We start from the raw sequence: 278,256 nt of genomic DNA on the forward strand, positions 1-278,256 counted from the left end.
CTGCTAGAGGTTTCTGCCTAAAAGGAAGTTTTTCCTCGCCACTGTCGCCAAATGCTTACTCAGTGTGGGGTTTTGCCCTGGGACCTGTTTCTCTCTGATTTTCTTCTTTTTTTTGAATGTGTTGTTTACACACCTGTAAAGTGTCTTGAGCTAATTCTGTTATGATTTGGCGCTTTAAATAAAATTTAAATGAATTGAATTGAAATTGAATTTCTTTGATGCCCAAGTATGTAAATCCAGGTGTTATTATTCAAGTAAATGGATTTTGGCACAGTTTTAAATTTTAAATCCATTTTGGTCATCATGGCTATGACTATGACTACTATTGACTATGGGCGAGAGGCAGGGTACACCCTGGACTGGTCGCCAGTCAATCGCAGGGCCCACACACAAAGACAAACAACCACACACTCTCACACTCACACCTAGGGGCAATTTAGAGTAGCCAATTAACCTAATGTGCATGTTTTTGGTATTGTGGGAGGAAGCCGGAGAACCCGGAGTACCCACGCAGGCACAGGGAGAACATGCAAACTCCACACAGAAGGGCCCAGACCGGGATTCGAACCTGAAACCCTCTTGCTATGAGGCTACAGTGCTAACCACTGCACCACCGTGAAACTTATTGGATGCAAATTTTCACATTTTGTGTTGGGTTTGCCAGGTTTGGAAAGTAAAATTATCAAAGCCTCTTTCATTGATGCAGAAAGACAGTTGTTATTATAACATTCTATGTACTTGTCGTAGAGGGGTTTAACTAATTTATCCTTGAAGCGTTTAGGTGGATAGGAAGACCGTCATTGCCTGCTGTTTTACCTGCCTTTAATGCCTCTATATCCTATATAATTTCATCTGTGCTGAGTTGTTTGTCTATATTCATTCTTTTTTCCTCAGATATTTGTGGAATATTGAGGTTATCAAGGAATGTGGACTGGTCATCTGTTGAGGCCTTGTATTCAGATTGGTATAATTTTTCACAAAATTTTTTGAATGATTTATTAATTTCTGTTGGATCCGCTATAGTGTTTCCATTAGCGTCCTTGATACTAGTAATGGCTCTTTCTGATTCCTGTTGATTAATGCGCCAGGCAAGAAGTCTGCCCAGCTTTTCCCCTTGTCTTGTGATTGAGATTTTCCACAACTTTCTCCAAGCAATTTACCTCGTCTTCGGCTATAGATATCCGATGCTCTGCTTTGGTGACATGTCTAGCACATTCTTTAACCTCACTTTACATGCTTTTTAATCGCTATTTTATCGCTGTTATCGACAGTATGCCATCCGTTTTTGCATGACAGTCTTGTTTGAATGACTGAATGGCTTTCTCAGTAGAGTGGTTGTGTTTATATCCATGTTTATATTGAATTTGGTGAGGCTAGTCTGCCGTGAGCATGCAGCATGTTCTTCGTCCAAAACTGTGCCGTTTTCCTTGTTAGAGTCTTCTGTAGCCTTGAGCTTGTTCGTTACTAGTATTTTAGGCAGGTTTAGTATAGTTTCCTCTCTACGCTTTAAAATTGTCTGTGTCCTAGCTATATAAAGTGATATTTAAAGTTTTGACAAAGGGCTTATTGAACAGCAACGGAGCACAATCAGAATTCCTTTATTTATCCCTGGAGGGATAAATAAAAGAAACGCACCTCTATTCAGTGTGTTGCCATAACCGGAAGTCCTAGTGATACTTTAGTTAGAATATGCCCTGTGTGGCTACCTCTGATATAGACCATATGCCTCTGATGTACATAACAGGTGCACCATAGAAACCAGGTAGCGTGCTGCCTACTTTCATAATAACTTACAAATTCAATTTCAATTTTTCAATTCAGTTTATTTATATAGCGCCAATTCACAACAAAAGTTATTTCATGACACTTTCCAATTAGAGCAGGTCTAGACCAAACTCTTTAATTAAATTGTAAAATAGAGAGAGCCCAACATTCCCCCTTGAGCAAGCACTTGGCGACAGTGGCGAGGAAAAACTGCCTTTTAGAAGGCAGAAACCTCGGAGCAGACCCCGGCTCAAGATGGGCGGCCATCTGCCTTGACCGGTTGGGTTGAGAGAGAGAGAGAGAGAGAGAGAGAGAGAGAGAGAGAGCAGGAGAGCGACAGAGAGAGCAAGGGAGAGAGGCAGAGGGGGTGGGGCGTGAGAGAAGGAGCACACAAGCAGAGATGCATAGCAGCAGTAATAATACCAGAAGTATCGAAATGTAGATAATGATAATGACAATGAAGTATACAGAAGGTATTATGGTGATTTTGATAACAATGGTAGTGACAATAATGGTAGTAGCTGTACTGAGTCTTAACAGATTTAAATCAGATTATGACTAAACAGTAGTAATTGCAGTAGGTTTTGAGCAGGACGACAGCAGGACCGCAGCAGGAGGTCCAGTCATGATCGCTAGGAATCTGCGGGACAAGAAAGCACAGGGACTCCAGGGAAGAAGTTGAGTTAGTAATATGCATTAATGGGACATGAATGTGTGCAGAAGGAGAGGGAGAGGAAGAAAGAGCTCAGTGCGTCATGGGAGGGCCCCCGGCAGTCTAAGCCTATAGCAGCATAACTAGGGGCCGGCCTAGGCCAGCCCTAACTATAAGCTTTATCAAAGAGGAAAGTTTTTAGTCTACTCTTAAATATAGAGAGGGTGTCCGCCTCCCGGACCGAAACCGGAAGATGGTTCCATAGCAGAGGAGCTTGATAACTAAAGGCTCTGGTTCCCAGTCTACTTTTGAGGACTCTAGGAACCACAAGTAGCCCTGCATTTTGGGAACGCAAAGTTCTGGTGGGATAATAGGGTACTATTAACTCTTTAAGATAGGATGGTGCCTGACCGTTCAGGGCTTTATAAGTGAGGAGGAGAATTTTAAAATCTATCCTGAATTTTACAGGTAGCCAATGTAGAGAAGCCAGAACAGGAGAAATATGGTCTCTCATGCTGGTTCTTGTCAGTAGTCGTGCTGCAGCGTTCTGGATTAGCTGGAGAGTTTTTATGGATTTACTGGGGCAGCCTGATAGAAGGGAGTTACAGTAATCCAGTCTAGATGTAATGAATGCATGGACTAATTTTTCTGCATCTTTCTGACTCAGGATGTGCCTAATCTTTGCGATATTTCGGAGGTGAAAGAATGCAGTCTTTGAAATATTTGCAATGTGCGAGTTAAAGGACATGTCCTGGTCAAAGATAACTCCTAGATTTCTTACAGGCTAGCGATGAGGATCCTCTCTCAGGCCTGAGCAATTGTTTTTTCAATTTTTTTAATTTTGTTTTTTACAGAGGATGCTGAGATGTGACCGGCTTGAAGTGGAGCTTCACAATAGTTTTGCCATAGACAAAGTTCACACACCTGTTGTGATCCATTTTGATGTAAATGTTTTTCATAAAACTTTTTGATACGGGTGCGTAATGTATCATATGGTACCTGGTGGTCAATGTATCTTCAAACTTGCCTTTGACATTCACCACACCCAGCAGTGGTGAGTAGCTGTTGCTGATCACTTGATACTGAATGATGATATTGTAAACAAACAGTTTGTCGGTTTAGAGATCAAATGGAAAAGGAGTTGAGCTGCTGGAGAGAGTCCACGATTCGCAACCCAGCATGTAGGACAATGGGGGAAACGTGCAGATTTTGTGCTGACCGCTGCCTTTGAAATTGATGCACTGGCTCACGTTGTTGTAAGGAAGGTTGATGGAGGGGATCATACTTTTTGATCGCCAGGACTAATTGGTCCAGCAGGTCTTTGGAACAGGTTTAATAACCTCCTGAATTTCACACTCACCAGGGTCTGCAGTTCATTCATCACTCTGTTCAATTCATGATATGCCAAATTATACCACATATGGGGGTAAATGATCTTGCACAGGCCCACCAACCATACTCCGCTCAGTTCAATGGCTTTAGTTAGCTCCATCTTGTAACTGAGTGAGAGTGACATGCATGGATGGGAGTGATGGAGGAGATGAGGGTGACGGAGGAGACAGTTCAATTAAATTCAGTTCAATTCAATTTTATTTATATAGCACATTATACAGTCAAAATTGTCTCTAGGTGCTTTGCAGAAACCCAGAGCCTGAATCCCTTATCAGGCAGACAGTGGCAAGGAAAAAATCCCTTTTAACAGGAAGAAACCTTGAGCAGGACCCAGCTCGCAAGGGAGAACTATCGGTCGGCTGGGTGAAGGGGGGGGGGAAGAGATAGACAGGACAGAGAGGATGAAAGAGAGAGGGAGGGAGAGAGAAAGAAACATACATGCAATAAACATCATAGATTACAAAGGACAAACATGACAGGTTGTTATAATTGGATGCAATTCAACATGTAGATCTAGATGGAGAGACACCTGCAGAAAGATACAGAGAGGGAACTAGTGGAGAGAGAGAACAACTGGACCAAATGTCAACATTTTTCAATTACTTGGATTATTTTTTAAACATTTTATTTTGAATAAGTGTATTATTAGCCTGATACTCAGATTGAATTGTCATTTCATTTTCACTTAATCATTCAGAGGGTTCATGGGAGTTTGCCCAACCGGTCCACATGTGTTTTGTGGACTTGGAGAAGGCATTCGACCGTGTTCCCCGTGGCATCCTGTGGGAGGTGCTCTGGGAGTATGGGGTCCGGGGTCCTTTGCTAAGGGCTGTGCGGTCTCTGTACTCTCGGAGCAGGAGCTTGGTCCACATTGCCGGCAGTAAGTCGGACCTGTTCCCAGTGCATGCTGGCCTCCGGCAGGGCTGCCCTTTGTCACCGGTCCTGTTCATTATTTTTATGGACAGGATTTCTAGGCGCAGCCAGGGGCCGGAGGGTGTCTGGTTTGGGAACCACAGGATTTCATCTCTGCTTTTTGCGGATGATGTTGTCCTGTTGGCTTCTTCAGGCCAGGACCTTCAGCGTGCGCTGGGGAGGTTCGCAGCCGAGTGCGAAGCAGCTGGGATGAGAATCAGCACCTCTAAATCCGAGGCCATGGTTCTCGACCGGAAAAAGGTGGTCTGTCCCCTTCAGGTTGGAGGAGAGTTCCTGCCTCAAGTGGAGGAGTTTAAGTATCTCGGGGTCTTGTTCACGAGTGAGGGAAGATGGGAGCGTGAGATTGGGATTGGTGCAGCGACAGCAGTAATGGGGTCGTTGTACCGGCCCGTCGTGGTGAAGAGAGAGCTGAGCCGCAAGGTGAAGCTCTCAATTTACCAGTCAATCTACGTTCCTACCCTCACCTATGGTCATGAACTTTGGGTCATGACCGAAAGAACGAGATCTCGGATACAAGCGGCTGAAATGAGCTTTCTCCGCAGGGTGGCGGGGCGCTCCCTTAGAGATAGGGTGAGGAGCTCTGTCACCCGGGAGGAGCTCGGAGTAGAGCCGCTGCTCCTCCACATCGAAAGGAGCCAGTTGAGGTGGCTCGGGCATTTGTTCCGAATGCCCCCTGGACGCCTTCCCGGGGAGGTGTTCCGGGCATGCCCCACCGGGAGGAGGCCGCGATGAAGACCCAGGACACGCTGGAGGGACTATGTCACTCAGCTGGCCTGGGAACGCCTTGGGGTCCACCCGGAAGAGCTGGAGGAAGTGTCTGGGGAGAGGGAAGTCTGGGTATCCCTGCTCAAGCTGCTGCCCCCGCGACCCGGTCCCGGATAAAGCGGAAGAAGATGGATGGATGGATGGATGGAGAGATAGTCTATTGAGATAGAGTTATTGTGCAATTGCTGAAAACCTTTTTAACAGAAGACATTTGAACTTGTCATAGTAGGAACAGCACAGGTGTTACAAATAACATCTACAATGGCCCAGTTCAAGTGTCCCAGTGAGTTGTTACAGTGTGAGAGCATGCACAGTACCACGACCCTGAAACTAAAGCAATCAATTTTATTATCTACACCTGTGTGTAAACTATGACATGATGAAGGTGATGTAGGCTCTCCATCCTGCCAACATAATTTAAACAAAATGTTATGTCTATAGCTTCTTTTCCCTGAAGGATAGGAACGATACAGTATAGTATGGAATATCACATCCCCACAGGGCCTGAAGGAAAGCTACCTTTTTTCATACCTTTGAGGCAGCTTTAGGGCACGCTCATTCATCAGTTTAATAGCAGTTCTTCACCAAGTCTCGCTGTGCAGCAGGGCAACTTCAGCACTTTGTGCAACACTTGGTTGCCCTGTTTGACTCCATTTCAGTGGCTGCTCTGCGGGGCAATACATTTTCCCAAGTGAATCAACTGTTATAGCCCAACGCAAATAAACGGCCTTGTCTCAGCACATTAGCTGAAGGGTAGTGATGGGCACTGAAGGCGACTGCATTGTGCGTCAGTCCAACTCAGCCATAGACAGACTGCTCAGAGGGCTCTTCTTTTGTGGTGACAAAAGCTACAAACTTGTAGCAAAGAAGTTGGAAAAGTCCGTGATTTTTTTGTCTTTGTCTGAATGATCTGTGGCTCTGAAGCATAGTCAGATGAAGTGTGGGTTTTGAAGAAGTTTCAGTTCAGATATTGTCAGTGTTGTCATTTTAAGCCTGCACAAAAGCCATTAGCTATTAGTCAGCGGAGTCAGAGAGGGACTACATGATCAACACCATCTATAATGCAAGTGTTACTCCAAAATGTTATTGAAAAGTGACAACAAAAAGGGAAAAAAGATACCTCTCAAAATGATTAAGCAGAGACTGAATAATTAACTCAACATAGAGATGAGATAGAAAGTTGTAAAAGAGTGAACTACAAATAATACTTTTCATGTTCTGCACTAAAGTTTTGGATGACTCCAAATCTTTCACATTGTGCCATTATCAAACTGATATGTACCAATGCCTATATATTTTCTGGACTGGAAATGTAACTGGCCCATTTCTGTGACATTCAAAACATATGTATGCTGCCGACAGATGCAAGTAACATGTCAATCTTGCATACAAGATATTGCATTTTCATAATGTACTGTAATCTAAAGCCACTGTGTAGAATTTGAAATTCTAGGAGGAGGAAAGGGTGCTTGTTGGTGAACTTCTGACAGAACCAGGCTAGCTGGTTCCTGCTGCTTCCAGTCTATGAGGTAAGCTAAGCTAGGCTAACTGGTAGCTGGTCTCATATTTGATGGTTTGATGGACAAATGTGAGAAAAGTAATGACCTTCTCCTCTCTGCAATAAAGCAAATAAGTGTGAAACAGAATGTGAAACTACTGCTTTACCAAACAACATTTCCCACAAGCAATAAACTGTTAACCTGAACATACCAAGCTGGCTGATGTTTTTTATAAAACCCACACTTCATTCATGTGACTCAAAGTGAAGGCTAGCCTGAGGAAAGACACTGGCGTACTTACTCACCTCCTTCAAGCCTGGGGCTGTAGAGAGCTTGATTTATAGACAGTGGTCCTGGAAAAACTCAACTCTGCACATTTTGATCACGTCCACTGTCTGGCGCAGAATCCACCCCACAGGTTTGTTTAGGCGCCGGGTGCCCGGGTAATGGGCTAGGAAAACGTCCACATCGATATATCTCCCCACGAGGCCATTCCTCCTCGCTGTCCGATAGCATTGCACTCGAACGTGGACTCTCCAAATGCATTAGTCTCCAGGGAGGAGATAGCTGCCTCTCGCAGATATCTCATTTCCAACAGAGTAGAATCCATTAAGAGCAGGTGAGAGTGGAGACTGCCCATGATGTAAAGCCTACATGCCTGCTCATCAGCCAGGAACTATAAGATCATCATAACACAACTGTGAGACGAAATAAGTATGATTTTTTTGTTTTAAAAATATCACTTCACACAAGACGTGAAGGAGGACGGTCTTAACAGGACACATTTTTTCAGGCTTATGTATGCCTTATACATCCCACTATCTAATTTCACTTTTACAATTGTATGATTTGTGAGAGAGGCTAGAACAAGAGATGACATTTCCTCAACAACACAACCTGGATTCAAACCTTTTTTCCCACTGGTGTCCTTGAGGAGACACTCAAAGTCTACAGCTCCTCTGACCTCCCTGCCCACAACTGAAACCTTCTAATAAAGAAAACAGGTGTGCTATAGACATCTTCGTGTACCACACAAAAAATAAATAAATAAATAAATAAATAAATAAAAACATACAACAAACGTGTGCATGTGTCTATGTGTGTACACAACCAGTAAAACAGGACAGGAAGCAGACTGATAAGATGTGGCTTTGAGGTAAGCAGGCATTATGTTGCTCAGACAATACTTGTATAAGAATATTGTTGGTAACATGGCACATGTTGTATTGAAGTGTTCAGCGTGAGAAAAAAATATGGACAACTTGGCTGCAGCCAACCTCCATATCACAACCTTCACCCAGCTTGGTCTGGAGACATTAAATGCTTTACACAGTTTGTTTCAAATATGCAGCAGTACTTCCAAGAATTGGAAAAGTTCCCCCTTGAGTAATATTTTGTTTGTTAAATGACCAAAATCAGTACTTTCAGAACATATCTATATGCTAAAAACGTGTCTCTTTCTGCTAATTGAATTGAAACCCTTTGACTTAACCAGTGTGATATTCTTCGTGTATATGGTGCCTCATTCTCCACCGATCGTAAATGACATAGAACACTTCCAAAATAATTCCACTTATATGACAACATGGTACTGTGATTGGGTGACATGATGCAGCTTGTGTTAATGGACCTTAAAAAGTGGTTTGCATTGGCCAGTAGAGGACAATAACTGTTCGCTCTTGTAAAAGAACGAGTAAAGTAGCTAAGCACCCCTGCATGTACCAATCAACTGAGAATAATGTGGGTTTAATTTGTTTTGCTCATAATTCTGCTTACCTCCTTACCTCCTTCTACTTACCTGCACTACAAAAACTTGTACTGAGCCTCCCTGTGGTTTATCTCCTCACCTTGCTTTTGTGATGTACAGGTGTGCTCCAGTACACAGTATCATCACTGAACATTTCTAAACAGTGATGCTGGCTGTCTTTTGAGGTTGTACAGACTTGAAACTTTCAAGCACAGAGGGCAGCAAAACACTGCTTTTTGGCCCAGTGTAAGTTATTCTGTCAGTATGAGGAGTTAGGAGGTTTGTCCAATAACTACGCTGTAATGTTTCACAGGAAACTTAACTGCTGTAATGAACTTATTGTGCGGTGCAGAGAATCATTTTTATTATGTTCATGCAAAAGGTTTAAAACCTTGGCAAGTTGTTCTGCACTCAAATTCTTAAAATGATTGTCACAAAGGTTCACTCCAGCTTATTATTACACTTCACAAAGTCGGAGTTCTCCCAAAAGACAGACAGAATATTGAAAATGGAAGCAGCAGAGAAAGTCTGACATTTAGCCCACAGTGTGGCCTACACTTGTCCCAGTCTGCAGACTCCATACTCACAACTTATAACAGCTATCTGGGCTATAAATCTGCATTCTTAAAGTCTTCTCATGACATCACCACGACAGGTTATTTAAGGTTATATTATGATATTATTATTTAAGGCAAGGTTATTTTCTCAGACTCGATAAGGCTTATTCAAGGCAACAGACAACATTATACAACTGTTTTCACAGACTGAGTAATACTCCTCATGACTAGTAATGTCTAAATGACTCATTTGTGTTCTTTTGGAAAGATTCAGCCTCAAGATTGCATGACAGATTTAATCTGATAAGTCAAAACATTACCTGACTTGGAGTAGCTTGTTCATATGCATTCTTTTCATTGCTTTCAAGCACATGCACAGGGTGTCATCATATATAAATTTCCATTAATATGTTCAAGTTGGAATGAAAAAAGAGAATAAAAGGAAGTTTATAGTTTCGTAAAAATATTTTATGTAACAATTCAAAAGTCACAAACAGCAAAAGACATTCAAATCAACATGAGCGACCGGGGTGTGTCCTGCAAGCCCCAAGCAACCGTCAAATCCTCCACCATGTAAACACTGTTGAAAAGAAGCTGCTGTGTGATTGGCTCTCCTTCCTATTGATAGGCCTCTGTACCTCCAGATTTGTATTTTAGACATTCCTCATACAATACAATAAATTATTAGTTGTGGTAAACTTAATGTGGCATAAGAACATTTTCAAGCACTTGGGACACACCCCAGGTATGAAGAAACCTCTTTGGCACAGAACACAAATCATAAAACATGACATAAAACAAACTGTAAACTTAACAACGGTTATTACAAAATGTATTTTTATACACAGACAGCATTAACAGATTAAAAAAAAAAATCTTAAAAAAAATTCATTTGGCAAATGTAACCGCCCCCCAGCGATAACACTTGTCTCAGTCTGCAAGGCCTCCGTGCAAAACCGCGTCATTATGGTTAATGTTAAAGCGCTGGGAGGAGGAGGTTGGAGGGGTTCAAAATGGAGGGGAGAGCTTGGAAAGGTTTCATTTTGAAGTCTGAACTGGCATGAGTCCTGTTTGTTCTTTCGTATCTCCGGTTTTAACTTTGTGTTTGTCCTCCTCTAGTATGTGCGGCAGCTCTGTGGTTTACCAGCTAAAGTCTCTTTAGTGCAAATAAGCTGTCAGCTGCTGCTTCCTCGGAGGGTGGAGGGGAGCAGGAGAAGGTCATTTTCGTGGCAGAGACGAGGCTGTGTTTGGTTTGGCACCTGGGACTGGTCTGGAAGGATGGGGAAGAAGAGAAGTGATTCTAAATTTAAACTGATACAGAGTACTGAGTCGCTGATGTGTTACAATAAGGCTGGTGATATTCTCTGAATATCACCAGAGAATTAAGGTGGTGAACAAGGTGAGGTAGTTTCACATGCTGCAATGCTAACATTTCAACAAAAAATACAGTTCAGGTGAAGATACGATAATATGAATCTACTGTACATATAGGCATGTGAATATAGCAGTGAGATGGACTTGAAAAGATGGGAACCAGAACTTTAACCTGATGATGGTGGTAGACGAAACCTTTTTGAGGGGGTTGACAGGACACAAGGGAAGAGAGAGGGGAGGATCCTTGGCAGGAACTGAACCATGTGTCACATTGTGGTTGTGGAGTACATGCCTTAACCTTTAGTCTAAGGCGTGTACTCCACTCCACTATTTAGACTCACAAGTATTATTCTGTTTTAAGGCCAAATTTATTTCGGCAGTATATCATCCAGATATTTGATTTATCTGAAAACGTACTCACCATCTCAAAATTATGACACGGAGTTGCATAATTCTAAATTTTGACTCAAAATGTAAATGTAAAAAATGCCAGCTGAAAGCAAATGCAACGCTTTAGTCATTGATGCGCACTTGCTAGGGTGTTCCAAAGTAGGCTTTTACCCCAATTCCAGGACAACACATCTTTTGAGGATCTAGCCTCTGTATGACCCAACTCGGAAGGACCTGTCCTACCCAGGGGATCTCTGACTTTGAGATACTTTGAGTGTCTTCTGCTTGAAGACAACAGAAACTGTGGTGTCAGCTTGGACTGGTTGTGTTTTCCCCTACAAGTCTCTGATGATGGTGGAGCCATCTCCACTGCGAACCATCTTCCACCAAAATCGCTCCCTATTGCACTGAATCAAATAACTAATGTCTGCATGGCAGTGGTCTATTATTACTAAGACGTGGTGGACTAGTACTTCCTTATCCAGTAGTCACTCTGTTTTACAAAGTGAATGAAAAAATGATCAACATCTCTCATGTCAAGGCTATCAAAACACAGCACTTGAGCTATTCCAAACGGAAGACATCGGGAAGGAACTCCTGTTAAACCCTTGTGTCAATATGAACCCCTCTTTAGTGTCTCTTTGTCTTACAAGCTCATAATTTTGATTTAGCACAAGTATTTTTATATTTATCATTTCTAACTTCAAAAATTTCTTTTTTTCCTGACAGAAGTGAACTTCCATATTTTTGCTACCTGTTTTTTCAAGAAAGTCTATCTTCAGGAGGAACCAACAGGTGAGCTGAGGGCCACAGACGGCGTAGTAAAGTCAGAAAACATTAAGGAACAGATTAAGACAATAAGGACATACAGATAAGTATGAAAATCAGGTATCTAATGTGTACAAGTGATGAGAGTGTTGTTTCCACCATAACGAGAATAAAGTCATGCAGGAATTTCTTGGACTAAAACTATTAATTATCACAGGCACAGGTATGTTCAGCAAATACCAGGTATCAACACATGTGTTCCAAAGACAAGGATTCCAAACCTGTTGACTCCTTCTTTGAAAACAATAACACATTTTGTGAGGGATACAGGCTGCTCCTACTCTTCCCTCTCATCAAGCCTTTGAACTCACAGAGTTTCATCGGCAGCTGGTGTTAAGCGTGAAACCTCCTCTGGGACCATATTATGGTACTGTCACAGAGAGAACCAGATGTAGAAACATTTTGATCCATCTGCTACATTTGAGGAGCAGAGCAACCATAAACCTGAAGAACAATCACCTTGAGGTTTCCATGTCTGGCTTTTATTACATTTACAGATAAACTGCGTGGAACTAAAAGCATGACTGTGCATCAGCCTTTAGACTGCGGGCCTGTCACATATAAAAAATGAAAACTGTGCATCTGTAGAAGCCTTTAGACTGTGGGTTCTGTCACATATAAAAAATGAAAACTGATTTCTGATGAGGACCTAAGACAATGCATTACATGGTTTGTAAACTTGGGGTGTTTATGTGCTCACATCGACCCTGAGCAGAAAGCAGCATGAAATGAAAAGAGGGAAATATTGTGAGGCAGTATTTCTCACAAACAAACTATGTGCAGGTGGGCCATAAAAGGCCTTCCAAACAGGGTTGGAAATGTAGGATATGGAAAAAACTACACATAGTAGTTACTTTATGAACAAAGATTTTCTTATTATGTATCTTTTAGATAGAATGGAGAAAAGAGACATTCAGTGCTGAGTGATGCATTTACAGGGTTACACTCTGGAAAGGTTGCCAGTTAATCACAGGGCTGACATATTCACACTCACATTCACGCCTACAGGCAATTTGGAGTCTCCAATCAACCTAACCTCATCAGAAGCCAGATCACCCACAGGGAACATGCAAACTCCACACAGAAGCAGGACTGAACCCAGAACCTTCTTGCTGTGAGGCAACAGTGCTAAACACTGCACCACTGTTCAATCAATCTATCCTATGCAACAGGGCCTAGAATCTAATTATTCGGCTACTGGTGACAACATGCTTTGTCCACAGCCTGTGCAGCAGTGGTGACCTGTGGCACTTGGCTAAGTGTGGTCACTGGTACAACAGAACTTAGCTGATCACACCCTGCTGTGTTGGGCGTGGGGGGTTCATCATACATTTTTTCATTTTGAGTCTGGAGTGATGACAGAATTTTTCTGAATTTCATCAAATTTAGTTTGAAGTTCAGACTGATGTTTTTAGGCTGGAAATTTTCAAAATCTAACTACTTTTGTTGGCTTCTCCAGTGTTACCCAATTATAAGAGACATACTTTAGCTGCCTATTTTATAATGTCCAGCACTGCATGACGCTAAACTGAGACTAAATTCTTATTATTCTGCATACTGTATGTAAAGTAACAACTTTACATACAGTATCTCTCTCTGAGATTTATTACAGTGATCTTAGATGGCAGCACACTAAGTGGTGTCAACTGCAGCAGTGAGCTTTTAAGTTATTGTTACTGTCTCACATAACAATGAAACGATGTGACTGCCCTTCAACCTTATCGGGTCATGCTGTGATACTGGTGAAAGAAAACCTCTTGTCTTATTACAAAGACAGAAGAGAGGAAGAAGAGAATCTACATGAGCAGTATGGTCTTGTGTTTGTGCTGTGTCTTTGCCCACCTGAGAGCTCTGAGAGGGGGGATGGCTGAAACTTTGCCTATAGGTTTGGGTCCCACTGCCGGGGGCATCATGACCAGCAGACCTTGGGAAGGTTTGGAGACCTGGGTCCGGACTGGACTCACCATGGGGGACGCTCCTCTGGCTGGGCTGAGGGGGAGAGGCCTCTGAGGAGGGAAGGGGGATGGTCTGGGCTGCAGCTCAGAAACTAACTAAAAGAGAACAAAGAGAAATATCGATTATTGACTTTTGGATAACTCAGAATTCAGATGGAACTGGACACCAAGACAAGGCAACCAGATTAGGTGTCATAGTTGCACTTATTTTGCAAACGGCTACACAATACACGGAAGAAAGAGAAAAAGAAAATGCAGAGGTTCAAAAAGCAAAAAGGGACAAAAGACTCTTATGTGCGTGGAATCATCACCAATATGGAACACCACACTAAATCCCTGACACATGGGCACTGCATGAGTAAGAACTCCATTCCAGTTACTGAACTGGACTGGATCCAGGTTGTCTCTGGAATCTGTTCAGCTAGCTGATAAGAGGAACTTCTGTCCCACTTCATGTAGATAGCAGAATAAAATGACCACTACAGCACAGCTCTGAGATCACATCACAAAGTAAACTCACATGAAATATTGGATATTTAATACAAACAAGAAAAAGCAATATGACGTTCAAACTTGATATAATTTAAAGGCATTTTACACTTCACAGAGCTGCACTGATGAGAGCAGTTTTAGAGGATAAATCAATACGAATGCAATCAGATAAGAAAAATACTGTAGTTTTATTCGTTATTTCTTCAGGGTTCAGGAGAAATCTCTGCAATCCTGCAGTTGCCTCATCAGGTCTATGAATTTGAAAATAGCACTGAATTACATTTACATATTATGCATTTAGCTGCAGTCAAGAACAATGTGAAACTTTGACAGCAGGAGTTTTCTAGACTACAACTCTCCTGAATTAGCAATTAGCAGGTCCAGCTTGCAGTGTACCCACAGGTGTACACACATCATTAAACTACTGTGACAACAAAAAAAGGTCTGAAATTATATGATATATGTATTTATATGATTTATAAAAATGTGTGTATCATGTCTGTGTTCAGATTTGTTGAATCTGGGAGAGAGCGACATTTGATACAAATTGCAACAGTCAGGCGCTAAGAATCACCTCCACAGCCACCGCAGCCACTGCTGCTACCGCTGCTGCACCAACCGTGTTGGTTTGAAGTCCAAATCAGCTAACTTGCTGTCGTTTTCAGAAAACCTACATACATCTGTCCCTTTCACCTCACACAGTATCTCTGCCTTACGTTTGTACCTCTGAGAAGTTTAGTTAATTTGTATACAAGTATAGATGACTGATGAATGATGCACATCAAATGAACGAAGCTTTGTGAATAATTGCTACTGTTCTGTCATTGTGGAAGGCACCAGTATCTAATTAAATTCCTTGTTAGGCTGACCCCTCTTCTATCTCCATACAGGGTACATATCAAGAGACCAAACCCAATATGACCTGCGAACTCTTAAGATGTTAGGTAAAAAAGATTTGTTTTTACACACCCCTCAACAAGAAATCACTGTAGAGAAGGACCTGATATTGTTCTTGCTAATTACTTTCACTGGAACAAGATGACAGCTCTGGGACCACAGTGTTCACTTCAACTGTCCAACAAATGTTGTTCTGAGGTAAATCTGGGGTGACCTAGAGGCCATGCAGTTGCAAAGCCCAATTTATCTGTGCAGCATTAAAGCTCCATTCAGACTGGACTTATCTCTTTGGGTGGGGTGATACTAACATTACCTCCACGGCTCAGAGATGTTAATGCCTAATAATATGTGGGTGAATTAAATATCAAATAGCAACTGTTTTTCAGCAAAATGTCTGCGTAGATTCTCAGTCATCCCAGTCATCTTGTGTAGAAGAGCCCTCCAGAACCATATTTACTTTACTTATTTTATTTTGTTTTACCTTATTCTATTTTATTTTATTTTATTTTATTCTACTATTATATGTTCATTACGTTTTTATGTATGCACCAATCACCAAGACAAATTCCTAGTAATGTGAAACCTCTTCACTTACAATGGCAATAAAGTCAATTCTGATTCTGATTCTGATTCTGATCCTTACAAGAGACCCTTACAAGTCACATGATGAAAGGGTGGGTGAACGATCCCTTTGATGAGCCACTCTATGGCTGTGGGGTGTCAGGTGAGTCAGTCACAATTGGACACATTAGGGCAGGGAAGGGACAATGACCCATGCCCTCTTGCAGTCACATGATGACTGGGCAGGTCTACCGTGTAGGTTTAGTACCTGGGACTCCTGACCAGTTAATCAGAACTGAAGAAGCCTTTTGGATGAGAGGTGAAATGTCTTCGCTTTAAACTGAAGTCCAGGTGCCCCAACTTAAACTCCTTTATGCATCTTTTTCAACAAAGTTGCTTGAACTCCTGTCATTTGAATCCCATATGTGTCCTTATATTTTAAGAGATCCAAAGCTGTTACACCGGATTGAAGATTTCTGAAATTTGACTTTCGTGTGAGAAATCCAGGTTGAAAATGCATTTGCTATCCTGAATGGGGAAAAACATCAACTATCTGATAGTCTGATAGCTCATATTAATGCCCTACTGGGGATACATCGGGATGTACAGTACACAGTAGCACCACTAGTGCCACACTTCTTACCAAGACAGCTGTCCTTTGATTAATGTCAGAAGAGGTAAAAACTGGTTTCTGCTTTCCTGAAGTCTCTTTGCAGCAGTCTCGCCTGGATATTGATCCATATTCATCAAGTCCGTTTTGGCCTTTACATTAGGTGATGACTTTTAGGTTGTAGTTTCAAAATTAAGTAATATTCAGTGACAGTTCAGAAGAGGATCAAAAAGGCCCTTACCAGTGGAGATCGTGTAGGGTTGAGAGGCAGAGGTTTCTTGGGTGGGCTGAGTCTCTGTGGAGTTTTCGGAGATTTCGGTGGGGCTGCTGGGGGCTTGCCAGTTGGTAGAGGTGGGCGAACCACCTTGAGGTCCTGCGGTGCACTCTGGCGAGTAGGTGCTGGTCTCAGAGGTCGCACAATGTTGACTGGCTGGGTGCCATTGGGCACAGGGCCTGGTCTAAGAGGCAGGACTTCTTTGCTGGTGTGAGGAAGCTAGGATCAGATCAAAGACAACAACACAAACTTAAAGAAAATTAGTTTAATTAGTTTTATGACATAAAACCAAGGTCCAATATGCTGTTCCTGGTAAAATCCTGGGTGAGCTATTCTACAAGTTTAAAATTTTCATTTAAAATTATTTAGAATTTATAAATTAGATCTCAGGACAGCTTCTAATACTCACTGATAACAACATTCTAATTGATAGATTGGTAAATAGGTCCTTATCAATTTGTGCAGTACTGCAATTCAGATGACACGCAATATAACTACATAGCTAATGACCCTGGTGACCTCATTGCCCTTTACTCCCTCAGAAACTAAACCTTTGATATCGATTTATTGGAGAGCAAAAGTTTCAAAGCAGTAATGACATAACAAAGCAGAAACTACAGTTAGCAAATAGAAAAGAGCAAATAGAGAAATGCTGCACACTATTTACCAGATTATCTTGATAATACACATCAAATGAGGACTTAAGGTAGAACCATCAACCCTGATCTACCACCCATTTTGTCACTAAGACTGTTTCTTTATAAAAGACTCAGTTCCAAAGTTGGTTGTTTGGTCACTGTCAATCAAATTTGATCATAGTCCTAATGAAGCTCAGTGGTTTGTTGTTAATAAACCAAGCTCTTCATAAATCATACCTAAAGTTTTTTTTTAACTTTACTGTTGCTTATATAACAATGAATATTTACTGTTGAAGTAATACTTAAGATTTGAAGCAAACTTTAAGAAGTTTTCTTAAACGACCTTGTGTCAAGGAAATGACTTTTCTCCACTTTCTCATAACAGCCTTTTATCTTGCTTCTAATAGTATTTTAACTCTATCTGTGTTACTTCCTGGTAGAATTATTTTCAAATAAATTATCATTGCCTAAGATCTGGCCAAAATATGAGATGAATATACATTCTGATGTGACAAAAAGAAATCAAAGAGCTTAATAGTGATATCTCCATACTACTCACAAATGTTTTTTATTTGAGTGTTTATCATCAATCATCAATCCAAGCTATCACTCTTAATGTAAATACTCTTTATGTGCATTGGATATAAAAGCTGCTTATACGTATAATGTTTTTTATTATTAAAATTCATGAATACCATTTCATTTTCCCTTGAATCATTTGTCCAATCCAATGGCAAACATATCCTAACCTTGAGCTGCTAAGTCAATTTATCATCCAACAACTTCCGTAAATACAAAGAAATAATAACATGATGAAGTGACTGTTAGGGAACAGTGAACCTGTGGAGAGAAGTGTTATGGATGTGGAAGGAGGCAGACTTAAAGTGGTCACATATTATAACAAGCTGCTGTAAAATGAGGCCATTTAATTTGAAGGTCAACCTCATGGATGGTCCATTATTCACTAAAACACAACAAGAGAAACAGTCACCATTCCCCCTCCTACCTCCATCACATTTTTTTCTTTCTTTACCACACACTGCACTCACCCCCTTGTGTCCACTAGCTTTGTTGATTGGCCCGACCACCTTCAGGTGAAAGGCAGGATTCAAGTGGCCGTTTTTCCCTTTCTCCACCGATGCCTCCATCCTGAGCAGAGAAACGAGGACAGGCAAAAGAAAAAAATAAACCAGAATCTGATGCATGAAAGCTGTCCTGCTTTATCACTCTTCTCAGACAAGCATTGATTTTAGAGCCCCAGGTGGGAAAAGAGACAAAGGGAAAGTCAACCTTAAGTTTCTCATCCAGCACAATGGGAGAGGAAATGAGGGCATGATGGATAAAGTTGAGAATACAACACTGACATGCTAATACGTTATAAAGTTGATACAGCTGATTTATTGACAGCTAGTTTCCTATTTATACAAGCAGGAGACATACAGCAAGATTACTATTCATTTGGAGTCATATTTGTGTCCGTCTGAAGGCTGATAATCACTTTTGCTGTGTTTTCGATCTCGATAAATACCTGACTAAAAGAAACGTGGCACTCAGATGGCTAAATGCTATACTACGTTCGCCAGCTAGTTGCTAGCTGTGTTTGTCTGCTGTTTGAGGCTGAGCAGTAAGTGTACAACGAGATTTTAGAGCTTTTGAAGTAAAAACAGTTTACAAAACAACAAAACAATGAGCTAAAAGAGGCTCTGTATAGAGCTTAGGAGAACTGCGGAGTTGATGATGATTCCCTGTGGGTTCTTCACTCTGAAAACATCTTTTTTATATATATAAAATATTGATTAGTGTTGCTTTATTTGGACAGTTCATCCCAAATTGAAAATACACATTTTCCTCTTATCTTTAGTACTACTTACCCATCTAGACTGTTTTGTGTGAGTGTGCCTTCTCTTGAATATGGTGCTATATGGCACTGCGCTTGTAGTGCCCAAAGAGCCAAAAAATACTTCTGAAAAACTCGACGGCAATGTCTCTTTCCAAAATCCATGTTGTTGTGGGCAGTTCCATGTTGGAACATTCTACCAAACAACACCATATCACTGCAACATACACACAGCAACTATTTTCTTTCTTTATCTCTATGCACAAGTAAATGTGCATCTACTCATGGATGAGAAGCTTGTGCTTGTGACAGGGCAGCATGTAAACATTAATGGTGTCCTTGGCTGAGCTGTAATGTTAGCAAGCTTAGTTTAATTAATTAGCCTGTCATCCATGCTGAGTAGATTCACTCTTCCTTCTGTATGGCGATAAAGAAAGAAATTAGTAGCTAAGTGTATGTTCCTTCTGCCATACATCTGCAGTACAAAACAGCAAACCACAGTCTCTGAAAATCAACTGAACGCTTATGAAGGAGAGATATACTGCAAAGCCGTTACATTGGATTGAATCAGATCATAGGGGTGTACTAAACTGGTAAGTCAGTGTATGTAATTACTGCAGGCTCTTAGCTGATTAAACCGCTTTCCCAGTATACTGTATTTCTATATGTATACAGTCTTTCAATAGAAATGCCTTTAATCAGCTCAAGCCACCATATCCCACTGTTGAACTGTAAATGAACCCAAAAAACCAAACTATTGGCTATGGAACAAAACCAAAAAGCAGAGGGTTTTCACTGCAGCAGGTGCCGTTATGAGTCTTTTTAATCATCCTGGTGTCTCAATTTTCCATATTGTTAAGCCATTCATTCAGACTTCACCCCTCTGTCGCCCTGCAGTTACCTTAAAATCATGCTCAGGCCCAATATGACCAGTATTTAGCCTTTTTCTTAGTCTTCATTTGGAAGGTCGGGGTGGTTAAAAGGCTGCTGCAACGCTGGACCCTTTCCAGACGCATTTTTGTTCCCTAAATCACTGCTGAAGACTTTTTTTTTACTTATTTTCAGAGGCCCTAACTCAGCCAGTGTTATGACGAGGCTGTCTCTCTGGGTGAGGTATATGGCAGCACTCATAAAGGAAGCTCTGGGGTTTATGAGGACATGGATTTTGTTTGGTTCTGATGAACCACTGAGCTGCAGCACAAAATGCTGGAATTTATGCTGATGTAGATACAGAAAGTTCGGGTGTATGCATCGATCTGCTTGAAGCACTGGCAGGGCAAAATGCACTTTCTTTCCTGTAATTCAGTATTTCCTTTTCTCTTTGCCTTCATTGTTCCCCTGTCTCAGTTATTTCCTCCATGACCTTTTTTGAATCCATTCTCCTATCACACTTTACCCAGAGAAAACCCACACAGGCACAGGGAGAACATGTAAACTCCACAGAGAAGGGCCCAGACCAGGATTCGAACCCAGAGCCCTCTTGCTATGAGGCAACAGTGCTAACCACTGCACCACCACGCCCTCCCCTTTCTCCTTCCTTTTCCTGAAATATTTTCTTCTTTGCATACATAATTAATTTTCTTTTTCTTTCACTTTCTGCTTCCCTCCCTCCTTATGCAGACAGTGTGATATATATATATATATATATATGTATATATAGTGTAATATACTATTTTTCAAGAAACCAACAAGCTCCAAGATAGAGTGTGTGAGGATAATCAAGCATCGAAATACACCAATATTTTCACCTGCTTTCCGTGGTTTCCCTTTACTTAATGTCTGATCATGGGAATGTTAAATGGTAAATGGACTGACTTATATAGCCCTTTTCTTCCTTGAAAATATATGTAACATTTCTGCATTAAAAATGTCTAAAAAATCTTCTCCTTTATCATATTTTTCCTGATAAGGGAAGACTAACTAACTTCTAACAGACATACACCGATCAGCCTCAACATTAACACCACTGACAGGTGAAGTGAATCACATTAATCATCTGTTTACAAAGCAATGTCGTGTGGGGAAACCTTGTCTTCTGGCAATCATGTGGATGTTCTTTGACACACACCGCCCACCTAAATATTGCAGACCAAATACAACCCAGCCTCCCCCCAGCTGGAGAATGTAGAATGTCACATTTTAAAAACAGGTGGATGTGTGTCAAAGAACATCCACATGATTGGATGTGTGTCAAAGAACATCCACATGAATCCAAGGTTTCCCCACACATCGTTGCATTCTGAACAGATGATTAATGTGATTCACTTCATCTGTCAGTGGCTTTAATGTCATGTCTGATCATTGTACACATATACAGACAGACAGACAGAGAGGACACAGTACTTGTTGCTCTTGTTCTTCTCTCTTTGGGAAAGCCACTTATGGTAATATGAAGTCTTGATCTTGTAGCAGTAGAACAGCAGCAGCACTGCAGGCAGGACGACCAGGAAGGCAAACAGCAGGCCCATCACCAGTCCCACCTGACCTGTGGACACGCACACAATCACATGCACACAGAGGAGTGTGTTTATGTGTTTACTTGTACACTAGTGTCCCTGAAGTGAGTCATATCTATGTCCCATATTGCAGGGAAAACCTCAAATGTCATACACATTTATCCAATTTATCTAAGAGATAAAAATGTGTGTGTGTGTGTGTGTGTGTGTGTGTGAACTCACTGTCATACTGGACAGGTCCACTGTCCACACTGCCGCCAAGTCCTTGCTTCTCACAGAAGGGTGGTGCCCAGCCACCATTACAGTGGCAGTTCCCATTACTGTTACACACCTGTATACACACACACACACACACACACACACACACACACATACAAAGGCATTTGTTAATGTTACCTGCTGTTCCGTTTCTGTATAATCTTGCATGTGTGTACCCAGAGGTGTATCCGCCAAATTAGAAGCACTAATTTCTTGTCAACTTCAGACTGGCACTGTAGCTGTTTTAATGGGATTTTCCTTCCTCTACCTTTAGAAATTCACCTTAAAAATGGAACAGACTGCAAAACATTGATATAATAAGCAATGGCATATCACATTTGCTTCAAGTGTGTCCATTGTTCTTCCAGATGGAATGTTATACTTTTATATGAACAATTTTATTTATTACTTTATTATATTATTTTCTTGTTAAATGTTTAAGTGCTCTAAATAAGTGCTGGAAATGATATTTGAACTGCAAGTTTGTTTTGTTTTGTGCACCACTACAGCACAATATAACCACAAATGAAATGACTGAAATAAAAACATCTCATACATTTACACCGACTTTATTCTACATATAGGTTATTTCTTTATCATTTAAGTTAATATAGTGTGTAAATGATGCGTGCTTCACGATAAATGTGCATTTAATCAAGTTAGGACAAACTAACGGAAACAAACCAAACCTGGGGCACACAGTATTGCAACACAGGAGTATTGACTGGTTTCAGCAGCTCAAGGCAAAATATAACGAAGCTGTAATGTGTAGTCTGTGTGATGTGTGTAAAGGTACACACACACTGACACACATAAACACATTGCAGAGAATCGATGGAACAGGTGGTTTAGGCTTACACCTACAGCTTAGTTCTAAGACCTGGTCTTAATAAAACATAAACAAAAATGAACAATGAAGTAATACTCAAAATTCACTATAAATTTTGCAATAATGATTTTAAGCAGATGTCTTCCTCTGCTTAAAAAGCAATTTTTAATTTCTTGAAGATCATCATTTTCCTTGCTATAATGCCATCTGGTTTATCAACTCTAAGCTCATGAACTTTAACTCTTTAACTCTGGTGAGGACTTTGCCTTTTCTTTAACCCAACACCCTGCAGCAATAATTAACATACAGACCCTAACAACAACAGCATCTGCTAACCATTTCATCAGAATAGACCTCTGATTAATGACCAGTAATCTGCTACCTTTGTGAAATGTCAAAATGTGCCCTAAACTGGAGTAAACTCCCTGGACTTCACTACATTTGGTAATAAATTATATTTAAGAGTTTTTAATGAACTTGTCTAAAACTTGTGAAAAGAAACTTTAATCTAGACATTTGCTTGATTAATATCTCCAGACATCTTGTGCAATTCACCACCCCTAAATGAAGGAGAAAATACTGCCATGTTCCAATTACATCGAGATGTAATTATCCTATCAGTGATTAACGTTCCTATTTACCCCATTAGCACTCGGTCGGCATGAAGGGCGCACAGTTGTTTGCTGATTCTTATTGCTCTTTTACTTTGGATGTTGGAGGCCCAGAGTGGTTTCTTTGTGAAATTGTATTACAGTGTTTTTGAAGAGCACATTTGCAAGGCATTTCTGCATCATATAAAAATAAGCTAAAGCCATAAAAATGAAAAGCCATGTCCTGGATTTAAACATCATTGATATGTGGCATATACTTCAGCCTCCTACATCTCTTCTAATATATTTTAAGCGTCTTTAATGAAAATCTCTTGTGTAAGTTTATTAACCAGTGGTGCTCTGTGAAGCAAATACTAATTCTCCTGCTCATTATTCCTGTTTGTTTTCATGAACATCCAGTGCTCTCCAAAAGCCCGAGGATCAATATGAATCAAATCATAATTCTGAATTAAAAAATACATCCACACATAAACTGGGAGAAAGGCAAAATGTTCTGTTTAGAATAAACCTGACTCAGAGCTGCTTTCATTATCCATCTACTGTTGCACTGACAGAGTGAACAAAAACAGGACAAACAAAGTGAGGAGAAGGGGATTAAAGGAGGAGAGGATATGACTGCTCATAATATTTCAAATCCTAATCAAATGACAATGGTAAGCCCATTCCCTATACAGTAGATTTGGTAAACAGAGACTTTTAGACTTAAGGCGTTGAATTTCAGCTGGCGCTGGGTTCTAACGATATAAGTTAAAGAGCAGTTCAAAACACAAACTAGGTCATGCCAACTAGGTTAGACTCATACGCTGTATGCATGAAACTGTCCTTTAGTAAGAGATTCAACACTTAGACCCAAGACAGTTTCAGCTGTCTTGGCTCTAAGACCTAGTCCTAATAGTAAGTGGAACGGCAAACTTCATCCGCATGCCGTTGGACCACAGGAGGTGATAGAGGCTTGGTGGTGTGGTGGCTACTGGTGAACTACTCTTGTGCTAACTGCTAACAAGCAAGTCAGCCAGGAACATGCTAGCATCACTAGTCAAGCTTTCCAACATACATGACTTGTGTGCTTTTTACAGTGAGAGCAGAACCAGGCACTACTCATAATTATTTTTAGTATCTTTGGGAATTTTGAAACAATGGGTCCTATTTCAGTCATATTAAATTTTGTGACAGCAGCCTGAGGCAAAACCCCAAAGCTTTCCTGCTCATGTCTCCTTCTCCTCCCACAAGCATGGACAAATGTGTTGTTGCGCAAAATGTTGCTGATATTTACTCTTTGGCTGTAGCAATTTGCTACAAACGCCAATAGCTGATCTTAGTTGAGGATTTCTTCTCGCAAGTATTAATAACTGAGTGTCAAGGAAGCCAGCATATATTTGACGGCCATACAGGAACTTGTAGGATTTGAGATTGTCTGATAATGGGGTTTAACATAGAAGCCTGTCAGTTCAGATAGCTGAGGACCCCTTTACCACTCTTCTTTCGGACCTTTAGCCTTCTTTAAATAATAGGAATTATTCACAATAAAGTTTACAATTACTTAAAGATTTCTGAGCGAACTCCACTGACCTCCAAGATGATAACTTGTATTTTCCAATGTTGACACCATTGAATTTTACTCACCAAACTAATAAAGTTGTAAATTTACATTTTTTTGTAATAAGGCTGAAACAGCATAAAACAGATAATCCATTTGTATCTTGAACTGCCTTGCATGCATTCACACTGAAGAAACTGAGGGCAGGAAAAAGAAGACAGGGGACTGAGGGGAAAACTGTCAATTGCTACATTCTAAAAGGAAAAAAAACCCACAGGTTTAATTTTCCTCTGACTTTACAAATATTACACTGCAGACAGAAGCATGTCAGCAGCTTCGGGCTGAAACCCCTCAGCTATCAAAAAGCCATGCTGGTGGATGATTAATGGCAACTGCCATATCACATTACAATGCTGTGTTCTTGCCTGAGCCCAGTGAGACCATATACAGAAAATATATTTAAAAAAAACAGTGTTCTCTGCGATAATGTGGCTTGGCTTTTCTCTGTAGCTTCTAATATCAAAATGAGAAAATAATATAAATGTGGCTATTAAACTAGTGACTCAGTTTACTGTAATGTGTCAGTATCGAATTCAGTTATACAACTATTTTAGAATTAATATCTACACCATATACACAAAAGTACTGGCATAGGGCTGCTTTTTGGGCTTGGCCCCTGACATCCAGTGAAGGGAAATCTTAATGCTTCAGCATACCAAGACATTTTGAACAATGCTATGCATCCAACTTTGTGGCAACAGTTTGTTGAAGGCCCTTTTCTATTCCAGCAAACCACAGCTCCATAAAGACATGGTTGGATGAGTTTGGTGAGGAAGAACTTGACTGACCCACACAGAGTCCTGACCTCAACCCCATCCAACACCTTTGGGATGAACTGGAACAGAGATTGCGAGCCAGGCCTTTTGGTCCAACATCAGTGCCCGACCTGACAAATGCTCTACTGCATGAATGGGCAAAACTTCCCACAAAAACACTCCAGAATCTTGTTGAAAGCCTTCCCAGAGGAGTATGGAATTATATTCATGCCACAATTCTGAGCGCGCACAGGAAATTTTGAGCACTGAGCCTTTGGAACAGGGTCCAGCTTGTCTCGGTACGATCCATTTTTCCATCCTCTCTCTCCCTCCCTGTACCGTATCTAACGCGAAGTGATGTAAACAAAAACCTTTGCCTGCAAAAATGTCGACCGTGACACACAATGCATTGCGAGATCACGTGCCCATTCGAGCCCCATAGAGTTTTACTAAGACCGCAAGGTAAGGAGGATTCTAAACAGTGCTGTATACATAGCTGCGTCCTTTTTGCTGTTAGCTTAACAAGACTCGTTATTTTTAATGTCCTAAAGATTGTGTAGCCCCCAGACTTTTCATGGTTCACCTTGCGGTCTAATAAAACTCTATGGTAAAACATCCCATGTGGATGCTGCGATGTGATTGGTTGACCTTTGTGGCACATTTATAACGTGCAAACTTGAGCGAGAGCACAAGTGAAGTTGAGCGAGCACGGCTGAGGCAGACTGAGGGAAAGTCGTATTGTGAGCATGCAGAAATCTGCCTGAGCACAGAGGAAGATATTTTTTGAGCACAGAATCGATTTTTGTGTGCTCAACCATAAGTTTTGTGTGCTCGATTTTAATTTTTTGCGCTCAAAATTTCCTGTGCGCGCTCAGAATTGTGGCATGAATATAATTCCATAGAAGAGTGGAAGCCGTTAAAGCTGTAAAGCTGTCTGTGTATGTAAAATGAGATATCACTAAAGTCCCTCTTGGTGTAATGGTGTCTCAGTACTTTTGTGTATAAATTGTATATAAGCTGTCATGAACTTGATGATGTCTGTGAGGTGATATCTGTTTGACTTTTAGTATTTAATTACTAATAAAAGCTGCAGTAAATGGAGAAAAAAGAGAAATGTGGCAGAATCCAGAACTGCTACCCAAGGTTAAGTCAGCCTCAATAGAGAATGATACACTGGTGAAAACTTGTCATTCTCGGGGGAAGAATGTCACAAAACTTTACGCAAAGCTGGCAAGGTAATTTTGCCACTGACATTTATGTTTCAGTGACAGCATGGTGTAGCTCCATTCCTTATTGCTGATAACGTGGAAGAGGGGGGAGTAGCCAGCAGAAGCAGCGTCACACTTCAAGGTGGAGAACTCAAAAGCAGACACGTGGGAAACACAGGAAGGTATAATTAGCTAAAAGGAAACTTTTATAAACTTAATTGGGGTGGTAGCAAAGGCAATCAAGGGAACACAAGGAAACAGGAAATACAGATAAACAAGGAGAGTCCAGCAAAGAATAATCCAAAAGAAATGACACGCACAGATAAACTGACAAACTGAGGAGGAAGCACGAAGACTAAGCTGTATACGCACACCTGATTCTTTATACACACAGAATAGACAGCCGGTGATACCATGAGCAGCTATTCACTGAATTTGATAAAAAAGTGTATCGGATTAGAACTGCTGCCTGCACCTTAAGCAATAATTTCAGAGGTCAAAGTCAGAGTTTCAAGATAAATAAACCATATCTACCTCTACATCCTCTCTTAAAGTAACAAGTGTTTAAGCCCCAAACACTCCACTCCAGAGCTTGGTTACTGACTCATAAACTATGTATGATTCCTCCTTATCTGCCTCAGGCTTGCTTGTACTGCTCCAATAAATAGTTCATCACTTCAGTTGCTGTTGTGTTCCAGCCATCTATTTTCCTGCTTTTTACGACAGTCTTGGTGACAGTGGTGCAAAGCGTTAACTTTGCCCAAGGACACAGTGTGACAATAAGATTAACCATGCCCGGCAGCTAAGAGAGTTGCATCTGTTGCATGACTCTGTATGCTTGTGAGTGTAAATGTGTGTGTATGTTTGTTTCTGTGCCTACCCCGTTGCCGTGGCAGCGTGCGATGCAAGTCTCCAGCTCACTAAAAGAAGCATTTTGGCATCGGCGGTCTCTGCACACCTGTGGCAACACAAGCAGAATGATCACATGCTGTGTTAAAGATTACAGACACACATACACACACAAACACACACACACACATATACAGACTTTGATCAGCCTACTGCCAGTGCCCTTGGGCTTTAGACAACCTGGGTGCCTGAGGACATTCGGAAAGCAGCATCAGCCTCCTGTTTTAAATCACTTCCAAAATCACTCATTTTATAGACTGACTTTTACAGCTTGTAATGATGTTTATTGAGCTACTTTTACCAAACACATTTTGTCTCTGCTGTTGCTATTCATTTTAATAACCACTGACATTAATGCTGTCAGGAAAATTTTGGACTTGGAATGGTAATCAAGTCATTCCAAATTAAAATACTGTCTTAGGATTGGTTCAGTGGCCTTTTGTTTCCATTCCTTTCTCTTTGTTGTTACTGCTTTTTAACACTAGTTTTGAAAAGTGCTTTACAAATAAACTTCATAATTATTATTTTTCTTCTAATTATCATTTTTATAAAGTCAAAATTGGGTTACAGGTCATTTTTGATTTAGTTACATCTCCATAAGTCTGCAAGTGAAAAGAACAAAAAAGAACTAAAACACAACACATTTCCAGGCTTTTCCGCATTAAAACTAAATAACACGAAAGCGATTCCTGGGTTAATGCTAGGTGTAAAAATAGTATCTAGAGAGCGTTAGAGGTGTCTGTCTGTGTATCTTCCAACTTTGGACATAGCCAGGCTAGCTGTCCTGCGTCCTGTCTTTATGCTAAGCTAGGCTAATCATACGTATCAATCTTCTGATTGCAAGCGCAACACACGTTTCCAAAAATGGTGAACTACTCCTTTTACAACAGTAGGCGAGGTGTAAAAATGATAAAACTGTTGGTTTGAAAATCATTGGCTGTGAACACTGAAAAATATTGTGACTTCATGTAAAAAAAACAGCAGTAAAAAGTCTTTTTCAGTCTTGTTGGAGGATTCTCTGGCAAACTGCAGTTCATAAAACTCTCTCCCAAGTTTTACTGAGTCCTCAACTGATAAATGTGAAGAGTTTATTATCATTTTTCTCTATTAAGGTTCAAGCTGTTAGGAATGCAATTATCGCTCTTCTCAAGCTCTCCCTGACCTTTTCCATAAAACACCTAGCACCCTGCTATCATTTAAGTTGGTGAATACTCAGCGTCTAATCGTGACTGAAATGAAATCATCCTCCTGTACAGTCAGCATTCATCCAACTCACTTCTTTCATTCAGTCTCCCTACTTGTCCTTACCATTACTCACTTTTATCTTGTCAAGTGTCTTTAAATCCACTAAAGTAGAACTAGTTCTGAAAAGCATGTCTTTGATTCGTCTGATGTACTTCCACCCAATACCTAAACTTCCTTTCCAGAGGAGGCCGAGCCTTTAGAGTCAGGGTGTGACAAAACTGGAATGACATACCAGGGAAGACCAGGATAACAGCTCTAGGTCTTCTTTTTAATGTCTCGTAAAAACATATTTTTTTGGAACTGCTTTTCTTTAAAAAAAACAAATTATTCTTCCATTTTCACTTGTTTAACTGTTTTAATAATTCAAACCTCAGTTCCTATTTGTAAATTATACTTATAGTTATTATTTATCTTCTAAAATTTCTCATTTTCATGTCTCTGTCTTATTTACTTTTCATTCACTCCATCACTGAGTTATATTCACACTAATATAAGTTCCTGCATTCGTACTGTGTCTTCTGCTTTGTGTGTTGCTGCTGTGTTATTGTTAGCAGGGGAATCAATTTAGGTGACTTTGTGATTGCGTGATTAAAAGCAGCAGCTTTGTGCCATGTATGCGTTTATTGCTGAGAAAAGGCCTGTTCAATATGATGACTCAAAATTCATCATGCTGGATGGCAGACAATATTCTCTGCTGCCTATTTATAATATATTACTCATAGAGTGCAATTCAGTCCTTTCAGTGCAGCCCGCACAATAGCTGAAATGGAATTCAGGTGGCTGGACTGTGCTGCAGAGGGAAAGCAATATAGACAGAGAGTGAAATAGAATTTACTGGTGGAATGGAGGAAACTGCACATATTACTCTCTGAATGAGCGCATTTTCATATATATGTATTGCACATGCATAATTAAACCCTTGTTTTGTATGACTTTTGTCTGGGTCTGTAGGTGGAGTTACTTGAAAATTTATATTTCACTTATCATCTGACTTGCATCCAAAATCAGTGTAAGAAAAATTCATCTAGGCAAACACAAACAGACCTCCTGGGTCCCTGTGACATTTAGTCTTATGTGAAGTGGGCCAATATGAAACTTTGCTAATTTATTCAAAATGAGAATTTTAGTGACTAATCTCAGTGGTAACGCAGACAACTGATAACCGCCTTTACTTGGAATGAAAGATGTTATTTCTGCACATGTTCATCCACTTAGGGGGAGCCTGTACTGAAAGGATTTCTAAGTTTGAGCTGATCTTCAAAAGTTGTTAAAGCCAACATCTGAATCCACGACATTCCTTGTCCTTTTCACTCTATTTTGGTCTCTGCCATATTAAAAAAAAAAACAAAAAAAAACAAGTGTCTCTTTCGTTACTAAATGCTCTGCTATGTTCGCCAGCTAGCTGGTTATGAGTTTATTGTGATAAGTGAAACCTTTCACATTGTCATTTCTTAAATTTGAATATCTAATTAAAGGAGAATTCTCATCTTTTCAAACCTGGCACCTACATTTACATATTTCGAATCATACTCACCAAAACCAGAAACATAAGTGTCAACGACGAAGAAGTGTCGCTCTGAATTCTCAGTTTTTTTTTTGTGAGATTTCAGAGTGAGACTTGTGGTTCTGATTAAACAAAAAAGATTTTACTCTTGGGCGGCACGGTGGTGGAGTGGTTAGCACTGTTGCCTCATAGCAAGAGGGTTCCAGGTTCGAATCCTGGCCTGGGCCCTTCTATGTGGAGTTTGCATGTTCTCCCTGTGCCTGCGTGGGTTTTCTCCGGCTTCCTCCCACAACACTAAAAACATGCACATTAGGTTAATTGGCTACTCTAAATTGCCCCTAGGTGTGCGTGTGAGAGTGTGTGGTTGTTTGTCTTTGTGTGTTGAGCCCTGCAATTGACTGGCGACCAGTCCAGGGTGAACCCCGCCTCTCTGGGATAGACTCCAGCTTCCCCGTGACCCTGATGGATAAGTGGTATAGAAAATGGATGGATGGATGGATTTTACTCTTTATCAAAAAGGCCTCTTTCTGTAGGGATCCTTTTTCAAATGTTGTCAGACACTTTAAGTAACAATCTCAGCCTGTGAGTGGCAAAAAAAAAAGCTTTTGCCGCAAAGGATAACACAGCCATATCGTGGCTGCTAGCTGAGGAGATCCTCTGGACCAATTTCAAAACTTTTGGTAAGTATGACTCATTTACACACCAAAACATGTAAATATAAGGCTAACGTTTAAAACACCAGAATCTTGAAGATCTGTAATCATCTCTTATTTGATAAGGCAGAAACACTTTTGAATTCCAGCATAAATAATATCTACAACTTGAAAATGAGATCAGCATGAGACATATTTGACAAAAATGACAAGCTCTGTTTGGTATAGCCTTTTGCACATCTCCTATTTCACAACCGTTTGATTCAAATAGTGATTTTTGTGATTCAGATATTTCATAATCAGTATAAAAGTTGAACTGGGAGATTCTGACTCCTCACACTGACTTGAAGTGACTGTTTCATTGGAGAAAACTCATTGCTCTGTTAGTGTTGCTGAACTGCAGAAACACACAGCGCAGTTGTGGAGTGCAGATTCTCACTTTAACAGGCTATCCTCTGATCCAGAACAGACAGCTTCTTGTGGACCAGGTCTGCTCTAGTCTTGGTCGCATGTTGCTGACAGTTGGCAAATAAAATCAAACTACACATAGTGTTGAAGGATTATAAATCCATAGCCCTTTTTTAACATGACTTACACAATAAATTGAAGGGTACTTTTTTGTTTTGGCACTGGAACACGGGAAAATCATCGTGCTGTCATAACCTACCTGTTATCACAATGTGTTCTCTCTGTATTCACCCAGTTGTTCAATATGCTCTCCTTCCTGACTGCTAAAACTGAAAAGTTCCTGTGTGTTTATAGAAATAGTCAGTGTGCGTTCTTTATCCAGTCTTTATAGGTTTTGCAAATGGAAAAAGGAAATAATGAAGGAAAATGTGTTTTTCTACTACATATAATGTTGCTGTACACATTTAGAATACTTAAATAAAAGCAGGTGCCTGTTAGTTTTCAGGTTTTTCGATAGATGACTTTATTCAACCCTGAGGGGAAATTAGGTGCTTATTAGAAAAATTAGGTTTTCTTTAGTTAATAAGCATTCATTAATAAACATTCATCAGCAACAGATGAAGATGAATGAGTGCCAAAAGTGATGAAATAAAATGAAGAATGAGAAAATTTGATTGTCTCCTCATTCATGAGGTTTGACAGACAGAGCAGAAAGGTCTAGTAAAGAGGTAAAATATGGCTCTGGCAATTTTTTTTGACAACACAGGTTTAAATCCTTGACTAAAATGTGTTGTGCTGCCCAGTACCCTTCTCTACACCCTCTTCAATTGCAGTTCAAAAAACAGGAAGGTGTTCATATGAAATAATTGTCCTACAGTAAATCCTACAGGAAAGATCATACTCACTCACATGGAATAACAGGGCTATGTCACACCAAACTGATTCATTGCTCATTTGTTATAAAATGTTGGGATAGTCTATTATGACAGTGCAACAATTATTATTATAATGACATTAATCAATTTGTTGTTCACAGCCATGGCCTAGAGGTTGGAGAAGTAGCTTGTGACTGGAGGGTCGCAGGTTCGATTCCCCCTGGAGTGGCAGGAAAAATCTGGGTGTGGTGGAGTGATTAATAATGCCACCCCCCCCCTCCCATTAGCCGGCTGATGTGCCTTAACTTACTTAACACCCCCAATTGCTCCCTAGGTGCCTGAGCAGTCCACTGCTCCTGTGTGTTTCACTGCATGTTACATGTGTGTGTGTTTCAATCAGTGATGGGTTAAAGAGAATAAATAAAGTAATTCAAATTAAGTCACTTATTTGAATGAGTCCTATTCTGGTTTCTAAAGCCCAGCCTGGTGTGGACCAACCTTGCCCTCTCCACACTTGGTGCCAGTCATAACAAGGCCAGGGTCTGGCAGGTCGCCCTGGCCATCCTGGGTGCTGTAGACGTAGGTGCCGCGACACTTCACCTCGATGCCATCTGTCTTGATGGTGGTGTCGATGGACACGGCATTGGTGCCTTTGGGCTTCTTGGCTGCACTGTGGCACTGGATTTTACCACATTTGGCATCACTGGACAGATACAAACACATACAAAGAAACATCTAGCTTCAACTTTTTAAGGGCAAATCAAAAGATCTCCATTTAACAGTACCACACAGTCATGTGATGAACTGGGAATGAGACCTCAGTGATCAGCTATCTTCTGCCGGAATTGCTGACGTCCAGAAACATACCAAACACTGCCAAATAATGAGACAATAAAAAAATACAGGCAGAGGGAAGGGTCTGTAGATATACAGACACCACCACACTTCTGTGTGAGGAATGAGAGGGATATTCTTTTGTCTATACATCTTTTTTCTTCCCAAATCCCTGCATATTATGCATTTAAGGTGTGCCCAGACCACAAGTCAATGGAATTTTCATCTGGCAAGTAATTGAACTGACCACAACAGCCAGTGTACTCTATGTGTACTGCAGGATGAAATTGCATCTACATGCTTTGCACTTTGCACTGACTGTAAATGCAACCTTGATGGCCCTGAAATTTGCTTTCTATTCAATCTTAACAATCGTTTACACATCTTTTTTCACTTTCATTTTCAGTTGTATATGTACTCTCATTCAACTCTCAGTAAACAATATACATTTCACTTTCATACCGTACTTTACATTAAACACATTTAACACCATAAAGAAATTCTGTACGTAAGATGGGAATGTATTTGTGAACGAATACAATGCACAAGGAGAGTAACTGTACTGTATAGGTGAGGATCGTGACTTGACCACCCTGCACACATTTATTTTTGTACAAGAAATGCTGGCAGTTAGTTTTGCATTGTAAAAATATCTATATGATTTAAGCATTTGTTTCTTATCTACTACAGTATAAATGATTTTGCCATTTTGATTAATAAGTAAAGCCTTGAAAACAAATTATCTTCCTCCTTTACTGTTCATTTTCCCTTTACAAAATATAAAATATTCTAAAAGAACTGACAAAGTCCCACCACCAGATAAAAGTTTGAACCAATACACATCAATATCTGAAATTCCTTGTAATTATTCTTATTCATGATTCGGTTCAAATCAAGAGAGCAGTCAAATCACCCATTGTACTCACCAAAATAAAGCTTTATCTCACATGGTAGAGAATACAACTGTTTACTGGGGGAAAACTAATATAATATATTATGTAATAATAAATACTGTACCTTTCATATTAAAGGAATAACATATAACATTAAATTGTCGAAAAACAAGTAGACCTTTGTTATTTATTTTATATTGCAGCGTGTGCTTACATTATCCCAAATGTTTCCCTTACTGTTCAAACCTAGAAAATCTGGTTACCTTCCTTTTGTCACCTGCCAATGGTGTTGTAACCCCTTAGCCCTTTCTAGTTACTTTTTGTGGGTGTGTAACAACTTCACATGGTCTTTTTGTGTCAGATTTTGTGTTTTTAGCTTTTTCTACTGCCCCAAGTGGCCAAAAAGAAGTACAGCTTCAATAAAACTTAAATTCTGATTTCTCACTATTACAGTTAACTTACGTTTTCTTTTTGCGTTCTCTTTCTTTTCAAATCTCCCCTGCTGTTAGCAAGAACGCTCTTGCTGAAGTGAGTTTGTCATCATTCATCCTAAGTTGCACAGTACTCATTTACACACAGAGTCAGGCCCTCTGTACACTGTGAACACAGGCCTCCTTGGCTCAGTGCCAGAGATAATTAATGGAGCCAAATTAGCGACTTAACTATGTAAATGAGGCTGTGGATTAAGGTGGTTGATGGCTGCCTTGTATGATCTGCCACTGCCCAAATCCATTACGGAGTCCCAAGGGACTTACTAGAGTGTTTTCTGGCCACAGTGAGTCAGAGAGCTGATTAGAAGATATGCAGATGCACTATGTGTCTGTTTTTAATACGTGAATAATCTCCACACTGGCAATATCTGGCCATTCTCCTGTTGTTCTCCTTCAGTTGTTTTCCTTGTGATAGGCCGTATGTGTGCGTGGTGTGTATTTATCGATGTAAGTTTACTTATAAATTAGGAAGATGTGGCTGTTGACAAAAAGGCTCTTCCAACCCTCAAAACTGTTGCTGAAAGTTGCTAGCTAACATTATCTTGTAATAGTTCGAAGTCACTCTACAGACAATAGTCCCAGCATCAATGTGTCAGTATCTCTTAGGATCTCTTACCTTTTCTCACATTTCATGTAGTTGCCATGTTCATCTTTGCCACAGTTCCCAAAAGCATTACCTGCTGCATTAACATCTTCAAAGCACGCATCATGGGCTGGTCGAGCTCCTGGAAACACAACACAAACACATACATAACAATTACCAAACAATGTTAGCAATGTCGTCCCTCACAGAGAACAAAGCTCTTGTCAGTAGATAAACAGAGTTAATGCTGGTCTCACTCATATGCATGTATTGTAGACATGATCAATGAAGATCACAGTGCCCACCATATACACAGTGTAAAGGCACTTTCAGCTACAGTTAGAGGCATGGGGCATATAGATCTCTATCTTTATTAGATCTCTATCTTTATTTTTTATTTTTTATTCTATTCTATTCTATTCTATTTTTTAACTTTTTATCTTAAAAAAAAAATGTCTCATGTCAAAATCTCATGTCAATTGTATTTTTATTATTTTTGCACAGTTGTAAAAAGGAGTGTTGTTTTTTCATTTCACTGTGGATGCACATCCACATGTGACAAATAAAGAATTCTGATTCTGATTCTGATGAGTTTCTGAGAACAGCCAGACATTTTGGGAAATATGCTTGTTGGGTGTCAGAGCAAGAATCAGGCAACTCTACTGTGAGGACAGGACATTTTGATTCGAAATGTTTTCTATTTCTACAGAAGTTAAGTAAGCAACATAAAGATGCAAACAAGGTACCATTGTAAATGTTGGAACATTGAATTGTTTCACTGTTGATCAAGCTGTCTGCCTGTTGCCAACATTCCTTGTGCTAGGCTAGGCAAAACACACACTGCACACACTCAGTTTATTAGCTACACTTAGTTAAAACTAATGCAGTCTCATAATACAGCCCTACAATAAACTTTATATTCAAAAATGAAATGGACTAAACAAAATAACAGAAGCACTTCTCTATATAACACAATGTGGTAACAGAACCAGAAACTGCAGCCTCCAAAATAATCATGCAGTTCAATTAGCACTTCTCTGAACTAACGTTGGAGACCTTCTGGCTGCTCAATAAAAAAAAGTCCACAGGCAAAACAGTCTTACAGGACAGAACTAATTAAAACAAATGAAGACTGTGGTGGTGTAAAGTTAAAAAGTATGATGGAGCATTAGAATTGGGATTTTAAAGCAACGGTTTGTGGGCATTACATGAACAAGGAACTGCAAGCTACATTTTGAAAGTATAAATTTAATGCACGCTGTCTGACTACACTAACATCCCTGTAGCTCCAGCTGGTGGCAAAATACTCACCATAAATGGACTGCACTCCAAAGAAGAAGTTAGTTTTAAAAACCAACTTCACTTCAAAAGCCCAGTACATTGTCAAGTGCCCTAATGAACAATAATTGTTCGTGCTAGCTTAGTCAGTAATTAGTAATAGCCTTATCAATATATGCACCTCTCTGGTCACGAGCAATGAGGGCAAAGGGATGAGTGCACATGTCTAGGCAGGTGCATAGGTAGATCAGGCAGCAACAGATCATCCTGTCATTGGATGAGCTTATCACAGACGTATAACAGCCACAGATTTCTTTTGAATTATCGATTGCTGTCAGAATGTTAATGTTTTTGATTTACGACTTCATCTTTACAACGTCATTGCTTTTTGTTTTTTACTCAATGCTCAAACTTTGTTCTTAATACATTATGACAACTCTGTTCTCAAACTCTCAGCTTTCTCCAAACAGTGGATCTGCTGTCGAAGAAAGGCATTGTTTCAATGAAAAAAAACAAAACAATGCTGAACAATAAAATAAGATGAGGCACGTGAAATGTCAGTGTCACTTTGATCTGTCATGCTCTATTGTGCTGCTGTACAAACACTGTCATGCTTGTAAATGCAGCTTTCACATCCAAGAAGGAAAAAGAACAAATATGTCCAGCTTTGATGTTTATTTTCACATACTACTCCCAGCTCATGTTATTTATTTTAGAAATCAACGCAGACACGCAATACATTTACACTGTAAAGCAGTTTTAATGACCAATAGTGTTAAAAAAGTACTGACTGAACCCCCGCTGGTAAATCTCTCATTTTAGAGTGTTTAAATAAAGACTTAACACTGCTCTGAGGGCATGTACTTCAATGTAACACTGAATAATACTGAGTGAACATGTTAGAAGAGTTTTCATTACCGTAGCCCCAGAGCTGCAGACACTGCTGTTCGTGGGTGAGACACATGCCGTTATAACAGTAAGCCAGCCCGTATTGGCAAGAAGAGCCGTCCAGCAGGTAGACGTTGGCGGGACAGTAAGGAGAGGCCCCGGTGCAGTACTCTGGCAGGTCACATGCCCCAGCTGGCCCCCGGCACATGGTACCCACCTGCTTCAACTAGCAGAGACGGGGAACAAGCAGTGGAGGTGAGGGACATGAAGGGTGAACACAAGACATCTGAAACTTCATGAAGACTACGTGGTGACTCTCAGAGGGACGATGCATAGTGGACTCTGTCTAGTTGATGGACTAAAGTATCTAGTTTAAAGACTTTTATTCTATCAGTTTTTAGTATGTTTAAATTATGGCTAACCCTGCTATTAATAAATAAAATTACAAAGTAATGACACTCCAACAAGCCTGATCATCTTAACACGAAGCAGAAGTAGAAAAATAAGAGGCTAGAAGACTAAGCATTAGTATTTTTACATATGTCACTATGTGAGGTGGGTAGGTTATTATACCTTTACAAACTCATGTTGTGCAGACAAGCATTGGTCAAAACTGCAGAACATAACTTTAAATTCAGCTGAAGTTTAGCTGTTAACTGCCCCACTGTGTTCACATGCTACTGTATCTGTTTGCTGCTGAGCTGGTAGTGCATGGCAGCTTATAGATACCAAAAAAAACGGCTAAAAGAGGACAGAAATCTCCTTAGAGCGGCAGAGTTTCACTCTGACCTACACCTTTCATTTGATTTCATCTCATCCATTATTATATAACAGTGTTTAATAATATATAATGTAAGTGCAGCTTTATGGGTATTTTTGAAAGAAATTAAAAGTGGCTTTAAGAGACTTAGCAAAAACAATAGATTAAAAAAAGTCTGTAAAATAGCAGAAGAAACGTATGCAAGGTATGAAAATATGCTGAAATGAAATGTGTACCTCTGAGTGATAAGTATAAAAAATGTGTAATGAGAAGAACACAAACAGAATGAGAGGAAGAGTGGCACCTCTTCTTCAGACAGCACCTGAGTTATTACCAGCCCTCAGGATTTTGTCTCCTGTCTCAGGTTAAAGCTCGACACAATTTGGGTTCACAGTTGTGGGTTTTACAATAAGATGTCAGGATGTGCATTTGAACTGTAAGATGAGAACAGAGATGAAAAGCGGAGGTGCAATGTGAACGTGATGGGAGCTGACACATGTAGAGGGTACAGTATGTCAACACACTGATATTATGACTGACAGTGAACTAATGATTCTGAAATATTACTGAGCTGAGCCCCTTCCAACACCACTCTGCCAGCATGGGTGTGTGTGTGTGTGTGTGTGTGTTTCTTACTTTGCAGCCCTCACAGCACACTCCATGGGCACACTGTGCGTCCTCCTTCAAGGTGCAGTTATTGGCATTGCAGCAGTCATTGGTGCACTCCTATAAACAGTCACACAAACACACACTAAATCAACACTGGCTGAACACACACCTCTAATGTAGTAAGCCACACTTTAATATGACCCACATTTTATTTTAGCATATATATGTAAACATCAGCGTCAGCAGTCATATGTGAGTAAGTCACCAATAAACTGTAATAAACATTGCAGTGCAGGACTTTAACATATCAACAAATTTTATTCAACATTTTATTCAAACCTTTACTCCACACAATGCTGATTAAGCATTAAATAAGCAGTTATAAATGTTATTAAGTCATTAAGAGGGTTCTTACAACTTTCAAAGTGTGCATTTGTAAAAATGCTAATGGGTTGTTAATAAATTAACTCTGATCAGAAGTCAGCATCAAGAAGATGAGAGGTCAAGAGGTCTTAAGGATGAACCAAGAATTTTAAGAAACAAACCATTTATGTCAAATAACTCATTGGAAAAGCGGTACTCATGTGGTATGCAAATATCAGAGACGTCTGGGCAGCAGTTTCAAGGTGACAGATGTTTGACAGCTGTGACTGACATATCACAACTTCAACAGATGTTGTCAGGAACAACAACAACAACAACAACACTCCAGAGAAATGATTTGCTGCTGCTCTTATGTCATACAATGTACACACACACAGCACCTCCCTGTTGCCATGGCACCCTCTGCCAAGCCACAGTTGCCCTCAAAACAAATGTGGGAGTTGACACAAGCAAGAGAAAAAAAAGCCAATTATACCAGCAGGAAGAAACTCAGGAGGAATTAACAACAACAACAACAAAAAGCACTGAGTTGTTTGTAGTGTGATTTTCATTCAAACAGCAAGACTGAGCCAATGTGGTTTGAATTTTAAAACTGAAATGCCTCTCTGACTTTCAACACACCCACATCCTGTTCAAAGCTGTCTTACTAGATTTTCAAAATGTAAAAAAGTTTAGCTTTAAATAAATGGCATTGCATGGATTCTGTCTTTCCTGCTTGAAAAAAACAAGAAAAGAGGACTGGATTTACTTTACAACCTGGACCTCCACACCCATATGTGTATCATGTATTTGTCTCCGGTGGGGGAGATCACAAGGTGAGACCATTAAGCAGTCTTCTGTAGCTCGTTTCATTTGCAATGCTAAGAACAGGTAGCTTGTCAGCAGCGTCAGCTCTGCTCTGAGTGGAAGTCACAACAAACAGCCCAATCAGCGGCGTTGCTGCTGTCAGCTACCAATTTGCTTCCTCTGTTTTCAGTTTCCTCTGCTGCTTGAACAAGAAGCTTTGCTTAACATCCAGGCTTATCAAGCGCAAGACTTCATCCCGATTTGACGAAACATTCAGCAATCTTTTAGCTGTACTGGATAAACACAACGCAGGGAACAACTGCATGTGCTTGTTCCCTTTGTATTAATTCTTTTTGAATGCACATCCTGCTCTTATCTTTGCATGCTCTTCACCCTCTGTATCCCTTTGGCTGCTGTAACACTGCAGTTTCCCAGTTATGGGACTATTAAAGGATTATCATATCTTATCTCATCGTATTAATGATGAGGCTATGAGTAAAACCTGAAGTAAAAGTGACAAAATAATGTGTCTTTTTCCACCAATGGCATCTAAAAATGACTTCTTTTTTTTGGTTTGTTTATAGCAGCATTTGGTTAGCATAGCTTAGCATAAAGACTGGAAGGTTTACAATATGACAGATGTGTTGCATCTTATGTGCTGGAACTTTTTCTTGATAAGCATCATTTGGATGCAGTGATGGTTATTCCTGGAGTCTTATTGTCATAAAAAGCTTGATCAAAAGCTGTGTGTGCTTAACATCTATGAAGGAACAAAGATGCTCACGTCAGGTTCTCCACAGTCACACTCTTCTCCGTCTTCCACAAAGCCGTTCCCACACTTCTTGCCCCCCACCAGGTCCTTCATGTTGGGCATGTTGTAGAGACACATGCCCCCTCCCTTCTGGAAATAACTGTCCAGGTCACGTTTGCTGCAGCGACTGAAGACGCGTGGGAAGGGATGCCTGGGCAGGGACATTTTCATTCAACTTTTGAGGAGAAAAATTTGGTACTGAAAAATATATGACATAATTATTCTTTCCTGTTTTGCTTTGCTGAGACGTTCCTTGTGTTTCTATGTGATGCTTTGGGGCATTGTAGGACAACATACAAAAGCTTTCACTACAGGGAAACATTTTCTTTTATTGTTTTTTTTGTTTCATTCTGTTGTTGGTGTTCTGTTCTGTTGTTGATTAAAAAAATATATTACAGTCATAATATAGTAGTAAAAAGTTTGTTTTTACGTCTGACAAGTTCTTTGGACAGCCACATTAATATGTCATTTGCTTTTGCCTTCAGCTGATGAAAGTGTTATTCATATGCTGGTAGTGCCAACAGCTGAGTGTGAACAAGATTGTGCTGAAGCCTGATGCTGTGCCTGAGGCCTACCCAGTGGCGGCAGCCATGACGCAACCTCCCTGCTCAGCGGTGGCCTCCACGCAGCAGCCGTCATGGTCGTGGCTCATACCGAAGTTGTGGCCGATCTCATGGGCCATGGTGGCCGCGGCGCCGATGGACAGCTCCGAGTGGTCCTGTGGGAGTATTAGAGGGAGGTCTTCCACATAACTCTGATAACATCATGTGCAGGCTGATAGGCATGTTTGTTTGAGCACCCAGCTATTCAGCCCAACAGCCTACTCTCATATGCCAGATCATATATGGCCTGCTGACCTAAACACTATGGAGACACTCCTCAGGAATATGTAATAATGCAGGTGTACACAGGTACACCTTATCACCTTTATTACTTCAGTTTATTCTGTGCTTGGTACAGACTGTTGCATCCAGTATTTAAAGCAAATACGCAATTATCAAATTACCATAATTGCCACATAGTGAACCTGGAGCCTTCAAAGGCTTTAAAACCTTCAAAGTCTTTAAAACTGGACTTACTTAATGGCTAGCTGAGATATATAACACTGAATGGAACACAATACAGAAAAAAATGTTCAAAGAAAATAGGTGCAAAATCAGTACATGTTTGAAGTGGTTGGATGCCGGCTGGTTTTAAGTTGAACTCCTGTAGAAAGACACAGTTATAAAGTCCTTGTTCCGAAGGTAAAAAACAGTCAAAGTCACAACAGAGCTGCATGAACACAAACACCAGTGACAGAACTCAGATAAGTTTAGCTCCTCTGTGATCTGCTGAAAGCTGTCATTCACTCTTGGCTCTGCTTCTGAATTATGCATACTGTATAAAAACAGGGACTGATGTTCTGTAGTGAAATCCTTCGCATGCTGTCCAGTGCTCTGAGGGACACACCATCTCAGAGTGACTCAGTCAGCCCCAGGACATTTGGATTCTTTACGCCACCTCTGCCCACAGGAGAACTAACAGTCTATTAGAAACTAATCACGCTTGGAAAAGCTATCGATCTCTCTGTCTGCATCCATTCAGTCTGCACACACACGAAGCCATACAGCTACACAGGCTGAACAGTACTACATGGTGGGTGCCTTCAAGCTGCAGGGAAACTAGGCAAGATTTGAATATCAAAATACACCAGCCAACACCGGAGAAGAGCGCCCTTCCCTGAAGTAAAGCAGAATGAAAATTAAAATGTGTAATTTACTGCCAAACTTACTACTGGTGTAAGCATTTGCTATAAATGTTCAATTCCTTGGTGTAAGCATCTCTGACTGAAAGAAGCACAGCCTTATTTCGGGCAGACTAACGTCCAATCATAAGCATGTGTAAAGTGCATTTATTATAATCTGACACTATCACTATTAATCTGCTAATTCTGCCCTCTCCAACATGGTTTGCCACTGCAGCTCTCTCACCACTGCCCCAGCATTCTCCTCCTCATGTTGGATTTTGTGTTGTTGATTTAAGATTTATGTTCCTCCAGGTGCTTATTAAGGGGGATTAAGTCACTCAGCAGAATCCTCGTTCAGTCAAATCTAACTGTATATCCACTTGCTAATGGCAAATTCCTTGATGTAAGTGTATCTGACTGAAGCTCTTTAGAGTATCTGAATACCAGTTGTTCAGACAAAGAATGTATGCTTTTTAGCCCAAAAGGAGTATTCCAAAAACAAATACTTAGTAAAATGATATGTACAAAACACACCAACAAACAAACAAGAAAATAATCACCTGATTTTTGTTTTTTTTTTTTCAGATCAATCTCAGGTTCCATAGTTACATAACCCTGAGAGACATACATTTTGAAACCTGCACAAATAAATCCAAAACTACAGAAGGATATATAGACTGTGTTGCTGCTATCTTAAAGAGTTAATAGTACCCTATTATCCCACCAAAGCTTCCCAAAATGCAGGGCTACTTGTGGTTCCTAGAGTCCTCAAAAGTAGATTGGGAACCAGAGCCTTTAGTTATTCATCTCCTCTACTATGGAACCATATGGTTTCGGTCCGGGAGGCGGACACCCTCTGTATATTTAAGAGTAGACTAAAAACTTTCCTCTTTGATAAAGCTTATAGTTATAGCTGGCCTAGGTCGGCCCATAGTTATGCTGCTATAGGCTTAGACTACCGGGGGCCCTCCCATGACGCACTGAGCTCTTTCTTCCTCTCCCTCTCCTTCTGCACACATTCATGTCCCATTAATGCATATTACTAACTCAACTTCTTCCCTGGAGTCCTTGTGCTTTCTTGTCCCACAGATTCCTATCGATCATGATTGGACTTCCTGCTGTCCTGCTGTCGTCCTGCTCAAAACCTACTGCGATTACTACTGTTTAGTCATAATCTGATTTAAATCTGTTACGACTCAGTACAGCTACTACCATTATTGTTACTACTATTGTTATCAAAATCACCATAATACCTTCTGTATACTTCATTGTCATTATCATTATCTACATTTCCGATACTTCTGGTATTATTACTGCTGCTATGCATCTCTGCTTGTGTGCTCCTTCTCTCACACCCCACCCCCTCTGCCTCTCTCCCTTGCTCTCTCTCTCTCTCTCTCTCAATCCAACCAGTCAATGCAGATGGCTGCCCATCTTGAGCCGGGGTCTGCTCCGAGGTTTCTGCCTTCTAAAAGGCAGTTTTTCCTCGCCACTGTCGCCAAGTGCTTGCTCAAGGGGGAATGTTGGGCTCTCTGTATTACAGTTTAATTAAAGAGTTTGGTCTAGACCTGCTCTAATTGGAAAGTGTCATGAGATAACTTTTGTTGTGAATTGCCGCTATATAAACAAACTGAATTGAATAGAATATGTACAACAGAAACTGAATTGAAGAATTTTGAGTTTAAAGCTGTATTCATTGATTTATTTTTCCATCTTTTTTACAACCTTAAGATCTCACCAGTACACACTCTTTTAACTTTTTAGTTTTAAGTTTGACCCTAAAGAAAACGCTTAAGTCAATTCAATTCAAATGAAGAACATGACTTTGGCAATGAAGAAGTGATGACAAAAAGTCCATATTTTGGAGGACATTCTGCTCACACACAAGCATACACAATCAATAGAAGATGAATTCAAGCTGGGAGAGAAGACTGAGGGGGAAAAGTGGACTGAGTGCTTATGAGCAAGTGGAAGAGAAGAGGAGAAACGCATTCCAACGTACCACATTGATGCCTCCAGAGTTTTCCAGACTGCACATCCCCTCCAGCGGTGCCATTCCGATAGTTGTCCCCTTGAAAATCACACCGCTGTCAGAGCCACGCAGACACACAAACACACACATAATGGAAAATCAGTTAATCTTGATCACCTCCCAGCTCACTTAGGGGCTTAGGGGTTGCACACTGATTGCAACAGCAGTGCACAGCAGCAGACATGACAAGCCTGTGTGGCATGGAAGAGGGCGTGCGAGGAACCTCACCCCCACCATGTTGTCTGCTGGCAGTGTCACTTAGCATCCCAAAACATAATCAAGCAATGTCTGATGAATCAAAACAAAACAGCGCCTTTGGTATCAGCACACCTAATTACGGTGCAAGAGGGGCCAACAATTTACTGCTCATGGTTGAATGTATAAGAGTGTGTCAGTGTGTGTGCATGCACCAGTGAGGCTGTGTTGCTGCTACTGCCAGCATGCTGAGTCCAATTACAGCCGACTTAAGCAAGATCTTTTGCTTAATGAAATCTCTGTTTAACTAATTACTTTTCAATTTAAACACTAACAAAATATGAAATTATCTGACCCAAAGCTGAGAGTGTTTCTGTCATTAGAGCCACAGAGGCACATCAGGGGGATAGGAGGTGCATGTGGGAGGAAGCGGAGTTAATCAGCTTTCTTATTAGCTCAGGTACAATGATGATTATGAACCTCTGTATTAACATCAGGAGGGCAGAGAGTATGCAGGTTCTCACACCAAAGATTTCACTGATTAGTTCCTCCTGAGGGGAATGATGGTGGATGAATGACAGATCAATAATGAATGGGTGTTAGACAGAGGCAGGTAGAGGAGCCAAAAACTTCACTAATGTCTACTGAAAACAGGACCTGAGTAACAAGTAACTGGACAAAGTGGCCAAATCACAATCTGATCTTACTGAAATGTCTAATATCAAATGACTTATTTAAGGTCATTTGAAGATGATGATGTTATGTTTTATCATAGGTGTGTTCATGTCCACATAAAATAGAAGTAGTTTTACGTGCACACATGCACACACACATGTGTCTACTGAGTCTAATGCCTTGTCCATATCAGCCACATAATTAAGTCAGAATGAAACAGTTGGAGTTGGAGGGTACAATTGCATTTGCAGTCACAGATGAGAATGTAAAGCACGAGCAGTGAAGTGGCTGCTGTCGGCAGCTGTAGAAACAGCTGCAGTCCCATGTAAGTGTCAACACTAGATCTGTTCAGCCACAGTGCTGCTCTGCACTCAGGCTGCGTTGCATTTTCAAGAGCCATCTTGCAGGTTGAAGTACTTGGTGAATTCAGAATACATCTGTGGACATCCATGCATGCCTTCATCAATACACAAAGACTCATGGAAATTATGTTTTGAAAAGAATAACATCACTTTACATAATTTTCAAGTCATGGGGAAGAAAAGGTAGTTTAGAGCAAGTTCTTGAATCACAACAGTGCAATAGTGTTACATGAGGTGGCAATCTGATCTAAGCACACTTTGCAGTGGCAGGTGGTAGTGAGACTGGCCTGCTTCTTTTTTTCTGTCTTTCTTCAGATGTTTTCAGCGAATTCTGAATTTGCAGGCTGCAGAAATTGCATGAATGCACAGATCTTGAAAAAGAAAAAGCGGCCGTGCTGGTGGTCATGTCACGGTATGTTTTGTGCAGGTGAGGAGACAGGACTTCACTGCTGCATCTGGAATGAAAAATAAGATTTTGTGCAGGAAACCGTCTCTTTGTTGATCTCTTACTCTCCTACTCCCTCTCACTTCCTTGTTCTTCTATGGTAAAACCCTAAATAATCCGGCAAGCTGATCCTTTAGTTTCTGTTGTAAGCATGGGTGTCACCTGGCTCGTGCATTCGGGGTTGAAGCCCCCAACACTTTTTTTTTAGTCCCAGATTCTAAACCTTTGCCTGGTTTGTCACCTTAGAATTTGGCAGTGTTGTAATTTTATATCTTCAGTGACCAGAACAGAGGAATAAACAGAGAGGCAGAGACAGGAAAATACTTGGACATTTTCATGTTTTACTAGTTACTAGTACCAAACCCTAGCTAGCTCAAAAAGTCAGTCAGTGTGAGGAAAAATGGATATGCAAAGTGTTTTTCCAGTAAGAGCGCTGAAGCTGAAGGAGTGGGATCCCCTGCTGAGTTAGGGTCAAAATGTCTGTATGAGTTTGAGGTCAAATGAGCAAAGCATAATTAAAGTTCTTTGCATTTCACTGTGGCCAGCTAAACTGTTAGCACTGATAGCTTAGTTTGCCCCCTCTGAATTATGGATGTCAGTAAATTTTCTAAAACACCAAAACAAACAAACAAAAAAAAAACACCAATTGACCTGACAAGAGTTGCTTCCCTTTTGGTCAGATGCTCAGCAAGGTTGTCTGACGTGTTCTAGGCAGAAAGTATCCGAGTCAGGTGCACACTGGACTGCATCTCCCAAGCAGCACTGATAAAATGACAGGTGGTTTCTGAAAGCTGTCTAGGCTTGAGTGTGAACTCATCCTTGCTGTCCTCAAAGTGTTTAGTCACGGACTCTCGACGGCATAACATAATCGGGGCTCAAGATACCGAAGCAGCTCTTTGAATATACTGCCCACTACCACACTGACCAGCATCTGTCTCAGTTACTCTGCACTTCAAGTGGGCGTGGCCTTGGACTACCTCTCATCACACTGTCACCAGCATTGTCCTAGTACTGCTAGAAACATATTGTGCATAGAACAATGACACGTTGTAGTTTTGTTTGGCGAATTTATTTCCAATATTCTCCCTCTTTCATCTGTTTTGGTCTCCACCAGCTCCAGAGAAAAATATCTGTCTCTTTAGCTTCTAAATGCTCCACTACTACCTTTTTGGGCTTGCAGGTAGCAGACAGTGTACAGTGGGTTTATTTTTTGGGCTTGCAGATAGCAGACAGTGTACAGTGGGTTTATTTTTTGGGCTTGCAGGTAGCAGACAGTGTACAGTGGGTTTATTTTTTGGGCTTGCAGGTAGCAGACAGTGTACAGTGGGTTTATTTTTTGGGCTTGCAGATAGCAGACAGTGTACAGTGGGTTTATTTTTTGGGCTTGCAGATAGCAGACAGTGTACAGTGGGTTTATTTTTTGGGCTTGCAGACAGCAGACAGTGTACAGTGGGTTTATCAGAAATTTTTCTCTCAAAACAGTGGCCTGCTACGACTCTGCTTGACTTTGCTCTATCTGCTGTGTTGACCAACAAATCACTTAGTCCAAATGTGCTGTTCTTGAGGTTATTGGACTTTAATCAGAATGCGTGCTGTTCTTGTGGCATCAGCTGGCTATCTAGGTAGTCTCCCCGTCTAGCTTTTTGTGTTCAGTATAAGGAAGAACTATTTTTATATTCTTGGTGTACACATTGTATTCTGTTTTTGATCTAAGACAAATGTCAAACCAAAGTATGATTAAGGAACTCTAACTTTTCTATTGCCTAGCTGTCACCACTAGGGTTACTGTATTGCAAATGAACATTGGTTGTGTTTAGTGTGTTTAGCACTTCTTTTGCGAATTGAACATTCAACGCTTGTTTAAAAAGTCACTCCTAGTGACTCCTTGTTGCAGAAGTCTCATTATACAAATACAAAGACGAAAGGGTCGCATTATTATTTTAAAGTGTTATTTCACTTTTTTTTCTTTGGTTTGAGCCCCACGACTCAAACTCAATTGTGAAAGTGATTTTCTATTCAAATCTCTTTTCTTCCAAAGTTTTGTGTCCCCATATCGTTTGTGTTTTGGGCTGTGAAAATAGTTTTGCATTCACAGCAGAACTGTGGCTGAACAGAACCACTGTAGGAACCAACACTCATGAGCCACTGTTTGCTGATGTGCTTCTTTGGCACCTGACCGGTACAGCTTATGTGCTGTTGTGGATGTACATTACTCACGTTGTTGGGAGACAGATCTGTTGTCGTGGGGACTTGACTCTTTTATGGGGAAAAGACACAAGTCCCCATGAATAAATCATTAATTTTTATGATGAAGACTGAAGTATGGGTAAGGTTAAGTTTAGGTTAAAGGTGAGGATAAGGCTTAGGGTTGGCCAAGTAGTGGTTATGTATGGTAAGTCTTCAGGAAATGCATAAAAGTGATGGAAGCACAATTCTGTGCGTGTGTGTGCGTGTGTCCATTGCTCACGTCAGCAGCTGGGCGTTGTCATGTTTCTTGCGGGACTTCAACTTCTGTCTCCACTGGAGAAAGGACCAGAGGGTGGCATTTGGTTCTTCAGTGACAATACACTGATCCCTGTCGGTCCAAACCTCCAGACCGATCAGAGGCACACGGATGTTCAGAGCCCTGTAGAACTAAACACACACACAAAAAAAACGATAACAAATATGTACCCACACACAGAGTTTTGTCCATAATCTTGTCATGAGCTCCCATAACAGAGTCTGGTCACATAAAGCAATTTCTGCCCAATCGCTCCTTAAGGGCTGTTGAAGGACACTGTTGATTAAATCCTGATGGGGAGTCACTGGACAGCAGATATGTGTGTACACTTTTCTATCACTCATTATTTACTTGAAATATCAAAAACAACAAACTTCAAAGTAGATTAGTAATAAATAACATCAAGATATGCACTGACTGTATGACCATCTCTATTAGTTGCTAAATGGAGGTGCTTGTTCTCTGGAGAACTGCAGTCTGCAGCAGAAGAACCCATCAGCCTTACCTTATCCACGTAATTGGCAATTTCCATTATCCTTGTCTTGGTCTTTTCATAATCCTTATTCTGCCGTCTAAACTGCAGGACGGGAAAGATGGGGGAGTATTAGTACCAAGAATGAGGCCAGTGGTCAGAAAAATATAATAGTAGAGACAATCCTTTCCAAAGTTCTTTGCAAAGACCAGTGAGTCATGAAAACAACACTAATACTGAAGCTTCTACCCCGGGTCCATCATCATAATTATACAAATTACAGAAGGAGAGGACCAGACTCTTATTGGTCACCATGTGCTGTTGCCATGGCATTAATGTAGCAGACAGAACCCTAAACTGACTTTTATGAAGATATAGCATCTCATCATTGTGCTTAGCATCTATCTAACAGTCCTTCCACGTTTATATTCCACCTAAATAGGCTCCCTCATTAAGCAGACAAATCCTTGCTCTCTTCTATGCATGCTCACCGTTTCAGCTCTGAGCTCCAAGTATTAAAGAGGTACATCACAATGAGATAATTGTTTAAGATTGTGTCATTCGATAGTTGTCTGATATCAGTGGACAACTACAGTACTCACATTGATAAACACAGGAATATTCTGCAGTAGATTGGATGGGTTTGGTCGAAAGGTATTATGAGCTTACCAGTGTGTTGTCAGCTACTATATACAGCTCCATGTACTTTGTTGTACCCCAGGTGTTCCTTTTAACCTGACAGGAAAGACAAAGGCAGATAGGAACTTGGTTATGCACGGGACATCAGTCATCATTTATTAGAATATTTTACACATTTAACAATACACTATGTCAGTTTTTAAAATACTGCAATGTTCTACACTATTCCATAATAACCTACACTATACTCTACTGCACCATATTACACTATACTATATGATGCTTCATTTACAGTTGAAATAAATGTTGCCTGTTGTTGCTGCTATGAATATTATTGGCACATCTTTTGTGGTGGGGTTGTAGGACTGAAGGCTGTAGTTATCCGTGACTGAGAAACTGAGTGACGAAGTTTAACGATTGGTCCAGTCAGCAGAGTGATGGTGTTTCTCCACTGGCATCAACTGTTCTAAGAAATAATCAGAAATCTGATTCATCAGATGTTTGCTGATCAGAAAATTGCGGAACGGGCATTTATTATGCTCATTTAATCATTAATATTCACATATAGACACAACTGACTAGTCACTCAAAGAGTTAAAGCAAGGCGTCTGGACTTGTGAAGATTTGACTTGAAGATGTTTCACTGCTCATCCAAGCAGCTTCATCAGTTCTGGAAAAAACTGTCTGGTGGGGAACAAATACATGCCTCAGTGGGTGTGACCAAGTGAAACTAACTAAAACAAAGGATCTGATAGTCCTGCAAATTTGTCTATGTAGTTTGACTGCCAGTGATGGCCCTCTGTGTCTAACGACTGGCTATCTGAGTCTAACGACTGGCTAATGGCTGTGAGACTGTTAATGAGATCGGGTATGACTGGTTAATGACCTATTGTTCTTATGGATTTCATGAGGATTGAAGTGAAACTTCCTGGGTATGGAAGGGAGGACAGCATTGTGCAAGTGCAAGAGAGATGATATCTAAGCCCACCACCTCTGTTAAGTGAAGGCTTTTCCAACTTAACATAGATGGCTTCCTTGACCCCTCTTTCGTACCACCTGTCCTCCCTGTCAAGAATGTGGACATCGTTGTCATCAAAGGAATGTTCCATTTCCTTAAGATATAAGTGGACTGCTGAGTCTTGTCCTGTGGAGGTGGCTCTCCTGTGTTGTGCCATTCTTCTGTGGAGTGGTTGTTTAGTTTCACCAATGTAAAGATCAGAGCATTCTTCACTGCACTGGACTGCGTATATGATGTTGCTCTGGTTTTCCCTGGGGATTTTGTCCTTGGGGTGGACCAGTTTCTATCTCAGTGTAATCATTGGTTTGAAATGGAGCGGGATGTCATGGTTGTTGAAAATTCTTCTTAGTTTTTCTGATAATCCTGACACATAAGGAATGACAATGTTACTCCTCTTCCCATCCTGCTTTAACTCTTTGAGTGAATATGACCTGGATGACTGAGAATCTCCACAGATACACAACTGACTAGGTTTTCAAGTCTTATTAGACTAGCACCTACAACATTTATATTTGTTAAATATAATTAACCTAATCTAAACTTAATCTAATCTAATCTTAGAATATACACAATATACACACAGATTCAAAATAGTTTGGAATAAAGAAAAAAATAACCTGGATTAAGTTTTTTTCTTTTTTTTTTTTTTACTTTTAAGCATCTGTCAAATGCTGAATTAATACTTTTTGTAATATTACAGTTACAATTCAATTCTCATTTCTGTAAGGTTATTTTTCAGTTACAGCTTTTCAGTTGTAAGTATTTTAGAAAACTGTGAATAAGAAGAATAAGAATATTATTTGAAATAAGTCAAAAAAAAGCAGCACTTTATGTACATACACACACAGCAGTATGACAGAGCAAAATGTCTACAGTTTTCCAGGTGGAATGTTGTCTGGTTCTCTGAGAAGTCAGAGGCTGTTCCACACTTATAGGAATACAACTCTGGGGGAAATACTGACTATAAAAATGTGGAACTTAAAACTCTGATGTAGTTAATTTGTTACTGATGTCACTATATGAGTGCAGGTAAGTTGGTTCGGGTGTCACTAGCAAGGCAAGTGACTGCAGGTAAGTTGGTTCGGGTGTCACTAGCAAGGCAAGACAAGAAACCAGACCTGATTATTTGACCTAATAAAACTGTTTTAAATCTTGCAACTACACAGAAAGGGTAGTGAAAGTGGTGAAAAAGCTAACATGTATGAGGAGCCTCTGGTTACGGCTGTTTCTTTCCCTCTGTCATTCAATTTCCACCCTCCTAATACTTGATTATAGCCATATAGCCATGCTGCAATTAAAAGTCATTGATTTACATGCAGGGAGACTGCTGCCTTGGTTTGGTCTGGACTTGTACACTGATATTGCCTATTGTGACATCATGATGACAGCCTGTGGAGTTCAGACACACATATCCACGCTAATGCATTAACACATTGCCTTGTTTATTTGAGAGGGAAAAAAATAGTGGCAAGGAAAAAGCCTTGGGACTCAGTGTGGAGTCTGCTGTGGCTGGCATTTCTGCATAACAACCCAGGATTAATGGGTGGCAGTGGAGGGAATTGGGAGAGCCAAGAGGTACGGTGCAGGAGGGAGAAAGATAAAGAAAAAGGAGAAAGGAATGATTCCCTGGTGGAGAGCCAAAAGGGCTTCAGCATATGAAGAGGGGTGAAAAATGACAACAGTTTAAAGTGATCAAGAATGTAAATAGGAAAATGATAAATATGGGAAGAAAAACCAAAGAATGACTGTTTGTGCCAACAGTAGAGACAGATTAAGGCAAAAATATCCCACTGAGGAACCTTTTTATCATTTATACCTGCAGATGAGCAAACTAGAGTTGTGTTTAGTTCTTCCTCTCTATAAAGGCTCAGGAAAATGACTCATAGCCATGGCCTTAACAGACCGGAAAACCCGAGTCATAGCCATAATTCCCTCCATTTCCAGGTGATGTGAGAGCAATTTCGCACCCTAAAATGGCACCAAGACCTATTCAATATTGTGTTTTCATACTACAAAGAGCCAAATGTTCCCATGTGGTTGATGATTTCATTTCACTGTGTAATAAAATAAACCACCAGGGAACTACAACTCAGTCCATGACATTACAGATGGTAAATGAGACAACTAGTTTTGCACTTTTTTTCGACGTGAAATTCACGTTTCTTTACAAAGACAAAGCGTGATGGTCCCACTGAAAAACTGCGATGACTTGGGAAGATACCAGGGACACTGAGCACAGGGCTATTGGATATTGTTCAATTGCATGTGGTGCAACTGATGAGAAAGGAACTTTTGAGCTATGGGGCTAACCATGGTACTGATCTTGATCTTTTCAGTCAGCCAGCTCGAATGGCTTGTGAATATAGAGTAAACTAAATAAATTCAACAACATAATAAATATATTGTAATATATAATAATTTTCAACACTTTGTTGCCCTGAACTTACTCATCTAAAATATTATGTATCTATTTCACTCACTGCAGATGTGCCTGCGTTAATATCTCAGCCAACAGTACTTAGCAGTAGCACATACAAATGACATTAGATGGCAGTAGCTATATTTGAAGTATTTATGTAGCTCCCATTCAGTGCAAGTAACTGAGTTTATTACAACAGAGGAGACCAAACTTGCAAAGTGTGGCACTCAGACAAACTTTTGATTTCAAATTAAAAAAGAACTTTGATGTATTGGTATATGGAGGAAAATTCAGGAGAGGAAGCAGCAGCAGATTTCTACACTACAACAACTCATGTAGACGTTGCAATACCACGGCCCAGAAAGACCCAGATCTACTCACTATGTTGACTCTCAGGTCTAAAAGGATTTTAGAGAAGGACAATTATTGCAATGGACAGGACTGCAGTTTGATTAGATTTAGCTTATCGTCTTGTGGGACAAAGTGGACAAGGATATGATCAGAAAATCTTTCAGAGTTTGTGGACTGTCTGTGAAAACACACAAGAGTGAAGATGACCTTATCATCATCCTCATTATTTATCAAGGTAAGCTGTGCAGTTAATATTTCATCAATATTTTATTTTGTTTGGTTTATGCTTGCAGCTGAATCTGATTGTCATTAGATATTTGACCATGCTGTAATTGTTAATGACTATTTATGTTTGTATCAAAAGTAGCTCAGTTTTTTTCTGTTTTCATGTTGTGACAGCCGAGAGTATTTGCCCTCCTGTAAGTGACAGGTCATACCACACACAAAGTAAATTCATTTTCTGAGTAAATTTACAGGGCATGAATATCATGAAATGTTCTGAAAAAGGAAGTAAATACTTGTTGAAGAGAGTAATCGCACATTTGCTTATCAGTTAAACTTGGGGTCTATATGCTTATGTGAAGCCATGTCATACAGTGACATACAGCAGGAGCACTCATCACAGCAGCCAAATAGGTTTCTCAAAGTTGTTACTTGAGCTGTATCCTTGATACTGAAGCCATCAGGCCTATGACTTGCCCTCATCAGGTGTCTGATGTGACAATACTCTGATTACAATATCAAATTAACTCTGGTCCAATAAAACTGCTACCACAAGAGAAACAGATTTGAAACTAAATGACAAAACCCTTGAACAACAAGTGTTACAACGTCGTTGACATAAAATGTGATAAGACTTTTTTTTCACTGCAGTTTTGGAACTTGTCTTTAGAGATAAAATTGTTATTGATCTTCTTAAATTTTTTGAGCAAGACAACATCAAATGTATTTTCCCAAATAGGTGATTGTTCCTTTTCCACTAGCTAGTGTTGAAGATGAAATTCTAGTCTCATTACACTAATTATCTCTATATCAGGAAAACAGCCAATTTGTAGCAAAAGAAAAAGTGGGAGACCTCACCCTTGAATGAAATGATCTGAGCAGGTTGGAGATGTGGTTGGACTGTGTGGTGAGATGACTGTGGCCGCAGTGTCCACCTTTAACTGGCAGTTCCTCTGGACTCAGCAGTGAATGTTGGAGAGGATCCACACCACTGATTGGCTCCAGGTAATAGGTGTCACTAGAATTCACGGCTATCAAGCCCCTGTGTGAGAGAGACAAACAGAAAGGAGAGAAGTAATGTTCGCGAGCTTATGGAAGACACCACAATGGGATAAATGAGTTTTCTTTAAAAGGTTAAGAAAAGGTGTGAAACACTGTTGTTGCTATTGTTGTTTGAGAACACACAACCTTATGAATATCTATATATAATAGTAGTACATAGTTGTCACTTATGTTACAGCACAGAATCTTTGCATTAATGCATTAAATGCATTAAAATGAATTACACTGTTACAATAAAACATGCATTATTATAGAGACATCAATGTGTACTTCACTTTACTTAACACATACTATGATAACTCGTGATACTGCGTGGACCATGAGAGCATACTGCAAGTCTTTACTACAGCCAATTGTTGAGGTGTGTATAGTTGAGTATAAGCAGTCATAATGCATTATAAGCCCCATCAGTCAACCTCTAGTTTATAACTAGTCTAGCATCCATTAGGCACTGGAAATTATAATTTCTTATAAGTTATAGCCATAATGTTTAATGACTGTTGATATGGTGCACCAGAAAGCATTATGTGTTTATGAGTGTAGTCATAAAGCATTATGAATGCATTAAAACGATAACTCACTATAGATCTGGTCTTCATAGAAAGTGTTACCCATCCTTGCATGTGAATGACCGAACCTTTCAAGGAAGCCCCTTTCATACCCAGTCATGATACTATCACCTGGCCAGTGACTATTACCACTGTTTGCATGTGGTATGTGCCAAACAGATGATTCTAAGCAGTCTTTTGTTGCTATTATCTCAACTTGTTTGAGGTAAAACATTAAATATACAGACTTTGTGCTGTTTTCAATTAAATATATGTCAAAAAGTTTTAGTAAATGATCACATTCTGTTTTATTGATGTTTTGCACAGTGCCAAGTCTGTGAATTAGGGCTGCATTTTGGAGGAGGGTTAGTCCTCCAACGTCCTTACAGAAAAACCCTGATGATGAACAGTGCAGCCTGAAGACTTCTTGTCCTCGACAACACAGAGGCAATTTCGAGTAAAAAGAGTCATTCTGCAACAGTGACTGTCTGGGGGAATATCTAAACTATGTGTGCAAGTGTGTATGTGAGAGAGACTGAGGAAGGCATGGAGAGTCTTGTTTCATCCAGACAGATTCGCAGACACTTTTATATGAAGATCTCATACTGACTACATTTAAACTCTCATCCAATCAGACTACTTCAATCCCAGAACATGATGTCTGACCTCTGATAAGTGACTCTTCTTCTGCACTTCTGACTCATATCACTAACCCTCTTTTAGACCCTTAAATAAAAAAAGAAAAAACTAACTTTGCCCAAATCCTTTTTTTCAATATAACTATTAACCTAAATTGAACTGAAAATTGCAGTCTTACACAAAATCTTTTATTTCACACAAATTATACATCTCAATTGGTTAATCAATTAAAAACGCAAGACAACGACATTAAAAATTGTAACTTATAAGAGACATTTGTATGATCATATGAAACTTTAAAATTGTAGAAAATAACTGAAAGGATTCTCATTATTTAGACTGCCGTTAAATGGTGTTAAAGTACTTGCATGTACTTACACTGCGCTTTTTTTGTGTAACACAAGGTAAGTTTAAAAATTATTTACAATTTAATAGCTTATTTCATTAAAATAAGTTACGTAGACTGATATTTTTTCATCTGTATTGTGCCATTGGAGCTACATTTTACACACGACTGAAAAAGGCTAAACATCTATGACTGAAGAAGCACGATTCAGTAAGCCTCTGGTGAGTGCTCTCTACTTTTGATTCAAAGAAAATAAATAGATAAATAGTTCTTCATTTCAACATTGTCGGTGAAGGTTCTCAGTCTTCCAGGTCTTGTCTGAGTAGTAAATTCTTAGGGTATCTGGACTTGTTATGGTTCTTGAAGACACCAAAATTTAGAACTGAAGAAGCTTCTTAGATGAGAGGCAAAATGTCTTCAAGAACCCTAACAAGTCCAGATGCCCTAAGAATTTGCTACTCTTCATTTCGACCTTGTGACATCAGTAGGAAATTAGAGCTTGATGATGTATGGTTGTAATTTAGATAACAGCTCTAATTTTCATTAGAGATATGAGTGATTGGTCTGAGAGTATGTAGGACACAAGATCCAGTAGGTCCAGTAGGTGTCACCTTTGTGCTTACATTATATCACTGAGGGGGCAGGTGTTGCTGGACAGACAAGCACAAATAGTTTTAGAATGCTGTGCTAGGCAAACGTTTGGCTGTATGGAGATTTTATGAACAATGGTAATAGACTCATGCATGTACACATACAAAAAAAATAATACATTGAAGAACATTAACTGTGAGGAATAAATTTGCCATCAAAGACAAGAAGCAGAAGTTGGACTCTGCTCTTGACACTGCTAAGTGATGCTACAGCAAGCGCGTCAGTTATTAGCCTGCCAATGTATCCCCTAAGCGGCTGAGTTTAGCCTGAACAGCTACAGTAACCACAGTGCACTGAAAATGTCATGTCTACATAGTCAAATGTTGATTTTAATGACATTAATGACATGTCAATATTATTTTGTTTTTAACCCATGTAGATCCTTTCTCTATGCTGAGCAGAGTAAATATATGGTTACACTTCACATAACAATGACAAGGGAGCCCATCAGCTCTACCCAGACACTGTTTGTCACCTTCAGATTTGTGGCAACAGAGGAATTATATGCATCTATGTCTTCTGCATTTACAGTAAGTGGTCCTGCCATTTCTGCCATTGTGACTGAGGCCTGCAAAACAATGTACAAGGCCTTTTCCCCTACAATTTTATATATTTTGTGGCCAAGTACACCTTCACCCTTAAATCATAAAATTGAATAGGAATATTGACAAGGCAAAAACTGAGGTATTGTTAGTTATACTGTATATTAGGATGCACATTTGACTTACAGTGATGTGTCTTTCCATCTATGTTAAATGCATGATGCACTGAGGCTAGACTATTTGGAAGTGCCCAGCAGCAGTCCTGAAAAGAGAGTAATTTCCCAGGGCATATAGGAACAGTGGCAATTTCCCATCTGTCTAGATGCACTGGATGAGAAGCACGTTGTATTGCAGCTTAAATCTGATCTAATGGCACTGCATCAACAGCAGTTTGACAGCACCTTCTGAAACGCTTTTAGCATTTCCATTGACTGTTGTGTGAAACTACGGTAGTTTTACAAAATGGAGAGTTTTGCAGCTGTTGCAGTAGAGTGCCTCACACTAAGCATCTCAGTTGCAACTCAGTTTAATGTGAGTTTCAACTAACTGAAGGCAAATGAAAGTTTCACAGAGTAGAGCCTGCCTTAGATATTCATATTTATAAAATAAAGCGTTGCTGTGAAACCAAACAGTTTGAAGAAATCTTGACATGCATATGCTTTTGTTGAATATCCATCTCTGTCCTGATAATGAGAAAAAATGATTCATGCAGCTTCTGCTGCACCCTTCAAATATTGACCCTGTGGGTCAATATGCATTTGAAGTTTGTATGAAAACTATTCTACATTTTCTGAATATTTTGCCATAGTGCTATTTATTTCAGAGGCACGAAGGGAATTGAATGTTTTTTCTAACAGGGGTTTGGCTATTGTATTTCTCCACACAGTTGAGCTCAGAGCAATGCTTTTTGAGAAAATAGTTTTTTTCTTTGTTTTTAAGTAATTAAGTGTCCAAGGCTGTTTCCCTTAAAACCATGTAATTCATCCTGAGTCAATACAAAGCAACTCACTAAGGCATGAAAGTTTCCGGCAGGGAAAATAGGCTGGGGGTGAAAATGTAAACACACTGAACTGCTGGAGGTTTGCAGGTAAGAGCAGAGAAGGTCGATGCTGATATCTGAAAAAAGTTCTGATCAGAAACTTTGCCATACTTTCCGTGGAGGCCTCCGGTAACAGGCAATTTTTGCAATCATGAGATTTTTCTTTTGCATAATCATCACTTCCCTCCAGTAATGCAGAATCGTGCAGTTTGGCCATTCCAAAGAAAAGCCCCAAACCCACTGAGAAAATGATGAGGGGATTTCATACAACACTGCAGCTGGAGCAAAATAAATTGTCTCATCAAGGTATTTTTTTAAACCCTCAACAACACTTCTACCAAACACATTTGATGCATAAAATCTGAAAACAATGACACTTTCACAACTCCTCATTAAACCTGAGATGAGAGCAGTGGGGAGGCACAGTGGACAGTGGACTGTTGTTATATGAAAGATGCTACTGAATCATAGTTTATGATAGCACATTGACCAAGCAGAGGAAATGTTCAAAGATGTCAAAACATAAAAGTTTCATTTTAGAATTTTCCAGTTGCTCTTTACTTCGCTAAATCACACCAAGCCTCTTTCATATTTCTCCTGGTTTTATATGTTCCCATCCACATCTTTCTGACATTAATTTGTAATGTTATTATTTTGTCTCCCCTAAAATAACATTTACAATTCCCAATGTGATTTAAAATGAGGTTAATAGTAGAGTAGGGTTTTATTATATTATGATTAAATATTAGAGGTAATGCAAAGGTCATTTAGCACTTAATCGACCTTTGCATTAATCACTTATGAGTCCAGAATAGACATTCACTCATTCATCTACTATACCACTTATTGGTCAGGGTCGCAGGGGGACTGGAGCCTATTCCAGCTAACTACAGGCGAGAGGCGGGGTACACCCTGGACTGGTCACCAGTCAATCGCAGGGCTGACACACAAAGACAGACAAACACATGCACACACTCACACCCAGGGGTAATGTAGAGCAGCCAGTTAACCGAATGTGCATGTTTTTTGGACTGTGGGTACTGAGTACCCTGAGAAAACCCACAAAGCCACAGGGAGAACATGCAAACTCCTCACAGAAGGGCCCAGACCGAGATTCAAACCTGCAACCCTCTTTCTATGAGGCGACAGTGCTAACCACTGCACCACCTCCAGAATAGACAAATTAATTTTTTTTACAAAGCAAGCTGAGTGAGGGGAAACTGTTCAGTGTGAGAGTAAAACACAACATTATTTGTGGTGCCTGCAGTGTTGCTGATGTAAGATTTAAAGCTTATTCAAGTATTGATTTGAATGAATAATACACACAATTTGGGCCCCTACTTAAAAGGAACTTGGAATTTATCAGTATAAAGTTGAAATCATAAGGTGAGGAGATAAGGCTTGCAAGGTCAGTGACTTTTAAATCACCTCTCAAAACCAACTTTTATAGACTGGATTTCATGTGATGCGGTATTTTTATTGTCTTTTAGCTCATTGGATTTAGATTGCATATGTTGTGCATCAGCAGGGACAATTTGGTTACTGGCAAGAATGTCAATGACTATGGAGAATAATCATTGAAACAAAATAAATGTATTCTTTATACACATAAAATCAGGGCAACACCCTGTCATCAGGGGCCAATAGCCTAATTAATGTGTCAAAGTAACAGTCCCTTATAAGCTTACAAAGGGTAAGTCCGAGCAATGACTGTTATGAATCCAGCTGTTATCACAAGTATGTTCACAATGACCACAAACAACAACATGTTAAATTATAACAGGATTTATTAACACAGCAACAACCATCCAGGAATAAGTATCACTTTGCAATAAACACTATTATAACCTAAGTTTGCTGACTACAATGGGTAAGCTGTAGTGCCTGCTACAGCTGGTGAGTCTCACTCTCTTCTCATTACTGTCAGCCTAAGGTTTTAAGTTTGTTTATCTGAAAACTAAATCTGCTAAAACAACCGGGAAGAACGGTCGCCCTGACAGTGTATCCCTCAGAGGAAAATGATTCAGGAGAGTGTAGTTCACTGAGTGATTCGTTCACCGAGTGATTCAGGCGCCTGCGAGGCAGCGCAGTGAGTGCAGTCCCTCCCTGAAGCAGCTACGCTGCTGACAGCTCAACTGAACTGAAAAATGAACGAATCACTTGAGGAAGTAATTCGATTCAGTACGTTCACTTAAAAGATTTGTTCTTTTGAACAAAACAAAACGAACGAGCGAACGACACAACACTACTTGAGCGTCACGTGTTCCGTGAGGATGTTTGTGATCGCGTGCTCGGGCTTTTGACAAAGTTGGTGCGCAGCTCTCGTTAACGTGACATCAACTGATTGCGTAGCGATCCATGTCGGAAAAGTATGGTGGCTGACAATTACAAACGCACTGCAAATACAGAAACACGCTGCATATACAGAAATGTGCTGCAAATAAGAAAAACAAATGCAAAAAGAAAACGCCACATATCCAGTAATACAACGGAAGTGCTCCAGGCCTCTAGGGGCAATGCTGAGCATCCACCCGAGAGACAGACAACGGACGTATCAACATGTGGAGCAGATGAGTGAATAAGAAGAAGAAAGTTATTGGTGGGTGGAAAATTGGAGTCTTTTGTATTTATTTATTTCTTTTTATTGAACAATTGAAAGTACAAACTCGAAAGGCACAATAGTAATAACGTATAAATGCTCCTTTCGCTTTTCCAGATATAGACTGTCTAATTGGTTTTGTAGATTATTTAATTTCATTTGCTCTTCTAAAGATAAGACTGTTTTTGACATAGTCTATTCATATCATATCATTTAAAAATGTTTTTAGCTTTAGAGATGTATTTGCTTATTTTAATGGCAACTTCTTTAATTTTAAATTTAAACCACTCCCATTTATTCAAGGGTGACATTTCAACAAGTTTTTGGTTTCACTACAAAACTCCTAATTGTCTAGAAGGCTGCTATTAAACTTCCATAAGTAGTTAGAGATAGGTTTAACCTTACCTAGTCAAAAAGAAACTGAAACAGCACAGTGCTCAATTAGGGGTGATGTTTTTATTTGATATTGAGGTTTTTCCTTCTACAACAATCAATTCAATTTCCATCCATCCATCCATCTTCTTCCGCTTTATCCGGGACCGGGTCGCGGGGGCAGCAGCTTGAGCAGGGATACCCAGACTTCCCTCTCCCCAGACACTTCCTCCAGCTCTTCCGGGTGGACCCCAAGGCGTTCCCAGGCCAGCTGAGTGACATAGTCCCTCCAGCGTGTCCTGGGTCTTCCTCGCAGCCTCCTCCCGGTGGGGCATGCCCGGAACACCTCCCCGGGAAGGTGTCCAGGGGGCATTCGGAACAAATGCCCGAGCCACCTCAACTGGCTCCTTTCGATGTGGAGGAGCAGCGGCTCTACTCCGAGCTCCTCCCGGGTGACAGAGCTCCTCACCCTATCTCTAAGGGAGCGCCCCGCCACCCTGCGGAGAAAGCTCATTTCAGCCGCTTGTATCCGAGATCTCGTTCTTTCGGTCATGACCCAAAGTTCATGACCATAGGTGAGGGTAGGAACGTAGATTGACTGGTAAATTGAGAGCTTCACCTTGCGGCTCAGCTCTCTCTTCACCACGACGGGCCGGTACAACGACCCCATTACTGCTGTCGCTGCACCAATCCGCCTGTCAATCTCATGCTCCCATCTTCCCTCACTCGTGAACAAGACCCCGAGATACTTAAACTCCTCCACTTGAGGCAGGAACTCTCCTCCAACCTGAAGGGGACAGACCACCTTTTTCCGGTCGAGAACCATGGCCTCGGATTTAGAGGTGCTGATTCTCATCCCAGCTGCTTCGCACTCGGCTGCGAACCTCCCCAGCGCACGCTGAAGGTCCTGGCCTGAAGAAGCCAACAGGACAACGTCATCCGCAAAAAGCAGAGATGAAATCCTGTGGTTCCCAAACCAGACACCCTCCGGCCCTGCCGGAGGCCAGCATGCACTGGGAACAGGTCCGACTTACTGCCGGCAATGCGGACCAAGCTCCTGCTCTGAGAGTACAGAGACCGCACAGCCCTTAGCAAAGGACCCCGGACCCCATACTCCCAGAGCACCTCCCACAGGATGCCACGGGGAACACGGTTGAATGCCTTCTCCAAGTCCACAAAACACATGTGGACCGGTTGGGCAAACTCCCATGAACCCTCAAGCACCCTGCGGAGGGTATAGAGCTGGTCCAGTGTTCCACGACCAGGACGAAAACCGCATTGTTCCTCTTGGATCCGAGGTTCGACTATCGGCCGGAGAGTGGTTTAAATCTCCAGTACCCTGGCATAGACTTTCCCGGGGAGGCTGAGGAGTGTGATCCCTCAATTCAATTTCCTTTAGTGATAAATTCGTTTAGGATTTTTTTTAGCTGGATGATGATTGCCCTCAGCATGTTGTTAGGGGCAGCTGCGCTGTTAAGTTTACCCTGGCGGTGGACTGTATCCACGGTGTCTCTCAGCCAGTCCACAGATAGAGGCACAACTCTTGTGAGTATCCCAATGACAATTTCTCTTGTGTTTAATTCCATCTTTTTCTGGTAAACCAGTTAGGCTCAAGTTCCATCTCCTTTTGTACCAAACCCAATCCTCCGTTGTGGTTTTAAGCGTGCTATATTCTTTTTGAAGCTCAACAATCTTTTTCTTGAGCAGAATAATTTTATGCTTGTTTCTCTTGTAGCTGTAGTAGTAGCTTCGATGCGCTTGTCAAGTCTTTTTAACAGTTCAGTCTGTTCATCCCATTTCCCAGTCAGAACCTGAACTGCATGGAGAATGGTGGCGTCGATATTTCCATTTTCCCCTTCATCTTCTTGGGGTTTGGGCTTTTAATTGGTGTATGAGTCAGGTTAATCTTACTTTTTTTGGAAGAATTCTCGTCAACTTCAATGTCACTGTCTTTATAAGGAAAGTTGTGTCCGCAGGGCAGTTAAGTTGTAGTCATGGTCTGCTATGCTAGCATCCACATTGTCCACTAAAAATGTCAAAAGAAAACTTAAAAAACTATAAATCTTCAGATAAACGGTCGGTAGTCGCAAGGTTAATTTCTAATGGAGGTTATGGGTTGTTGCGTAAAAGTTCACTATTTTAGGACAAAATTATATATTTTTTAACAGAGCCTGCAGAAAGTTACTTCTCCCTCCACCATCTTGGATCCTCTCTTCAGAAAATTGGAGTCAGGACAGGCTACAGGCTATGTTGTCTGTCTTTCGGGTGGAAGCTCAACACTGCCCCTAGAGGCCTGGACCACTTCTGTTGTATGACTGGATATGTGGCGTTTTCTTTTTGCATTTGTTTTTCTTTTTTGCAGCACGTTTCTGTTTATGCAGCCTAGAGACACTTTAAGAGCAACAGCATTTTATTGAAGATTTGCACAATACATTTTAACACATTGCTGGTTTACCCATTTATATGGATATGTTTATCTTACGTATTGAATATTTATAATTATATTCATTGTCCTTTTTTTTCAGGTCTGACATTGACTTTGTTGATGGGTGGTGTGTGGGCCACACAGCTGTACCTAGAGGAGAGGGACAGAGTATTAAATGTGTATATTTAATATGTGTTAATTGGTGAGAAATGAGGTAAGCTAAGCTGTATTGGGTTGCTCAGTGTGTGTACTCAGAAGATCAAAAAGTGTTGTGTACTCATCAGTGGTTGTGTCTTCAGGGTGTGCGGGCAAAAGGCTTCCCCAGGCAACGGACACCGATTTTATAGTTCCGGGGGATAACCAAGTGTGAATTGGTGTGGGGTGATGGATATGTGTGCAGTGTAGTACAACAAATGCAAGGTGATGTGTTTGTTTTTAGTAATAGTTGGTGTAAATGGATGTGTATAGGTTATGAAATATGTTTGTATGTGTATAAAGAAAGAAAAATGGTGGGTTACTTATGTTGGCTGGCAGTGGATCCCCGTGGGTGGAATCTTCCAGGGTCATTAGCTGAGACACACTATATATAAGCGCCATTTTAACAACATGGTGTGTTGCTGTTTGAATGATTCTGTGCTATAATAATAATAATTCCTGTATTTACTGTCACTCATTTTTCTATTTCTTTTCGTATATGATTTGTTGGTTTTATTTTTAAATGATTGTTAAGCACTTTGGAAACCTGTTTTTTGAAATGTGCTATATAAATAAAGTTATTATTATCATGATTATTATTATTATTATTACTATAAATGTGGAAAAACATCACCAATGGAGCATTTGTAGTACAGGTGAAGTTTGATGTTTTCTATCTTTATTTTTCACTTTCTGTTAGTGGAAACAGAGTTTATTGAAACATCTCTAAATGAGAGCTTCACCAATTTTCCACCTTAGTCCATCAGTTGTATAAATTGTATGAACAAGTATTGCCTGCACAGTGAACTATTTGCTCCAGTGATCTGGTCAAAGCCCAAACTGTCATGAAGCAGAGATGGTTTTGCACAAAGTGCTGTTTTGATCTTTTGATCTGTTTTGATCTTTATTGCCATTTTGAGGCAAGAAAGATCACAATGATACTCTGTGTTTATGTAAGGAATGATGTCAATCTGAGTGTTGGGTGGTGCTGGCCTTCACACTGTCCACTAATTCCTGATTATAGACACACTGAAAGGCATATACCATGGTCACAAAGCAAAAACAATTAAGAGGGTTGAACAGTGTACAGGATGTGAATTGATGGCTCATTTGGTGAGAGGAGGTGTAGGCTGTCTGCAGCTTGTGTGTTGCAGTCGCCATCCTTTGGAGAGGATGAGGCACTGAAAGATCGCACTATGGTGATGTTTAATTGTTTTAATGTCATTCATTTCTAATGTCCAGGTGTCTGCAGACTGCACAGTTTGAGCAACAGTGGTGCCAGTGGTAATCGGGCCACTGGGCGCTGGGACCCCCAAACTAGAAGAGTGGCTCCAGCAGATTGCAGGTACAACACTGGTGGTCTCTATCCAGAAGAGCAGTCCTAGAAACAGCTAAGATACTGCGCAGAACCCTCAAACTCCCAGGCCTCTGGTAGAGGACCCGAGCTTGAGGAAGACACACACACCACCCCAGAAGGGGGGAGAGAGGATGTTTTTTAATAGGCTACTTTATGTAGTGTGTGTTAGCTGTTGTTTCTCATTGGAATGGGTGTCACGTTAGCTAACAACAGCTGAAACATTCCTATCAAAGCTGACAGTAAGTGCTAGGATGAGTGTCGCTTTCAAAGTCAGCTCTGAACAGTAGTCTACAGAAAAATGCTAGTCTACAGAAATGCCCAGCCCCCTCCACCCATACTGCATTATGGTTGCTAAACATCTCAGTGAACTGTAGGAGATAATCAATCCATCTGTCAATTTAACTCTACATTTCTGACTGAAAGCAAAAGGCTTCATTTATACCCAATATGTTTTTCAGTCCAAGAAGAAACTTGTGTCAGCCAGCTTATATTTGAACAGCTCGGTGAATGACTGGACATTTAGAGAGCATTTACATTCTGTTGCGTTTCAGATCTCTATTCTACCCTGCACCTGTTCTGTTCCCATCAAAGCTGCAGTCAAAAAGTAACATCTGATTACCTTTCCCGATCAGGACAGAGGGACTGAAGACAGACGTGTCAGCACTGAACCAGCTTCCACTTATTATAAAAACATAAAAATTATCTTACATTGTAATGAAAAACTTCCATGAACTCTCATCAGTTTAGATTTACTGAACAGACTTGGGAATGAATTCCTACTAAAGTCCCACTGAACTATAACTTGATGTCTCTTTTATTGGATCAAATTCATGAATATATTTTGGGACACACTTCCTCAGGACGTGCATCATCTTTGCCATGAGAAAACTTCCAATCTGAACCTTCAATATCCAAAGCGTTCCACTTTAAAATCTGTCTGAGGCAGTGAAAATTTAAGACTTTAAAACTGCTGCCTGGATCCCCAAAGAGGATCAAATTAGTCATTTTCACGACAATCTGAGGAAAAAAAAAATAAGAAGGGTTCTGACAAGTTGAACTTTCTGTGTTTGGACAAAACTTCATCCAAATGTGTTAAGTGAAAATCCCAGGCTCAGTGGGAAACATATAACCTGCACAATCAGACTTTTATTGATATTAAAATAAACAAATAGCTTCCCTGAGACTATGGGTCTAAATCCGAGCAGGCCAGGTGAAGGGAAGTAGCAGTCAAGTGAAGTGGCAAATCGGGAAGCTCACAGCAACTGAGTCATCTCATCTCACACTAAAAAGTAGAATTACAGTACATTATGTACAGTATAATGATAAAAGCAAGCCCTTTATCATATTTATAGGATGAAGGTTTCCAAAACACATTTTGAGTCCAGAGAACAACTTTTGTAATTGATCATTACAATTCAAATCCTGTAAAATATTTTATACACATCATGCCACTTGCACCCTAAGGATGTTCATCTGTCACTTTACATAGGCTTGACATTTAGTTACAAATAACACTGCAGTCTTTAAAGGACAGTTCCCAACATCAGAAATACTTTTTCTCTTACCCGTAGTGCTGTTTATCCATCGATACTGTTTTGGTGTGACTTGTTGAGTTTTGGGGGTAGAGATGACTGCCTTCTCTTCCATATAAAAAAACTAGATGGTCCTTCACTTGTGGTGCTCAAAGAGCCAAGGAGATACATTTGAAAAACTCTCTTTCCAGTAATCATGACCTGGTCACTCAAGATAATCTGCAGACCTTTTGTTAGCAGCTTCATGAAGGAACTATCTATCAGCTGGATATGTAGGTAACTCTGCATTCAATTTGTCCTTGTAAGTTGTAACTCCAGACTTGGAGTGACAACAAATCCATTAAAGTAAAGTTGGATGTGTTCTATTGTCACAACATAGGACTGTTCGTTTGTAACGTTATTCAGCCATTGTTTTTATAGCAACATTGACTGATTACATGCAGTTGATAGACAACACATTATGCTCCAATTCATGCCTCACAAGACCATAGCTACATGCCTATAGGCAGCAGTGAGACAGTATCGTGTGTACTGCTTATTAAATTGGACACAAAAAATAAAAAAAGCACTAAATACATGCAAAACTACTGCTTTTATTTACAGTTGACGTTCTGGGCAGCCATCTTGGTTTGTATATTCAGTGTCCTCTAAGGACAACTGAGTTGACGAGTTGGAATTCCAACTTGGTTGGCGTTGGATTTGTCGTTTGAAAGTACAAATCTAATGCGATAAACAACTGTTTGCTAAAATGATAACATGCTAACACCATGTCAACTTAATAAAAGGTGATGATATGTCAGCGTTGTTTTCACAACTTGTTTTCACTTCCACCAAGTGACCAGGAAAGTAACAGTTATTGTAGGTTGAAGAAATCACATAACTGGGGCATGGAGGGATATTTCAGTTATGTTGTGTGTCTCAGACCAATCACAGGAAACAGCATGAAGTGTCTGCTCATCTGAACAATACATAAGCTGCTGTTATTTGTTAAGTTAGTACAGCCTCACCAAACTGGGAAAAATAACACAAACACATAGCAACAGTGCTGGATCTTTAGTTGTTTGCTGTACCTGACTCCTGAGCAGGTGCTGAGAGCCACCCAGGACTCTGGATGTCCTTTTACATGGCCATGGTAGAAACAGTGATCCTGAAAGAGAAAACAACTGGAATCAATACTTTATATTTTATCTGAAAGAAATCTTTAAAAAGCTATGATAATGTTTATGCAGATATGCATCTCCAGTGCCTCAAATGAATGGATCTGCTGGATCGACTTGCTTGTGTAAGTGTCCCTAAATCAGGCCACATTCTTCTTATTTCATGACTGCAGCTGCCAATAAATAAAAAAAGCACTCTTTCTGAACAATGAGTATGATGACTCAATAAAGATATGCAAAGCTCCTTACAGAGTGACAATGTTGATATAAAGGCTGCAGCTTTTAGCTCAAACATGCAGATGAGGATTTTGAATGAATTGACTATTTGCAACAAAAGAAACAGAGTTTGAAGAAATTTGATGCTTGGAGGTGTGATAGATGTATTTAAATTGAAAGGTGTTCAGCTGGAGCTGGAGTGGCTCACTGCTGGAGTCTCACACACACACACACACACACACACACACACACACACACACCAAAGGAATCTAAGGTTATACATCTCTATGTGATGCTGCTCTTTTTGGACCAAACCGGGTGGAGAAAGCACCTAGAAAATACCCTTTTAAATGCTTCTTTCTAGTAACTTTTAAGTGTGTACTATTATCCTGCACTGTGACTTCCACTGTAAGATACAAAACTCAACTCAACAACAAGGGAAGTAAGAAGCAAACCTCAACTCACATTACATATTAAAACACATGAAAATTTAAATTGTTTCTAGCAATAAAAATAAAGGGGAATAAAAATTGCTACCATACTGTTTTAATATAGTGTAGTGGTGAATGTGTGTAGGTATTGTTCAACCACAGCTGGGCTTTATTTGTTTGTATGTTTGTTTTATTTACACATATTTACACACATTTATTTATTTATACTCACATTCATATTCATTCATCTTTCTGAAAGAGTCATTTGGTCAATTATGTCATTATAATGCAAAGTTGGCTTTGTCAAAGAGGTCTTTGTTATGACAACTTGACATCAACCAAGACAATATAACATGCCATCAACACAGGCCTAATTATCATCTGCTATTTAGCTTTATGTCACATAATGTGAGGCTGGTTATGGATACTGGCAGTCACAAGACTATTATAAATGTGTCATGAATACGTTCCTTGAATACAATGGTACAATTTGGACTTAAAATGTAAGCTAATTAGCTTGATGGCAGCTAGCGCTCTAAAGCAGTTCTGTGGATGGGCCTAAAGACCTACTCTTTAAGTACAAAAGGGATTTATCACAACAAAGTGTAAATTGTGCCTGCATGTCAATTTTTGTCAAAAGACTGTCGACTCATCAGAGAGTAAAATGAGCACTTTGATTTAAACAGCAGCTGCAGCAGTGAATGCTCCGTTAGAGCCAACATTCACATCAATTGTCAGTAAGAACTCAGCAATTAGTCTGATTACATGTGGAGGATGTTATGTGGATGCAATCTACTGCTATCTGTGAGGGCCAGCAGTGCAGAAAACCACTGTCACATACAGAGACTGGATCCCATCTCCAGGCCAAGCTGTGTGACCAAAGTTGGTACATCAAATTAGTCTCAACCGCAAATTGAAGGAACTTTGTCCATCCATTCTCAGGACTCTTTTCTGAATTTTGAACCACAAAGGATGCAAGTTCAAATATGTGGTTTAACAGGACTATTGTCCCCCGCAGAGAGAGAATGTCATCTCAACCACTTCAGCAGACAGCTCTCAATGACTCCCTCTGAAAGAATTTATTTGGGCAACCTACCAAAACATTTGTTTCAATCCAATGTCTGCATGGAAACATAGTCAAATTTAAAACAAAATGTTTAATCTTCCCAAGGACGTACACAAACTCCCAGCCTTCAGGTTTGACTGCTGCAAATACATTTCTAGCATCCTGATTTTTCTGGCAAATGCTTTATTCATTACATTTTAAAAGACACATCAAATAGGAATCATTTGAAATTAGATTTGAGTCAATCCCAAACCCAAAGTCTTTACCCTGGTGGATTGTGGGATAAAAGCTTACTGAATCTTGTCCAATAAAGGAACTACCTGCCACTTCCTCACACTAGCTGCAGAGAGACTCACTGAACTAGAAGCATTCTTTGGTCTCCAGGAGTTCAATGCAAATAAAACCAACTTCCTCAGAGTTTTCTTTGAATTCAACTGACCAATTACCAGAAAATATCACTGCAAATTAATTGATTCTAAAATAAGTGCAGTGTGGGGAAGTATTTACTGGTGTGCATTCTGATGAAAGGGACAGAAAGACACTCTGCTCAGCGCAATGCTTCAATTTATCCTCTGAGGTCTGTACAAGGCTGGTGAGGCGAGACGGACAGGCTCTATGAATGACAATACAAGCAAAATAAACTCGAGAACATTCACGTCATGCGGACTGATCTTAACTTCAGGCAGGTGTTGCAACACAGAAAGCATGATTCATTAAACTGTTCTTTCTTTACGCTGATATCTTGTTTTTATTCTCATTAGAAGAATGCGTGTCCTTTGTGCAGGTCATGCCACCTATCTGTCACCAGTAAGACGAAGCAAAACAGAACAAACAAAACAGAAGCAAAACATTTTCTGTGTAGAAAGCTGTCAAAGCTCAATTTAAAAAAAATTGTGAATTGTTTTGCTGTTTGTTTGTTTTTTTATCGTATTGATTGATTGTATTTTATAACTAACTATTAACTACTTACAATCCTCTGTGATTGTTACACAATAAATCTGACAGCTTATTTCCAACATTCAACAACAACAATAAAAATAATATCTGAGAAAAAACACACACACACACACAAAAACCACGGAGTGACTAAGTTTAGATGTTCCAGCTCTTTTTATAATAGAAAACAGGCTACAAATGATTGAATCATCTAGAGACTTGTAGGAAGATTATTCTATTGTTCTGCAGCAGAATAAAGAAACGTTTTTACCTGTCAAATGCTTAAAATGAAGCAGGATAAAATTTGCTGAACTACATTTTGTTGAAGAGCTTCGGGTGCTTTTAGTCAGGGAAACATTTCCATAATCACAGGGGCACATTTTTGGAGCCTGACTGACAAATAGTTTGGGCTGAAAAATTCAAAATACAATAGCAGCTTACATCAGCTGCTAAGACGTGTGTCAGGTCATTATAAAACTGTCTCCATTATGGAGTTTGTCCACCAGTAACATATTCTGAAGTTAAATCTTAGCCTTAGATAATATGTGCACATATCATGTGGCTTATTTTAACCCAGCAGGAAGTATTTGTGCTATCCCAGCACTACAGAGCGTAGGACTGCAGCCACTTGTAATACCTCAAAAATGAGAAACACGGAGCTAGTAGCACCTACAAAACTAAACCAATAATTTTCTTTGTTACTTTCATTTGTTTGAAGAAGTTTTTCCTCATTTAACTAAGCATACTGTAAGTGTACATAATGAGGCACACAGCAGCACTGCAGCCAAAAGTGTGCTGAGGACAAAGGGATGATTTGGCCTCTGTGATGTAGCACTTAACAGATCAGCTGATCAAAGGGCCAGTCAGGGTGCTCAACCACCACTGATCATCAAAAACTGTTGAGATGTGAGACGTCTGCAAAGATCCTGATAACTCGAGTCTTTAAAGATGAAAATGAAGTTACTTCAGTGGGTGTTGCATGAAGAGGATTGTGATACCTCAAATATCTGGGTATTTATGCCCATTTGAAGAAAAATGATCAGATAAAGTTCCTGCGCTTAAAAAGATACTATCCAGTTTGTTTTTAGGTAAGTAAGGTCCTTTGAGAAAAGCAACAATTATTTTAATGTTTTCTGTCATAATTTGTGGCCTTTGCCTTGTTTGACTACAAGGTGATGGCCACGTTTTGTACTGAATGCATAATAACTTTCAAGAGTAACTTAGCACCAGGCCTCAGACCTGTTTGTAAAAATTAGGGAAGTGAGCTTTGACATCCAGTTTTACTATTAAGACATTATAGTGAAAATTTAATGGTCTTGCTCTAGTCATATTTCCTGTTTACGACTCTAGATTGTGCTAGTCTTCTTTTTGACCTTTTAAAATACAGATTGTCACCAATGTCATGTCTCTCTGATGAGGAAAGTCCAGGGTTAAAAGACAAATCAGGTACTGGTTATTCCTCAGTAAGATTAAATCTGTCACATTAAGCATCAGATGTTTTAAAATGAGATTTTCACCAGGATTTTTGGAATATATTGATGTCCCACATTTATTTTAGAATCAGAATCAGAAAAGACTTTATTGCCATGTAAGTGAAGAGGTTTCACATTACTAGGAATTTGTCTTGGTGATTGGTGCATACATAGAACATAACAGTAACATATAATTGAAGAATAAAATAAAATAAAAAATAAAAATAAAAATAAAGTAAAATAGAGTAAGGTAACACAAAATAAAATAAGTGAAATAAATATTTTTCTGGAGGTAGTTCAAAAGTAAGGTAGTGCAGGGTGGAGTATAGTGCAAGTGGGTGAGGTAGACAGTGCAAATGAACAGCAGGTGGACAGTGAATGAGCAAAATCAATTGCTAAGGTGCAGGGCAGCATGTTAGTCAGTTGGTTAGTTTAGGCTTCTGCATCTGCCAGAAACTTTATTTAAATCTGTTTGTGGTTTAAAGTCACAGCTTTTCTGGTCTGTATTATGAAGCTCCCCTTGTTACACAAAGTTCACCTAAATGCAATCTGGTGGCACACTGCATTGTACATTACACAAAATATTACTAAATGCTATATGTCTGTCACATATGTGTATGTATGTTAATGTGTTTTTACGGACACAGTACATCTGTCAGTGTGTATTAAAGTGTATGGAATTATATTGTACTATTGCATATATTTGTCACAACAGTTTTACACGGATTTACATATATTTGTATGTCCTTCTACTGAAGCTGTTTTCTGTGTGGTGCCATGCAAGTGTGTTAGTGTGTGTGTGTGTATTTAACATGTGTGTATTTAACATTTGAAAGTTCTATTTTCTTTAACACACTGTCAGCTGAAAAGCTACGTTTCCAAAAATTGCCCCCCACATCCTGTCTGACATGTGGCCGACAGCGTTAATAAAGTGCTTCATAATTAATGCATCACTTATGGCAGCAGCCTTGGGCCACATGACATCTCTTGTGTGGTCATAAGAAATATGATTAAAGACAAAATTCACTGTTCCACAGTGCAGCACTTCCGTCTACACTGATCAAAACACTTTTCTGTTATGAACCAGAACTATTCTATTCTTTTCTACCAAGCTACACTTTGGTTAGCAATATATTGCAGTTCCCAGAAAGCGTTTCAACAGACCCAAGAATAGTGATTCTCTGTAGGGACTTGGATAATTTGTTGGTTAACCAGAACCAACAGGCAACAACACAGCCCTTTTCTCAAGATGGAAAGTGAACCTGCCTCGGCTTATCCTATCTGTAGAGACAACATGCAACGGAAATGTTGGACAAAATTCCATTCCCTAATACAACACATTTTACTTTCCTTTTTAAATTTTAAACCATGTTATGTTATTAGTTGATATATGAAGATAAAGGGATGCTGATATACTGTGCAACTCTTCGCCCCTTTTCATGCAGAAACTCATGAAATAATGGGCTAGGAACACTGAAGCAGTGGTTGGTATCCTGAAGAAAAAACTTTTAAATTTGAAGTAGAAGAAATCTGACTTCCATCAGATATACTTAAAGCTGCTTCTTTGTACTTACAGTGTAATTGTTATTGGTCACAGTCACTGACTGCCCATCTTCTGTGTAGTAGGTCTCGGTAAAGTCTGGACCTAAAAGCTCCCTGGGAAGGAAAAAGAGGAGAGGAGAGAAACGATGCAGATGGTTACATAAGATTTAACTTTAATGATCCCTGTGTAATTTAGGTCTCGCATGGTAGCAGCAGCAGGTAGTAATAGAACAGAGAAAAATACTCGAGGACAGGACCACATAGAACATGTTTCTAGCGATGTAACATTGTACAGGCCTTTTCTAATGTCTTTCATTGACCGACATTTTACACAGCACCTTGACACTTCAGGAATCTTCCATTTCTTCCAATCGAATATCCATTTGTATCCATTGTATACCTACCTGGTTTTTAAAAGTTCTACTTCACACGGTTCTCAACATCTTAGCTATTATAAACTGCTCTCTATCCTCTGGAATATTTCCATTTCCCTTCAAACATGCTATTATTTTTTACAAAGTCTCAAATGACTCTCGCAACTGACATTGGTCTGTAGTGGATTTTAATCCTCCTGGATTTCTGTGCCGCATTTGACACTGTGGATCACAATGTTTTAATCAGCTGTTTGAAGCACACTGTTAGAGTCAGTGAAGTGGCAATAGAATGGTTCACCTCATACCTATCAAATAGGTCCTTTTCAGTCTAGCTGGGAAATGCATCTTCCATGTCCACTCCCCTTTCCTGTGGTGTGCCTGCGCAGTCACAATATTGATTTCCAATGTTTTGCTGACGACATTCAACTCTATGTAGCACTCACAACCAACAGCTCTGATGTCACACATATCCTATCCCCAACCTCAGTAATGTTACCTTATGTCCTCCTGTATTGGCACCTTATCAAAAAATGTTTGTGTTGAGGCCCGCAACTTTGGTGTCATCTTTGACTCCAATATCTCCTTTGATACACAAGTAGCCAAGGTTGTTCAATCCTGTTTATCACAGCTAAGAAAAGTTAAGAAAATCTATTCCTCTCCCCAACTCTGCTTTAAACTGTCATACATGCCCTTATCTCGTCCAGACTTGATTACTGTAATGCCCTTTACTCAGGTATCAGTAAACATAACATCTACAGACTACAGTCGATTCAGAACACCGCCGCCACTGGCTTTTAACTCATACCTGGAGAAGTGACCACATAACACCGGTTCTAACTGCCCTTCACTGACCTCCTGTGAATTTTAGAATTGAGTTTAAGATTTTACTGTTGGTTTTAAAGCTGTTAGTTCCCTCCCTCCCTCTTACACACAGGACCTTTTAATTCCATATGAGCCTGAACACAGCCTGAGATCCTCTGGCAAGGCCCTCTTGTCAGTCCCCAAATCCCGGCTAGTCACTAAGGGTGACCACGCCTTCACTGACCACGCCCCCAAACTCTGGAACTCCTTGCCAGAGGATCTCAGTGTCCTCTTTTAAAGCACTTCTTAAAACTCACTTTTATCGCTTGGCTTTTCTTAGTCATTAATTCTATTAACCTCAATTTGTTATTTATTTATTAATTTTATCTTAATCTTGTTTTATTTTATTTTATTGAATTTTACTGTATTTTATCTAATTAATCGTTGTTTGTCCTTTTTTGGTTTGCTAATTTTTCATTGTGAAGCACTTTGTAACTGTGAGTTTTGAAAAATGCTGTATAAATAAAGTTATTATTATTATTACTATTATTTAGAACATTTGCTTTTGGCATCCAGTCAGATTACAGTGCTGTTATAGCCACCATAATCAAATGAAAAAAAATCAAACAGACCAAGCTGGGGGATCGCTGTAGTTATATACCACGGTCCATAGCAGCAACTGCTTTGGTGCTGCTTATTTGGGATTACCAAGATTACCTGGTTTGTAATCTTGGTTTGGAGGCTATAAATTTGAATAGACAGGTCTTGTTACAAACTGGAAGTGGTGGCATTTTTCAGATAGGGAGAGCCTCATAAAAAAAAATGCTATTGATTGCATTATGGGAAATGTGGTATCCTGCATTTCAGAAATATGCCCCGTACAAGGGGATAAAAGTCAGGATGTCTTGGACTCATAATTTTTCAATAATTTTCTCTCCCTCTCTATCTCGCTAATGAAATCACGGGTGTATGCCTTTAAGTTGTTCTGAGCTAATGCCAGAAAGAGAAATGAAGCAATTTTAGACCTTAAGTCTAATATCAAGAATTATCCTTTGTTTAATTTTACAGACTCCAGGCATGTCAGTATGGCTGAGTAGTCACAGACCAAGGGTAAAGCAGTAAGCAGTGCCAAAACAGTTTGGTTTTACCCTGACCTTGAACTCTTGGCCAGTCTGTATGTTATTTGGTAGAAAAATGTCAGACACCAATCTGCTGCCAGTTAATTCTTCAAATTAAAGCAAATTAAATACTTGGAGCAACTGTATAGAATATGATCATTACTATGATGACTTTTATAATACTGCTTATGGAGTAAATTAAGTATTAGAATTAAACACTCTGCAATCAGTATAAGTGTTGAAATCACAATGTTTAACATGGTTAAAGCAGGCACTTAAGTTAAAAGGTCAAATGAATATCAATGACTCTTCCTGTATCTTAACATTAACTTGCAATTAACTTGCTGCAACAGACAGCAGTACCTTTACACACAGGTGTTCTTCATTATACATCACATTACACATGCACACACTTTTTTTTTATTGTTACATTTTGCATTTTGAGCTGCTACATGAACCAAAGTAGCAAGTGCAGTTGGGGACCCAGAATCTACAAAGTGCTTGTTGCTGCACTTGCACATTTAGTTAAAATAGGTATTATAAGACCGTTAGACCTTTACTGCTGTGTTGTCTAATTGGCTCTCTGTGCACGTTTAATTTCACTGATTGATTGCATGATTAAGAAATTAACCACCTGGTTGGAATGAAAACAGTAGGTGATCTCCACAACTGTGCTCCTGAGTACAAAACCAGAACACACTCTTTATAAGTATGCCTGCCAAAAACCAACCAGCTCATTCACTATTTCCATGCAAGCTCAGAGTAATAACAGCATTTCCTTAATGTGTGAGATCTCATTCTATTTCATACTACACTTGCCTACTGAATTTCTGCTTTGAAGAAAGTGCAAAGTCAGACAAAGCTTCAATGATATTCATAATTTCTTTCTTTGCTTGCTGACATCTCTGTATGATTTTTTTTTGATACTGCCAAGCTTGATTGCAAAAAGCATAATCTCCACCAAATTAAATGTTGGATCAGCAGGACTGAAGTCTTTCATGTTGATGGAGTTGGGCATTGATAACAAGAAGAGGCACATAAGAAAGAAAAATATCTCAATACTTTCATTGTGAATGTATCAAATTTGATTAATCTAGTAGTTACTTATCTCATGCAAATTCTTATCTGGTGCATACAAACTTTTCTTTATCTGCACTTGATGGATTGCAGAGTGCTACAAAAGAAAAGGAAAAAGAGATTATTGTTTGATGTCTCCGATAAGGTCACCTTATAACAAAAATGCATTGGCTCCATTTTACCCTGCAAGAGGAAAAGGTGACATTTGTCATGTCTGGGACAAAGGAGTCGGCTGTCAAATGCCAAGATGTCCCTGGACAAATGCTTTAGTGTTACAGATGTATGGATCACTGGCACCACGAGGTCTTGTGGCATTATACTGCCTCTGTGTGTGGCTGAATTACTGACCAGGCAAGAGAGACACTTTGGCAGCACATCCCTGAGCAGAAATGGGCAACTGGAAGATGGACATGAATAGATGAGTTCAATCACCATTTGGTCCTGGGGGCCCTATTGTATTATTCATTCAAGGAGATCGTAATGGAACGTAATCCAGCTTTCTCGCCCCTTTTACTGCAGACAATTTACTCCGCAATATAACAGGACTGTCTTACGTGGCAGTCTTCTCAAGTTAATTCGACTGAGGCTGGTGCACAGACAGCAGTGTGTGAAATTCAACTCCATCTCATTCAGGATAGTATTTACACAGCATTTTCATTAATGCAAGAAAGAAGAAAAAGCTGAGTGCTTTTCATGGCAGGTGACTTTTTCCGGAGGGAAGGATGATGTAGAGACAAAGATCACTGTCAAATATCACCTATGGCTTAATTAAAACCTGGCAAAAGGTATGATTAACTCTGAAAATCCCAGAAGTTTCGCAAAAATTTCCATCTAGCATGACCACATACTGTACATGACCTCTCATTTCTCTGGAGAAACACAACAGGAACTGTGTGATCAAGATAAAGAGCTGCAACTCCCACAACCCAAGCTAGCTTGAAGCTGTCAGGATTAGTCATGGCAAATCCGGTTCTGCCTACGGAGTTCTTCTGGATCACTCAATGTACTCACCCGACATACTTGAGTTCACCGAGTCACTTGAGTCAGTATCACCAAGAACCTACCAGTGAAACCCAACTCTGAAGTCGTCTTGGGTCATGCCAGGCTGAGTCCACGCAATTGAGAGCACAGGCAATATTGTCATCAGTATAAAAAGTATAAAAATGAACTCCCCTTTTTTCCCAGCTCCCAAGGAGTAACTAGTCCACAACAGAATGCAGTCCAAAACAAAGTGACTTTATTTTTCTTGCAATAAAACCTAAAAAAGGTCAAGGTGAGCATAGCCCAAAATAACAAACAAAAACAATCTAGTTATCTGCCAGAGCTAACTTCCCTTGTTCACAAAATACAACAAAAGAACATACAGTTCACTGACCTGAACTTTCTAGCCAGGAAACAGGAGAAAATGGAAAAAAAACATGAAAGGGTTTCCCACCCATACCGTTAGCTGCACTGCTTGCTAGCACAAGTCTATTTACAGTATTTAATAAAAAAACTTCAGCTCGACGGCTTCTACAGTTCACACATGGATCACAACCAGCTGGGTCACATTGGGAGTCAAGAAGAAAGTGGATCTCATAGCAGACATAGCAGACCGCGAGAGGTAGCGGGATCGTTGCCCGCATTCTCCAGTGGAGTTTGTTTGGGACAGTCGTGGATCAGCGGTTAGGGTGTCGGACCCGTAACCGGTGGATCGCTGGTTCGATTCCCCGTCCCGGTGTCCATGGCTGAGGTACCCTTGAGCAAGGTACCTAACCCCCACTGCTCCCCGGGCGCTGCACGCGGTCGCCCACTGCCCCGGGTTTGCTGTGTGTGTGTGCACGTCACTTGGGTGGGTTAAATGCAGAGAACAAATTTCGTTGGAGTGAGTTCCCTCCAATGACAAAATATGTCACTTTCATCTTTCATCTTTTCACGGACAGCGCCATTTTTAAAACTCGGCCAATTTACGCCCCCACCAATCAGCATTGACCTCCTGCAGCTCAAGAAACAGAAATGCACAAACAGCACCACCTCTGGGCAGGCAGGAGAATAACTTACAATACTCTAAATACTTATTATGACCCACGTTCGCTTCTAGCACTTCAACACATGGTGTTGTAACCACTAAAAGTGACAGATTTTTCTTCATTTCCTCTTTTAGATAAAATCCCTACCTCTGTACGGGAGGAAGTGTACAGACCTCACTCTGCCACATACCGCATTAAGCACTATCGTCTACCATGAATGCTCATTAAAAAAGTGCCAGTGGATGTGGAACAACTCATCAGCAGTCCTGATACTGAATAATTACACAAACAGACCCAGCCTTTTTCTCTCCCTCAGAGCATCAGCTGCAAAGTAACACAGTGTAGTTGGGGTCAAGCCACTGTGCTACTTCCAAGAATAAAAGTAATGTGTGCTCTTCCCGGCAGAAGGAAAGCAGACAAGCAGCTCGGCTTTGGTATACTGATAAAATCTGCTCTAATGAGCAGGCCGAGAGGATAAACAGCTGGACACAGCTGTGTGTGTGTGTGTGTGTGTACTGCAGAGGTGCTGTGTTTTTATACCCATGATCTTTTCTCCTTTTGGCTTCTGATTAGCAAGCAAAGTTTCTATACCTTAGTTAAATAAGCTTGGAGGGGTAAAACAAACAAAAGATAAATGTGAAAAAGTGAAAGAAGGGGTGTTACTGTCAGAGGTACATGTAAAACAAATGAAGTGGCTATTTCTCAGATCTTGTGCTGCCAACATGTTACTGCAAAAATCCCCCACAAGGATTTCAAATGCTGTTTTTTGTGTGATCGTTGAAGAACAATACTGCTTTTCAACAAAAAAAAAAAAAAACAGTAACTACAGGCATACTGAATGTCAGGGCTTGGTCAGGCTCTAATTAATCATTTATTTTAGTTAGAAAAATAGTAGAAATCAACACCCATTCAAATTTATTCAAGGCCAAGGTGAGGTCTTTAAAATGTTTCTCCGACAAGAAATGATATAAAACAAAGAAAAGCAGGCAATCTGTACAATCAGCTGTAATTAGCAGTGAATGTACAGATAGCAGCTGTAATTGAAATTGTATGCAAGTGTAAATAACCACAGAGCTTAACACTTTGGCACTTTTAGACACTGCTGTATCTGGACTTGTACCTATAACCCATAAATTGTTGAAAATGATTCCATTTACTCTCTACTACCACACTTACAACACTAATAGCACAGAAAACTCACAGAGCAACTGCATGTGTTGTAAATCATCTCATGTGGTGCTGCTAATCCAATTAAAATCTGTGTATCCCTGACCTGAGTAAGAAAGATCCACATACAGATAGATGAGAGGAAAGAGAAAACAGCTGGAGAAGAACACACAGTGAAAACAGAGCTTTTAATCACAAAGGGAGAGACTCTTTCGTGTTTATTCTTCCCACTGGCAATTCAAACCAGTGTGTCTCATACCTGAGGCCATGGCGATTATTAAAAGCAGCAGTGTAAAGTGCCACCACTAGCCGAAGCACAGAGCATCTTTTGAACAAACATAAACACTCAAATCTGAACTAAGGGTCAGTTTCATGTTGGGTCTGTATTCTTTGTTTGTGCCCCTTGCTCAGAATTAACAAGTAGCCTACTGGTGGCACATATCCATCAGCTGATCCCTGGATGGTTATGTTTAATTATTAATTAAATCTTTAATAATGAATTAAATTTCTTTTTTTGTGCAGAAATAAAAAAGAATCAATAAGCAGTAGTGATAAAAGCAGCAGTTTCATAAAGTCCTAACAACGCTATATGTTACTATTCAGTAATAAAGCTGTTGCATTGCTGAAAGTTACAATCCTTCAACTACACAAATCAGTCAAGGTTGTTTAAAAAATACATTTTTATTCAGTGCTGGATGCTGACCAAATATCACTTATTCGCTTAAAAACACATTGCCTGTGGGTGTTCACTCAGCGTGGTCTCATTTGAAACCAACAGGATGGGTGTAACACCACAAATCCTGCAGAAGATAGATCCACATGTCAACAGGCAGCAACACACACATCTCCCTTTTGTCACTTTGAAATGTGAGACAAACAGATTCCTACCATCACCAGATTTCATGAGCAAACACAACCCAATGCAACCAGCGTTCTAGCCGTCTAAACAAACACATCACATGAAAATGACTAATAGTTAATGACTAAAACATTCTGCAGTCTGAGAAGGTCTTATTTAACAGTCATGCCTAAGGGCTGCTGGGACTAATAGGAAAACAGGGAAAACCAGAGTCAGTGAATGGCTCCATTGAAGTAAAGCTCTTCATTATTGTACCGAGCTTCTGAATTGAGCTATCACATGCAGAATATTAAATACAGTAAGTGCTTGAGGCGTAGCTGCTCTCAAACGAAGCTTTCTGAGGGGTTACAGACAAAGTCATGCTGTCCTTAAAGCTATGCAAAATTGCTTCTGTAGCTTAGCTTTAGCCTGAACTGTTTTTTTTTTGGTACTGCCTCATACAGCCGGAAACCATGGAGACACAACTTCTCCTTTCCTGGTACAGTGGTGAGACACTGAGAGAGAATGGATTTAAAAGACAGAGAAGGATGACATTTCCTCGATCTTATCCATGATGATACCTCAGGGAACAGGCTACATTTTCAGGTTTACTGATAAATGTACATGAGGTTGATTGTGTCTGCTGTCAGCTGAAGCCTTATGTTTCTACAACAGAGGCTTGTATACGATGAAGTATGCAGTCCTTGTAGAAAATTCTAAATCATGCAATTCTCCAACTGAAGAGAAAACATGTAAAGGTATTAGTACATATTATTACTCGAACTGACACACTATCAGATAGAGGAGTTTTGTTGATATTGACTATAATGACTTGAAAATAGTAATGCGATATTACTATTTCAAAGTGCAGCGCTTCCCTTTGCCACAATTGGAGCTTGCACCTTTGTTGAAGGCAACAAAATACAGAAATGGTCTGAAGCAGTATTATTAGATCAAATAACTAAATATTTAATGTTTCATACATTATATGAGCATGAATGTATAAATTAGGGATGTACACAGAGCTCGGTATTTGTACTTTTATCTATATTTGTTGAAGCACCAAATTATTTGAATTGTCTTCAAATAAAACAAGAAATAGTTGCAACGATCCTGTTTTGGTTTCTGTATGCGTGATGTGTTGTTAAATGTGGTACTTGTGGAGAGTTTGGGTGGATCAGATCAGAATCAGAATCAGAATTCCTTTATTTATCCCCGAAGGGAAATTCTTTTTCGTACAGACATTGCACTTGCAGTTTTCCCGACCAAGAAAGAAAAGTGAAAGGTATAAAGATAGATAAAGATAGATAGATGTTAGATAAACAAAACAAGATAAGTATAAATCTAAAATCTAAAAGTACAGGTATTTACATGAGTTCAAAATTTAAAAAAATTTAAAAATACAGGTATGTATATGTGTTAAAACAATATATACATTGTATATATAAAGTAAGTAACAGTGTAGTCCAGAGCAGGTATTTGATCATAAACTACTAGATAAATAACATTTTTACCTGATGATGGCACTAGGTAAAAAGTAAACGGCCAAAAAAAAAACCAAAATTACCACAACTCATGAGGAGGGGAATATGAATTAACTAAATGTCATTGCAATTGACTCAATAGCTGTTAAAACATTCCACTTAAAACTAAAACTGGCATCATCAAGGTGGAAGTCAGTTGATCACCAAAAACATTGTTATTTTCCCTCTGGGCACCATAAATGTCTGTACCAAATGTCATGGCAAACAATCTAATAGTTCATATATTTTAGTCTGGGCCAAAGTGATGCTAAAAACAAGACACAAGTATTTGAGGGTACAAAGCAAAGTAAGTTGGAGACCAAGAGTATGACTTGTTTAATTTTGTCACCCGCAATTCAAATGATATAAATTGAGCAGCTAGTACTGACTATACCTTGCGAGAGTTCATGCTGTAAAAATAAAACATTGTGTTTTTCATGTGCAGAGTTAGTCATGATGGCTGTTCAATCACTAAGCTGTTTTCACTGGACCGAGAACTGTACTAACTCTTTTTATGTGGCTTCCACTCTAAACTGTGCATGCACACTTTGTCAGGGATTTTTAGCTTTACAAAAAGCTTATAACCAGAATCTGGTATATGTCTTTGGTTGTCACTCCACATTTTTGTTGAGTCTTTGACTTTATGATGGTGACTCCGTTTCATGTCTGTACAAATAGAAACAAAAACAGATGCTTGTTAAATCAGATGTCTGAGGGGAAAGTGGAGAGAGCTGGACAAGAGCACCATGAAGAATGTCATCACGCCTTCTCTGGCTCTTCCTGTCTGTGCCTATCTTTTGGCTCATTATTTACTTTTTTTTTCTTCTTCATTTTGGAAGTGATCTGTACTTTTCAGTTCAGCTGAGGCTTCAGGATACTGTAAGTCGTGCTGATGTCTGACAGGATTTTATGGTGTGCTCTTGGAGCTGCAGATTACAGTTGTAGGGAGAGGACAGTTTGTCTTTTCCTGATGCATCCCTTTGTTTATATTATTATTATTAACCCTGCAGTGGGTTAACAATAATAAGAATAAGAATAATAAGAATAATTTTATGTTCTTCTGGCAGTATACAGTATTTATGTTATGATATTATGTAATGATATTGTGGCTGATATGATAAGATACAAAGCTCCAGAATAAGACGACCTTCATGCTGTTAATAAAATTGAACGAAGATTACTTTTTGAATATACAAAAAAACTACAGATTCAATGAAAATTAACTAACATGTTAGCAACTTAACACAGCTCCAAGCCAGCTGAAAGCAATCAATAAAGAGTGAAAGCATAAACAAGAACACAGCCAAGACAGCTCAGGGGGAGGGGATCATCGCTGGTCATAGTCAGCACTACTATGCTGTACTAACATCTGCTCACACACAAAGGCCAGATGTCAGTAATTGCCATCTTGATCATATGCTGAAACTTATGTTGGATTTGACTGTGACCAAACCAAAGGACAGGAAGCTCTGAAGCCACTCTTGTAGGACAGCCTTGAGAAACAGTTGCATAGACATGACAATCAACATTGACAAACTACATTTGTAAAACGACGAACATTCGCTGTTGCAGTTTTTGACCTTTGCAGTAGCACATTCATGGAGCTTCATCGGATCATCGATCTCTATCCCCACGTGTTTGTATTCACTCGTCCATCAGTTTGTATAGCAGTATGGTTGGATCTGGACTTTTACACTATTCAAGGCTTCGGTCTGATTGCATATCATGATGTAATTTACTGGCCAGATGAAACAACACAATAGGCCCCAGAGTACTGGCATCTGTTGTTAATCATCTGTCCATTTTCTCGCTCTCCCCTCCTCATATTTATCCATCATTACCTGCACATACCTAGACCAAAGTTTAAGAATAACTTCTCTGATACGATGTGGAGGGAGGTCAACAGGTTCCCTCTCTTTGCTCCTTGCCTGTTTACAGCAACCATTGACTGTCCCCAAAGCAGCTTCTTTTGCTGCTTTATGCTACCCCATAACATACCTGCCATGGCCTTAATTTATATTAGAGCCAACTATAAATTGCCTTAGCTGTAGTAGACTGAAAGGAATGCTATGAAAACATTTGTATAAAAGGAAAAATGACTCAGTGCCTACACAGGCCAAAACAGAAAAGCGCAAAAGGGGTAATTGCACATTTGTGCATGTCTAAATTGTGCATATTGTGCTGAATCTTAAGGTCAGAAACACAGGAGGCCTAAAAAAAGCACATTCACCTTGTGGGTAGGAAGGGCTGAGTGCTGTTGAGCAAAGAAAAGAACAAAGAAAAGATAGCAGCAACATTCTAAATGGTGTTTCTCACAGCATTTGACATCAAACCACTGCTAACCCTTTTGTGTTCACTGTACGGAGAATTTTAGTCGTAATTACAGTGTTGAGGTTAGTTAATAGCCTCTGGAAAAAAAAATCAATGGCAGAGTTTCACTGAATGTAATTATGTGGACCTTTCTTGTTCTCTGAGAGACATCTGGAAAAACAGAGCGATCATCTGGGGGCCGATGAGGGGCCCTGATCACATACCACTGCAGACAACCTAACTCAATCAATCAAACAAACACGTGACTGCTCCTAGATGAGAGGCAAGTGGTCGAGAGGAAAGCTAAATGATTACTCATTGGGTTTTTTTTCAGTACTCAGTATTTTTATATTTATATTGAGGTATGAATCACATGACTATATTTAATGTGAAAGGTGCTGCTTAAAGTGACAAGAACGCAGAGGATTATCACCAAATGTGCAGAGCCTCTCAGCTCTGCAGAGCTTTCTAGCCTCTTTCAGCTCAGTGTTTTGAACTGCGCTTTTATCAAGCTGATTTCCAGGTTAGCAAAGCTAACTGGTCAACACCAAATAGTAAACATAGTTTAACAATGAGCAGCTGAAGAGCCAGGTATTTTTGGATTGTACTGTTGATCTGCATCTGCTACACATGTAAATTAGCTACTAGCAATTACCTATCTCTTTAAACATAACTGTAATATCAGATGTTGGTTTGTTCAGCTGGCTCTGCTTTCTCCAATTTGGCCAAGAAAAAAAAAAGTAGTGCAGCTTTAATCTTGTTCATTTTATATCTTTTGGTCTCAAATCTGATGGACATGGTGACTGATGTTTTTCAGCCCGCTACATTAAAGCTTAGGCAGTATTTATAGTTGTGCAGTAAGGGGATATAGACTCAGAGCTTCAGAGACATAGTTTCCATAGCTACACTGTCAGTGACATGTACCATGTCTGTGGCTACGATGGAGCTGTCACATGGAGAGAATAAGAACTGTAACATGTCAGCGTGGGTTTTTGTGTTTTCTCTTACTTTCTGATGCTGCTGCAGATTGCTGAAAGTGAAGACAACATGAAGCAGGTTTGGAAAAGGTCCTTCTTTTCATTAACACCATTTTTACCTGCCTTCCCCACCTTCAGCGCTGCGGGGAGTGGCAGCCTGTTGCAGCAGCTCCGGCTCACCGTTGAGCTTTTCTTGTGTTTTTTGTAAGGAACCCAAGACTCTGACTGGGGGGGACCAGGTGTGGGCAAACGAGTTGAACCAGTTTTTCAACAGGTTCGATGTGGTGCCTGCACCTCCCCCCACTCAGTCCCCACTGCTACCCCCCACTTCTCCTACTGTGAACTGCCCCCCATCCATCACACCCCATCTGCAGACATGGGCTCCCCCTCTTCAGTCCCCAGCACCCCTCCTCTCTGCTCGAGCCTGTCTGTCACAGCCTCGCAGGTAAGGAATCCGCTGAGGAAGCTGAAGGTGAGGAAGGCAGCAGGTCCAGATGGCATCAGTCCCAGGCTCTTGAGATCCGGCGCTGACCATCTGTGTGGAATCTTCCAGCATATGTTCAACCTGAGCCTGTCATTGGCCAGAGTCCCACAGCTGTGGAAGACATCATGCCTGGTACCAGTGCCAAAGACCCCCCATCCAAAGGAGCTCAGCAGTTACAGGCCGGTGGTGCTGACGTCTCACCTGATGAAGACTCTGGAGAGACTCGTCCTCGTCCACCTGTGCCCGCTGGTGAGCTCATCGATGGACCCGCTGCAGTTTGCCTACCAGCAAGGAATTGCAGTGGGGGATGCCATCATCTGCCTCCTGCACACATCACTATCTCACCTGGAGAGGGCTGGGTGCACTGTGAGGATCATGTTCTTCGACTTCTCCAGTGCCATCAACACCATCCAGCCCACCCTACTGGGAGTAGACCACCACCTCAGTGCCTGGACCGTGGACTACCTGACAAACAGGCCACAGTATGTGAGGATGCAGAGCGCTGAGTCTGACATGCTTCTCTGTAGTACAGGTGCACCACAGGGAACAGTTCTGGCTCCCTTTCTGTTCACTCTCTATACCTCTGATTTCAGGTACAACACCCCAACCTGTCACCTACAGAAGTTCTCAGATGACTCAGGCGATTGTCGGCTTCATCATGGACGGAGACGACAGAGAGTATCGAGAACTCATCCAGGGGTTTGTGTATTGGTGCCAGGAGAACCACTTCCAAATCAACGCGGGTAAAACCAAGGAGCTGATGGTGGACTTCAGCAGGCGCCAACACACCCCACCCGCACTGGTGAACATCCAGGGAACAGACATTGAGAGAGTCATCTCCTGCAAGTACCTGGGCATTCACCTCAACAATAAACTGGACTGGACTGACAACACTGATGCCCTGTACAAGAAGGGCCAGAGCAGACTCTACCTGCTCAGGAGACTGAGGGCCTTTGGAATACATGGTCCACTCCTCAGGAGTTTTTATGACTCGGTGGTGGCATCAGCCATCTTTTATGGTGTGGCCTGCTGGGCAGGCAGCATCTCTGCCCGGGACAAAAAGAGGCTGGAAAGACTGGTGAGGAGGGCTGCCTCATCCCAGTGGATGAGGTGGGTGACAGGAGGACGATAGCCAAGCTGTTGTCCATGCTGGAGACCCCCTCCCACCCAATGCAGGACACTCTGACAGCACTGGGCAGCTCCTTCAGTGACAGACTGCTCAACCCGCGCCGCGTGGAGGAGGTACCACCGCTCCTTCCTGCCCACTGCTGTCAGACTCCACAACAAGCAAAGCTGATAGACTGGACATTTAAGCTGTTGAATGTGTTAACTGGACAATAAATCATGTGCAATAATGGGACAAATGGTCACACCAGACCTGCAATAATACATTTGTAGTAATAATTGTGCAATAATCCTTACTCATGTACTACTACTGCTGGGATCAGTACATACATACTTAGTCTTTTCCTGAAACAAATCGGTCAATAATCAATCCATCCACTAATCATAACTTGAGGGACTCTAGTGTGAATAGTATTTTTCTTTTATGTACTGTGTACAGCTGCAGGTATTTGTTTCCTGTGTATTTATTCCTTTTGAATGCTCATCCTTCCCTGATTCTTGCATGCGTTGCACCCTCTATATCCTGTTTGTATTGTAACATTGGAATTTTCCAGTAATGGGACTAATAAAGGATTATGTTAACTTATCTTATCTTACCTCAAAATTACCACATATGTGAGGTTTTTCTTTAACACAGTTAAAACCTGCTGAAGCAAAATGCTAAGTAGTCAAGTTTGCATTTCAATTGTTTTGGGGTTTTTTTGTTTGTTTGTTTGATTGTTTTTTTAGTTTTTTTACTTCAGTGTCTCTTTCAACATCAGTTCAGACCGAACAATGTTGTAATGCTGCTTGAACAGAAATAGATGGAAGAGCATTTAGGCATGAATGTCCTCGACTTCAATGTGCGTCATAGCATTGCGCCAGAAAAGGGGTGAAAATTATTATGTCCACCTGGATGTCATGTTTACATCACAGCCCATCGAAGCTGGAGCTGATAAATACCCGTCACTGATGCAGAGTCATTTGACCCAGGAATGAATACTTGATTGTTCCCTGTCCCGCTGAAGACAAAAGCCAACACACATCTAGCAAAATCAGGCAAGCACATGTCAGAGCTAACCTCAACATGACAACACGCTGCGGTCACATTCTTTAACAAGGACAACCAGGGACCACCATGTTTGTCACCCAAACTCTAATTGGCCTTAACGCCTGTCCATGGCCCGTCACCCATCTGTGAAGTGTGCTGTCAGCTCCCTGAAGCCCCTGTCACAGGATCAAGGTTAATGGCTTCTGTTAAAAACAAAAGGAGCAATGATGGCTTGGGGAAAATATATATTGGTGCCTTTAAAAAGCTAGACTTTCTGACCCCTTTGTGTAAAAATGACTGCTGAAGTTACAATTCTAATATTTTGCTTTACAGGCCTCTGTCTCAGATGGCCTAAAATTGAGTCTTGTCATGCATGGTTGCTTTATTCTGTGTGACTCGTTTAAGATTTTAAGACAAATCAAGGGCAGGTTGATTCTCACAGAACTGCCCATTTATGCCCAACTATTATATTATTACATTATGCTATTCTACAAATTTCTGTAGTGGTCCCAGTAATATTTGTTGTTGCAGTGTACTGAAGAAGCACATCACATGATTTGGTTAAACTACATTTTTCCACTCATATGTTGGGATACTTGATTTGAAAGAAACCACATTTTAATTGTTATTATAACTACTTTACTACTTTAACTTATCTTGTAACCCACCCTGCCCTTTCATCTGTTTCCATCTGTGGATGTCTCTCATTTTTCTAAGTCACCCTGTATTGAGTGTTTTGTCAACGTGATTGTTGCTTGGGATTTTTTGACTGCGTGCTCTCCCAAATGTCTGTTGGCACATGAAGAGCTGTTTTCTCTCTTACTCTGATCTATGCTGCACTGTTACATTGTGTAACCAGCTGCTTGATTAAAAAAGATAACTTACAAAGATGGAAGTGCCAGTCAGTAATAGAAAATAGTAGAGGTAATGTGTTTTTGAATTGTTTGCAATGGGACTATTGTGTATTTTACACTATGCTACAAATTGCAGCAGCTTGACAAGGGGCAGAGCATAATGTTCTGTGCCAGCTGCTGCATGTTTGGTATTCTTTTTTCTGGTCACAGCGAGTCGCTGATATCTGATGTTTCTTCACCCACAAAAGCTCATGAACCCACACAGATCAGGCTAAGGTCACTGAGGATATGATATGAGAAAAGTGTTTACTGTAACCAGCTTGATGATGACAGCTCCCCCAATTCATATTGAAAGGGCAACGATCAATAGCAAATCTCTAACGCTCGACCAGCACCACTCAGCCACTCAGTCAGTCAAGAACAGCTGAGTTTGTAGGGCTAGACCTGCTGATGCCATCCAGCCAACAACACAGCTTTTATGACCCATGAGTAAAATTCTTGCCTTCTCCAAACATTTCTTCTCACAGGTCTTCTTTTGCTGAAAACGCCTTCGAAAAGGCATTGATTATTTCAGATAGGTTATAGGTGAAAGGCTTACATAGGATCAATGCATGTTCTATCAATGCTGGATTTAACTCATTTAGTTTAAAGTCAGCCATCGACTGAACTTTTCCAAGGCTGAAGGGAACAGGATTTTTCTCCTCTGTCTTTGCTACCTGGAAAGTACAAGTGGGGTATCGGGAAAGCCCTGTCATCTTTTCTGCTCTTGCCTCAAGCTCAAGAGTTTCTAGGATGACATTTTTCATTTCTACAGCAAAATATACAGCAGATAGCTAATCCCTGACACTCTCTCTGTGATATTGGGTTGCTCCAAGATTTCATTTTACAAACAAAATGCCACTCAACTGTTTGTAGCAAGTATAAGCAAGGCTGTGAGCATTTTTGATGGTGTTGTGAGGAGGGGAGCTGAGAATATGTGAAGTCCTATTTCATACTTCTTATTTATCTTTACTTTATTATAGTTTTATGTCCTTCTATGTAGGTACTGAGAGCAAGTGTAACTGGAGTCAGATTCCTTGTATGTGTGAGTATGCTTGGCCAATAAATCAGATTCTGATTTTAATTCTGATTCTGACATTGATCATGTCTTGTAAAATAGTATCATTTCAAAAATGTAACTAAATTCCTTGGCATACCCTGACTGAGCCATACAGATAGAAGCAGTAGTCTAGGTGAAGTAGGTTGTGCCAAGGAGTGAATATGAAAAAAAACTGCTGCTGTTCATGAGCATGAGTGTACGTTAACACTGGAAGATGGAACAGCCGCACATCTCGACACCGGAAAGCATATGTCACTTGACCAACACACTATAATGTTAAGCATCCTTATAGTAAATAACAATATGATGAAAATGGCAATGTACAGTATAAAAACATCAAAAAAGGTTATCACAAATGGTAGTTCCACACTTCTGTTTACCTAAATATAAAGGATTTTAATTTAATTTACTTTATTAATCCGAAGCTGGGAAATTACTTCTCTGCATTTAACCCATCACTGATTGAAACGCACACAAATGCAACATGCAACATGCAGTGAAACACACAGGAGCAGTGGGCTGCATCAAACGACTGGGGAGCATTTATTGGGAGTTAAGTGCCTTGCTCAAGGGTACATCAGCCAGCTAATGGGGGTAGGGACATTATCATTCCACCACACTCAAATTTTTCCCATCCGGTGGGAACCAGCGACCTTCCGATCACAAGAGGCTTCGCCAACCTCTAGGCCACGGCTGCCCCCAAGGATACAGTATTATAATCTGTTGTGCAGTCTTCCGGCATCTAGAGGGCTTCAAATCCACAAATCTACCAAACTGGACTTCCTAGATCATCTCAGTGGTAGCCCCCCACCAACATAGCCCCCACGCAGGTTTAACACAGTGTTTATTATGTTGAAATCACATACCCAGACTGGCTTAGTTTCATGTTTGGATTATGCATAAGTCTGTATGAAGAGCACTCTGTAGCATTTAGCAGCATTATTAGAATTGGCACTGAAGAGAAAAGCTTCAAAAATTGCACAAAAATAAACCATGCAGTAATCACACTGTATGTTATTGTGGGGGCAGCCGTGGCCTAGAGGTTGGAGAATCGGAGGGTCGCTAGTTCAATTCCCCCACCAGATGGGCAGGAAAAATTTGGGTGTGGTGGAGTGATTAATGCCAAAATAGCTGACTGATGTACCCTTGAGCAAGACACGTAACCCCCAATTTGCTCCCTGGGTGCTTGATGCTGCAAACTGCTCCTGTGTGTGTTTCACTGCATGTAATTTGCTGGGTGTCGCATGTGTGTTCAACTAAGGATGGGATAAATGCAGAAGACAAATTCAGTGTGTGTATGTAAAAATATATTCGATTCCCCCACCGGATGGGCCTAGAGGTTGGAGAAGCGGTTTGTGATCGGAGGGTCACCAGTTCGATTCCCCCACCGAACGGGCAGGAAAAATTTGGGTGTGGTGGAGTGATTAATGCGAAAAATGCTCCCCCCATTAGCCAGTTCATGTGCCCTTGAGCAAGGCACTTACCCCCCCCCCCCCCCCCCCCCAATATGCTCCCCGGGCGCTTGATGCTGCCCACTGCTCCTGTGTGTGTTTCACTGCATGTAATTTGCCGGGTGTTGCATGTGTGTGTTCAACACAAGGATGGGTCAAATGCAGAAGACGAGTTCAGTGTGTGTATGTAAAAATATATATACTGTCAAGAAAGCTGATTCTTCTTCTAAAAAAACCAAAATACTGCCAATTAAAGTGATTCTTAATTCTTAATTCTTCTTAAGTTAATACCAGAAAGGCCAACCCATTTGGGGAGTTCAAATGAAAGTCAGGCTGCCTGCTAGATTCTTTACATCTAACAAGAAAGGCTTGCACTTTTTAACCTTGTAAATTGGATGTGGTAGATGCCATGAAGGGAAGCTGTAAAAGCAAAATTTCAAAAGGGACATCAACTGACTGTGGCTCAGCTTTTACAGTCCCAATTCAAATCAACGTTCAAGGTCATTTTCATGGCAACAATTACCTATTGGCAACAATTTCATTACCCTAGCTTGCTGATGTGTATTACTGTGTTAAATATACACCAAAAACATGGTGAATATTTGATAAGTGAATGAATAAATACAAATTCAGAAAATCAGAGAGGCACTCTGAAAGCTATAATAATTATTTGCTTAATCAAAATAAACGTTTTGAATAGAGATTAAAATTCAGATTTTCATGGTTTCAGGAACTTTTCGACTGTGTAGAGTTGTATTGTGCTGTCTGATTTTGCTGCCTGAGAATATGGGAAAGGTGTGTGAAGTGTGATTTGTGCTGGCCATCAGTCATCCTGGACTTTAGGCGAGAAGTGAAATGAGAGATGGCAACAAAGCCCCGTAGGATTGAGCCTTGGTCCTGGTCTGTCTCAGACATTCAGTTTCAGAAGGTCACACTTTGACAGATGAGGCTACGCTGTCTTTAGGGATACAAATGCAATGGTGAAAAGGACTGTACTGTGCACACATCAGATGTCAGATGGTGTATGCATGTGTTTGTGTGGGTGTGCAGATACAAAAGCCTGCAGAAATGTGAAGTAAATATACATGTATAATATTTCAAGCCTGCACAGCTGCTCTAACAGCACTTCCTCAGCATATGCCAAACAGGAAACACTACTGAGTCTGCAGGGTATACGGCTCTGGCAGGCTCAGGCTCACATCACCCAAACACCACCACCTGTTCTCTGTTTCACATCTCCTTCTCCTCTTCCAGGTCCTCTCCCTCCTTGACCTTCAGGACTGACTTTCTCTGAAGGTTTACTCTTTTTCCTGTGAGCTTCTCTAACTCTCTGCCCTGTTTCTGTATTTCTCACACTACACAGAGCCTTTGAAGGACACTTCATTTTCTGGTACTGACTACCCCCTACCTCCACCCCCATCCCCACCCCCACCCCACTCGCCTCATCCCTTCCTCCTTCTGAAGTGGCTGGTTTCCTTGGGATTTTCCTTCGAAAAATGGAGGTGGGCATGGCTGGCTTGGAGCTGTCAATCATGATTTGAGCTGACATTCCGAGCTAGATTAGAGCAGATTAACAGAACAAAGCTCATTATTGATTTTAATCGCTATTAAACTGGAGACACAGTGGGGCTGCAGCCAAGTTCAAACAAACTGTCTCCTCTGGAAAATCAATGAAGGAACTGGGATGATAAAAGGTGTTGCCAGAAGAGCGCTTAAAAAGTGCTGTTCCCTTTAAACTTAGTAAAGTCAGACTCTCAGAGGACTTGACTCCTAATTAACACCTTGTCAGCTCTGCTGCCTGCAGTACAGCAATACATTTATTTCAACTAGATACATTTGCAAGGTATCCGCCTCATCGTTATGAACAATGGATGGCATGCGTTGCCCATTTCATTACATATCATCCCAGGGTGGCAGAATAATCAAGGCTTTCATTAACATAAAGAGAGCTTCATCTGGTAACCCTCAATAGAAAATTGCAATTTGTAATTACAATTAAATGTGTGGTCTTTAAGTGCAATGCCAACATCCTGAGCTGTGTGTGTGAGATATACTGAGGCAGGGAGATAAAGCTGCTCAGCACCAGCAGCCAGTGCAAACTAATTGAATGATATGGTCAATTGTTCTGATGTTATTAATATTTAATATATGAAGATTATCCTGCTGGCACTCCTTTAATAATGTGCATGTTTGCTTAATTCTACAGTAGAAGCTCAACACACACACACAAACATGCAGCAGTGTTATCTGTAACGTTAGCGAAAGCGGACTACTTCCGTTCTAATGTGAAACTGTGCATGTTCAATTTCTAAATTATTTATAGGTTATTTAATTTTGCTTTTAATTATATTTTTTTCATAGAAGGCATTTTCATTGAGGCTTTCATTGTTTAAGGATTTGTTATTATAAGCTATTATGAGATTATGTCCTACTGCATGAGGAAATTGCTTTCTTCACAGCACTGCCTTCCATGAGAATATATCTCAGGATTTGATCCGAATGCGCAATTGCAACAATGACACCCTAAAAACATAAAATGTCCAGCTATCTACAGCTGTAGTTATTAGCTTTAGTCACTGCCCACTTGTCATGAAGTCAATACAGTGTAAGTTGACTCATTTACTGTTATCAGTTATATTATAATTCATTTATTTATTTTATCTGTTAAAAAACCTGCTGTAAAAGAACATATATGTAGAACACTAGTATGTAGTAAAGAACTGGGACTGTGTTACTCATTTCCCAGCTTGAAACAACATCAAGATGGCCAAGCATGTGATTCACAGACGAGCTGCCAGCACATCCAACATCATCTGTCTGCTCTGGATACTTCAGCCAGCACAGGCATGTCCAGCCTCACGTCAGCTGGCATTCCAGGACCCACACACACACAGAGGATCCCCCACTCTCATGCTCTGTGTACTCAGTCTGTTCTCAGGAAGTGTGTATAGGTCAGCTCCCCCAAGCTCATTTCCCAGCTCATTCTCATTCCATCCCTCTCTACTCCTCCCGCCTCATGTCAGTTTAAACTACTTGAAGTCAATGAGTCACACTATGTAAGAGCAGTCTATCAGATTGATTTAGCACTTCTCAGATATGGCATACACCTGAAAGTGTCCCTAGCTGAGGAGGGTGAAGTGATGACGATGGACAGGAGAACATGCTGATGGCTGAAGGTTACCAAAGAGAACAAAAGATAACAGAACAAGCTTCCTCATCAAATGTCACTGTTGTGTAATAACTAGGCACAGTCCGGATACTTTATAACAAAATTGCAAAACTAGCACAACCTCACTGTGTTTTAGCAAAAAAAAAAAAAAAAAAAGTATGACTTTAACAAGAAATTAATAATAATAAGCTGGTGCTTTTGTTTTATCACATGACATTTTTATGCTCATGTGAACATAACGTAATGTGATAACAAGATCATTTATTAAAACATGTTTTTGTCCTTATAAGAAGATACTTTTTGTGATAAGTGGAGTTATATCACTATGACAACATAGTTTTTCTCAAGACAATTTGTTGCTTATTTTTATAAGATAAGACAGAACTATTTATCTGAACATTTATCTTTTCCTTCAAATCACTGGATTCAGTTTCAATTTCATAGTGCTTTCATTATTTGTGCTCTATTAATGAAATTATTTTCTGTAACAATTTATTATGAAGATATATGTTTCTAACTGTAATCATAATCAAACCCCTTTCTACAATATAACAAATAACAAAGCAATGCTTCATTGTTATTTTTACATTACAATGTTATACATTCTCCCCTCATAACAAGCTACTCTGCTGTGATGCTGATTATACAAGTAACAAAATATTTCCTCTTTGTAACAGGATGGTTAAATTTGATAGTGAGATACATTTATTATTCTGAGACGATATTCGCTCTTTTTCATGACATGTTGTTTTAATAAAAGACATTATAACAAGCTATTTTTCATTCCTCTAAAACAATGCTTTGCTATGATAAAGCACTTTAATCACTGTCTTTGTTTAATATACAACTAGTTTTATTACAGCCACATATATGTTCTCCTCTTTTCTTCGAACAGCCAGCTTCTTCCTGGACATGTTCCAGTCCCGTCCCAGTGGAAGAGGCCCAGTACATAAAATAAACTTTCCAGTAACATTCCCACTGACTCCTCCATCAGCAGAGCAACTGCTTCCCCGGAATGTGTGTGTGTAGGTCAGAGACAGAGGGCTGTCTTTGACCTACATTCACGGTCCAGACCAAACTTGAGCGCTTCGCTGAGGCTCAACTTTTGGTTTAAAATAAGCACAGTCTCTGTATGACACACAGTGTGGCTCTCTGGCCCAGAGTGAGCGTATAGGCCCGACCCCCTTGTATGTTTCCTGCTTCCTCACCATCTCATTCATCACAGCCTGTCTGCTTCATGTATATACCACCACTGTCGCAGCAAGTCATCTGATTAGACACCTGATTCCGAGCAAACGAAATCCTGTGCGTCCAGTATGTGAACACTGCCTTTGAGAGTACTACTGAACCTCTCAACACGCCACTCACAGAGGCATCCTCCTCACAATGATCCCTTCTGAAGTCACACACACCCAATGCAATGCTTGCCACATTGCTTCACAGCCAACAGTCACTGTGACAACAGCACAGTTAACATGGGAATACAAAAGCCACGTGTCTCCTTTACAGTTACACACACAGCTCTTGGAAAGGTGTGATCCTATGTGTAAAACAACGTGTACCTCAGTACTGCGTATCCTGGCTCTTCAGCTGGCAAACTGCAAACAATTTAACTTTGAACACTTTGTATTCTGGTGCAGTGGAATGTATCATGCAAACATCTGTATTGCAAACTGATGGAAACAACCTAGTTTTAGACCAGACTCGTAATGATAAAAAAAATGACTAATTAAAATGACTTGAATGAAATGGAATTTTTTATATAAGACGGAGATTTTTCCAGTGTATGATAAACTAGGTTTGTAACAGTTTTTTTTTGTAACAGTCCGAAAAAATAACATTACATGCAGGTGCAGAGCTGATGGGAAACAGAACAGATGAAAAAGTCATGTCTGCACACTGACTCCAAACCACAAAATGATTTAAATCAACAATATTCCCATTGGATTTTCACAGAGTCACAATATTTAAAAGTGGTTGCTATAGCAAAGTAGATATGAACATGTTTATAGGCTTGAAGACAACAGGTCAAAGGAGCAACTCGTAAAATATGACCAGAATTTGTAGCTCCAAAAATATAGGGAGCAGCGTATCATTATGGTCTGTAGTTATCTGTTGTTGTCGTGGGACTGGGGAGCATCACAGACAAAGGTGCTCAGCTCCACTGGGCTCTGCAGGCTCCCGCTAAAATATAACATGATATAATATCATAGACTGGACAAAGCTCAGCCTGAGCTTCAATATGGGGAAGCCATGGTGTTTTGATAATTCCTCTGATAAATGCTCAATAACTTTTTATGCCCCCCCCCCCCCCCAAAAAAACAACTTAAAGTGTAGCTTTAATATATCCTCTTCAAAGATTTTCTTGTGGTATTTGAGCATACAGGCTTTGTTAGGGGTTCATATTTAATTTAGATTTAACTAGTGAATGGTTCATTACAAAATATATGAGTCTGCCCATTTTTATTGCAACCTTCACTCCTGGATAACCATATGTCTTCCTAAATGAAATGTATGTGTCGGTAGTCTAATGAAGATGTATTTGTTAGGTTATGGATCCCTGCTTGGATGAACAGAGGGAGCTGTTCAGACACGTTCTCTCCACCTCTGGGCTTTATAAGCATGTTAACTGGTGCGCCTCGGGAGTCTCGACACGTCTCCGGCTAATGTGCACACATCAGACAGCGAGAGCTCCCCTTGATGTTATCTCAGGAACATTGCAACCTGCACTGGCCTTGCTACCCATTCCACTTGCCCTTCATGGGAATCGCTGCTCATTCTGATGAGCTGCGCTTTCCTGGGCACCCTGAGGTGTGTTCACATTGCCTTCTCCTATGAGACAAAACCAAATTTTTGGCTGACAAAAAGTTTTCTTGACATCTTCTTTTAAACATGTTGCTTTAAGGTTATTGAGCAACCAACTGCCATTAGTACAAGTCATCTATTCAGTCTTTAATAAGCTTTCACAATTTAGTGACCTTGAGCTTATTTGTAGTTTCTTGATATTTCCTACTATTATCACTTCACTCCACATTTTCTGTTTCCCAATTAATTCCTTTTTCACAGGTAGAAGACATAGGAGGTTAAAGGTGCTGAGGCAGTAAAGATGGTAGAAGAGAAGGAATACTCACTGATTACGTTCCACTTGTAGCACCAATTGGAGGTCATTGGAGGAGAGCTCTATTTCCCCTCTGACTGGGTACTCTTCCTGTGGGGTTAAGAAGAGAGTTCAGATCAGGTCATAGCAGTAGGGGAACTAACCAGGAATACAACTTTGCTTAAAGGTCATTTAACAGCATCAAAGCACCTTTTGACTGAGCGTTTAGCCTGCAGGTAACACAATGAACAAGCTGCCCAAGGGCAGTTAATTTCAAGCTGAGCAGCCAAGGAACCTGAGAGGAAAATATATTCATTTGACACATCTATTCCCTAAATTATATTTCAGAATAAATGCTATTCTGGTAAAGACAGACAGTAGAGACTCAGTTTCATTAGGATACAAAAGAAAAGCAGCAAATCCTTATATGTTAGGAGCTGGCATTTTCGCTCAAGAACAACCTAGATACTTAATGAAGTTGTCAGCTCCAATAATGATGGTCCAGTGTAATGGAAATGTATGTAAAGCACAAGGTTGGCTGTCTTCTTAATGCAATGCATTTTTTCCCATATACAACAACAACAAAAACAAGAAAACAAAGACAAAGTATTTAATATATGCTAGATGCTATTGCACATATTGTATGTCTACAGCCAACAGTGCTATTTGGCTAATACACCTGGTGCTGACCTGACCAAGTGTCTAAACTTAACCATACTGCCGCTGCAAACAGTTTTCAGTTTCAGGTAGGAGTTGAAGCCAGGTCCCCTGTGTGAAGGTGTATTTCTACGCTGCTGTTCACAGGAGTCAGGTGAGACTTAAGCCAATCAGCAACAACATTAAAACCACTGACAAGTGAAATGAAAAAAATTAATCATCTGTTTACAATGCAATGTTCTGCGGGGAAACCTTGGCTTCTGGCAATCACGTGGCTGTTCTTTGACATGCTCTGCAGTTTTCCCCATAATGTTGTAGCTGATCGGTGTATAATTACAAGCATATGTCGAGGCAACAAGTACCAACCAATCACAGCACAGTAGGGCAGGACTAGGTGAAACACTGTTAGGAAAAAAGACAATATGCAACCTGTTTTGTGTAGCGAATGGGTAGGGAAATGGAGGCAGTGTTATTAGCCGACTAGCTGCCAGGTGCAAACAGACACTCCGTGTTTAACTTCACCAACTTCACTGATTTTTGTAAATATCTGCTTATTTATTTTTTGTTGTTTTTACTTGTAACTACATATAAAATCTTTTCTATAATCTTTTTGAATTCTGTCCCTTTTCTGTTGATTGAGTGACAGGAGTTCTGCCCAACACTGGTTAAAACAGACCAGCTAACAAGAACAGAAAATGTAGAGGTTACGCACTTTGCTTCCACATGCACAGAACCATTTTGTGTCCGAACAAAGAAAAGACTTTGTGCACTAAAGACAATTACCGATGAAATTCCCAGGTAAAACTTAAAATAGTAGCAACCTGTCATGTTTGTCCTTGTAATTTATGATGTTTACTGCATGTATGTTTCTCTCTCTCTCTCTCTCTCTTTCATCCTCTCTGTCCTGTCTACCTCTTCTCCCCCCCCCTTCACCCGGCCGACTATCATCAGGATAGTTCTCCCTTGCAAGCCGGGTCCTGCTCAAGGTTTCTTCCTGTTAAAAGGGAGTTTTTCCTTGCCACTGTCTGCTTGCTCGGGGGTTCAGGCTCTAGGTCTCTGTGAAGCACCTAGAGACAATTTTGATTGTATAAGGTGCTATATAAATAAATAAACTGAATTGAAAGTGAACTGAATTGTTGATCAAAAGGATCTGTACTGTGTTCTGCTTTTCCACAGACAGTGTTTGCTTTAAGGAAGTTTGCTGCACCACAGCTGACAAGAGTCTGACAAACCATAAACTCCTTACAAGCACCGTGAAATCATTACGCCTGTCCCAACTGAAAAAGAAAAAAGTGTAACTGTGTGTTTCTGTCAGAACGATCTGAAGTGACACTACACGCTCATCCTGCAGCAGCATCAAAGAGCCTTATGGTATAACACACCAGGATGCCACTATGAGCATGTGGCCGTCGCACCTGAACCTCCCATACTGTGCGCTCTGCCTGCCACTACAGCTGCTGTCTGGCGGAAATGTCTCTCTACACTGTCAGTGGTATGCTGGGCTCTTCAAAATAGATATGATTTCTCACTGTTCATTGTGTACTTGTAACCTTATGCACATTTAATAATAACTTTCTTGTTGTTGTACGAGACAAGAGAGCACCACAAAGCACCGAGAAGCCCTGTGCTCATATTAAGCATATTAGCTACCAGTTCGCAATCTCCAGCATTTGTTTAGGCATCTGTGCTATAGTCCCTATGTGTCTCAAAAGAATGTGGCCAGAAAACGCACTGATAGTCTAGTAGAACTAGTTTTAGAACTGATGACAATTGTGTTTTAAGAACATATTCCAAGTATTTCTCAGTAGTTTCACAACACAGAGAGAGAATGGCAAACAGACACATACACAGGCTGCAAGCATGAGGGAGATGGTCACACAAAGCGATAGTCCTTTTAACTTTATTGCTGAAGAAGGAGCAATACCTCGCTTACCCAGGAACAAATAAAAGGATAAATGTTAAAAATTCATGTGGTTATTATAAAGTTCATCTCTATGTGTGATTAGAAGAAAGCAGAGGAGCAGGAGACCAGCATGGAGAAGTATGCTTTTAATGTGAACAGCAAGGCTACTGCTCACGAGTGAGTTCACCTACTGTGGCTCTTCACAGCACTCTTCGCGACAGTGTGACCCCACTGCGACACACTGATTTAGAACTGCTATGCACATTTTGATAAATGAGGCCCAAGGCTGCATTATTGTGAAAATAAAAACAGTCCCAAGGAATTAAGGGCATTGTAAAACCCTATAACATAATGTAGATAATAACAGCTTCTCTCTTTATTAAAGTCTGCATGTACAGAAATCATTTACTGCATACAATACAGCCATCAAGTGAGATTAACTGAGAGATGACAGGTCTTTCCTCCCATCTCCGAACAAGGCTCCAAACAAAACAAGCCATTGTGAATTCAAGACCATTCTTCCCACGTCATTAAACTTGTCATTTCAACATCAAGCGACACATGCGCAGCAGATGCACCTCCACTCCTCTCGCATAATTTTCAGCTGCTCAGCTTTGAAACTTCACAGGCTGAAAGACCTCTCTTGGTCACGGCAGGCTCACAGTGAGTGCTGAGTGGAAGTGTGATGAGGAGGACAAGGTGAGAAGGGAGAGTACTGGTTACCACCTGTAGTATGTGTATAAGGATTTTATGTAAGCTGGGGAAGTGTGAACTGGACAAAGAAGAGGTCTCAAAGGCCTCAGTACGCTTCAGACAAAGTGCTTGTTGGATCATCTAACAGTTTGTGAAAAACCCTTCTGATGTTGGAATCCAAGGAGGCTGTGTCTGACAATTTGTTTGTTTTTTTTTTACAACCATGTAAAACAGACAATATGACAGTTGCGACCACTTACTGCAACAACTGGCCAGATGTGCTGAGGTATGAGAGTTGGTAGGGTTTGAACTTCTTTTTCAATACCACAACATGACAAGTTCCCTTAAAGAGAGAGATAGAGAGAATCCAAACTCATGTGTCCAGCTCCTTAATCTCTCTCGACAAACTCTGTGTATGGGGACACAAATTCATTTTACCCCAGGCAAAAGTGTCTATCTATACGTAATCTCAAAAAAAGGAAAAAAGGCCCTCCATCATGTCCTCCTTCTGGCTACATCCCACTGCCTAATCAATCTGAATCAAATTCTGTGTCCCCACACATGTCGGTGGGCTTTTAGACCCACCTTTAATGTAGACTGTTGGGAATAGGTATAAACACATTTGCTTTATGTCACGTGACCATGATTGCTTTGAAGTGTACTGAGGCGTTGAGTCAGAGGTTCCTACTTATGAAAGAAGAAGACGAGGAGGTGACAAGAAGGGGTCAAGATATACAGCTCGAATATGCAGCAGAATGAAGATGTTTCTCCATATGACATCTTATGAAGAAGCATCTTCATTCCTTTTACCACTGGTTCAGAGGCTCTGCTTACTGAGTTTGTTCTGGGGTATCTTGCACATTTACTGCTGAAAGGGGTTCTAAATTCTCACATTCCAGAGCCACATTTGTTGACCTTTCACACCAGTCATTGGTATTTGTGCTCTGAGTGATTTGAGCTGTTACTCCTGATTTCTTGCTTTAATCTTCATGCTGAACCCCTCCTGGCTTAAAGAGCAAAAAAAAAAAAAGTGCAACATAAAGCTGCATCAAGTATACATACATTTAAACTGGGTGTAGTGACATGCTTCACGGTCAGTCAGTTTGGAATTTGTCACTATACCACAGGAGGAAAATGGGTTGAGGCGATTAAGAGGGATGGATAGTCTAAGAAGCCACTGGTTAAGAAGTTTGAAAAGTCCTGTTCAAGAGTCTCACTTGATGAAAACAGACAGCAAGAGAGACACTAACAGACACTGAAAGAGAAACAGACGGTGAGCCTACAAAGAAACAGGAAGAGAGAAACAACAGGAAAAGAGAAAAAGGGTAACCAAAGATGCAGCACGAGAAAGAAGAAAAGAAAGATTTGTTGAATTCAGTTGTGCCACTGACTGCTTATCTGCTTAGGGCTGTGGATAGACATGGAGAAGGATGAAGACAGCAGCCTCCATGCATCAGACGGAGCTCCCAGCCTGGGCCCTCTCTGTGCTCCATTGAGGCAGAGCAAACACACACTGTGCCAGAGGAGGGCTTATTAGATGGATCAAAGCTTGTCTAATCTACATGCTAAGAATATGATGAGAGAGCCCTGACAATCCTCCCTTTCCTCCTGAGAGGCAGTGATTATCATACAGGGTTATGAACAGTAAACATACAAAGATGTTATGATGTATGCGCTCTTCTTTGATGTGACTGTGGGTTGCCACAGTGATAACGATAGCGATAATATGCTCTATTAAAGCTGATCTCATGCATTACAAGATGCCAGTCATCCCTTATGTAGTTGCAGTTAATGTGTGTTCATTTAACAACACAAGAATACACTTAAAGCTGCAATTTTGCACAATAGGCACTGCAAAATGGCATCAAAAAATATTGTGATTGTGGTTTATTACAACTTGGGTCTTATATTCATATGTTTGGTCATCATTTTTATTGGTTATCGTTGTATGGATCAAAGTAATACCTGAGACCTGAGAGCATGGTGACATTGAACTAAATGAAGTCAGAAGAAGAAAGAAAGTCGACCGGGTTGGAAACAAGACAACAATTCATCCAAATGACCTCACCCACTTCATTTTTAAAACCTTCCATACATTTTAGGACTATTCACAGTAAAATAGCCTAAACATGTACATACCTGTATTTTTAAATTTTTCTTAAAAAATTTGAATACAGTTTTTTGTAAATACCTGTACTTGAGATTTTAGTTCTTTGTTTATCCTATTTTTATACTCTGCACTTTTCTCCTTTCTTGGTCGGGAATACTGCATGTGCAATGTCTGTAAAAACAAGAATTTCCCTCCAGGGATTAATAAAGGAATTCTGATTCTGATTCTGATTCTGATTCTGATAAACCATCTTAGTTTGTACCACTGTATCAGTGCAACATCATTCAGAAATGGCCATCATCACTCAGAGGTCAGCAGTAGATGATGAAGCAACAGCTGTTCTAGCAGCTTCAGTAGCCATGGAGTAGCGCAAACATGTGGCGCAAAGTGGTGTTTAAAAAAGAACAACATGCAATAAGAATATGTCACCTCACGCAGACCTCAGACCAGTGTATACACACTTTCCTAGAGATAGCTGTGTGTGAAATGATGAGGTGGACATGAATAATGATGTCTGTTTCAGTAGGAGCGCTGGAGATTAATCACTGGTCAGCCTTCTGATGAAGATATTACTGTGATGATGGTTTACAGGTACATGTGATGAATTAGGACTACAGGCACTCGAAATAGCCACAGCTGTTCTGTTGGAGAACCTCACTGATGAGACATAGGTCATTAAATAACACTTTTTCTTTGACAGGTTCTTCTCACTGACATGTCTAATGAGTGGTGGAACAGACACAAGAACCATATGCAAAATATGGCTCTATGGTTCATGATAGAAGTGGAAAAGAAAGTAGTACATGTGCGTTCGTTTCCACAATGACTGGGATTTGTGAAACAAAATCAGTCATACACTCAGTTTCATAAATCTGACAGAAAGAACATGTATTTTGTGTCTGTGTGTAAACACATTTATTCGTGAATCTGGACCCAGCTGTCTGCGTCCTATAGCAGCATTGTGGCTAGCACTTGAGGGAGCCTTGTTTTCCATAAAGGTTACATTTATCAGCCCCAGCCGTGGTTCAAACTCAGCCCTCTAACCATTTGTCCAAAAAAATTTGCTTTTTCCTATTAGCTAGGTGGTAAAGGTGGATTGTAAGAGAATGTTTGCATAATGTTATCATGCAACAGTCAGTCAATGGGTCAGTGCTAACGGTTGATCATTTCAGCTGTCAAATGGACAAATATGCATATTGAAAACAAATGACAATATTTAATTACCAGTAAAATGTGATGTGTGTTTAAGAACCTTCAATGCCACAGATTTATCAACTGTTAATACTTTTTAAGACATTGTGGATATCCTGTCATTAGGATAAGGATCATTAGGACACCCCAGCGTCCCATCCGGGTACAGCTCGAGAATCGGCTGATATCAAGGCTTTGACATAGCAGATGATTGGACAGTCACTGTGCAAATCTCGACACTGTCTCGACAAATCTGTAACACTGTCCTCTTTTGGTTATTTCACCAATGGAATAGATGTTCAGTTCTTTCTATACCGTCTATTCTGGGAATTTGCCAAGAATGGGCATTCTCTAAGTTCCATAAAAGACTAGTATTGAGGTTTCTCAGGTCAGAACTGGGGACATCACACGTAGAACTCTGTACTGATGACTCGTGATTCTGCTTGAGCTCAAGTTTAATAAACCTTCCAATTTAAGATATCAAGATCCAGCGCCATTTCTTCACTCCTGAATGCCGAGTTTTTCTCCCCAACAAGATGGAATAATGAAGTTAAACAAAATACCAATTTGGTCTGATTTTCAAGGTGATGCTTCAGTATTTTTGTCTTACCTTCAGGAGTAATGAAAAACTGTCACTCTATCAGTTTCTCAGTCAATCCAAAACACCAAAGTTTGTCTAAATGATGATGATCTGATCATGCAGACATTAGAAACTATGACTTTCCCCATCGCCTTTGGGGTGGAAGCGTTCCTTTGAATAGCACTAATATTCAAGCGGTATAACACCCACAATAAAAGCAGAGCAGTGTTTCTTTAAGTTTCATCATTGCACAGAAAGATTCCTCACTACCGACCTATACCTAAACCTGAACTCAATTTGGTTAATTTATTATATTTCTATGAAGTCAACAGTAGTCCAGAGAAGGAAGTAAGAAATGTGCACTTCTAATCCTAAACCAAATCCTAAACCTTGAACACACTCGCGTACACACAGTATTACACTATACATGGGAAAAAGCTTTGTCAGTATCATGTCTATTGAGACAGCAACTGTTCAGTCACATATTTGCGAACAACAATTGGCTAATAAAAGTATTGTGAAGTAAATGAAAGAAAATAAAGGTTCCAGGATATAGTTTTTCACTTGCTGTGATGACTGACTATCTTGACTGACTGAACCATTCACTTCTTCCTTCCTTTTTTGACTGTTTTTCTTATCTGAATGAAACTAGGCCATGAAATTGTTGAAGGAGCTACAGTCGTCTCCGGTGCAATTTCTCCCGATCAGTCAAGCAGCATGGAGAAGGGCCAGGAAAGGTGTGAGTGGATGTAGCTTTACAGGAGGAGGCAATCATGTCTGAGACCCGAGAGGGCTTGGGGAGCGAGGTGGAGGAGGATGGACTGATGCTGAGGATGGTGTGAGAGCTGAGGCAGGGACGGCTGGTGCAGTTTTGCTGAGGATGAAGTCGATTTGGTGGAGAAGAATGGCTGCCCTGAATAACCGTTTCCTCTGGTATTGTGTTCGTGTGCGACTCACTAAATGACATGAAGAGCCTCTATAATTAATCTGTGTCAAATGTGCGTCAAAGCTGCTAAAATTAAACAAGTCTTGTTCTGAGAGGCAGAGGAGGGCGAGCAGCGTGGAGGCAGGGGGTGGATGGGTACAGGCACATGCAGTGAGGTACTTATTACTGCTCCCTTCAATCCCCCACTGAGCTAAAGAGCGGTGTCGACAGCTTCCAATGATCTGTCAGGCCAAAAAGTGTTTGGAGGAAGGTATCAGTATGTCAACAGAATACCCATCACTTCCATTTTGGTTTCTTTGAATACTGTGAAGATAACAAAAGGCCCTGACATTCCTGAGATTTTTTTTTTTAATTTCATTTACTAATACTTCAAACACTAATTAAGTGAGTAACTTCAAGCTTTCCACCTTTCCAAAAAAATTTCCACACTGAAAACGTTAAATTTTTCTCAGTCACACAGAAAACCAAAATATCTGTATGAAGATTGTTTATGTCGTGTCTATGTTGAAAGAATTACAATTTCTATCTTGATCACATCTTTCAAGATCCCAAATACTGAGATCAGCATCATCCAAAAAAATCTGGTATTGGCTTGGTTTAAGTCATTTCCCAAAATTCTTTTTCACTTCTGCTACTGTTGTTACAGTCAAATCTAAACTAGCTGCAGCAAAATATCTGTCTTCTTCTATGGAGGTAATGCTGTTTAACCTACAATTGTCTTGGGTTTGTGGGAAATGGTTTCCAATACATACTATTAAGATAATACAACTAAGTAGGTGTATATCAACATATCAATTCTCAAATACATTTTTAATTTTTAATTAATAGTTCAAATGCAAAGATTTGCTGCTGCGTGTTTAAACCCGCAGCAGGTGGGTTTAAGTGTCTTCCAGTAGTCTGTCTTCAGCAACATAACAAAGTTAGCTGGGGCAGGAAGAAGTAAGCACATACTGGTAGTGTCAAAACAAAGAACACAGGTCACAACATAGGTCTATGATATCGCCTTGCTTACAGCATCACCATATACTGAATCACAACCCCCCACGCCCACCCCACCCCCGATACCACAATGCTTATAGTATGACCAAACTCTGGCCAGTACACAGAACCTCTGAAATCAATTAGCTAAATCTCAACAAATGTTTCCCACACAACATACTGCAAAGACTTCATACAGCAAATACTGTACTGTACTGTACTGTACTGCATACAGCAAAGTTATGTTTCAAAACTGGATTCTGAATCTGAGCTAGACTGAATCGTATTTCATTGGCTGTGAACCATGCTGTATAGTTGTTAAAAATGAATCTGTCATTTTGTATTGAATCATAGACCATACTCTTTTGTTTATGATACTTATAATAAAAAATGTATCATTTGATTTAACAATGATATAAGAAGAGCACAGAAAAAGTCGACTTCCATGTCTGAGCAAAACAATAACACATCCTCATTTCATAACCAGCCATCAGACATCAGTTTCTGTTACAAGCCAACAGCTTTGGTTGTTCTGATTCCAGCTTGTTTGAGAATGTGTTGATGTCTGTCAGCTTTTCCTGGCTCTGATGCTGCCTCATGCTGTGACAGACATGGTATCCAGGCTAATCACATGCATCACAGAACCCAGATCCACTCAATGAATGCATATCGTAGAATTATATCGCAACAAACAACAACAACAACAACAAAAACTAATGGCCTGCTTAATCGCAGCCAAATCCATCTATGAGGGAATGCATAAATGTGTGTTATTGTGATGGCACAGCTGGATACTTGTGTCAAACAGAAAGGCCCATGCAGAGGAGTATCCTTATGAAAGTATGGGCAAGGCTGTATTTTTGGAAAGCTTTTTGCATGATCCTGATGCCAACAAACACTCTGCTTTGCAAAAATTCCCAATGAACACTATCAGCATTCATAATGAACATTAATTTGGTCTCTGCTGTAAAAACAAGACAGCCCATGCATTTCTAGTCTTTCTGTAGCAAAGATAACATGAATGTAGGGGACAGAAAAGAAGAAGACGAGTCAGTGATTGAAGAATGGAGAGCTCAGGGACACGTCCCTGCAAAGTGCTCTGAAAGAATTTGCCAGTGATTAAATCCTCAAAAAGCTTTAATGGAACAGAGATTGAAATACATTCCAAAAATGTCACACAAAGTCTCTCTTCATTTGATAAGTTCATTCTCTGCCTCTCACTGTGACCGTACATAACTGCAGTCCAGTTCACACAACAAAACTGCGGCAGGACTTGACTGGTGGTGAGACTGCATTGCCGGGGAGACTGACCGGGGAGCTCAAACTGGGCTACAGGAAGTGCACACCATAGACAGCAGTCTCTCAAAGGAAGAAAATATAAATATATATATATATATGTATATATTTAGATGAAAAATTTCCATCTAAGTGCAATTTTGGGTTGCTAGTTTACCTAATCTGCATATTTTTGGACTGTGGGGGAAAACCAGGGCCCCTACAGTAATCTGCATACACATGAGGAACGTGGAAACTCCATATTCACCTCATTACCCATCATCTGTTGCCAGAACAGCTAAATGGATTAATATTAAAAATGTTTGGGGGTGATTTGCAAGAAGTTATTTTCATATCTAAAGGTGTTCAAGAATTTAGTTACATTGGCCAATTCGGTTCACTACACAGCAAACTTGTTTTTCCACTGTTAGCTAGCTAATGTTCCTTTGGATGCAGTGACACAAATGGTTGCTTTTTCTGTTTGTTTGTTTGTTTTTTAAATCATGATGTGGAAGCCCACCATGCACTAGTAAAAGCTCCAAAGCGTGTGGTGTGGAAATATGACCCTGATTACATTCAGTTAAGAGGCATAATGGTAGTCATGATGCTGAGCAGAAAACACAATGCGTTGAAGTTTTTTTTTTCCTCATTTACTTGGGAAGGTGGTCATCTGAATTTTTTTAACATTTGGACGTGGGTTTGGTTTAAGGAGTTAGCTTACGCTCCCATTTCTTTGCTATAAAAATGGAACATTTTATTAATTTTCCTCTTGAATTGTCAGTTTTGACTCTAAGTGCAGCAAGTCATTGTTTTGGATCTGCTTCATTGTTTCCTTCACTTCAGTTGCATCGTTCGACTGTGGACAGGCCAATGGTACGATGGGTATTTGCCTCTAGTGCTGCATGTCATTAACAACCTTTGGGAAATTCACATAGCAAGAGCTCTGCTGTCAGACGCACAATCTATGATCACTGACATGATATTTAAATAACATCACACACAACTGGCTGTGTAGATTCCATCAAATAAAGAGCTGTTTATTTGTAAGAGCTACTAGGCTGAAATATCTCTGGCATTAGAAGTCCTGAGCAACAATCATTTGGAAGTCAGGGTGTCGTGTGTGAGCTCCAAGAAGGACAAAGATGAAAGACTGATCATTACCATATAACAGTGTTTACAAGGAACGATTTGTGACCAGATGTGTGGCTTGCAGCACTATTGCAAAGTCAGTTTATCATGCCAGTATTGTATTAACATCATACAGGCTCAAGCTTCAATCATCAAAACAACTTTACATAAAAACTGAGGAGCCAGAAAAATAATTCAAGTAAAAATAATTTCCATACAAATCAAATCCACTGGAGCCAGAAAGGCATACTTTTTCATACCTCACTCCATTTATGCCCTAACATTTCACTGGGCAGCTTCACAGCATGATACATCCTTTAAGGAAATATAAAATCCCTTTTTACAAAACTAATGGAACTGAGAAAAATATACTACCTCCAAAGAAGCAACAAATATACCCAACACGAGCTGATGGAGTTGCCCAAGGACAAAGGAACCACACAATTTCAGTTTTTGGTTACCTACAATTATTGGCTAAACATCTAATCATCATCTAGTTTGAACTTGTACTTCAGGACACATGATTTCACTTCTTCCCTTTGCTGACAATATTCTAGAAGGATGGATTGAGGCAACATGGTGAATGAAGCTCTGGCAGAAGAGTTGTGCATACTGTACAAATCTACAATAAAAATAAAAAGTTATGGACAAAAAGTTATGAAGTCGATAAAGACTTCAGTTGCTTGGGTTTTGTGTACTCAGCTACCTGAGCAATATAAAAAAAAAAAGAACTCCTTAAGGGTAATTTATCAATGAAGAATAGAGTCGCCCACCATTCAAAGTGCTTAGCATCTTACCTCACTTTTCAGCAGCATGAAATATTTTTGTAAATGGACGTGGGTGGCTGGATGAATTCTGATATAAGAAATGGAGGCCTCTCCATTGCAACCTTGTTTTTTTTTTTTTGTTTTTTTTATCTTTGCAGAAAAGCTCCTGTGTCTATTTAATATTCATCTGGAGCCCGGCACCATAAACAGAGCTGCTCCAAAGCCATTTAAGAATAAAAAGCCTGTTAGGAAAACTAAGTGAGAGCAGTTGATGGAGCATTCTGGATTCAGGCTAATATGAAAATATCTGTGCTGCCCTGTTAACTTTATCCTAACATACCTCTCTACTTTTGCCTCTCTACTGCACTACCAGCTGCTACCAAAATCCCAAAGACAAGCATATTTTCCATTTACTGCTCTTAAGTGAGCAAGCAGCGGGCTTGGAGAGCTCATGCTGGATCATCTTTTGCTTTAACCGTTAGGAACTTCAGCTCTGTCATTGCCTGTGTTGACAGACTGCACAGTCACTACACTCATGATATACACAGCGATTCTTTTAGATGAGATGTTCTTCTAAAAAAATGTGACAAGCAAAAATTTCCTGTTCTGTTGTCAGATACTTTTCTTTATTTTAAGAACTATTTTGTCCATTTTGTTGCTTTTTTCTTGCTTTTGAGAGTTGATTTTACTCTTAAATTTAATTGACGCTTCAATTAATGTGAGGTAAATTATGCATTTTGTTTATTATTCTTAGTTCAGGTATGCATGACAATATATCGATTTATGTTTATGAGAAAGCAGATTAAAAAACGCAAATTGGGGGTCTGAGATACTGGACGAATGAAGGTGGTATGGCTACCAATCTATGCCTTTAACCTGCAGCTTCAGTTCACCGGTGAGCCTTTCCGCTTTCATTTCTAAATGAGTCGCCGGAGGGCTGTGAAGAGGGATTCAGAGGGAAGCTGAAGCCCCTTGGGGATTTGCTCTAGCATGAGGTAATGAGCGCTGGCGTGGTTAAGGAGTCAGCTGAGCCCTTATCGGAGAGTGGCAGGCTCAATTCCCAGGTGCTGACATTGTGGCACGTAAAGGCAAGACTCGCAGATTGCTTTTGGGGCCACAAGGAAGTCCATCTCCATCCCAGTCATTCTGCCCCATGTCCAGATGGATGGCACACACAACCCTCAGCTGTCTAATTGTATTTGATGTCCAACAGGCACTGACCTGCAATTACACTCTCCTGCTAATATCAAACTTCCCAAAGATAGGGTCATATATGTATATAAACCCACAAAACACAGGTGGCACTTGGAAGACAAAGAGATTAAGTGTTTCAATCATACAACACACACTCAGACACATGAAAGCACTCTAGTCTGCCCTTAGCAGTCAGCCTGGATTTCGATGGCTCATTTTGCCCCAGTGTTACTTTTTTGGCAATGTGTGTGTGTTGTTCTGCTTTATGAGCAATGTGATAGCAATTAAAAATTCAAGGTATGAGGAATTTATTGCCAGATTATTTTACTTTTAATATCATCCACAGCTGTGTCTTTCTGCCCCCTCTCATTCAATGCAGCAGTGACACACTCCCAAACTGCGCGTTAGGCTCTGTTTGTCAACCCACAATTTACTCTACCGAAAAATACATGTTGCCTGGTTTCACTCTCTTTTAAAATTGCTGTGATCTCATCTTCTAAAAAGATTTGATTTTGTCTTTCGGTTCGTGGATATTCCTGATTAAACCCTCATTTATTCTGGCATTACATAAAGGGAAATAGCCATGGAGGTGCTGTGAATCAAGTTGATTGAAGATTTATAGATCACAGGTCTGGGAGTCAAAATGGGATTCTTAGACCTGCTTAGTAAAGGTTTTTTATGCTCAGCATGTTTTTTATCCTTTTTTAAAAGATGTGTTTAAACTAGGCAGTGTGTCATATTTTACATCATGATAACGCCAGAAAACAAGGAACAGTAAAAGTAACAGTAAATGAGGTACTACCATCCAAACATTAAAGCTTGTTTTTAAAAAAGCCATCATCAGTAACATTCTGAATTAAATCCAGATGATGATGGAAACAGGAAATAGCGAGCCTTCTCATTCCCTTATAAGTTCAAGTATACATCTAATAACACTGTCTTTTCAAGAACATCATACAGAGGGTCATTGACAACATATCCACCTCAGCAGCCTAACATCCTGTATGAACGTCCACCTGACAAACCCACCACGAATGGATCCTGGATCTCCAGTCCCAGAATCAGCCCTGTGTCCCAGGAAATAAAGTATTTATTTGATGTGTGGAACATTTACAATAAACAATGCTTTCCAGTGTTCTCTAAACGTAACCATAGACTGGAGTCTGGAGTTGAACCTGCACTTTGTAAATCCACCATCCCAACCTCCTTAGGTGGTGCATCAGATAAATGTGGGTGTTTCGTCCAGTTAAATAAACATTATCTCTTAACATAATAGAGGCAGTGATTACATTTCCCTGATAAACAGATTTACTGTTGCATATTAGTTGTAGGGCGGCACGGTACTGCAGTGGTTAGCACTATCGCCTCATAGCAAGAGGGTTGCAGGTCTGGGCCCTTCTATGTGGAGTTTGCATGTTCTCCCTGTGCCTGCGTGGGTTTTCTCCGGGTACTCCGGCTTCCTCCCACAATACCAAAAACATGCACATTAGGTTAATTGACTACTCTAAATTGCCCCTAGGTGTGAGTGTGAGAGTGTGTGGTTGTCTGTCTTTGTGTGTTGGCCCTGCGATTGACTGGCAACCAGTCCAGGGTGAACCCTGCCTCTCACCCATAGTCAGCTGGGATAGGCTCCAGCTCCCCCGCAACCCTGACGGATAAGCAGTATAGAAAATGGATGGATGGATGGATATTAGTTGTATAGAAAGGTGATTTCTAAAAGACAGAGTTCAAGTTCTCTCTTTCACTCTCATTAGCATTTCAGTAATAAATCTACACTCCCTGCACATTAAACGACACCATATGTGAAAAAAACCATCATCATCATCATGAACTTTCTTGGTGTTTTTATTTTACTTGTGTGCATGTATGTAAGTTTAAGAATGTGACCCATTTAGGTCAGCTTTAGTTAATGAGAAAAAAGCTGATCTTACAACAATTTGACAAACTGAGAATTAAAGGTTGTAGTGTGGATGTTCTCAGAATTCAGGCCTCGATACACAAGTAGAAGTAAAAAAATGCATGGAATTGCAGGAATATGTGATTACATTTATCTATAGTTAGGTCCTCTACAGCCTCAGCCATGCTTGTTGTGGTTTGTGCTAGACTTAGGCCTCCCTGTCCTCATGATACAAACTGGTCTGCTGTGGCATTTGGCCCAGCCAAGATGTGGTTTGAAAAGCAACAGTAGATTATGAATGGCCCCGTGGTTAAAACTAGACCCTTATTTCAATGAACGCACAACTATCATTTTGGTAATACATTCAAATGGAGTGATTTGCATTAAATGTCAAAGACCTTTTCTTTCCTAGACACCACTATCAAATCATGAGCGACTGAATAGCATTTATAGAATGACTTCTGTGTGTCTCGTAATGCAATATGAGGATACCATTGGTCCTTGAGTAGGGCTGCTCTAAAGTGAATAACATGCAAAACTTTATCAGTGGAGTGAATGTACAACTGTGCCAGCAATCCCAGTTCTGCCTTTCTAAGCCAGCTAAATATGAAAGCTAATCTTTTTCTCTTTGTTTCAACCACAGTAAGCCCAAATTATTCACACCCAAAAACTGAACTATTCCAAAATGCTTCCTGAGTGGATAACTTGGGAAATGCCGGGTCTCCTGCTTTAGTAGGGAGAGAGAGAAAACAAATCTTTCGGAAAACTGGAAACTGAGTTTTTGGTTGGTCAATCAAAAAAAGAAAAAAGAAAAAATATAAAAAAAATACAGCAGTTGTTTTTGCATTTAAATTGTGTTTTCAAAGTAGATGATTTGATTTTATTAATCAATAAGTCCATGGAGGGATTTTATTTAATTTTAAGGTAGGACTCTCTCACGGTGGAAGGAATACTTCGAGGGTCTCCTCAATCCTGTTGATGTGCCTTCTATCATGAAAGCAGAGGCTGGGGACTCAGAGACTGATCCATTCATCATCGAAGTTGAAGTCACTGAGGTAGCTGGGAAGCTCCTCAGTGGTAGTGCACCGGGAGAGGATGAGATCCGTCCTGGGTACCTTAAATCTCTGTCTTGCTTTATACGCCTCTGAAACATTGCGTGTTCATCGGTTCATGGGAGTTTGCCCAACTGGTCCACATGTGCTTTGTGGACTTGGAGAAGGCATTCAACCATATTCCCCATGGCATTCTGTGGGAGTTGCTCCGGGAGTGGTGCGGTCTGGTCCTCTTTGCCCCGGAGCAGGAGTCTGTTTCGCATTGCTGGCAGTAATTCAGACCTGTTCCCAGTGCATGCTGGACTCCGGTAAGGCTGCCCTTTGACACCTGTCCTGTTCATTTTCATGGACAGGATTTCTACGTGCAACCAGGGGACGGAGAAACCACAGGATTTCATCTCTGCTTTGTGCAGACAATGTTGTCCTGTTGGCTTCTTCGAGCCAGGGCCTTCAGCATGCGCTGGGGAGGTTTGCAGCCAAGTGTGAAGTGGCTGGGATGAGAATCAGCACCTCCAAAGCCAAGGTCATGGTTCTCAAACGGAAAAAGGTGGTTTGCCCCCTCCAGGTTGGGGGAGAGCCCCTGCTCCAAGTGGAGGAGTTCAAGTATCTTAGGGTCTTGTTCACGAGTGAGGGAAGGTGGGAGCGTGAGATTGACAGATGGATAGGTGCAGCAACAGCAGTAATGCAGTCAATGTATCGTCCGTCGTGGTGAAGAAGGAGCTGGGCCGAAAGTCAAGAACCTCGATTTACCAATCAATCCACATTCCTACCCTTGCCTTTGCCTATGTTGAAATTTGGGTCATGACCGAAAGAACAAGATTTTGGATACAAGCGGCCAAAATGAGCTTCCTCCGAAGGGCGATGGGGCACTCCCTTAGAGATAGGGTAAGAAGCTCTGTCACCCGGGAGGAGCTCGGTGTAGAGCTGCTGCTCCTCCACATCAAGAGGAGCCAGTTGAGGCGGTTTTGCAATCTGTTTCGGATGCCTCCTGGATTCGTCATACCATTAGCTAAACTAAACTACTAAGGTCAAAGATCTGACCTCTACTCCCAGCTTGATATCTATTGATTAGCCTATCAATTATAGTCACGTATTGCTTTATCTAACTCTTATATTGGGGGGAAAATGGGCCGGTCCAGACAAACATTGCCTGGGCCAAATTTTGCCCCCAGGGTGACTAGACAGGCCAAAAGTGGACGAAACCTCAGGAAGAGCAACAAAAGAGGACCTCCTCTTCCTTGTTTAAGGAAAATGACAAAAAATTCACTTCAGCCAGCTCCTCAAATGTGAATATTTACATACGTATTCTATGAAGACTACTAAATAAAAGACTCAAACTTTGGGCCTTAGGCATCTTAGCTGACATTTTATACACCAAAAAATTAATCAATTAAATTAGAGGAAATAACCAGTAAATTAAGCGCAAATGAAAAAAAAGCTTTATTTGCAGCCCCAGTGTGTGTAAAGTGTTCCTTATTCCTTGAGGCTGAGCTTTTCTCTGCCTCTAACTCTGACCCTGACTGAGCACAAAGACTTAGTCATCTCCAGGCAGAGAGACACACCAACACAGAGAGACCGAGACAGAGAGACAGACCCTTTCAGCGGTGGCTATGGTACATTAGACATGTTGCTGAGGAGACCGCCCAGTTTCTTTTCTTGGTTAATACACATCCATACATCAGATTGTAATATGAGACGCCTTCCAACATCCATTTACATCACTCTCACAAACAGGCGGACAAAAGAAAGCCGTGTTTCTGTGCTTCTGTTGCTCCTCCACCCACCTCACTCTGTCTGCACACTGCATGCATCATTCTCTAATGTTAATAGCCTGTTTGGGTATTCTCTGTCTGCCAGGACCTTATAAGACTTCAAGCCTAACCCAAGATTGTTATGGCCCTTTTTTATTTGCCTTCGCTCTGTCTGCTTTCTGCTTGTCACGTTATTACTTGGGCTTCGAGGCGGGGGACCACATTGTCACCGCTTTCATTATTTTACTGTTGTTTTGTATAGATTTCTTAGTAGAGGCTGAAAAAAGTAGGTCAGGCAACTTTAATATTCACGTTAATAGTAAATCATATTCCGTGGCTGGGATGGCAAGCATTACATTAGGCAGCAGGTGAGGTGGTAAAAAGTTATAAACTCAATTTTGCAGATCAGACAAAAAGCAGAGAGAAAGAACATGATGTATAGCAATCTTCAGGACTGACAAAGGAGGAATTTTTATTTATTTATTTTTCATTTCTGTTTTTCTCCTTGGCTGCCTGAAAATCTTGCTGTTCAACGTTTTATACATAAACACTGGGCCTCTTCAGAAATGGAAAGAAAAAAGAAAGAAAAGAGAAGGAAAAAAGAGGGGTGAAATTGGAGACATAAAGAAAAAAGAAAAGGGTGACAACAAAGAGGGAAAATAGTGGATAAAGAGGCAAGAGAAGGAGAGAGAGCAGTAAAAAATTGGCCTGTACAACAAGAGGTAAAACAAAGAGAGAAAGAGGACATTTCTTGGCTTGTACTCCTCCTCCCCTCGTGTGCAGGCCATCTTAATGAGAGCCACATTTAGGTCAGCAGTGGTTGGTTTTTTTCTCTCTTTCTCCTCTTCTCTCTCTCTCTCTTCTTCTTTTGCCTTCCCACCCATACCCCCTGAGAGAACAACAAAAACCAGTACTGTGTAGTTTGGCTATGAAATTACAGTGATTCAACACAATTTAAAGAAAAAAGCAGAAGAAGAAAAAGAGGAATTGTTTCGAGTGCAAGCTGAAAGTAGGTTTGTTGCTGGTTTTAAGGCTGCTGCTGGTCAAAGTATGTGTGAGAGACACTTTTAAAGAAGATGTTCTCGTGTTTACAGGAAATTTTCAGAGGCTCAACTTATAGTTATGGAGCACACAGACTAAAAGCCTTTTCAGACCTGGTATCAACACTGGTCCTGAGTGATCCAATCACAAACAGACAGCTCTGAGCACAGGTCTGAAAGCACGCAAAACACACTGATGTTGCATTTGAGATCCGGTCACTCAGGCCACATTCAGAGGTGACCAAGGCCACGTGTGTGCAAAGTTGTTTCTGTCTTTGTAAAAAACATTGTGTCAGCTTGTTGGAGCATTGCTGTACCAGCCTGTCTGCTCCATGTCTGAAGGATATTTAGCAGCTTTTGAACACACTGTTTCAACAAATTTTACCAATTACATCTAATGTGTGAAAAAAGACAACACTTCATTTTACAGTAAGCATGTTAATTTTACAAATACAGGAAACAGTAACAAATATAGGCTGCTTTACCTTATAAAATCTCTCACTTTTGCAAGTTGCTGAGCAGTATAAACTGTAAAATACTGTTCATGACAAATTCGTACATATTTGGGTCTTCTTGTTCAGTTCAGCAAATGTTAAACTCTTTTGAATTTGTTTGTCGCAGTGATGCATATGTTTGTTTGCATAATGAGCGGAAGCAAAATCTAATCACAAGTGGTCACTGAGATGTGGGCATGAACTGACGGACTCACAGCAGTCCACAGAGCTGTGATCGAATCACTGAAGACAAATGTCAATGCCAGGTCTGAACAGGCTTACAGGAGGGAAGAAACCCCAGCCCCCTCTGAAAAAAGAAAGACAGAAAACACAAGAAAACAACATATTCCATATCCACATTGAAACTATTTTTCCAAAGAGGAAGGTGTGAGGTTAGTAAATGTGTTTTCCAGTGAATGTACCCTAGGAGCTTAGGCTGGGCAGAACGGGTACATCCATTCTGCCGCTCGACTGCCCTACCAATAATAGATGAGCATGGCTGGGAGGGGAACATGTGGAGAGCTTCCTGACTGTGTGTGCCGTGAAAGGTGTTCTACTGCAGGACTAAGGGAGAGAAAGTGGGTGTAAAATAAAAAGTAAAAGAATGATAGAAAGAGAAACGGAGGAAGGGACTGAATTCCCAGCATGCTTTTGGAAGTTGACCAACCCTTTCGTTAGATCTTTTGAAATATAGATTAGATCAAGCATTAGATCAAGTAACATAACATAAAATTACAAACATGCAAAACTACTACAAAGTCTGTACTTACTGCATTTAGGTATTGGCTATATAGTATAGGGGTGTAAGAAAATAATGATATACTTGATAATCATGATATTATGCTTTGCGACACTGTATTGATTCTCAAGAAACACAATCGATTTTTAATTAAAAGGTTTACATGAAAGATTTGAGAAGGTTTTGATCCAATAACAGTTTTTCTAAAATTAGATTTCAAAAAATTGCTATATAAGGTATCGTATCGCAAGATCTTTGTCAACACCCAGCCCCTATAGGGACACATCATCTGTTTGCCAGACAATGGGAACTTTACATTTTTACATATTATTCCAATAATAAAGTTCAAGCAGATTAATGGAGCCACATGTGGTATGGGATGGTATGCTTGTGCTTGTGAAGTCAAACTGCTGTACCTGGGTAGAGCACACGGTACTCAATGCAGACTGGAGAGCCAACCACGTCATTGATGTGGATGTATTTCTTTACAGTTTCATTAAATGCTTTGGCTTTCTTACCCTCAGATGGTGCATAAAATATTTATGAACTTCTTTAATAAAAGTAAAAATGTGAATTATTGGTTTCGGCCATGAAAAACGGTAATTATCAGTCTTAAGTATCAGTTGCAAAAGTCTTTATAGGCACATCTCCATCTCTAACATTTCAACTATTTTAAGCTTACTTGAAGGTGTTTTGGCCTTTTTCAAAAAAGAAAGGGCTTAATTTCAAAATGGAAACACTTGAGTACATTCTGATGTAGTAAACATTTAAGTCGCACGACTCACCACATGACTTATGACCGATCAGCCATTTCCGTTCCAACATGAGAAGAGGGAAAATGTCAGCGTTTTCCCAGATATTTTTGTTCCCAGATTAATTTTCAAATTCCCTTGTAAATGGCCAAGGCGACTGGTTTTGTTTCTTCTTCTTCTTTGAGGTTTACTGGCAGTTTGCAAACAATTGGTTTTCTTCCAGCTGAGATGTTACATTGCATTTTGTCCTTTTTTGCTCATTTCAAAAGTTTGCTTCAAATTTTTTGCAATATGGCAGAGAACTCCTCCCTATGTAGGTATAAAAGGCTCATTTTAAGATAATGAAAACAGAATATTTCTTTTTTTTTAGGTGATGTTACACTTCTGCACTTAAATCCTACAGACTTTATCTTTAAATGGAAACTAGAAAACATAACTATATATTGACCCATTCAAAGTTAAATAGATAATTAATAATAATAATTAATTGAGACAAATATTCATTAGTGCAGCAACAATTATTTGATTAATCCATTAGTTGATCGAAAGGAAATAAGTAGTTACTCTTAAGCAAAAATGTCAAACATTTGGTCCAGCTTCTTATATGTAAGAATTTGCTGCTTTCTTTCTTTCAGTTTTGGACTGTTGGTTGGCCAAAAGATGCGATCTAAAGAATCACTTTGGGCCCCGAAAAACTGTGAGAAAATTATTCAGCAACTTGTGAAAATGATCTACAAAATGAATCATGAAATGAATGTACAAAGAAATCATTAGTCCCTAACATTCAGATGAATAAGTACAGACAAAACAAACACATTTATAAAACTTTGCTCATTATTAAGTAATGTTACTAATTTGTGAGTGCGTGTCCGTAAAAGCAAAGACGTCCTTGTTTCTTAATTCCTTTTCATGTGATAGTTTGTAGTAGCAGCGCCGTTTTAGCAAGTTCACAACTAAAAATGATTCATTTGTCTCATAGAAATGCAAACTAACAATACTAATATGGTACAGTGACAATGGCTGATTCTCCTTCTGTCCTATTTTAATTACTGTGTATATGCTGGAGTAGCAGGCTTATTGTAATCATGCTTCTTATTTTTGAATAGTTGAACAAAAAGCAAAGCCTAAATGCTGACTGATTCAACACCTGCTGGAGAAACTAGATTCATCTTGACAATTTTCTGCATGTCTTGTTCTGCCTTTTAAATCATTCTGTGTCCTTCTGTTCCCTCAGTTTTACTGTAGCTTCTCATTTTCTAACCAATGCAAGCAGAGAAAACGAACAACATCCAACAGCAACAACAGCTGAGGCAAAACCCAGTATGACGCATGAAAAAATAGACATGCGTGGAAACCTGAAGATAAATTGGCAATGAAAGAGAAAAAAGGAGATATTAAAAAGAGTGAAAAGGCCTGAAAAGACCTGATTCAGAGAGAAATAAACAGAAACATACTGGCATAAATGCAGTCCAACCCACACAAAGCTACATGGAAAACAGAGAGACAGAGACATCCAAGTGAAAAGCTTACCATTAATGTGTGTGGATGTGATGTGGAATCTAATTGCCCTGTAATGGAGGCAGGTGTTGTGTGCTAATTAAACACACATGACCGCCCCTCACACACACACACACACACACACACACACACACACAGGCCTGGCCTTTGTTGAGCAGCTAAATGAGGGAAACTCAGATCTGTGTTTGGCTGCCATGCTTTGGCCATGACGTGTCAGGCCTGACTGTGTTAACGCTAGGGATAAAAGGGATGAGTCATGACTCTGTGTGTGTATTTACTACACTTGTAAGAAGCTTCAGGGACAATGTGCACCTCCCGAAAGAGGTGTATCTCTCTCATATGTCAGTGTTCACTTTAGCTGATGCCTATGAAAAGCATGTGTGAGTTTTTTTTATGGTTAAAATCCATTAGTGTTGGTTTTAGTGATTTCCACAGCTTCCTTCCAAGTACAAAATGACCACATACTGTTTCAGGTGTCATCTTACATCAGCAGGTCCTCCACTAATGAGCCACTCTTCTGATGAGCAGCACACTGGGCTGGATCTGGACTTTGATGAGAGCTGACTGCTCGTGTACACAGACACGTCCTACACATACACACCAGAGATGTAGTAATGCAAATCCATTTGTCAATTTGGGTAGTTTTTACATTTCAGATGTTAAATGTGGGGGCGGCACAGTGGTGCAGTGGTTAGCAGGTTCGAATCCCGGTCTGGGCCCTTCTCTGTGGAGTTTGCATGTTCTCCCTGTGCCTGCGTGGGTTTTCTCCGGGTACTCCGGCTTCCTCCCACAATACCAAAAACATGCACATTAGGTTAATTGGCTACTCTATATTGCCCCTAGGTGTGAGTGTGAGAGTGTGTGGTTGGCCCAGCGATTGACTGGCGACCAGTCCAAGGTGTACCCTGCCTTTCGCCCGTAGTCAGCTGGGATAGGCTCCAGCTCCCCCGCGACCCTGATGGATAAGCGGTATAGAAAATGGAGGGATGGATGTTAAATGTGGATATGATTTGTTATCTGGATCAGTTACTGAAGTTACAGATACGTCTTTATGACATGGGACTTGGGGGCAAGAGGGACCATCACTTCCACTTTATGCAGTCATTGGCCAACTGTGCAGAGGTAGTAGCTGCCGGTCTCACAAGCTTTCTTCTCATTCATTGTACAGTTGTTTCTGACATCTATCATGTGAACATCTGAGTGCAACACCATAACTGCCTCAAGTCAAGACTGTGTGAAAGTGTGTGCTGTTTGCCGTTGTAGGATTCACCGTGTCTATGACAGAAGGCTTCACACTGATTTCAAAAGTAGCCATTCAGAGCTTCTAATAGCCCCTTATATAAAGCCTGTAATGGTAGGAATGTTATGCCATTATTGAGCCGTTCAGTGTCAAAAGTATGTTGATGGAATGGTGGTGGTGGTGGGGGGGGGTGTCATTGTTGTTCTGCCTCTGAGCTGGCAGTGGAAGTCAACAGTTATGTGAAGAGTTGACATGTGCAACCTACTGCAGGGGGATTTGAAAAGTAGACAGTAGCCGTTAGCAGCTACCTCAAAGAAGAACAGCAACCAAAAATGTTTTGCAAATTAGAAAGACAAGATCAACTGCAGTATAACAGATGGGAAATGGTTGTCATTGTTGAGTCATCCTATCGTTTAGAAGGCGTTGCTTGAGACGTGTGTAAAAGGGTCCTCAGTGTGCTGGTATTGAGTGATCACTGTTAAAAAGAACTACAAACACTTTTGCTTTTACATGTAGAAGGAGTACACTTTGTGTGTCCACTGTTTAAGGTGCAGTTCTATCAAAGTTTCATTTGTCCAAAGATAAACTTAAAAGCATGGGATCCTGGGAATGAAAAAAGTTTGATGAAAAGTTCTGTCTTCTGTGTTACTGAAACTGTTTACCTGTCTATATTGTTGGCAGAACACTTCTATTCCATTGTACTTGAAACAGTGGAAGAAGTCAAAATGGTTCCTTTGCAGCAGCAGCTATCAAAAAGCAGGAAAACAAAGATCCGCCAAATGACAAAGGAGACAAGCAGAAAATACGAAAAACAGCTCTTCACATATTTTTTAAATTAATTGATTTAAAAAAAAACGTTACAATTACAATTACAAACACATGCCTACACAGCCAGTTTTCTACTGGACAGATATGTCTAAGCTTTAATTAGGAGTAACGCAAATTGTGAAAATGGGCAGGACCTTCAACGAAACAATACACATGTCAGCAATACTTACAGAAACTCTAATTCAAGTGAAAATCCAAAAGAAATTGATAAAGAGACTTGGGCCAAAAGCCAAAGCCACAAAGATAATCACAGCATCAATCTACAATCTATCTACAATCCCTTCATGTAACTCAGGACCTTAAACTTTCATCCAGTCTTAATTTAAACCCGAATCCTTCAAGGCAGGCTAAGGGTTAACCATAAACCTAATTCTGATTCCGATGTTAATCTGAAACGCTTGTCCTTATCCTAAAGTAGTTATGAGGAAGAAATGAGGAATGGCAAAACACTCTCACTCTGGAGGATTTTCAGCACATTATCATCCTTGTGAGGACATTTGGTCCATGAGCCACTGCACACACAGATTTACACACACTCCTGAACCTTGAGCCCAGATCAGATGTATGAGTGAAGCCGACAGTGGATTATAACATAAAAGCCTGTGAAATGGAACAGAGAATAAGAGAGTTTCTTCCGCAGTAGCTTTGGCTGCTCCTCTCACTGACAGCGGGCGGAGAGCTGGTGAGGTGACAAATTAAAACATGTCCTCTGTGTGTTTCCTGTGGATTGCATGGTGAATTACTTACCTTGCCCCGAGCGCTGAGCTCCTAAAAAGCCACTAATCCCCAAAACAGACCTCCAAAGTTTGGAGAGAAGCACACATGGAGAGGGTGAAGTGCGAAGGAGGGCGCCTCTAGCTATGGATAATGTTGTAACAACCATATAATCTTACAACTTCTCAACACGTAATACTACGTCCCTGTGTCTGGGTGAAGAGGTTAAAGAAACCATGCGTATTTCATATTTACTATCTTACTATACTAACATAATGATATATTTAACATTTGTCCTAGAAAACTGCAACTTTTCAGGGGTAAAATTATTTATTAGACCATAACAACTAAAGAAAATGTCTCTTTATTGGATATTAAGTTAAAATTAAGCATAAAGTTTATGGGTTCATATGAAACACTTAACCATAATAGGCTAAATCATTTTGAGTTCCTCTGTGCACTTTAAGGAACACAACTACTCAGTTAAAACCTTTATTTAATCCTTCAGATATCATGTCTCCTAAATTTTTAAGGGTCCTTTCCACGCATTTAGTTATACATAAAATTTCACATAAAAATGTGTCTGATGTGCTTTATGCCAAAGAAAGTATCATTTATAAATTCTTGAAATGAAACATGCATTTAAAAAAAAATTAAAATTCTCAAACATATGAATATGTAAATAGTTTTCATTTCACAAGATTAACTACCTGGGCACGAGATTTCTTCTGCTTCATCGTAAAGCCCACTCAATGTGCCTGCATTGAATTCTTCAAGTTTCTACACCACACTTTAATATGCCGACTATTGGACCAGGACTGGCTTCAAGACTGTGATGTCACAAATCATGCTCGTGATCCTGCTGGTTAAAATCACATTATCTGTGAGCTCAGAGAAAATTTACACTTTCAGAAATGAGACTGTGCACATGCATCATTCTACACAGTGAAGCTCAAACAGTCGACGCTGGAAACAGGAAGAAAAACGCAGTTTGGACTAAGGAGGGGTTTTTTTCATGTTCTACTGTCTTTATGAAATGAAATGTTTAAGGCAGCAGGAACTGCCTCATTTATTGCGCAGCCTTTTCCTCCATTACTTATACTATATAACAAATTTGCCTTTGAGTTTTTCTGTTTTACGTTGTTTTAGTGTTTATTTTGCAACTTGAACTTTGTCTTTAGCATATTGTTCTTCTAATGTGGCTAGCGTCTACTGCTCCCACAGACAGCAGCAAGTGGACTAATGTTTGTTAAAGACAAGAGATACTGCTCAACCACTGAGTCTCATTTGAAGCCAACTAAATAACAAGCGTAGGAGGTTTTTTATGTTGCTTTTTGTGAAACTTTACATGCACCAAAGGTAACAATATCGTGTAATAATATGTGTGAAAAAGAAATGCCAGTGTCAAAATGCCACAATTACTTTGTTTGGAACGTTGTTAACTTTGATTAGCACCCAGCAGCTAGCCTGCTCAGACCATAAAGCTGTAACATTAGTTGCCTGCTGGGTAGCAACGCTGAGGCTAACAGGGGTCATATTCCTGCTTGAATGTTTGAGGCGGTGAAGGGAGGGATCCAGCCAGTATCTAATGTGACCACCAAACCCCTGTTGTTCTTTGGGGTATTTGTGACTAACAAATGCACATCTACAAGCCTAATCATGTGAAGTCCATAGTTCAGTTTCTAATAACAGTCTTTTAAAGTAAACAGTCTTTTAAGTAAAACTGCATTTCAGAGTGGTATTTTATTGTGACCTGGCCAAAGCACACCTGTACACACACACCTGTTGTTTCATCTGTATCCTAATTAGCCAAAGGCAAAGTACTCAGAAAAGAAATGGATTTTAACAAATTTGTGCTTAAAATCTCACAGAAATAAGTCTTTTGTATGCATAAAAAAGTCTCTTCTTTTACTTCAACTTGTGAAAAATGGGAGCAAATATTTGCTGAGTGTACAAAGCAACATCATGTTCACTCTGATCTGGGCGACACTACCCTATCAAAATCTCTCGCAGTCATCCCTAATTGACAGAACAATAGTTAAATATTCAACTCTTCTGTGGAGTTAAGTTAATAGAGAGCCTGACAGTTGTTGGGTTGCAGATGCATGCAACTAAAACATGGCATGCTACAAGTGCATTAATTAAAGCCGACAGGCAACTGAAAACGTTACTGAAGTGCATCCAGTGTGACTGTCATGAGCAATCGCGTGGTAAGAAGTTTTAAATGCACTTTATAAGTACGAGAAAGAGGACTGTTCAAGCTAACACAATGAAAATCAATAATCAATCACTATGTTGTTAGTTATTAAACGTCAAGTTCTAAACCCTGTGCTTAATTATCCGTTCTTTATTTGTCCCTGTGCAGATGAATGTTTCACTGTGTTATCAGGGAAATAATGGAAAGGGGGAGGTACTATGTAATCACAAATTGGATTTGTGCCTGGTGCATGCAAATGCACATCCAAACACAGAGAAACATGCAAAAGACGCACACAAAAACACACACACAAACTGGAAAAAAAATATTTTTTTTCCCCCAGAAAGCAATAAATTACAGACTTGACTGGTATTGAGGGAAAAGCTCCAGATGCAGTGAAGGAGACCTAGATAGCTTCTGCAGAACTAAAGGGCTAAGTATTCACAGAAATCCTTTGTGAATACGTTTAAAGATTGTAATTTTTCTTTTATTAAAATAATTTCCTGTCCCTCAGTGGAAATCCACCACAGTAACTCATAACCGCGGATATCATGATGGTTAATATTGATTCTCTGCACATAATTTCTACTACTCACTACTAGACTACTCACCGATTTTTGTTAAAGATAGATGAGAACAGGTTTCATCAAGTGTGTTTAGCGATATCCTCGAAAGTATGTGCGGATATGTATAAAAAGAACTGGTCTATACAATCTGAAAATTCAGTGGTTCATTTGTCGTATGCTTCGTAGCTCACTAGGTATTTGGTGATCCATTGTGCTTCTGCACATGGCTAATCATGATGGCTGTTAAATATGGAACACCTCATTAACCTTCAGCTGGGACATGGCTGACGATAACACAGTTTGACAGTGGTGACTAGCATATACATAAGCACACTAATCATCCCCAAAGTGCATTAATGAAAAAGCTTTACTTACAGTCTTATTAATTTTACATTACCAATGTGTATGTCTTAATACACTAGTTGCTTGATCATAGTGGAAGGGCTGATAAAGTAGAGTACTTGACCATGGCTTTACTGAACTGTGAGGAGTCCTGAGTTCTGACTATAAAACACTGCAAGTATTAAGATGAGGTTTTAATTGAGTCCGCCCATGCCGCATCGACTTTGATATCCTCAGTGTTCCTTAACAATGAATATTTTAACATTGATACATACTGAAGCTGAATCAGTTTTAAATGAAATTCAAGGTTTACTAAAACTTGGGTATTATTTTTGGTAGCTCTGGCCATATCAATTATGATAACTATACTCTCCAAAGTAGTAGTAGTATCCAGAGTTTTGGAAGACTAGCTGTGATTTTGTTCGGAGGTACACATTTTTGCGTTTTTTTTAAATGTAATCATTTTTGTTTTCAAAGACTTCTTCACAGGTGATGGCCAGAGGTAGAAAATATGTTGTAATAAACCAGCTCTACATAACCCACAAGCTATGGAGCAAAGCAGATTTAAACTGTCACCTTTCTCATTACATTTTTATGTTTGTACCATCAACTTCATCAATCAAACAAACAGAAATGTCAAACTCAGCTGATCCTATTTCCTACAGGATTGTTTTGAAACAATTATACTGGTTTTAAGAAAGCATCTTTTGCTACCACTTTAAAATCACAACTTAGACGACTCTCTCTCTCTCTCTCTCTCTCTCTCTCTCTCTCTCTCAACCCAACCGGTCAAGGCAGATGGCCGCCCATCTTGAGCCGGGGTCTGCTCCGAGGTTTCTGCCTTCTAAAAGGCAGTTTTTCCTCGCCACTGTCGCCAAGTGTTTGCTCAAGGGGAATGTTGGGCTCTCTGTATTACAAAATTTAATTAAAGAGTTTGGTCTAGACCTGCTCTAATTGGAAAGTGTCAACTTTTGCTGTGAATTGGCGCTATATAAATAAACTGAACTGAACTGAATTGAAATGTTACTCCTTATCCCTCATTGCACAGGAAGGCCATGATGCACAAAACTTTGGCGAGTGTGGTACATCAATGCTGAGCCAAATTAATGATCATCCATCTCAACTGATCATCTTTTGCATGGACAATTTAACCATGCAATCAGATGAAGACAAGTGTGGCATTAGATACACACTCAAAAAAAGCAAAAAACAACAACACTGTGTCGAAGGTATTCGTCATCAGGATGAATTGAGTAACAGTTTTTGTTTTGTTATCACCAATTTAGCCTTTGATAGCTTCCCTGGGTCAACTTCATGCACGTTAAGAGCTGTGGGAAAAGTTGTTTCTTCCACTGCACTACAGTTGCAGTGCTGTTTTATTACCATCCTAGGCTGAGTATTTACAAGCCTTTCTTAGTCTGTGGCAGGGCATTAATCACAGGCAAGTGTTAGGCTGCAGGGGGCTGCAGATGGGTTCATGAGATTCAGTTTTTAGTGATCCACATGGCAGTGCTGGGAGTGCGAGGAACTTGGTTTGCTGCAAGCAGCTGCAGCTGCATATACAGTATGGAAAAAAAAGTTTTACCCCAGACAACAGCAATAAATGTGGGAGTAATTAGGTGTTGTAAATAATAGAAAATAAAAGTAAACAACGCCCTTGTGTTGCATTTATGTTCTGCCACTTTTGCCCATGAATAAAATTATTGTAGCAGGAGATCCACATTTGTCATCTACTATAAGTGTTAGACTCATTTTATATATTGCTGATGATTAATTTATTCAAACAAGTGTAAACTAAATAAAAATACCCCAAAGTCTCAGATATTATGCACTGTTGTGAAGAGATGTACAATCCCAATAAAGCCTCCTCAAGCATGAACTCCAAGTAATGTTGTTTATTCTGGTCATCGTTCAAAACTGACAGAAAACTGACTTTAATGCCTCTAATGAATTTAACATAGACTTGTCATGCTATTCAGCAAAACTGGTATAAAAATAATTGAACAATGATGGTTTCTGACTTTAAAAAAAACATCTAAAGTTTTGGATTCACCTGAACTAGATGATCATAAATCTTTTCAAGTTTCAGGTATCTACTTGTTAGTTTCAAACAAACAATTAACAAAATTGACTGCATTATAACTGTCTTATTGTGTTGAGACCATAGTAATATGTAAATTAACTGCTGAAAACCTCTGTAGCGCCAGTCAAAACCAATCAGCTGCGTAAACAGAGAATCATTGCATAAGCTGTACAAGAATTTTTAAAAATGTGAGGACCATCCATTAGACTTATTAATACAACACAAATCAAACTTCTTAAAATATGAAATGATAATACACATTCTAATAATAAATGTTTCAGTGATCAGAATGTGTAATAACATTATTTGTGTGAAGTAATTTAATGGACTAATAAATCGACGGTGCACTATGTTCTTTTTATGGTGAGGTAATTCTCACCTTTTCCTTGTTCCTGTGCAGAATGCTGTTTGCTTGTTATGTTAACATATATATATATATATTAACGCACATGTAATGCCATTTCCTCTGCAGTGTATCATCTGTGTATTTTGTTACACAGACTAAATCTATAGTGCATGGCTGTGCTGACAGAAACACAAATAACAAATGATATTTATGTAATAATTTGCCTTCCAGGGTTCACACACCTTCTTAAACATCACATTTAATGATTCCCTGTCCCAGTTCCCTTAAAATTCAAGGAACTATGTTTATAATGTTGCTATGTTTATACTGAGAACATTGTTCTCATTCTCACGTCTTATAAACATTATGTTTATAAGAAGAACTTGCAGGCTTCTCTGAGGTTGACAGATAACCATTCAAAAGATGGACAGGCTGGAATGTGTGAACACATGTGCTTGTTACAGACAAGCCAGTATTTATTTCTGGTGTGCAAATTGTCCTGGAATTTACATTTTTCAGCCATGGCTGAAGGTTTGCAAAGCATTTCTCACTTGCTTGTTGTATCATTCAACTTCAATCACTCTTTTATGGAAATAATTATCACAATTTCTCAAAGAAGGTGGTAAGTGGAACAATGATGGATATGCAGGAAACACATATGCAGACAGTAGAATGTAATCTATTTATTAAAGTGTAGTAAGGAAAAAAGAACTTGAATATCTATTCTTGCACAAAATATAGAAATTCAAACACTTTCAATAATCCATGTCTAAGTCTATTTTCATAAATTTTCAAAGCCTTGGATTTTTTTTTTCACCCTCAAAGGACTTCAGGGATCTGTGGTAATGGTGATAACATGTTGCACACATGGACACATGAACAGTGTGAAAAATGACATCGTAAAAGATGGAACACATGCATTATGGAGCGCATATGGGCCAGTAAATGACTTACAGTCAATAAGTTCCTTTCACCACCACCCCATGTGAACAGAGAGGAGTTGACCTCTGTCCAACTTTATGTCACTGACTCAGGTTTTGACAAAGCACCATCCCAAAATTAAATACAGTCTTATTCATTTCTCAGAGACTTGCGTCTCTCTTCTCACCTCATTTCATCGTTATGATAGATTCCCTGTTGCTTTCTTCTCACTGAGCTTCTCTGTGAAACCTTTTACTGATTCACAAGATTCCATATGCACACACTCATTCCCAACATCAGACAATTCATAGACAAAATCATTTTCAAACAGAGACCAGAACTGGTGCACACTCATCCATAGGTCTGAAACTGAAATGAAAGTGCTACAACAGTATCAGTCTTTATCTAATCCATTCTGTGGGAACAGAGGCTATAATTACCTCCGTCTCAGACTGCTCTAACAAGATCCAGTATTCACATCACTTTTCTTTACCGTTTCTTCTTTTTCATTCCAATTCTGTATTCTACAGCTGAATACCAGCCACACAATAGCAATGGTAATCAATTTCCTATCATACAAAAGACCTTTGGGGGCTCTCCATTTCATTTTCAAACAATGCAGTCCAAGAACATGGTTTGAATTAAGATGTAACACTGGACCGTCTTCTGTGCTCTGGAGAAGATGGAGCAAATCAGGGTATAATTTCTGGCCAGAAACCACTAACAAGGCATTTGAGGAGAGTCACAATCCTTTTTACATCTGTTGAGTCCTCATGCTGTCTGATCAGTGCTTCCGGTTCTCACTGGGACTGGGACAAAACCCAAGCTGGTCGATATAACTGAACCCAAATGTGACATGACAAGATTATCGGGCTGGAGCCAATGCAGGCTATCTGCAAATTCAGTTTCTGCTGACTCCATGTGCATTCCAAATGTTTCTCAATTTTTAGGAAAGTGACTAGAGGGCAGAATTTGGCACTGGGAAAAACCCTGGCGAGACAAACTCTGAGCTCTCTGTGCAGTTGCAAAAGGGATATGAGAGATCGCCCTTCTGCTCTACACTGTTACTTTCAGGACTTTCTCTTCACCAAAACTGTTTACTGATGAAGTCTCACACGTCCTCAGTCAGCTTGATTATCACCTTGTGCAAGCTTGTCTTCTATAAAACACATCTCTGCACTAATGTGCTTAGGCATATGCTTAGGATAAAATGTAATTGCAACTGGGATGAACTCCACTGTCAATGTCTTTTCCAATCCAGTGAGACTTTCTAAAAGGCAACACACCAACCATGTCTCGATGCAACTCAGAGAGTGCTTCGACTCTAAAAGAAGAAAAGAAAAGAAACAAGTTTATCATATTCGCTGCCAACTACCCTAACATGACTCTGAGTACGTAGTTAGGCCCATGTCCGGTCTGTTAACATGAAGGGAAGGGATTTGTGACCTATACTGGAGCCAGACACCAAGGGGAGACCCAGTTGTTTTGGCACAGTCTTTAAAATAACAAAGTCAACCACAAACTCTTCCTTGCTTAGATTTTCTCAGAGAAGTTCGACTCCTTTGTAGAAAAGTTTAGGCAAACTTAGGAACTGTCTGAAAGTATCAAAATGTTTGCAAATTTGACTTTTTTTCTTTGTGGGAAATAAATTTATGATATAGACCTAAATTTTGGAATTTTGGTCTGTTGAAAACAAAGGTCTGCATCCCACACATTGTTAAGTTTGTTTTCCCTATAATGCATTCACAACATTATTATGGTTATGTTCATGCAAGCACTAGGTGAAGTTCAGAAAAATATGGTGGATTTGACTAAATCCTGAAAAAGTATTTAAAAACCTGCATACCAATATTGACTTTGGCCAGAACCATCATATGTTCATAATCTTAACCAAGTGATTTGTATATGAAAGAGAATCAGATGTAATATTTTAGTTGGCAGGAAAACATATTTAAGAGACAAGGTTTTAGAGATATGTTTAGTGATAAAATTGGTTTTGTAGTGAACAGTTTTCAGACATAAGAAACCCACAATGCAAGCAGTATATTTTCTTTAAAAGATACTTACTAATGCAAATTTGTTGCACATTAAGTAGTTTTTAGGCAACAGAGTCATATATGAAAGCTCATCCAAACGTTGATGTGGACAACGATGAATGGGTAGGAGAAACGATAATTCTGACTCTTGTTCATGATGACAGTGTTTAAATGTGCTAGCATTTTGTTCATGGAGAGCCAGCACCCTTATCTTGAAGGACAAGATAGATGGTTTCGGGGAGTGCTTATAGCCAGTAAAGGGATCTGAATTCTGCTGGTTGCCATAATGAATGTAACAAAGACGTGTTTTTTAAATGGGTGTTTGTATGCGTGTTGTGTGTTCTGATAAGCCAGTGTCATTCCCCATGTCTTTGCCTGTGTTTTTTTTTTTTTTGAGTCACAGGTTTGTGCACGTTGGCATCTGCTTAAAGGAAAAAAAACACTGCTCACTATTCAAACTAAAAATTTGTTTTGAAAACAAGTCCTTGAAATATCCCTAAACCCCAGCAGACTGACATCTCCCTGCTCATTGTCGAAGATGTCTCTGTATTCTAAAGAGAGCCTGATCAAAGGAGCCTCCTATTGGAACAGCACAGCTGTAGACTCTCCCTCCATGCCATTCAGAAAGCCAACCCCGCTGCGATCAAAATAAGACTCCCAATGGATGTATCCATGCTCTTTTTCACTGCTGTGGTACATCTGTTAATGTCTCTCTCCCCCACCTTTCTCCACCCAAAAAATTTCATTAGATATAAACTGTAAATGTTTTATCCTCTGAGCTAGCTTCAGTTTTTGATTTGAATGACAGGAACATAAGCATAAGCAAAATAAATAGCCATGATTGCTTTTAAAAGCTTAGTTTAAGAGCTTGAAGGCACTCTTTGTACTTTTGACGTTATATTTAGATGTACCAAACACATCTTCCTTTTTGATCGGAGGGACATGTTGCTGGATATATTTAGCTACGAGTTAAATGCAAAAAACAGTTTGTAATGCTGACTGCATGTGAGGAAAAGAATTTTCTATTTTTTCCAATCGACTATGACAGTAAGATCAGATCCAATTCATTGCTAAAGGTTTGATCCATATTTTTAAAATCTGATGAGAAGAAACAATTAGGAAAATGTTTTATCTCAGGCACCTCATAGCCAATGATGGGGCCAGCCTCTTCATGTTGTTGGCTTTACTATCAAACAGAACAAATAGAGTAATGGGGTCAACAGCCACTATGGTATCTCCTGTTTTTTGGCTTACCATGTCAAAGAATAACACAATGTGAGGCACAGTGCAAAATGACAGGGCAGACCAGACAAGCTACAAAATATAAAATATAATAACATTTAATATTTTCTGAAATATTAATCTCTGCTTTAATTTTATTTGTTTTAAGTATGATTTGTTAAATTGCATTTAGAGCTGCAACTAGCAATTATTTTACTTATCATCATAATCCACTGATTATTTTCTCAGTCCATCATAAAGTCATTTTAAAAAGCCATAAAACATCCCAGTGAAAAGTGCCCATCACAATATTCTAGAGCACAAGATGACTTCATTCAATGTCTTGTACGACCAAACATCTAAATTCCCAAAATATTCAATTTACTACAAAGTAAGACCAACTAACTTCATGTCCTCCTTCACAACATCCATAAACCTCCCCTTTGGTCTTCCTCTAGACCTCTTGCCTGGCAGTTCTAACCTCAGCATCCTTCGACCAATATATTCACTATCCCTCCTATGACATGTCCAAACCATCTCAACCTGGCCTCTCTAACTTTATCTCCTTAACATCTAACATGAGGTGTCCCTCTAATGTCCTCATTCCCGATCCTATCCATCCTGGTCGCGACTAAAGCAAACCTCAACATCTTCAGCTCTGCTACAAAAACACAATGCAGCTCCTTCTGACCTTCTCTGTACTTTTCCATCAGCATTCTCAAGGCAAATATTGCATCTGTAGTGCTCTTTCTCAGTGTGAAACCATACTGCTGCTCACAAATGCTCACTTCTCCCCTTAGCCTAGCTTACCTCTGTAGTTTCTACAATCTGCACATCTCCCTTATTGTTAAAAATCAGCACCAAAACACTCCTCCTCCATTCCTCAGGCATCCTCTCACTCTCTACGATCTTGTTAAACAAACCAGTTAAAAACTCCCCTCCTGTCCCTCATCAACACATTTCCATCACTACCACTCCAACCTGCTGCACATCCCTCCCATCTCTATCCCTCTGCCGGTACAAATCCTTCTGACCTTCCTTACAGTCCAACCTCTCATACATCACCTCATATGCCTTCTGCTTGGCCTCTGCCACCCCTATCTTTACCTCTCAGCGCAAATTCCTATATCCCTACCTACCTTCTTTCTAGCCAACCTTTTCCTCTGAATATTCTCCTACACTTCCTCATTTCACCACCAAGTCTCCTTGTTGTCTTTCCCCCCTTCCAGATGACACCCCTAGTACATGCCTGTCTACATGATCACTTTAGCTGTAGGTACCCAGTCATCTGGAAGCACCTCCTAACTACCCAGAACCTGTCTCAACTCCTCCCTGAAAACCACGCAGCCCTCGTCCTTTCTAAACTTTCTGCACTTTGTCCTCTGATCTGCCTTTGTTCTCTTCATCCATCCTATGCTGTCTAGCTATGGGCTCTCCAACAACTACTTTGAATCGCATAACTCCTTCAGCCTATCGTCTCATCACCACTATTCCCTTCATAGAATAAATAATGCAAATACTATTTGGACTTTTTGATTTGGATTTTCTGTAACTATACATTATTTAGTTGTTGCCTTAAAGCACTCACTTGTTTTTGAAAGGTGCTCTACAAATGCAGTTAACATTAATGAAGTTCAGTGTGAGTACCTGTGTGTTCTGTCTTAATATGCTACTAATTAATCTACCTGGACCTTTCCTGAGAAGAGTTACAGAAAATAAACAAAAAACAATTTAGTTTGTGGTACTGCTGACTGTAAATGGCAGTATTTGTTACCATCTAGGCATTCTTTAATGTTTTCATGTTGCTGACACCCAAACAGATACACACAAAAACACAAGCCACCAACTGATAACATTTTGTCTCAAGAGAGACTGGAAAGATTCTATTTGAGCACTTAAACTCTACATTCAGGAGAGAGCAAAACCTACAATATGATTACACCAGTCAGTGTTATATGTTGTCTGAGTGAGATCATTAAATTAGAGCTGAATGAAACTATTCATCAGGTTGTTTGAGTCCCCCCTCAGGAGCCCTCTGGACCCAGTTCTGAAAATCACTGATCTCTTTTATATGTCTTCTGAGAATCAAAGCCACAAGCCCAACCTCCAGTGAGATGTAAACAAGTACAAGAGATTGGGGAGATAAAATCTTGATGTGGGAAGAGGGTTTTTGGAGCTGCAGTTGCACAACCGCAATAAAACAGCTGAATTGTTCCTAAATAATAGTAGGGTTATAAAAATTAGAGATACATCGATAATCATCCAGTTTTCCATGTTCTCAACAATAACATCACAATAACATCACAGCCACATGCTAACATGTCCTTACCTTGGATGGAAAGTGACTAAAGCTAAAGCTAGCCAGAGCTCAGAAAATCAGAATCAGCAAAAATCTGTATTTGCACGTCACGCTTACAAAAAATCAGGAATTGGAATTAGCCAAGAAAATTGCAATCACTGCACCCCTAATAAGGATGAATTTAAACTTCTTTTGGCATGGTTAGAGATGCCTACACAATCTATGACAACAACAGGTGATGAATGTTTGGTACTGGATGACAGTAAAACAATAAAAAAAGAAATGTCATTTCTAAAAGAATCTACTGCTGTCAGGTTTACTGATGAGCACTATGCAGATGGATGACTCAGTCTTAGGACCATGGCCTGTATTCCTTTCATCAGAAAAGGGTATTGATCTGTAATGTGGCTGTAATATCATCATTATCAGTTAACTCTCACAGGAAAATATACACAAATTCTATGAATGTCTGAAGGCATTAACACAGAACACAAGAGCCAATATTTCAGTCCACAATAAGATACATAACTAATGGAACAGATATGTAATGTCTGTAATGTAAAGGTTTCTGGAGGCTAAGTGCTAGAGATTTTGACATTTCATCCAATATCATTATTATTTTCCCTTGAAGGCAGAAATCAGATCAAACACCCACAAATTGGACCAAAGGCTTCAGTATTCTCGAAACAAATATGGTTGTAAAAAGTGTTGTTCAAACAGGGTGACATCATAGAGGGACAAGATGTGAATCATACAAATGAGGATAATGGTGCACACATTCTGACAGAATTTATGGTAAAAAAAAATATTCAGCTGAAAAGTGATGTTGTGTGGAGAATGAAAAAAGAGAACTAGAAAGAAAAGTTCAAACCCCCTTTCTCTTTTCTGCACGCCTGGCCTTAACAGAACGCAATGCAAGGGCTTACATGATAGTGCAATATCAAAATTATGACTAATACAATACTGCCCTAAATATCTCCACACCAGTAGTTAAATGATACCATGGCAAAAAACCTAAACTACATCAGGAACAATAATGAAATAGACGCAATGTCTTTTTTTATTAAATCACAAATGACTTACTGCACCTGACCTGGACTTGATTTCTATTATTACTGTCAAAACGGTACATGTCATGAATACCATTACCAGGACTGATTAAGTATAAATTGATCATTTATGACTGGTATATATTCTAAGTTTTAGCAGCTTAAAAGTTACAATTAAGTTCATGTTACCAATGTGAACACTGAATCTGCATACAGGAATGTTTGCTGCAGCTAAAAGGCTAAAGATTAAACAGCTGTCATTTCCCTCCTCAAACTCCCATGGAGAAAAAAGAGTTCTCGTCTCAAAGTAAATTAGACTCACTTGACTTTAATTTGAATGTGTGTAATGATGCGATCTATCACACTGGCTAACCTGTCACTCTTTAAATTCCTTTAACAGGTCTGCATGTCTGTCGGCAGGATGCTTTGCCATGTTGGATGACATGGCTCTATTGGTTTACGTAGGTTTAAAACCTTTGATTTCACTCTGCGTCTGCCTTGTCAGCAAGATTTGGATGTCAGCAAGACTTTTACTTGCAGTAATGCCTCTGATTTTGTGACCATGAAAACTGAAGCATGCATGAGGGAAATTGAGGGCGCACCCAGTGGTGGAGTGCTACAAATTGCCCCACTCGCACACTGATGCAACTCATGATATGTCCCTCAATCTTTGAAAACATTCATTCTTAAAGGAAAGGAAAGGAAAGGAAAGGAAAGGAAAGGAAAGGAAAGGAAAGTGACATATCTTGTCATTGGAGGGAACTCACTCCAACGAAATTTGTTCTCTGCATTTAACCCACCCAAGTGACGTGCACACACACACAGCAAACCCGGGGCAGTGGGCGACCGCGTGCAGCGCCCGGGGAGCAGTGGGGGTTAGGTACCTTGCTCAAGGGTACCTCAGCCATGGACACCGGGACGGGGAATCGAACCAGCGATCCACCGGTTACGGGTCCGACACCCTAACCGCTGATAATACTAATACTTTAAGAATGAGTAAAAACTGGGTATTGTATCATTTTTAACTGCAGAGTATTATGATACCTTTAGAGACAACGAAATGAGGGGGACAGGATAAGGGAGCAGAGCTTTGTATCCAAGGTTCCAGATAATGCTGAAGCTTCATGAATACCACAATCTTATTATCTATTTCTACAATGACAAGAATGCCTAATAACTGAGAATACTCAAATTTTAATACAGGTTTAACTAGTTTTATTTATTTTTATAAACCGATAACTGATCAGTATTGGTAATCAGATTACTAATAATAATTATCAGCCTGAACAAACACACAGGTCTACAACTAAAATAAACACATTTCTATTTAACGAACCCATTGCCGTAGCTCTAGCACCAATCAGGAGAAGACTAGCCAAATAGTCAGTGTGCTGTAAAAATCGCAGGCTGTTAGGGCTGCCAGTAGAGCTTCAGACTTGAGCTGAATTATAAACCGTCAGTTTTGTTATCATGCAGTCATTTGTGCATCTGGGCACTGGTGTCATGTGTTTGTGTCCAGATGGAGGTTTAGTGTAGATGGTTTGCCAATTTATTGCTCAACAACAGTCATATGGGGAAGGAACCAGATGTACACTAGGGATGAGCAGTTCCTGTATTGCTTAATATCTTATTGTCAATCAGGAAGGAAAACAGAGTTTCAGCACAGCTGTGTCTCCAGCACTTGGCGAAGGAAAGCGCTGGGGGTCAATTCCATTTAAATTAATTTAATGCAGTGTGTCCATGAAATACAGATTTAACAGAGGATGTGTATTGTAGACTACTGCAATCTCAGTAACAATCAATGTTGTGTAACCAGACTGAGATAAAAATCACAAGAAACACAACAAGAGTAAATAGTTAACATGATAATCTGTAGAACATTCAGTTTTTTTATCCATTTAATTTGCATCTTTCATGCTTGGAGCTCAATGCGATGCTGCTTCTGTATTTTGATGAGCTGTCAGTCAAACAGTGTAGGCAGTGCTGTGGTGTAGTTTGTTTTTGATCCTCTGTTTGAGTTTGTTTTGTTTTGCTTTGTCAGTTCTTCCTCTAAATAGAGATTTCTGATGGCAGACATTTTGATTTGTCTGAAGGTGAAGCTAGTAGCATTATGTATGCATTACATTTAGGTATGCGAGTGTCAGTGGTACTGTTACTCCACAGCCTTTCCTGGCTTAAAAGGGTGGCACCTCAAAGGTGACAAACTGAACCACACCTACCCAATCTGTAACAGATAGTCTTGTAAATATATGATTGTCTACTTTTAATTGAAAATATTCCTGGGGAGGTGTTCCGGGCATGCCCCACCGGGAGGAGGCCCCGAGGAAGACCCAGGACATGCTGGAGGGACTATGTCACTCGGCTGACCTGGGAACGCCTTGGGTTCTGCCCGGAAGAGCTGGAGAAAGTGTCTGGGGAGAGGGAAGTCTGGGTATCCCTGGTCAAGCTGCTGCCCCCGCGACCCGGTTCCGGATGAAGCGGAAGAAGATGGATGGATGAATGGATGGATGGATGGATATTATGTAATTTCCTATGACATAGTACAAGTTAGTTGCTAGCTAGTTGTAGTTGCTAGTTTTGGGGAGTGAAGGATGGTACTGTCACTAGTCATTATTGTTCTATGACGATGTACATTCAAAATACCACTGAAAAGTTCCCATTGGTATTGGTGCAGACTAGCTAGGCTTAGCTAAGTTATTACTAGGCTGTTCATCTTGCCACTTAACCAATGCTGTTGGAAACGTTGGCAATGATGGATTAACTGGTTAAAAGCGGCACAGAATTTGATAAATGCTTAAAATTCCCCGTTTTAGAAAAAAAGACACCTACTTCCATGTATCACTCCCAAAAAGCTCAATAAATATGCTTGATTTTAGTGATTAGGTAAGAAAAGGTTCAGCTACAGCAGCATCACCCTCCTCCTTCTGTACTACTCCTTACTAGTGTAGCTCAATAATGAAAAACACAAAACACACCATTCATGATCATGCATTTTAAATTGGACATTGGAAAAGAATTAATATTCAATAAATGCACTACTATGACGTACCTTTTGATTGCAGAGCTGCAGCTGCATGAGTATTCATAACAGGCTGGTGATAAAATTTTGACATTTCTTCAAGCAATATAAATTTAGATTTGTATAACACAATCTGGTGCTTTGAAGTGCTGCAGACTTTTACTTTTTTTTTTTCTAGAAATAATTCCTCTCCCTGAATATTTTCCAGTGCTCTTCCACCCCCACGCAGCCTACTTTATTGTACTGCAACATTTCAAATTTAGACTGACAGCTTAGATTTGTGTGCATAAATGACAGTTTCAATTTTGTTTGGCTTGTAGAATGACAAGGTTGGGACAATATCTGGATTTAGGAGTAAACAAGAGACAAGAATTACCACCTCACAATTGTATGCCTCTGCCAACCAGTCCTCCTGCAGTCTTCATCCACATCTGTCCAGACTCATATATGGAGTGATGACTTTAAAGGAATCCAATAAAAGGTAGGCTACTAAGTGGAATGGACTTGGGATGGAATACAATGCTACAAATATGGATGCTTCACACACATCTTAACAACTGTGGCACAGAACATCTACACAATAATCACAGTTTCAAGGTGGGCACCTGACATTAGTCACCAATTCAGTATCTGGCCAAATATGAAATATGGCCCCAATCTGCCCTTCTGCTCCTGGGTTACGGTGCTAAATAATGGACAGAAAACATTATGACACAGTGAAATTGACACTTGACCTTTTGGAGATAAAATGTCATCAGTTCATCACTTTTATCCTATTATATCTATATTGTATCTTTGAGCCCAAGTGTGGTCCAAATTTGAAGAAAATCACTCAAGTTTTTCCTGAGCTAATATAGATAGAGTAGATAGATAATAATGGGACAGACGGATGGATGAGCAGATGGATACCCCAAAACATTGTGCCTCCAGCCATGGCTATAACCAGCTCACAGGCATCCAAAAAAAATAAAGTGTCTTCCTTGAAGAATCTCAGTTGACTGATGACGCAACTCAGCAGCCCTAGATGTGACACATCTTGAGTTATAGATACAAATGTGTTTTGTGATGTGACAATGACCTCTTACCACCAAAATCTTATCAGTTCATCCTTAAGTCCAAGAGGGTATTTGTAATGCAATTAACACATTCATGAGAATGGGATGAACAGACAGACAGATGGATGGACAGACAGATAACCTGGAAGCATAATGCCACCAGCGTGAAGACATAAAAAATAAAGACACACACAGATTCACACAAAGCAGACACACACTTCCTACTGCTTTCCAACTCCCAGCATTGCAAAAACCTCTTTTACAACAAAACCAGCGCATATATGCAGCTTTTTTTAACGAGTGGTGAGCTTGACAGGAATAGCAATTTATTGCTGACTTTGCTCAATATACACACAGCAGAAACGCAGGGGAGCGTACAAATACCAGATGTACACTGAGTAAGGACAGAGAAAAACAGTGAACAGACTGTATCGACAGTCCAGGATAATGTGATGAACAGCATTCACGACAAGCCAACATGCCATGTGGCTCCGTACACATATTGACATTAGCTTGCTGTTTGCACTATAGGAAGGTAAAACTATATTTGACATGTAATTCTGTTCACAAAAATAAGCAACCATTTTTGTTTGTCTGAATGCAGATTTGACAATTGAGGTGTCACGGAAAAAAACCAGAAGATTATTTCATATCTTTAAAGGTTGCCAAGATCTCACAGTGATTCCCCTGGCTGCCAGGCTAAAATTAATCTTTTTCTTTGACTTTTATTTTTTGTTTGTTTGGGTTTTTTTTACTTCTCTGAACAGTAAAGTGGCTGTCCACAAAGTTTCCACAAGAATGACTGAGGTACAGGATAACTTGTCAAGATTATCAGCTTCACTTCACTTAAGAATGAGGGAATGTCCCAAAATGTGTTTCATTCTGCAAGAAGTAAAATTCAATTTGGGCTTAACAGTAAAGTGGACAGTGATGATGTGGCATCAAACATAAATACAAAGTTGAGACTGTATCTGATTTGTCAGATACTGTCAGCTGACAAAATCAGTAAATGACAGTTAATCAATGTCACTCTTTTATAGCCTAAGCTCAAATCACATCCAGCTAAGGAAATGATTAAAACATAATTATAAATACATTGCATACATTAATTATAAATAATTAACAAAAACTCTTCCCCTTGCACTGCAATATTGTGCATAGTATTTCTGGAGTCTGTTAGCTCCTCTTGTTAGGAAGAGGTAATAGTGTCGAGTAATTTTTGCTGAAATAAATATTGCATGAATGCAAGTAAAAAATTCCAAAACTCTGCCATCTCCTTGGCCTTGGGTGCCTTTGTTCTAAATACTAAACATAGCTTCCTTTTCTTCAGAAAGCAGTTGCTTATCAGCCACGCGACTTCTTACATAATGATACTTTATTTGAGGATTTCCAGTCTGGTTTTATAACTCACCACAGCACAGAGACAGCACTGGTCAAAGTCACAAATGATCTTTTCCTTGCATCAGATGGGGGTCTTGTCTCTGTACTCGTATTGTTAGACCTCAGTGCTGCATTTGATACTGTTGACCATTATATTTTATTAGACCGATTGGAACATTGAATTGGCATTAAAAGCACTGCATTAAGATGGTTTCAGTCTTATTCATCAGATCAAAATTGTTAATGTTGTTCACGTTAATATTGAATCCTCCTTATGCACAAAAGTTAGTCACGGAGTTCCCCAAGGTTCTGTGCTTGGGCCAATACTATTCACCCTTTATATGCTCCTCATCAGTGACAATATTAGGAAACACTCAATATATTTTCACTGTTACGCAAATGACATACAATTATATTTATCAATGCAACCAGATGAAGCCAATCAGCTAACCAAACTAACCAAGACATAAAAACCTGGATGACTTGAAATTTTCAAAACTTCAAAAAGTTATCGTGCTGGGCCCTAAACATCTTACAAACAAATTATTTTGTGATATAGCTACCTTGGATGGCACTACCTTGGCATCCAGCCCCACTGTAAGAAATCTGGGAGTTATTTTTTGACCAGGATATGTCCTGTAACTCACACACAGCCCAAATTTCAAGGACTACCTTTTTTCACCTTCACAACATTGCAAAAATTAGGCACATTCTGTCTCAAAAAGATGCAGAGAAAATAGTCCACATATTTATTACTTCCAGGCTGGACTATTGCACCTCCCTGTTATCACGCTGCCCCAATAAGTCCATAAAGACTCTCCAACTAATCCAGCAAGTGTACTGACTAAAACTCATATTAGAGGACATATTTCTCCTGTTTTGGCTTCTCTACACTGACTGCCTGTAAAATTTAGAATAGACTTTAAAATGCAAGCTAAAATCACATACAAAGCCCCAAATGGTCAAGTACCACCTTATCTCAGAGAGCTCATAGTACCTTATTATCCAACCAGAACTCTACGCTCCCAGGATGCAAGATTCCTAGAGTCAGCAAAAGTAGAACAGGAAAAAGAGCTTTTAGTTATCAAGTTCTATTCTTACGGAACCATCTTTTCCAGCTTTGATCCGGAAGAGAGAGAGACATCCTCTCTATGTTTAAGAGTACACTTAAAACTTTCCTTTTTGATAAAGCTTATAGTTAGAGCTTGCCTAGGCTGGCCCCTAGTTATGCTGCTATAGGCATAGACTGCTGGGGGATCTCCCATGATGCACTGAGCCTCTCTCTCCTCCTCTAACTCTCCTTCCACACATATTCATGTCCCATTAATGCATGGTACTAACTTGATTTTTTCCCTGGAGTCTTTGTGCTTTCTCGTCTCTCAGGTTCCCATGCATCATGCCTGGACCTCCTGCTGTTGTCCTGCTTGACACTGACAACTGTTATTACCACCTCCTATATTTCTGCATTATCATTATTATTATTACTACTGTTATTATTACTACTACTACTATCAAAATCATTATTGTTAATACTGTCATTGTCATTCCTTTTATTTTTAGACAGTCCAGAACCTTTCTGGTTGGCTGAGTTTGAACACGTTCAGTTTGTCAATATTTTATCAATATAGGGCTGGGTATACACCAGGAAATAAAATATAAATAATGCTAACTGATTGGTGACATATAACATGAAATGATCAATACTAACACTGCTGTCTAATCAGCCTTTAGCTGTAATCAATTCAAAGGAGACAATTTCTTTAATCAATTTTAATTTGCTGCGTTTTGTTGGTCAGCTTTGTAAAACCATATTAAGCGAATCCTGTACGAATCCTGTATGTATCACCAGTGTGAATGTGTGATGTGCATCTGCACCAGACATGGATCTATGTGTGCACTCCCTAATCTTTCCAGGGTGAAGGCCATTGCCATCACTAGCATTCTTGCAAGGTAAGAGATAATCTAATCACTTGGGAGACAGAAAGTAGATGCAGGGTAGGTGGGAAGAAGCTACAGAGCTCTGAAAGGACTGAGAGAACAAAAAAACAAGGTGGAGGAGAACAGAGGGCAAAGCAAATCTTTGACTTCCCCTGACAAATAACTGAAGGACATAAGACAAGGTATAAAGCTACAAAGCTAAATGGTGATAAATGAAATTGCTGGCACTGGCCAGCTTCTCTTGTGTATGAAAGTATGAAAGAAGCTGAATGCTACCCCAACAGACGTCCACTTAATTATTCTGTCACATTTTTTATGATTTTCTTTCTGGACATATAATTAGGAAGATCAACACCAACTGGAGGGGTGGGGCTCATTCCCCCATGGAGCCATTGTGTGTCAGAGTAGCCTTCAGAAATGGCACATACAGACTGGACAGCAGCAGCACTCCCAGGTCTGAAGTAAGCTATTCATTGTACAATTCACTGACATACATTAAGACATACTGAAGGGAAGCCAAAATATCCGGGACATGTGCGCTGCCATCTTGCGCTGATGACAACATTCAAAGCCCGCAACTGCGCAGTAGTGAACAGATCAGATCAGATCATATCATCATCATATCAGATCAGAATGGGATTTATTTCTCATACATACACCCACCTGAACCACTCACTGTCAATCATGACATTTCACACCCCTTTTACAACAAGAAAGTTGAGCTTTAATGGTGAAAGACATTGCCTTTTTTGGCCAGAGCAACATGCACTGGAATTTTAGCCAGTCCGACAACTTTTGTAAGTTTCGTATGAGACATGAGAGCAAGTGGCCATGTGTAAAGAGGTTTTTAAGCAGGCAGAATTGGAACTTTTCTCTCAAGTATTCTTCACATGCATACTTTTCATGTGAACAACTGAACTAAACGCCACAAATACCTTCGAGGACAGAGAGAAAGTGAGAACAGTTATCCCCATTTGTACAATTCATTGTGTCAAAACAAAGACGGCACAAAAGACAGAGCTCAAGGAAAGAGATCAGGGAGGTAGTGTGATGCAGCTGTTAGGCTGGCACGCTCACCTTTGACTGTAGTCATGGACCAAGCTTAAAGACTTGCTTTTTGATAGAGTTAAATGAGAGATCATAGTAGTAGTTTTTTTCACCCATACTGAACTCATAAACCTCTATCTACCAGGAGCAACCTTGTTGACCTTTGACCTAAGAGAAAAAAAATACAGCCAACTCATTTTACATCCATAGTGCATCTACCAGCCAGTCGAGCATCAATATCAACTCGTTAGCATGCCAGTTAGCTCTAGGATTCTGGTGTGCATATGAATACATGGGTCTCAATTATTCGTGGTTATATTTCTCAGCAGGGCTCCACTTTCTCATTATCGTAAGCATTAAGATGCACAAGAGACAGTCAGACGCCTCCAGTGATCACCGTCAATTACATGGTGCCTGTCGGGGAGCTGGCCTGAGCCTGTCAGAGAATCATCAACAGTAAGATGAGGATGAAATGACAAAGGCCTGATGTGCAGCTATAGTTAGATGCTCTCAGGTGTGTGCTTCAACCCAAAGCTTCAGTCATTTCACTTTCCAGCCTGTGTCAGGCTGGCAATTATGAAATCAAATTAAACTGAAAATAGAAAACAAAGAAAAACTTTTATTTCTAAATACTTTGGTAAAAACCAAGGACTCATTAATTCAAGTGTGGCCCTAAAAGCTACAGCAGTATTTTTTATTTTATTAGTTTCACTTCAGCTCAGTTTATTGATGGGTTCTGGGAACACAGTGAATCTGCTTCACAAAGTTAGTGTCACAAGGCAAAAACATGAACTGTCAGACAACCAGACACAGATCCCCAGTTTAACCTAATCACCTAAAGCTCTGATGTAGGGGTTAAATCAGAAGTAAAAACAAGCGAAACGTCTTTTATAATCATCTACTGCACTGTAAAAGTGCGTGAACATGGTGTTACATCATTCTAAATATTATGGAAACATCTAACACAAGTGCAATGGCGGCAATAGTTTAAACCTGAAATGCTTGTTCATTAGACAGAATATCAATCAGCAACTATTTTGACAATAAACTAATAGTTCCAAGCAAAAATACCAAAGAATTTGGTCTTTCTCAAAAGTGTGGATTTACAGCTTTTATCTTTCTGAACAAAATATATTTGAAATTCAGACTGTTGGTTGACAAAACCCCAATAAGAATCACTTCAAAAATTACCAAAGAGATGAATTAATAACAGTAGATTTAAATATGTAATATGGAAGAATTCAAAAATTGTCAAATACTGAAAGATTTTGTAAAACGTACACAAGAAATAAGACTGGTCAAGACCTGGTCAGTTGTTGCAATCCATGGCTGGCTCCCCAACCTCTAAACCACAGGGGAGTCACCTTTTCTTAATTTATGTATTATTATTATTATTATTATTGTTGCTGTTGTTGTTGTTGTTATTATTACCTTTGTTAAAATATTACATCAAGGCAGTGTTCTTGAAATTGTCCTTGTCTTAATACAACATTCAACAATTTGAGAAAAAGGAGAAATGTTACCTATTCACCTAAAATAAATACCTTTTGGTAACAGATTCAGGTTTTACTATACAGGTCTTAGATTTTCAAACAGTACTCAGTCTTTCATTTGACATTGAACAATTTTACTCTGACCTTGATTTTTGTTGTAAAAATGGTTTCTCAAATTTTATCAGCCTCTGAGTCATTTCTTCCATTTTGAATGAAAATAAGGTCTTGATATGTGAAGTGCATTTTGTGTCTGGTTTTCTTGTTGAACAGAGGCCTTCCATAAGACCAGTGGTTGGTCTGAGGGTGTCAGTTCTCCAGCTTTGTATGTCTTTTCCTTTTACCCCCTCCTTGCTCACCCCAACCTTTCCTCTCTTGCCAAGGCTACCACCAGGCCAAGCAGGGACATCTGTACAGCAAGGCCATGTGCCATGTTTCCATGCTTAGCTTGCTTAGCTTAACTATAACAGATATCACATAGCAAGCTGTCAGTCCTTCAGCATTTTACATGTGCTGCCAAACCACAATTACTCATCTGCACATCTGCTGCAAATGCTTCAAGAATGCTTTCCAACAAATTTGTTAGAAAGAAAGAAAGTCAGAAACACCCACCCGCATCCCAGCTATTAAGTTTTAGCCTGTCAAAAATGTCAAATATAAGCTGGCAACTAGTAAAGCTAGTTAGTAAAGCCCAATAAATAAACAGAACAGACTGTATCAGCACTTATAGAAGGTGATGTGTCACCTGTAAAATGCCCTGTTCATTACATATTTTGGTCACAATTCTTTAAAAAACAAATTGTGACATTTTAAGAAAGAACTGATTGTGTAATGTTTTGTGTATTGTGCATCAAAATGTCAAAATGTTGGTTTGGGTAGACCAATTTTGAAAAAAATAATGTGTGTATTGAAAAAACAAATATGTGTTACTTGCATGCTTCCTCTATTTTGTTTCTGTGGACATCAGTTCTGCTTTCAACTCTCCTAAAGCTTTTATTGGCAAAATTCATCACATTTGTTTTCTGGCTATGTCTGTGTGCGCTGTCATGTGCTTGCTAACAGGATCCTCATGATGTCACATCATTCTCGGAACTGCATGACTTTTCTGTGCTGAAGCAACAATACCATGCTATTCTAACTTGACCATTTCCAGTTTTACAGCTAAGCCCTCTATTGTAAATGTTCTGATGTTAATCTTTTCGGAATATGCTGCGCTAGGTTAAAATTTTATTTTTCTCAGGAACTCTTTTCTACCTCATCATTTTGTTAAAGGGCACACAGTCTTTATGTCTATATGCTTTTGTCCTCCCACCTGTGTGTGCGCACGTGTATCTGCAGACAGTGCAATGTGTGTGTGTGTGCACCCGTGACAGCATTGTGGACCAGTCAGGAGGAGGGTGTGGATGATGAGGTGCTCTGTGGGCTGAAAATGAGGGCAGTAAAAACCCTTCATGTCAATAATTGCACTACAGAGTCAAATATCCCCCCAGGATACCACAAGAAGACACTGCTTCATTCATCCACAAAAACCAAAAAAAAAAAAAAAAACCAAAAAAAAAAAACACTGTTTGCTAAAAAGGCCACAGAAGTTCTGAGAGATAGTGTAATTAGAAATTTGTGTCATGATGTAGGCACATGCTGGCCAATGGCCTTTCCACAACTTTACAATTTAGATCCCATCACCAGGAAAAATGCCTGTGTGTATTTTGCTGGCTTTGTACAACACTTTTAATCTTCTTATATGAAACAAGCACTGCAAACTCAAACACAAGCACACTTTAGACTTTTACTCTAAAGCCATGACCACAGGCAGTCACAGTGTTGAAATGTTTTGATGCAGCAGGATCAGTGTCAGTGAAACAGAAGGTCAGAGAAAGGTTGATGAGATATCTGACCTGTGTCGACGTCTCTGCTTCCCGTTTAGTCCGGCCTTGAGAAAGCCACTGCGCCGTCACTGTCCTCCCCCGCCGCAGCCCTGGAAGACACCCAGCAGGAGAGAGATTAACCGTATGTGGAGCTGTGTATGTAGACTGTGACATTATAGGTGAGGCAGGTCAATTTATACTGGTAAAGATGGCATTACATGGAGGCACCCAACCTGAATAAAGAGTCTCTCTACTAACATCACAAGAAATTACTTTTATTATTTTTATAATATCAGGCTTATTAAGCTGGAGGGAAAATGAACAGTAACATCACAAAGCCACATATTTCACAAATGCGGAGGCTGTTTAGACTATCATCGAGCAACTCCATTGATGATGAGTTTGGCAGGTGACTGACTTGTGCATTTTTTTTTTTTTAATTTGCATCTGCATGAATTCTCCGAGTGGATAATAAGGTCAGCTGCTGACAAACACTATCCATCAACATGGACTGCGTTTGAACTCCAAGCATCATGATTTAACCAGAGACTCCGTCTCTCCTCCAGGTCTGTGTGGGCACAACAATCTCAGATATCCTGTTCCTGAGGGAGTCATCCATTTTATTTTCCAGCGATCAGTCATTACCACCAGAAGTAGGCTGGTCGGTTAGCCTTGGGTCAGAACTGGATTTCCTTAACTCTAATCCCAGCTCTTTTCCTTCTCTTCCTGGGTCAGTCACAAAGCTCGCAGTGACATTTTGTCCAGCTGCTATGGCTGGCTGTTGAGGAAATGCCACGGGCAGTGATCATCCGAAGGTCTGTTGCACTTTATTCACTTCTTTTCTGATCTTGATGAGTGTATTTCTGTCAGCAATATGTGCTTCAGTGACAAGGGTAAAGAAAATGAGGGAGCAACTGGCCACTAATTTCCTGGGGGAAACCTTGAGCTCCTGTGGCTTGTTCAACACTTCATTAAGCTCAAAAAAAGTCTCCAGACCTGTATGGCTGAAACAATTCATCTGATCTACCAGTCAGTCGTACATTATAGATAGCTATGCATATAGATATGGCTTTAAGTTCAAAATGCCTTTGAATTCATTTTTACAGATGACCGCGTGGACCGCGGAACAATGATGACAAAACAGTAAAACTGTAATTTTATCTCTTCCAATCAATTCTTCATCTCCATCTTTTTATACCAGAGAGCTCAGTGTAGAAAACCCAGTGTTCCATGGTTGGATGTATGCATGAACACTGCTTAAGGTCTATGTGCTTACATATGTTCTCTGTGTGGACATCATTTTATGCATCTGGCTCCTGCAGCACAGCTCAGATGTTTGCAAAGTCAGAATTCATTTAATTCAAGTCAGATTTCTCACTCCTACATAGACACTGGCTCATCACCAGCAATCTGTCTTCATAAAAGCTGATTAAAAACTAAAAATAAATATGCCATAATCATTGGAAAACTATTTTCCCAGGTTCTGTTTCACCATTTGTCTCACAGGGTTGATTTAAGTCGGCGCACTAGTGCAGTCCTGTGGAATAATGACTCCCATTTTCACTGAGCAAGGATCTCAACAGGATGACTAGATTAGCTCAGATGAATCATGAGCTCACTTCAAATTGACAAAAACACTTCTCGGGACGTTGAATTTAAAAGAGAGTGATTTATACATGTCGGCTTGAGCTGGCTGTACGTTCTATCACAGATAGCATTGGAACGTCACAGTGTTATTTTAACAGAATAGCAATGAACAAAACAGACAGAGGGGTTTTTAGAACTTTCATTTCAACTCGGCAGAACATTTAATTGATATCATCTGTAAGACAGAACAAGACACAATAAAAGGCTGGAGTATAATGGACTTATAGAGCATTCAGTCTGCAGATTATCAAGGGTTTGAATCAAATACACACACACACACTGCAAGCAAAAAAGGAGGCAGCAAGACAAGATTTGTAATGATCTCCTTTTCCATGTTCGCCAAATAAATAACAGAAAATGTTTTAAACCAGAGGCCAACACAAAACATCTGAGAAATGAGAAGAACAAACTGTCTGAGTTTACTTTGCAAAAAATCAGTAATAAGCTTGGGACTGCAAACATGGTTATTAGCCCGTCAGCATGAGGACAGTGGTAGTAGTATGAGTATTGTAGGTCTTAATTATTTCTCCCTGGAACAATGTATCCTCCCATCTCCAACTTTTGGCTTCCTGTTCGGCCCCAATCAGGCTGCCTGAAGCTGCTAATGAGAAGTCAGACACAGAAACATGTAAATGAGCTTCAGTCTGAATCACACTAATGGTGACATTAACTGTGGAGCTCAGGCTGTCGGGTACCTGACAGATAATGCGGCAGGATCAAGAACATGATGGAAGAAGTGATGATGTATCCAAAGGTACATGTTCAGTGATGATCACCAAACATGGAATTATTTCCTTTCTCTCCAAACTAGATAAAGACATTTTGGCTTAGGTTAACACAGGATATCTTTTTATTGCTTACACATAGTCTGGTTATGCAGTATACAGTTTTTCTTATGTAAAAGAAAACTTAACTTCTGCTACATTTGAGAGTAGATTAAAACGGGTTCCAATTTGATAATCAGACTTAACATTGGATTCAGATTAAATATATAAATGAAACACAAGTCTAATGGAATTACAGTGATTTCTGCTTTTACTCATGCATGCCATACTATACATGAGTACATAGTGTATATTGTGTTTACGTTACGTTTTTGCTTATTGACAGAAAGTGCCTGTATTCTATTCAATTAAGTGGCCCTGAGTGTCAGTGATGCCAAATCTGAAAACACAACCAAATTATTGACTGAGCAAGATGGTAAACGGGAGCCAACATTTATCCATTCACACGCACATTCACACACCAATGCAACAGAGCATTGTGGGGTTTTGCCCAAGGACACTTTGACATGTGGTCCACAGGGACCAGGAACTGAACCACTGACCTTCCAAGTGGTGGGCAACCGCTCTAACTCCTAAGCCAACAGCTAACTGGACTAAGATCCCACTTGAAAGTCCATCACATTGATCTAACAACAGTGTCCAGCAAGGACGTTTCACTGGTCACCACAGGCCTCTGCCATGTTCTTGTCATACACATTCCTGCAAAGCACTGAATTCCTACTGGGAAAGGCACTTGCCACTCTATCTGTTTGTACTGTTATCCATTAAGCTTCTTCACTGTCAAGTGAGCTTTTCGTACTATGCAATCTGCATAGCTAAATAACACCTCCACAAAGGGAATGTAGTGAGCCATGGACTGTGCTTTGTGCTCCATATCAAAAAAGAACCTGATGTGAATTTGACCTGTGAAATGAAATGCTGATAGCCTAAATTGTTCAGGTTGGGAAAAATCAAATGCTTTACCCTCCAAGCAAAGGTCAGCATTAACTGCTGATAAAACTGAAGAGACTCTATAAAATGTCAGCAGCACTTGGCCTGGATTTGCTACATACAGGGCGGGGGAAACATTTCTGTGACATTTGAGGATTTCAGGGAAGGGACAAGCAAAATAATAAGTTAAGCAGAATGCAATAGAAAGTAGTAGATGTCTATGGTTGCTTGGGATGTAGATCCTGTTTTCTCAATTGTTTTTCCACTCTGACATGGCAGTGCACACGTTGACCATGGTGTGGCACGCTCTGCTCGTGTCCCCCACATCTGACCCACCATGACATCACAGAGCAGGACTGGTGCCTGTCCTCAATCAAGGCATGAGTGTAGTGCCGGGCTCAAACCTAACCTTTTTTTTCACAAGGAGTGCATGTGCTCCTAAATTAAAAAAAAAAAGGAAAATGACGAGCACGGAAGGAAATTTAGGAGCACAGTGGAAAATGTTCAAGTTTATTAACAAACAGCTACATATTCTTCCTGCAATGTGGCTGTGTGCATTTAAAGTTCTAAAATGACTGATCATCAGTAAGCTTCCAGACACTTCGTTTTGTTTGTCGATTCTTACTTTGGGTATAACCCTGTTCACCTTTCCAGCAGCTGGGGAAACAACAGAGAAGACTTTTCTTGGTCCTGAGAAGCTGCATTATTTATAAAGTGACACTAATCTATACTGTATTTTTGCTGCCAGACTGTCCCATTTGCTTTCACTGTCACTTTTACTTTTACTTGCTTTGTCACTGGCTCTCTCTCACTCAGTCAGCCTCACACACATCATACACTGCCCTACTCAGGCACTGCTGATATGCAAGCATTAATTTACAGCCTATCATACCAATATGTATTTTTTTAATGTTGTTCATTTTCCTTGGGATGTGGGACTTGCAGATTTTCATTTGCAGAAATTAACACTGTTTGAAATAGGCAACTAAAAACTTTTTGTAATTTCATATCTGCAGTGCAAAGCAATAATCTCATTGTTCTATTTTACTCCTCCTTTCATTTTGTTTTCTTCATTCCACAGATACACACTTACTTTTCCTACTACCGCTTCACAACCAGGGGGTAGCCAGGGATTTGCCACCATCTGCCAACTGCTCATTCAATAAAACTTGTTCTTCATCTAGATCTGCTTACCTATTTCTGTCAGCAAACACTGCACAAGAAGAACGGGGGAAAAAGCAGCAAACAATTCCATAGTGCTGTTGATGTAAAATGTGGTGTCAGAGTGGGTTGAACCAATATAACTATTTTTATTTATTTTAGATGTAGAATTATCCTTAATAATTGAACATCACCTGGATTTGAAGGTCATCTTTATAATTCCATCCTGTATACTAAATGAATTTAATACAAGAGCTCCAACTTTAGTGTTCAGAGTTGAGTTCTGACAGTCTGTTCAGTCTCAGGATCTGGTTCCTGATTCCACACTTGTAAATTATTTGGGTTTTTAAGCTCTTAATCTCTCAAATGAAGTTTACTGTTTCAAATATATACCAATCAGCTGACTGAAAGAAAACTGTCTGGCTGCAGCTTGTGTAACATGAACATTTTTTGGTTTTCTTCATTTTATATCGCTGTAAATTGAGGGTAATGTAAACACCAGGTTTTGACCGAGAAGAAGAATACATGGAATTAAAAAAAACGATAGCAGCCCCGGTTCTGCTGCATTTTTAAAATCAAAATCAATGCAGCATCAGTTAAAATCAATTAAAACTGTCTATTGTGAATCTGACAATCTTATCAGAGTGCAATTGGTATTGTTTGAGAACCCTTTTGAGAACTGCAAATTCCTGAAGTTTCAGTGAACCCAACTTGGGTGAACATCTTTATCGTAAGCAACATCTTTTCCCATGCCGTACGGAAACACTTGAGTTGTTGGCATGTCACAGGCTCTGATCATGGTTTCATACAGTGAAGCACAGTACAGATCCAGATATGTACTACAAGTTAGTGGAAATTCAACATTTTTAAATGCCATTGAGCTTAAGCGGAACTCCAGTCTCCTTCCACAGAGCAGTCCTTCACCAAGCCCCCATCGCTGCATATAGCTCAAAGGATGCCCACCCATTCCACTTGAATTTCTATGGAAAATAGTGATTACTGTAGCGTTCACTTAGCTAATAAAAATACTCCAATGGTAGAGATATAGTACTGACCTGAGGCTAGAAAAGAACAGAGCTTTGTTCAGATACAGTGATCTATGCTAGTTCCATACAATGGCTGTTGCACAAATTTGATTTTCACCTGTAGGAAGAACACAGTGAAATATAACGTACTGGCAATGTAAATCTGCGGAGGACTGTGCCAAATACCATTTTTAGGGCTTCACAGCCTCAGCGAAGATTGTCTGCAAATATTCAAAGCTGGGGGTGGGGGAGGGGCACATGTTATTGAACGTATTCACCAGTATACTTTGACAGTAGACAAAGACAGGAATCAAGACATCAGCAACTGTCGCCCCCTCTAAAATCTCAAGTCAACTTGAGCGAATGAGTGAGGAGCAGCTACGAATATGGGGGGTTGAGCTTTTGATCCTCACAGTCCCATGCTCCTGGGGCCATGTTTGTGCTCTCTTTATTCAAATACTGATTTTGAGCATCAATTAGGGTTAGGCATTAGGGTCAGCCCTAGTAAATCCAAATAATCCAAACTAAAAGCTTACAGCCTGTTGATATAATTTCCAGGCTTCAGACAATCACATCTCACTTTGTCTTTAGCGCCATTGCAGAGCCATGAGAGTGTTTGGGGTAGTGCCCAAGGTATGGCCCTGAAAATATGAATATCTGCAAAGAATGTTCCTTCACTGCCAAAATTAACAAATGACACATTGGTATAAAGTCATTATGGTATCCTCTCTACAGAAAACATTAAGGCTGGCTAATAGCTTCAGCAGAGGCATTAGAGGTTGAAGGGGATGAGGTTCTCCATCATGTTGCTCCTCCTGAGTGATCGACTGTGACTTGACGAGGCTTTGGGGCGTTTAATAAACACCAGGCAGATGTAATACCAAACCTCCAAGTCAACAAATCACTGCTGTTCTTTGCTTCATTTCTCCTGGCTGCAACTCTTCCACAGAGTCTCCTGTGAAGCTTTTCAATTACACAATCACTTTGTGTGACAGTGTGTGTGAGCGAGTCTGTCAGATGGTACATGTGTGCTTCGTAAGCCGATCTCCTCCATTCTGCAGGGGAGGAATAAAGCAGTGGTGGATGGATGGATGGACGAATGGATGGATGCGTGAATGGAAGAGGATAAGGAAAGGCAAAAAAGGATGAGATGGGCCGTTCCTCTAACCAAGATCCTAAACCTCATTCCCCAGTTTAGCAGAGAGCTCATTGGATACACTGTCTTATCCGCCTGCTCAAACGCCAACCTCGGGGCTTCCGTTCACAGTCAGAGACACAGATAGAGCTTTCTATGGTAAATGATCTTTTAAATACTGCCTTTCATGTCTTGTTCCTCACCCTCCTCTTCGTCTTGTTCACTATTACAGCTCTGTTAGTCGTGCTAGATGGTTTTATGTCTGCTTGTTTGGAAAAGCGGAGGCTGAAGAGCACAGAGTGTCTTCAAAGTTTCACAGCTTTCTGACCTCTACAACTAGTCTGAGGCAGAAGGGGAATGATGAGTCGGACAAAGTTTGAAAGAGGCAGTTCAGCGTGTCTTCCAAAACGGCTGCCCCCTGGGTCCAAAGAAAATCAATTTATGTTTAAGAAGGTGTTATACTCCGAACTCCGAGTTTTTAAGCTCTTCTACGAGCTGGTAGCTCCATAAACTGAAAATCTCATGATGGAAAAGGGTTAAGAGGTGAAGCTCAGCCTCTCAGAGCTCCCTAAAGAATGGCAGCCCACTTTGCCAGATATAAAATCCACATTTATCGTGGATCAGGCTCTGAATCCAGTTTAAAGTCACAACATTGACAAAAGGGGAAGGCTCGGACAAATTTCCCTCCATGATGTAATCCACATTGGACTTTGGGTAGTAATCAAAAGAAGTGTGCCACTTATTAGAGGAATCACTTTGCTATTTCACACCCATTTTGAAATTAAACTGAGAGGTGTACTAAGGTAGAAGTTATTCCTTCATGCTCCTTATTCTCCATCTTGCTACTTTCCTCATGATCACCAAGCAAACCAGAATTAAAAGTCCCTGAATTTTCTGCTTCCATTTGTGCAAGTGTTTGCTATTACTAGTCACTTTCAGAAACATGAAGCACTTCACCAATGTTACATCCATCCATCCATTTTCTATACTGCTTATCCGTCAGGGTCGCAGGGGAGCTGGAGCCTATCCCAGCTGACTACGGGCGAGAGGCGGGGTACACCCTGGACTGGTCGCCAGCCAGTCGCAGGGCTGACACACAAAGACAAACAACCACACACTCACAATGTAGAGTAGCCAATTAACCTAATGTGCATGTTTTTGGTATTGTGGGAGGAAGCCGGTGTACCCGGAGAAAACCCACGCAGGCACAGGGAGAACATGCAAACTCCACACAGAAGAGCCCAGACCGGGATTCGAACCTGGAATCCTCTTGCTATGAAGCGACAGTGCTAACCACTGCACCGTGCCGCCCCCAATGTTAGATGTCAAAGTGAATTTCCTAGTCACTGGGTGTTCTACTCAGCCTGTGAAAACAGTGTTTTCTGTGGCTCTGGAGAAGCGATGTCAAGTCAGAGATAATAGCTTACAGTTTTTTTTGACAGAAAGATGTGGGCCTTTACAAGACAGAAACTGTCTGTAAAGGTAAGGATACAATTGAAAAGCCAACCAGTTTGTTCGATGTGTCTTCCAACCACATCAAACCTCAACCTCCATACAGTCATTCGTCGAAGGCATTTATGGTGTTGCTCTCATTTGCACACGACAAGTTACAGTAGTTGCGTGAAGAAGTCCCAGCCTAGTCAAGCGAGCATGAACTGATGAAGCTTCTTGGATGAGAAGTGAAACGTCTTCAAAGACAAATAACTAAGTCCAGTTGCGTTTGATTGAATTTCCTTGAGATAACCATGACCTGGATGAATGAGAATATTCACAGGCTAACTCAGTTAAACTTTCAGTCACCTACCTGGTTTATTGCTCTGGGGTGCATAATATGTAAACGCAATGTATAACCTTCAAGGCCAGACCAAGGGCCTCATTTATTGAATGAACTTAGGATCAATTTTGATCTTAAGTAGAACTTACGCAGAAAACCACAGTCGTATTTATAAAACCTTATGTAAGCAATTCTCCTGCTGGTTATGTTGGGGTATTGCAGTCTGGGACGCATAAGTGTCCAAGCCAGTGGTGAACTTTACAGGCACCCATTGTGATAGGAATTCAACCTGTGAGGAATTTATTGCCAGCCTATTTTATTTTTAATATCATCCACAGCTGTGTCTTTCTGCCTCCTCTCATTCACTGCAGCAGTGACATACTCCTAAACTGTGTGTTAGGCTCTATTTGTCAAGTCAAGTCAAGTCAAGTCAATTTTTACAAGCAGTTTGTCTCAAAGGGCTTAACATAACATCAGCAACATCCTCTGCCCTTCGACCCTCACATCGACTAAGGAAAAACTCCCAGAAAAACCTTTAACAGGAAAAAATGGAAGAAACCTCAGGGTGAGCAACAGAGGAGGGATCCCTCACCCAGGACGGGCAGACGTGCAATGGATGTTGTACAGGCAGGAAAGCAATTTGCAACATGAGAAATGACATTACTAAAAAGATAAGCAAAACAAAATCTCAACGGTTTAGTTTCACTTTTTGCTACCACCTCAATATGATTTTAACATTTCACAAGTTATAGGAAATTTATAGTATTGAAAATTATAATGAACTGCTGTAACATTCATGTATTCTTTTTTTTTTTTTTTATGTGATGTTGAGAATCACTATCCTATCAGTTCGATTTCGGCCCATAGGGAGAACCACCCCGCCCATAGTCGGTACATAGAGGAATGACAGGCAGATGTCAACAATACACATTGGGTTGGTCATAGAGCCGGCTACAGTTCAACTTGAAGATCTGGATGGAGAGATACCTGCAGAAAGATACAGAGAGAGAGAGAGAGAGAAAGGGAGGGAGAGACACAAGACTACGAGGAGCACTGGACACACAGTTAGTGACATAAAATAATGAACTGCATGTTAATCTGACGAGGGGAGAGGATAGAAGAGGAAAAGGAGGAGGGGAAACTGCTTGGTGGATCATGTTTGTGTCCCCCGGCAGCATAGGCCTATAGCAGCTTAGCTATGATAGAGATTTAAAGATTAACAGTTAGTCAGACCTATTCTACCTGTGGCTATATATCATGAGGTGGGTGAAACTATGCCTACCAGCCCTACACACTTTATTTGGTGCTAACTATATGCTTTACTAAACAGAAAGGTTTTAAGTTTAGTCTTAAAAGTGGAGGTGGTGTCTGCCTGTCGAACCCAGATTGGCAACTGGTTCCACAGCAGGGGTGCCTGATAGCTAAAGGCTCGTCCTCCCGTTCTACTTTTATAAATTCTGGGAACTGTAAGTAAACCTGCACTCTGTGATCTGAGTGTTCTATTGGGAATATATGGGACTATTAGATCCTGCAGGTATGATGGGGCGAGTCCATTTAGGGCCTTATATGTAAGTAGGAGAATTTTAAAGTCTATTCTGAATTTTACCGGAAGCCAGTGAAGAGAAGCTAAGATGGGGGAGATATGATCCCTTTTACTGATTCCTGTTAAAACTCTAGCTGCTGCATTTTGGATCAGCTGCAGGTTATTAATAGAATAATTTGGACATCCTGACAATAGTGAGTTGCAGTAGTCCAGCCTAGAAGTAACAAAAGCATGAACAAGTTTTTCAGCATCACTCTGAGAGAGGACACTCCTAATCTTAGCAATATTACGGAGGTGAAAGAAGGCGGTCTTAGAGGTCTGGGTTTGTCTACCCACAATTTATTTCACCGAATAATACATGTTGCCTGGTTTCAATCACTAATGTTACAAAACTTACAAATGGGATTCGTAGAACCTGCTTTGGCATTTTTTTTTATGCTCAGCATCTTTTATGGATCCACACTGTCAGAAATGATCAAAGTTCGAGTATAAATCTAAGAACATTTTTAAAAATGAGGCTCCAGGAATTTTAATGGCTTGCAATTACTTGGTCTGTCCCAGATTTCTCTGCATCATTGTACAGTGAACTATATAAAAAACAATACAATCTAAAAACAAAAACACTTTCTTTCTCTATATCAGGTAATTCATCCCAACTCAAAATGTATATCCATGAAGCATCATGAATGAAATTAATCAAATATAATGAAATGATGCAAATTCAATTGAGGTCTGTAAGTGAGGTAATATGACACAGCATCATCTTTGTTCATTATGAGGCATTTACTTTCTGTGTGCTATTTTAATCCTGCCATTTTAAATTGCCATTTGGGAAAGATAGTGAAAATAATCCACAAAACGTGACATGATTATTTAATTTGCTTTTAGAGGGGACATCTATCTTCACAAATAAAGCAAAAATGTTTGAAATAATTAATCACTTGGGGATAACATGTTTTGTCTTTTGTCTGAATAAGCAGACAGAAGGTATTTTTATAATTTCTACACTGGTGAACGCTATATAATGCACAGTTTTTAGCTTCAAGGTAAGTTCCTGTAAATTAAATTAAACTTCCCATAAGCAATGTGAGTAATAGTATAGTATAATAGTATACAGATAAGAGCATGATTTATAGAAAAGTTATGATAGTTAATTAGAAAAAATGTATGAGAATAGCAGCAATTATGTAAATAGTCACGTCTCTCTTGATTCTTAATTCTGAAATCTGCCTTTAATTGCAGAAAGTGTTAGAACTCATTTTCTCAACCTACAGTAAATTAGACAGCATAGTGACCCATGAGAACACTGAGAAACCTCTAATAAGAAAGAGAAAAAAGGCCATTATTTCTGTATGAAGGTTTTCACTGTGTTTCAACTCTGTTTTTCTGGATGGCATTTTGCCTGCAAATTTATTCAATGCAAATGCAGTCCCTGTGATTATCCTTAATTCTAGACTAAACCCAAAATCAGCTGCATCTGGACTTTCTATGTTAGTTGGAAAAATAATCGTGGACAAGGATTAGAGAGCACAAAATTAGATGGAAGTAATTTACATTTCAGAAGGCCAAAACAGCCATGATTTTTGCTATAAATAGGCTACTTTTCAATTATATCTACAGGCTAACGGTTGTGAATACTGCAAGGCACAGATGAGCAAGGTGTGTTTTAGAACTTAGAACTCCAGGCCACAGCAAATGAGGTTTGGCCTTGTAAAGCATTCATCCATAGCAGAGATGATTCGCTGCAGCATCAGACTTGCCTTTGTGCTTTGTGCTGGCTGAATGGACCTGGACAGTGCTGATTGTTACCTGTAACATCTAGTTTTAAGAAGCACGAAATGGGCTGACAGAGCAGCTACCGCAGCCTGAACGGCTGGACTCAGACAGCCTCATCTGGCCAGATGCGATCATGCTGGGCTGTAGCACATGAAAAACTCAACAGGCACATCAGCTGTGACATACTGTTTCACTAAATTAGACATACATATACCTTTTCATCCCTCTAGCTGTATCAAGCCATGGAGATAGTTTAGGGTTTGTTTTACCTCTAAGATATCTGCCTGCAACACAGTTTATTTGTGGAATCAGCAAAATTACATTTAAAAAAAAAAAACTGTGTCCTTGTTGCTCTGGATAAACCACACAAAATACTGTCAACAATTCATTTGCGGGAAAAGTAATTCCATAAACCTTCATTTTATTTCGGTTCAGGCTCAAATCTGAGGAAGGCATCAAAACACAAATAAATCTTAACCCATTTAGATGATTAGGAAGCACACGTAATCCAGGTGAGCCAACCCTGTTTTGCCTCGTGTGAACATGGACCTTTCACTCTTGTCCATTTCTGGTACAACGTTGCAATACAATCGAATTGTTTGACTCCATCTCAGTATGAACTATGATGCTTTAAACACTGACAGAACTTTGTCAAAATAATGTTCCTGGGACTTCACCAAACCTAAAAACTGACTGGGAGATAAATCACTGCCACGAGATGGAGGATATAATACAACACACCCTCACTGTACCACAGAGCATTATGCCATTTGTTTGCTGTCATTTATAGCTGTGCTACATACACAGGCACAGAGCGGGCAGCAGGTCAGACGAAGTGAAAGTAACACTTTCTAAAAAGTACAAATAGTACGAAAGCAATATTTCCACCTGCTTTGTCCACATTTGCTGTTTTACACAGTCAAAGCTCACTTGTTAAGGTCATAGCGAATTGTTACGGAAAAGCTACAATAAAAGCTGTCCATATTTAGCCTTTATCTATATTCCCATATTTGTGTAATGTAAACGTGTTTTTTAAATAAATCTCATTTATTTATGATAATAGTCATATAACATTAAATCATCAAACCCTAAAATACCAAAGTTAGCACGACTCATCCTCTTGGTACCATAGATATCTGCGCAAAATGTCATCCAATGGTTGTAAAGAAACCTTACTCTAGACGCACAGACCAACCAACACTATAATCTAGAGGCACATTACTCTGTTACCACAGCTACAGATGTATATAGAATATAAATACAGAAAACAGTCTACTGTCAACAGCAGTCACATCAATATCAGCCCTGAAAATCCATATTGTTCAGGTGTTAGAATTAACATCACAGTCAATGTATTCAGTTCTCTTCCACTTTCAAAAACACATAAAGTATGAACATACCGTCCAAGCAATCTGTCCTTATTTTATAGTTTTTCTTTGCTTGTTCATTCAAATACTAGCCCTGTGCTTCTCCACGCCTCTCTCTCACACACACACACCTCACACTCTTGTTATTTATTTTTTTTTTTTTTTTTTATTTACTCTGTGAACCCTGAGGGACTCAGGGCCAGCCGGCATCAAGAGAGAAAACCAGAGGATTCACGCTCACACCCAGCACTCGCCCAGCCAGCTATCACTGCAGGACGCTGGGGAAAAACAATGAGCGGCGTGATGTCTATCTGACAGTTACTCCAGCGGCTGAAAGATAGAGAGGGAGCATGGCTAAGAGGGGTGGGCAGACAAAGGAGGAATAATACACGGCAAATACTTTATCTTCTTGAGAAATGACTGTGTGGATTCACTTTGTAAAGGGAGCAGAGACTGCTCTCTAGGGAGACAAAAATGGGAAGAGATAAAGTGGGTAATTTCAATGGGGGGGGCAATCAGCTGCTTTTATGTTATCAGATTCAAACCCACCTTTGCTTGGCCTATTACCCTTTATTCTTGTGCTGTCTCTGACAACGAATGCTGTTTGTAATGACAGCTCTGCTCTGTTTGCATTGTTGCTGCTTTACTATTTCATACACACATACCCAGTCCTACTCAAGTGCTGCATCCCATCTCCCTTTTTCTTGTTCTTCTTTCCCCTGGGGTTAATACCCAGTGTGGAACTGAAAAGAACCGAGACAGCACAGCGTACGCTTTCCCCGCCATCCGGTGCCAGACTGAATGGGAATGGATAATACTTTTTTTGTGTTGCTTTAGCCCACTTTGGAGACTTTTTTGCGGGATTGGGGATGGTGGTGAAAAGTTAGATAGAGAAACAGAGAGGGGTGTCAGTTTTCCCCACAACTGAGAATTAACACTTTGAGAAACTCAAATGCATTTCCAGCTCCTGCAGTACAAATATTACGCATTAAAGGTTGGCCGTGTACGTCAGCATAGCTGCTTCCTTTTCAGTGGACATTAAGGACACTTACTTCTAATGCAGCTAAGTCTCATTAAAAGATAAATCCTGCACTGACCAGGAACTCATTTTTGTGATCTCTGTCTGTTGGGGCATGAGCCAAGGGGCTATAATGACAACAGTCATTGAACTCATCTGTCTCATCTAATCAGCAACTGACTGACAGTCTTTTATAACTTAATGTTGTGTAATACCCTGTATGTGTGCCTTTATATTTGATGTTTGGAAAAGATATTTAAATGTATTTAAATGAGAAGCCTAACTTTGCTTTTAGTGGATTCTGTTATTATTGACCAAGCATTTCAATTATCTTCATGAATTACACATCATGGGCAGAAACGCGTTTCTAAAAGGCAAAACATCTAAAAGTCACAAACATGACAAGAGTCTTGAAAAGAGAAGAATTTTTTTTTTTCACTTCATCATGATTTGACATGTTTTTTTTTTTTGGTTCAATGCAACAAAGAGCTGGACTGAAATCATCTGAACATAGTTGATGATTTCTTATCTTTTCAGCTTTACAACAGTAGCACAGACTCTTTAGGAGTGTGTTGAATTAATCAGTTTAAATAAATCAACTCACAGATATCTTTGATGCAAAGACAGAAAGGGTGAGAGTCCATACTTACCTCGTCTGTCCAAGAACACCAAAAACCAAGTGAGAATTCTAATCAGTGTAATCACAGGCTGCGAGAACATTAATAGCCAGTCAACAAAATCTGCATACTTTAATCTTCAAAATAGCAGGAATCCAAGGATTTGCGTTAAAGTATGATTCAGTGAAACTTGTCCACGATTTGATCTCAAGTAGCTCAGAGTATTGCAAGGTGCAGATCAGATCCCAGGGAAAGCTCAAGACAAAGAAAAGTACACACATCACATACGATCCCCTTCTCAAAGTCCCATTACACCACAACAGCCCACATAAAACTGTAAAAGCACTATACAAATCAATAGCTCCATGAATACATCACTCATGCTATCAACATGTCTAAGTAATGCCTTTAGAATATGCTGGTGTACTGTTAGTTTATGGCTGTTTTCCCAAAGCACCATTCTCATTTAAAAGCAAAATGACTGCTTAACTATTCCAAAAAGCACAGCATTCACATTCACTTTGTCAGTTACCCCAGTAAAATGCACTCTGTCTCTGTCGGTGATTTCATTGTAAAAAAATAAATAAAGTCTGAATGTAAATACTGTATGTTGGTCTCTTCATGTCTGTTTTGAAACAAAGTAAATTACAGATGTAGAAGTTTCAGTATGAATAATGATTTTAGTAAAGATGAAGGAAAACTTGTGCTATATACATATTTATAACCATGCAGCAAGATAAGTCAAACAGAAATAATGGAAGATAGAGAAGAGATGAGAATAGAATAACTCTAACTTAAAAAAAAATGCAAAAATTAGGGACCCCAAAACACAGGAGTTTAAATCAGAGGAAGGTGAACTGCTCAGTTGATCTGACCCAACTGAAAGGACAATAGGTTTTGAAAAACCCATGGGGATGTGTGACAGATGCAGGCAGTAGGACCTGCCAGTGATGAACTAGTGCTCTCCACATAAGTATTGTGTGAGTGCCATCGCGAATCTATCCCCCTATAAACAGCTTACTCTTATATTTCCCATATCCTAAATCCCCACAGACTTCATCTCTTCCCCTGATACTTCATCTCTTTCTCAGTTCAAGTGTACCTGAGCCCGTCCCAGTCTTAATGATGCTCACAGTGAAGGAGACTCTTTGGTTGCGTGTGTGTGTGTGTGTGGTGGTGGTGGTGGGGGGTGTATATCAGTGTGAGTACTCTCCCAGGGAAAGTGGTTCCCTATCAGTACTGATGATTGTTAGAGGCTCTGTTCACCTTCCTTCACACCTGGCACAATGAGAGCTACCTTCAGACTGTCTGCGTGAGACAGAATAATAATAATAGATCCAAATGATACACCACAAATACTTACTGCAATTCCTGAAAAGCAGTAACATTTACATATAAATAAGCGTGGGTTTAGCTTGTCTTTATCACCAAGTGATTCAACACAGCAGTCATTCAAAGGAGCTGCGAACACCTACTTTAGACAGGCTGTTATGAAAAACTGTTCACTTGGTTGTGTTTTCACTTTAGTTTCACATCAAGGAGGAAAATAACAAAAGCTTTCTCAATGTCTGGGAAGTTTTGCTATTGTAAACCTTAAATATGGTAAAAAATGCTTTATAACAGTTTGACAACAAAAAAAAAAATCAAAGCTCAATATGATTGCAGGTCACATTTGTTTGTCATCTTAATATCCTAAACCATGTGTCCACTAATTCTAAATTCTGCACAAGTTGTCAGGCTACAGTGCTTCTCAGTGCTTGTTATTTATTAAAGAATGTCCCTTGATAATTTCTTTAGGGGAGTCAAATTTTGGCAGGACATTGGGAACATCTGGAGCACAGGAAATGGTAAGTTTTACATATCTGGTATGAAATCAAAAGCAGAATTCAATAGCATGAATGCAACTTCCCCTTCCCCCTTAACAATTTGCCAGTAAATTTGTGTCAATTGTAGTTGGGGTTCTAAAGCATTTCATCAGGCCTGAAGCAAAGTACTAACTGCCTTTCAACTCTGTTAAGGTTCAATATTTGCACAAGATGTGATATTACTAAAATCAACAATCTCTAATGAGCTTTTGCTGGCTGAAATGGCAAACTCAGTTGCAAGTTGCATCCCAGTTAATGTACATTAAAATGTAGCAACCAGGAAATGATATGAGCTACAAAATGTCACCTTTAATGAATCGAAGGTCCTGTCTTGTGATCACATAGACGTGAAAAACATGAATTAGTCTTTAGTGATGTTACTGAGTGGTGTCTTTTGCAAACCTGGGAGTACAAACCCCTGACAATATAAAGATGGACGAGTCTCCATGTCCTCCCACCATACAAAAGTGAAGCCAAGATAGCCTGTATACAAGCACTACCCTCTTGTACTGGTGACATCATTTGGAGCCAGAGTCCATGCAGTAGTAATCAGGTGGTAGAACTGCAGTATAGAGTTCCTGCTCATAAACCTCACCCAATCGCAAGCAGCCACAGCTGCCAACGTTTCATCCCCTTTTCAAAACATCCAATTAACATCATTTAATTAAAACCAAACTTTCAGAAAAATGAACATATAACATAATAAGTACTACCTAAAATTGCAGAGGCCATCTTTGGGAAATATTTATTTGATGTATACTTTGAGTTGAGTTTTTAGTTAGGCCTATATCCCATATGTTAAGATGGAGGAGGATGGCTTTTGGCCTGTACTGCAGCCAGCCACCAGGGGGTGGTCAAGATGACAGAATGCTAAAAGCAAAAATGTCTACTACCAGCCCAATGATATTTGGCTTGTAAGTGCATTTGTAAAACTCAATCACAAAGAATAATCCACAGATCTCACTGTGCAATGAAAACTGTTTTCCATTAAAGCATGCCTGCTAAGTGTCTATCCCAGAAGAAAGAGTGTGCCTGCAACCACGGATTAGTGATTCGCACATGTGATGACCCAGAATTGGATGCAAACAGCATTCCTCAGAGCTGAGCTATAGTTCAGTGATGTCTGTGTGTTGTGTTCTGGCACTCTTCCTTCAGGGAAGAGATAATCGAGCCATTTATGTCTCACGAGGGAGGGACCACTTCCACAACATTTAAGCTTAGGGGAGTGGACTCTGTGCAGAGGTGATTCTACAGTATGTCTGTGCATATGAGCAAACAATCTGCTTCATTTTTGAAGTAACAGATTTTATCTAAGAAAGGTTATAAAATGGATCTTCTCACCCAGATTTTATAGCCTTCATCTGAGAAAACTCCGTTGTCACCAGGTGGCCTAGCTCAATGACAACTGAGCAAATTCTATTCACTAATGAAAAGTGTGAAATGCAGTTGAAAGAGACAGAAAAAACTATTATACGTACATTATTAAGATTTTTCTGCCAAAGAAAAAGTATGGTGGTGGCTTTTTTTCCTGTACACGACCTAATGTGATAATTCTCAGAGCAATTTGGAACAAACGTGTGAGACAACAATCAACAGTTGAAAACTTTGTTTTATGTTGTTACATGAGAAATGAGAAATGAAATGAGATGTGTTTTTGGACATGCAAGACATGCTTCTTTCTGTCAAAATAACAAAAAAGTAGTGTTTTGTGTGTGTATCAGACTGTGATCTGATCAGGTTATGATGTCCCATCAGGTGGAACTGTACATTCCATACATTCCATAGATTGTAAAGACTAGTTAAAATGAAGGCAGAGACACTGGTTGTTAAAAGTAACTGAATAAGACAGCAAGCCCCAACAATGACAAATCCAGGGTCCCTTTTTCTTGCATTTAAAAAAACACTAAAGTATTATCTGCTGTTATACAATTAATAGTGTTATATAATATTACCGCTGCCTAGTTAGTCTTTTAAAACAAGAAGAAATAAATTTGATATTGATATTCACTGCACAAACATCTAGAGAAAGTCATATATAAAACTAAGCAGTACTGGATACAAATAGCAGCTGACATTTGTTCTCAGAGGGGATGCGCCTCAGTTATCTGTTGTGGAAGAGTTCATCATAAAAGGGGTTACAAACTTCACATGCTATACAGCTACATTACACTCCAATCTGGCATGGAGAATGGTAGCATTATACTGTAAATGAAAGCTTTCAGTAACACAGGGCTCTCTGGCAGACCCTCACCTACACACCACAGACCCACAGTGCATAAACAGAACACTTAGAAAATGAATAATGACTAAAAGAAGCCCACACAGCAGACCAGAAGGGACCTTGCACAGTATTTCTGTGGGTGTTACAAATAACTGCCACGCAATCTTGTCAGATTTCAAACAAAATATTTTTCAAGGATGCGACCTCTTCGTCACACCGGCCCGGTGTTTGTGGTTAGAGACTGAGGCAATGCGGAAAGGTGACCTGGGTATTGTTGAGGAACATGTCGCTAATGAAAGTTTCCCTGTCTGGAGGTTAAGTCACAACAGTTCTATAGCGTACACAGCCAGTCTCTGCGTTCTCCCCATGGAAATAACAGCCCACACTTTCAAGAGCCCTCAAATCATCCCCTACAGACTCCTCTGGGCTCAGAGAACAGGCCTTGCATTGCAAAAGCATATGGAGCACAGGCCGTGGGCAGGCTGCTCTCAATGCCTGCTAAATGGGCCGTGCTGCAGGCAGATATTGTAGAGAAAACTGCTGAGCACAGAGTTTATTTGAATCCCAGCAGAGCAAAAGTGCATTAGGAGTTTTGAAGGCTTTTTTTAACCTTTTGGTGACATGTCTGAGATTGAGAGAGTGTGAGAAAACTGACAAGGAGAGAAACCTGGAAGGGTGCTGAGCATGTTGATAACAGGAAGCAACATGCAGAGCAGTAACAGTCCTTTGAGTTGCAGGGTAAGAACTCACATTAACCCAACCTGTGGTCAGCATCAGAGAATGATACCAGGCCCATGAGGCAGCACCACTAACGAGCCAAGTAATTTTAAAGGGCATGACATCAGGTTATGATGTCACATCATGTCATGATGTCACAATGGCGTCGGGTCATGATCCTACAATGCAATGCTGTGAATTTTAAAGTAGCAAAAATTACTGTTGAGACAGCTCGACAACTGTCAGTGATGACCCAAAATGATGATATCTGAAATCTGAATTCACTGCTCCTGTGATGATGCCAGGATCACCAGGACCACCTGAGGTAAATGTTTCATGGGTTTGTGCTGGGTTTGTAGCAATGTAAAATCCTTCCAAACTGACTGAGAATGCCACTCAAAATGAACTCAGCTGAAACATGTGTACACTGAAAACTCCACCCACGCATTAGTCTAACAGGACTAAAGTAAACACTCAGAGTGAATTAAAACTCTTGTCAGTTCTGCTAAAGTAAAAAACGCTGCCTACTGAGATGTACTGTATTGAACTCAAGGCTAGAAACACTGGCGTAAAAAAAAAATTGAAAAGAATGCGACAGTTGGTTACATCTGTGGGATGAGTTGGTGGCAGCTTGACCAAAACTCAATGTACACAAAGAAACGATGTACCGACAAAAGAAATGAGACAAAGTGGGAATTTGCACAGGCTCAGTTTCTGTGATCAGCTTGATAACATCAGAGAGTTTCAGATTTTAAAATGCATTAGCTAAAGCCTGTGACAAAGAACAATACCGAATTGTGACTGCCCTTGACTCAATCCTCCCCACAGCTATCTGTGCAGACTTATCCACAGAGTACAAACGAGTTCCAGCTACTGGATCAGCATAACAAGACTACTGGTCAGTTTCTCATTCAGAAATGTTGGACTCTATTGTGTTCAGTAAGTTCAAATAAGATGACCTCCAGTGATCACAGCTTAACAACATTTTTTCTACAAGGCAAAAAGTTGTTTTGGTCACCACTTAAGTGGCAAAAGTGTGAGATTCCTGACTTTATTTTTGCTCTTATCTCTTCTAGTCTGCATTTCTCCTAAAGTTGACTGACCACAATTATCTAAAAATAATCAGATTATAAGAAAACAATGTCTCATATGTCAGGAAAACATCATTAGCTCAGAATAGAAGGCTTAAAAATCGAAATATAGGCAGGATCACAAGATAACAGACCCTAGAAACTCATCGTGAACCATAGCTGGTCTCCGCTTCCATATCTTGTGATGTGAAGCTCTTAGGCGCTTGCCATAGCTAAGAATCCAAAAGAGATATACGAGCACGGTTAGCCAAATCAAATATCACGGTAACATAAAAATGTTTACATCTTGGAAACGGTTGTGCTCATCAGAGCATACAAGAAGCTGCACAGGAATGGAATGATATTGAGATAATACAATTTTAATGTATTTGCATACTACATTCACCACTGATGAGCTGAACAAAGACAGTTGCCTAGCAAGCCTATTGCGATCATGAAGCTGTGTTTTTTTTATTTGCATATATTCAAAACTGCATTTTCAAGGTGTATGTATATTAATACTGTACATCTGTGCAAAATCATTACTTCGCCTGGTTACTGAACCTCAGTACTTTTTTAGTACTGTCAGAAATGTGTCAATAGCTCAGCATCGAAAGTTGTTAAAAGCAAGGAAAATATGAGGAAAATTATTCTACAACGAAATAAACACTGCTGACAGGATGGGTGGGGCCTCCAGGTGGGTGACTTCGGCTTCCAGTGCTGATTCTGCTGCTGACGGGAAGAGCCGTTGCCATGGGGGGGGGGGGGGGGGGTGACATGGGGGTGAATGGTGTGGGTCAAAGAATAACCACGTGATTGCCAGAAGGTTTCCCCACACAACACCGCATTGTAAACAGATGATTAATATGATTCACTTCAGTGGCTTTAATGTCGCGGCTGATCGGTGTATATTTATAGATATAAACGTTTTCACTTACACCTTCTTTTCGTGCCTGCAGATGTTCAGAGGCTGTGTTCAGAGATGAACTGCTGATGGTAGATGGAAGATGTGATTCTGCTTACTGGTGCAAAATCAGCTCCCTGTTTTAATGGCACACAATCACCACTTTCCCTCTCATGTCCGTATTGGGTTTTTTTGTTGCTTGTTTGTTTGGGGAGGGTTAAGCAGAAAATTGTAACAGAGGAATAGCCAATTACCGCTGTTCTATTTAGAGTGTTTTTTGCCCAGTTATGATCTGCGGCCAATTAACTGGTTCATTACTGGTTGGCACCACGCTGCGGAAGGAAATGCTGATACAAAGTAACAGATCAACAAAAAATGGCACAATACAAAACATAAAAGCGGAGAGAGGACAGACTAGTCGGGAAGCAGAGTAGAAAAGTGGCAAGATCCAGCAGTGGGAAACAAGTGTGGGACATATGGTATTTTACATTAAATATAACAAGTAGCACAAACGAACTGCTTGCTAGCCACTGTCCGTGATCATATTCAGCTTCCTAATAACCATCAAACTGGGCAAATCACAAAAAATGTGTCTGATTAATTCTGTTATAAAATCAGTGTTGCTTACTATATGTGTACTATATATATATATGTGCTATAAACGTATGTCATGAATACAAGTTGGTATTGAAATCATTTATTTGTTGCACAGGCCTTCACAAACAAATTAATCAAAAAAATTCAGTATTCAGTAAATTCAGTGTAAAAAAACATTTCCACAGCCCTTTTTCCATCAGTAAAATAACAGTCATATCATACTCTGCACATCTTCTTTGGTTTCACATTTTAACGGAAATACAATTTTCACTCATTAATTATTTCCAATCTTCTGATTTATCGTTTTCACTGTCAAGCTACCATCAGCGAAGCGTCCTGTGACTGTTCCACATTAAAACAGATCTCCAGACTGCAGCCAGTTTTTAGTGTGCAACTCAAAATTTTATATGGCCGTATTCATGCGAGCAGCCGGAAGCAGCTGGGAGAAACACCACCCTGCACAACTAGAGAACACCTCCAGTTCTGGACCCAAGAGCATGTATAAAGAAGAATCTAGACATTAATTATTACATTTACACCAGCAGCAGAGGGGAGAGTATGGCATGACTGCTGTTAAGCTGATGGAATTAGTACTGCGGAAATGTACGTTATAGTAAAGTGTTGAGATTCCTTTTGAAGTAAATTAAAACAAAAGTGGAACAAACTGAAAAACGAGGAGGCTTTTAACTAAAATATGACAAAATCTAATTATATTGTACAGAAGGGGAGCATCTGAAATAAAGGCAAGTCTCTAATTCAAGCCAGTTTGAAACAAAGGCCTCTCTCTGTTGTCTCTGTAGCTGAAGTAAATAAAAGCCCCAATTAAGAGATCCTTGCCAAAAATATCCATAACTATTAAAGTGAGAAAAATGTATTTTCTGTGAACATGCTATCAGATTTAAACTCCAAGATGGGAGAAAATTGTCCCTATTATGCAAATATTACTATCGGTGCAATTAACATCTCCATAAGCTCCATAAGTCTTCAATCAAATGCTACCAAAAGATATTATATCTTTCTAATGGTGTTCAGATCAATCAGTTAGTCCACACTGACGTTCAGTATCTTAATGTAATTGGTACTGTGTGCAAAACATTTTCTATTCTGCATTTGGACAAAACACCCAAAACCAGCAGAATGACGTGATTTTTTCGTAATATTCACGCCACATTTTGACTGTTGTCATTGTTTCAAGTTTAAAAAGACAAAAAGATCACAGTTTTGTTGATGTGATAACAGTGTTCAAACCCCAAGTCCTTCTAGCCAATAATGTAACTCATGCATAGGCTTTTTAAACTTAAATAAGAAAAAAGCATTCAAATGCTTGTGATCTTCTTAAACCTAATTATTGATTATTTTCTTAACTATTGAAATGCTTTGTATGTTGTGATGAAACAAGCATGTTATTGGTCTCGCTCTTCTTTAAACAGATATCAACCAGAAGAAGTGAAATGTGCTCATTGCTACAAATAAGGGTACTGTTGGCCAATCACCAAGTGCTAGAAGCAGCATCAACCAGTGCTGACCGCCAATCAAAACGTGTTTTTACTTTATTAACATCTTATTAGTGGCATGAGAATAAAGACCATTAAAATATTGAGGAAATAATTGATTGATTATTTATTTCATTAATTAATTATATTCATTTATTTTGCTTTACTCAAGGGCACAGGTTTAAAATAAAATTAAAAGTTATCTGTGAACTCAAAGAAACAGAATTAAGAAAATATTAATTGGATGCAGAATTCCATAAGAATTTGTTAAATCATTTTGTGGTCAGCTATACTCTGCTATACCCTATGCTTGTCCCCAAAAACATTTTCTGTTGTCCCAACAGAGGGGCAACAGGAGGCCATTCAAGCCCTCTGCACAAAAATAAGAAGTATATTGCTCCATTTTAGCAGTGTGACACTGCCTGCTGTATTCATCTGTTTGGCTCCTCTCCTTTATAAACACCACCAATCAAGCTGTTCATAACGTATATCAGCTGATTCATGATCAATGACTTGGTGATTTAAGCACCCTTGTTGACAAAACCTGTTCCGGTTTGAGTCAGCCAAGTGTATGGGTGGGATCTCAATACAGCTGCTCAGCCAAACCATCAGATTCAGGCACCAAATGACAATATCAGTGCAACATGGCAGAGATATGACATATTCTGGCTTCATTTTCTATCACTTGTCATGCCACTGTATACTGTCAAATCCAGGTTTGGAGCTAACCTATGATCTCTGACCTTATAGTGGGTTGAATAAGAGAAGCTACACTAACAATATGTCAATTGTTTACAGACAATGAGTGCTGCTTGCAATGGTGAGATCATTTTTAAAAAACACAAATTTCACATTTTACATGCTACTTTGGCTATCCTGTCTAACTTATTGTGGAGTTATTAAACAAACAACATATACCTCTAGGGTGGTAGGGACTGTGTAGACTACATGCTATTACAAAGAGCAGAAAGCAGTCCAGTGCAACACTGCCACTAACTTATCAAGTCAAGTCAAGTGGTTTTTTATTTACATTTCAGCTGTTTACAGTAGTACAGTACATTCAGACAATGTTCCTCCACAGACCAGGTGCTACACTACACTACACAAAAAAGTCAACACGGTACTATGTATATATATGTGTATATACACTATACAGCTATGCAAACTATACATAATGCAAACTGTACATCATTGTAGATAGTGCAAACAAACAAAGACTATACATGTAGAGAAAGCAGTAAACATAAAATTGGGAGCTGTGTCACCTAGAACATGGTTATGTGTGGAGTATGTGAGATAACCGTAAAGTGCAGGTAAAGCAGTCATTGAAAACAGTATGGTGGTGCAATGTTGTGTAGTCAGTCACATCAGTCCAGGCTCAGAGAACTGTGGAGTCTTGTGGCTCGGGGAAAGAAAGTCTGAATGCTTCAGTACCTTTTGCCTACAACCTAATAACTGTCTAAAATCACTAACTAACCTACTAAATACTATAAACCCAGAACTAACTCTAAAATTAACGCTAAAATATCTATGTTCATAGTCAAATGAAACAAATCAGTCAAAATATACAATATACAGGTAGACTGCTTCCAAAACGTCACCTGCCTCCAGCTCAGCCACTCACAAAATTTAGTAATATAATTACTTTAGTAATAATTTTGTAATAGCCAGGATTCAACCTGTAGAGGGCAGCTGTTGCATAAATATAACACAAAGCGGAAAATTCGAATACTTTGCACTAAAATGTCAAGATTTCGACTTGAATCAATCAGTAACACCAATAAATGGCTATTTAAATTGATTTTCAGGATAAAAAAAGTAGTTTAGGGCTTTAGTTACTGTTTAACCTAACCTACTGTTTAACTCTTAAAGTAAGTCTTCCCCCGTAACGATTCAGTGATTTACATTTTGGGGAATTGCATTTTGTCCCCATAAGTAAGGCAGGTCCTCACAATGTGACTGTGTAAAACAGACTTTTGTCCCCACAACTGCTGGAACGCGCCTCCACACACACCCACATATAAACACGGGCTGTTAGCTACATTAACTTGGAGCATCTGTTTTGAATGGGGGACATTGTTTGAGTCTAACTTTGCCTTGGGGTATTTCAGTTCACATGACTGGGCAGGGTGATGTATCTTCATACCATCCACTGTCACACAAGGTGACCTTTATGGCTGTCTGAGAATGGGAAGATTTCACCTCATGGGCTACCAGAACTTCCAGCCAAGCCAGACCCTGAGCAGTGAAGACAGGACAGAGAGGGAGCTTAAATTGTTGTGGTTTCTGCAGAAATACAGGCTTTCTGCAGAAGAACTGTCTGAAATCAGGGCTGCTGTACTCTATGAGTCTGCTGTGCTGTATTCCAGTATTTCTCTAAATTGCTGCCTTTTAAGGGCAACACACAAAGAGGACGGGGCTGAGTGCAGATTGGCGGAAAAAAAAACTATTTTAACTTTTCTACAACAATCGATTAGTCATTTTGTTTAAAAAGATTTTAAGCGTTTAAACCCTCTTCTACAACACAAAACTGCAGAAACAGTAAATTAACCTTTTTTAAAAATGTGTTTTTAATGCGGTTAACGAAAAGCTGCTTGCTTCTATACGTGCCCATAACACACGCTCACCGGAACTACGTTTGGAATCTCTTATAATTCAATACTGTCTTGCATACAGTGAAATATGAACATAGTAGTAAATATCTGACTCCTTGATTATAGAATAACTAACGCCCTTTGTTATTTTCGGCAGTAAAGCGGCAACTCAAACATGTTAACTTTTCAAATAGTTTCATCTTATTTCAACACTGAAGTCCACTGCCTTGATTAGTTTTATGAGGGGGCAGTTGTGGGAGTAACCACATAGCTGGAGATAAAAGTAGAGATATTATTTATTCTTATTATTATTCGGTAAGTAAGCGTTGGTGTTTCGGATGTAGCTTATGGTAATAAGAAAAATAAATCCATGCTATACAGGAAAGGTCTCGGGGGTCATGTTTGGCTTGCGTCTTTGTTAACCAATGTGACGTAAAAATGCAAGATTTTTAGATGGGATTTGGCTTGCGCAGCATTCGGGCAGATAACGGCTAATTGGTCGAAAAAAAGTTTCAGTACTTAAACTAAACGGTTCCCGCTTCAACTAAAACCCGGTTATTAAATGACACACTATGAAACTTCCGTATATGTTCATTTATTGAGCTTAAATGCTTCAACACGCAACTGGTAGATGCTAAAAGAAGTTTTACAGCATGTCCGCTGTTTTCTTTACCTTGTTCTCCAGTGTTTCCGCTGGCTCGTTCCAGTGTGCCGTTCAGCAACAGAAAAGAAAGAAAAACGAACAAACGTCCACATTTTGCCGGTGATATTTGGGCATTTTTCTGCCTGTGTTTACTGTACATCCCTGTGACCCTCGGTACCGCCGACTGTCCTCCCTTTCCTCGCCGTTGTTCAACTCTGCCTCCCTTTCTGACTCCTCTAAGCATCAAACAGGGGACAGTACAAAACAGCACTTCCTGTCCAAACCATCAAAATAAAACCGTAATGAGCGAAGTGAACACTTCAAATCGGGGACCATACGATTATTTCATTATTTAGCCTGCTTATGTGACATTGACATGCTTACGTATGTATGTATTTCACAAAGTGGTTTTATCTTGACATTGTGGTATTAATAGCTTTCCTGCAATATGACAGCTAATGACATGGCTATGGTAGTTTTTGCTCTGTATACTTCACCAAACTCTCAAAGGATATCATAGATTCTTTAAAGCAAGCGCAAGAATTTTTGCAGACCTTTTACCAGACCAATCTGTGGTTTCAACGAAAAAACAAAGCTTTAACAAAACTGAACACATTGTGCTCCATGCGATTCAGTGTTTAAAGTGAGTATATCTTTCCATTTCATCTCTATATTTTGCCCATAGTGGTAACTTGATAAGATCACACATTTTAAGGACTACAATGGATATCTTGGTACTCAAATCATGCTTCAACAGTCAGTGGAGATGTGACACAGGGTGAATTATATAACATACCCAAGAGATTTTAAATGTACATTTGACATTTAATAGAGCCTTTAAATTTCAGTGGCAAAGGATTGTAGGTCATAAGTTTCCTCTTACTAATATCAGGGTTGAGTTCAGTGGAAATCACTGGAATTACCTTTTTCAGATAAATGTTTTCCTCACAATTTTTATATCATACAGAATCAGCACTGTATATTCTTATTTCATTTTTCCATGACTCCAAAAATGATTAAAAAAACATGAACATTTTACATATAGGAAAAACTTGAGTAGGCTAAATAGGACAGTCGTGGCAGTCGTGGATCAGCGGTTAGGGTGTCGGACCCGTAACCGGTGGATCGCTGGTTCGATTCCCGGTACCGGTGTCCATGGCTGAGGTACCCTTGAGCAAGGTACCTAACCCCCACTGCTCCCCGGGCGCTGCACGCGGTGGGTGTGTGCAAGTCACTTGGGTGGGTTAAATGCAGAGCACAAATTTTGTTGGAGTGAGTTCCCTCCAATGACAAAATATGTCACTTTCATCATCTTTCACACATATATTTGCTTCATGCAACAATCTATAGTTTAACCTGCACCTTGTTCTTTCTATCCCTCTGGTGTATTTTCTTGTCTAACAGCAAAGCCCAAGAGAATAAACACCTATTCCCTGCCCTATTTATCAGCAAACTAATCAGCCTGATGACATGCAGCTGTCACAACTGCTGCGTGGCACAGCTGCAGTCCTCAGCCAGAGGAAATATGGGGGCACTCAGACACCAACAGCTGTAAAATTAACGTGCATTTATATCTACTTACTACTTGGTGTCTGATCTAATTTATAGTGATTTCACGGAGTGTGGGCCTACTTGGAAAGGTTACTTGCCTTGTGAATGCCAAAAAGCTTTTTTCCCACTACATTTTAGACTCTTATTTTGAAATCCAAATCAATTATATTCCGGTAGCAAACTCACTGTGTTTAACTTGACGATACTTGGCGCTTGGGAAAACAAGGGATGGATTTGATTAATGTTGCATTCAGGTTTCCTTGTATAGCCCTTCATCCGAATGCGGATGATGCAGACAGAACTGTGTGGGAGTTACGTTCGTTTTAGTCACAGCTGCTGACAAAATTGGATGAATCATCAAAATTATAAAATTTAATGAAATATTTATATTGAATATTCACCTTTCATTTAATTGATGAATTGATCAATTACAAAATGTTTAAAAATGTCATAAATAAATTTGGCTTAAAGCAGCATGCATCTTAGAAAGAATGTATCTTACTTGAAACTGTTGTGCTGTTCAGTTTGATTCATTTTAAAAATACGGTGTCATTGCATGGGCATGTATGAAAATATTTAATGAAGCAAAGTCAACATTTTGGGCAGTACTCTTTGTTTTGTGATACACTAGTATCATGGTGATATTAAAGATGTATTAATAATACATACATATGATAATACATAAATCCAGTACAGGTGTAAGGAGTGTAATTCATTTTATTTCAAGAACACGAGCCACGATTATAGTCATTCTGTAATTTCCCAGTTATGGGACTAATAAAGGATTATCTTAAAATGTGATATCATGATAACTCTATTTTCCAAGAGAGAGAAGAGAAGTCTGTATTTTACAAATAGTGCCGAAATCAGGATGTGTTTAATCTAGTTTAGCATAAAAACTGGAAGCTAGCCTGCCTCTGTTCAGTTTACAAACATGACCAGCAGTTCAATAATAATTTGCATTTTGTTTGTGTAATCCATAAACAAATAGAATTATTAAAACCAGAACTTGCCATGGCAGGGACCATGATGGAACTGCTTTCTGTGGGGCAGCCGTGGCCTAGAGGTTGGAGAAGTGGCTTGTGATCGGAAGGTTGCTGGTTCGATTCCCCCACCGGATGAGCAGGAAAAATTTGAGTGTGGTGGAGTGATAATGTCCCCCCCATGAGTCGGCTGATGTGCCCTTGAGCCAGGCACTTAACCCCCAATATATATGCTCCCCAGTCGCTTGATGCAGCCCACTGCTCCTGTGTGTTTCACTGCATGTTGCATGTGTGTGTTTCAATCAGTGATGGGTTAAATGCAGAGAAGTAATTTCCCATCTTGGGATTAATAAAGTAACTTAAAAAAAAACACTGCCAGGTGCAGTAAGTGTGTACAGCTTCAGAGTCTTGTTGTTACTGAGAGGTTGGCCGGTTTTGTACCATCATGACCTCACAGAGACCAAAACCTCTGCTCAGACCATATGGGGCAATCAGCTGGAGACACTTCACAGAAGTTTCGGAGGGACAGATGAACTCAGAATAAAATGTGTCACCAGTTTCAGCGTGAAAATACCATCTTTTAAAATCCATTTGATGCAAAGGGGCAACTGGAACTTTATTTTATCTCCAAATATGCAAAAAGACCCATGCTGAAAGCTCTATAATCGGTATCAGGGTGTATTATGTGTTTTACCCTCACCCCTGATTCACTTTGGTTGACATTTACTACCTTCTAATGTGGGTAACACACTGACAATGAATAAGTACCTCATACAACCCCACTTTAAAAGTCTTTAACTCTTAGACTCACTGTGGGTGGTTGTGATTCAGGAGGTAGGGCAGACCCTGCAGTCTACGTGTTTAAATAGTCGCTGGGCGAGACACTGAATCCCAAATTGCTCATGATGGCTCTACCATTGGTGTGTGAGTGTTATTTTATGTTAATGGTTATCGCTCTTAATGAGCAGGTGGCACCTTGCATGGTATCCCCTGCCACCAGTGTATGAATGTGTGTGTGAATGCTGGCTCATGTAAAAGGTTTTGAGTGGTCAGTAAGACCAAAACACACAATATAATTACAGTCCATTTACCATTTACTTACTTTCATGATCACTCAACTCAACTCTCTGTATAGTAGAAGAGCACTATTTAAACACATCTAATCATCACATTCTGTATTATTTATATTCTACACAGTGTTCCAGTTTTTTTCTGGAATCAGAGTTGTAGAAGGATTTTGATTTCATTTAGAATACATCTCAGTTTACCACCAAAGTTAGTGGACCTATTCAATATTGATTCAAACGCTGAGCTTTATGCCTGTAGCAACACTGAATATAAACATTTTGTCCAACTATAATTTTATCCTTCTTCCCTTCAGTGGTGTTTTTCCTCCTCTGCCTCTGCATCTCTCAGCCTTGTGCAAAATCAATCTGCTCTCACATCAGCTTACTGGCTGTATGGTCCTCTGTTCTGCCATATCTGCCCCAGCACAAAATGACATCCACAGCTTGGTGTAGTTCAGAAAAGCTATCTGTTTCTTCCAGAGGACTCAGTTCATGTGCTGGTGAGCTGCTTACTTTATAATGAGTGGATGTGTAGCACTCAGGGCCCGCTGGCAGGCTAGAATGAAGCCCAGAGTCATTGTCTATCCATTCCCCTGCTACAGCAGCATGCTGGTGTCATGCTCACTCTCTTTGACTTTGGAATTATGGCAAGGATTTAGACTTAGCTGGCAGGAGGGGGTGCTGGATAAGACGGATTTATTTCACCTCATCTGGAAAATGTTTCCTCTACCATATGACCACTTCTATGACTCTTTATCCTGCCAGTGGGAGGGTGGACACTGGGCTCGTTCACTGAACCGTGGAGCAAATCGCTTTTTTGTTTGTTTGTTTGTTTGTTGCTCAGCTCTCTTTGAGGGATATTGTCACCACCACTTGCTACACTGAAAGGTCAAAAGAGACCCAGTCACTTTCAAATCTATCATCCCATTCATGATGCTCAGGGAGAGAAAAAGACTGTCAACCAAAGGCATTCAAGTGTGGAGAATACTGACTTGTGATGATTTTGCATAGCTGATCATCCAAGAAAGCTTGGATTGTTTTTAACAGAAAGAAAATTGCATAGACTGTGATATTGAAATAAAGACTAGCTTTTTGCACACAGAGTCAGCTATGCTTAGAATAGGATAGGACTCAAGTATCTTAAGGCCTCCAACTGCTTCACCACCTGCCCTTTCAGTCCCCAGGCTGCACCACAAGATCACCAATCTCCCCCACAAACACAGTTCTTCTTTCTTCTCTCATGCATGATTTTGGGCTTACACCCAAGCCCTTGTTGGATTTTGAAACATTAAATCTGCATCAGTCAGCCATAACATTATTACCAGTGACGCATGAAATTAATTCTGTTCTTGGATTGCAATGGTCAGGAGTCAGGCCCACCAATTTGTCTGATCCAACAGAAGAGCTACTGTAGCTCAAACTGCTGAAAACGTTAATGGTGGTTCAAACAGAAAGGTATCAGAACACACAGTGCATCACAGTTTTGTTGTGTATCAGGCTGCAGTACCACAGACAGTCAGAGTGTCCATGCTGACCCGTGTCCACCATCAAAAGCACGTGAGCACCAGAACTGGACCACAGAGCAATGGAAAAAGGTGACCTGGTCTGATGAATCACATGTTGTTTTCCATCATGTGGATAACTGGATGTGTGTGCGCAAGCTGGTGCAATGTGGTGTGAAGCTTTCGGCAATGTTCTGCTGGGAAACCTTGGGTCCTGCCATTGATGTGGGTGTTACTTCAATACAGACCACCTACCTAAACATAGCTGCTGATCAAGTACACTCCTTCATGGAAACAGTACTGCCTGGTGGTAGTGGTCTGTTTCAGCAGGATAATGTACCCTGCTACGCTGCAAAAATGGTTCAAGAATGGTTTGAGGAACACAAGGTTACTTGCGGCTTCTAGAGTCACCAAAATTAGATCTGGAACCAAAGCCTTTAGTTATCAAGCTCCTTTCCTATGGAACCATCTTCTAGTTTCAGTCTGGCAGGTAAATACCCTCTCTACATTTAAGAGTAGACTTAAAACCTTCCTTTTTGATAAAGCTTATAGTTAGGGCTGGCCTAGGCTGGTCCCTAGTACCACCACAAAAAAATTCTATGGTAGATGTCTATACGATGGTGCTGTGGCAAAATTTAAGGAAGCAATACCATTGCCATTTACTTCAGTACCACATCTCAGTATAAGCAAACACTCCTATGCTAACTATAGCCCCTCTCAAATTGATCTTTTTGTGGACAGTGCTGTAAGCTCATCGAGAACAACACTTTGACTCTACTGACCCTCTAAAAAAGAAAACAATAAAGCCAAAGAGATTAGCTCCACGGTACAACTCTGAGATCCACGAATTAAAGCAAAACAACAACTTAAAACAACAACTTAAAAGGAAATGGCATTCCACCAAACAAGAAGAATTTCGCCTGATCTGGCATGATAGTTTCAAATCATACAGAAAGGTCCTACAGAATACCAGGGCAGCCTATTACTAAGCACTAATTGAAGAAAATAAGAACAACTCCATGTTTCTCTTCAGCACTGTAGTCAGGCTGAGAGTCATAGCACTACTGAGCTTTGTATTCTTGTAACCCTTAGGAATAATGATTTTATGATCTTTTTAATCACAAAATTTTTCTCACTAGAGACAAAATTCAACACCTCCTAACCTCAACTGATACTGTCCTACCTTCAAATGCAGAAACAGATGTGGGACCAGATAATTAACTAGACTGCTTTTCTCCCATTGACCTTTATCGGCTAAATTCACTGACCTCCAAAGTCACAAATGGCCAAAGTCACAACAGTAAGTTTGAGGTGTCGACTTGGCCTCCAAATTCTCCAGATCTCAATCCAGTCAAGCGTCTGTGGGATGTGCTGGAAAAACAAGTCTGATCTATGGAGGCCCTACCTCACAACTTACAAGACCTAAAGGATCTGCCACTAAAAGCTTGGTGCCAGATACCACAGCATACCTTCAGAGGTATGGGACCATACTCAAGAAGAAAAATCCTCAGTGGGTAGCTGGCCAAGATTTATTCATTCAAGTTCATAAAAAATAATTCTGTAACCCTAACCCTAGTCCTTAGTCTATTCTCCAAATAGTTTTCTAATAATTAATAAATGCCCTGATTATGGTAGGTTCCTTGAAAGAGAGGAGCCAAGCTGTGAGAATCTAGAATAATGATAGCATAATGGCTGTTCAGGGATGTTTTGAATGTACGTCATAGTTCATACATTAAGGCTCAGATTGAAACAGTGTGTGATAAGATTAACTTCTGTGTAGATTATATAATACCAACCAAGACCTTTAAAAGTTTATTCTAACAAAAAGCCTTGGGTGTCTAACAAATTTAAAAAAAAGTCCAGCATTCAGTTCACTTCAACTGAATTTCTTTACATAGCATCAAATCACAACAGAAGTTAGCTCAAGTTATCTTATGACACTTAGTAAAGCAGGTAAGTACAGCAGGTCTAGACCACACAGAAAAAAGCTTACAGAAACCAGGATGAAACAGCCAGAAGGGTCATCCAGAGACAGACAAGATGGCAAATACAGGTGGACAAGTACGGTTACACACAAAACATAGAAGCTACTCGGGTTCCTAATAATCCCAAAGATGCACGGCAGGGACTCGAAGTGATGACTAACGTTCCATAAAAGGGCAGAGAAAAATCTTGCCTTACCCTGCTTGGGGGGTGAGGGTCTGAAGTTTGCAAACCAGCCCACATATGTTGCTTTGAGAGTGGTGGTGAGACAGTGCTGAGAAACTATGCCACTATGATGGCCCTACTCCCTTGCCCTACAAACAACCTAACTATGAAGAAGTCAGAAATTCTTCATCTTTTTAAAGTCTGTAACCCAAGGAGTCCTAAAGCACTGTGCTGAACGGTTATCACAATTTTTACTGACATTTTTGGGCCTCCCTTTATCTTAATAAAGTCCCTAAAATATGAAAAATGTCCATGATCATGCCAACACCTAAAATTCCTGCGCGCCGCCCGCCCAGAGCGCCCATTGGGTGAAGCCAGATGGCCCACCGTGGCACAACCGACAACTGCCGGTCAGGAATCAGTAGTTTATTCTATACACTAACTCCTGTATTAGCGCTTTCCAAAACAGACTTATTAAGTACATTGGCAAAACAGCACTGGTGAGCTTTGTACAAAAAGGGGAGGACAAGCGTGGACCAGTTTTGGACTTCTTCCTTAATTGGTGTGAAAAGTCAAGCCTTCTTCTAAACATCTTGAAAACGAAAGAAATGACCACTGATATTAGAAAGCTGCAGTCCTCCCTCAGCAGGGAACCAATGCAATTGGTCAGAGACTATAAGTACCTTGGCATTGTGAATGACCATAAACTGAAATTGAACCTTTGAACTCACCTCTTGAATACTAAAGACCAGCAAAGACTGAACTTAAAAAAAAAAATCATGTCTTTTAATAATGCCAATGAGCTCACAATGTTATATTGGGCTTTAATCTAAAGTATTTTGACACATCTGTATAATCTGAAGACCATAACAATAGCCAGTAAACTGATAGGAAGTACATGCAGTAATAGGGAAAGTATCTACAGATAAAGAACAACAAAAAAAAAGACCCACATTATTGTGGGTAACCAGAGGCATCACCTTGCTCTTTCATTAGAATTGTTGCTTTCCAAACTTGTATCTATCTTGAGTTGAGTTCAAAGTCTCCTTTTCAGGTTCAGTACTACAGACTGTGTTTATGTCATAACTAAATTTAGTGTTTGAAAATAGACAGTAGTGATTTTGGGGCGTTAAGTCACTTGTATGATTAAAACAATGGCATAGAAAGACAAACACCGAGTTGTGAGCTGACAGAGGTCCTACTGATGTCAAACACATTCTCATTTCGTCTTTCCAGACTATTTCTTGCAAGAGATAATCATGCCCATAAAATATTAACATAAGATAAGATAAGATAATTATTCTTAGTCACGCAGTGGGGAAATTCTCAAAAGATAGATAGATCTATTATAGATATTATAATAGATATTATTTACATATTAATATTTAAACATTTATTGACTAACATGAATGATAAATTGATAGGATTCAATGGGTACTCCTAGGCATTTAGAATCTATACAGCCACTACACAATTTCTTTCACTGGGTTTTAAACTAGCTAAGTGTAAACCCACCCATGATAGTATGAGAGGATCAGGGCAACTGCTCCATCTGACATAGTAAAGTCCAAAGAGGTGTGGAGGTCAAGGTTGAGTGGTGGGTTACACACATGACCTTTACCCATTAGCCAGCCTGGGATGAGGAGGTATTGCGTATTACTGATGAGGGGAAAGACACACAAACCAATGTATGACAAAACCTAAGGATAAACAGAACTGGGCCTTGAACGAAACCTTGTAGGTCACCAGAAAGGAAGTGACTCTGACTTACCAAACTTTCTTCAATAAGACATGTTTTGTACCAGAAAAAAAAGGATTGAAGTCACTTACTATAAAAGTCTGAGGTTATTGTATGTGAATTGGCTTTAGGAAAATGTTATCTACATGTTATGTTATGTGTTTTACAACTTGACAGTGAAATGTTCTTTCCATCTTACCCAATCCCAAAGGGTTAGGGTTTCAGTGCCAGTGCCATTTTGGGAACTTTCTCTTTGTCAGGTCTGTCTCAAGCAAGTGTACCAAACTAAATTACAGAATTTGTCCTCACCATCCAAAACAACAAAGGAACATTTTCTGATCCAAAATATAACAAAGTCCTGGCCAAAAAACTATGTCTATATTCAACTTATTTGCAATAGTAAATGCATTTTGAGACAAATGTGACTGCCATCCACATGGTTCTCTATCAAAATAATAAGGAATCATTTTAATGAAACTCACAAAATGTTGACATAAACATATATCTTCAGAAGTATTGATTGATTTGTTTTCAATATACCTTTTCAACTTGTCAGGGCCTATCCTGTTTTTTTTGTTTTTGGTCCATGTGTCATGTTTTATGTTTGTCTTGTCATGTGTTTCCATGTATTATGTTCCAGGTTTTTGTCATATTCACATTCCCATGTGTCTCTTTTTCATGTAGCTTTAGTTTATCTCGATAGCTGGCTCCTCCCTAATGTGTTTCACTTGTCTCTCATCTTGTCTATTTAGTCCTTGTTCCCACGATCACTCTTTGTAAGTTCATTATTTGTCTCCATGCCTTGTTTGTCTTCATGCCATGTTTGTCTCTGTGTACCATGCCATGTGTTCATGCCAGGAACCTTTTCTCCACAGATTTTTGTGGATCCACCGTAAGTGTGAGCTTTTGTGAGTTTTTGTTGGATTAAAGTAACTATTGTTTTTGACCTCTGCCTGCCTGCCTCTCCTTCTGTGAGTCTCTGCGTTGGGGTTCAGCTCTCTCTGCGTCAGCAACACCGCACGTTTTTGACATTTCCTGCCTCTATGTGCTCCTGGACCATCTCCTGCTCTCCCCAGTTCCACTGCACCCAGCTCAGTGTCTCAGCTGTGTCTTCCTTGGTTTCAATAGTCTCCATTGCCACCTGCCTCTCTGGATCTCCTGCATTCTGACCATGCCAGCCTCACCTGCCACACCTACACCTTTGGACTCTAGGATTTTGGACTTTCTGCATTAAAGATCATTTCTCCTTGTGTTGGTTTGTGTTCTGCATTGTGGATCCTATCCAACTTTAAACTAACACCTAATACAACTAAAGAGAGTTGTATTTTTTATGGGCATCTCACAGCATTTAAATTTGATGATTCAGAATCTGGGTTAAACACTAGAGTTAAGACTTAATCATCACAAGAGTTAATCATCCAGACACAGGACTCACACTACACACCATGGTTCCCAGTGTCAAGTTCTTTGATCACCCACCATCCACAACTTCCTCCCGACAATGTACTGTAATGTATGGTACAAGAATATAGCCTTTCATGGACTGGAAATAACTTGTAACAGTGAACACAATCCTTCAACATGTATCATACATAACTAATATTACTATTTAACCCTAATTTTAGAAGACATACTTTTCCTCAGTAAACTGTCAGTGCACCACCACAGTCAGTACAAATAGGTCAAAGTTGAAGCAAGAGGTGGGTGTACAAACTGTAATGGGTTTTCACAATAGTGGTGCTAGGCTGAGTGGCTAAGTCTTCTGTCTGAAAATAGTTTTCAAGGGGCTATTTAGCTTGCATAGTGCTCTGTAAATGGGCTTGATTGGGTCACAATTTGATTAGCATAAATCTTGACTTAATGAAGAGGCAGAACAATCCTCATACTACCCTCACAGCTCAGCCATGCTGAATGTAAGGTGCAGTAGCTTGCTCAAGTACTCTTGAGCAGAGTAGTAGCTATAATCTGTTAGTTAACCAATCACCCATTTGTTTAACAGTCCATGAGGTCCTCATTTGCTCAAAGTACTGTTTCATTATTTCTGCTCTCTTCAAGTGCTTTTCTGTACACATTTGTTTCTTGGTGACTTTTAGTGGCTAGTTGTAGATAATTATGCCTGTAATGTTATGAAGCTCATTTAATTGATCACTCACAGGGGGGTTGGGTGTGTATGAGAGGTTTCCCTCCACCGTTTTTCAGATGTTAATATCAAGGATTCACAGAAGGAGGCAGTGCCTCTTGTGTCATATCTGCTTCACCTGGCTTTTGGTTGCACAGGAGAGTCACAGGATTAAAAATAAACCCCGCTCCTGCAGTTTTCAGTTTGGCATGTTCTTGAGAGCATTCTGTTACTTAAAAGATCAGCACAAGACTTTTTGTGAAAATTGTTTTTCTTCTGCAGTGATCTGAATGTTGAATGTGTTTCACCACTTTATGCACTGAATGTTTAACCTGATTTCAAATTAAAATTCCCATCAAACTGTATTCTAGTTCAAAAGTCAAAGGTGTGTGCAACCTTTTTGTGTTGCTATTGTCAAATAAGCAGGAAATATGTACAGCAAAACAAAGAATTAAATGGCAGAATTCATTCGGTTATTGCCTACTATGTCTTTTTTAACACTAAAGTAAGAATCTGTTTTTTTTGGTTTTTTGGGGGGGGTTTTTTTGCACACTCAGAAAATGTGAAATGCAGAGGTTAGAGCGGAAAAGATGTAAGGCATAAAAGGCAGGATGCAGGAACTTGGTTTTAAAGCCAGGTTTCAAAGCCATAACAATATCCTTCTATCACATGACTATGGAAAAGTTTCACTTTTCAGTCTTTAGCTCAGTTGGTGCAGCTTGCTAAAGATGTAAAATAGCTTACCAAGGTTGTGTTTTGTACAGGAATAATTGTGGAATTGAACATTAAGTTATAAACACTGCACAGAGGAAACCTGAGTAATTTTCAAAACAAACGTACATCACAGCCCAATGCCTAGAATAAATTGTTAGCACCGCAAACCCCACATATGTTACATTTGAACGTTTCATACACATCATGTCGACCTTATTTCACATTATATGTATATGAACTGAGTTCCTCTTGAGGAGGAGGCGGGACTGTTGGGTGTCTGTAAATTAAAGAGTACAATCTAGATGTGCTCTCTATATAAAGTGCCTTGAGATAACTTCTTCTGTGATTTACATAATTAATCATCTCTAAACTATTACTGACCCCCATTTGCTTCATAATTATAATCTATCTTTTCAGTCAAACACCTGATTAACAGCACAGAGCAGAGTAGGACAGAGAACAGCTCTCCATGTGTACTGTATCTACACTGTCAAGCCACATACTAGCTTTGAACCTCATCTTGTTCACTAAGTAGCTGGAGTGTTGAATGGTTCATATTAGCGTCTCTCTCTCTCTCTCCTACGTCAGTCTTTGCTTCCTTGGCTTGTGTTCAATGTGTATCTTTGCCCCTGAAAAATAGTTTCAGAAAAATGAAATCTTCAAATGAAACTGGAGCTTACATTTTCTTTTAAAGAATTACCATATATAGTCCCTTTTCTCCCACGCAGTTTTTCAACTTTAAAGCTAAAGTCCATTTTAGTGAATTCTTTGCTCTGATCACAAAATGAATGAGAAAGCCTAAAGCTCTTCATCAAACAGAATATAACACTAATAACCCTCACAAACAAAAAGATACAACAGCAACAAATACATAAAGACAAAGGAAAAACATGGGCGGCTGTTTATTTGCTTATGAGAGAAATGTGCATATATTTAAAACCAAATATGTGTCTTCTAAAGGCAGTGGGATGGATGGAATACAGCCAGTTTCATTACGACAAATACATGGAGAAGAGGATAAAGCTGTCAAGAGGCCTCTGGGATGAACAGACTGTCATTTCAGACAACACAGCTCTCAGCTGCTTTCTTTGACACGTGATAAGTAGAAGCTGTTGACTGGAAGACCTCGAGTTGTTTACCAGTGAACTCTGCTGAACTCCATTCACACTTACTTAGCATTTTGCTGGAGGTAAAAGAGGAACAGGAAGAAGGGGTGCTGATTCTACATGCTAGATTGTTATGTCCATTTCCGAAACAACAGACAATAATAAAAGTGCTTTGTTCCAATAATAAACCAACCAAGAGTGTAGGTTAGCATTCTGATTTTCTCAGTGACTTGGGCTGTGGGGGCCTCTTTATTATCCAAAACATTTAATTTAACTGTTGTTGAACTTGAATGGTGAATGCCAATGGTACATATTTATCTTTCAAAATGTAGATGTAAGAGCAAAGATTAAAAACACACAGGAGCACAGCAGTTAGCTCGGATGTAATGTCAAAACAATCTTTCAACAAAATCTGGGAGCGTGCTACTAGCTTACTCCTTCCATGTTTTTATCACTAGCCAGAGCACTTTTTAAATCGTGGAAAGGAGGCCAAAGTCATGTCTCTGGTCAGTCGAGACAAGTCCAAAATATGTAACAACAATATGTGCAAGTATCTTAATGCTAACCATTAAAATCACACAGCATTTGATCGTTTTATTTTCTAAGAATGCTTCAGATAGGTTAACCAAAATCTTTCCAACAGGTCAATGAGAAGGAGCAGCTTCTTTCCTGTCTATGTCCGTTTCTTTTATGAATGAGCTTTAGGAATGTTGGTAGGCTTTTTTGTCTTGCCTAAAATAGAACCAGGGTAGCTATTTCCCCTTTGTATCACGTTAGACCAAGCTAACCACGTCCTTACTCTACCTCTGGACTAAACACGCACCATAAGATTGAACTCAGTCTTCTCACCTCACTATCAGAAAGGAAGCCAACATGCTTTTTCCCACAGGTTTGAACACAGCTATATTGGCCCCATATGTTCAAAAACTCATACGCTTTATCAGTATTAGTAAACTCATTCTGGTTGGGACAATAAGGGCGTTTCAAAGCACTCAGATTTCATAGCTGCAGCCAGCAGGAAGCTGTAGGCACCATTTCATTACAGAGTTGCGAGTTCAAAACTACTACCACAAGGCTGTTAGCTGAATGTAGTCTTGAGAATGCACAAAATGACTTATTTATACATACCATATGGTTTCATAGTGTTCTGTGTACTGTTTGCCTTGTTGTCTCTGAAGAGGAATCAGATATGCAAGTGACATCCTGTATGTGAAAGATAGAGTCAAACGTTTCCTTCCTCTCTACTAATGTTATTAGCAGACATGTCTGGGGAGCGTGACATACTTCTCACAACACAGGCCCAGTTTTATCAGTCAGGGCTTAGCTGGATCCCCAAATGGCAGAAAGTCTGCCTAAAGTTTACCCCTCCTCTGCTAAAACACAAGAACAAAGCTCTCGTACTTACTCTTTTCTCAGCTGCAGAGCACAAACAGACGGAGTATTCTGAGTTATCCTGGTGAGAGATATGTTTATTTGGATTATCACATCTCAAAAGGAAGCATGCCTCCCTCAGCCAATTTACAATTTGCCCTGTAGGCCAGAAATCTTTTGCAGAGTGGATAAGTTAATTAAGAACAGTGAAGGGATGATAACGGCCTTGTATTCTGCTCCTGCTGTACAATAATTGCATTACATACTCAGTATTTGTAGCAGGGGTCATTGTGTATTGGAGGACCGCACTCTAAGAAGATAAAAACACCTCATTATACAAGACCAGAGTGGAACAGAGCCAATTGACTGACGAGTGTCTGAAATGTCCCTGTCTCTGAAGCAGATGGGTCCAATGTGTTTATTAACTGTGACTATGATTTGCTTTGAAGGAAATGGCTTACGAAAGACTAATGAACAATCAGGCCAGTCAATATTAAATCACAGCAGAATTAGGCTTACATTGGCCTACAAACAGAGTTTACTAGATCGTCCAATTGCATGAAAATTTAAAAGAATTTCTGTTTGAATTTTTGTTTGAATGTTTCAGTTGTGGGCGGCACGGTGGTGCAGTGGTTAGCACTGTCGCCTCATAGCAAGAGGGTTCCAGGTTCGAATCCCGGTCTGGGCCCTTCTATGTGGAGTTTGCATGTTCTCCCTGTGCCTGCGTGGGTTTTCTCTGGGTACTCCGGCTTCCTCCCACAATACCAAAAACATGCACATTAGGTTAATTGGCTACTCTACATTGCCCCTAGGTGTGAGTGTGAGAGTCTGTGGTTGTCTGTCTTTGTGTGTTGGCCCTGCGATTGACTGGCGACCAGTCCAGGGTGTACCCCGCCTCTCGCCCGTAGTCAGCTGGGATAGGCTCCAGCCCCCCCGCGACCCTGACGGATAAGCGGTATAGAAAATGGATGGATGGATGATTCAGTTGTGTTTTTGTCAGTTTTGTAGATTAATGCTTCATTTAACAGTCTAATGTATCCCAGACTCTCAACTTAAAACGTTTACATTTTTATGCTTAATTTACATAGTGGGTCCAAAATTGCTCTCTCTTTTTTTTACGTTTACATTCTGAATGTTTTTCAATGTTTTTTTGTTTTGTTTTTTTTTGTGTGTGTGTGTGTGTGTGTGTGTGTGTGTGTGTGTGTGTGTGTGTGTGTGTGTGTGTGTGTGCTCAAAAGAACCCAAACATGTACAAGAATGATTTTCAAATAATAACTGAAGCTAGAAGGTGGAGACTGTTCTCCAGAAGACCCACAACATTTGTCATTTGTTCAGACACTTGAAACAATGTTTTGTGGTCCTGCATTCAATGACTGATGTCGATAAGAAGCAAAGGAAACATGAAGTTATAGCACCCTTCAGCCCCCCAGGGAGGAGGTGTAATGCTTGCAGCAAGCTAAACAGCAACAAGGCCATTTCTCACATCATTCCATAAAGGTCCATATGGGTGTTTTATGATCTAGTGATTTCTTGAGAGATATATCAGTCTTGACAGAAGATGACGACTGTCTGACCAACTGAAAGACTGCACATTTGCACTGTATGTATTTTTGACAACTGCAGTGGTTTGAGTGGTCCATTAGAGGTCCTCACTGATGTGGCCTGCTTCAGGGAGAGGTTGAAGATACAGATGAAGACGTCTGCCTTCAGTGGATTCACTTCTTCAAGGGCTCTCCTTACGTCAGTCGTTGTCAGGGTCAGAGTGTGTCCATCTGGGTCCCCATCCAGAGTCACAGCAGGGATGGTGTTGCTGACCTCAAACCGGGCATAAAAGGAGGTCAGGTCATCTGGAAACGAGGCACCGATCTGGGCAGTGCGGCTGTTCCTCCCTTTATAGCCAGTGAGCACAGGCCACAGCACAGCTGTCTAGAACCAAAGCTGTTGCAGTTGGACTCCAATTTATCCCTGTATGTTCAGATAGCCTCGAGCCTCTAACCTAAAATGTGAAACAGTCTACAGGGGTCTGGTATGCTAACTTGCTTTCTGAGGGTGTATTCACACCTAGCTTTTTGGAGTTGTTGAGTATATTTAAGCCAACCCATTCTCATCCAGGGTTGTCAGATATACCCGCTTAGTCATGCAGCCCTTGTGTCTCAACCAGACACACAAGATACCCTTTTTTTAAGCTTTCCTGCCACTAAACCTTTCTAACCTGTGGTTAACATGAAAAGGCATTTTGGTTAAGTTTAGGCACAAACTTGGCTGGGTATAGGAACAGATTAGTGACATTTTGAGCGTGAAGTGGTATGTCCTCTCTCACAACAAACTCTTGAGGAAACATATCTTCTAATAAGCAGCAACAGGACATTGTTTTCTAGTTACAGTCTAGATGCTTGCTGGAGTTGCTGATTTTGTTCATTTAGTGAGCTTGGCAAATGCAATAATTGCATCAGATTAGCTCCTGAATAGGAATAATGCAAAGAACTACAGGTCTGAAAATCCACACTCCACATCCAAAGCAGGCTCAAGTAACAACGATGCGAGGAAATTTATCAGGCCTCACACAGTTCCCTCTGAAAACACGATAGGCAACTTTTTCACACATACAGTTGTATTTCCAGAAGTGTTTACATGCTCCATGCTGTAGATTTTCGGATAAGGACAGCCTTGATTCTAGGGAATACTAAATGTTTCACACACTGACAGAGACTTAAGGCTTGGTACATTTGAAAGAAATAAACAAATGTACAACTTGATGCCAAACACGTCTGCAAAAATGATAGCTGTTCTGAGTGGCCACACTTGAAGGCGAAGGGACAATCCTGCTGTCATAGAGAGGGACGAGATGCGTTGAATCATGCAGAAAGCCTCTCCCCAAAGACGTTCATGTGATGTTGCACTCTGTTATTTACACAAAATTGAAAGAAGTATTTGAGTGAAAAATGAAAACAACAGAGCTTGAAAGGGAATCTCAAACCCTACTTTCACACCCTAGGACATCTAGCCAGCCCACTGCCTCTACCCTGATTCCAGCGTAGCAAAACAAGTTTCAGACACTGCTAGATCATCCAACAGAAACTTTGTTTAAAGTAGAATGAAGCCTTTAAAAGGGTGGCATCAATTAATGTTTCATAAGCTTTTACACGCTGCCATGAATGCACATAACAGGGGAAACACTGGGCACCTGTGCAGCATTTACACAGCCTTGTGAATCAGAATCAGAATCTCTTTATTTGCCAAATGTGCAATGCACACAGGAATTTGACCTGGTGTAACAGCGCCACATAACAATAAATAAATAAAAAAAGTTAAAAGGTTAAAAAAGGTTGTGCCTTGAAAAATATATACAATTGAAGTGAGATATATACAAAATGTGATGACCTGGGTTAGATGACTGGAAATATACACAATGACTAGAAATATATACAGGCAAGAATGGGTATTTACAGATGGTGCATACAGAGATCAGGGTGTGTGCTACTGTCACTTCAAGTGTCTTTGGGAATGGTTAAATGTAGGGGACTGGTTATTAGCAAGTACACTACAGTGTGTGCATGTGCATGTGTGTGTGTGTGTGTGTGTGTGTGTGTGTGTGTGTGTGGAAATCAACATGTTGTAAACAATAAGCTTTCATTTGTATTGGCAGTGCGTACACATTAGCATGGAGAGGATGGAGGACAAAAACTATTCTGCCTGTTTCAGAGGAAAAAAATCAAACGCTGCTTTCTCTTCAATTACCTCTTCCAGCGAATCCAATCTTTTTAGAATTGACATAAAAGCTTGCTCCACATCTTCTCTCATGTAAATGTTAATATTGAGGAGTAAAGCAATGCAGTCATGCTTGCTAGGATTGAACTGGCCTTACCAAACCAATCGATCTCAACTGGGGGGGTCGCAGCAGTAACTGAAGCTGGTTCTACTTTTCTGTCCAGTAACGTCCACAGGAAGAGAGACGGCAGCTGAAATGTCAGGAAAGATCGCTCATTATTCATTCATTATCGCTCATCCTTATATACTGCAGCTCTGTTTTATCTACCAAACACAGTGTGATGAGCAGGAACATCTCACTTCAAAACAGACACGGTTAATAATGTAAAAATATTACAACTTAAAGCTGCTCTATAATTATATATTACATATTAAATGGTTAATTTAATATCACAAGCAGTCCAGCTGTTTTCTGTGAGCTTGTTCTCCATAAGAAATGTCGTGGCTCAAATATGAAGTCTCACAAACATAATTTATACAAAGACAGGAACCCAAAGTTTTGCTTCACTGTACTAATGTTCCAAGTTCATTTACTGAATTACTTCCCACCTTTAGGTCATAAGACAAGACTGTCACTGCTGTGGTTGTTGGGAAAAATCTACCTGATTGGAAATCTTACTTTGGTTCCCTCGGGCATACACAAGATAAATCCCAGTCTGATTTTTAATATTGTAATGTATTGTAATAATATTTTAATATAAAGAGTAGGTTCTGATCTGTGGAGTGTTGGAGCCAGGTCTGGGTCAATATCTAGTCACTCCCAGATTATACAGCATTTCTGCATTTAGCATAAGACACTGAAAGTTACCTTGTCTCACACTGCAAACGTCTACAAATGTCTGTATCTCTGGTGCTAAGTGCATGTTGTTGTGGTGTTTTACTGCTCTTCATTTATCAATTATGGAAAAGATGCCTCATAATCATGCCTTCAGAGCAAATGGAAAAAATTTTAGATATCTTTTGAATTTGAATTATAAATGAACTTTTGTTCAATTAGCATAATATCCTTGACATATTTCAAAATGTGTTAGTCTCAACAAAACACAGACGATTACAGTTTAATATCTTTCAAAGAACCCATTACACCGCACATAATGGACCATAATGCCTCTCCAAATGCCAGAGTAAAAACTGTGATGGAGATTAACTTCATATACTTTGGAATTGCTCTTATGTGGAAGAATCTTGGAAATACACCATTAGACTAACTTCTGTTATTATGTAAAAAAAAAAAGAAGAAGAAGAAGAAGAAGAAGAAAAAAAAAAAGACAATTCATCTGACCCCAGGGTCTGAATCTTGGGAGAGGCAACATCTTAATGTTAACCATAAAAATAAAAAATACCACATATTACTCATGGACACAGCCTGGAAAAGGTGCAGTTGGCAAAACCCTTTGCAGAGGCAATGGTTAAATTAATTAACATCATATAGTGCATCTGGAAAGATCTTTATAAAAACAAAATAAACTTTAACATCATATTTTGTGGATTTGAGCAATGCCTTCTCACCATTTTGTAATGATGGATGGACAGAGGTTCTGTAAGTATGAAAACTGGGGCACAAAACTGCATGACCAGGCAGCCAGTCCTCCAAACTGTGTACACACAGTGAAAATTAAGGTCAAGGCGCCCTCTTGTGTCACTGAAAGGTAAGCGTCCTCTCACCCACAGTCTGTAAGTCACATGCATACCAATGTGCACCTGTTTTCCTTTCAAAGTATGTAACATAACGCCTTCGACGACAGCAGCACTGCAGCCTCAAAACTGAAGATAAAAACTTTAAAAAACCAAAAGTCAAGCTGACACTGTGCTGTTACAACATATTTCATATTCAGAACAGGGCTGTCACAATATCACATTTTCACTACACTATTATCATGGCTAAAAGAATTTACAATAACAACATTATCCTGTTATCTCAGCTATCACTCAAATTGATCTTTAAGTTCATTTATAGTGTGTTTTGTCCTAATGATTTACACTTAAAATGTGAATGTAGGGGCAGTGGTTAGCACTGTCGCCTCATAGCAAGAGGGTTCCAGGTTTGAATCCCGGTCTGGGCCCTTCTATGTGGAGTTTGCATGTTCTCCCTGTGCCTGCGTGGGTTTTCTCCGGGTTCTCCGGCTTCCTCCCACAATACCAAAAACATGCACATTAGGCTAATTGGCTACTCTAAAATTGCGGTGTGAGTGTGAGAGTGTGTGGTTGTTTGTCTTTGTGTGTTGGCCCTGCGATTGACTGGCGACCAGTCCAGGGTGTACCCCGCCTCTCGCCCGTAGTCAGCTGGGATAGGCTCCAGCTCCCCTGTGACCCTGACGGATAAGTGGTGTAGAAAATGGATGGATGGATGGATGTGAATGTAGGGACTTGGAGAGAGTCTGTAACCCGAAGTACCAAAAAGAACCATTAGTGAATGGTAAAAAGGCAGTGAGAAGGAGTGACAAAGACAAGAGCCACTATGTCTAATATCTGTACCAGTTTATTCATGCAATAATATCATATGTACATTATGAAGACAATATCAATATTTCATGTCTTTTTTTTAATTTTACCATTATCATCAATACTACAACACCTCTGATTCAGAATCAAGTCAGGCCTGTGAGACACTCAGTCCAGGGATTTCGAGAGGCAAACAAGTACAGATTTGGTTTACACCTTGGCAACAGAAAAAAATGCACTTTTAACATTGGTTTGCAATCTCACGGTAAACATGGCGAGTAATAGTTAGAAAGAAGAGAAGAAGATAAAAACATGAAGGAGAAGATAACAATCAAAATCGCTACACGCAGAAGGCATTACATTATCTGTGAAGAGGGTAAAAGTGTGGGGTTTTTTGTGTGTGTTTGATGAAACTCACTTCAATTTGAAATATCCCTTCCTGCAGTGACCACAAACTTTTTGCCTAAACATATGGCCATATGATGACTGTATTATACATGAAAAACATGAGCCTATCCCATCCACAGCTGAAGGCAGAAACCTCATGGGACTTAAAGGGATAAATCTTGTGATATTCTATATTTTTCATCATGTAAAATTTCATATATCGAGTCAAACCAACATTAAATGTATCCTTATATCTATATTTTGTATGCATCCAAAAGCTGACATATCTTGTTCCTGTGTGCCATAGAGCTCCTCTGTTGTCCAAAAACTACTAAAAACACATCAGTGAGTCACACTGTTGCACTGGGTGACATGTTCCTTCATTACCAGGAACGCACACAGTAGTTTGTTCTGACCTGATCCCACATACTCTGCCCTGCTGCTCCCCAACAAAATCACTGTTTCCTCCTGTTTGAGTTCGATGGTTCGATGGAACCAGAATGATAAGCTATTTTAGAAAATTACTCAGTCTGTATATTACTCAGTTTGTATATTTCGTTGTGAGATTTAAATCTTGGGTAGGAGCTGGTTGGTTTGGAGCTGAGTGCCACAGACAGAGGAGGAATGGAATAACACGTTATTAATAAACTCCTTATGTGGGAGAAAACAATTTAAATCTGGAAGGACACTTGGACAACAACCACCATATGTCTGAATATATTTCCAAAAGTATTAGAATTAGCTCACCAATAAGCTGTTACACCTCCAACTCAATCCCACAGCCTGTGATTGGCTGCAGTCTGTCAGAATCAGGAAAATGACATCCAGCAGCATCGTGATGGACACCAGTACCCCTCAGAGATGTGTCCTTAGCCCCATTCGCTACACACTGTTCACACTCGACCGTGTCGCCTCCCACAAGGACACCACCATCCTGAAATTTGCTGACTACACCACAGTCATTGGACTCGTTACTGGTGGTGATGCAACAGCATACAGGAGTGAGGTGACAAGTCTGGTGACATGGTGTGAGGAGAACAATCTCACTCTCAACACAGACAAGACCAAGGAAATGATCATCCTTGTGAGAAAGGAGAGAAGGACTCATCAGCCATTGACCCCCCATGGGCTTGAGGTGTAGAGGGTGAGCAGCTGATGATGACCTCACCATCCAGCTGGTCAAGAAAGCATGACAGTGCCTGTACTTCCTGAGGAGGATGAGGAAATTTGGCATGTCACCAAAGATCCTCAGCAACTGCTATAGCGTTTCTGCGTTTACTGAGAGCATCTTGACCTGCTGCATGACTGTGTGGTACAGCAGCATCACTGCTGTGGACCGCGAGCGTCTGCAGAGAGTAGGAAAGACTGCTGAGAGGATTGCCAGGACACCACTACCCTCTCTGCCGGACATGTACCACCACAGAGACCACAGAAGAGCCTATTGCATTGTTAAGGACTGTCTTAATCAGACTCCACAAGACTGTAAACCTGCACTCCTGCCTGTTGCACTATTATACACCACAGTACACCGTATATACCTACCATTGGGACTGATAGTGCACATTTAGTACCCATAGTACACACTCTGCATTGCACTTCCTTTTCTTTGTATATGTAAATATCTTTTATTCTTAAATCTATTTAAATACATAGATTTTCTTTCATCCGTAGTTTTTGGGAGATGTGTGAGATTGTGTGAATTAACAAAACAATAAATGAACAAAATAAACTCACACATGAACGGAAATAAAGGAAATATTTGAAATACTTTGCTTCTTTGCTGTTGCTGGCAGCGCTCTCACTCGCTCTTCAGCTCACTAGGTATTGTGCTACTGGGTTAGCTCGCTGAGCAGGAGTTTGTTGCTGGCCAGACTCTTGTTTTCCTGTCTCACAATGTTAATGAAAATGAAAACATTTATTGTATATGCCTCAAAATGAAAATGAGGCTGTCCAGCTTGCTGTCAAACTGAACCAAAAACATGACCTCCTTGGCAGAAAGTACACATACCAGCCTTCACCAGTTTAATTTGGTTTCCCAGCTTTATTTGACCACATAAACTTTTCCATCTTATCAGAGAAGTGCAAATACTGAATTCACTCAACAGTAAAAGCCAGAATCTTCTCAGCGACCACCTCCCCTCTTCATCTGTCTTGATCCTCCTCCTCCTCCACCATGGCTGCCTTCATCACCTGAGGGGAATGACTCAGAGGATCAACATAATCACAAGTCAAACACCATGTGTCATTTTCAGCTGCGCAGTGGAAATTATCACTGCTTCCCCCACACTGAATAGTGCTGCTAGCACTTAACATTGCACTCTCATCAGTCTGTGTACTATTGGTTTAGCACATCAAAGCTAATTTACTTTCACACCGTGGCTTCAATTAAACAGCCTTACTGTAACTTCATGAGAGTATTGCACCAGCCTTCTTTGTCAGAGAGGTTTAATGTATATGTATATGTATATGTATATGTATATATGTAAGTATATGTGTGTGTAGAAATAAGAAAAACTTTCATAAGAATGTTTCAATCTGCTTTATAGTCACTCTCCTTGCCACTGTTTTAAATGACACACGCATACAAACATCAGCAAAAGTACAACTGGGACTGAATATAATGGTAGAATTTTCCTTTTTAAATATAGAAAAGTCGGTGGAAAGTAACCATGTGCAGTTGTTCAACTAACATAATGTGACTATCAAAAGACTATCATGTCTTATTTTTTTCAGCTATTTATATCATAGGCTACTACGTTATTTTCATCTGTCTTTGCTCAGTTTTTCTGTCTTTGTTTTTAGCTGCATGTGTGTCTTCCCGAAGATATGTGTAACATTGTTACACATATTTGTTACATTGTTACGCATTGTTACACATATCACTAAACCACATCTTTTAATAATGTGGTTCAAAGTTCACATGGAGTGCCTAACTGCGCATGCGTATATTATCATGGTGGCACCGGCTGTACTAGCTGGGCAAGTTGAGGCAATATTCCATAGTAAAGTTTTAATTATAGAAATGGGTTGTTAACTCTGGATTTTTATGCGTTTGAAACTCTACACAGAGAGTGCACCGTACAGAAACAGGAGGAAAATCATGACAGCTAACGAGGATCAAGAGGTATGAATTATGGTTGATGTTGTAGGCTAGCTAGTTGCTAACTGCTAACCAGTTGATACAAGCGTGACTGCTAGCTTGTAAGTTTGGGGTGACGAGCTCAGCTGGTAGTTTTTTGCCGGTTACAGAGAAAAACAAGTCAACTTTTATTTAGTGTACAAGCGCAATGGTCAGCTAAAACAGCAGTCATACCAGAGTGTCAGACGTCTTCTTCTCCGTAGCTGTTGAGCGTTGATAAGCGTCTTTCATAGGAGAAATATTCACGCCAACCTCCATTCAGTTCAATCACAAGAAGGAGTGAGAGCCACACGAATCACAAGTCAAGGCCGTTTCTTAATACAAAACGTCCTCGAATACATTCGGCGTGCATGTTATCCATCAAACAGCAACATTATATCAAATCAGATATCTTAGCCATCCGCCATCATATACTGTAACGCTAACGTTAATACGAAGTGGTAGACACTTGGCAAATTAGGTTTAATTTGGTGGAAGTCCTTTAATGTCTGAGGATTACATGTATGCCGATTTTTTAGTCACCATTATCTTGTGAAAGGTCTTGAGTCATGGTTCTGTCTTCCATAACCTAGTAAAGTTTAATTTACAGTTTAGTTCGCAGAAACTCAGGACAAGCTACATGTTTGACTAACCTCCTGTCACTCCCCTCCTCTCCAATCACAGATGGAGTTGGAGGCTCTTCGCTCCATCTATGAGGGCGATGAGTGTTTCAAAGAAGTCAGTCCAGTCTCCTTTCAGTTTAGGGTGAGTGTTTTCCTCAGTACTGTCCTATTTCAACCATGAAACCACTTTTTCACTTATACTTTATGACTTCTGACAAACTGTTGGGACTACTCTGGGCTATTCATGTCTGATGTTCTCTTTTGATGTTGTGCAATAGATAGGAGACCTTGAGGACACCAAAGCCTTCATTCTGGACATCACATGGCCAGAGACATATCCTGAGACTGCCCCACAAATCTCCCTTGATGCCTTTTTCAACAACAGGATGTAAGTTGGAAGTATAGTGCTGTATCACTGATAGTAGATAGCTGGAAAAACTTTGTGCCTTTTGCTTTTGCATGGTTCTTAACTATGTGACAGTTACCAGATATATTTTAAGGAGTGTCAGTAATGTCATTATTTGAATGTGAGATTTGCAAATTATTTCAGCTGAATGAATGTTTTTGGAAAATTGTAAAATGGGAATTGCAATAGGCCTGTAATGATTAAGGCTGCTGATGGCTGGCTTATTGGGGACAAGGATAATTGTGGCAGACTTTAAGCAGGTGGGGATGGAGGCTTCTAACAGGGAGTTGTTGAATATCCTCGTCAGGACCCCTGATAGGTGGTCTGCACAAGCACTCCATCGGGTCCAGTTGCTTTGTTGGGGTTCACCGTCTTTACCACACGTCTCACTTGATGTTGTTGAGAGAGTAGTAGGTGGTGAAGGCAGTATGACTGCATGTGCAGAGGTGATCTCAAACCGGGCAAAGGAATGGTTAAGTTCCTCTGCCATCTCAGCGTTGGCACTTACAGTCACAGGTTGTCTGCCCTTATAGTTGGTAGGATGTTGTACACCTTGCCACACCAGTTACATGCTTTTAATAGAGACTGTGCTTTATTGTTCACTCTGGGCTTTTGATTGGGATAACAGTCACATTATCAGTATGGGTCTTGATGTTAAAAAAAAAAAAACACACAGCCAAAATCCAGGTTTTCAAAAATACTTCACTCTGTGTGTGCAAAACAGTCCTGGAACTGGGGGGGTGCCTTCGCTGGCCTGGTTTTTATAGTCTTTGTTTCTGACCTGGTCAAGTTAGTTATTTATTGGTCTTACGTGTTGTAGATATAAATATAATAATTTAAATATAATGAGTTTAAAAATGTTAAAATGTCTGTGTCGGTATCTGTTGTTTTTGATGCTACCACTGGATAGCACCTGTACGTGGGTTATTTAAATAATCCCCAATCACTAAGCAGCTTTTTTCTCCCTAGAGTGCATGGCCACAGTGTGATGCTGTTCAATATGATGGTCATGTTGTTTCTTTTCCTTTCTGTCAGCTCTGTGGAGACAAAGCAGCTGATCCTGTCAAAGCTGGAGGAGCAGGTGGAAGCTAACCTGGGCACTGCAATGATGTACACTCTGTTTGAGTGGGCCAAGGAAAACCAGGAGACCCTCATGGAGAACCACAAGCCTGTGGTCAATGCTGTGGTCAGTATATTTCACTGACTGACGAAACGCTGACTGTTGAAGCGTTTCCGTGCCACTTGACCCCAGAGAGCTCTTGTTAGCAAAGCATCACAGTCCTGAAGGAATTGCTGCTAACACTGCAGAGCTATTCTTTGTTACCATTTAGGTTTAAAGGTATAGAAAAATTTGATATTGTCCTACATTACAGTTTGATATCACATAATCCGCACCAAATGAAAAAGTCACTGCAGGAGTTTTACTTTCATTTTGATTTTATGAGTTAGACACTTATGTGAGCACGTGTTGTGCTTTAAATTGTGACTTTGCTGAGTCATTGTACCTGGGGCCATTATTTACCTCAGCTTCAGGAGGCACAGCAAAAATGATCTCGTCACACTTTCTAATTAGAGCAGGTCCAGACCAAACTGTTTAGTTTAGTTTACAGACAGACCAACAACATTCCCCCATGAGCAAGCACTTGGTGATGGTGACGAGGAAAAAGAATTGGGGGTCTGCACTGAGGTTTTTGCCTTTTAGAAGGCAGAGGGCGAAGCATCTTGCATCTCTAATGCATAGCAACAGCAATAATAGTAGACTACTGTGAATATTAAAAACAATAATAATAATAGTATTAGTAGCCGTAACAATAATAACATGGAAATATGACAAAATGTCAAGATTAGCAGTCAGTGTCAAGCAGGACCACAGCAGGAGGTCCAACCACAATCCATGAGAACCTTAGAGACCAGAAAGCACAAGGACTCCAGGGAAGAAGTTGAGTTGGTAACAAACATTAATGGGACATAAATGTGTGCAGAAGGAGAGGGAGAGGACGAAAGAGCTCAGTGCATTGTGGGAGATCCCCCCGCAGTCTAAGTCTATGGCAGCATAACTAGGGGCCAGGCTAGGCCAGCCCTAACTATAAGCTTCATCAAAAAGGAAAGTTTTAAGTCTATTCTTAAATGTAGACTCCCAGACCAAAACCGGAAGATGGTTCCACAGTAGAGGAGCTTGATAACTAAAGGCTCTGGTTCCTGATCAGCTTTTGAAGACTCTAGGAACCACAATAGTTCTCTTTAATATAAGGTGGTGCTTGACCATTTAGGGCTTTGTATATGAGGAGAAGAATTTTAAACTCTGTTCTAAATTTTAAAGGCAGTTATTGTAGAGAAGAGAAGAGAATGCAGGAGAAATATGTTCTCTAATATGAGTTTTTGTCAGTACACGTGCTGCGACATTCTGGATTAGCTGGAGAGTCCTGTTAACAGGAAGGTGCAATAGTCTAGCCTGAAAGTAATAAATGTGTAGATTAATATTTATGCATCTTTTTGAGACAGAATGTGCCTAATTTTTATGTTATGTTTGGGCTGGAGGCCAAGGTAGTGCAATCCAAGGTAGCTATATCACTAGATAATTTGTTTCTGTGTTTAGGGCCCAGTACAATAACTTTCATTGATTTCATTGATAAGATATTATTTCTTAGCAGCTCCCTTTGTTTGTTTAAGCCTAATTGGTTATTTTTACTACCAAGCCTTGTTTTGATCCACTCTCATTTGCCCTGTTAAAATTACTGCATTATGCTGTTAATACAACTCAACACTTCCTGTATCCATTTCAAGTGATTCAAGGGATGGAAACCTTTCATTTCCTAACAGGGCTTTTATTGTGAAACATTTGCAGGCATACAATATGTAATAACAGCAGGTCAGGTAGATAAGAGTGAAAGAATCAGATGCCACTATTTTGTTGATTTGCACCACTCAAAGTACATTTATTTACTGTTTACTGTAGGATGCCATTGCTGTGATATTTACAGCACAGTCAAATATTTGGCAATAATCAGGTTCCGCTGTGAGGAAAATCCAAATTTAAAAAAAATAGGATATTGACTAAATGTTAACATTATCACAGCTTACCTTGATAAATGATGAGGATGATGATGAGGTCGTCTTCACCCTGAGTTTTCACAGATATTCCACAAAGACTGACTTTCTCATTATGTCCTCATCCAGTTTGTGCCACGTGGCGATGAACCAAATCAAATCAAACTGCAGTTCCCTCCATTGCAGTTCATTAAAATATTTTTAGAGTTTACAGCCTCGCTGGGGTTAGTAGATTTGGGTGTTTTTGAGAGGCTTTTGTGTATTATAAATCTTCATAGTTAAATATTTACACCTTATTTATTTTGATTTTGTTTGATACTCGGTTATGTTTGTCCTGCTCTGATTACTGGTAAATCCAATTTGAAAGCTTTGCCTCTCAGTCCAACTGCTGCTGTGTGTTTTCACTTGTGTGTACTACAAAGTACAATTGGGCGAGATGTTAACACACACGCACACACACACACACACACACACACACACACATACACACACAGACAAAAACCTGCAGAGACTGAAATAGGATGATAATACTTTGGAGAAGTAATTTAGAACAACAAGGTGTTGAAAGTATCATGATTATATTGTCGATTTTATTAAATTAAAGCGGTACAGATGTGCATTATATGGCAGGATTAGCTTGTTGTTTCTTGTTTTTGCAGATGTTAACATCCAACGAGGAGGTGACAGCTACCGCCTCGGCAGCCAAGAAGAAGGAGAAGAAGGAGCAGCTGACTAAAGCTCAGAAGAGGAGGATCATTAACAGAACAGGTACTGTTCACAGTAAAGCTTTAAACTGAACCTCTTTGGTCTTCTGGATTGCTGAAAAGACTCTTACTAGTAGTGTTTGGCATGGGCCACGACCCACATTAGCCTCTTCTGTTTTTAATAAATCTTTGGGTGGAAAACTGAGTATTTGTTTGACAAACTAAGTGAAAGCACTACAATAGTGTGGGTAACAGCAGATGTCATGTTTTGTGTAATTTTCAGAATAAAGGAATGAGAGGGAAAGTGATGCTGGGCTTTTCTTGTGCTTACAGTGCCGTAACATTGTTTACTATCTCCCAAAATTCAATGGAAAACTGTGTAATATAAACAAACTACTCTCAGGTGGCTTTCCAACATACATGTTGTCATTTTGTCTTGTACGGACTTTACGGACAAGATGATCTTTTGGGCAGTTTATATCTGCCTCTTGTATTTAACCTGTTGATATGCTGTGTGGGTAAATACTTTAAACAAAGCTTTCCGTTTTCTCTTCAGAGAATAGGTTAGGTTTAGTCACTGAAATTGACTACATTTTTTTTTCAGATGGTATATGCCCTGATCTGCACTTTTCTCTGTCTAAGGCAGTGTTATCACCTTTTTTTTTTGTTTGTGTCTCTGTAAATTAAGTTGCCTTTCAGAAATGCATTTCATACAAAGGCAGCTTTTAAAGTGCAACATAGCCTAGTCATTACCAAATAAGTTTTATGAAACACACATGCAGAAAGTAAGGGGGCGGCACGGTGATGAAGTGGTTAGCACTGTGGCCTCATAGCAAGAGGGTTCCAGGTTCGAATCCCGGTCTGGGCCCTTCTATGTGGAGTTTGCATGTTCTCCCTGTGCCTGCGTGGGTTTTCTCCGGGTACTCCGGCTTCCTCCCACAATACCAAAAACATGCACATTAGGTTAATTGGCTACTCTAAATTGCCCCTAGGTGTGAGTGTGAGAGTCTGTGGTTGTTTGTCTTTGTGTGTTGGCCCTGCGATTGACTGGCGACCAGTCCAGGGTGTACCCCGCCTCTCGCCCGTAGTCAGCTGGGATAGGCTCCAGCTTCCCTGTGACCCTGACGGATAAGCGGTAAAGAAAATGGATGGACATGCAGTAATGTGTAATTTAATACAGTGTATGACAACTTTTATTTTTGTAGCTCTGCTGATCAGTGTGCTCATTCATTGAACTGCTGAGATGTGAGAACGCGGTGATCTTGGTTAAAAGAAGTTGGACGAGTCAAGAAAGATGAGCAGTCACATGACCAGGAAGAGACCAACGACTCACACATTAGTTTGGACGAGAAAACAAAACCAAACAGCAGAGTGAACACCCAGACTGGTGATTCTAAATCCATACAGACCAGCTTTCTGTGTCTGACAACGTTACTGAATGAATCCCTACAGAGAGGACCTTTTCATTAACAAAAGCACTTTTTCTGCTATGAAATATAATATATATAACTATATAACTCTACTATGAAATCCTGCCAGAGGTGAGTTGTTTCAGGAAGTTGACCATGGAGATGTGATACAGAGTTGGGGAGAGAAGTGTGAAATTCCCAAAGGGGATGAGGAAACAACTGGGCTTAAAATGAAATATTGAAAGGTCCTATGAAGTCAAAAGTGTGACTTCCTGAAAACTGCACATGGCCTGATGACACAGAGCCATGCAGTCGTTTGAGTTCGAGGCACAAGCCTTGTTTTCAAGTCAGTATTTATATTGTTTGTATTTAACAGATAACAATGCTGTCTTCGTGATTTCTGCTTTTAGATAACAAAGGGGAACTTCCAAGAGGATGGAACTGGGTCGACGTTATCAAAGTAGGTGTAATTTATATTTTCTTCACAAGATGGCGCACTTAAGCAACCTGAAGCGACATTCATCGTAAACCTTTCTGTGTTCTTCTCTCTTTTCCTCTCTTGCCATCCCCGTTTCCTTGTCCTCCAGCACGTAAGTGAAAACTTCCTAAATGAAAGCATAGTTTTAAAACCCTCACGCACTGCTATGTTTTATTGTTGTCTTCTGTGATTCTGTTGTAGCTGAGTAAAACTGGAGGAAAAGATGATGAGTAGTCCTGAGGGCAGTGAGGTGGTGCTGCTTTATACAAGGAAGTGCAGTGAGGACTGAACTCACTGCAGCTCATTGATCCTGCTGCTGCTCCCGTCTCGATGCCTTCACATCGCTCATCTTCAACGTTCAACACTCAGCACGGCTGCTTCCAGCCTGAGAACCAAAGCTGGCTGGGTAACAGTGGACTTCAGGACACACACACACACACACACACACACACACTTCTAGCTAAGCTGGGACTACAAGCTGGGAATTATTGTTATTGTTGTGTCTAATGTATTTGTGGAAGACAGGCAAGTGATGCAGATCATCAGGTTTTGCTCATCATACACAGCATTACACTACACAACATTCAGATATTCATCAGGGTGGAGTGTGCTTGAGATATTTGCTGTCACTGCCATGTTTTTAGTGTGTCAGGTTAGGCCCAGCTGCCAGGCACTGGAAGCCTTAACTGTAGGACTGTGGTTCTAGATGGATGTGTCAAAGTGTCAAGTAGCATCCTGCTGTTACTTTAAGGTATCATATGACTTTATGAAAGCAGAGAAATTTTTAATAACACACAAAATGTTTTGACAAATGTTTCTTTTTCCCCAATGAATTAAAAAAGAACAAATTTTATATATAAATAAAGCCATATTTGGTTTCTGCTGGTTGTCTAATGATGTCATTTTGTGTTGCTTTGATGAATTGTGTGAGACTTGTCAGTACTGACTGACTAAATGAATGTGAATTAGTATTTATTCACAGTAAATCTAAATAAATATGAGTGAACTGGGAAGGGAATCAATCTAAAAGCAATCACAGTACTTTTTCATAGGTTAACCTAAAATGGGTTGGAGGGAGCACAGGGAATTTGTAAATAATCTCAGTATTTTTAAAATCCTGTAACAAATCAGGAAAACAGTCAATTTGTTTCAAAGTGACTGACTTGACGCCCACCTTCTACGCTTCAAGAAGGTGGGCATCAAGTCAGCAGTCTGCTCAAAGTCACCACATGTTGTGAGCTGACAGCTGCACAAATACATTTAACTGACATCTGGAACAATGAGAGCGTACTTCATTTGGAATGAACAGGTATGACTGCTTGGCTCTATGCTATGTCAAACTGGTCCACAGGAGGGCCGGTGTGGCTGCAGGTTTTTGTGCCAACCAACCAAGAGCACACCGTTTGACCAATCAGCTGTCTGAAGATGGAGATCAGTTGATTAAATGAGTCAAGTCTGGTGTGCTGATACTTGGTTGGAAAGAAAACCTGCAGCCACACCGGCCCTCCTGTGGACCAGTTTGACATGCCTGCAAGTGATATATTTGCGGGACGAAGTAATTTTCAGTTAAATTACCCATTTGAAACGTTTTATTTTGAAATTTACGACCGGAAGATTTCATTGTTTCCCATTTGACAGACGGCTGTCTGTCGTGTCGGTTAGAGCTGACAGAATGTGGACCTACTACAGAGGCGGACTTTTTCCCAAGAAGAAGAAAAAAGTGAGTGTTACGACAAATAATACAGTTTTAATTGTCAATAAAAATCCACATTGAATATTTGTTTGTTTGAAAACTTTATACAGTTCAGTTTACTGCAGCACCATAGCGGACTGCAGCTAACAGCAGTCTGAAGAAGACTGGACTAAAAATATTAGTGCAGAGCACCTGGAACCTGTTTATTATATCCAATGTTGAGTTCATGGACTGCATTAAAGCTCTGACTTTTACATTACATCAACTTACTAGTGACCCTATACTGGTCAAAATGGATAGTTGTTATGTTTCACCATAATATTCTTACGCAGACACGCAGTTAGTTTTTTTTATTTTTTTTTTATTTTTGATGAATTTCTTAAAGTTGCCGTTTATATGACTGGAGTATTTTATAAAAGATGAATTTCAGTATCTCTCTGATTATAACGAAATTCTGTACACCAAAGGTCTTGCAGGAGAACAAGGAAGCCGTAACACTTCCAGCTATAAGCGCTGACCCATCTTCACTGCGCCAGGTGATTTATGGACATTCTGTATGTTCTTATGAAAGAGCTGTGTGACTGTAAGAAGCAACGTATTTTGAAGAGAGAGGAAGAATCCATCGAGAGTCCACTCATCACTTTGGTCCATGCAGTAATACCTTGACAGTTATCAGATGGATGGGCATAAGGTTTTGTAGATACATTCATGATTCCAAGACGATGAATTCTTGTAGCTCTGATGGTTTGACTGTCTGCCAGAGGTGCACACAGACATTTTGAGGGAAGGTGGCTAAACTTTTGTAAATGAACACCTCCACCCCCGACTGCTAGCTACTGCAACACACACATCGCCTGCATGCTTATTTGCATGAGGATGAAACACTGATCTGGTGATACACATGCACATACAGTCGCGGTGTCCAATTTGATTGTTATGTCAACGAATTTTGTTTAATTGTAATTCTCTGCATAATAATCACTTATAATTTGACTTATAATTTATTTTAGGTCACATCTATAATGTTCTATGGTTGTTGACACAGTGCATCAGAGAGCAGTATGTCATAAAGCTTTGTGAATGCATTATAATAGGATATGAATGTCCCAGTAACTCACTATAAATCTGGTCTTCTTAGAAAGTGTTACCAGATTTACATTACAATTGTGATCAAGTTAAGTGATCACAGCATTTGTCATATGGCTTAGCTATCCATAATATCAAAAGTATTGAGTTTTTAAGGGGCACTTCACCAATTTCATTCATAAAGTACTACTAGTCTCAACATTTCTCAGCCTGTGGAAACAGTGGATTTAATCAGTAGAATCAGTGGAGGATTGCTTTAATTTCAGTGTGCCAGATTGACTTTTGAAAATGCTATAGTTCAGCACTGTTAGCAAAATGCATGAAACGGTTTGCAGGCCTTAACATACCCATCCCTGTGTGTGTGTTTTTATTCTATAGAGGACGAACAGGAAGCCTGACACCAAACTGAAGGAGGAGTCCAATATTGCAAATCACTTCAGAGTAAGTGCTTTAGGTGCTTTTGTTCTTTGTACATTCATTCATGACTAAAGGAAAACCCGGTCCAATTTTATAGCTGAATTATCCTGTCTGTCTCCAGTATCATCTGCAGCAAAAACAAGCTGATCCTTATTCCGAGGACCGAATAACTGACATACTATACCAAGGCCTTCGTAAAAGTGGACATGTCACTGAATGTGATTGAAAATATAATAAAACAAACACAAAGCTGTAAGCCTGAGGCAGCTTCAGTATGTCAGACTACTGCTCGACTCAAATTACCTTCCAAACTACTTTCATCCAACAGATCGTTCGACAGGGTAAGGCAGCCAAAGCCTGTCTTGGTGTTTGTGAATATAAGAGAACAACCGAGACCTCACCAAAGTTACGAAGGAACATGGAGGAACCTGCTGGAGAAGATGAAGTCAAGACTGAAAGAGATGGAAGGAACAAATGCTGTATGAAGGTGGACAGAGAGACAGACAGTGGGTCTCATCTGTCTGATGGTGAGGACAAAGGAAGTGACATCAAACTCCCAGTAACAAACTTCTTGTGTGGTACAAGGACCGACGAGTATCCATCTCATGATGAAGAGAAGAGATTTATGGTCTACATATGTGGTGGATACCAAGGTAAGAATGAGTGGCTTTTAGGCGTTTGTTAAAATTATGTTTTAGGATCACTCTTGCTTTGATCAGTCATCAGCTTGGCAATTTGGGCAATCACGGACAAAACGCTGAATTGGCGTCTGTGCCCAGCAGTGACGCACAGTCTGGTCAGAAGTGAGACACTGCTTTCTAGTCTGGAGTTAACTCTCTCTTTGGTGCTTATCTTTCAGATGTGTTTGCAGCATGTGCAGCTGCCTTCAAGTGTGCAAAAAAATCAATTAATAGTGCCTAAAGGTGGAGATTAAAAATGCATCTGTAAAGTCTGTAGAGCTTTGGTGTTAACATTTCGGATTTTCTTTCATGTAGACTGAATGTGACTCCATCACCCCAGTATTCAGAAACCTGTCAAACTTCCTCTTATTTATTCATTAGTATTATTCAGGGTGTGTGCCTGTGTGTGTGATGCAGACACAGTTGCAGAGAGAAGCGTCCTCATGGAGAACGTTTATCCAAGAGTGTACCTGTACTGTAAGCAGAGAGGCTACGACTTCCAGATGGTTGACCTTCGCTTGGGGGTTGGATCACCTGTTTCTGAACACCATGACACTGTAGAGCTACATGTGGAAAATCTCCAGCGATGTCAGAAAACCCTGGGTCCCAACTTTATTGTGAGATGTCATCCTGTTGTATTATTTGACATAACAAGAGAGCAAAGAGCATCTTTGCACTTCATATGGTGAATTCATGTGTGATTTTCTGTTCTGATGGTCAGGTGTTTGTAGGACAGAAGTATGAGGTTCGGAGCCTTCCCTCTACTATTCCCAGAGAGGCCTTTGAGGCCATAGTTAGAGTGGTGGAGAGAGACCGAGAGCAGATGTCCGGGAAGAAACCGGTGAAGGACTTTACCGCCTCAGCCTCTCAGTCCAGCATCCGAACAGACAGCAGCTCCAGCAGTTTTGTCCGGGATTCCATTTATGGAAATTATTTGAATTTCCGAGAGGCTACAAGCTCAGGACTGCTGAGCCAGAGCTCCCACGACTCATTTTCAGAAGGAGAGGAGGCCAGACTCAGTCCTGTGGGTGCAAGGAGCTGGGGGGATTTAAACACAGACCTGATGTTACTCCAGATGTGCTACAAGCTGAATGAGAATTGCCTTCCTTCTGTCTACCGCTTACTTCCTATCAGGTGAAAAATAACCTCACTGGTCACAGTTCAAGGTGTGGCATCAGATCATATCATGATATATTTTCATTTTTCATTCATTCATTTTCATTTTCAAGTGCTATTTATTTGGTTTTAATTTTATATCCAATAAATAAGGATGGAAACATCAGTTGGTCAGTCTGTGGAAAAGATGAAAAATTTAGTACAAGATAGTCATGGTCTCCTGAGAATACGCTCCCATTAATCAGCGCCACCACCCAGTCACATTTTCCAATTATATCTTAACACTTAAATATCTTAACACGTACCAGATGGTTTGGCACAGAAATGTATGTTTCCCAGAGAACAAATCCCAATGACTGTGATTCTCAAACTTTAATGCACTCCTTCCAGAAGCTTGGAAATTTTTTGTTTCAGACTGAAATGTCTTAGCAACTACTGGAAGGATTGTCATGAATTTTGGTACAGACATTCCTGTTTCCCACAGAATGATGTGTAATGACTTTGATCCCCTGCTTACTGCACACTACAATCTAAAATTGCTGATCTAATAACATACAGACAATTTTGATATGCATTACAGGCCATCAAATCTAAAAAGAACTTTTGTTTTGAATGTAGTGCAAATTCCATGACAGCCTATTATACTATGTAGGCTTTTGTGATATTGGAAATTTTAGTTTAATATTATCAAAATTTTAAAACCATACAGCCATAAATCATTTTGTACAGAGGAAAGCCCATCTCTACCATTCCTTCTGTTATTCTGTCACAACAGTCAGTGGGTTCAGCATCTGGATAACATAGATAGATTGGGGCTTAACAACCCCACTCATTATCTCTTGGTGATATTCACAGCTCTCACCATCCAGACATGCTGAGCATGGACAAGGAGCGCAGGAGGCAAGCTAGGAAGGACTGGAGTGCTACTTGTCACAGACTGTGGGGAATTCTACAACGCAGTGCAGCCCAGGCACTTGGCCAAGAGCAGGCTTCACTTTTACTCAGAACAAGTGGGGTTGAAAAACAAATACTGCCTTTCATATGATAAATGTTACTCCTTTACCCTTCTGAAAAGGAAAATCCTTCCATTGCATTGATCTGTCTATCTGTCTATGTTTTGCTTAGTTCTTGACTGGGAGGTAGAGACAGGTTTGCAGTCTGCAGATGGGAGGCCACCAGAGCACCACTGCCACTGCTATAAAAGACATATCCCAGATCTTCATAACAACCTAACGGATAAACATGCCACTCGGTACACCAGCCTCCTGAAGGGACGAGCTCAACTCGATCCAGTACTCAATGCAGCACACCAGCAATTCATGGACCGGCTCCATGAAAAGGTATTTTTACTGTTAAAGCAAGCAAGCAAACATACACAATACTTGGTACAAATTAAAGCTACATGCCTTTGTAGATATAGTCCTCTTGTCTTGCATTTCTGTTTCTTATATACATTTTTTCTCTGTCCACATCATCAAGCTGCGTCACACAAACATCTATGAGCGTGATGTGAGGTGGGGACAGAAAGGCCTGAATCCCAAACACAATCGGTCACACCACTTCTACACTGAGCGAATCTCCTCCCACTTTCAACAGACTGTGATCAACTCGCTCAACAAGTACAACATAACTTTTTAGAAAGTGACTCATATTTGTTGTATGAAGGGAAACACAGCTACTTTATGTACTTTTACTTTTCCAGAGTAATGAAGGTCACCAACACTCAAGGCTCTTTTGACACTGTGAGAAGAGAAGCTGTCAGAGTGCAGATACAAGAGGAGATACGGCGTCATGTTAACTATGGACTCCATTTGTGAGTGGGTGATTTCCTCTCTTGTCTATTTACACTCTGGTGTGCTTAAATTACCGTGGCTCCCCGTTCTCTATTGCATCCATGCATCCTCATTAAGGCTCGAAAGATGGCTGTATTTTTTATATCAAAATCTTTCCACTGTAGCTTGAAGAACATACAGAGGTCCCAATCAAAGATAGGTAGAATTGTTGAGCTTACACATTTTTCAAAACTCATATGTTTTAAAAAATTGTCCGGTTTGGTGCCCAGTTTAAGTAATACAGGTTTGTGTTCACAAGTTCAGTTCACCAGCAAAGTCATCTCATGACACTTTCCAAACTCTTTGATTTAGTCTTTACTACAGAGACATACAGAGATAGGGGAATGTTGCCCCTATGAGCAAACACTTTGTGACTGTGGTGAGGAAAAACTGCTTTTTAGAAGGCAGAAACCGCTAAGCAGACTGCGGTTCTATTTGAGTGGCCGTCTAGAAATATGACTAAATGTTAATAGCAGCAGCTATTGTCAAGCAGGACCGCAGCAGGAGGTCCAACCCTGATCCATGGCAACCTACAAGACGAGAAAGCACAAAGACCCTGGGAAGAAGCTGGGGACAGTGAAATGGAGGATGAGATTGAAAGGTCTTGTGGTGTGGCATCAGCAGTAATGCTGGCGTTGTATCGGACTGAGGTTGTGGTGAAGAGGGAACTGAGCTGGAATGCAAATTTTGCTACTCATTTGCATAAAAATGGGGCTAGCTGAGGTGGTTCGGGCATCTGATCAGAATAGGACCTCCTGGGTGTCTCCCTATGGAAGTTTTCCAAGCGCATCCAACTGGGATGAGACCTTGAGGTAGACCCAGAGACTCTCCATTCTCCTGAATGTTGGACATGTTATAAAAATTGGATACCAATTGCAATGGCACCAATTTATTTAACTAAAAACTGTTTGCAAAACATATAAGTTTCTGGATTTGATTGTGTGGCCTGCTTCAGCTAGGCAGCATTTGTCTCTCTAGTCCTGCCCACTTGTTCAGTTTGCCCCATAGGCAACATTTCACTAATACAGAACATAATGGATTTGTGGAATTGTTAAAATTGGTTAAAATTTCATAATCCAAGAAGAATAACATTTGTCCTGGTTTGCAGTTTGACGTGTTCTGTCAACAGCTTTACAGATCTCTCACTCATAATCGTGGTATATGGGGAAAAACTCGTACTGTTTAACATGAGAAATGTAGTTCTTGACTATATTTCAACACATGCATAAATTGCAGTTTTTGTTTATGCCTCAGGTGGAAGGGCTGTACTATGAGGCAGACTTTCTTTGCTGATGTCAAGAAGACCATGGAGCAGTCACGAACCAGACCCATCCTCCTGCTGGGGCCACCAGGCTGGGGAAAGAGCGCCACCATGGCTGCAATAGCACAGCTAGCACCCTCTTGGCTAGAAGGGTGAGATGTTAGTCGAGCCGAGGATCTCAGGGTTGCATTAAAGTATTTTGAGCTGTGGTGTCCCACTTACCAGCTTGTACACAAATATTAATAGAAACCCAAATTCTAAAATGTACAAATATAGATAAAATGTTTTCAAGTATATTAAATAAAAGTAAATTATTTCAAGTAAAGTGAGATAAATTAACCATCTGGGTATTATTGATAAGACCTCTCATTGGTTCAGAGCTGTGAAAGTACTGGTGCATTTCATTGGCCTCACTGGAGAGAGCAGGAATATTCGTCTGGTCCTGAAGTGTCTCTGTGTCCAGCTGGCTGGAGCCTACTGTCCCCACACACAGCTATCGGAGGTACTGGACCATCTCTAGTAAACTGTCTCAACATATTTCACCTGACTGGCTAGGACTTTGAAAGGCTGAATATTTTTGAAAGGTTGTACTTTTGATTAAAGTGATACCATCCAGAACCACAAACTTTTGACGTGTGTCTGCCTCTGATCTGTGTCGAGTTATTCCTTGAATTAAGAATGTTTATGCTCTGACTAATTTTATTCAGTCAGACTGCCCAGTATACCTGGTGAGCCTAGGTCTTTGTCTCCTCCAGGGTCTCCCTCAGCTGATCAATGAATTCCACGCTCTGTTGGGCCTGGTGGGATCAGAAAGGCCCCTGGTTGTCCTGCTGGATGGGTTAGATGAGCTGTCTGAGGAACATGGTGCAGACCTCTCCTGGATCTCAACCCCTCTACCTCCAAACGTCAGCCTCATCCTGTCTGCAACCACTGACTCCCCGTGCACACACACTTTGCAGGTCAGTAAAGCTGAGTTGAAGATGGTGGTTAGCAGTAGAGTGGAGGACACAAAACCTAGAACACAAATAGGAACAGCTTCATGACTCAGTGCCAGCACTGATGGCAAGTTGAACAGAGAGATGGAATAGTATGTCAAAGGTCAAAGAGCAGCCCCGCTCGAATCAGGATATGGAACTTCTAGCTGAGCTTAGCATTAAGACTGGAAGCATGTGTTTGTGCTGCTTAAAGTTCAGAAATATAGATACCAACACCTTTAAAGCTCCTCAAAGGACAAACCATTTTATGCACTCTAACATTTGCTGATCTTGTTCTGTGAGGTCGTGTGGCCTGCCACTGTGCAGCTGGGCTGTTGCTGTTCCCATGTGTTTCTACTTCACAATGATAGCAGTTACAAGTTCACTGGAGCAAATATTAAGAAAGCAGTAAATTGAGAAAGTGTCTTTAGTGTGATTGCTGTCAGAAGCCACTGCCGCTAATACTAGCAGAAATAATCATCTCCAGCAATGGAAGACTGTTACATTTACTCAACGTTGTTACAGGAACTGTAAAAATGCTTCAGCCCCTACCATTCCAAAAGTTGGAGGATAAACTGGTTAAAACAGCCCATATGCAAATAATCATTTACAGAAACATCGGCTTCTGAACTACTTAATACGAAAGTATAAAGAGGATCAGGAATGTACATGTCACTTGTCCCTCCAGCTCAATATTATGGTTAACAGGCAGAAACTGTTGTTGGAACAAATGATTTTATTCCAAGTGCTTTACGTCATATAGGTGCAGGTGCACAGGTGCAGGTGCAACATGCTTCTTCCATATATCTTGATTTGAATTAATATTTTAAAAAGTAAAAACATACACACATAATGTAATTTATTAAGCCTGCTGACTCTCTTTATCTTCAGGCATTAAGCTGTCTAGCAACCACCAATAAAATCCTTTGCAATCACCTCCCAGACATGATACCACCCACATTAAAAGGCCAGCAACCTGACACCTCCTTTCTGTCTGACTTCCATCTTTTCTTCTGGGTCTCTGACTGATGTTTCATCTCTTCGTCTCTTGGACTGGTTTGTCAGTACAGGCTGCTCAGTTGTATGCTTGAATCTGTGCTCCTGTTAGCAATGGGTTCTCTCCCTCTCACCTTTCCCCAACAGTCTGCCCGTCCCACAGTCCTTTCCCTCCCTCCCCTCAGTCCTGATGACATCACAGCTACACTAGAGACCCACCTGTGTACTGACCAACGATGTCTGCAGGAGCACCAGTGGCAGCTGCTACTCCAGGCCTGTCTCTCCTGTCCCAGTCCCCTGTTCCTGGCAGCAGCTTACTCTGAGAGTCTTCTCTGGTGCTCCTACTCCCCTCAGGCAAGCCTCAGCCTTCCAGCTAGCCTGAAGGGCCTCTATCTTGGCATGCTGTCTCGTCTGGAGAGAGAGCTGGGGAGGCAACTGGTTAGGCGGGCTGCATGTGTCATATCCCTCTCATGTGGGGGTGTCACTGAACAGGTAGGGAAAGCTACATACACATTATCACTAATCACTTTCTACAGCTCTGCATATGTAGGTTGATTACCTTCCTTACAAGCAGCTACTGCTTCAGCATCCTTTCAGTGCACAATGAAAATCAACTTGCAAATATTTCAACCTTGCTTATACGTAACCTTACAGATTCTTAAAGTGAGTAAGTGAATTTTTATAGTTTTCAGGCTGACAAAGTGATGTAGTTGAAATCTGTACCTGTGATTACATATTAGCCATCCTAGCTTGAACATGGGTTGAATATTGTTTAAAGTCTAACAATAACATTGTCTAATCTTTAGACGCTGCCCCAACATTCATCACCATTTTCACGATACCTGAACAGGTGTTTTATGACTTTTTAGGTCTTCCATTGCACTCCTCATCTGTAATGAATATGTAACCACTGAAAAAACTACATTCAAACATTACATTCAGAGTTGGATTAAACTGAAGGCAATATGTGACACAAGGCTTGTAGCTTGTCCCACTTTTCAGTTTTGACAGTGCACTAACAACGCTCTAGCTTCAGTGCTACAGAGAGGAGCTTGATACCTTCTCATCTCACGCTCCGTAAGACTTTGTTCCCAAAACCCATAATAATTATAATAATAATTATTCTTCAAGTAACAGTATCCAGCATTTTCACTTATCCTGTATTTGGTCATTTTTCCATGATAGTCTCAACACTGTAAAAGTGACTTCCAGCGGAAAAGCTGGTGTGTGGATGGGATCGATCTGAAATTCCGACCTCTGTCACCATCTGTCTGATGTCTGTCTGTCAACAAATGCTTGCTCATGGGGGAGTGTTGGGTCTCTCTCTACAAAAAACCAAATTAAAGAGTTTGGTCTAGACCTGCTCTATTTGGAAAGTGTCATGAGATAAGTTTTCTTGTGATTTGGCGCTATATAAATAAATTGAATTGATCCAATCCGTGTTTGTGCCCATCATCAGGAGTTATTGGACCTACTGGCCCGAGATGGGAAGGTGCTCCGCGAAGTGGCCTCTTGTCACTCCTCTTCCAGCCACCTCAGGGTGCCTTATGTCTTGTGGGCTCGACTGAAACGTGACCTTGGATGTCACCTAACTGAGGTCAGGACGGATGGGACGTGGGTATATCGCTGGACGCATTCAAAGATGAGGGATGTATGCATAGAGCGCTATTTAAAAACAGATGACTCTCGCATGGCCGTGCATGCTGACTATGCTGACTACTACAGAGACAAGTCGCAACATGCACACATATTTCAGCCTCTGGCATGGACACTGGATGAGGAAGAGGAAGGTGAAGGTGTGACTAAAAGTTACCGATTCAATCTGAGGAAGCTTCGTGGGTTGCCTCATCACCTGATCCACTCAGGCCAAATCCTGCCCTTCCTGTCTGAGTGCATGTTCAACTATGAGTTCTTGCTTCATAAGGCCTGGGGTCTGTCTGTCTTGGACATCGAAGAGGACCTGAATAAAGCTGTGCTGCCAGACAAGTATGTCTCATCAGACCCAAACTATATATGAAACCTAAGTGAACTATACTCCTTTATTCAGATTGTCTAAAAGCATAGACGTCATGCTTGATACTGCTAGAAAAGGCAGAATTTAAAGTCCATACATGGACTGCATCCAGCTGCTTTCTCCATTAATTATCCATCTTCTGGATGTCTTTATTGCCTTCAAGCATTGAATCACACAAATTGGGATAAGGGCGTACATTTACCGACAGTCTTCCTCACAGAAATTCATGTTGCTCTCAGTTATATAGTAACTGATGTAATTGTCTGAAGAATGAAGGTGATAGCTTCAGAGAGTTCAAACCCTGAAAGCTGCCTTTTCACTTTTCTGTTATTGGTGAGAAGACCTCACTGTTAGCTTACCAAACTGACACATGAAATCAGAAATCTTTGGATCTCTTCTTTTGTTTTTTTCTTCATTCTAAATAAATGCAGACTGAACAGAAGTTGTGTGCTTTTGGCATGAACTAAAACCCAGCTGGTGATATTTACTGCATTATACTGCATTCTGTCTCTCGACTGCATCCCTCTCTTAGTTTACCTGTGGATGTGACAGTGCTGTCAGATGCTCTGCAGATGTCCAGAGCAGTGCTGCTGGAGGACCCCTGTCAGCTGGCTTCCCAACTTATGGGTCGATTGGGACAAATGGTTATTGAGGACCGTCCTGTTGCTAAAGGTATACTTTAACAGAAGCTGCATTTAAATGTGTTTTGCCTTCAGTATCAGTGTTGGGAAAGTTACTTTCAAAGTGGATGACAATGAAAAATATATTACATGTTATTAGTTATTATGTCATTAGTGGCTTTGGCATAACCTGGTCTCCGTGGCAACATTAGGTTACCTTGTCACTGGTTTTGCTTCCAAGCTTTACCAGACGCTCACATCTCACATTTCAATCTATGCAGCTGTGTGCACGGCTCTGTACAGGCTCCCATTTCAGCTCAGTCTCACACCAACTCTTTAGATGAAGGATTAAAATTGAAGCATTTAGTTTTTTGGTTTTTTTTAACAAAATGTAAATACACAGTTGAAATAAGTGCATTTGTTTCCATTTTGCAACCAAGGCAGAGCACAGCATGCTGCTCTCTGAACAGAGTGCCACAGGCAAGCTAACCACTAGCACAGTGACATGCTAGCACTAGTTAGTCACAGTTTAAGATCACCAGTATAAAACTCAGCACTTCATCCTCCCTGTTAATGAATCTACTAGTCTCACCAGGGAGATGATGAAATCATGTATTTTTGGTATTTTGAGGAACATGAAATAATCCAGTTAGGCCTAAAGATAATCAACCACTGGGTGGCAACTTTTTTCTCCAAAGGTTTTCGAATCAGCCCTTTAGTGAGTTTATTGTGCTGCATAATGTGAATATTTGCTGATCTCTAAGCCGTGTGTCTGACCCAGGTGACCCGTTGAAGTTCAGCTACCTCCATGCTCTCCTGGCTCAGTGTAAGCAGTCCTCCCTGCCTGTGTTGCTGCCCTCCTCCACCTTTTTGCTGCCCCCAAGAGGCCTCCAACACATCATGCTGGCAGGTAGCTGTTATCCTGATTGTTCATACTGTAGCTTTGTTATATTATTCTTTTCAGTAGGCATAACATTACTGCATATCTGTCCTTCCTGGAAGTGGGACCCCCCCTCTGTTGCTCCTCCTCAGGTTTCTTCCATTTCTCCCCTCCAAAACCCCTTTAAAAGGAGTGTTTCCCTCCCCAAATCAAGGTTACCGTAAATGATATCATACCCTCCTATACCTGTACAGATTCAAAATTCCCTTGAGGAAAATTTATTTGTGATATTGGGCTGTATGAAATGAAATGAAGTTTGTTTACCATGACACGATGAATAGACCCAGCACTTATGTTGTAATATTTGTATTGGCCATGTAAGAGTACACGTAGCAGCTTTCTTAAACTGTATAATGAAATAACCAATTTGAATGATGATGTGATAACTAAACAGGTCACCTGACTGACGTCACTGCCCTGGGAGGGGGACAGAGAGGAACCTTGGTTGTCACAGGTGAATCCGATGGAAGCCTAAGGTTTTGGGATCTGGAGCAGAGACGGATCATCAGGAGTCTGGATGCAGTGGGGGGAATTGTTGGAGATTTTATCACCCTGGGTCTGGATGATAGGATGCTTATAGTCCGCATGGAACAAAGTCTACAGGTTGGACGAAGTATAGTTTCAAGCTTGTAACTGCAATGTTAATACAAACTGTAGTGATGACAACCACACTGTAAAAACATCTTTCTAGCTTTTAGGATTCAAACAGCAAAACAAATTGAACATGTACAGTAGCATCCTGGGGAAAGAAAAAATTAAGTTTGTATTGTATAAAAATCAGTTTCAATTCAGTTTATTTATATAGAGCCAATTCACAACGAAAGTTATCTCACTAAACTACACCTTCCAATTAGAGCAGGCCTAGACCAAACTCTTTAAGTAAATTTTGTAATACAGAGAAAACACCAGGAGTTTAAAACACCTGGAAAGCCTGTTGAAAAATTCTATAAAAGCTACAGATATTTCACCTGTGGCTGTGTTTCAGGTGAGAGAAGTTGATTCTGGGCAAGTTGTGTATGCAGAGAATGATTCAGTGGATGTTCCCGTAGTCACCACGACTTGTGAAGGACAGCTGCTGGTGGTCTTCCATGATGGAAGCAATCTAGTCAAGGTACTGACACCTGGAGTTGTACACGAACTGCTCAGCAACAAACAGCAGACAAACGCTCTTAGAGATCAGCTGGTGAGCACAGTGGAGTGTTTAGCAGCTAAAGAGCCACGTATTTCTCTCAGATATAAGTGAATGTGAAAACGGGGTGAAAAAAATCACTCCAAATGAATGATAATGTAGCTCTCTGTCAGCTGGATATGTTATTAGGCAGGTTTTGGTTAAAACCTCAGTTTGAATGATCTTGTAAGGAGATTATAAGTCAGTGTTTGATCTTGTTCTGTCTGAGTCTGAGCTTAATGTGTTTTTCTCAGGTTTTTGACCTGGCCTCCTCCTGCTCTCTGCTGCACTGTGTTAACATTTCCATCGAGCGTGGGGCAATCCACAAAGACCACTCCGTTCTGCTGTCCAGCAACTCTGTCAGAGACTACGTCCTCTTTGCCTACAGGTCAGACACAATCAGTTTAGACCTGAGTCTTTTGGGATATATTGAATATACTGAACGTGCCTTATGATGATATTCAGCATGTAGAAATTTGCCTGTACATTTAGTCCTTAATTAGCTGTTAGCAAATAGCTACTTATAATTAATTTTGCCTTCTGAAAACGTCACCCAAAATCAGTTAATTCAAGCATAGATCAATTTTGGAGTCAGTTACAGCACTTCTTTAAGCACTGAAGCTCCGTGAAACATCCAGTCAGACTGAGAGGCAGGACTGGCCTGGCCTGAGAGGCAAAATACAGGGCAGAAAAAAATCATCACCACATGGACACATGAATTGTTGTAGGTAATCCAGTTGTATCAGCTTTTCTATCAACTCAGAAATTCGCTCCCCTGTATCATAGTGTCAGTAAGAGGACACTGTCTCAAGAAATGTTAGTGAGTCACTCAGACTGTAACTGAAAAACTGTAAAATAAAAGTTCAGATCGCGGTAAGTCACTATGAATGCCAAACGATGGTGACCTCGGCAGCATCACATTCACAATGCATGAGTCACTGCAAGTGACCTTGTTCTTAAATAATATAACATATCCCTTTGTTAACAAGCTGTGAAATCAGGCCTCCATTGTATCCAGACAAATTTCACCACTGGGTTTCAAAACAGCTGTGAATTATTAAGATGGCCTCGCCAGTGTAATGTGGCACAACGGTGATGCCTTCATGCCTTCTGTCACGTAAATGAATGGTCCTGATGCTGATGGCTAGGAGATAAATGCAAGAAGGAAAAACAATGCCCTCATTTGGTTACTGTCTAATTAAAACTGCATAGAATGCAGTTGTATCGGTGCTTTCAGAGTAATTAGCACAGAAGCCATAGCTTGACAGAAGGAGGTATCAAATAAACAACAAACTAGGTCACTGTTGCTGGTAATACAAGATGTCAGGGATCGTAAAGATATTGAAGGCTTCAGAGCATCAGCTCAATTACAGTTCATTCATCTCAGTGTGTCAGTGTGAAAGGGTTATATGCATGGTAAAGCATGTTTCATAGAAACGCTTTGAACATCTTTACATAAATCAATAAATCGAATGCTTGGACGAAAAAGAGAAGTATGAGGCTGTAAACAGGCCACTAATAAGCTGTATACTGAACATAAAACGATGTGATGAATTAAATTAACTAAATAATAGCACTATTATGGCAGGCAAAGTGTAAATCATGCCGCCTGCCATAACAGCGTACCATCAAGTGCTAGTCTGTTCAATGCTTATGTGATTTGGAAAAGGGGACATTTGATAGTTGTTCTTCTCTGTGTTGGAGGTGTGGTGGGGAGGCAGCAGTATTCAGTGCCAGAAGGGGCACTGTGCTGTCTGTCCTGTCTGCTCAGCACGGTGCTGCCTCGATACAAGCTGTGGAGATGACTCAAGACTATCTCCTGCTCTTCTGCAGGTACACCAACACCACAAACACACCGCGGCATAATGCTAAGATGCTACCCCTGACAGTGATACATTTTGCAATAGGGATGATTAGGAATAATAAAGGCTATTAAATCAAAGCCTAAATCCCGCTGGGCTTTGGTACCTCTCTTGAGATGTCCCTGGACTTCAATACATCATAACAATCACACCTCACTGTGGTGACCCATTCACCTCTCACCAGTCACTTTGTACTTTGTCTGTGTCAGATACCCATACAAGACGGGCAGTGAAATCATTCACATTGAACTCTTCAGCGCTGTCTCCTTCCTCTACCTGCGGTCTATACTGGGCTGCAGCCAGGACTGCATTTCCCAAGTCACTGTTAACCAGGCGGGAACTCACGTTGTGGCCTTTTGCGCCTCCCTTCGTACCGGCATCACTGACCTGGTCACCTGGAACCTGGAAACTGAGGACCACAAACACATCGCTCATATCCCTGCCATACTGACTAAAGGTTTGTGTTTACAGCGGTGCTCAAAGTGTGGCATGACCATGCTCTGACAGTTTGTGTTTTCAAGGATAGCGAAACAGCAACCGTCCAGTCATCGCTTGGCAACAGTGACTAGGCGAGGTTTGGATTTGTCAAAAATGGGCACCAATAAGGCCTATAGCCTAGTCATTATTCAAAGAGTGAAAGTTATGTCTTTTTTATTATCTTTGCAGAAACACACACAAAAGTGTAAAAGAATTGTTGTCGAATTCAAATACATCAAAAAGTATCCCCTTTCAAATAACAAATACTTCCATACCTTCCTTATATGTGTTAACATAAATCACAAAATACTACTGTGAAAAAATGCCTCTTAGTTAAAATACAGTTCAACCTGTGAAATCAGAGCATGCTAGGTGGTTTCTGTGAGTCATCCAACCACTGAGGAAAGCAGCTTTGTACCTCAGAAGGTGCACAAATAGGATCACATGTATTGTAGCTGTGTATGTAAATGTGTGTGTGTGTGTGTGTTTGTGTGTGAGAGAGAGAGAGAGAGAGAGAGAAAAACACAGCTACAATTGTCCAATCGTCCACAACAATTCAAAAATTAAATTGATTTGTTAACACTTTTGATTGAATTTATATCCATCCATCCATTTTCTATACCACTTATCCGTCAGGGTCGCGGGGAAGCTGGAGCCTATCCCAGCTGACTACGGGCGAGAGGCGGGGTTCACCCTGGACTGGTCGCCAGTCAATCACAGGGCCAACACACAAAGACAGACAACCACACACCCTCACACTCACACCTAGGGACAATTTAGAGTAGCCAATTAACCTAATGTGCATGTTTTTGGTATTGTGGGAGGAAGCCGGAGTACCCGGAGAAAACCCACGCAGGCACAGGGAGAACATGCAAACTCCACATAGAAGGGCCCAGACCGGGATTCAAACCTGGAACCCTCTTGCTATGAGGCGACAGTGCTAACCACTGCACCACCGTGCCGCCCATTGAATTTATATGTATTTTAAATACATTTTTAATTGTAATAATAAATATTTATATTAAAGTGGGCAGCTGTGGCTCAGGAGACAGTTGTCCATCAATGAGTGGGTTGGTAGTTTGATGCCTGGCCCCTGCAGGGGTCTGCTCATCATCACTCCTGATAAGCAGTGCCACCAGTGTGACCAGTGTATGAATGTTTGCGTGAATGGGTGAATGTCCATTTAAATATACAAATAAAATATTTTGTTACACATTTCATCTCGTCTTTTCTCCCCGGGAAAACACAAATTACTAAATACTCAAAAGTAATTAAATATGTATTTTATATACATTTAATTGAAATACTGCCGAGTTCTGAATGTAAGCTGTTAACCTTTGCATGCCTGGCTAACTAATTTACTGCTTATATTTGTAACTCGTCTATGGCTTAGCGTTAGCATATCATTAGGTAACTCATTTTGTCAGAAAAGGTCTCCTTTAGGACAAATCAAATGAGTGTGAGTTTAGGACAATATGGCTGGTTGATCAAGTCCAGGGCTGTCCAAAATGTAGTTCATGTGCCAGAGGGGGTTGTACCATGCTGCTGGTATGTTTTTACCTCAACAGCTATGACATCTTCCTTTCACCTCAGGCCTGTGTTTTGACCTGCGCTTCTGCCTGGGGATTTGCAATGGAGAGAAGTACCTTCGCCTGTGGGATCTGACCACCAGGATCAATGACCAGACTCTTACCTATAACATCCATAAGCAGAGGAGTGACGGCACAGAGGAGGTCATCCCTATGGGGAAAACCCTGCGGTAGGTGCTGAGATGTCGCATTGCCTTGCATTGCTTTGTGCTTTCATCTCATGATGCTTCTGGTCCATTATGATGATGATGGCTTCCATCTATATGTGATGTATTTTTGAGCAACATACACTTGGTCCTGCTGATATTTTGGACATGACAAAATATACTCACTTATTTTATGGTGGTTGTAAAACAATATGATTCATTTCTATACCTCAGTGTTAGTGCGTCTTTTTGGGTTGTCTGTGTGTCCATCCCATTTTTGTGAACATGTCTTGCCTTGAGGGAATTTCTTCATATTTGGCACAAAAGTCCACTTGGGGGCGGCACGGTGGTGCAGTGGTTAGCACTACCGCTTCATAGCAAGAGGGTTCCAGGGTTCCGAATCCCGGTCTGGGCCCTTCTATGTGGAGTTTGCATGTTCTCCCTGTGCCTGCGTGGGTTTTCTCCGGGTACTCCGGCTTCCTCCCACAATACCAAAAACATGCACATTATGTTAATTGCGTACTCTATATTGTCCCTAGGTGTGAGTGTGAGAGTGTGTGGTTGTCTGTCTTTGTGTGTTGGCCCTGCGATTGACTGGCGACCAGTCCAGGGTGAACCCCGCCTCTCACCCGTAGTCAGCTGGGATACGTTCCAGCCCCCCCGCGGTCCTGACGGATAAGTGAGAGACTTAGAGACTTTCTTTATTTGTCATTTGGATTTTCATCACAAACGAAATTTCGGTACAGTGGCTCAAGCATAGCAGGAATTACCCACATATTCTTTGTGGTGGTAGAAGTGGTATAGAAAATGGACGGATGGATGGAAGTCCACTTGGACAGATTAACTGATTGGTGCTCTATGGTGCTATGTTTCATATTTGCTCAGATACTGAACTGGAGGCTCTAATGTTGGGTGTCCACCTTGAAACTGTGCTGATTTTCTGTGCTGCTAGTTTGAACGTGTGTGTGACGCATCCACACTGTAGAATATGTAGCCTCCTGGTGATCTCTCAGAATTAACTTTATTGGCTGAACATGTGAACACATGCAAAGAATTTAACTTGTTTTGTTTCTCTCAATGAACTTACCCACTAAAGGACACACAGCAGTAGTCCACCATGAGCTTCCGGTGAATGTTGTTGTACCATGTGATGAAGCTCGCGATCAGTCCTCTGTACTGTACTCTGTACAGCAAAAATAGTCTTTAAGTGTACGCAGTGTGATTTCTCACTGGAAATTATTCACTGAAATCATGCATTTCAATGTAGTGACTTCCATTTTGACATAAACACATTTATTACTTTTTATTAAACTTATTCAAAGTCTTCACTACATAATATCATACAAGTCTGAACAGACATGGATGTAAACTACAACTTGACTGCTGCACAAAGGCATGCAACCACACGGGGAAAATTCTAGTTTATCTTTAAGATGACCAGATAGGACTTCTTCACTGGAGTCTGGCTCCCTCTGCTGGCAGGTATGCTGTGTGTCGCTCCTTCAAAGCTGGGACAGTGTATGTGTGGAACTTGACCAGACGGCGTTTTGTCTGCCGACCAGTCAGAGTGGTGCATGGCCTCTACAGCAGCACTGATGTGGTGCTCGCCCATGACTTCAAACTTTACATTCTTACAGACAGAGGCACATATAACACCACCTCATATGGATTCCAGGTCAGTCTCTCTTTGTTTTAATTTTTTATATTCATCTGTTCATTTTGAGCATGTGTGTTCAGTGGGATGTGAGTTAGTGAGCTAACCACACCTCCTGTACCATACTAGCACTGACAAGTCATGTCTGACCTCCCAGACTCTTCTGGTGTATGATTTGATTAAGCGGAGCTATGTGAGACAGACGAGGATCACAGTTATTCCCTGTCCTCAGCATGAGTACCGTCTCCTGGAGGATGGCCGGACTCTTCTGGGCCTATCAGAGACCAGGTGAGTGTCAATCTGTGAAATACAGCCAGCATGGAAAGTCTCAGTCACACTGAAGAGTTGAAAGAAAATGTAAAAAATTAACATATCAAAGGTGTATACCTTCAAACACCCATTTCAGCAGAAGCCCAGTTAAGTCTCTGTCGTTACAGACATCATCTGATCCTTTGGGATCTGGACTCTGGCTCTGTTAAACACAAGATCAAACCATCCCACACAGAGTCACCTGTGTGCAGCAGCACTACCCGACACCTGCAGGCTGACGTGACACCACGCAGAGAGACAACATGTGAGCTGCCTGATCCTCCCACCGGAAACAGACATTCTTGTCTTCATCTTCTCCGTGATGATGGAAAAATCAAACTCTTTAACAACATTAAGATGATAATATAATATGCATATACAGTACAATATACATTATACAGTACTACAGTATGTTTGATGTCAGAATAAATGGTCAGAACCATTGTTTAACATTAGTGACTAAAACACCTTGCTCTCATTTGTGTCACTGGATAATAGAACGCTTAACACATGTTTGTTTCCCACCCCAGAAAAATGCAGATAAACATTTGCAAAGCCTTACAGTTGCTTAAAAAACATAACAGCAGCAAGCACACACAGACATTCATCATAGATATTTCTCTTGGTGATTTTGAAGCTGTGAAGCTATGAGAATTATCAACCATTTTTGTAATCAAAAAGCTAAATAAATGATGCTTTGCTGTCATCAAAACTTCTTGGCGAATCAGCCTTCAGTAACATCTGTTAGCTGATAGCACAGGTCTCCATAGATCGTATCAGAGCCCGTTATTTCTCTCCCCTGCCATAGTGATGCCATGGGACATTCGGACAGAGAGCCAGTGTGCAAAGAAGAGGAGGCTGAAGAGAGAGGCACAGAGGGAGGAAGAGGGGAGCAGGAGGCTGGACAGAGAGAAGTACAACTGTATCGAAGGGTACCTCCTCAGTGGAGATGAACAGGTACACAGCAAAGAGCAATGCACAGTCAGAGTACATGAATGTTCTGAGATTATTGGCTTTGTTATGGAACTGGTTTGCACTGTCACCTCACAGCAAGAGGGTTCCGGGATCGAGTCCCAGTCTGGGCCCTTCTGTGTGGAGTTTGCATGTTCTCCCTGTACCTGCATGGGTTTTCTCCCACAATCCCAAAAACATGCACATTAGGTTAACTGGCTGCTCCACATTGCCCCTTAGTGCGAGTGTGTGTGTGCGTGTGTGGTTGTCTGTCTTTCTGTGTAAGTCCTGTGATTGACTGGCGACCAGTCCAGGGTGAACCCCGCCCCTCGCCCGTAGTCATCGGTGATGGGCTCCAGCCCCTCTGCAATCCTGCATTGATAAAGCGATATAGAAAATTGATGGATGGATGGATGGATGGCTTTATTATGTTAATTTTTTTTTTACATAGTCAATAGTTACTGTGTTATTTACGTCTCCATTCCGCTCCTTTTATTTTGTAGATGGTGGTGTGCTCCTATTTTGCTCACCACCTCAATGTTTTCAGCATGGTTTCATATGAGCACCTCTACACCTTGGAGGATAAAACATCACAGCTAAGCCTCCACACCGCAGCTCTTACCTACGCTGGCACCTACCTGGTGCTGACCAACTACAACCAAGACGAGAGGACCCCGTGCATCACCCTGTGGGACTTGCACAAAGGGAAGGTGGGTTGTTGGTCCCATTTTGTTTGAACTTGAACTGTGCTCGTAATGTTCCACTCTCAGTGAACTCTTTGTACTTGACAGCTCCCCGATGACCAAAAATAAGCCTTGCCTTGTGGATAATTTGAGATTTGATATTGATCTCATGTTATATTTTCTAAAAAAAATTTTAGGTGAGGAGAAGATTGAAGAATGAGTCTGGGGTTTGCTGTGTAGCTATCTCAGATAGTGCAGAGAAAGTTGTGTTTGGCGTCACAGGAAGCAACAGGTATGCAGCTTTCTGAAGTGACACAGCCATGTTATCTCTCACTTCACCACTGTGTTCTATCATTGTTATACCCAGTCATATGTTTTGTCTAGTCCCTAACTGTGTCAATCTTCCCGGCAATGATGCCTTGCCACCATCATGGCTTGATGGTCTCCAGCTTCCTTCAGCTAAACGCAGTCATACATCTAATCTCATGCACATCAGGCTCCAATATCATCTGATCTACCGTAATTCATATTTATTTTAAGGGTGTTTGTTGTTGTAGCCACAGAGATGGAGCTTGTGCCCAATTCCAAAAGTTTTAAGTATCTTTACAACCAGTGATCTAGCAGCTCTTCATTCAAATTGAAAGAGTGGCTGTATTTTCACCTCTGTTATTTTGGAAGCATAATGTGAAGTATAACATTCAGCCCCCTGCCGCACCACAATAACTCTGCACTGTACCTAAGATGCTCTGTCTGGAGTTCTTCTTCAAAGCACTTTAGTATATCAGGGGAACCTCCAGCTCCACTTTGTATCCTACTTCAGTTCTTCAGAGTGACACTGTGCTCAACAGCAACATTTACTCAGATAATGAATTCCTCACAACAAGCTGATATGCGTTCACAGCTGCTTCAGGGGGAGCACAGTGTGATGCTGCTGTGTTCCTTACAAAGCTAAAATATCTGAACAGCAAAATGTTTTTAGCATTAAAGTTCATTCTTGAACATGGAAACAGTATTTCAAAAAAGTAGAAGCAATGTTAACTCAAGGTCCACTTACTACTTACTTACTTAGTTACTCTGGAACTTTTGACTGCATCTCACAAGCTGTATGATGACAAACTGACCTATCTTCAGGTCAAGTAAGCAAACTCCACTCTGTGGACTGTGAGATTCAGATGAAGGCTCCCGAAAAGGCTAAAATAAAAGGAGGACCTTGGCTGTTTATTTTTCTTTGGGAGATGGTTAGTGAATTTACTGAAAAAACATTAATTGCCCCCATCACAGAGGTCAAGTTTGTTTGTCTGTTGTCAGCAGGATTATGGAAAAACAACTGGCTCGATTTTCATGGAACTTGGTGGAAGGGTCAATTTTGGACTGTATACACAAATTATTTTCTACTTTCTCAGAACAAGTAGGTCCTTTCTCCCTGGCTTGAGAGAGCAGAGATGGTTGAGTGAGCTAGACAGTGAATAAAGAGAGGGAGGTAGTGACAGCGAAGCAGTGAATCAGAGAACCAAAAAGTTCTTTTCTGATTGTTTCACAGCAGTGATCTAAAGCATGAATAAACACACACCTCTGCACAACCCTGCAGGAAGGAGCCACCTTGCTGGATTTTGTGTGAATTCGGAAGAAGTGCACGTCAAACAGACACACTGACCTGCAGCTCGCTATAGATCCATGACACAGAGAGCTGATGAGAGACAGACAGGCTACATTTTTAGCCTGTAGTCTGACCTTACACCTTGCACACTGTGGTTGGCTGGGAGTTACAGTTACTCAGTGGAAAACTCTCTAGTCAGTTTTAAATGTTTGGATGTGGATTCTCATTCTTAATAAGTATGTCCATGTTCGCTCTGACAGGCTGAAAGTGTGGGATCCTTTCAAGAGAAAATGTAGGAGCATCTGTGGCTATGGGAACCTGAAGATAGAAGTCTCCAGTAAGCTGCACATGACAGAGGGAGGAACCAAAGCCATTCTGCTGTCAGGTTGGAAACACAACTGAAAGTCCCTGTAAGGGAATTGAAAGATTTATGAGGGCTTCGGTCATATGACTGAGGTGTGTTTGATTTCACGATCTAGTGCTAACAGTAGTCCTGATATTAAGGTGGCATATTACAGAATGCTGTGATCAAGCAGGTGTAATCAGTGCAATCTCAGGCTGACATGTGGGCTATCCTAATTTAATGATGCTGCCAACCACCCATTTATGTGCTATTTGAGATTTTATATACTTAAATTTAGATTCCCTGCAGATGATTCACATTTACAATTTTAGATCAGACCTGGGCAATTTACGCCCTTTTGGAGGACCGATGCATCCATCCATTTTCTATACCGCTTATCCGTCAGGGTCGCGGGGGAGCTGGAGCCTATCCCAGCTGACTACGGGCGAGAGGCGGGGTTCACCCGGGACTGGTCGCCAGTCAATCGCAGGGCCAACACACAAAGACAAACAACCATACACCCTCACACTCACACCTAGGGGCAATTTAGAGTAGCCAATTAACCTAATGTGCATGTTTTTGGTATTGTGGGAGGAAGCCGGAGTACCCGGAGAAAACCTACGCAGGCACAGGGAGAACATGCAAACTCCACATAGAAGGGCCCAGACCGAGATTCGAACCTGGAACCCTCTTGCTATGAGGCGACAGTGCTAACCACTGCACCACCGTGCCACCCTCACGTTTCTGCAATAATTATAATATTTACAGTCTATTCGCAGGTATGTTGCCATAATGTTAGCTGTTTATCACTCTGTGTTCTTGTCGCTATGATCGGCTAAAATGTTACAAATACATTATTTGCTCTTAACAAACTTATGCAAACTTAGGTGTAGTTGGATAGGACAAATCTTTCAGTCAACTTTTTCAACCAAAGTGTGTGATGTGGCAATTTTAACTTAAAAGAATATTCCTTTTCAACATATTTCAACTAAAACAGATGCAAATGGTCATTTCATAATTGTGACTGGCAGTATTTTGACTATTCATGTTATCCTCCTTAATCTACATGCACTGAATTTCGATAATCCTGGGTTCTTTCGTAGTGTTTTCCGACTAATACCTGACCTAGCAATAACTAACTTGAGTGCAGGTGGTGATTTCAATGGTCTTTGGGATACGTTTTTGGACAGGTCTTCATCACGTCTGGTTAATCCTCCAGACTGCACAATCGTGTTAAATAATCTAATAAAGATACTCAGTCTAGTTGATGTCTGGAAGATTCAGAGTCCCAAGGAGAAAGAATACTCTTTCTTCTCATAAGTCCATAGCACATACACATGGACTGACTACTTTTTAATTGACTCTAAGCTAATGGCAATTACCAGATCATCTAAATATCATAATATCTTAATCTCAGACCACAGCCTTGTTACTATAAGTATGGATTTTGGATGGAGAAAACCCCACTATAATTGGCGATTTAATTAAAGTCTTCTCAATGATAAAATATTCTTTGAGAACTGCTCACTCTCGATTAAGGACTATTTAGTTTTTAATGATACTGAATATGTCTCAGACTCAACTTTGTGGGAAACTTTCAAGGTCGTAATAAGAGGTTTTGTCTTATCCTATGAGGCTGCACAAAAAAACAGGAAACAAAGGTTATCAGATATAGATCTGAAGCTTGCTCTGCTTGAAAAACAGTATCAAGAGGCTCCATCCTCATCTTTATTGAAGGAGATTAACTTAAACCATGAATATAACAGTATTCTCTCTCAGCAAATTAATACTTTGCTGTTGAAAACGAGACACAAACAGTTTGAATTGGGGGATAAACCTGTCCCTCTGCTCTCACGGCAGTTACAAGGTGCACAAGCTAGCAGAGCTATTCATAAAATTAAAAATCGTATGAACTAACAGATGCTGTTGAACTAAATGAGTGCTTCAGGGATTATGACGAAAATTTATATAAACCTCAAAGTTCTGCGGCAGAAGAGTGTGAAGAGAGAGATGTTCTTCAATTCTTGATCTCCTTCCGGCTTCTTAGAATAGATATTCGCAATGCGCAAAAGGAACTTAACACTGAAATTACATTGCAATAGGTCATCACTGCCATTAAGGAATTTCCAAGCAGAAAGATGCCTGGTCCTGATGGCCTTGGCATTGATTTTGACAAAACATTCATTGATGATGTGGCCCCTCTGTTGCTGAGAATGTTCATTGAATAAGTATTTTAAATATTACCAGCTTCATTATATACTGCAAACATTTCTCTAATTTTGATAAAAGATAAAGATCAGACTAATTCATCATCCTATTGGCCCATCGCTTTTCTTGGCAGTGATATCAAAGTGCAAATAAACATATAAACATATATCAACATTAATACACCCAGACCAGGTGAGGATTATTCCCAGTAGATTCTCCTTTTGTAATGTCCATAAATTACTAAACATTGTTTACAACAACAAAAAAAGAATCTTAGTCAGAATCTGCAGTGCTTACGCTTGATGCACACAAGGCATTTGACCAGGTGGATTGGAAGTATATGCTATTAACCATCAGAGAATATGGCCTGGGTGAAAATTTTAGTTCATGGGTAGAAATACTTTATGCGCACCCGACTGCATCAGTACTTACTAACTCAGACAGATCTCACCCTTTCAATCTGTACCGTGGTATACATCGGGGTTGCCCTCTGAGCCCTCTGTTATTTGTTCTGTGTATTTAGCCCCCTGCAGTAAGCATCAGACATAACCCAAAACTTGTCCCTATACATCTAGGCAAAATAGATCATTACATAGCATTGTATGCTGATGATGTAATTTTGTTTCTGTCGCAGCCTGAAAAATCCATCCGACCATTATTGGACCTCATTAAAAATTTTGGAAAGGTATCAGGATATACTATAAACAATATATATATATAATATATATTATATACATATATATATATGTATATAATATATATATATAACAAAAATGTGAATTTATGCCTCTAAGTGAAGATTTATACTCCAACTTTCTCAGGAATCTACCGGTAAAAGTGACTACCAACATTAAGTGTCTTGGAACTACAGTCTCTAAACAATCTGATTTATACACTGAACTATAAGGCTCTGATTGATCAGTTTAAAGTTGTTTTTGGCAAATGCTCTCCATGTCAATTACTGGTTGAATTAATGCTGTAAAAATGGTGACCTTACCCATATTTTTGTATGTATTTCAGAATATACTCATTTTCCTACCTAAAGTGTTTTTTAAAACGCAGGACTCAATTATTTATGCCTTTCATTTGGGGATATAAAATACATCGTATCAATAAGAAACATCTTTGCAAGTCGAAAGAACTGGGTGGACTTGGGCTCCATCTATTCCAACATTATTATTGGGCAGCTAAAGCACAAGCACATATATTGACAAGAGGTTTATCCTGCAGAACAGTGCAAAAGTTGTGGTATGAAATTAAAAAAACATTTAAATTAACAAACATTTCTGTTTTTGCCCACATTCTTTATAATCATACATTTCATCCTTCTCAAGTAGAAGAAGAAGAAGAAGAAGAAAGTGACATATTTTGTCATTGGAGGGAACTCACTCCAACGAAATTCGTGCTCTGCATTTAACCCACCCAAGTGACGTGCACACACACAACAAACCCAGGGCAGTGGGCGACCGCGTGCAGCGCCCGGGGAGCAGTGGGGGTTAGGTACCTTGCTCAAGGGTATCTCAGCCATGGACACCGGTACGGGGAATCGAACCAGCGACCCACCAGTTACAGGTCCGATACCCTAACCGCTGATTCACGACTGCCCCCAGTAGAGCCTGTTTTCTCCATCTGGAAAGGGAAAGGCCCAGTTACTGTTAAAGACTTGTATATTGACAATGTCTTTACCGCATTTGATCAACTTAAAGACAGATTTAAGACCATACAACCTTAAACCATCTCATTTTTTCAAGTATTTACAAGTGAGGAACTATGCTAGAGTAAACGTCTCAAATTTGTCGTGTGAGGTTTTCCATTTCTAGATTGAGGTTTATGGACATGAACTCCCTCCTAACCGGGAGACAGACGTTCTTGGCTGGTCTCAACAACTTAGGACTCTAAGCCACTGGAAGGTTTTGTCAATCCAGTATGAAGTGGTCATTGCTAAGAAAATCATTCTTAAAGTCTGGAACAAAGATATACCTCCAAGTTTGGAAGCCTGGCTCACAGAGTTCTCTAATACTTAATATATGGAGAAAATTTGATTTGAGGTATCAGGGAAATCAAATAGAGTCCATCAGATATTGCAACCATTTTTTGATCACATCACTCTGCAGAGAGAACCCTCATGACACCTCAATGTCTTGCTCGTATCTTAATATTTATTCCGTTGTAATTATTTAACTCTAATGTGTTCACACTCGCAGATGGCTATAGAAATTCCTGTAACAGAGTTTCCTTTTCTTTCTTTCTTTCTTTTTTTTCTCCTTGTCTGCTTTGCGGTTGGGATTGTGAACTACCTTGATGTTCTGTTTTTCAGTTTTGTACGTCTGAAAATTAATAAGTAAAATTTTAAAAAACACGTACCAACACATTCATAATAATGTTAATATATATGCATGTGATGTTTTTGGGATCTGTATTAAATCCCACTTGCTGTTATCACCAGCAACCACAGGTGTTGCCAAACCACTCATAACTAAAATTAAAACGCATAACCCCCAAAAATTAGTTAACCAAAAATCTGCCCAAGAATAACACTCTGCACATTGTTTGTTTTGACTGTCATATCATACACAGCAAAAATGTGTTCATACAACCTTTTATCTTGCAATAACAATCTAGGACAGTTGAGCCTGTGGGACCTGGAGACGTGCAGCATCCTGTCTGTGCTCTCTCTGGACGCACATGTCAGCTGTATGAGGTTGCTTCATGGACACAAGATTTGTGTCCTTCTTGGTCTCAGTCACAGCCCTGCCCTCATCAGCATTAAGTCAACATCCAGGACTGTGAGCTCACCAACTCAAGCCTCTGAAGACAGAGACCTGTTTGGAGAGTCCAGCAGCAGTGAGGAAGAGGAGGAGGACTTGTAGAGAACACTCTGCACACAGTATTTTTCCTGGTGGACAGATATCAGAGAATATGGAGTGTTACATGACAGAACAAATGCAAATGTCTAATCCTTAGCATCACACATGAAGTGAGAAGAAAGACAATGAAATTCACAGACGAAAATATATATTCAGTATTATGTTAATGGAAGACAGTGATACTGAGCTGAAAGTATTCTGCTAAATGAGGTGAAATCCAGTCACAACATAGTTTATTTCTTCACCTTTTAATCATGTCATTTTTAATACTTTAATTGTCCAAGTGGTGGAAAGTAAACAAGAACAATGATTCAAGTATATGTATTTAAGTATAATTTTGAGAAATGTACTGTACTTAGGTATTTCCATTTTATTCTACTTACTCCACTATATTTCAATTCAATTCAATTCAGTTTATGTATATAGCGCCAATTCACAACAAAAGTTATCTCGTGATACTTTCCAATTAGAGCAGGTCTAGACCAAACTCTTTAATTAAATTTGGTAATACAGAGAACCCAAAATTCCCCCTTGAGCAAGCATTTGGCGACAGTGGCGAGGAAAAACTGCCTTTTAGAAGGCAGAAACCTCGGAGCAGACCCCAGCTCTAAAAGAAGGAGCACACAGAGATGCGTAGCAGCAGTGATAATACCATTATCACAATGCCAGAAGTGTTGGAACTGTAGATAATGATAATGATGAAGTATACAGAAGGTACTATGGTGATTATGATAACAATGGTAGTAACAATAATAACGGTATTAGCTGTACAGAGTAGTAATAGAATTAAAATAGATTATAACTAAGCAGTACTAATCGCAGTAGGTTTCAAGCAGGACTGCAGCAGGAGGTCCAACCACAATCCATGGGAACCTGAGAGACCAGAAAGCACAAGGACTTCAGGAAAGGAGTTGAGTTAGTAACATGCATTAATGGGACATAAAAGTCTATAGCAGCATAACTTGGGGCCAGCCTAGGCCAGCCCTAACTATAAGCTTTATCAAAAAGGAAAGTTTTAAGTCTACTTTTAAACGTAGACTCCCAGACCAAAACCAGAAGATGGTTCCACAGTAGAGGAGCTTGATAATTAAAGGCTCTGGTTCCCAATCAGCTTTTGAAGACTCTAGGAACCACAAGTAACCCTGCATCTTGGGAATGTAAAGCTCTGGTGATATGATGATGCCTGGCTGTTCCGGGCTTTATATGTAAGAAGAAGAGTTTTAAAATCTATCCTGAATTTTACAGGTAGCGAATGTAGAGAAGCCAGTATGATAAATATGATCTCTAATGTTGGTTCTTGTGAGTAATCATGCAATAGAGGGGAATGTCCACCCATCCATTTTCTATATCGCTTTCTCAATGCAGGATCGTGGGGGGGGCTGACGCCTATCCCAGCTGACTACGAGTGAGAAGCGGGGTTCACCCTGGACTGGTCGCCAGTCAATCACAAGGCTGACACACAAAAACAGACAACCACACATGCACGCACACACTCACACCAAGGGGAAATGTGGAGTAGCCAGTTAACCTAATGTGCATGTTTTTGGGACTGTGGGAGGAAGCCAGAGTACCTAGAGAAAACCCACGCAGGAACAGGGAGAACATGCAAACTCCACACAGAGGGGCCCAGACTGGAATTTGAACCTGGAACCCTCTTGCTATGAGGCTACAGTGCTAACCACCGCACCACCATGGTGCCCCAGAGAGAAATGTTGTATTTTTATTTATTTAGCAGTTGTAATCACTGGATACATTTCAAATAAAGTTTATGCATAAAACAACACCCAAAATTTCCCAACTTTTTTGGCGTGTGACTTTTTTTAACAGAGGAAAGCACTGTGTCGTTCTTTCAAATGTCTTCAAGTTGTTTAAGGGCGATTCCCCTCTAAACTTCTCTGATAGTTTCATTTAAATAACTGCTTGAACACAAAATAAGTCGAATTACCCATTATTTCACAAAAAAGCAAATATTTGAACCAAGTGTGCATCAGAAATTGATCACATTAATCACCTCAGAACCTCTTAGATTTATCTGGTGACTCTTTTATAGCGGGGTGACTCCCTAGGTTTGGGACCACTGGACTAAAATAGCTAGCTGTATTTGTAAATAACTGTAAGTAGCTCAGAGTCCCTGCACCTTGATACACCGCTATTCACAATCTAATAATGTCATATATAATACCATCAATCACAATGAGACATTTACTGCTAATAGAGTAGTTACTTACTTAGTAGTACTTTTAGTACTTTTTAATACTTTTGTACTTTAAAAGTACACAATATAGAAAAGTATTGGGACACCTGACCATTACACCAATAGGGACTTTAATGACATTGCATTCTAAACACACAGACAGCTTTGCAGCTCTAACAGCTTCCACTCTTCTGTGAAGGCTTTCCACAACATGTTGGAGTGTTTCTGTGGAAATTTTTGCCCATTCATGCAGTAGAGCATTTGTGAGGCCAAACTCTGATGTTGGACCAAAAGGCCTGGCTCACAATCTCCGTTCCAGTTCATCCCAAAGGTGTTGGATGGGGTTGAGGTCAGGACTCTGTGTGGGCCAGTCAAGTTCTTCCACACCAAACTCATCCATGTCTTTATGGAGCTTTGTGCACTGGGGCACAGTCATGCTGGAATAGAAAAGGGCCTTCCCCAAACTCTTGTCACAAAATTGAAAGCGTAGCATTGTCCAAAATGTCAATATGAATGTACTGATTAATGTTGAGTAACATGCTATGTTAGGATTGATCAAAGTACTGAGACCGATGAGATTTAAGTCATTAGTGTTCTGTTATAAAGTGATGGACACATGAAAACTTCAACTTGATAAATGTGCAAGGAAAGTCATTTATCCATTTACCCTCCAAGGAAAATGAATCTCTTCTAAATTTCATAGCAGTCTATGAAATTAAATAACTGAATAATACATGATTAATTCAAAGATTAACACTCCGAACCAACAACTGGGGACTAACATTGCCAGAGAATGTGATCATATCATCATAAGAATACGATCAATCTTAATTAAGGCACAGCCAAACTGTACTGGATTGTTTCAGGCTGTACAAACCTTGTTGTGTACTTCACACTGAATGAGAACACAACTGAATGGTAACTGAATGACTATACTTTGTTTTAATGAATATAAAAAGAAATTTACACAACAGTAATAGTGAACCAGTGAAAACATTAAGTCCACAAATGTGACTTACTATTCCAGTGTCCCAAAATCTCAATTAAATATCAACCTCTTGTAAACATATTACATATGAAGGTTATTCTCTACAAGCCATTATTGTATAGAGACAGACATTGATTTCAAATAACTGAGTACAATTAAAAAAGTTAAAATATAAAAAATGTTTGGCCAGAACTGAAGAAAATAATGACGCTTAGCATACCTTATTTTTTATTTTGAACCTTGCCCAGAATGAAAAAGGGACAGTAAACCAAAAGATGCTTTTATTTATTCATGAAAGTCAAAATAAAAAATAAAATTCTCGCAAAGAGCAAAATATGTGAAGAAGATGGCAGCCTCGAGCTGATAATTCTTGCAGCAGTTGGACTCCCTACAAACTACAGTAGAGTTAGCCAGTGGAAACAATCAGTGATGTAACAGTACAAGTTCAATCACAGCTTGTCCTTGATTAATAATAAGCACTGCTACTAATGGTGTTCGATTGTGCTCTTACAATATCATGAGTACTGTTATCAACTATAGCTGATAATCTTAACCCTCAGGCTGAAGACATCTTCAATGTGAGAAGGCCGACTGAAGACAGGTCACTACCTGGATCTGCGGTCTTTTCTGTTTTTGTCTAGGCTTTTGTCCATGGTCTTTTCGTTGTCCCCTCTGCATTTGGGGCAGTACCACTTGCCCTTGGGCTTGTACGTCAGCCCCACACAGGAGAAGTGGAACCACTCAATGGGGCACTGGTCGTTGTCGCAGCCGATCATCTCACCATATGATACCTGCTCGCAGAGGCAGTAGGTGGGTTCGTTGGGGTCGATGGCGAAGTCAACAGGTGAGGCATCTCGCTCCTGTTTAGCCTTGCGCTTCTTTTTCTTCGCGGACTTGGACTTCTTCTCCTTAGGTGGAGGGATGGACAGTTCCTCCACGGGGTCATCCACAAGAGAGCCATTAGCTGACGGGTGGCTGGATTCACGGCTCTCACTGTTGCGCTGGCGGCGTGGGCGCCGGGCCGATGTGCGCTCAGGGGCTGGGGAGTCCTGGATGCTGGAGCGTCGTTCTGTAGTTAGACGTTCTGCCTCGCTAGGCTCTTGGAGGCAAAGAGAGTGGGAGTCCATCTGGCGGGAGCGGTTCTCCACCAGCTCCGTCATCTGGGTCACTACATGGATTTTCTCATCGCCCAGCTCCTGGCTGATGATGAGTGCTCTCTGCAGCTGGATCTGCAAGCGCTTTCTCTGAGCTACATCCTGTTCACCTTTGTACTTCTCAAATACTTCATCCACCTCCTTCAGCACCTCTGCAAAGTAGAAGACAAAGAGGGAGATTTTTATTAATTAATTAGCCTGGCAATCAATAAGCATTAAAAAAATATCTCTCCACTCAAAAATGCTTTTTCTTGTTGTTCAATGAGCTTGATCTTTGAGCTCCGCTCTTCAGAATAATGTGTGTGCAGAGTTTATTTGCAGATCACAACTACTTTGAAAACCAATAGCAGTCCAGCAACAGTAACTTGGACAAGTATGGTGTGGAAGCTCAAAGGCTGTGGGGCACACATCAATCAAAGGTGCAGTGTGTAGGATTTAGTGGCATCTAGCTGTATGGTTTGCAGATGACAACCACCCCCAGTCTCACCCTCCCCAATGGTGGCTATAAAAACCACAAAAAATGTGAAAGGCCCTGTCTGTAATGAGCGGTTGGTTTGTCTTTTCTGGACTACTGTGGAAACATAGTGCTGTAACATGGCACACTCTGTGAAAGAGAACCCACTCCCTCTGTAGCTATAAAAGGCTCATTCTAATGTAACAAAGCACAAGGATTCAGGAGATACATGAATAAAAATATTACTGTGACCTCCAATAACAGAACTCTCAGTTATTGGAGGTTGGCATGTGTAGTGATTTCAGACATTTATAGCAGTTAATAGCATGTGTACTGGACAGTCAGATTGTAGACTACATCAGCTAAAGAATTTCCCCTCGGGGATAAATAAAGGAATTCTGATTCTGTATTACAGTAATAAACACTAAGGTGAACAGTTACATTCTCATACTTATCGTAAACAAATGTAAGTTCCCTATTTTTTCCCCATTTTGCCAGGAAGAGGATGATGGCTATAAGGACTAAATGGACTATTTACAGATTACAGATTCAGCAAGGCCTGCGGCTGTGATTCCTACTTAGCAAGTGAAAATTAGCAACAGTAACTATATGCAGACTGAGAACTGGATACAGCAAGCTTAAAGGTACCGTTTCGAGCACGGGAAAACGTCCAACCGTTCATTACATATATAGATTTTAATTTAAGTGGAGGCCAGTGTAAAAAGTATATTAGAGCAGCGACAGCCCGGAAGGAAGAAAATGGCTATTTAGTTTGATGAGAGTTACTGCAAAAATTGAGAGTTACTGCAAAAAAAGACCTGAACTTTCAGGAAGACTATATTCAGCAGGAGCAAGTAATGAAACAATAAGAATGCCAACTTCCGTAAAACCTCAAAGGAAGAGGAGGGCTGAGCAGCAGTCCCGCCTACAGGAAATGACGGCAGTCAGATGCTGAAGGGGGTTGCCTAGAAGAGGAGCCATCCGGCTATGCGGCTCACAGTCGGAGGAGTGCTAGGAGCACAGTGGAGGGACGAACACATCACGAGCCCTCGGAGACGTGTAATGTCGCTTTCCAAAAAAAAAACAACTAAATTTAAAGCGTCGTTGATTCTGTCTCTCTATAGCTTTATCTGTCGGTAGTGACGTGGAAGTTAATGGTACCGAAGCCCGGCTGAAAGCTGCTGCTCACCCTGCGTCAACATAAAGCAACAATGAGGATTGTTGTTAGATTAAAAACGGCAGTCTGTGTTAACTAACCATAGCTATCGGGCAAGGGTTCACCCTAAGACTGAGAGAATTTTTGATCTTCTGCACATTTTCGTTCTACATTGAGCTTCCATACATATTAAATATACCAAAACAGCGCTTAAATAAAATAAGTGCCCAAGTTTATTCATGGCTTTTGATGCTATTCGCACAATAATTCTCCGCGGAAACACCATAGTGGGCGGCAGTGTGTACCTATTCAAAAAGTTGATATTTTTTCATCACACATTGATAGTTTTTTAAATTGTATTGATGCCGAATTTGCCATTGAGGCAAGATATTCATGACACACCTTTTATCAGGTCATAATGTGTATGTACTTTTGCTAAGGTGAAGAAATATCAAATTTCAGAATTTTTCTCATTGAGGTTGGTGCTACACGTTTAACAGAACGGAATGTATCCGGGACAAGCTAACTGACGGATGGCTGACTTGTTTACTTAACTCTTGGCTCGTCAATGTAATTATCCACATTTCGGCTACTCACATTACACTTTATCGAAGTAAATATGAACAAGGGGCGCTTGGTTTTTGCAAAATGGGAACACAAGGCTCGCGCCTGCTCCACCATTTCAGCACACCCTGTCAGACTAACGTTAGTGTTAGCCAGTTTAATACACGCAGTTATAATTAATGATAAAAACGTGTAAACACAATACCTTGATACTTGGCATCAATTTCTCGAAGCAGAGAAACATTTCTTTGTATGTCCAAAGGCAGAGACTCCACACATTCCAGATAATCCTCCACATAGTTGACCAGTTGTTGGGACTTGTCGGCATTTGGGTAGTGATGGCCTAACATCGTCTCTACGATGCATAGAGGCACTAAAAGGATATGGATAAAATGTGAAAAATATACTGTTAAAATCAAATGCTTGGCGACTTTGCAGCTTGTAGGGCAATCCCAAGCACCAGTTCACTTCAAACAAAACTCAAGCTACTGCGCATGCGGGAGTATTTTCCTTTTATGGTATTACACAATTTCCTCTCACTTGTCGTCATTGAAGGTGGAGCCAGTTGGTTTTCCAGCTTCAGGATTGGCAGATGTTGTCTTCTGATCATAACATTTTCCCGGGAAATTTAACCAATGGGGAAGTTCAAAACACAGACCTACCATAGTTTAGATGTAGGCCAAATCTGACCTTTCGTTTTCTTGTAAGAGCAGGAGAGTACAAACCCAACTGCCAGTTCAATTCAAATAGGCTTTACTGGGAAACTAAACAAACCCTGTAACAGTTTTCAGTATAACTACTGTGTTTACTTATATTATTAATGTACCCTAAATTTTAACAGCAAAATATAAGAATTTAGATTTAGAATTTGGGTGGCATTGCTGCCATTGTTTTTCTATTTTTTGCACAAATGGGACCATAAACTCTATATATCAGGAAACATGTTTTGTTTTGTAAAGATATAATACTGAATTTGGGTCAAATTTTTTTGAAGTCTTGAGCCAAATTCAATACGGTTCACTGAAGGTGTCATCAGATCTTATTTATCACAGAGCAGACGGTGTACATGTTTGGGTACATTCAAAGCACTTCAAAAGCTCCTTACACACTCGGTCACAAGACTGAGATGAGAACAGGCCTGACTATGGTGATATGTAGGTTTCTGCTTTAGCCTGCATATGTTTGAAAAGATAATGATTAAACGTCTCTTTAAGCCCAGGCTTGTGTGTTCAGGAAATGACTGTGTTGCGTGAAGACAGGAAACATACTCAATGTTCTGTTTACTGATATTAACAACCACCATGGTTGTCTGGCTTTGTGTGTTGGCCCTGCGATTGGCTGGCGACCAGTCCAGGGTGAACCCCGCCTCTCGCCTGTAGTCAGCTGGGATAGGCTCCAGCTCCCTGCAACCCTGACGAATAAGCGGTATAGAAAATGGATGGATGGAACAACTACCACCCACTATCTGTCAACTATCAACTACCACCTGGTAAGGGGAACTATGCAAGACTGCTGTTGATTGACTATAGTTCTGCTTTCAATGCCATTGTTCCATTCAGACTCATCGATAAGCTCAAGGATCTAAGGCTAAGTCATTCACTATGCTCCTGTGTCCTGAGCTTCCTGGTTGACAGACCGCAAAGGGTAAAGATTGGACAACACTACTCCAACTCCTTTACCCTAAACACTGGCGCCCCTCAACACTGTGTGCAGAGTACCATGTGACTGTTCGGGACCTAAACATTTTTCAGGACCAAGGAGATGGTAGTGGACTTTACGAGGGAGAGGCAGAGGTCTTGCTGCATGCCACTCAAGATCTACAGGACGCCGTTGAGAGGGTATGCAGCTACAAGTATCTTGAAGTACTTATCTCCAAGGACTTGCGCTCCACAATCCATGTCTCCATACTGGTGAAGAAGGCTCGGCAGCAACTGTGAAGATCTTCTACATAGCTTCCATAAGCCTAGTATGGTAACAGCATTTGCACACAGTTTAACTATTGATGCACATATTTTATAAATTACATTTTTTACATAGTTTATGTACCTATTTGTTAATAGTTTTTATATATTATTTATCTTATCATAGTTAATCCATGTCTGGAGTGTTGCAATTACATTTCACTGCTGCTGTACTCTGTACAAAAATGAATGTGACAAATGAAGCCTTTGTTTCTTCTTCTTGTTCTTTTTCAGGATCATGTTTGTCACAATCTACCATTCTCGCCTTGACCACAAGATGCCCTCCGACTTTTTCTGATGTTCCAGTCATCTCACTCCCGCATTCAGCCACTCCCTCCTGCCCTGCAATAACCCATTTCCATCCAGTCCAAGTCACCTGACCTCCCCCGCCCACATGCTAACTTTTGTTTCTTTTCTGTTTTCCATTCAGCCCTGATACTTCACATTTTTCACCACCACTTCCACTCTTACTCTGCCAGTTCATTCTATATTGACACCATTGCTTCTAAGCTTTCTACCTGATTAAATGGACTTTGGATGCTCCTTGTGGATTTGAGTTGTCTGGTTTGGACTATCTTTGATCTGCATCAATTCTGACTCTGTTGTCTGATTTGAGTCCAACATCTGTTCTGCATCTGTTCTGTTCTGCACATACTAGGTGTGACCTACCTGTCTCCCTCTTGTCAGCCTCCAGTCTTACAGCCCCATTTCTGGCCTTGTCCTTCTTCTTCTACTATCATTGTGACCACTTCTTCTACTACAACGATTATGACTACTGCTGCTACTATAAATGCTGTCACTATAACTACTACTGCTGTAATAGTACATTACAAAAGACACTCGTACTGCAACTGCAAAGTCTCGTATTATCAGCAGCACTATCTGCTCCAGGGAGTTGCGGTCCTGGGTTGGTGCAGTCCACAAACCCGGCAGAATCTTTGAATCAACAATTTGCTTCTAGTGTTGCTATGCTTACTGCTGCTATAAGTTACTATAACTATACTTCTATAATGACTAGTGTTACGCCAACTGTAGACAGCTAAAGACAATACCACTACTTTACGGCACTATTATTCCTACTACAAAATAATAATATTACTATTGATAATATAACTGCTACCACTCCTACTAGTATTATTAGCAGTAATATATTACTGTTAGAACTACTACTATCACGACTATGGCAGTTCTGCTATTACATTGTTACTGTTACTAAAGTGCTGCTGCTTTTATCACAACGAGAAATACCACCACTATTACTGCTCATAGGTTTATTAATTTTAGTACTTCTTGCAGTTTAGTGTTGTGTTCCCATGTATTGTACAAGGAAACCTAAAGCCACTTCCAGTAAACTGTTTATCATGCTGATAGTTGAGATATTTGTAATCTGGTAGAAAATAGAATGCGCCCTCCCTCCAGTTACAGAGTGCGGGTTCCCTCCCTGCTGACATAGTTTCGTTTCCTACATATTGAAAGCTGTCGGTAAACTAAATAATCACTAGTACTTCCGGTTAGAGATTTCAAAATAAAATCACTGACGCGCGCCACAGTGTCTCTTCGAATGCTATACTCATAACACCTTACTGTAGATTATTTGTAATGAGTCCGATATTGTCAAATTGGTTATTTTCATTCATCACCTCTGTATAGGTTATCCTACTCTCATTCTCCTACTCATATAACACCATCACCTGGCTAAAATTTCAACTTGATTGAAGCCAGATTTAGGTTACACTTATTTTCCATATTAATTGGCTATATGAAGAAAAAATATTACTTTATGAAATAAACAATGTTAAAAGTTGTACAAAAAACATTAAGGTACAAATATTCAAATCTATGTAATCCATTGAGAAAACCAGTATAATGAGGATTTTAAATCCTCATTATATATTTGGCTACACTTAATTTGGCTACACTTAATGAATTTACACTTTGAATTTGAAAGGTTGTTTTAACTTGAAAAAATAGTTTCCACTCAACTCTACTACCACTTAACTCAAAACTGCCTCTACGAACAATTCCAGTCCAGTTTCTGCCCCCGCCATAGTACCGAAACTGCTCTACTGAAGATCACAAACCTCCTCCTCATGGCAGCTGATTACGGCTTGCTTACCATTCTCATCCTTCTTGATCTGAGCGCAGCATTCAATACTGTTTCTCACACCATCCTACTCAATAGATTATCTTTCATTGGCATCACTCATAGCCCCTAGACTGGTTTCATTCATATTTCTCAGGCCGCACTCAGTTCATCCAACTCCAATCCTTCAGATTCCAACCCTCCCACGTCACTTCTGGTGTGCTCCAGGGCTCCGTCCTGGGGCCCCTTCTCTTCATCACCTACCTCCTTCCCCTTGGCAATATCTTTCACAAATTCAGTATGCTCAGTATGTAACTGCTTATCTGAAATTAAACCCTGGTTCACCTCAAACTTCCTAACATTAAAAAGGGATAAAACAGAAATTCTCCTCATTGGTACTAAATCTACATTATCCAAAGTTGACAGTTTTTCACTCGCAATTGACAGTTTCCCCTCAGTTCCCCCCTCCCCTCTGGTTAAGAGTCTGGGTATCACCTGGGTCTCACCCTTCAGTCTCACATCAGTAACATTACCCGGTCTGCATATTTCCATCTTCGCAACATAAATGGTCTCTGCCCCTCGCTCACTGAACACACCACTTCTATCCTTGTCCACAGCCTCGTCACCTCCAGTATTGACTATTGTAATTCCCTCCTCTTTGGTCTCCCTCACAAATCCCTCCATAAGCTTCAACTGGTCCAGAACTCAGCTGCTCATATCATCACTCCCTCATCCGACCCCATCATCCCCATCCTTCACCAAGTCACTTCTGGTTAAATTCAGAATAGAATTCAAAATCCTCCTGTTAACATTCAAGGCCATCCACAACCTCGCCCCTCCCTATCTATCTCATCTCCTTTACATCGCCACCTCATCCCGCTCCCTCAGATCCTCTTCCTCCATCTACCTCACTGTGCCCTTTCAGCCACTCTACTCACCAACTCCAGAACTCACTTCCTCTGGACATCCATAACACTGACTCTCTCTCTCAGTTCAAATCCAGACTCAAAACTGACCTCTTTAAAATAGCATACTCCCTCTCACCACATCATCACATTTTTACACTGTGTTGCTCTTATCTGTTTTCTTTCTTTGTAAAATGTCCTTGAGTCTTGAATAAAGAAGAAGAATCAACTTTATTGGCAGCATATATATTTTTTACATACACATACTGAATTTGACTTCTGCATTTAACCCATCCTTAATTGAACACATGCAAATTACATGCAGTGAAACACACACAGGAGCAGTGGGCAGCGTCATCGCCCAGGGAGCATATTGGGGGGTTAAGTGCCTTGCTCAAGGGCACATCAGCCGGCTAATGAAGGGGGGGGGGGCATTTTTTTCGCATTAATTACTCCAACACACCCAAATTTTTCCTGCCTGTCCGGTGGGGGAATCGAACCAGTGACCCTCTGATCACAAGCCGCTTCTTCAACCTCACGGCCTAGAGGTTGGTATAATGTATTATTATCATTATTATTATTATTATTATTATTATTATTATTATTATCATCATTAAGATACACACATGCTATGTATTTGGGAAAAACTACAGAAAAACTGAATAAGAATCACCCAAAGTGTGGTCATTGATTTGCGTCTGACCACCAACATCAACCAAAATACTTAAAATTGCATCTTGTAGATTTCTTCTAATACTCGAATATTATTTAATGTAGAATTATTACAATAGAATAATAGAAGAAGAACACTTGTATTTTTAGGACACTTGGCTCCACCCTACCGTCGCCTATACATAATACTTGTGGCTATTTGTCTTTAACAAATAGTGATGCTTTTAATTGCTTTTCTTACCGAACGTTTCCGGTCATGCTGTGCCTCTGGCGACCTGACGCGCCTGTTCAACTACCAGCGGAGACGCAGCGCGGTTGTTGTACATTGGGCCACAGTCAGAAGAAGTGCGGCAGAAACTTGTCACCATGAAGAGGATTGTTGTTTTCATATTTATGGCCTTCTGCGCTGCTTCAGGTAAAATATTTTCGACGTTTGACGACTTTTGCCAAACTGAAAGCAAAACAAATCTGCGTGTTTTTTTAAGCACTTTCTTCAAGGACTTATTTTGAACAAAAAGTTTTACTTCTGCATATGATTACGTATTTTATAAAACACCACTCTTGTGTTGCTTCAGGTTGTGACTAATGTAAAAACTGTGATGTTCTCAATTGTTGTTTAAAGCCTGTGTGCACTTATCAAACTATCATCAGGTTTATGTTCTTTATTCGTTGCAAAAAGAGATGTATATATATATATATATATCTATATATATATATATATTTTAATCAGACCTCTCCGTGACTTCCTGGACTGTTAAGTTTAGGGAACAGAAATTTCCGCAGTCTTTCGATGGTGTTGCAGGTCTGAGTCACATGTCTGCTGGGTGAAGAACGCTGTGTTTTTTTTTTTTTAGAGGTCAGGATGAATCTGCAAGTTGCGTTCAAGTCCAAACTGTGGTGTCGAAACAGCAATGAACATTAACATTCGAGATTTTACCCCAATTAAACAAGTTTTGTTTGGCTTTTCGGGAGTACAGTTAATATTAGTAATGTAATTACGTGTAATTAAGTCATTGTATTCCCTTTAAAGTATATATTGGTTTAGAACTGTGCGTCTTCTAGATATATTCATTTGTGTTCACTTTCGTAGTTGTTTACTTAATACTGACTGCTGGCTTGAGGTCATAGTTTGTATTTACTCTTTGATGTCAAGCAGCGACATTAAAGTGACAACTCAACGCTCTTTAAAAGTCTGCGTAGACAGGTCACCTGATCTATTTGAATCGTTAAATAGAACATTTCAATAACCACTTCCTGAACTTACAGAGTAGCTGTTTACCGAAAACGCATCACAGGATCATAAATGTGCTGTGGACCTTTGTACTTAAGTGTGGAAATATCAGCTGAATATGTCGAGTAGTTACAATATCAGTGTTTTTTTTATATTTACAATTGGTTAAATGAATTTGTATAATGTGATTACTGTAACTTGTACTGATGAACCACCCCCAGAGAATTACCACCCAACTCTGAAGTAAAGTATCTTTTTAGCCCACTGTAGCATTTTGAGTTGGTTTTCAGGGCAGAAATAAAGCTAGATTATGTAATCATGAGCAGCAGCAGGCAGCTGTTTTCATAGAGAAAACATGAATAAACCCACTTTACACTACCTGCTCAGTACCATTGCTGCAAAAACAAAAGTCTTCCAATTCAGTTGGGGTATGAGTTGTGCATTTAGGCTGAAACAGACTCTTGGAGAAACAGAAATGCCTCAAATGGATGGAGACAGCCTTTCTGATAGGATTTTTGTACCCTGGCCGGGATCCAGAAACCATTTGTTATCCAGGTGGAGTTTACAGACTAAACAATGATACTCTCCCAGTTATGTCCTCCCGCACTGGTGGACAACCCTGCATTAATCCCCGCAATGCCCGATTCTGTCTGAATGAGGCTTTAGAGACATCTAGAAGCTAAAGAGCCGTGTGTTACTGAAAGAATATTAAAGAAAAGAAAGCTAAAAGGAGAAAATAGGACTGGAATTCAACAGTTGGCACACCTCTAAACAAATTAATGTTCTTCTGAGCCTGCTAGATTTGTAAATGGACAATTGTTTGCTAACCTGTTAGCTATAACAACTTTATCTAATGCACCTTTAAGTAGAAGAACATTAAGTTGGTATGCATGAACACTGAAAGTGATATGTTTCTCCCTCTCTGTCTTTTTGACCAAAGCGCTGTCAAAACCTCCTGGAACCGTGGCCCCTGCAAGTATGTTTGACCACTCTACAACCTCCACCATAACTACAACCTCCACCACCAAGTCCACCACGACTACAACCTCCACCACCAAGTCCACTGCGACTACAACCTCCACCACCAAGTCCACTGCGACTACAACCTCCACCACCAAGTCCACCCCGACTACAACCTCCACCACCAAGTCCACCCCGACTACAACCTCCACCACAAAGTCCACCCCGACTACAACCTCCACCACAAAGTCCACCCCGACTACAACCTCCACCACCAAGTCCACCCCGACTACAACCTCCACCACCAAGACTACCCCGACTACCCAGCCTCCTCCTAAACCTACTCCCCACACCAATTTGACTGTAGGAAACTACACTTTGATGACAGACAAAAAAGTGATTTGCCTGATGGCTCATATGGCTCTACAGATTCGACTGACAACCACAAAGGTATATTTCTTCAGTCAAAATAGACTCAACAGTTGTCCCAGAAAAGATAGTTCAAAGGTCTGTGTAATTTTTTGAGCAGGTTTAATCCTAAACTTGCATTCAGGGGTTTATTAAACCATGTAAAACTTTGTCAATTTGGATAGAACTTTGTGCACATGCCTCTGACTCAGCTTTCAGCAATGCAAGTCAGCATCCTGTTCTTAGACATTGAGAAAAAAATTTTTCATATAAGTTTTGATTTCCCGCAGTTGTTACAGTCTGATAAAAGTTGCCATCCAGTTGTCTGATTTCTCTTTATTTCTTTTGCAGGCCAATGAAACTTTCATTGTTCAGCCAGATAAGACCACAACAGAAGGAGGTTGTCAGGAAACCACGGCCAACCTTACCATCGTTTTTAAGGAGGGCTTTATAAACTTCATGTTCAACAAGGTGCTTTTGATTTCCTAGATTTGTCACAAGTATGGAAGTATCAAGTCTGAAACAGTGAAAACTGTGACATTGATACCCATTCAGTTTTTTGATGACTAAAATATCTTTTAATTAGTAACCTCATGGAAACTTGAATCAGAGGACACTTATTAAAAAAAAGGGAAGTTTAGTTGACAAGCCTGTTCTAAGAGCATGTGACAGGGAGACTGCCTTTTTCCGCCTCAGTCCACAGCGACTGATTCATTTAGATGTTTTTGAAGTTAGACTTCAGATGAACAGGTTTTGAATGCTTAAAGTGAAACATAGCACCAATGTATCATTGTCAAATTACATACATAACCTCGGTATAGCTACATAGAGAGATACAGCCTGGTAACCTTTGTCTCAAGTTTCTTATACTTGCAAACAACCACAGCTGGACAACAGGAAGATTTGTGAAAGATTTTAATGAAGGATTTGGGTTGTAGAGTTTTCCAGTAAATGTGAATCCAGTGACAAATCTGCAACTAATTATGATTATGATTAATTAATCTATAAGTTATTTTCTTGATTAATCATTTAATTATTTAATTTATAAAATGGCAAAAGTCAAAATGGCAGTCCCAAACCCAAAGATATTTAATTTCTTATGATATAAAACTGAGAAAGGCAGAAAACATCTCAGAGAAGGAACAAGTACTAGTAAAAGTATGTCCATTTTGCTTTAAAAATGATACGGTTAGCTATTTAGGGTTTTCTCTGAACAGTCTGAAAAGTGATACACAAATACATGTGCATGCATACACATGAGGTTGGCATTCAAACAAACAACAACAGTCAGAGTGATTACATATTTGTCGTTGCTCTTTGCTAATGAGAAAATGAGAAAGAAGAGCTGATTAAGAGATTTGTTAGCTTTGCTTTGGTTAGATTTATTATTTTACTACTTTAAAGTATTGTATCACCAAAATCAGCTATCAGAACCCAACCCCACTGTGAACCAATAATGTTGAAACACACACGGATTAGTCTAGAGAAAAGATACCTTTGAAAGATTGTTGTAGAGTGTGTGTGTCGGTCTGTTCACTTTACTCAGTTATGTTACTGACAGTCCTTCCAGATCTTGTGTAATAATTCACCTTTGCCATGGTCTTTTTAATTCATAGATTTATTACAATAAATATTAAATATCCTTGTCCAATTTTCTTTTCTGTCCTCAGAGCATTGCTGATAATATGGTCTACGTTGACGCTCTGTCTTTCAGACTCACCTACCCCTTGAGCAAAGGAGGTATGTTGGTTATATAAAAATTTTATTTCAGTAATTAGATATGAGTTACCCTCATTTTATTGATTAGACTTTTGACTCCTCTAATTAGGTCAGTGCACTTGCACTACCCTGAATTGCAGATGGGTGTTGTGCAAGATGAGAAACATTTTAGAGTCAGCAACTTCCTTGTTTGTGTATGTTCAGCTATGTGTAAAAATAAATCTGTGGAATTAGAATTGAGCATGTGATGCCCGTGACACCCGGCCTACTATGTATCTATCAAGTTTGGGTCGAATTCTTATCAGGATTTGTTTTTATGGAGGTGGTCATTATGTCCTTAAAGGATATGAGAACTGGTTTGTTTAACTGCAGCAGGTAATGGCGACTACACTGCCAGCAACAAGTCAGTGCGTCTCTTCACCACAAGGATCGGACACTCCTACTCCTGCAAGCATGAGTCACTCTACATGGGGAATGGACTGTACCTGGATGTCAATCAAGACAGGATGCAAGCTTTTAATCTGACCAAGAGCAACGACTTTGGCTCACGTAAGTGTCATGAATTAAAATTCAACAGGGAGCATTTTTGGTTCAGTGAGAGCTCTTTGTCAATACATGTGTCTGTCTCTTAATGCATCCAAGTAAGTTAGTGATATGGATGGACCAGTCTGCTTTTTTCAAAGAGAACGATAACTTATATATACTTAGAGATGATAAATATATTGCAGTAAAGTGTCTTAGTGACAAAATAGAGTAACCAGTGATGGAATTTAACTATAATTTAGTCAAGAACAGTACTTAAGGAAAATTTTGAGTATTTCCATTTTCCGATACTTTATGCAGCCAATATATTTTGGAGGCAAATTTTGTACTTCACTACATTTAGTTGATAACTTTTACTAGTTACTTTGCAGATTCATATTATTCAGTGTTCATAGACTATCATTTGTGACATGTACCCAATCAAATAGTGTTGTGAGTGGGACACAGAGTGGTGACTACAGAAAGAGGCAGCTGCATCAGTTGTAAGCATGAAAATTGTCAGATCAGCCAATCACAGTAAAGTAGCGGTGGAACAAATAGCACACAGACTAATACTCACAATTCTATATGAATAAGCACAGCTTTTGGAAGTAAATAATACTGGTCTCACTCTGTACCAGATCCATAGACTAAAACACTATGAAAAGTAATGCCTGGAGGAGCATTTTGCTCACTGCGATTTTTCATCACCTACAAAATATCACAAAACCATACTGAACAGTGCGTATTTTTACATTCAGAATGTGTTATTAGATCAAACTACCTGTGAAATTAGACTAGTTATTAAAGCAGAGTTATAGCTTACTAGTAATGATTACTACGTTGTTAAGACATCAGGGTTATATCACAGTTTATTAGCATGGGTGTCAGTCGGGTAAGAACGGCTGAACAGGCTGCAACATTTGTTGCATGCTACCTGCAGAACAGGAATAGCAGGTTTTCTGAAAGTCTACTAAATTGGCATAACACAACGACAAACCTATGGAAGTCTGAAGTTGCCAATATTAGAATTAATCATCATTTAAATAAATGCATAACTGATAAGAAGTCATTTTCCAATTATGTGTGCATGATGCATGACAGAATAGAAATATTATGCTTTTAAAAAGTAATACAGTGCTAAAGTTTAAATCAAAACTCCATAGGCAAATCAATTTGGGTGTAAGCGTAACACCGCAATAATGATACTGATATGACATTGTATGTAGGGTGACTAGTTGTGCAGCTTTAGACAGCACTGCACAACATTTTTATCACATGTCCTGCATCCTACGTTTGAGTAGTAATTATACATTTTCAAACATGAAAATAAAAACTAAATTGAACTAAAACATTTTTGTTTTTAGTTTGTCATCCATCATGATCACTGAAATTTCAATTTTACAAATTTTCTCCATAATATTGGCAGTCTTAGAGTTCCACACAAAGTAAGGAAGCCTTTTCTTAGCAAAATGGCACCTTTTTAGCTAATTATTGGTGAATTCATTGATTTAAAGAGATGTAAAGTGATATACCACATATCAGTTAATTGGTGAAGATTTGAGCATTGGTATTTTTATTATTTTAGTATTTTATTTTCATTTATGTGTGTGTGTGTGTGTGTGTGTTTTCCAGCTGACGTCTGTGCTGCTGACAAGCCTGACTACCGTGTTGCTATTGCAGTAGGAGTGACACTTCTGGTGCTCATTATCATTGTGGTGATAGCCTACCTACTGGGCCGCAGGAAGAGAACTGATGGCTACCAGTCTCTGTGAGGGAGCCTGTACAAAGGTCAATCAGATGTCACTCCCATTATACACCAAAGTCAGAGATGCCCTCATCTCTCAGGGGCTGAAGGGCACTTCCATCAAAGCTTGACTCACAAGTTCTGTCCTTTGGCCCATGGTTTACCTAATTTACTGTATTAACAGTATTTTACCCAGAAGCCCCATGTATGGAGAGTGGAGCATGCCACAGTAATATATATATATAATATACATCTTGAAAATGTTTGATCAGAATAAATTAATAAAAAGATCAGTTTTCAGTATTATTAACTGATTAATCAAATTAGCATTGATAATTTTGTTTGTTGATTACTCCTTCTTTTCTGTCTTCAAATTAAAAAAAAAACAGAATTTTAAAGTACACACAGTCACAACATATGATACGCAGGCATTTAAGCAAATTGGGGAATAAAGTAAAAACTTTAAAGTTTCTGATTAAAGATTAAATTTAATTTGAACATTTTAACAATTATCAATTAATAATTCATTATATTAAAAAAAAAACAAAGAAATGGGATTAGGTATTGTCACATTTATTAATTTGTTTTAATGTGTAATAATGCAGCATTCAAATGCAAATTTAATCAATCAATTTATTATTATTAGCTTAACAATATTATTATTATTGGCATACTCTAGACTCCATACATATGGGATTGGAAAAGCTGATACCATTCAAGAACATTTAATATGCCAGTGGCAAGTCTTTTTAATGAGAAAATTACACAAAGTTACAAGAGTTTCACCCAAGAATTGTATTCAGAGTGGATAAACTTTCATAATAGCATTTTTATACCCGGACACTAACAATTATTACTACTATTAACACAGCTATTCATACTGACATCGTCATAGATATAACTGACCCAAATTTCTCATTAGAATAAGTTCAGTTGATTCCCCCCACAGACATCCAGTGTATAGGTGTCAGCACTGAGATAATGATGTAACTTTGTGTTACATTTTTGACAAGATTGGCTCCCTTGATCAGTTAAACCACACATTAAACTTTCATTGAACAGCAGAACTGTGAATTAAAATAAAATGAAGTCAGCTTTTACCACCTGTTCATTCCAAATGATTCAGTATACAACTTGTCTCAGCAAATACATTATATCCTTCATTTGAAGTTTTCTTTTTTGATTTTGGCATTATGTTTTTGAATGTTTTGTTATTCCTCCATTTCTTATTGAATCAAATCTTGCATATTATGTCATCAGGGATTGTTAAAGAAAGGGAAGTTAACCAATTGCTAACTTTACAGGTGATACTGAGTGTGTTTGCATTATTAATCAGCACAAAGGGAAAATTACAGCGATGTTTGTCAGGGATTATTTCTTCCTGGTCAACAGTAACTGCACTGATTGCTGTCCCATTTGATTTCTTTTGTCTTTCTCATACTATGTGCAGTTGCTGCTGTGTTTTCATATATTTTCACTTGCAGAGATGGAACATGATAAGATTTGTAATGGGTCATATATTCATCACATCTCAGGAGTCCATCTCTTCTCCCCCCATGAAATATGGCGACACAGTGCATGAAATAAAACAAGGGAAAAAAATTATGCTGCTGGGACAACAGTCCCACCACTGTGTCTATTTAGCAACTGTTCTGGAGTTTTTGATCAAATCACATCGTCTCATCAGCTGATGCTTTTTCTAAAAGCCAGAGTCTTAAAGTGCTCAGAAAAAGTGCAGCCTGCAGATGGTGGTCCTGTGATATGATTGAAAGCTACAGTATAGCTACTAAATGAAGCATGTAGTGAGATTGTTTTCTCAATTGCTGTTCAAGAGTACAGTAGATGTACAGTTGGACATTTTGAATTCAGCTGATGAAGGATCAGGCCTGTTGCTAACAGCTGCAGTTCCAGATTTCGTCCATTAGGTGATGATGCTGTGAAGTTTGGGAGTAAACAGATTATCCACGGTGTGTGAGCCCTTTTACCTGTTGTTAAATTCTGATGCCAATAAAGTCTGATATATTTCTAGATGTGTGTGAGCATGTTTGATCTGCAATGGGTGTGTGAAATGTCTTTAGTATTCACCCTTAAAAATCTTTAAACAGTATTTTATTCAAATAATGTACTCACAGTTAAGTTTTGACATAATTATAGTTTACTTGAGAAATTCCACCACACTATATTTAAGCGGGAAATGTTAATGTGTAAGTTACACAGCTGTTACAGTGTGTTACTAGGTTCCTAGGTGTTTGTAGATAAAGATCTTATTTACTGTGTGTGTGTGTGGAGGGGGGAATTCTCAGTTATCCAGGTCATCGTAGAGGAGCTTAAGTTGGGGCAACTGGACTTCAGTTTAAAGTGAAGCTGTTTCACCTCTTATCCAAAAGGCTTCTGCAGTTCCCTTTGCAGTCACATGAATACCTGAGAAAGCTCTTCTCTTCTTAAGGTATTCTACTTGGGAGGACACGGTGACTTAAAATAGAATTATATACTGCATATATGCTCTTTTTTTGTCAGGATGCAATAGCTTTCCCCTGTTTTTCCTAATGTTTCTGTTCCCACTGTTTTTGTCTGTCCCCATTTGTCCTCTCCCTGTGTTTTTGTATCTGTATGTCTGGAACTGGGCGCGGCTACCTGGTCCCTTCCTGCCAACTCACCTGAACAGCTTATTCTAATCAACTCATCTACTCCACCTCCTTTCTGCTGCATATGAAGACTGGTTCATTCATCCACTCTCCGCCAGGTCACGCTAACTCACTGTGGTAAAACGGCTCAGGTCAAGTGTCCTCGTGCACAGTCTTTGTTGTCAGTTGTTGTTCTTGTTTCCACGTGTTTCTGGTTCATTTCTTTGTCATCTGCCGTTCTCCATGCTCAGCTCCAAGTGTGCTCTAGATTTCCACATTCTGAACTTCAACCCAAGCCTGACCAACTCACACAACTCTCCAAGTTGGCTCATTTTCCTGACCCCCAACTTCCTGCTTCTTCTCTCTCCCTGCATTCTGGATTTCATCCACCAAAACATCAGTCAGTGAAAGGATATGTACATTAAAGACTTTATTCTTTTTCATTTCTCCATGTCTGTAAAATTGGTTATTGTGCTTTCTATATATTCTATATAATACCTATAGTATAACAAAACAAATAGAATTGTACGGAATATGTCTAACCTTTGATTCAATTCAATTTTATTTAAAGTGCCAATTCATAACACAGTTATCTCAAGACACTTTACAGGTGTGTAAACAACACATTCAACAAAAAGAAGAGAATCAGAGAGAAACAGGTCCCAGGGCAAAACCCCACACTGAGTAAGCATTTGGCGACAGTGACAAGGAAAAGCTTCCTTTTAACAGGCAGAAACCTCGAGCAGAACCAGACTCAGTGTAGACGGCCTTCTGCTGTGACCATCTGGGAGGGAGAGGGGGAGAGGAGAGAAAGGCAGATGGAGAGAGACAGGACAGGGGGAGATAGAGAGAAAAAGGAGAGGGAGAGAGGAGAGACAGATAGGATAGAGAGAACAGTGCAGAGCAGGAGCAGCAGGATCCGGGCAGGGCCATGGAGAGGGTTCTGGATCCAGCAGCACTATCAGTGCAGTAGGCAGAGCCATAGAGGACTCAGGATCCAGCAGCGGTACCAGGACTCAGCAGGGCAGGGGCACAAGAGCTCCGGGATAGAGGGCGTTGAAATAGCAATTCAATTCAGTTCAGTTTATTTATATAGCGCCAATTCACAACAAAAGTTATCTCATGACACTTTCCAATTAGAGCAGGTCTAGACAAAACTCTAGACCAAACTTTCCTCACCACTGTCACTTTGGTGACAGAAACCTCGAAGCAGACCCCCCGGCTCAAGATATGGGTGGCCATCTGCCTTGACCGGTTGGGTTGAGAGAGAGAGAGAGAGAGAGAGAGCGAGGGAGAGAGGGAGGGGGGGTGGGGTGTGAGAGAAGGAGCACACAAACAGAGATGCATAGCAGCAATATAATAATAATACCAGAAGTATCGGAAATGTAGATAATGATAATGACAATGAAGTATACAGAAGATATTATGGTGATTTTGATAACAATAGTAGTAACAATAATGGTAGTAGCTGTACTGAGTCATAACAGAATTAAATCAGATTATGACTAAACAGTAGTAATCGCAGTAGGTTTCAAGCAGGACAACAGCAGGACTGCAGCAGGAGGTCCAACCACAATCGATAGGAATAAGGACAAGATAGGACAAGAAAGCACAAGGACTCCAGGGAAGAAGTTGATTTAGTAATATGCATTAATGGGACATGAATGTGTGCAGAAGGAGAGGGAGAGGAAGAAAGAGCTCAGTGCGTCATGGGAGGGCCCCCGGTAGTCTAAGCCTACAGCAGCATAACTAGGGGCCAGGCTAGGCCAGCCCTAACTATAAGCTTTATCAAAGAGGAAAGTTTTTAGTCTACTCTTAAATATAGAGAGGGTGTCCGCCTCCCAGACCGAAACCGGAAGATTGTTCCAAGAAGGTTCCATAATAGAGGAGCTTGATAACTAAAGGCTCTGGTTCCCAATCTACTTTTGAGGACTCTAGGAACCACAAGTAGCCCTGCATTTTGGGAACGCAAAGCTCTGGTGGGATAATAGGGTACTATTAACTCTTTAAGATAGGATGGTGCCTGACCGTTCAGGGCTTTATATGTGAGGAGGAGAATTTTAAAATCTATCCTGAATTTTACAGGTAGCCAATGTAGAGAAGCCAGAACAGGAGAAATATGGTCTCTCATGCTGGTTCTTGTCAGTAGTTGTGCTGCAAGGTTCTGGATTAGCTGGAGAGTCTTTATGGATTTATTGGGGCAGCCTGATAGAAGGGAGTTACAGTAATCCAGTCTAGAGGTAATGAATGCATGGACTAATTTTTCTGCATCTTTCTGACTCAGGATGTGCCTAATCTTCCTAATCTGCCTAATCTGCGATATTGCGGAGGTGAAAGAATGCAGTCTTTGAAATATTCGCTATGTGTGAGTTAAAGGACACGTCCTGGTCGAAGATAACTCTTAAATTTCTTACAGTGGAGCTTGAGGTCACGGCTAAGCCATCTGGCATTGCAATATCACTGCATAATTTGTTTCTAAGGTGTTCCCAGAACAATAACTTCAGTTTTGTCTGAATTTAGAAGTAGCACTGAATTCAGAGAACAAAATTGATGATATATGGGATTTTGGACAACAGGTCAAGTTAGAAGGCTTCAGTTTTGAAATACTACACTGTAACTTCCTGTCACAAACCCTCTGTTATTAACAGAATTAGTCTTTGAAATACAATTAGCAGGCAGTTTTATTTCATGTAGGATTTACTATTCATATTCATTTTGTTTAAAATAATTTTAATCTTGATTTATTTATTTATTCATTCAATTATTCATTTATTATATTGTAATCACAAACAATTTTGATTATATATGGGATTTTGGATGGCCTTTATTTTGAAATGCTACAACAGAACTTCCTGTAAGTTACTGTGTGACATCCTGGGGTGGGCTACTGTCTTGCTGAGGTGAAATTTATCAGTGGCAACAGGAGATTTCCTTTTAATTGCACTCTGAAAACAGAGGAAAAATGAATTTTTAGAGGACTTTAATTTTGAAATGCTACATCAGAACTTGTAAGTTACTGTGTGACACCCTGGGATGGTTCGCTATCATGCTGAAGTGAAACGGGTCAGTGGTAACAGAAAGTTTCCTTTTATATGAAAACAGAGGAAACATGAAGCTTTTAGAGGACTGTTATTGTGAAATGCTACATCAGAACTTCCTGTAAGTTATTGTGTGACATCCTCGGGTGGGCTACTGTCATCCTGGTCAGTACCAACAGAGAACAAATGAGATAATATTTTTGTTTTCATTTTTTTTAATCTTGATTTATTTATTTATTTATGTGTTCATTTATTATATTCATGTGATGAATTAATGTATTACCATAGTGTCTCATATATGGAGGCACACATTGTGGAGGCTGGCTTGACTGCGTTTTCGAATTGCAGGCTGCCTTGAACGCAGCTGATAATATCAATGTGTGTTTCGCATGCCTTAGGAAGGTTAGGTCTTCGGTTATTATAACTAAAATGTGCGTCAACTGCTTCGTGAAGATATTCGCTCAGATCAGATTTTATGAGAAATGACAGCAGACTTTGGTAAACATGGGAACTGAAGTTAAATAGCCCGCTGGTAGCCAATCCTCATCCCCGTTTCAAACAGCTGACTGAGAGGAAGCGTGCAGAAGGAGTCATGTTTCAGTGACGGGCGGGACTCGATCAGCTCCATCCTCAGAGTTGTTGCAAAACTTCCGATCTGCACACTGGGACCACAAGATAAATACGTTTGAAAAAAGGGAAGACATCTGTTGGAGAAGTTGTAGCGGACTGTTGACGACAATGGCAGGTAAAAAATACGCGTCGTTGATGCATTTCATAGCCTGGTTAATAGTGAGAAAAGTGCGCGTGAAGTTTCATGTTGTTTGTCCAGAGTGATCAGATCCAGATGTTTTGTTCTTCTGGAACCAGTGAAAATGTCTTTCGCTGCACTCATTGTTCCTCACTGTTCCATCTTACAGTTCCTGTTTAATGTCAATATGTAATAAGTGAAATTAATAGTAGATTTTGGTCGTCACAGATGAAGCAGTAGCTGTGGAGGAAAGCATCAGCCCAGCTCAGGGCCCTCTGGTCGCAGTTTCCTTCCAGAGAGATGTCCACAGAAAAAAGAAGTATCTGGAGGCTGAACCCAAAGCTCTGGGGGTACAATATATGTGTGTGTGTGTGTTCCAAATCAACTTTTTTTTGTGAAAGTTTTGCAATTTTGATGTGAAGTATTTTCTCTGCCGTTTCAGATTACTCAGATTGGCCTGAGTGTGTTTCAGATCATCAGCGTGAGTGTGTTTCTGGGGAAAGGCCTAAGTTATGTACACACTGACATACCTTTCTTCATTTCATCTCTGCTGGTAGGCACACGGACAACTTAAATGGTATTCCTTAGATTAACTGTAGGGTTTGGTGATGTGAAAATATATATGAGACAATTTTAGACAATTTTGTTTTTATTGAGGTAATTTGTACTTCAATTGCTATGCTTATATTAAGCCATTGTGAGCAAGGTTGCAAATTGATAAGTATATAATTTTTTCATCATATGATGAATCAGTGTGATTTGTCAGGTATTTAAAGGGACAAACCTTGATTAAGTATTGTACTTAATCACTGGTTTGGGGGGGCAGCCGTGGCCTAGAGGTTGGAGAAGTGGCTTGTGATCGGCTGGTTTGATTCCCCCATCGGACAGGCAGGAAAAATTTGAGCGTGGTGGAGTGATAATGTCCCCCACACCCCATTAGCCGGCTGATGTGCCCTTGAGCACTTAACCCCCAATATATGCTCCCTGGGTGCTTCATGCAGCCCACTGCTCCTGTGTGTTTCACTGCATGTTGCATGTGTGTGTGTTTCAATCAGTGATGGGTCAAATGCAGAGAAGTCATTTCCCAGCTTGGGATTAATAAAGTAATTTAAATAAAAAATAATAATAATAATAAAAAAATAAATTAAATACAAGCAATGGCATGTGATAGAAACCCACATATTTGAATCTGTGCACTTCTAGGCTACCAATTATATAGATGTCATGTCAGAGCTGAAGCTAACCTGTTTTCTATCTCTTCAGAAGTATCATCAAAACTCCAGATATGCTTTATTGCAAGGCCATAGCTATTGATAGGGATATAGCCTACAAAACACTCAAATTACACTGCAGTTGTCCACTTTAAATAGAATCAGGAGTAGCACAGAGACAATACAGTGCTCCGACACTGATTGTACTTACCCATCAACACCTGCTTGAGTACAGCAAACCACATGCATTGAACTGCACTGGCCTACTCTGTTATTCTAGAATCAGTAGTAATATTAGTCAGTTAGTTTAGTTATGATAATGATGACATTTGCTAATGATTATTTCAGGCGGCAGTGCATGGTTGCCTGTTGTAGCGTAACATTTTTATTTATTGTGTATTTAATGATATATTTATATATTCTGTATATCTTCATTTATTTATATCAATATACATTATATCTACTTCTTTTCAGACTGATGTCTTTAGTTACTATAGGCAAACTTCTGAGTTTCTTGTGCCAGTTTAGTAGATACAATTCATTCTGTTTGCATAAGAAATGAAGCAGCTAAATACGGGACTTATCTAGCTCTTGATGTGATAATTTTTAACATTCTGATTTTTGTTTGTGGTTAAGATGTAAGTTGCTTCATTGATTGCTTCAGATAACATAACATACAGTTGTCTTAGATTTTTATACCATTTTTATGTTAGTATTGTAACTATTTCTATTTCTGCACAGTAGCTATTGTTGCTGTTACAGTAATTCATGGAGCTTTACGTTAACGAATGGACCAATTGGTTAATTATCAGAACTATTCTATCAAAAAGAAACTGAAAACTACTGTTTTCGCAGGCTCACTTGAACTAATTATTTATTATATACAAATTGTGCGGCTATTTTACCCATAAACATCTAAATCAGCTGAGTATACAGAAAATGGATGTATTGTTTCCATAACCTATCTCTAATTAATTTTTCACCTTTTTGTGGCCATGCTGTAAACTGAAATTTCAAAATAAGTCCTGATGTTGTTTTGATTGTGTGGTTTGTGTTCCTTGCGCAGGTGATAATAGCTGGGAGTGTGGCTGTGGCAGCACAGAACCTCCATCTGCCAACGGTGAGTTACATGGCTGGAGAGGAGACGCCATCATGATCTCCATTGGTATTGGGTGGGGGGCAAAAAATAAAGAATAATAAATATATGTATATATATATATATATATATATATATATATATATATATATATGTATATATATATATATATATATATATATATATATATATATATGTATATATATATATATATATATATATATATATATATATATGTATATTAAAAAAGGAAATAGAAGCTATCAGAAGTTACCAAAATGGTTGCTATGAGAAATAAAGCCTGTTGCACGACTGTTCTTAGTCTCTTTCACTTCCTCTGTAAGATGAGTCACTGCAAGGCTGAATGCAGCTGGTTGTTACTGGTTGTCTGTTGACCGTGTCAGAGGACTTGTCCGTATGTGGCCCAATTTAGCTGTGTGTTGCTCCTTTAAGTGCTAACGAGCTGGGATAGACAGCATGGCTGTCAGGAGCAGACAGAACCATTCAGTAAAGAGAAATGCAGATGAATTCATAAGAAAAGACTGATGCTGAACGCATGAATGCATGTGTGTGCAATAGCACATTTCTGTCCTGGGTAACTAACATGTCAATCCAGCAGTGACAGTTTGAAATACCTGTAAATTCACAAAGTAGAAATGGTAAACAGAGCATGATTTTCCTTTATTTTTTCAGGACGTAAATATAACAAAATGCTGTTGTATCTCCTGTTTTATTCTTTGTCTCAGCTGAGGGCCTGTTGTGGGATGCAGATTGTGGCTTGTGGTGCATCCCTCTTCAATATGATCCTGTCTCTGAGTAAAATGGGTGATTCGTCCATGTACTGCTGGTATCATTACTATGACAACTTCACAACAGCTACTAGACAAACCTGTCAAAGAATTGAGGTGAGTTGTACAGTATTTAATCTTTGAGACTTGGTACAAAAATGAATAATGAAATGGTTTTGTGGTTTAACGACAGGTTTTAACAGTGTATTTTAAACATTTTTACGTACTGTACATTCAAAGTTACCAGTTAAAATCTGGCACATAAAGAACAAGCACCTAACTGCATATATTCTACATCTCATATATAGTTGTAATTTTTCTTAGAAATGGTACCCAAAAGAATGCAAAAAATAAGATCCAAATTGTAACAAAACAGAATCATTGTTTAATTTCTTACACTTTGGGTTTCACTTTGATACTTTGATTTTAAAGTGTCATTTGAGATACAAGCCCTGAACTCTCAGTTAATGAGTGCAAAATAAAAGCAGTTAAAGTGTGAGTTAGCAATCTTGTTGAAGTTGAACCAATCTTGCATTTGTACAATGTAACATTTTAATGCTTCACATCATATTTCTTTACACTTCTCATTTGTTTTTTCATAATCTATCTGTATTCATTCCAACAAATCTTTGCAAATCTTTTCTGCCACTTACAGAACACCCACTCCCACTTTTATGCTGAATGTACAGTCATTCATGTTGCTCTGATGGCCATCTCTGTCGCTCTGGCAGCCTATTGCTGCAAGGTGATCAACTGCTGTGCACCAGCTCCCAAAATGGTGAGTTAACACTGGAGATGATTGTAGCAACACAGCTGCAAAGATTTTCTAGTAGTGTCCTAAATTTAGCAGCCAAGTCAGGTTCCATCAAGGAGGTCCTCCAAGGTTCACTAGCATTACTAATGCCTAAATATACCAACCCTAAGAGTTTCATTAACTGCTAAAAAATGGCAAAGAAAAGATTTTACAGTAGCTTTCACTGTAGCAGTCAACCATCCCAAAATTCTAAAATTTGTTCTTCTCCATGTTTTGTCCCTCTCAGCCAGTGATCACTGTACAAGCCCCCCCTGTTACACAGTGAGGAGACAAGGCGGACCATTGCAGAAGTAGAGGTGCATATGAAGACTACGCAAAGCTAAAGCTTCACTAATCAATATTTTTATGTCAACAATGGCTCAAATTACAAATATCTTATGTGAAATGGGTTGTTTATAATGACAACCCTCAAAAGAGTTTAACTCTGCCGCTTCCCTCCATTCTAGAGTTTTTTTTTAGCCTACTTTAGCTTATTGTTTTGGTTGCCTCGCCCTGAAACTTTATTTTTATCAACCTCTTTATTGGACACTGTTCATTACTCCCTCAGCACTAAACAGCAGACAGATCAAGTTAGAGAGCAGCTAGTGAACACAGTGGAACACTTAACAAAGCCAGGTCATTTTCTCAGGAGATGGTGGAAACCAAAATAAAGCTAAAAGGAGAGTGAATATTGGTATGAGATTCGTCCCGTAGACAGAAACACAACTGAATGCTATGCTGTTGTGTATCTGCTGGATGTGAGTATGCAAATGTTTGCTAAAATATTTGTCAGAAAAACTTTGTAAGGTGATGTCAATTTTATGTGTAGCTACAGCTTGTTCCACTGTGCTCAATGGTAAAAACAAATCAGTGAATGCAGCTTTATGAACTTCAGTATTTTTAGTCAAGGTGCAATATCCTCACACTTTGCATATTACTGTATATTTTTTCATTAGATATCTGTGTTTATGTACTCCTTGCGTGATATTAACTTTGATCATAGTCCAATTTGTCAATTTAAATACTACAGTAGGAACAAGAGACAAACATTAAATATGTACAGAATTACATTAAAGATTAAGGATACATTTGTTTTTTAATTCACCTTTCTTTTGTAAACAGAGTCAAGTTGTATTATTTCATCTTTCAAAGGTACTCATGTACTCATACATGTACTTCAACATCATAGAAGGCAATCAATACAACTGAACTGTATAGAGACGACAAATAAACTTAATTTTACAGTTTAGAGCATAAGTAAAATCACAAGTTGATGCACATTCATGCTTTTTGTTCTCTTCACATTGTTGATAACGTTATGATGATTACTACCCAAGTAAGGCTTCACTGGTTCTTAACACTTCCTTTGTCACTGCAACTAACAACCACTGATAATAAAAAGCTAACACATGCAAGGAAGTTTTGCAATTGTTTAATTTTTCTTGACGCTGGAGACAGCTTTTAGAGGGTATGGTGCCGACATGGCGGACTGTGTAACAAGACTGTCAAAAGGGACAATTCTTGTTTTTTTTCTATTCTTGTTAGAATATATAAAAGGGATTTAGGTACCATGGAAGTGTGAAGGCTTTGAAACAGAATTATGACCATGCAAATGTAGACAGAGTTTACTGAAAATAGAATTTCAGAGGTACATTGTTACATGAAATAAAAAAGGTGGGAGGGGAATCTGGGCTCATGACTTATCTGTAGTCATTTCTCAACTTCTGGCTGCAATCCTGAAATGTATGCCGTATTTTAAACTGAGATAATCTCTCCTCCCTGCACTCTGACTGTAGCTGGCAGTCCAAAATTGATGTGTGGATTGATTCCAGGTTCTCTCATAACTAAAAGGTGCGCTCGCTTTTTTTGTTATAACATGCAAAGTCGCAAAACCTTCCTAGTTTGCTGGAAAATTGAAAATTGTGAAGAAGCAGCATCACAGTACATGGTAAAGGTACAGTGCACCTCTATACTATCTATGTCCTCTACTGTTTCTTGATAAAAGTTTACCTTGGGAGATTCCAATTTTTTCCAATTTCCTGTTATTGCTGTGTGCTTGAGTGCTGTAACTCTTGGGATCAAAACATATATAGATAATAAAAGAATATAATCCTTCATTCAAGCTTAGAGACATGTTCTTAATATGTCTCTTTCCCCAACATCTGTTGGGTTATGTAAAAAAAAAATCTGACCAGCAGTTTGTATTTTTTGTTTTAACGTGAATACTTGAATAATATATTTGTTTGTGTTGTTTTTCCCACATTTCCACCAGAAAGTGGAATTGTTTTGTGTGTACTTGGATACAGGTTTACAACACTGTTCTATGCTACCTTAGTGTACAGGTACAGAGTGTGTGTGTGTGTGTGTGTATTCAGTTTGACTGCTTGTCTTACTGCTGCTACTGTATAACTGCAACAAAAATGTTGCTTTATGTACAGTACAAAACAATAACATTTTATTTGTCACACAGTGCATTAAAAATACCCCCACCCCCATATTTAATACCTTAAACACATATATTACAGCACACATGGTCAAAAAGATACTAAAAATGGAACATCCTGGAGAGATTTTTATGGTTCTGCCAGACACATTTTGAGCTGGAATATGCCTTTTCAGACTGAACGGGAACATGCAAATTCCTGTTCAGTTTGAAAAGGCATATTGCATATAATCTGCACAATTCTCTATGCCTGCATCATCTGGCACCGCAGTTCATTAAGAAGAAAATAAGTTCATTTTTGCATGTTGCACTCCCTCATACCTGCAGTTCATCTGCCCAGTGGTTCTGTGGGAGAGCACAGGAAAGAAATAGTAAAGCAAAACTACTTTTACTTGTAATACATCAACTGTTAAAACACATCTTTCATTTGGAAGGTAACGAAAAAGTAAATTTCCTAAACAGTCTATTTAATTTATAACACACAAAGTGGGATAAGTTCAGGACACAGACATGTCATAGTTGCTAAGACACAGCATTAAAAAGACATATTTGTATATCCTCTATAAACTCATGCTCCAATAGCTTACTTGGGATGCAGATGGTGTGATCTCCTCCAGGTCTCCAAAGCAGCCATGTTTGTGGCGAATGAGACTTCCCCACAGCACAGAGTGACAACAGGCCGGACATTCACCCTCCACTGGCAGGAGGTGAGATGGCTCTGACTTCAGGAAATGTTTGGCAAGGCAGATCACATGACTGCTCATTCCACAGTGCGGGTGGAAACAGCTCAGCTTTTCTGACACCTGAGGAAAAAGAAGAGACAGTGATGGGTGGTCATTTCACCTCACTGCCTACAACTAACAAACTAATTAATCACCAGCGCAATTTTCAGTTCAGTTCATTTATATAGCGGCAGTTCACAACAAATGTTATCTCATGATACTTTCCAATTAGAGCAGGTCTAGACCTTTGATTAAATTTTGTAATACAGAGAGCCCAACATTCCCCCTTGAGCAAGCACTTGGCGACAGTGGTGAGGAAAAACTGCCTTTCAGAAGGCAGAAACCTCGGAGCAGACCCCGGCTCAAGATAGGCGGCCATCTGCCTTGACCGGTTGGGTGAGAGAGAGAGAAATTAGAAGCAGACCACACTGAGCCAGTTATTATAAATGTGTGCTATTTCACAAATTAAAGTTCCAGACTGTCGATGACATCACACTGCCATTCCCTACAGTATGCCAGCATGCTACCATACAACAATTTTGCACAGTGCATTACATTTTAGCATGACGGCATCCATCCTAGTTGTACATGGTAATGTGCTTTGAACTATGCTTTGAACTGAATTTAGTATAAGAAAGTTTTCTCCGATGCCTCACAGCCTCAGGCCAAAATGAACACTTTTTTCAGTACTGAATGACAGAAATAACCTTTTCTGTTGTCCAGCCTTGTTATGGCCTCATTAGCTGCTAGCCCAACTATCGACTCTTAGTACTGTTAAAACAGCAGCTCTATGTAATGGCAAAAATTCTTATTTACCTTGAGGCCCGGAAGCAGGAGGAAACAGCTAGTCTGACTCTTTCTAAAGTGAAAGCATCTTAAAAACTTTAATCTGACTTATTTACATGTTGTATCTAATTTGCTTAATCTGGCCACACAAACGACAACTTGTGGATTTAGATGGAGTTACACGTTGGAACTATTTCTTGAAGACTGATAGCCAGGTGTAGTGTGCAACATGCTGCAATGAGTTTAGGGCAATTGTACCTATACAGACCAAGATCAAAACCTGTACTCAACAACTGTATCTGACAACCAGTGCTATAGCTGGAGATGCTGCGCAGACGTACAGTGTAGATGGATACACTGTTGTTCATTCAGAAAATAGTTCCAGCAGGTCACCCTATTATCCAAAAATATCTATTTTTACACTACAGAGAGTTTAGTACAGATTTTTCAATTTCCTAATTTTCAAAATGTAACTACTCCTTTAATAAAAATCACAAAATCTTTACATAGAACTGATCAAATCCTTTTTGATATCTGAAGAGATTCTACCTTGACTGGTCCTTTACAGAGGAAACACCTGGATGCCTCCTCCTCCTCCTCCTTCTCCTCTCCAGCAGAGCAGAGTGGCAGCATCCTTTTGGCTCTCACACTCCCAAAAGCAATGGGAATGTGCAGTGGAGGCTGCAGACTGTGCTCAAAGTCCATCCTGTACTCCTGCTTAAGCCAGCGTGCTGTGAGCGGCAGCCTGTCCCATGGAGCCACCCGCAGCATATTGGAGACAACACGCCAGTGGAACTGCAGACTGGACTCTTTCCTGCCGCGCCGAGAGACGTGGGAGAGACGCCTGGAGGAGTGAGGGTGCTGCCATGCCCACTCGAACTGACAAATATAATGAGTTTGAATCATTCTCACTTAAGCAGGTTGGAGAAGTCTTATGTAGTTAGGCCTAAAGGATGTTTTAATACCACCTGGAACGATTTACTGTAATAGCATAAGATGCCATTATATTATGTATGTATATATGGCTTTATTTAGCAACCTGACATCTTCATGTGGGTTGCTCTCAAGTCTGAAGCCTACAGTGTAGACTGCCGAATAACATTTAACATTTTTTTTAATTCTCTGAAGCTAGTCTAGAATGTTTAGGGGTTAAGAACTATTTTTGCAGAGCTTGATTCCTGCCCAAATAATAATAATAAAAAAAAAACACTGTCCAATCACCTCAAAACCCAAACTTACTTACCCTTAGGGCAGCAATATCAGTGGGAAAGCCATGTATAATGAGGACCATCTCCCTAAATAAAACAAACAGCAGACATGCACGGCATATAACTAATGATGTTTTTACACAGCGTCCATTATGTGGTATAGTGCAACAGGTCTTGCCATGGTCCTCTGCCGCTCGTCCTCTTGGCTCCCCCTTTGTGCCGCCCAGCGTTGTGCTGTCCGATCCTGCGCTCTGGGTTTACAGTGAAACCGATGTAAATACGGCCTTTGAATTTTGGATTGGTGCAGTACAGCATGTACACACCAAAGAAGCTTTCCACCTCGACTACCATTGTACAAGAACATACGCAGAGTATTCTTCTTAAGCTCTTTAACTGATTTTTAACATTCGGTCGACCATCCACACAATTAGTTTTTAAGCATAACGTTAACTAACTTAAGTACAGCTTAACCAAAATGCGCAAAATAAAACTAGTAGAAGATATCAGCCAATTAAATCGTAGGGACACTGCCATGTTACTTGCAATATCTGCTCGTTGCCAGTTGCTTTATACATTTTCACACACAGATAGCTACAGATCACTGAATAAATGAAAGTGTTTACATTATCCTGTAAACGGCGTCTGTTTTAGTAGCCCATGAAACTGCCTGATAAGACGGGTTGTAAAAGAACTTAACGTGTCTCGCTGCTGATCTAAAAAAAAGCTCATATTTTAAATAACAAGTAATTGGTACTGATACATCTTAAATTGAGTGGAAGCGAAACATATATTTTTGTTTACATAAATTACTGTTAACATTTTGTTCGTATTTCTGTAAGGACACCTAATATTATGATTCGCTACTTTAAAAAAAAAATCCCACCCATCATGGTAATATATGACATCTAATTGGTCAAAGTGTCATTGCTGCCATGCAATTGGACATTTTTTCGACCATTGAAGAGGTGAGTGACGACCACCTCATGACGAACGTTGACTGAAATTAGCGAGCACTCCATCCAGCACAGTTTTAGGTAATGATGAACTTATAAATTAAATTAATGCTATAGCACTTCCGGTGTCAGCATGTCTGTCTCTTTGACTAGACTTAATTAGAAATGTATAACAATTAGCTGACGTCTCACTCTAACAACTGATATACTAACGTTACAGTTTTGTTCATATAGGCATGGCTATAACAGCTGATCACATCCGGGATAAACTTGTTAAGGAGCTCGCGGCAGTACACGTGGTAGGTTTCTGGCTAATATTTATATGTTGTCCTTTTATGTGTGTGCTGTAGTGAGCAGAAACACAACACAAGTCCTATTCAAACATTTTCCAATCATTAACAATATGTTGCTTACCTGAAAAGGTACAAACCTGGTAGATCATAACTGGGATGTTTTAAAATATTTCATATTTATAGCAATATATAGCACGTAGGTAATTCACCAGCCCCGGTTTCTCTGTCACTACCGCCGTCCATGGCGCAGGTTTATGTTAGCCACAGAGAAGAGGAGAGTGGGATAGTTATTATGTTTAATTCCTATTTAGAACGTTAAGTAGTGCTTCATTTAATGTCACGTGACAGACACCTAGATGGCACTGGTAAGTAGGCCAAATACCATGATATTACAGCCAACAAATTAAGCACCACTAAATTGAATGATTTTTGAATGGGAGTTGGTTTAGTCGATATATGATGCTAAGCAGGCCAATCAAACACAGTAGGGTGTTGGTTTAGAGGAGTCAGTCAGTTGTATACAAAACGAAGACAGGTAGTGAGACAGAGCACATCCTCATCCTCATATAATACTTCAGTATCAGCGTTGCGAGAATGAGCTAACTGTTGGCTGAAATGTTTACCTGTCTTCTTCAGGATGTGGAAGATACATCCCCTAACAGATGTGCTGCCAGCTTCAAAGTCCTGGTGGTGTCGCCCCAGTTTGAGGGCAAGTCACTGTTACAGAGACACAGGTATGACACTGCAGCAACTATCACAGAGTACCGTATGTACAGAATTAATACCACCATTAAAGATCTCAGTTTTTTAGGTGATTTCTGCTGACATTATAGAAATCACACAGTAAATTATTGAACTGATGAAGTTACAGTTTTTTTTATTAACAGAGACAACAGATTTGTATGGATAACTTATCATATTATATACTTAACTATGATAAGTTTTATATAGTAACTTTGTTACATGATATCACGTAATATTTGTGTAGAGACAAACGGAGCTAGTCTGTTATAGCAGGGTAGGCAGTCACTAGTCATGGTCAGTAATTGAGCATCACCTAACAAAACCACTAAATCAGTACAAACACAGCAGAGTCACATGCTAACACAGATATCATGAGATACTTCAGCTCCAGCACAGCACATTGCACAGTAAATACTGTATATTAACATTCGGTATGTAATACCACCTGCCAAAAGTGGCTACTAAGACTGACTGTGTTATGGCACCGACACACCAAGCCCACTGTTGATTTTTGGCTAGTGTCTGTGCTGTGGCCCTGATTTTGCACCGCTGGCACTAGTCAGCCCTTGTTGGAGACTTTTCGGCTGATTAAGCATGTTGAATTGGTGGCGAAACCCTATCTGTGGGAGAACTCACTCAGCTTGACTGTTCAGCAGAGTGAGTCAGTGCACAAGAAGAGAAACAGAAGTGAGGAAATCAAGCAAATGAGTCAAGAGGGCACACATAGACAGCTCTTCTCATTTTTCATACATCATTCCAATGTGCCAGTATTTTCAGTATCTCCATTTTTGAATGAAGCATCTGAAGACCAACTGAAACTGTCTAAGTGGTGAGCAAGCGGGGTGTTAAAATGGCAGACAAATGCTGGTTTACTGTAACAGCGGTTTGTGTGTCCGCAGTCCTGGGTCTTCCGCTTTCACTTTTTGAATGACGAACGCAGTCTACCACCACCTGCTGATATGGAGAGTTATTTCCAGGTGCAGCTAGTTGGCCATCAGCTGCTATAAATGGTAAATGGATTGAACTTACAGCATGCTCTTCTAGTCTGACTGACTACTCAAAGTGCCTTACAACACCAGCCAGCATTCACTTATTCACAAACACGATCATACACTGGTGGCAGTGGATACCATGCTAGGTGTCACCTCCACTCACACACTGATGGAACAGCCGCTGGGAGCAATTTGGGCTTCCGTGTCTTGCCATGTAGACTGCAGGGTCCAGAGACTGAGTCGCTGATCTTCCGATTGGTGGATGACCACAGTACCTACTGAGCCACAGCTGCCCGAGCTGTTAACTGACACAGGTGGCAGGGTCAGTCAGCCTTTGTGGTCATTAATTCTGTGATGTCGGTTTGTTGTGTCTGGGGCTTTCAATGCCACTTTCATACTCTGCCTGCGTTTGGCAAGTGGGTGGGAGCTAATATCTAGTCCTGTCTGAGTAAGCTAAAGTTTGATAAACAAAAGTAAAATTAAAAATGCACATAACTGCAATTAGAACAGGTCCTCTGTTCCGAGATGTAAAACATTGCTTTGACTACGTGAATGTGTTGTGTCTTAATAGGATGGTGAATACGTGCCTTGCTGAGGAGCTGAAAGAGATCCACGCTTTTGAACAGAAGACCATCACGCCAGAACAGTGGGAGAAACAGAAATCACAATGACACACACACAAACATTATTTCTCACTCACATCACTTTAAAATTCCCGGCCATATACCTCTCTGATATGCAGGAAGAATACATGTAGTCTGTTAAATTTCCTGTAAACCATTAATGTTGATATAAATGCAGTGGAATATTCTGGTTGTAATAAAACACTTGATGCTGTATTTTGTCTTTAGTTATTTGAGTTCTCAATACAGAGAAATTTACAGAATTTAGACACTTCTGTGAGGAAGTGTGTGAATGTTGAATACATATTTTATAACAGTCCTCTTAGCTTAGATGATTGATTATGAGTGTTTGACAAGGACACCAAATACGCTGGGAGGGCTGTCTTGAAGATACAGTGTTTGATTTCACACGTATCCTATATGTGGCCCAAATTTCATTCTGAGAATTACTGAATAGACATTGTGCAGAGAGTGTGTTTCTCAACAATTTCAAAAATAAACATGAAATGTCAGTTATGAAACCAACATGGATGACAAGTCTTTAAAGTGCTATGAAAAAAATACAATAATTAAACACTTCCATTAATAAAGTTGTTGAATAAGGTTGTGTGATACGAATGAAAGTTCCAGAACAAAGGCATCTGTACCATGAGGTGAACTTGTTTTTTGTTTTTATAGTTGAAATGATCAAGTTTAACTACAGCCTCTACAGATCACTAGCAAGGCTTTAGTCCACTGGAAGAACAATAGCAGATCCATATGTGTGTTGTTTGTATGAACAGGTCTGTACTATTGTCCTCTATAGAGATGACGGGTCTACACTTCCTCCTACTGTATGAAAGCCAAAGAAGAGCACTGCCATCTTCGTATGGCGACGTCCCTCAGAGCCCGAGTCTGTGCAGTAGTGATTGGATGGTGAAGCTACAGTATTGAGTTCCCACCCGCCTGACCCAATCACAAGCAACTCTCAGCTGCCAGTCCTGATGTTTCACCCCCGTTTTATAGCATATAACATAGTAGTAAATTAAAACCAAACCCATCACCAATAACACAGGTCTTTTTGATGTGTATTTAAAGTTTTTAATTTGGCTCATCTGCTAAGATGGAGTTTTGGTGGAGCTCTCATGTTGTCCATCTTTATATACAGTCAGTGGTCTGTAATCAGGCAAACAACAACAAGAATGGGCATTGAATATAAATTAGAGGAATACATTTGATGCAAATCATCACTGTAGAACTCAATAAGTTTATTCCCGAGTGCACATATATGTGCGTGTCTGGGTGTGTTGAAGTGTAGTGAAGCCTCACACAAAGCACAGAGGTCTCCATGAGATGTTAATAAGAGCAGGCGGACCCCCTGCCTGCAGGGTTTTCAGGGCGACACATACAGCTGTGTGCTTTGATCAGTCAATCTGTGGCTTTTTTTAGGGCTCTGCTGATTTCACAAACTCACGTCAGCCACCTGAACCTACACACAATCTGCACACACTACATACTCATTTCAAATGCTGTTAGGCTGATAACAGCTTGTGTTCATGCTAGTGTTTACAAGTCATTTTAGTTGTGCTTTCTCCCAAAAGAAAGCACGTGTTACAGAGAGTGCGTCAGTTAATGGAGCTGGTTCTGTATAGATCTTGGGTCATCATGTGATAACAGGTGGATGTATACATTGTAGGGTCTGAATGGCCTCCTCGTGAGTTCCGTTGTTCATGAGTGCTCTCCTGTGCTCAGGTTTCACCATCTTATTTGCATCCTCAGATTTATAGCATGAAAATCAGAATCTGTTTGTGATAAGAAATGATGGCTCAATGCTGATTTGATTTTATCCACCAGTGAACAGTGGACAGAGACAGTGTGTAAGGATTACTTCCACCACTTACCCTCCCAAAGCCTGCTAATGGAAGAGGCAACATGGGGGCGAGTGTGTGTCCTTGTCTTATTGTGTGTTGGGAATGAATCTATACATTAGTCAGGAGAGAGCTTGGAGAATATAACACTAACCTTGTAATTTATGCCATAGCAGTTTTCTTTTGAGATCTGTGAGTAACAAAATGAGACCCAAAACTAAATCACTGAAGATAATTATGCCCAAGGCGCCTTATTTTGTTTGGCTTTAGTTTAAAGTGAAACTCCAGTTATTATCCCAGCTTCTCTGATGGAGACTGAAAACCCTCACTGATACCAAACTTGTGTGTTTAACTACCTTACACTGTATGCCAATGTGTTAGCATGGACAAGCACAAGACAAATAAAATAAAATCACAGTAAATTTTGTATTGGTATAACCTCAATAAATACATTTTTTCTACATGAGCATATGTTTTAAACCAGCTTTGAGGAGAAAATGCGATTGGACTGACAGATGCCATTCTTAACCCCACAGGAGGAGAAATGAATCCCCTGCTGCAGCAACAAGTCAACAAAACCTCATGTGGTATCAGAGATGTTAAATTAGACCGCTTGATTTCTCTGCAGGAGCTGACTATTCCAGTGGATCCACACACAGCCTCCTTTTTTGTATGAGGTGAAGTGAAAGGCAGACGGATTTGACTGAGCAAGAACAAATACATCAATCAGGTTTCATTTGTTCATCCACCAGCTGATCTCTGTCAAAACACCTCCTTGCAGGGATTCTCTCAGGTTGTGTGTTCGCCACCCAAGTCCAGACAAATCACCTTTCCGCTTGGTTTCTCACTGGAAGGTTTTTTTTTTTTTTGGAGTGCACTGAGCATTTGCACGGTGTGTGTGTACTAATGTTAAATTGTAATTTTGGTGTGAAAGTTCCATAACAATGCCAAGTGGGTGTTCAGATTTGAAACAGTAGCCATTTAAAAGCTGTTGGCGTTTAGCATCTTACCATGGAACGTCTACGTCACCATGACAGCATGCTAACATGAAGTTAAGTTGATGGGAGAACTTTTAGTTTTGTAGATATTTGCTCAGAAATTTCCCTTACTCAGAATGTTCCAGAGTGTTCATCTGTATCCACTGCATGGCTGCACTTGACTTGATGTTGTTATTTCAAAGTGCAGTTTCCTAGAATCAGACTGAGATGTCAAAAGCATCTTTCAAGCCAACATGAATGAGAAGTCCTCAAAGTGCATTTTATTTCTTTGTTCGATAGCCTAAGAACATGATGTTCTCAAATAGAAAGAAAAACACATTTACTTACAAAATTCCTTTGTAATATTGACTCTACATGTCCACATAGTGAATGGACTAAAACATAATGTAGCTTATCATTACAGTTTCTTTTAAATAAAAGGCCAGTATTATGTAGAACACAGTATATGGACAACCCGACTCATTAGTCTTATCTGTTCTCAGAATAATAAATGACATGAATCAGTTTGCTGTGTCTTATTGTTTGAGTTATAAACAGTCAAGATAAAGTGCTACACTCCACTTGTGAAGGTTTAGGACTTACATGAAACACATAATTTCAGCATCCTGCCATACATGTACACACATACAGTAGTATTCATACCTCTGGAACTTTTGCACATTTTGTCACATCATGACCACAAATATAAATAAATTTTATTGGCATTTTATGTGAAAGACCAACACAAAGCAGCACACCATTGTGAAGTGGAAGGAAAATAAAACATGATTTCCAATTTTTTTTTTTTTCAAATTTAAAACTGAAAACTGTGACATAAAAAAAATATAAAAGTATACAGCCCCCTTTTCTCTGAGTGAAGTCAGAAGTTGCCTGATGATTGCTGAATGATCGAATGTTGACCTAATGATTAAACAGAGCCCACCTGTGTGTAATCTAATCTCAGTATAAATACAGCTATTCTGTGAAGGCCACAGAAGTTTAAGAGAATGCTGGAGAGCAAACAGTATCATGAAGTCCAAGTAACATACCAGACAGGTCAGGGATAAAGTTGTGGAGAAGTTTAAGGCAGGATAAGGTTATAAAAACATTTCCCAAGCTTTGAACATCTCACAGAGCACTGTTCAATCCATCATCTGGAAATGGAAAGCGTATGGCACAACTACAGACCTACCAGAACATGGCGGTCCACATAAACTTACAGGTCGAACAAGGAGAGCACTGATCAGAGATGCAGCCAAGAGGCCCATGGTAACTGTGGAGGAGCTGCAGAGACCCACGGCTCAGGTGGGGGGATCTGTCCACAGGACAACTATTAGTCATGCACTACACAAATCTGGTCTTTATGGAAGAGTGGCAAGAAGAAAGCCATTGTTGAAAAAAACCCCTTGAAAGTCCCTTTTGCCAGAAGCCATGTGGGGGACAAAGGGTCTGATGAGACCAAAATTGAACTTTTTGGCCAAAAAGCAAAACGCTATCCGTTGCGGAAAGCTAACACATCACTCTGAACACACCATCCCCCCACTGTCAAACGTGGTGGTGGCAGCATCATGCTGTGGGTTTTCTTCAGCAGGGACAGGGAAGCTGGTCAGAGCTGATGGGAAGATGGATGGAGCCAAACACAGGGCAATCTTGAAAGAAAACCTGTTGGCGTCTGCAAAAGACTTGAGACTGGGGACAGAGGTTCACCTTCCAGCAGGACCAACGACCCTAAACATAAATCCAGAGCTACAATGGAATGGTTTAAAACTAAACATATTTATGTGTTTGTATGGCCCAGTCAAAGCCCAGACCTAAATCCAACCGA

At 40.0% G+C, this 278,256-nt stretch overlaps 9 protein-coding genes across 14 annotated transcripts; 6 read left to right on the forward strand and 3 right to left on the reverse strand.

Moving 5' to 3' along the window:
• Window positions 1-9,759: 9,759 nt before the first annotated feature.
• On the reverse strand, window positions 9,760-175,924 carry adam19a (ADAM metallopeptidase domain 19a). The gene is made up of 23 exons (XM_046381226.1): window positions 175,693-175,924; window positions 148,811-148,890; window positions 98,514-98,590; window positions 74,009-74,090; window positions 68,227-68,303; window positions 54,708-54,891; window positions 49,870-49,935; window positions 49,234-49,305; window positions 48,693-48,859; window positions 44,519-44,603; window positions 41,366-41,508; window positions 40,764-40,941; window positions 38,837-38,926; window positions 37,471-37,666; window positions 35,308-35,416; window positions 32,972-33,176; window positions 27,760-27,837; window positions 21,844-21,952; window positions 21,509-21,650; window positions 18,378-18,477; window positions 16,658-16,909; window positions 13,744-13,952; window positions 9,760-10,579 (listed from the first exon to the last, which is right to left on the reverse strand). The coding sequence occupies exons 1-23, from the start codon at window positions 175,904-175,906 to the stop codon at window positions 10,528-10,530; spliced, it is 2,967 nt and encodes a 988-aa protein (XP_046237182.1). The 5' UTR covers window positions 175,907-175,924; the 3' UTR covers window positions 9,760-10,527.
• Window positions 175,925-199,477: 23,553 nt separating this feature from the next.
• On the forward strand, window positions 199,478-207,226 carry rwdd (RWD domain containing 4). Its single transcript, XM_046381499.1, has 8 exons — window positions 199,478-199,682; window positions 200,361-200,441; window positions 200,578-200,687; window positions 201,741-201,891; window positions 204,413-204,521; window positions 206,277-206,326; window positions 206,454-206,456; window positions 206,546-207,226. The coding sequence occupies exons 1-8, from the start codon at window positions 199,605-199,607 to the stop codon at window positions 206,576-206,578; spliced, it is 615 nt and encodes a 204-aa protein (XP_046237455.1). The 5' UTR covers window positions 199,478-199,604; the 3' UTR covers window positions 206,579-207,226.
• Window positions 207,227-209,823: 2,597 nt separating this feature from the next.
• On the forward strand, window positions 209,824-214,808 carry LOC124055061 (NACHT domain- and WD repeat-containing protein 1-like). Of its 2 annotated transcripts, none has more exons than XM_046381659.1 (8): window positions 209,824-210,193; window positions 210,638-210,837; window positions 210,942-211,354; window positions 212,192-212,346; window positions 212,462-212,676; window positions 212,816-212,955; window positions 213,039-213,149; window positions 213,662-213,947. In XM_046381659.1, the coding sequence occupies exons 1-8, from the start codon at window positions 209,959-209,961 to the stop codon at window positions 213,888-213,890; spliced, it is 1,698 nt and encodes a 565-aa protein (XP_046237615.1). In that variant the 5' UTR covers window positions 209,824-209,958; the 3' UTR covers window positions 213,891-213,947. The 2 variants fall into 2 exon arrangements, with proteins under 2 accessions (XP_046237615.1, XP_046237616.1); XM_046381660.1 differs by lacking the exon at window positions 213,662-213,947 and adding an exon at window positions 214,423-214,808 and having other exon boundaries at window positions 209,837-210,193.
• Window positions 214,809-219,933: 5,125 nt separating this feature from the next.
• Window positions 219,934-236,145, forward strand: si:ch211-212k18.6. Its single transcript, XM_046381622.1, has 15 exons — window positions 219,934-219,943; window positions 220,368-220,576; window positions 220,959-221,084; window positions 221,396-221,529; window positions 222,846-222,974; window positions 223,213-223,460; window positions 225,074-225,239; window positions 226,698-226,890; window positions 227,027-227,157; window positions 227,307-227,443; window positions 227,987-228,135; window positions 228,633-228,839; window positions 229,010-229,104; window positions 230,670-230,794; window positions 235,583-236,145. Exons 1-15 carry the CDS (start codon window positions 219,934-219,936, stop codon window positions 235,828-235,830), a joined length of 2,307 nt encoding a protein of 768 aa, XP_046237578.1. The 3' UTR covers window positions 235,831-236,145.
• A 3,123-nt stretch (window positions 236,146-239,268) lies between these two features.
• Window positions 239,269-242,827, reverse strand: ing2 (inhibitor of growth family, member 2). The gene is made up of 2 exons (XM_046381419.1): window positions 242,543-242,827; window positions 239,269-240,315 (listed from the first exon to the last, which is right to left on the reverse strand). The coding sequence occupies exons 1-2, from the start codon at window positions 242,685-242,687 to the stop codon at window positions 239,615-239,617; spliced, it is 846 nt and encodes a 281-aa protein (XP_046237375.1). The 5' UTR covers window positions 242,688-242,827; the 3' UTR covers window positions 239,269-239,614.
• A 5,390-nt stretch (window positions 242,828-248,217) lies between these two features.
• cd68 (CD68 molecule) lies at window positions 248,218-256,573 on the forward strand. 4 transcript variants are annotated; one of them, XM_046380827.1, is made up of 7 exons: window positions 248,218-248,373; window positions 250,130-250,217; window positions 250,248-250,599; window positions 250,909-251,028; window positions 252,228-252,297; window positions 252,649-252,825; window positions 254,434-256,573. In XM_046380827.1, exons 1-7 carry the CDS (start codon window positions 248,325-248,327, stop codon window positions 254,571-254,573), a joined length of 996 nt encoding a protein of 331 aa, XP_046236783.1. In that variant the 5' UTR covers window positions 248,218-248,324; the 3' UTR covers window positions 254,574-256,573. The 4 variants fall into 4 exon arrangements, with proteins under 4 accessions (XP_046236783.1, XP_046236784.1, XP_046236781.1 ...); XM_046380828.1 differs by having other exon boundaries at window positions 250,130-250,180; window positions 250,229-250,599; XM_046380825.1 differs by having other exon boundaries at window positions 250,130-250,599.
• Window positions 256,574-260,742: 4,169 nt separating this feature from the next.
• Window positions 260,743-266,262, forward strand: LOC124054547. The gene is made up of 7 exons (XM_046380698.1): window positions 260,743-260,952; window positions 261,184-261,305; window positions 261,398-261,508; window positions 263,233-263,286; window positions 264,009-264,167; window positions 264,706-264,828; window positions 265,091-266,262. Exons 1-7 carry the CDS (start codon window positions 260,946-260,948, stop codon window positions 265,127-265,129), a joined length of 615 nt encoding a protein of 204 aa, XP_046236654.1. The 5' UTR covers window positions 260,743-260,945; the 3' UTR covers window positions 265,130-266,262.
• A 1,016-nt stretch (window positions 266,263-267,278) lies between these two features.
• Window positions 267,279-270,649, reverse strand: slx1b (SLX1 homolog B, structure-specific endonuclease subunit). The gene is made up of 5 exons (XM_046380697.1): window positions 270,181-270,649; window positions 270,038-270,089; window positions 269,344-269,673; window positions 267,874-268,089; window positions 267,279-267,631 (listed from the first exon to the last, which is right to left on the reverse strand). Exons 1-5 carry the CDS (start codon window positions 270,351-270,353, stop codon window positions 267,602-267,604), a joined length of 801 nt encoding a protein of 266 aa, XP_046236653.1. The 5' UTR covers window positions 270,354-270,649; the 3' UTR covers window positions 267,279-267,601.
• A 249-nt stretch (window positions 270,650-270,898) lies between these two features.
• zgc:112271 (uncharacterized protein LOC553698 homolog) lies at window positions 270,899-273,823 on the forward strand. 2 transcript variants are annotated; one of them, XM_046380699.1, is made up of 4 exons: window positions 270,899-271,036; window positions 271,190-271,254; window positions 271,885-271,982; window positions 273,556-273,823. In XM_046380699.1, the coding sequence occupies exons 2-4, from the start codon at window positions 271,192-271,194 to the stop codon at window positions 273,653-273,655; spliced, it is 261 nt and encodes an 86-aa protein (XP_046236655.1). In that variant the 5' UTR covers window positions 270,899-271,036; window positions 271,190-271,191; the 3' UTR covers window positions 273,656-273,823. The 2 variants fall into 2 exon arrangements, with proteins under 2 accessions (XP_046236655.1, XP_046236656.1); XM_046380700.1 differs by lacking the exon at window positions 270,899-271,036 and having other exon boundaries at window positions 271,046-271,254.
• The last annotated feature ends 4,433 nt before the right edge of the window (window positions 273,824-278,256 follow it).

Source organism: Scatophagus argus, chromosome 23 (assembly GCF_020382885.2).
Source record: "Scatophagus argus isolate fScaArg1 chromosome 23, fScaArg1.pri, whole genome shotgun sequence".
Classification (NCBI taxonomy): domain Eukaryota; kingdom Metazoa; phylum Chordata; class Actinopteri; family Scatophagidae; genus Scatophagus; species Scatophagus argus.

What these genes read in the sequence shown, in the direction of transcription:
- LOC124055061 (XM_046381659.1), top strand. Translation starts at nt 209,959, where the DNA reads ATGGAGGAACCTGCTGGAGAAGATGAAGTCAAGACTGAAAGAGATGGA. An exon ending in CATATGTGGTGGATACCAAG is followed by an intron (nt 210,194 to 210,637) that starts GTAAGAATGAGT and finishes TGTGTGATGCAG; the next exon opens with ACACAGTTGCAGAGAGAAGC. An exon ending in GTTAACTATGGACTCCATTT is followed by an intron (nt 213,150 to 213,661) that starts GTGAGTGGGTGA and finishes ATTGTCAAGCAG; the next exon opens with GACCGCAGCAGGAGGTCCAA.
- slx1b (XM_046380697.1), bottom strand. Translation starts at nt 270,353, where the DNA reads ATGGTAGTCGAGGTGGAAAGCTTCTTTGGTGTGTACATGCTGTACTGC. An exon ending in CTGATATTGCTGCCCTAAGG is followed by an intron (nt 269,674 to 270,037) that starts GTAAGTAAGTTT and finishes TATATTTGTCAG; the next exon opens with TTCGAGTGGGCATGGCAGCA. An exon ending in TCACACCATCTGCATCCCAA is followed by an intron (nt 267,632 to 267,873) that starts GTAAGCTATTGG and finishes GCTCTCCCACAG; the next exon opens with AACCACTGGGCAGATGAACT.
- zgc:112271 (XM_046380699.1), top strand. Translation starts at nt 271,192, where the DNA reads ATGGCTATAACAGCTGATCACATCCGGGATAAACTTGTTAAGGAGCTC. An exon ending in AGCTCGCGGCAGTACACGTG is followed by an intron (nt 271,255 to 271,884) that starts GTAGGTTTCTGG and finishes TGTCTTCTTCAG; the next exon opens with GATGTGGAAGATACATCCCC. An exon ending in TCACTGTTACAGAGACACAG is followed by an intron (nt 271,983 to 273,555) that starts GTATGACACTGC and finishes GTGTCTTAATAG; the next exon opens with GATGGTGAATACGTGCCTTG.
- cd68 (XM_046380825.1), top strand. Translation starts at nt 248,325, where the DNA reads ATGAAGAGGATTGTTGTTTTCATATTTATGGCCTTCTGCGCTGCTTCA. An exon ending in TTCGACTGACAACCACAAAG is followed by an intron (nt 250,600 to 250,908) that starts GTATATTTCTTC and finishes TTTCTTTTGCAG; the next exon opens with GCCAATGAAACTTTCATTGT. An exon ending in TAAACTTCATGTTCAACAAG is followed by an intron (nt 251,029 to 252,227) that starts GTGCTTTTGATT and finishes TTCTGTCCTCAG; the next exon opens with AGCATTGCTGATAATATGGT.
- ing2 (XM_046381419.1), bottom strand. Translation starts at nt 242,687, where the DNA reads ATGTTAGGCCATCACTACCCAAATGCCGACAAGTCCCAACAACTGGTC. An exon ending in AATTGATGCCAAGTATCAAG is followed by an intron (nt 240,316 to 242,542) that starts GTATTGTGTTTA and finishes TCTACTTTGCAG; the next exon opens with AGGTGCTGAAGGAGGTGGAT.
- adam19a (XM_046381226.1), bottom strand. Translation starts at nt 175,906, where the DNA reads ATGCTTAGAGGAGTCAGAAAGGGAGGCAGAGTTGAACAACGGCGAGGA. An exon ending in CCAAGTGTGGAGAGGGCAAG is followed by an intron (nt 27,838 to 32,971) that starts GTTGGTCCACAC and finishes GTGTTGCCACAG; the next exon opens with GTGTGCAGAGACCGCCGATG. An exon ending in TGGACCTGTCCAGTATGACA is followed by an intron (nt 21,651 to 21,843) that starts GTGAGTTCACAC and finishes GCGTGTCCACAG; the next exon opens with GTCAGGTGGGACTGGTGATG.
- si:ch211-212k18.6 (XM_046381622.1), top strand. An exon ending in CTGGGCCTATCAGAGACCAG is followed by an intron (nt 227,158 to 227,306) that starts GTGAGTGTCAAT and finishes CTGTCGTTACAG; the next exon opens with ACATCATCTGATCCTTTGGG. An exon ending in GGGACTTGCACAAAGGGAAG is followed by an intron (nt 228,840 to 229,009) that starts GTGGGTTGTTGG and finishes AAAAAATTTTAG; the next exon opens with GTGAGGAGAAGATTGAAGAA.
- rwdd (XM_046381499.1), top strand. Translation starts at nt 199,605, where the DNA reads ATGCGTTTGAAACTCTACACAGAGAGTGCACCGTACAGAAACAGGAGG. An exon ending in CAGTCTCCTTTCAGTTTAGG is followed by an intron (nt 200,442 to 200,577) that starts GTGAGTGTTTTC and finishes GTTGTGCAATAG; the next exon opens with ATAGGAGACCTTGAGGACAC. An exon ending in AGCCTGTGGTCAATGCTGTG is followed by an intron (nt 201,892 to 204,412) that starts GTCAGTATATTT and finishes TTGTTTTTGCAG; the next exon opens with ATGTTAACATCCAACGAGGA.
- LOC124054547 (XM_046380698.1), top strand. An exon ending in CTGAACCCAAAGCTCTGGGG is followed by an intron (nt 261,306 to 261,397) that starts GTACAATATATG and finishes CTGCCGTTTCAG; the next exon opens with ATTACTCAGATTGGCCTGAG. An exon ending in AGAACCTCCATCTGCCAACG is followed by an intron (nt 263,287 to 264,008) that starts GTGAGTTACATG and finishes TCTTTGTCTCAG; the next exon opens with CTGAGGGCCTGTTGTGGGAT.